At 40.1% G+C, this 258,138-nt stretch overlaps 6 protein-coding genes across 11 annotated transcripts; 1 reads left to right on the plus strand and 5 right to left on the minus strand.

Moving 5' to 3' along the window:
• Positions 1–27,106: 27,106 nt before the first annotated feature.
• On the minus strand, positions 27,107–65,100 carry SHCBP1 (SHC binding and spindle associated 1). Its single transcript, XM_060000908.1, has 13 exons — positions 64,992–65,100; positions 61,328–61,495; positions 61,037–61,152; positions 59,419–59,627; positions 54,778–54,870; positions 50,951–51,184; positions 50,691–50,859; positions 50,228–50,348; positions 45,409–45,540; positions 44,616–44,734; positions 30,325–30,411; positions 29,816–29,957; positions 27,107–28,256 (listed from the first exon to the last, which is right to left on the minus strand). Exons 1-13 carry the CDS (start codon positions 65,098–65,100, stop codon positions 27,931–27,933), a joined length of 2,025 nt encoding a protein of 674 aa, XP_059856891.1. The 3' UTR covers positions 27,107–27,930.
• An 11,859-nt stretch (positions 65,101–76,959) lies between these two features.
• Positions 76,960–118,413, minus strand: VPS35 (VPS35 retromer complex component). Its single transcript, XM_060000804.1, has 17 exons — positions 118,355–118,413; positions 102,258–102,356; positions 100,846–100,942; positions 99,578–99,701; positions 98,907–99,089; positions 97,099–97,312; positions 96,021–96,104; positions 89,331–89,440; positions 86,850–86,946; positions 86,595–86,743; positions 84,945–85,152; positions 84,385–84,540; positions 82,386–82,508; positions 80,171–80,350; positions 79,424–79,663; positions 78,570–78,713; positions 76,960–77,929 (listed from the first exon to the last, which is right to left on the minus strand). The coding sequence occupies exons 1-17, from the start codon at positions 118,355–118,357 to the stop codon at positions 77,750–77,752; spliced, it is 2,391 nt and encodes a 796-aa protein (XP_059856787.1). The 5' UTR covers positions 118,358–118,413; the 3' UTR covers positions 76,960–77,749.
• A 418-nt stretch (positions 118,414–118,831) lies between these two features.
• On the plus strand, positions 118,832–126,010 carry ORC6 (origin recognition complex subunit 6). 3 transcript variants are annotated; one of them, XM_060000982.1, is made up of 8 exons: positions 118,832–118,973; positions 120,840–120,969; positions 122,214–122,377; positions 122,592–122,681; positions 123,868–123,980; positions 124,179–124,278; positions 124,377–124,445; positions 125,470–125,607. In XM_060000982.1, the coding sequence occupies exons 1-7, from the start codon at positions 118,909–118,911 to the stop codon at positions 124,429–124,431; spliced, it is 717 nt and encodes a 238-aa protein (XP_059856965.1). In that variant the 5' UTR covers positions 118,832–118,908; the 3' UTR covers positions 124,432–124,445; positions 125,470–125,607. The 3 variants fall into 3 exon arrangements, with proteins under 3 accessions (XP_059856965.1, XP_059856964.1, XP_059856966.1); XM_060000981.1 differs by lacking the exon at positions 124,179–124,278 and having other exon boundaries at positions 125,470–126,010; XM_060000983.1 differs by lacking the exon at positions 124,179–124,278 and having other exon boundaries at positions 118,961–118,973; positions 120,824–120,969; positions 125,470–126,010.
• Positions 126,011–132,758: 6,748 nt separating this feature from the next.
• MYLK3 (myosin light chain kinase 3) lies at positions 132,759–190,470 on the minus strand. Of its 2 annotated transcripts, none has more exons than XM_059999058.1 (13): positions 188,077–190,470; positions 170,723–170,813; positions 169,540–169,924; positions 160,848–161,305; positions 159,350–159,455; positions 158,639–158,732; positions 158,109–158,218; positions 157,030–157,171; positions 150,547–150,617; positions 136,883–137,011; positions 135,550–135,702; positions 134,468–134,600; positions 132,759–133,431 (listed from the first exon to the last, which is right to left on the minus strand). In XM_059999058.1, exons 1-13 carry the CDS (start codon positions 188,128–188,130, stop codon positions 133,372–133,374), a joined length of 1,986 nt encoding a protein of 661 aa, XP_059855041.1. In that variant the 5' UTR covers positions 188,131–190,470; the 3' UTR covers positions 132,759–133,371. The 2 variants fall into 2 exon arrangements, with proteins under 2 accessions (XP_059855041.1, XP_059855040.1); XM_059999057.1 differs by lacking the exon at positions 188,077–190,470 and adding an exon at positions 176,914–177,384.
• An 8,860-nt stretch (positions 190,471–199,330) lies between these two features.
• CEACAM18 (CEA cell adhesion molecule 18) lies at positions 199,331–201,888 on the minus strand. Its single transcript, XM_059999283.1, is given in 6 exon segments — positions 199,331–199,711; positions 199,714–199,794; positions 199,797–200,178; positions 200,180–200,325; positions 200,328–200,408; positions 201,660–201,888. Coding segments are annotated over 6 exon segments (1,221 nt in total). The 3' UTR covers positions 199,331–199,409.
• Positions 201,889–223,330: 21,442 nt separating this feature from the next.
• Positions 223,331–251,303, minus strand: C20H16orf87 (chromosome 20 C16orf87 homolog). 3 transcript variants are annotated; one of them, XM_059999231.1, is made up of 5 exons: positions 250,979–251,290; positions 244,810–244,906; positions 232,082–232,264; positions 227,818–227,957; positions 225,822–225,873 (listed from the first exon to the last, which is right to left on the minus strand). In XM_059999231.1, exons 1-4 carry the CDS (start codon positions 251,042–251,044, stop codon positions 227,860–227,862), a joined length of 444 nt encoding a protein of 147 aa, XP_059855214.1. In that variant the 5' UTR covers positions 251,045–251,290; the 3' UTR covers positions 225,822–225,873; positions 227,818–227,859. The 3 variants fall into 3 exon arrangements, with proteins under 3 accessions (XP_059855213.1, XP_059855215.1, XP_059855214.1); XM_059999230.1 differs by lacking the exon at positions 227,818–227,957 and having other exon boundaries at positions 223,331–225,873; positions 250,979–251,284; XM_059999232.1 differs by lacking the exons at positions 227,818–227,957; positions 232,082–232,264 and having other exon boundaries at positions 223,331–225,873; positions 250,979–251,303.
• Positions 251,304–258,138: the final 6,835 nt, after the last annotated feature.

Below are 258,138 nucleotides of genomic sequence, written 5' to 3' on the forward strand. Positions count from 1 at the left end.
TCATAGTTGCAGCATGTGGACTTCTTAGTTGTGGCATGCAGACTTCTTAGTTGTGGCATGCAGGCTTTTTGTTGCAGCATGCGAACTCTTAGTTGAGGCATGTGGGATCTAGTTCCCTGACCAGGGATCGAACCTGGGCCCACTGCATCGGGAGCGTGCAGTCTTACCCACTGGACCACTAGGAAGGTCCCAAATTTCAAGAGAAAGTTCTGTACAATGAGACTACTTCCATTTTGAGATTTTTTTCATTATGTTCCTTATAATTCAATTCTGAAGAAGGCTAATTGGACATGTTAGATGCTTTCACTGAACCACTTTATTTGTTCTAAAGGTCTAAATTCACTTAGCTCTTTGACATAAAGGACTTATTCAAAGATATCCAAACCTAGTTAGGAAACTCAAACATTAGGGATGTTCAACCACAACCGCAGTATCCCTGAGCCACCACTGACCCAGTGATTGAGGGTCTGTCTGCATCTGGGCACAATAAACAAGGCTTTCCAGTATCTAACCAGTAATTCTCCTGCTACTGACATTAACTGGCTAAAGGCCCCGAGTGTGCGTCATTAGGGGAAGAAACAACCCAGTCTGTCACTGATGACACAGTTAATGGAAGAACAATCCGCTAGCTTGCTATTCCCAAACTGCTGCTAAGCTGCTATTCTCTTAAAGGGCTCTTAAAAACAATAATAACAACAAAAATCATTTTCTTTGAGTCTCGCCTTGAGAACAAAAGAGTAAACCCAAACACAATTTTCCATTTCACACGAAAAGAATATCTTGTATGTTGTTTTAATTTCTCTGTGGCACTTCTGTTCTCCATGTCTCCTGCCTTGGGAATAATTAAACGAGGAATTTCCACCAGAGTTTAGTCCTGATGGGCCACACTTAAAATCTTCCCATCAGGACTCAGATGAGCAGGGAAGCTGTGAAGTGCAGTCTCAGCTCCAGTTCCCACAGGTAGCACGTCTCACACCTGACCACCTCCTCATCCTGGAGACAGCGGGGTGAGAGGAACCCGCACCAGACCGAGGGACCCCTGCCTCTCAGCTCCCAACATGCCAGACTGGGGCCCAGATGCCATGTCCTCCAGGTTTTTAGAAGAAAATGGAAATTCTGATTTTTATGTAAACTCCTATGACCTTTTTTCTCTTGGTCCTCAATTGGATTTTTTTAAAAACACTGCAGATCAAACGAAGCCCGTCTGTGGGCTACCAGTTTGCAGTCTCTGAGCGTCTTACCTTGAGTTTGATGCTGACTTCAATTCTTTCCACTCCAGGGAAGTCACCTGAACAGAAGAACAAATTGCTCTCCTAGGACCCTCTGGGCTAGAATTTGTTTTTATCTTTATCTCATGAGTTTCTTAATACAATTCTGGGGGAGAGACCCTTCTTAAGACTAAATAGTTGCCTTCTCTCCAGATCACTTGCTTTTGGAAGTCACATTAATTAAACCCCTGAAATCAATTTTCCCCTCTAGTCAACTGGATAATAGAATTACAGGCCTTATTTCTAGAAAGGGCGCTAAGAAAAATATTAGTAGATTATTATGATCTGGATTCCCTTGCCCCACGTTACCCTAGATTCCAACAGAGGCAGGGCAGCCAGGGCAGATTTGAAACTAGGCTGGCCAGATCGGGAAATGAATGGCTTCCCCTCAGCAGCCCAAGAGCCTAGCAAAGAGGAATGATGTGCTGGTCTAACATCTACCAGCCAGCTGGTGGATGCTGGCTGTTACCCCACAGCAACTCTAGCATCCCTACCCTAAACACCCACCCACCCCTCAGCCTGCAGCCCCTTCCTTTCCCTGCATTCCTCTCTACCCACAAGCTTCCTGTGAAAAACACATAGAGAACATCTCCAGACTCCTTCTCCATCCAGGAGAGGCTTCCAGGGCACTAAGGAGAAAACACAAACCTCCCTTCAAGCAGAATGGATCTGATATGATGGATACACAAAGCACAGAAGACAGTGGAGCAAGGTGAACAAAAGACGCTCAACATCTGTCACAAAGAGACTGTTTCTACTTTCTAACTTGAGACATCCAACAATGAAGCTGAATGCTTTGTGAGATGGTGAGTTCCCCACCATATAAAGTATTCAAGCGTTAACTGTCAGAAGTCCTGACTGAATGCCTGGGTGGGAGGTTGGACCTCGTGGCCACCCAACCATTACTTTCAACAACAAAGCCTTACACCTGTACAGTGTTTGATGAGAATAAAGGGTGCACATGCCACCCTTCTTGTAATGCTCACAAAAACTCTGAGAGAGAAGCTTTACGCCATTTTTTTTTTTTTTTTTTTTTTTTTTTTGCGGTACGCGGGCCTCTCACTGTCGTGGCCTCTCCCATTGCGGAGCACAGGCTCCGGATGCACAGGCTCAGTGGCCATGGCTCACGGGCCCAGCTGCTCTGCGACATGTGGGATCTTCCCAGACTGGGGCACGAACCCACGTCCCCTGTATCGGCAGGTGGACTCTCAATCACTGCGCCACCAGGGAAGCCCAGCTTTACGCCCTTTTTACAGAGGAGGAGATGGAGGCTTAGAGAGGTTAATTTAATAGGAAAGAGAGAAGCCTTCTTAGAGAAGGTCAAGTTCCAGCCGAATCCAAAGTCCAGCATCAGGGCAGGAATGTGAGGGGCACATTGGGAGAACAGTAAACTGACCCAAACCTACATTTTCCAAAGCACTCCCATTATTTGATCCCACCAAGTCCCCAGCACTCCAGCTGCATGGGTATACTGTAAGAGGCTTTGGGGACCTTCATCCTTATATGGCACCTGAAGACTAGAGCAGGACACAAGGCATGATGAGCGGACCTGGACAACCCTAAGGCTAAAGACTGGAGACAGCAGACTGAAAACTGGAAACAGCCCACAAAACCCTGTCTAAAGATAGCCAGTCAGCACCCCCGTTCCCAACAAGCCCTTTTACTTCACACACATGCATGACCTGCCTGGCCCCTGAAGGCTTTTGAGCTTGTATGACTTTGCCTAGCAGTGCAGGGACCAGTTAGCAGAGGGAAGCAACAGGCAAGAGATAAAGGAAGCCTGAACCAAGGCAACAGCAGTGGGCCTGGATGGGAGGCCTGCACGAGATAGTTCAGGACAGAATGGATGGGATTAGGACAGAGGGAGCCAGGAGATGGGTGGCTAGGACAGGAAGGTAGGCTCTCAGGGCAGTGGGAATTTGGTTCTTTTGCTAATAACATCACATCCCTGCAGAGCTATTCTTCCTGCTGTGCTAGGAGAAAGTTCAGAGCTGGAGACACGGCTCCAAGCTTTCTGCATAAAGATTATATTTGAAGTTGTGTGCATAGATGTAACCAGCAAGAAAGAGGGTATCAAGAGAAAGTGCACCAGTGACTACATGCAGCAGAAACAGGTTCCGAGTCTTTGGACCTCCTACCACATAGCCTTCCAGGAAACTCCTTTCTGTTGGCTAAGACAGAGCTGTCTGAGGGACAGAACCAGAGCAGCCCCAGAGATCCAGGAGCAGGGACCTGGATTAAGCACCACCCTTGGAATGAGCAAATTCCCACCATTTTCATTCTTCAGCCACTCTGCTCAGGAACCAAGTTCTTGGGAGTTTGGCTGGGTGTGTGTAGCAATCTCTAGGAAGGGCTTCCCAAACTCACAGGAAAGAGGCCAATGATATTCCCATTTTATAGAAAAAAGTTAAGTGGTTGGGCCCAGACAACTTGGCAGGACCAGGAATAACTCAAGGTCCCCTACCTCAGAAGCAGGTCGAGAAGCAATGCCGCCTTCCTGGCCTGACTCTGGGGACATTTCCACAGACCAACAATGGACTCTGTTTTATAGGGCTGAGCCCTCCACAGAGGAAGCACTATGACTCTTTTCTGCATATGTGCCTTTTCACACAGTAAAACACTCATTACTTTGCATCTTCATTTCTTTTGTTGCAATTTAATTTTTTGTTTCCGATGTCCTTGTATACATCAATCTCAGACCACATCTGGTCCTAGAAGTCCAGACACTTTGAATTATGCCCACAACCCATGATCTCATCCAAATTAACAAAGTAAAATCCTTGACATGATTTGGAATGTAGCTACACATTTTGGAATATAGCTTATCTTTAACATGATAATAACAATGTTTGAAAAACTGTCAGAAAAAAAGTCCAGGTTGTGTTTTATAACCTGAGCTTGCATCACCAGTCTACCTCTTGGCCAGAAAAGAACAGGAAGCCAACAATGACCATCCAAGGCAGCATCCAATGTGAGAGGGAGGGATACTTCCCCTTAGCAAAATCAGGGCATTTTACCATGTGATCTTAACACACATGTGGAGACAACCATGCTGATTCTGGGGGAGGGTACTGCACAGGATCTCATGCGTGACCACTCATTCAAGAAAGCAGTCTCAGCAGGTGACGACACAGAGCGCAGACTGTCTTCTCCTTCCCATCTTCTTCTCAAATCCACGCAGAGACAATGGGGAGATCAAATGTAGAGAAAACACTTAGAAGATGGGTTTGGAGCCATGCTCAAGGTTCAGTGCAATGTTCAAGCAACTCATTAGTGATGAACCAACCTTGAACTCAAAAACACTCCTGGAGAATTTAAAAATACATCCCTTGGGAATGAGGGATTTCAAAAACTCTCTGGAGTCAGAACCCCGCCAGACCCGTGGCACCATAGCCACGGCCCACAGTAATAAAGAATGACCACCACCTCGAGATGGGCTGCCTAATGGGGCCTGGGAGAGTGGCTTTCCAGTCAAGGAGACCAAGACAGGGAGACTTAGTGAGTTAATGTTTTCAAAAGCTTTCTGAGCACTTTGATGGGAGCAGATGTACCACTACAAAACAGCCTTTCATCTTCCCAAATAGTCTCTCTCTTCCTACCCACTCCACCCTGCTAGTGCTAACCAACCCACCAAGACCACTGCCTCCAAGAGGAGAGGACCTATGAGCCTCCCAAGGTCTCAGGTCCTTTCTTCCTTTGCCTAATGTACCTTGGCTAATTTTGCCCAAACAGCATCCTCAGCAGCACATGCAGCCCTCCTCTCATGCTCTGTGCCATCTGAGGAAGCAGAGAAGCATTTTCCTTCTGCTGGAAAATGAATGCAAATAGATTCTAATCAACAGGAAGAGCTCAATTAGAGCCAAGTTCAGCACTCTTCAAAGGTGTTGTTATTTTCCCCCTGGCTTACCCCAAACAGCCCTTGTGAAGTGGGTCTCTGGCCTTGGGTGGGGCTTGGCAACAAGAACTCTTCTAGGGAACTCCGTAGCTAGACCAGCAAACTTCCCAACCATCTTGGATGTCTTCTGCAAGCCAGAAAAGGGCTCCTTGTTACTAAAGATGGTTGAATTTACAGCCATATTGATACTGACCAGGGTTCTTGGCCTTCCCAATCAATAGAAATTGATTAGAGGCCAGATAAGAGATTCAGGCAGGCTTTATTGAGGCCCCTGCTGCAGCAGCGGGGAGCCAAAACAAATAACAGGTTTCTTTGCTTGCTCCTCGACAGGATGCGAGCTGGTTCCTTATATGGGGTGAGGATAGGAGCGTGTCCAGGGGTCAGGCCCAAGGGGTGGCTTAGGTGTTTTGCCCACCCCTTTGCTGGTGCTGTGTACAGGGGGCATGCGCAGTACACTGCTTTTGCTCCTGACACCCAGTTTTTGCTCCCGGCTCTTCAGAAGTGGCAGTTGGATTGGATTTTTTTGTTTTTTTTTGGGGGGGGGGGTGGTATTTTTGTATCTTGTCCAAAATTTGCCCCAACTGTGCATGCATGCAGTTATTTTTAGTCCTTTATACTTTCTTTGTATTTTTTTGCTCAAGGAGACATTTGTCCAGGTGCAAGCACTGCAGCTGCAGCAAAGGGTCCCAGATCCCAGCCTGTCTCAACATTTCCCCTCTTGCCAACCCACAGCAACACCATCAGGGCTAGAGTAGAACAGGGCTCAGGCTCAGTGAAGACTTGTGTGTGGCTACTGGTCCCAAGGGCCCTCAGCTATAACATCCCCCCAGGGAATAATGACCACATGCAGAAAGTTAGCTGCTCTGTCAGGCTGTAAGGAAGGGACTCTTGCCCAAGTGACCTCAGGAAATGAGGGTTTAGAGTCTGATAGCTGGGGACGTGTGGCACAGCCAAATGCCAGGCACTATTTTCTGAGTTCAGATCTTGGGACATCATCAGCTGTGTAATCTTGGAGAAATTTCTTAACAGTCCTGCAGGTAGGTACCATTGTTACCTTTGGTTTGTAAGGAAACAATCCTCACATTATCTCAAAGGCTTAGTGAGAAAAGAGAGGAAAATGCTTAGCACGGTACCAGGCACATAGTAAGTGTTCAGTAAGTGCTGGCCAGTGATTTCATGCTTTCTGCTGCTGTTAGTGACACTGATGTGCTGGAACGTGTTGACAGGAATTCTGAAAAAGAGCTAGTGGAAACGCTGCATACATCCTTCTCTGGGAGTTTTACAAGCACTTTTCTGTGGGACCTCTCAGAGTCATTAACATCTGAAAGGCATGTTTAAATTTACTTACCTATTTTTTGCTACAAAGAATACCGGTACAGTATGGAGGTTCCTTAAAAAACTACAAATAGAACTGCCATATGACCCAGCAATCCCACTACTGGGCATATACCCTGAGAAAACCATGATTCAAAAAGAGTCATGTACCAAAATGTTCATTGCAGCTCTATTTACAATAGCCCTGAGATGGAAACATCCTAAGTGTCCATGATCGGATGAATGGATAAAGAAGATGTGGCACATATATACAATGGAATATTACTCAGCCATAAAAAGAAACGAAATTGAGCTATTTGTAATGAGGTGGATAGACCTAGAGTCTGTCATACAGAGTGAAGTAAGTCAGAAAGAGAGAGACAAATACCGTATGCTAACACATATATATGGAATTTAAGAAAAAAAAATGTCATGAAGAACACAGCGGTAAGACAGGAATAAAGACACAGACCTACTAGAGGATGGACTTGAGGATATGGGGAGGAGGAAGGGTGAGCTGTGACAAAGTGAGAGAGTGGCATGGACATATATACACTACCAAACGTAAGGTAGATAGCTAGTGGGAAGCAGCCGCATAGCACAGGGAGATCAGCTCCGTGCTTTGTGACCACCTGGAGGGGTGGGATAGGGAGGGTGGGAGGGAGGGAGACGCAAGAGGGAAGAGATGTGGGAACATATGTATATGTATAACTGATTCACTTTGTTATAAAGCAGAAACTAACACACCATTGTAAAGCAATTATACTCCAATAAAGATGTAAAAAAAATAAATAAAAGGATCATAAAGCATGATCAAGTGATATTTATTCCAGGGATGCAAGGATGGTTCAACATCTGAGAAAGAAAAAAAAAAAAGAATACCTGTAAACAGCAAGATAGTGGAATATTATGAAGATCAAACTGAGAAATGCTGAACTAGCACATTCTCAGCTCCTCCTCCTCTCCCCCCATATAAAATACTACCTCACACATCCCCCCAGGCACAAGAGACCTCACACAGCAGGTGGCAGGAGGGGTGAGCCCAGCTCACAATTTGGACACTGACCTCTGTGGCTCACTTCTCCCTCCATCTAGGTGGGATCATTCCAGGCTGGAGGTCATTGCTCGTTTATCTTCTATTTTGATTTTGGACTTAGTAAATTTAGGGCTTCAGTTTTGTTTTTGTTTTTTAATATCTAACCACATTTCTCCTCTCTTGCTTTTTAATAAAAAACAAAAACTTGGAAATTGGACTGAGACAATTGGGCTGTTCATTCCACCAATTTCATCTTTGTAACCTTTTTAAGAAATAAATTGGGTCAGTCTGTTCACTCTCCTAATATCTGCAGCCCCAACTGAGAGATTTCCTTATTATTACAAAATCTAAATTAGGACGCAAGAGGGAGGGGATATGGGGATATATATATATACATATAGATGATTCACTTTGTTATACAACAGAAACTAACAAAACAATGTAAAGCAATTATATTCCAATAAAGATGTTTAAAAAAATCTAAATTAGGAAAGTGCTTCTCCCCAAGAAGGAATTTTTTAATATATGGGAGCAAGACAGAGTTACCCCAATACAAGGCCCTAACTGGCAGAGGTAAGCTCCAGGCCCCCTCTGGACTATCTCTTGTACTGTTTCTTGGGCAAAAAGAAGCCTTAGAGCTGCCAGCTGGACTCAGCAACTTCCAATTCATTGTTCCATTTCTGTCCTTCTAAACCTCCATGCCAGGTGCAGAGTCCTGCTCCACCTCCCCAGGGATTGCAGGGTTTTCCAATGGTTTCAAAAACAGACCCCTAGAAACTTTTCCTAAAAGTGAAAAGCAGCAAAGCAGCTTTTTCAGCCCACTATGCCTTGGTCTTCTGAGCTTTCACCCTTAGCAGAAAACTCAGACTTAGGCCCGCCCCCATGTGACTTTCCTAAGAATAAGCTGGTGACATGACTTGGAACAGAGAATGGTGTGACAAACAGGAGTCCCAATTGCATAAATAGTAGCAATATTTTTGGGGGATCTGTCTCCTAAGGCAAAGGACACAAAAGCAAAAATGAACAAATGGGACCTAATTAAACTTAAAAGCTTTTGCACAGCAAAGGAAACCAATAACAAGACAAAAAGACAACCTACTGAGTGGTAGAAAATATTTGCAAATGATGTGACTGATAAGGGATTAATATCTAAAATACATAAACAGCTCAAAAACAAACAACCCGACTAAAAAATTGGCAGAAGACCTGAATAGACATTTTACCAAAGAAGACATACAGATAGCCAACGGGCATGTGAAAAGATGCTCAACATCACTAATCATCCGAGAAATGCAAATCAAAATCACAATGAGATGTCACCTCACACCTATCAGACTGGCCATCATCAAAAAGACCACAAATAACAAATGTTGGTGAGGATGTGGAGAAAAGGGAACCCTCTTACACTGTTGGTGGGAATGTAAGTTGGTGCAGCCACTGTGGAAAATAGTATGGAGCTTCCTCAAAAAACTAAAAATAGAACTACCATATGATCCAGCAATCTCACGCCAGGGTATATATCTGAAGAAAATGAAAACATTAATTCAAAAAGATATATGTAGCCCAATGTCCATAGCAGCACTATTTACAATACCCAAGGTATTGGGACAATGTAAGTGTCCATCAACAAATGAATGGATAAAGAAGATGTAGGATACATACATATATATATATATATATATATATATATATATATATATATATATATATATAATGGAATACTACTCAGCCATAAAAAAGAATGAAACCTTGCCATTTGCAACAACATGGATGGACTTGGAGGATATTATGCTAAGTGAAATAAGTCAGACAGAGAAAGACAAATACTGTATGATATCACTTATATGTGGAATCTAAAAAAGAAAAGAAATTAGTGAGTATAACAAAAAGATACAGACTCACAGATATGGAGAACAAATTAGTGGTTACCACTGGGGAGAGGGAAGGGGGAGGGGCAATTTAGGGGTAAGTAATTAGGAGGTTCAAACTATTATGTTTAAATAAAGCTATAAGAATATATTGTACAACACAGAGAATATAGCCAATACTTTATAATAATTATAAATGGAGCATAACCTTTAAAAATTGTGAATCACTATGTTGTACACCTGAAACTTATATAATGTGGTAAATCGATTATTCCATAATTTTTTTAAAAAGGAAAAAAATAGAAAAAAAAAAGAGGAGTCCCAACTGGCTTGTCCACTTGGCCCCTAGGTGGGGTATGGGGTCATTGCTTTAGCTCCTTCTCATACCCTAAGTTGCCTTCATACAGTCACGTCTGGCACAATAAAGCCAATAACGGGGTCAAAAGTTCAGTCTCTGGGGTCAGCCTGCTCTGGGCTTGACTTTCACTTGTGTGACCCATAACATCCCCGAGATTCACTGGCCCAGACTCACAGACGAAGAAACTAACAATTGTCCCACAAGCCAACATGGTAGTTCTTCCCTCAGCTCCTAGAACATAATTAATGCCAGCCAACATTTATTGAGGACTGGATACCATCATCATTAGTAACTAACTTACAGGCACTTAACTGCCCAAAGGAAAAGAGGGAGAAAGAAAAGGTTTAGAATCAATCAAGAGGTTAACTGTAACATGGAAAAGGAGAGAGCCCTGGCACAGATGTTGCCTCATCTTATTCTAGTGAATGTGTAAAAGAGGCAGGACAGGAACCATTAATCCCATTTCACAGGTGGGAGAAACTGGGAAATGTGAAAAGATTTGCCCAAGGCCACATGGCCAGGAAGCAGAAAATCCAGGTCTGAGGTCCAGAACTTCTGCCCCCAAATCCTCCATTCCTCCCACCAGGCTAAATTTTTTCCCACTACAAACCATGAGTTCTATTCTTCATAACCTTCCCAGGGGGCCAACTTTGTAACCCAGCAGCTCGGAAGGTGAGTTTGCTAATTAAGAGTCACCTCAGGAAAAGCCACAGGAACCCTGCACAGGTGTCCCTCATCCTGGCCCCCAAACGCCCTTGCTCTTCAGTGTGGGCAATAAGGCAAGATTTGCCCCAAATCCTCCTGACACCTTTTCTATCTGCTCTACTACATTTAAAACCACCATCCCTGCCCAGGGGATGGGAGCTCTGCAACAAGCTCATGGGCCCATTTCGTAAGAAAACTGGTGACTTTGAGAATAGGTTAAATGGTAATGAAAACAGTCAAGCCTCAAAATAAAAAATCACCAACGTAGTAACTTAAGATATAACAGGACCTGCGTGACTTTTGAAATTAAAAGTGAAACATTTCTTAGAAAGTGATTATTGACTTGATATCTTAGACTCTCCAGCTCAAATGCTATAAATTATGCCCTCACTATGATATAGTCTTCAGCTTGGGGCCTTTTTGACTCACCCCAAGACCACAGTGAAGTTTCCTAATTAAAGCCCTACCTCTCCCCTCCAAGTCATTGTGTCCATAAGTCTCAGAGTACTTTCAACGTCAGTGTCCTGTGTTCATCATCTTTTGCCTCGTGTTCAAAGCCCTCAATAGCCCAACCCCAAATTAACTGTTGGCTTTCTTACTGCTTCTCTGCACAGCCTAGCACTGCAGCCAGAAAACTGTCCCAGGAAGGGCCCTTGCTTAAATGGCAGAAGGAAGGGTTTCCAAAGCTCCTGTAACATTCTTCTCCTCCCCTCCCCAAAATATCTGTGATCAAGTAAGTTTGAGAAATTTTGCCTACTCTATCCCCTTCCCTTACTTCTACCGTTTGGGAATTCACAGTGCACACTGGCATACTAATCCTGCAGTAGAGGGATACACGGAACCCCTTTAAACACCCTCCAAACTTACTTCACCACAAACTCCTTTTGCAGACAACACCTGCAGAACTGCTATTTCTTGAAACACCCTTTGAGAAATATTTTCTTAGTGGTTAAGAGAAATCCCCTTACCATTTCTGGGCCAAATGCTTAAAGTGGCCAGTACTCACACCAGGCAGGATTCCTGTGAGGATTATAATGCTTAACACACTGCAGGGCACATAGGCAGTGCTCAATAAATTTTACTACTAAAAAAATCTTTTTCGGAGTTGGTTCAAGATGGCGTAGTAGAAGGACGTTCATTCGCTCCCTTTTGCGAGAGTACCAGAATCACAACTAACTGCTGAACAATCATCGACAGGAAGGCACTAGAACTCACCAAAAAAGATACCCCACATCCAGAGACAAAGGAGAAGCTGCACTGAGATGGTAGGAGGGACACAATCACAGTAAAATCAAATCCCATAACCGCTGGGTGGGTGACTCACAAACTGGAGAACAATTATACCACAGAAGTCCACCCATTGGAGTGAAGGTTCTGAGCCCCATGTCAGGCTTCCCAACCTGGGGGTCCAGCAACAGGAGGAGGAATCCCCAGAGAATCAGACTTTGAAGGCTCAAGGGATTTGATTGCAGGACTTCAACAGGACTGGGAGAAACAGAGACTCCACTCTTGGAGGGCACACACAAAGTCGTATGCACATCAGAACTCAGGGGGAAGGAGCGGTGACCCCAGAGGGGATTGAACCAGACCTACCTGCTAGTGTTGGAGGGTCTCCTGCAGAGGCAGGGGGCAGCTGTGGTTCACGGCGGGGACAAGGACACTGGCAGCAGAAGTTCTAGGAAGTACTCCTTGGCGTGAGCCCTCCCGGAGTCTGCCATTAGCCCCACCAAGGAGACTGTGGGCTCTGCGCTGGGTCACCGCAGGACAAACAACCAACAGGGAAGGAACTCAGCCCCACCCATCAGCAGACAAGCAGATTAAAGTTTTACTGAGCTCTGCCCACCACCAGTCCCTCCCATCAGGAAGCTTGCACAAGCATCTTAGATAGCCTCATCCACCAGAGGGCAGACAGCAGAAGCAAGAACTACAGTTCTGCAGCCTGTGGAACAAAAACCACATTCACAGAAAAATAGACAAGAAGAAAAGACAGAGAGCTATGTACCAGATGAAGGAACAAGATAAAACCCCAGAAAAACAACTAAATGAACTGGAGATAGGCAACCTTACAGAGAAAGAATTCAGAATAATGAGAGTAAAGATGACCCAGGACCTCAGAAAAAGAATGGAGGCAAAGGTCGAGAAGATGCAAGAAATGTTTGACAAAGACCTAGAAGAATTAAAGAAAAAACACCCAGAAAAATTAAAGAACAAACAAACAGATGAACAATACAATAACGCAAATGAAAAATACACTGAAAGGAATCAATAGCAGAATAACTGAGGCAGAACAACGGATAAGTGACCTGGAAGACAGAATGGTGGAATTCATGCTGCAAGAGAGAATAAAGAAAAAAGAATGAAAAGAAATGAAGACAGCTTAAGAGACTTCTGGGACAACATTAAACACACCAACATTCACATTATAGGGGTCGTAGAAGGAGAAGAGAGAGAGAAAGGACCCGAGAAAATATTTGAAGAGATTATAGTTGAAAACTTCCCTAACATGGGAAAGGAAATAGCCACTCAAATCCAGGAAGCACAGAGAGTCCCAGGCAGGATAAACCCAAGGAGAAACACACCAAGACACATAGTAATCAAATTGTCAAAAAGTAAAGACAAAGAAAAATTATTAAAAGCAACAAGGGAAAAACAACAAATAACATACAAGGGAACTCCCATAAGGTTAACAGCTGATTTCTCAGCAGAAACTCTACAAGCCAGAAGGGAGTGGCATGATATATTTAAAGTGATGAAAGGGAAGAACCTACAACCAAGATTACTCCACCCAGCAAAGATCTCATTCAGATTTGATGGAGAAATCAAAAGCTTTAAAGACAAACAAAAGCTAAGAGAATTCAGCACCACCGAACCAGCTCTACAACAAATGCTAAAGGAACTTCTCTAAGTGGGAAACACAAGAGAAGAAAAAGACCTACAAAAACAAACCCGAAACAATTAAGAAAATGGTAATAGGAACATACATATCAATAATTACCTTAAATGTAAATGGACTAAATGCTCCCACCAAAAGACACAGATTAGCTGAATGGATACAAAAACAAGACCCATATATATGCTGTCTAAAAGAGACCCACTTCAGACCTAGGGACACATACAGACTGAAAGTGAGGGGATGGAAAAAGATATTCCATGCAAATGGAAATCAAAAGAAAACTGGAGAAGCAATACTCATATCAGATAAAATAGACTTTAAAATAATGACTATTACAAAAGACAAAGAAGGACACTATATAATGATCAAGGGACCAATCCAAGAAGAAGATATAACATTTATAAATATACATGTACCCAACATAGGAGCACCACAATACATAAAGCAAATGCTAACACCTAAAAAAGAGGAAATCTGGGGCTTCCCTGGTGGCGCAGTGGTTGAGAGTCTGTCTACCAAGGCAGGGGACGCGGGTTCGTGCTCCGGTCCGGGAAGATCCCACATGCCATGGAGCGGCTGGGCACGTAAGCCATGGCCGCTGAGCCTGCGCGTCCGGAGCCTGTGCTCCACAATTGGAGAGGCCACAACAGTGAGAGGCCTGCGTACCGCAAAAAAAAAAAAAAAAAAAAAAGAGGAAATCGACAGTAGCACAACAATAGTGGGGGACTTTAACACCTGACTTACACCAGTGGACAGATCAACTAGGCAGAAAATTAATAAGGAAACACAAGCTTTAAATGACACAATAGACCAGATAGATTTAATTGCTATTTATAGGACATTCCATCCGAAAACAGCAGATTACACTTTCTTCTCAAGTGCACATGGAACATTCTCCAGGAAAGATCACATCCTGGGTCATAAATCAAGCCTCAGTAAATTTAAGAAAATTGAAATCATATCAAGCGTCTTTTCTAACCACAACACTATAAGATTAGAAATCAATTACAGGGAAAAAAATGTAAAAACAAAAAACATGGAGGCTAAACAGTACATTACTAAATAACCTAGAAACCATGGGAGAAATCAAAGAGGAAATCAAAAAATACCTAGAGACAAATGACAAAGAAAACATGACTATCCAAAACCTATGGGACACGGCAAAAGCAGTTCTAGGAGTGAAGGTTATAGCAATACAATCCTACCTCAAGAAACAAGAAAAATCTCAAATATACAATTTAACCTTACACCTAAAGGAGCTAGAGAAAGAAGAACAAACAAAACCCAAAGTTAGTAGAAGGAAAGAAATCATAAAGATCAGAGCAGAAATAAATGAAATAGAAACAAAGGAAACAATAGCAAAGATCAATAAAACTAAAAGCTGGTTCTTTGAGAAGATGAGTCTTCTCATCTTAGCCAGACTCATCAAGAAAAAGAGGGAGAGGACTCAAATCAATAAAATTAGAAATGAAAAAGAAGTTACAACGGACACCCCAGAAATACAAAGCATCATAAGAGACTACTACAAGCAACTCTATGCCAATAAAATGGACAACCTGGAAGAAATGGACAAATTCTTAGAAACTTCTAAGACTGAACCAGGAAGAAATAGAATATATGAACAGACCAATCACAAGTAATGAAATTGAAACTGTGGTTAAAAAACTCCCAACAAACAAAAGTCCAGAACCAGATGGCTTCACAGGTGAATTCTATCAAACATTTAGAGAAGAATTAACACCTATCCTTCTCAAATTCATCCAAAAAATTGCAGAGGAATGAACACTCCCAAACTCATTCTATGAGGCCACCATCACCCTGATACCAAAACCAGACAAAGATACTACAAAAATAGAAAATTACAGACCAATATCACTGATGAATATAGATGCAAAAATACTCAACAAAATGCTAGTAAACAGAATCCAGTAACACATTAAAAGGATCATACACCACAATCAAGTGGGATTTATCCCAGGGATGCAAGGATTCTTCAATATACATAAATCAATCAGCGTGAAACACCATATTAACAAATTGAAGAATAAAAACCATACGATCATCTCAATAGATACAGAAAAAGCTTTCAACAAAATTCAACACCCATTTATGATAAAAACCCTCTGAAAGTGGGCATAGAGGGAACCTACCTCAACATAATAAAGGCCATATATGACAAACCCACAGCAAACATCATTCTCAATGGTGAAAAAGTGAAAGCATTTCCTCTAAAATCAAGGATGTCCACTCTCACCACTGTTATACAACATAGTTTTGGAAGTCCTAGCCATGGCAATCAGAGAAGAAAAAGAAATAAAAGGAATACAAATTGGAAAAGAAGAAGCAAAACTGTCACTGTTTGCAGATGACATAATACTATACATAGATAATCCTAAAGATGCCACCAGAAAAGTACTATAGCTAATCAATGAATGTGGTAAAGTTTCAGGATACAAAATTAATGCACAGAAATCACTTGCATCCCTATACACTAACAACGAAAGATCAGAAAGAGAAATTAAGGAAACAATCCCATTCACCATTGCAACAAAAAGAATAAAATACCTAGGAATAAACCTACCTAAGGAGTTAAAAGACCTGTACTCAGAAAACTATAAGACACTGATGAAAGAAAGCAAAGATGACACAAACAGATGGAAAGATATATCATATTCTTGAATTGGAAGAATCAATATTGTGAAAATGACTATACTACCCAAAGCAATCTACAGATTCAATGCAATCCCTATCAAATTACCAATGGCATTTTTTACAGAGCTAGAATAAAAAATCTTAAAATTTTGTATGGAGACACAAAAGACCTTGAATAGCCAAAGCAATCTTGATGGAAAAAAACGGAGCTGCAGGAATCAGACTCCCTGACTTCAGATTATACTACAGAGCTATAGTAATCAAGAAAATATGGTACTGGCACAAAAACAGAAATATAGATCAATGGAACAGGACAGAACGCCCAGAGATAAACCCACACACCTATGGTCAACTAATCTATGACAAAGGAGGCAAGGATATACAATGGAGAAATGACAGTCCCTTCAATAAGTGGTGCTGGGAAAGCTAGACAACTACATGTAAAAGAATGAAATTAGAACACTTCCTAACACCATACACAAAAATAAACTCAAAATGGATTAAAGACCTAAATGTAAGACCGGACACTATGAAACTCTTAGAGGAAAACCTAAGAACACTTTAAAAAATATATAAATTTATTTACTTTTAGTTTGGGTTGTGTTGGGTCTTCGTTGCTGTGTGCGGGCTTTCTCTAGTTGCGGCAAGGGGGGTCTACTCTTCGTTGTGGTGTGCGGGCTTCTCATTGTGGTGGCTTCTCTTGTTGCAAAGCATGGGCACTAGGTGCTCAGGCTTCAGTAGTTGTTGCATGTGGGTTCAGTAGTTGTGGCTCACAGGCTCTAGAGCACAGGCTCAGTAGTTGTGGTGCACTGGCTTCATTGCTCTGCGGCATGTGGGATCTTCCCGGACCTGAACCCATGTCCCCTGCATTGGCAGGCAGATTCTTAACCACTGTACCACCAGGGAAGCCCCTAGGAAGAACACTCTTTGACATAAATCACAGCAAGATCTTTTTTGACCCACCTCCTAGAGAAATGGAAATAAAAACAAAACTAAACAAATGGGACCTAATGAAACTTAAAAGCGTTGGCACAGCAAAGAAAACTATAAACAAGACGAAAAGACAACCCTCAGAATGGGAGAAAATATTTGCAAACGAATCAAAGGACAAAGGATTAACTTCCAAAATATATAAACAGCTCATGCAGCTCAATATTAAAAAAAAAAAAAAAAACAATTAAAAAATGGGCAGGAGACCTAAACAGACATTTTTCCAAAGAAGACATACAGATGGCCAAAAGGCAAATGAAAAGCTGCTCAACATCACTAATTACTAGAGAAATGCAAATCAAAACTACAACGAGGTATCACCTCACACCAGTTAGAATGGGCATCATCAGAAAATCTACAAACAACAAATGCTGGAGAGGATGTGGAGAAAAGGGAACCCTCTTGCACTGTTGGTGGGAATGTAAATTGATACAGCCACTATGGAGAACAGTGTGGAGCTTCCTTAAAAAACTAAATATAGAATTACCATATGACCCAGAAATCCCACTATTGGGCATATACCCAGAGAAAACCATAATTCAAAAAGACGCATACACCCCAATGTTCATTGAATCACTATTTACAATAGCCAGGTCAAGGCAGCAACCTAAATGCCCATCAACAGACGAATGGATAAAGAAGATGTGGTGCATATATACAACGGAATATTACTCAGCCACAAAAAGGAATGAAATTGGGTTATTTGTAGAGATGTGGATGGACATAAAGACTGTCATACAGAGTGAAGTAAGTCAGAAAGAGAAAAACAAATATCATATACTAATGCATATATGTGGAATCTAGAAAAATGGTACAGATGAACCGGTTTGCAAGGCACAATTAGAGACACAGATGTAGAGAACAAACGTATGGACACCAGAGGAGGAAATGGGGGGGCAGTGATGGCGGTGGAATAATTGGGAGTTTGGGATTGACATATATACACTAATATGTATAAAACAGATAACTAATAAGAAACTGCTGTATAAAAAAATGAATAAATTTTTTAAAAAAGAAAAAATTTTTTTGAGAAACCATGTTTAGTAAAGTGCACAAATCCTAGATGAAGTTTGAATGAATACACACACACACACACACACACACACACACACACACACACACATATCCAATGTAACCACTAACCAGATCAAGAGAAGGAATCTCTCCAGCATACCAGTTCTCCCTCAAATTCCCTTCTAAATAGCCCCTACTAAAGGTAATCAGTTGCTCTTTCTTCTATCATATAAAATAGGTTTGCCTTTTTTTAAGCTTCCTATAAATAGAATCATATAAATTCTGCTATTTTATATGTCTGGCTTCTTTCACCCAACATTATATCTGAGAAATTCACCCATGTTGTATGTACTAGTCTGGGTTGTGAAAATACCACAATTACCTATCCATTCTCCTGTTGGTAGACATTTGGGTTGTCTGCAATTTGGGGCTTAGTATGAGCCATGCTGCTGACACAGGCTGGGACCTGGGACCCTTTGCTGCAGTGCTTGCACGTGGACAAACATCTCCTTGAGCAACAGAATACAAAGAAATTATAAGGGACTAAAAGTAACTGCCTGCATGCCCAGTAGGGGCAAATTATGGGACAATAAGATACAAAAAGACCAAAAATCCCAACCGCCACTTCTGAAAAGCCAGGAGCAAAAGCAGGGTGTTGGGAACAAAAGCAGGATGTTGGGAGCAAAAGCAGGTTTTAGCATGCCCCTGCACACACCACCACCAAAGGGGTGGGCAAACCACCTAAGCCATCCTTCTGGCCCGCCCCTGGACCTGCCCCTACCCTTGACCCCATATAAGAAATGAGCTTGCCCCACCTCAGGAGTGAGCAAGGAAACATGTTACTTGTTTTCACTACCCCCTGCTGCAGCAGGGACCCCAGTAAACCCTTGTCTGGTCCCTTATCAATTTCTGTTGATTAAGGAAGCCCAAGAACCCTGGTTGGTAACACTGCTATGAACCCATTTCTTGTGGTTCTATATAGCTGGGAAAAAATTGCTGGGTTGTAACAGGGGTGTATGTTGAAAATTAGTAGAGAGGCAATTATTATTTTTACCACCACCTAAAATGCCCCTCCAAGACACACTCCAATCACTGCTAAGCCTTAAACACTGTAGGATGACAGCAGGCTTTCCGAGGACATGGAACTTTCAGTTCTAGAACCAGGAAAGTCGCTGTTAAACCGGATGAGTTGGTCACCCTACCACCCAGTCTACAGCGCTCTCTCCTCTATATACCTTGATTGATCATTTGCCACAGTGTGAGATTCTACAGGACTTCTTTCTAGGTGTTTCCCCACCTACCCAAGTTCCTTGAGTGCAGGAGCTGGATCTTACACATCCTTCACTCTCCCACAATGCCCAGCAGGATGCCTTACATACAGCACTCTCCACATAAGTCACTGGATGAATACTCAGACATTATCATATTAATACTTAGCTAAGAGACTTGGACATTAAGGAACGCTTCTGAAATTAACTTAAAGCACGTCGGCAAAGCTGTATTATTCCTATTTCTCAAGTCAGAAAACGTTCAGGTGGGTTATTCAGATGTTCAAGGTCACATGGGTAGTTGGTGGCAGAAGTCAAGTAAAAGGAATTTTCACACGACTCTAGACATTTAGAGTTCTGGGCTTTCTTGCATACATGACCACCAGGCAGTAATGTAACAGATGTTTTCTTTTAAATTACCTATGCCGGAACTGATTTAGACCAGTTACTTCAGAATCTTGAGAGGGTGGGGGTGCCTATGCATAAGGTGTTTTTTTTAATTAATTAATTTATTTATTTATATTATTTTTGGCTGTTTTGGGTCTTCATTGCTGTACATGGGCTTTCTCTAGTTGCGGCGAGCAGGGTCTACTCTCTGATGCAGTGAGAGGACTTCTCATTGCAGTGGCTTCTCTTGTTGGGGAGCACGGGCTCTAGGCACATGGGCTTCAGTGGTTGTGGCACGCGGGCTCAGTAGTTGTGGCTCACAGGCTTAGATGCACCGTGGCATGTGGGATCTTCCTGGACAAGGGATCGAACCCGTGTCCCCTGCATTGGCAGGCAGATTCTTAACCACTGTGCCACCAGGGAAGTCCCCCATAAGGTTTTTTTTAAGTGCACCAAGTGACTCTAATGTGCAGTTAAGTGCTGAGAATCATCCTCTAGTACTCTAGCCTTGTTATCTTACAGAGCCGGCATGGAAAAAAAAAAACATAAAGGGGCTGAAATAATGACCCTACATGCTTGGTCTCTAGAAATGGCTGGGCAATACCGGAAGACTCAGACTCACATGCATTCACAACCAACACCATGAGTGCTGAACTTGAAATAATTTCACTTCCATGTCCTGTGGAAATTACCCTTAGACTCTCTAGAAGCAAAAGTGCTGGATAAACATGAGATATTCATACATTTCCATGATCTCTAAAATAGTATCTTCTGAGAGCCTCCTATACTCCTGCCATTTCCTACATCCTTAACATCTTCAAAAATTGGATGTGGAAAAGACCCAATCTCTTTCCTCAAGTACCTAGATGACCTAACACGTGTTACAGAAAAATACCTGTAGACCAACATTTCTGTCTTGGAAAAAATGACTTGGCTTTACTATTGTCAATATTTGCTTTAATATTCTCAGATCTTTCCATGTGACATTATGCAGTTGATTTCATAGTGTAAGCACTTATCTAACATTACTAGTGCATATCAGCCTCCCCTCCAGAAAAGCTTTTAGGTGGCAGTTCTGCAGAGCACATTTGCTCTCTCCCCTCATCCCAGCATAATGCCATCAGCAAATTAGGTATTACATTCCACAGAGCCAGAACCCTCCCTTATCAATTGCTGAATAGTCAATTACAGCCTAGAAAAATGCGTTTTTCACTGATTAAAAAGAGAATTACAGCCATTGATTCTGCTTTTCAAATTAAGGGACAACATCTATGTAATACGGAATTACAGAGACTTGGCTTAACAAAATGGTTATTTAAAAGAACAGAAAATTGGGTTTAGAGGAAAACTCTGTGACCAAGACAATGTGACTTTCCAAAACCAAGGAGTATGAAATCTGTTAGCCTTTCTAAACCCATAAAATTGAAAGCCTCCAGGGAACTGTAAACTCTAACCTAATCGATAACTATGTTGAAAAGCCAAAATGTTAATTTCCTCTAGCACTGGAGAGGATTTGTCTCACTAGCAAATTTTAGATATAAACACCAAGTCAAAAATAATTCTCCAATGTCTCTGAGCATTTTACAAATGACAACAGATTTGAAATGCATTTTAGAAGCAATGAAAGGGAATTAAATAGATTTCTAGTGCTATAAAGCTTAATATTACTTTAGAAAGTGTTAAACTGTCTGCTCACCTTCCTTACAGCTCATTTGGTACCTTGTAAGCACTGACGAAAAGCTAAGTGCAGGAGCATTTTATTAATGTACCAAAAGCCACATTAATGTTAATATGACTAACACCTTCAGAAAGTTTTTGAGCAATCTAAAATAAAACAGTATGTGAATTCCTAAAAGTCTTGATGGAAAATATCACCAGCTATCACCTAGGAAAGCTGCCTCTAGCTCAAGGACCAACTATAAATTAGGGATACTTGATTTTGCAAGAACATTCACAAGTAACTGCAATGCATTATACTTCACATGAAAATAATGCAAAGATTCTAATTAGTTTTTAATTGCTTGCTAAATTGGTCCAATTTTATTCAAAATGGCCTTTAAAGAGCTATACACCAAGATTATTTCAGTGAGAAAGTTGTCAGCCCACCTGGCCTGAAGGCAGTAAAAGCTGAACTCCAAAAGCATGCATGCATGGTAAGCTCACACATGCTTCTTAATAAGACAGGATTTTATTTACCAATCAGCCTTGACCTCACCCACACAAATAAGTCTGAATGCAGAAAACTCCTAATTTTGGATGTGAGCAAACCAAATTAGGGTTGGCTAAGATTTTAGAATGTGAATGTGTTCAACCGAAAAAGTTAATGGCCTGTGACACCACCCCACCCACACTCCCCTTTATTTAAATGTGCCAAAAATGTTTTTATGGTCAAATACCAACCAGTCTAGTAAAGATTTCAACAGAAATAAGCTAGAGAAACTCAGAAATTTGACCTGGTTACCAACTGGTTCTAACATAGAGACCCCCATTTCCTTTAGAAATGGTTCCAACCTGGAGGATTCAAGAATTTCACTTCTAGTCAAGATTGACTAACAAGTTTCAGATTTACCCTCCTGCCTTAAATAACTAGAAAACTGGACAAAACACATGAGACAATGGTTTTCCTGACATCAGACAACAGGTAACACAGTACTGTGATACCTGAGAAGGGAAACAAAATTATAGCAGCTTACTGCCTAGAGGCAGTTTCCAGGCTTCATTACAGGGAGGGGGAACAGAGCACAGTTGCTTCACTAAGGTAAGGAAACAGAAATTTGAGTTTAGAGGCCAAGGCACCCAGAATTTGCAATGCAGAGTACTAGAGAAGGGAGATGCACAGAAAGAGAGCTTCAGAAACCTGCAGTGGGTCTCCTTGAGTACTGGTTGAGTACCAACCTGCATATGTGTGAGAAGAAACTGTGCAAGGCTGTGGAAAGGGTCACCAGAAAAGAACGAGCAGGAAAAACTTCACTCCTACCAGCCAGAGTGAAAAGACCTCAAAATACATGGGGCACAAGATAGATTTCTAGAAAGGGGAAGGGAGGTATAAATTAGCCCTAGACTATAGGCTGCTCAAACAGAGCTTAAGAGCAAACATTGAAAGGGTTCAACTGATTCCAAGTAACTGCATTCCAGGAAAAAAAAAAAAAACATTTTAAAGGACTAAAACAAATTACAGCAATAACATAAAATTCATGATGACTAGCATCCAATCAGAAATAAGCAGCCAGGGCTTCCCTGGTGGCGCAGTGGTTGAGAGTCTGCCTGCCGATGCAGGGGACACAGGTTCGTGCCCCGGTCCGGGAAGATCCCACATGCTGCGGAGCGGCTAGGCCCGTGAGCCATGGCCGCTGAGCCTGCGCGTCCAGAGCCTGTGCTCCGCAACGGGAGAGACCACAACAGTGAGAGGCCCACGTACCGCAAAAAAGAAACAAACAAACAAACAAAAAGAAATAAGCAGCCAGCAAAGAAACAGGAAAATATGACGCATAACCAAGAGAAAAATCAATCAATAGAAACAGACACAGAAGCAACAGAGGTGATAAAGCTATCAAATAAGGATATTACAATAGGTATTATAAATATGTCCTATATGATCAAGGAAGTAGAAGTAAATACAATCATGTTGAAGAGAGAAAGGAAAGATGTTATAAAGAGTCCCCCCCAAAACCTATCTTGGGATTTAAAAAATATAATATCTGAAATGAACAATTCATTGGGTGAGATTAACAGCAGTTTAAACTGTGCGGAAGAAAATTTTAGTAAACTTGAAGACATAGCAATAGAAACTATCCAAACTGAAACACATAAACAAAAAACTGAAAAATGAATAATGCATCAGTGACCTTAGGGACAAAAAAACCCCAGAGTAACATGCATGTAATTAGAGTCAAGGAAAGAGAGATGAGAGAGAGTAGAACAGAAAAATCATCTGAAAAAATAAACTCACACAATGAAGAAGTACAATGAACTCCATGCAGAATAAACAAAGAAATCCAAACAAATATACAGGATAATGAAATTGCTGATAACCAGAGATAAAAATCTTAAAAACTGGCTGCTTGCCAGAAACTATGTAAGCAAAATGACAGTGGAACACCATCTTTAAATACACGGTAAATTTAGAATTCTCTAAGCAGCAAAAAGTCATCTTTCAAAATTGAAGACAAAATAAAGGCATTTTCAGACTAACGATATCTAGAAGAATTCATTGTCATCAGACCTATACCAAAAGAAATGATAAAGAAAGTTATTCAGGTGGAATATGATACCAAATAGAAATTTGGATCTATACAATGAAGAATGAAGAGTACCAGAAATGGTCCATACGTTAATAAGTATAAAAGATACATTTTAAAATCTTTCTGAAGGCTAATAGTTTAAGGCAAAAATGACATAAAATATTGAGGGGCTTATAACGTATGTTAGAGTAACATGTTTGACAACAATAGTACAAAGGATAGAAGGGAAAATGGACCTTACATATAAGGTGATAAAATATTTGAAGGTAGTTTATGTCTATTGTAAACTCTAGAGCAGGGGTCAGCAAACTCAGGCCATAGGCCAAATCCATCTTGCTACTTATTTTTGTACAGTTCAGAAGCTAAGAATTTTTTTACATTTTGGAACGGGGTGGGTAGAAGGAAATATGAGACCATGTGTGTCATAAAAAGCATAAAATATTTACTCTCTGATTCTTTACAGAAAAAGTTGCCAAGCCCTGACGTGGAGCAGGAGCCAATCTTGGCACAATTGACATTTTTGGCCAAAATGTCATTCCAGATGTGAGGGTAGTCCTGTGCATTGTAAGATGTTTAGTGGCATCCCTGGCCTCTACCTAATACCATTAGCACCTCACTCCCAGTTGTGACAACCAAAAATGTCTCTAGACTTTGGCAAATGTCCTTTTGGGATGGGGGTAGGGGACCAAACTTGCTTCTGGTTGAGAACTACTGCCCTGAAGCAAAACTATAAAATATATAATATATATTCTATATATATATATATATATATATGTATATATAATAAGTCAAGGGTAGAGGTAAAATGGATCCATTTAAAATAAATTAAAACTCTCAATCCAAAAGAAGGTAGGAAAAGAGAAAACAAGATTTTCAGATAAGACATAAAAAGCACAAGCCATAAAAAAAAATTGATAAACTGGACTTGATCAAAATTTAAACTTCTGCTGCTTAAATGGTACTGTTAAGAAATTAAAACCCAAGTCACAGGCAGAAAGGAAATATTTGCAAAACATATATTTGATTAAAAACTCGCACCCAGAATTTAAAAAAAAATACACACAAACCTTACAACTCAATACAACAACCTGATTTGGGGGGACTAAAATAGGCTAAAGATTTGAATAGACACTTCACCAAAGATATAGAAATGGCAAACAAGCACATGAAAAGATGCTAAACATCATTAATCATACGGGAAATGCAAATTAAAAACACAGTGAGCTATCACTGCACATCCATTAGAATACTTAAAATTTAAAAGAATGACAATATCAAGTGTTACCAAGGATGTAGAGCAACTAGAATTCTCATACACTGCTGGTAGGAAAGCAAAATGGGATAGCCACTTTGGAAGACAATTTGGAACTTTCTAATAAAGTAAAATGTGAACTTACTATACAGCTCAGCAATCCCACTCACAGGTATTTACCACCAGAGAAATAAAAACAATATGTTCAGACAAAAACCTTTACCCAAATATTCTTAGCAACTTTATTCATAATAATCAAATACTACAAACAACCCATGTGGCCCATCAATGGGTGAATGAATACACAATACTCAATATCCACACAATGGAAAACTACTCAGCAATAAAAACAAACTACTGACACAGGAAACAACATAGATGTATTTTAAGAGCATTATACTAAGCTTAAGAAGATGGACACAAAAGACTATATAATGAGTCATTCTTTTTATATGTAATTCTAGAAAAGGCAAAACTATGGTGACTGAAAGCAGATAAGAGGTTGCCAGGGTCCAAGGTTGGGGAGGGGGGGATTGAATGCAAAGAAAAATGAGAACTTTTAAAGATGACAGAAATTTTCAATATTGTGTTTGTGGTAGTAGTTACACAACTATATATATTTGTCAAGACTCAGAATTGTAGACTTAAAATTGATGATTTTTTATTATATCAAAAAAGCTGATAAATGGTAATAATAAAAAAAAAAGCAGCTCAATAGCCAAGAAGGTTTGAAAAATAAGAATGGAATGGAAGTGAGGCTACATTTTCCTCAAGTCACTAGGAGGAAAAACCACTTACTACAATGCAGGATGGCTAGAAAACATTTTTTCTAGTCAAAGGTGATAGAGTGCTAGTGAGCTGGATCCTAGTAACAGAATATACATTTAGCTGGAGATTATCAGACAGGAGTTTTTAAGCCAGAGGGTCAACTGTAGGCAAACACGGGAATTCAGCACGATTCCAATTAACTGGGGAAAAAATGAACTATTCAATAGACAATATCAAGAGAACTTGCTAACCATTTAGAGAAAAAGAGTTCTACACCATATCACACATAAAACCAAATTACAGATGGATTAGAAATGTGAATTTAAACAAGCCTACTTGTACTAGGAGATAATATAAAATATTTTTATAATCTTGTAATAGACAAGCCCTATGTAAACAAGTCACAAGACCCAGAAGAGCAGATTTTACTATACGTTAATACTTAAAACTCAAGTAAATATGTTTTCCATGTCAGTGTTTTCACCTCAACTGTCAAATCCACATCCCTCCAGGGCTCTCTCTATACTCCATGGACTAAGTCATCTGAGATGCTCAACTCTCCCCAATAAGCAAAAGTACTCTATGTGACTTAAATAAGAATACACTAGGCCTATTCACTAATAGTTTATAATTTGAATAAAAATTAATGTAAGATTAGATTTAAACTAAGATAGAAATGAAATCTGAAAACCCATCATCCTATAATAAGGAACAATAAGTAACTTACCTAGTTACTTGTCATTCTCTTGATACTCTAGCAAGTTACAAGAGAATATACAAAGTCTAAAATCTAAGATAAAAAGGAAATTTAATTGGAAAACCAATTTGGTTTTTTAAAGTTGAATAAATGGTTTTTAAATAAGTATTTGGCTCAAGTTGATGCAGAATTAATTAGCATTACTTTTGCAACAGGATTTCAAGAGTAAAAGAAAAATGTCTTTCAATGGTCAAACAAAAAAATCTAACATAAATCCTTCCACATTTAGTAGCATCTGAAAAATAAAATTATAATTTATTCAAATTTAAGAAATGACTTGACTGGGGAAAAATTTTAATACTCTGAAACACTAAAAAGATATCAAAATATTGTATGTATTTCAAAGGATCACACATGCTACACAGGCACTATGGCCCATAATGCAGTTGGAAAAATATACCAAGATTCAATTTATTATTTCATCATTATAATTTTAATCAGTAGGAATTTTAATGTCACACATACTTTTTAAAAACATAAATACTTTTAAAAGCTGTATTTTACAATATGATATCAAAAACACGGAGCTGATACAGGTTGTATAGGTAATCATTTTGACTATGTAAGAAATTTGATCAGAATACTGCTGGTGAAAGAAAATCACCTTCTTTTTAATCACTCATATTCAGCAGTAGTGAAAATGCTCTATGTATGCATTGGCTCTGAATAAGATGTTTCATTTCTGTTTCAAACCTGCTATGCTATTACTGTTTTGATGAGTACATAGTTCAACATAAAAAGGCATTCCCACTCAGATTCTCAATAATAAGCCTGATAAGGGAGATAACCTCCCAATCATAAAAGCTTTTAAGACAAGTATTATGCAAATAAAGCATGGATATCAGACTCACTATAACTGGGATTAAAAAGACAACTATAAGAATACTGCACATTGATGCCTATTGCGTTTTTGTGCGCTCATCTTGCATTCCCTGCCTTTGTTCCTCCTCTTTGAAGTGCTAAAGTGTATTTATACTAGAAAGTTATTAATAGACTTAATATGAGAACTATGTGTTTGAAAAAGCAAGACTTTCTAGATAAGAAATCTCCAAATATTTTCTATTTTATGTTTTTATGACCTTCTTTATAAAGAGCGTGTTTTATGTGCAACACCTGCAGACAGAAATAAATCTGTTTCACTCAAACCCAATCGAATATATCAGATACAAAATATAGCCATGAAGCAAAGTATGATAGCAGCAGTGATTCTTGGGTGCAGCATGTGCAAAATCCAATATTTTGCTATCTATTTACATCACAGTGGTCAGAAGAGAAATGTGCCAAAACTCCCCTTCCCATTCCACTTGAACTGGTTTCCCACAATTGAAACAAACATCTCCTGTGACATTAAGTTGTCATCAGCTTGTGTGATCCCCAGTTCACTCAACCTTTTCTTCTTCAACTGGCCTTTTTGTGTGGAGGCAGCAACTAGTTCATTTACAATTTCACAATTGCCTTCGACTTGCTCAGAAAGGTCAGCTCTCACGTAAAGCTCCATTTTACCAGTTGCACATTCAATCAGCTCTTCTAGATCCACTCTTTCAGCTACATCTGCCTCTCCACTTGTCTGAACTTTAAGTGTTCCATTTTCTGAAGAAACAAACAAATTATAACAAATAGAGTTAAATATACAAACTAACCCAACTAAAACATGTATTTCTACAGTCTATCAGAGCTTTCAAGTTTTTTCTGTTAAGGATTCCAGCTGTCATCTGACTGGACTTCACAAACTCTCTGCCATAAGTATCTCAACAAGCAAGTGTCTTAGTCTTCAAGGTCTCCTGACCCTAATACAAGATTACCAATTTTGAATTTTCTCTTTTTATCCTAGATCTCATCTACTCAATAGGTCCCTCCTGGATATTTACTAAGCCCTGTATTAGAAGCTAGATGCAAAGATAAATAAAACTGCTATTTTCCCTAAAGGAACTCCCAATCTAGCAGCTTTATAAGTGACTGCCTGTGATGGCAGAATTCTAGATGGCCCCGTGATGCACGGCCATCTGCCACTTGGTGTTACTTTCATAACTGTTAAATGGCAAAAGGACCTTGCAGATGTAATTAAGGTTACTAATCAGTTGATAACTCAGGTATACGTAACCTAATCATATGAACCCTTTAATAGCAATGTTTTCCCTGGCTGGATGAAGAAGAGAAAAGCATAAAGAGATTCAGAGCATGAAAAAGATTTGAAGCAGGAGAGATCTGCTTTGAGGGAGGTCTTCTATTACTGAAATGGAGGGGGTTATGGGGCAAGGACCCAAGAGTGGTCCCTACGAGCTGAGAGCAATCCTCAGCCAACAGCCAACAAAAAAAGTAGAGACCTCTGTCTTATGACCTCAAGGAAATTGATTCTGCCGACAACATAAAGGAATTTGGAAGCAGATTCTCGCCCCAGAGCTTTCAGATAAGGGCCCCGCCCAGCTGATACCTCTTTCACCCTGTGAGACCCTAAGCAGATAACCCAGCCAAGCTCACCATAACTTCTGACCTACAGAACTGTGAGGAGAAAAAGAACTACCAGATAGCTGGAGTGGATCCTGAAGGATGACAAGGACTACTCATCATCCTTTAAACTTTCCTCATCTATGCCAATGCACAATCCTTCTCCATGACTGAGATTTCATAGTAATCTGGGTCATGGCTTGAAATTCATAAACTTCCCACTGTGTTAGATCAGCTTTGCTGCCAAGAAAGACAGCTGACAGGGAGGTATTTACTTTTACAAATAAAAACTAGAGGTGAACTCCATGATCCCCTCCAGTAAAATGCAGCCTTCAACCTGGCACATTCATTTTTCTGCCTCCATCCTTAACAAATGCCAGCAGGAACCACCATTGCTATCATATGCCCATCCTTATTCTATAAATTTACAGAAAGCCAAGCATGGTAAGAAGGGAACTGCAGGACCACAGAAACCACACATCAAAGGCTTTGACCAGCTGACTAGTTGACCTTGAAAGTTTCTTTCACTCCAAGATTCCATAATGTTATAGCTTTATCAAGTTTCTCTATCTCCATGCCTAAGCATGTGCTAGTTATCTTTTTTAAAGAGGAGAAGAAGATTAAGATCTTTAATCAGAGTTTAATGCTGAAATACAATAAATTAGGTCTGGTTTTTATTTTGAAAATTACTAAATATACCATACCTTCAGTTTCATCTTGGGCATTTTCTTGCAGGTCAGAGAAAATTGTAGGTTTCACCAAGACAACACCATAACCTTCATTATTATGTATGACATTATTCACCATGGTTATTTTGGGAATGTCATAATGTTCATCTAAGAAGTCCTGTGACATTGAAAACAAATATTTTAAGGAACTGTCACATTCAACACTGCCTGCTTTAGAAATCTCACTTTTTTCAGGCTATTCTAAAAATAAAATAGAAAGCTATGCTTATTAATACGTGGTAGCACAATCTGAGCTCTGAGTGACACAGCATTCCTTTGTCATTTCTGCAGATCTATAGATAACAAAGTATTCTCACAGGAGACTTTCAACCACCAACTATTGATATTATTAAAATTTACATACTGTTTATGCTTTTCAAAACCAGAAAACAACAGGAACAACATGGGAATTTAATAAAACATAATTATTTCTTAGGTAAAACCATTCTGACCTTTGGAAAGAGGGTGTCTCAGCAGGTGCTCACCTTAATGAGGATCCCTTCCTTGCAGTGATGGATCCCATTGTCACTCAGGGTGCACTTACTCCCGGGATATATTTCTATACCTGCACCCTACAAGTTACATTTTAAGGTAATGACAATCAGTTTAAAATAGGCAAGACTATAAAAGAAGGTTTGTCACTTCTTAGATTTTAATGCAGTGCAAATACAAAGTATTTTATAGAAAGTTTTATTAGGTATTTCTAATCAACATTTCCATTTGCTTCATTTCCAGCAAGTTGTCTATCATTTATTACTTTCAAATACCACACACACACACACACACACACAAAAACAATGGCTAAGAGTTTCAACACTTGATTACTATTTCACTCTCTTTTATCTGGGACAAATCAGTTTTCTGATTCTGCCAAAAAAAAGTCAGTTAACGATTATGTTGAAAGATACACTTATTAAAAATGACCATTCTCGGGCTTCCCTGGTGGCGCAGTGGTTGAGAGTCCGCCTGCCGATGCAGGGGACACTGGTTCGTGCCCCGGTCCTGGAAGATCCCACATGCCGCGGAGCGGCTGGGCCCGTGAGCCATGGCCACTGGGCCTGCGTGTCCGGAGCCTGTGCTCCATGGCGGGAGAGGCCACAACAGTGAGAGGCCCGCGTACCGCAAAAAAAAAAAAAAAAAAAAAAAAATGACCATTCTCTCAGAAATACTCAGTTAGTTGGAGAACAGTGTTCAAATCTAGTAAAATATAGTAAAGCTGTAGACAGAAATAAGGCCCTATATTTTTAAAAGTGCACCAGTTTAAAAATATCCCAACCTAACTTGAAAATCACTTCCATGAATTAAAATAATTAATGGTCCCCACTACTACACACATGTTAAATTAGTAACCAATTCAAGTGTCCTGTTTATACCTACAGAGTAACCAGAACAATCCATGCATTGCCCAATGCGCTCACATTGTCCCTTGGTACCATGTGGTACCAACAAAAAAATTAACAATAATAGGAATGATTTCCTGATGCCATGCTAGGCACTTTAGTAAGTAAAAATGGTTTGGCTCAAACCTCTATGATTATTTAAAAATTCATTTTTGGAATAATTTCATACACAATATCCTAGATGAAGAAGAGTTGCTATTAACCATTTATGACACATCTATTGCATGTATGTTAAGCTGTTTTCCTAGGAATAGGAGTGTGCCATGAGAAAACATTTATTATTACTTTCCCCTTTAGGGATTACGTTTTAGTAGTGGGATGGGTTTATGTAGTGGGATGGTCACTACACACAAACCTAACTCTCTGTAGAGCGGTCAAAAGATCTGGGAAATGGGCCTTTGGCTAAGATTTTCAGTTTATAGCTATATACAAAAAAAGATTTAGGGGCAATAACATTAAAAATACATACACAACGAAATAGTTAAAATTAAATATCAAATTATCAGGAATCATGTAAAAAAGAGAAGAATAATTTAAGCCACAGCCACTTAGTAAATGGGACAATCATGTTCAAAGTATGCTATGAAGCTGAACAGATATTCAGTAACTAAAAAGAAACTGAAGAGGCTGCCACTTGTAAGATAATGGTACAAGTAAAAACCATGGACATCATATATACAACAAACATAAGATGATTGAAAAGGCAGACCAGCTAGACACCTCAACACCTGAGGAATGACACCAACACATTGGTGCACTTCCTGGGTATTCTTTTTGCCTTATATTCCCAGACATGAAGCTAAAGAAGCTGGCAATCCATAAGTGCCAAACAGACCAGAAATGCCTCCCTAAAAGCCTGCTCTCTTTAGTCAAAGGACCAGGCAAGCCCAGAAAACTTTGAAACAGTAACAACTCTATTCTATCCAAACACCACAGGAAAAAAACTGGCCAACCCCCACCCATGCTGGCAAGTGCCAAGGGGAGCCTAGACTTCCACCCTCTTGAGGCTATGACTAGGCACCCCCACACCCACACTGGGATTTTCAGTTAAGGCCAAGGATTTTCATCCTCACAAGCTAGTAACAAGGCCCTCCCACTTGTGGAGACTACATATGGGACCTGCACTTGTATCTCCAACTGATAATAACAAGGTGCCACACCCCTTCCCTACTGGAGTGGTGTCAGAGCAGGCCCAGTGGAGGGTGTAACACTTTCACCATTGCCGGTAGTAACAAGACCACTGCCATGTGCCAGAGCATCAGTGGAGTCAGTAAGAAGCTGGAATTCTCACCCCCACCCAGCAGTAAGAAGGAGCTTCCCCACTCAACTTGGATGTCAATGGAGGCCAAATGGGGAACTTGGACTTCTACCTCCACCTGGCAGTAACAAGGGTAAGAGAAACCCAGCTAAAACAGAAGATGCAGATTCTCATAGTATAATATAAAACGTCCAGGTTTCAGTGGAAAATCACTTCTCATACCAAGTGCCAAGAAGATGTCAAACTCAATAAGATAATCAGTAAAAACCAAAACCAAGATGTCAGAGATGATGGAATTAGCTAACAAGGATTTTAAGGCAGCCAATTGCTTTAATGAGCAATTATGAATATACTTAAATGAAAAATATCAATAGCAAGCTGAACAAGAAAATAGAAAGTCTCATCAAAGAAATAGAAGATAAAAGAACCAAATGGAAATTTCAGAACTGAGAAATACCATAACTGAAATAAAAAGCTCAGTGGATGGGCACAACAGCAGAAAGGTAAGAACAGAGGAAAGAATTAGTGAAACAGAAGACAGAACAATAGAAATTATCCAGTCTGAACAACAGAGAGAAAACAGTCTGAAAAAGAAAAGTGAACCGAACCTCAGGGACCTATGGGACAATAACAAAAGATCCAAAATTTGTGTCATCAGAGTCCTAGAAGAAGAGAGGATGTGTGAAGCTAAAAAAAATTCAAAGAAGAAATAGCTAAAAATTCCCAAATTTGGCAAGAGACAGTAAGCCTACAGACTCAAGAAGCTGAGAAAACCCCAAATGGGATAAGCTCAAAGAAATCCATTTCAAGATACATCATAATTAAACATAACACTGTCTAATGTGGTCTAATGTGTCAAGAAGTTTGAAAAGGAAATATTGAAGATAATTATATTACAGACAGGGGATGGTAAAGAGACGTTAGCAGTTCACTCAAACTGGTGAGATAACATCAGTAAACTGTGGTAAGTTATACATATAATGCAATACCTAGAGCAACCACTTAAAAAACTATACAAAGAGATATACTCAAAAACAAATGGAATTCTAAAAAATGTTCAGGTAACCTACAGGATGGCAAAAAACTTAAAATGAGAAACAGAATAGAAAACAAAAAATAAAATGGCAGAATAAAGACTTAACAACAATAATTACACTAAATGTAAGTGGGCTAAATACACCAATTCAATGACAAAGACTGGCAAAGTGGATTAAAAAACAAGATCCAACTATGTGCTGTCTACAATTCACTTCAAACAGAACAATAAAGACAGGATGAAAATAAAAGTATGGAAAAAGATATACCATGCAGGGACTTTCCTGCTGGTCCAGTGGGTAAGACTTCACCTTCCAATGCAGGGGGTGTGGGTTCGATCCCTGGTCAGGGAGCTAAGATCCCACATGCCTCGCAGCCAAAAAACCAAAACATAAAATAGAAGCAATATTGTAACAAATTCGATAAGGACTTAAAAAATGATCCACATCAAAAAAATCTTGAAAAAAATAGATATACCATGCAAACTTTAATCAAAAGAAAGCAAGTGTGGCTCTATTAATATCAGATAAAGTAGAATTCAAAGCAAAAAAAATTACCAAAGATAGACAGTAACATTATATAATGATAAATAGGTTGGTTCACCAAAAAAAAAAAAAGCAATACCAAATGGATATGCACCAAATAACAGAACTACAAAATATGTGTAGCAAAAACTAATAGGACTGAAAGGAGAAAGACAAATCCTAAGTTATAGTAAGAGACTTTAACAATCCATCTCTCAAAAACTGAAACAAATAGACAGAAAATCAGAAAGAATATAGAAGAACTCAAAAACATTATCAACCAACCCGATCTAGTTGACATTTATACTCAATAACAGCAAAATACACATTTCCTTTCAAGGGCCTATGGAACATATACCAAGACGGACCATATCCTGTGCCATCAAAACAAACCTCAACAAAATTTTAAAAACTGAAGTCATACAGTGTGTTTTTTGACCACAATGGAATCAAACTAGAAATCAACAACAAAAGATAATAGTAAAACTCCAAATACTTGGAAGCAAAATAGCACACTTCTAAATACTGCATGGGTCAAAAATGAAAATACAACCTATCAAAATTTGCTAAATCAGTGCCAAGAGGGAAATTTATAGCATTAAAAGCATACATCCGAAAAGAGAAAAGTCTCAAATCAACAATCTAAGCTCTCACCCAAAGAACCTAGAGAAAGAGCAAAATAAACCCAGTGTAAACAGAAGGAAGGAAATAATAAAGACAAGAGCAAAAATAAATAAAATTGAAAACAGAATAGTGAAAATCAATGAAACAGAGTTGGCACTTTGAAAACACTTCAATGAAACTGACAAACCTTCAGCAAGATTCGCAAAGAAAAAAGGAAAAAAAGAGAGAGAGAGACTACACAAACTACTAATATCAAGAATGAAACAGGGGATATCACCACAGGCCCTGCAAACATCTAAAGAATCAGGGAACACCACAAACAGCTCTATACATTTGACAACTTAGAAGAAGAAATGGCCCACCTGAATCCCCAGGCTGGTGTGAGGCCTAAGAGGATGGGGGGCGGGGTGTGCAAGCAACATCCCTGCATGCAACATGGTGCATGTAGCAGGTGTGCCAGGAGCCCGCTGCCATCACTGTCAAATAGGAAAGCCCTTCACCACTGACTGGGTCCTGGTCACAAGGGCTCTATACCCTATGAGTGCATCCATTAATTCACCCAACATGAAATAGGTCATTGAATAGCCCTATAATTATTAAGGAAATTTAATCCATAATTTTTAAACTCCCAAAAAAGAAATCTCCAGGCCCAGATGATTTCACTGGAGAAATCTACCAAACGCTTAAAGAAGAATTAACACCAATTCTATACAATCACTTCCAGAAAACAGAAGAGGGAATACTTTCAAATTCATTTCATGAAGCTAGCATTACTCTGATAACAAAACCAGATAAAGACAGTACAAATAAGGAAAACTTCAGACCAATATGTCTCATGAATATAGACATATAAATTCCTAAGAAAATATTAGCAAATACAATTCAGCAATATATAAAGAATTATATACTATGACCAAGTGAGGCTTATTCCAGGGGTGCAAGGATGGTTCAAAATTTGAAAATCAATCACTTGTAATCCACCAAAAATTGATGCAGGAAAAAAGCATCTGACAAAAGCCAAAACAAATTTATTATAAAAATTCTCAGAAAACAGAAATAAAGGAGAACTTCCTTAGTTTGATAAAGAATATTTACAAAAAACCTACAGTTAACCTTATACCAGTGGCAAATATGGCAAAGTAGGAAGACCCTGAGAACCTCCCCCAACAGGCACACCAAAATTAAACTATTTACCAGAGTGACTATCAATGAGAACAACCTGATGACTAGCAGAAAATATTTCCCACAATTAAACTTATAAAGAAGGAACTGCAATGAGACAGATATAGGAGGGTCAGAGACCCAGTACAGTCAAGACCTATACCCCCAGGGTAGGCAACCCACAAACAGGAATTAGGCAAAATGAGGTGACAGAGGATCATGTTCCAAGGGAAGGAACAAGATAAAAACCCCACAAGAACTAAATGAAGTGGCGATAGACAATCCACCTGATAAAGAGTTCAAGGTAATGCTCAAAAGATGATCAAAGAACTCTGGAGAAACCTGGATGAGCATAAAGTGAAGTTTAAAAAAAAATTAGAAAATATAAAGAAGAACCAAACAGAGATGAAATACAATAACTGAAATGAAAAATACACTAGAAGAAATCAATAGTAGATTAAATGATACAGAGGAACAAATCAGCTAGCTGAAAGACAGAGAGGTAGAAATCACTGAAGCTGAACACAGAAAAAGAATAAAAAGAAATGAGGACAGTTTAAGTGGCGTGTGGGACAACATTCACATTATAAGAATCCCAGAAGGAGAACAAAGAGAGAAAGGCGTAGAGAACATACTTGAAGACATAAAAGCTGAAAATTTCCCTAACCTGGGAAACAGAAATCCAGGTCCAGGAAGCAGAGAGAGTCCCAAATAGGATCAAACCAAAGAGGGACCATATCAAGACACATTATAATTAAAATGGCAAAAATTAAATATAAAGAGAATATTAAAAACAGCAAGGGAAAAGCATCAACTTATGTACAAGGGAACTCCCATAAGGCTATCAGCTGACTTTTCAGCAGAAACTCTGAAAGCCAAAGGGTACAATATATTTAAAGTGATAAAAGGGAAAAACCTAAAATCAAGAATACTCCACCTGTGCAAAATAATCTGAAAAAATATACAGATATAAGAATGAATCATTTTGCTGTATAGCTGAAACTAACAAGATATCATATATCAACTATACTTCAATAATCAAAAAAGAAGAAATCCTGATATCAGACACCAGCTAATGAAAGGCCAGCATACTTCATGGTCCACCCAAAAGAAGAGAAAGGCAACAGGGATGGCCAGGGACAGATCAAGACACTCCTGGACTGGAATGTGGTGGGAAGGAAGACACCCTGTAGGGACAGTGAGGATAGAGAGGGTCAAGGAGAAAGCTGGAGCCCAAAGGATGCTTCCCACCATCCTGGTTACATCATTCCCTTCTTACTGAGATACAACTCACATACCATGCAATTCACCCACTTAAGTTTAATGTACCATTCAATGGATTTTAGTATATTCAGAGTTGTGTAACCATTACCACAGTCAATGTTAAAACATTTTCATCACCTTAGAAAGAGACCCTGTATCCTTCAGTTATTACCCCAATCCCCTCTTCCCCACCTTACTCCCAGCCCTAGGCAATCACTACTCTACTTTCTATCCATATAGATGTGGCTGTCCTGGACATTTCACATAAAATGAATTATACAATATGTTGGGAAAAAAAAAAAGAATACTTTATCTGGCAAGGCTTTCATTCAGATTTGATGGAGAGATCAAAAATTTTATAGACAGCAAAAGCTAAAAGCATTCAGCACCACCAAGCCAGTTTTGCAAGAAATGCCAAAGGGAATTCTCTAAGCAAAAAAGAAAAGGCCACAACTAGAAACATGAAAATTATGAAAAGAAGAAGCTCATTGATAAAGACAATTATACAGTAAAGGTAGTAAATCAACCATGTACAAAGCTAGTAGGAAGATTAAAAGAAAAAAACAGTAAAATCATCTATATCTGCAATAAGTAGTTAAGGGATATACAAAACAAAAAGATGTAAAATATGATGTCAAAAAAACAGTAACTGTAGGGGGAGGGGAGTAAAACTGCAGGGTTGTTAAAATGTGTTTGAAATTCGGAGACTAGCAACTTAAAATAATCACATATACATAAAGATTGCTATATGTACATCTCATGATAACCACAAATCAAAAATCTATAATAGATACACACACAAAAAAGAGAAAGGAATCCAAACATAACACAAAAGATAGTCATCAAATCACAAGGGAAGAGAACAAAAGAAAAGAAAGGAACAATAAAGAACTGCAAAAACAACCCCCAAACAACTAACAAAATCACAATAAGTACATATCTATCAATAACTACTTTAAATGTAAATGGACTAAACATTCCAATTAAAAGACATAGAGTGGTTGAATGGATACAAAAACAAGACCCGTATATATACTGCCTATAAGAAACTCACTTCAGATCTAAAGACACACAGACTGAAAGTGAGGGAATGAAAAAAGGTACTCCATGCAAATGTAAATGAAAAGAAAGCTGGGATAGCAATACTTATATCAGACAAAATAGACTTTAAAACAAAAACTGTAACAAGAGACTACAAAGGACATTATATAAAGATAAAGGGATAGATCCAACAAGGAGATATTTCAATTGTAAATATGTAAGCACTGACACATTTGGAGAATTTAAAGTAAGAAATTGACAGTAACACAATAATAGTAGGGTACTTAACACCCCATCAATGGATACATCATCCAGACAGAAAATCAATAAGGAAACACTGGTCAGATGGACTTAATAAATACATAGAGAAAATTCCATCCAAAAGCAGCAGAAAACACATTCTTTTCAACTGCACATGGACAATTCTACAGGCCACAAAACAAATCTCAAAAATTTAGAAGACTGAAATCCTTTCAAGCATCTTCTCTGATCACAATGGTATGAGACTAGAAATCAACTACAAGAAAAAAAATGCAAAAAACACAAACATGTAGAGGCTAAACAATATGCTACTAAACAATGAGCCACTGAAGAAATCAAAGAAATAAAAAAATACCTGGAGACAGATGAAAATAGAAACACAATGATCCAAAATCTATGGGATGCAGCAAAAACAATTCCAAGAGGGAAGTTTATAGTGATACAAACCTACCTCAGAAAACAAGAAAAAATCTGAAATAAACAATAACCTTAAACCTAAAGGAACTAGAAAAAAAACAAAATTCAAAGTTAGGACAAGGAAATAAATAATAAAGATCAGAGCACAAATAAATGAAATAGAGACTAAAATGCAATAGAAAAGATCAATGTAATTAAGAGCTAGTTCGTTGAAAAGATAAACAAAATTGATGAACCTTTAGCCAGACTCACAAAGAAAAAAGAAAGCCCAAATAAAATCAGAAATGAAAGAGGACAAGTTATAACTGACACCACAGAAATACAAAGGACCACATAAGACTACAAGGAACAATTATATGGCAATAAGATAGACAACCTAGAAAAAATGGATAAATCCCTAGAAATGTACAGTCTCCCAAGACCAAAACAGGAATAAATAGAAAATACGAATAGATCAATTACCAGTAATGAAATTAAATCAGTAATAAAAGAGCTCCCAATAAATGAAAGTCCAGGACCAGACAGCTTCACAGGTGAATTCTACCAAACATTTAAAGAAGAGTTAACACCTATCCTTCCTAAACTATCCCAAAAAATTGAAGAGGCACACTCAGAAACTCATTCTATGAGGCCAGCATCACCTTGATATCAGAATCAGAAAAAGATACCACAAAAAAACAAAAAAAATTACAGGCCAATATTCTTGACAGTCATAGATGCAAAAATCCTCAAAAAAATATTAGCAAACAGAATCCAATGATACATTAAAAGGATCATACACCATGATTAAGTGGGATTAATCTCAGGGATACAAGGATGGCTCAAATTAATCAACATGATACAACACATTAACAAATGAAAGAATAAAAAATCATTTGATCATCTCAGTTGATGCAGAGAAAACTTTGGACAAAATTCAATATCCATTTATGATAAAAACTCTCAACAAAGTGTCCATTGGTGGAATATACCTTAATATAATGAATGACATATATGGCAAGCCCACAGCTAATACCATACTCAGTGGTGAAAAGCTGAAAGCATTTTCTCTAAGATCAGGAAAACATGACTAGGATGCCCACTCTTGCCATTTTTATTCATCGTAGTATTGAAAGTCTTAGCCCCAGCAATCAGACAAGAAATAAAAGAAATCCAAATTGGAAAAGAAGAAGTAAAACCATCACTGTTTTCAGATGACATGATACTATCCATAGAAAACCCTAAAGATGCCACCGAAAAACTACTAGAACTCAATGAATTTGGTAAAATTGCAGGATACAAAATTAACATACAGAAATCTGTTACATTTCCATACATTAGCAACTATCAGAAAGAGAAATTAAGAAAACTATCCCATTTACAATCACATCAAAAAGAACACCTAGGAATAAATCTAACTAAGGAGGTAAAAGACCTATATTTATGGGACTTCCCTGGTGGTCCAGTGGTCAAGACTCTACGCTTCCACTGCAGGGGGCATGGATTCAATCTCTGGTCAGGGAACTAAGATCCTGCATGATGCATAGTGCAGCCAAAAAAAAAACAAAACAAAAGACCTATACTTAGAAAACTTAAAAAACTGATAAAAGAAATTGAAGATGACACAAACAGATGGAAAGATATACTGTGCTCATGGATTGGAAGAATACTTTTAAAATGATCATACTACTCAAGGCACTCTACAGATTCAGAGCAATTCCTATCAAAATACCAATGGCATTTTCCACAGAACTAGAATAATTCTAAAATTTGTATGGAAAAACAAAGGACCCCAAATAGCCAAAACAATCTTGAGAAAGAACAACAAAACAAGCTCCCTGACCTCAAACTATACTACAAGCCTACAGTAATCAAAACAGTATGGTACTGGCACAACAGACACATAGATCAATGGTACAAATAGAAAGACCATAAATGAACCCCACCATCTGAACAATTAATCTACAATAAAAGAGGCAAGAATATACAATGGAGAAAAGATAGCCTCTTTAACAGATAGTGTTGGGAAAACTGGACAGCTACACACAAAAGAATCAAACTAGACTACTTCTGGAAGAAAACAATGCCACTGCCCTCTTTTACATTGGTCTGAGCAATATTTTTTAGATATGTCTCCTAAGGCAAGGGAAACAAAAGCAAAAATAAAGAAATGGGACTACATCAAACTAAAATGCTTTTGCATAGCAAAGGAAATTATCAAGAAAACAAAAAGGCTGCCTACTGAATGGGAGAAGATATTTGCTAACAATATATCAGATAAGGGGTTAATATCCAAAATATACAAAGAACTCATACAGCTCAACATAAAAACAAAACAAAACAACCAGATTAAAAAATGGATCCTAATAAGACATTTTACCAAAGAAGACATAGAGATGGTCAACATGCACATGAAAAGGTGCTCAGCATAACTAATCAACAGGGAAATGCAAATCAAAATCACAATGAGATATCACCTCACACCTGTTAGAATGGCTATTAACAAAAAGACAATAAGCAGTAAGTGTTGCAAGGATGTGGAGAAAAGGAAATTGTAGCACACTGTTGGTAGGAATGTAAGTTGGTGCAGCCACTACGGAAAACAGTAAGGAGAGTCCTCTATAAATTAAAAACAGAACTACCATACAATCCAGCAATTCCACACCTGGGTATTTATATGAGAATACGAAAACACTAATTCAAAACAATATACGTACCTCAAAAAAATGTATGTTCATTGAAGCATTATTTACAATAGCCAAGATATGGAAGCAACCTAAGTGCCTAACAACAGATGAATGGATTAAAGAAGATGTAGTGTCACACACACACACAAATGGAATATTACTTGGCCATAAAAAAGAATGAAATCTTGCCATTTGCGACGACTAAGATGGACCTAGACAGTATCATACGAAGTGAAATAAGTTAGACAGAGAAAGACAAATAGTGTATGATTTCACTTATATGTGGAATCTAAAAAACAAAACAAACGAACAAACAAAACAGAAACAAAGTCATATATGCAGAGAACAAACAGGTGGTTGCCAGAGGGAAGAGCGGATGGGGAATTAAAAAAAGGTAATGATGTGAGGTAATGAAAGCTTGACTGTGATGATCATTTCATAATGTATATTTATATGAAATCATCACATTGGACACCTCAAATATATAAAAGTTCTGTCAATTACACCTCAATAAAGCTGAAAAAGGATTTTTTTTAATTCTTAAAAAAGCAAAAAACACCTTATACTTAACAGTACAATACTGAATACAGTCCCCCAATATCAAGACCAAGGTAAGGATATCTACTCTCACCACTCTTATTCAACACAAACGCTGGAAGTTCTAGTCAGTGCCATAAGGCAAGAAAAGGAAACCAAAGGTAAACAGACTGGAAAGGAAGAAATAAACTGTCTCTATTTGTAGATGACATGACTGTCTACACAGAAAAATTCCATGAAATCTATAAAAACACTCCTAGAACTAATAAGAAGGTTCAGCAAGGTCACAGGATATAAACAAACATACAAAAATCAATTGTATCTCAATATACTAGCAATAAGCACAATAAATTAAAAATATAATATCACTTACAATGAAATGTTTAGGTACAAATCTATAAAAACATATACAAGACTTGTACGTTGAAACTACACAATGCTGATGAAAAAAATCAAAGATCTAAATAAATGGAGAGACATACCATGTTCACAGATTGGAAGACTCAACGTAAAAAAAGATGTCCATTCTCCCCAAATTGATATATAGGTTTATTGAAAGTCCTATTAAAATCTTAGCAAGACTTTTTGTAGATACGAACAAGATATTTCCAGAATTTATATTGAAAGGCAAAGGAACTAGAATAGCTGAAACAATTTAAAAAAAAGACAAGTGAGAGTGGGAGGAATTATTTTACCAGAGAACCCAGAAATTGGCCCACAAAAACACACCCAAATTATTTTTGATAAAAATACAAAACCAGGGCTTCCCTGGTGGCACAGTGGTTGGGAGTCTGCCTGCCAATGCAGGGGACACGGGTTCGTGCCCCGGTCCGGGAGGATCCCACATGCCGCGGAGCGGCTCGGCCCGTCGGTCATGGCCACTGGGCCTGTGCATCCGGGGCCTGTGCTCCGCAGCAGGAGAGGCCACAGCAGTGAGAGGCCCGCGTACCGCAAAAAAAAAAAAAAAAAAAAAAAAAAAACTATAAAACTACAAAACCAATTTATTTAAGGATAGACTTTTCAAGAAATGGTGCAGTTACCACTGGACATCCATAAGCAAATAAATGAACTTTGACCTAAAACTCACCTTATACCAAAATTAACTCAAAAATGGTTCATGACCTTAAATGTAAAATGTAAACTATAAAACTGAAAAAAAAAAAAGGAGAAAATCTTTGCACCCTAGGGCTAGACAAAGAGTTCTTACACATAAAAGGAAAAATTGATAAATTGGGCTTCATCAAATTTTAAAACTTTGCTCTGCAAAAGCCCATGTGAAAATGATGAAAAAACAAGCTACAAACTAGCATAAGATATCTGTAAATGACATACCCAATCAGGGATTCATATCTAGAATTTATAAAGAACTCTTAAAACTCTATAGTAAAAAAGAACGAACAATCCAATTAGAAAATGGACAAAAGTCATGAATACACATTTCACTGAAGATAAGGATGGCAAATAAGCATATGAAAAATGTTCAACATCATTAACCACTAGGGAAATGCAAATTAAAACCACACACCTATCAGAATGGCTAAAATTAAAAAGTAGTGAAAATACCAAGTGCTGCTTAGGATATGGAGAAACTGGATCACTCAAACATTGCTAGTGGGAATGTAAACTGGTGCAACTACTCTGGAAAAGTTTGGCAGTTTCTTAAAGAAAGTAAGCATGCAACTAACCACGTGCCCTGCAACTGCATTCCTAGGCATTTACCCCAGAGAAATGAAAACGATGTTTGCACAAAAACCTGTACACCAATGTTTATAGCAGCTTTATTTACAAAAGCCAAAAACTGGAAACAATCCAGCTGTCCTTCAACAAGTGAACAGTTAAACTGTGGAACAACCATACAAGGAATACTACTTAGCAATAAAAAAGAACAACCTATTGGTACATGCAACAACCCGGGTGAAGCTCCAGAGAACTGTGCTGAGTGAAAAAAGCTAATTCCAAAAGGTTGTATATTGTATGATTCTATTTATATAACATTCTTGAAATGATGAAATAACAGAAATGGAGAACAGATTAGCGTTTGCCTGTGATTAATGAAGTCAGGAGGAGAGGCACCTAGATATGGCTTTAAAGGGCAACATGGAGGATCCTTGTAGTGATGGAAATATTCAACTTGACTGAATCAATCTTATCCTGGTTGTGATACTGTACTATAGTTTTGGAAGATGTTACAATTAGAGGAAACTGGTAAAGGATACACATACAGACTACCTCTGTATTACTTCTTACAACAGAATGTGAATCTACAATCTCAAAATAAAAATTTAATTTAAAAAAATCAACCCAGCCTCAGTTGCTACAACATCATTTACATAGTTACAACTTAAAGGGTCTAACCTCTTTTAAAGGTATGACAGAGAAACTGTGAGATTTATTATTTTCTTCCTAATCTCTGTTTTGAAAATGCTAAATAAGAAGAACCTTATACAGTTGAGTCTGGCTGACTTAGTACACGGAAGTATCTGAACTTCTTTGAAGAAACGGAACAGGAGTATGCATTTACATCTTGTCCTAGGACATTTTATTTACTTATTTAGAACTTAAACTACTTCCCATAAGAGATTATCATACCTTGGCACCATATAAATCTGAGCTCTTCATTAAAAATTCTGCTGATGTTCGTACTGTGACTCCTGTAGTTTCACACTGCAAAACACAGTTTTCCAATGTAGTCTTGCCACGGTGAATAACTATGATGAAAACATGCAATCAAATACTTTAAGTAATGTGTCTTTTCCAATATTAGAAATGGCCTAGAGCTGATATTAGATACAGTCTAAATATTTCTCATTTAAACTCTGTTACTGGAATTATGAATTCATAATTTATAAAACAATCACTATTTTGAGTTATTTTCTATTGATAAAATCTAAAAGCAGCATTCTTAAAAAAGAATGACTTGCCCTCAGAAATGCAAAATCAAGTTAAAAAGCACTTCTCATTACAAAAAAAATATCAGAAAGTAACTTTCATGACTATCTTAGAAGAGAGAAGAAAAGGAGGCCCAATTCAAAATAAGGGATACAAATCCCAGGAAATAAATACTATCACAATGTGAAGATAGCTGGTTTGAGTCCAGGGCTAAGTCAAATACAAAGAACACAGACCACAATACTGGAATGTTTTAAAAGAAAAAAAATGATCACACAGAAACAAATATTAAACTAACAAATTTTCAAGAATACATTGAACTATTTTTCACTTTAGAGTAAGCTTCCTCAGTCGTCAAGCTATGTACATAAATAATTAATCCGCCTTGCATACTACTCAAGAGTGGCATTTTATTAAATTCTATCTTTCAGGGAAAGTACAGTTTTCCTTCAAAGTCTGGAACAAATAATACATGAAATATTCAGATATTTACTTAAGATTCCTTCCACAGCATCATGCTGAACAAATTTTATGCTTGAGATTTTAATATCCACACCCGTACAATCCACAAAAGTGTCTCCTTTGCCTCTCTTTTCTATCACAATATCATCTGGTAGACCATATCCTAAGGAAGAGAGCAAGAACATTTAAGATAGGTGAGGGGAAATGTCTAAACACAAAATTTCTATGACAGATTCCTCTATTTCAAATGACTCCAAATGATATCTGAGACCAGTTAATCCAGTTACATTTAAATAAAATCTAATTATCTCTCCACATATCTTGCTTAATTTTTACCAAGGTATACAATTTTTAATAACAACTCCTCAAATTGCCTGCATATCAGGAAGACTACCCCCTATCAACCATCTCATACTAGTTTCAGCACTAAAGTCACTTACAAAACTGCTATTAAAAAAAATAGTAACAGAATGGCCATCATCAAAAAATCTACGAACAATAAATGCTGGAGAGGGTGTGAAGAAAAGGGAAACCTCTTGCACTGCTGGTGGGAATGTAAATTGATACAGCCACTATGGAGAACAGTATGGAAGTTCCTTAAAAAACTAAAAATAGAACTACCATATGACCTAGCAATCCCATTACTGGGCATATACCCTGAGAAAACCATAATTCAAAAAGAGTCATGTACCACAATGTTCATTGCAGCACTATTTACAATAGCCAGGACATGGAAGCAAACTAAGTGTCCATTGACAGATGAATGGATAAAGAAGATGTGGCACATATATATAACAGACTATTACTCAGCCATAAAAAGAAACAAAATTGAGTCATTTGTAGTGAAGTGTATGGACCTAGAGTCTGTCATACAGAGTGAAGTAAGTCAGAAAGAGAAAAACAAATACGGATGCTAACACATATATATGGAACCTAAAAAAAAACAAACAAAAAAAAGCTTCTGAAGAACCCAGGGGCAGGACAGAAATAAAGATGCAGACATAGAGGATGGACTTGAGGACATGGGGAGGGGGAAGGGTAAGCTGGGACCAAGTGAGAGAGTGGCGTGGACATATATACACTAACAAATGTAAAATCGATAGTTAGTGGGAAGCAGCTGCATAGCACAGAGAGATCAGCTCGGTGCTTTGTGACCACCTAGAGGGGTGGGACAGGGAGGGTGGGAGGGAGATGCAAGAGGGAGGAGATATGGGGATATATGTATACATATAGCTGATTCACTTTGTTATAAAGCAGAAACTAACACACCATTGGAGAGCAATTATACTCCAATAAAGATGTTAAAAAATAAAAATAAATAAATAAGTTAAAAAAAATAGTAATAATCTAAGTACTCACAGCTGGGTCAGAGGGCTCTGAAGCTTTTAGCCCTACAAGTTTTTTATTTCCCAACTCTAAGATTCTATTATTCTATCATAATTAGGTTTGAAAAAGCCTAGGCATTTCTCAAGATTTTCTAAATTTTATATTCTCTTAAACAGATTGACAAAATCTGACAAACTGACTTAGAACAGTTTTAGCTATTGGAAAGATAGGTCTACGTTGTTAACCAATAAAAAACTTTGTTCTCTACAAATCTTTTTTTTTTTTTAACATCTTTATTGGGGTATAATTGCTTTACAATGGTGTGTTAGTTTCTGCTTTATAACAAAGTGAATCAGTTATACATATACATATGTTCCCATATCTCTTCCCTCTTGCATCTCCCTCACTCCCACCCTCCCTATCCCACCCCTCCAGGCGGTCACAAAGCACCAAGCCGATATCCCTGTGCTATGCGGCTGCTTCCCACTAGCTACCTACCTTACGTTTGTTAGTGTATATATGTCCATGCCTCTCTCTCACCCTGTCATAGCTCACCCTTCCCCCTCCCCATATCCTCAAGTCCGTTCTCCAGTAGGTCTGTGTCTTTATTCCTGTCTTACCCCTAGGTTCTTCATGACATTTTTTTTCTTAAATTCCATATATATGTGTTAGCATACGGTATTTGTCTTTTTCTTTCTGACTTACTTCACTCTGTATGACAGACTCTAGGTCTATCCAGCTCATTACAAATAGCTCAATTTCGTTTCTTTTTATGGCTGAGTAATATTCCGTTGTATATATGTGCCGCATCTTCTTTATCCATTCATCCGATGATGGGCACTTAGGTTGTTTCCATGTCCTGGCTATTATAAATAGAGCTGCAATGAACATTTTGGTACATGACTCTTCTTGAATTATGGTTTTCTCAGGGTATATGCCCAGTAGTGGGATCTACAAATCTTAATCAAACTAATAATACAGGTCAGACCTCTGAATGGGTTTATGAAAAACTGGAGTATCAGAAAACTAGAAAACCCTGCCTGACTTTTATCATAAAACAGAATCACACAGACAAAGCTTTAAGAAATAACTCTCACTGTCTAAAGCTGAGTCTTTGCTTGAGTAAATGAAAGCAGTGACAACATTAAACAGGCAAAGTCACTAAAGTTTTCTACACTTGAAGAGTACAGACAAGCCTTTGGGGACACTAGAGAATGCAAGATGACTCCACACACAGGAATGCTACCAGTGGTGAATTCTGGATGATTAGATTGTGAGTAAATTTCTTTCCCGATTCTTTTTTTTTTTTTTATATTTATTTTTGGCTGCATTGGGTCTTCATTGCTGCGCATGGGCTTTCTCTAGTTGCGGCGAGCGGGGTCTACTCTTCGTTGTGGTGCACGGGCTTCTCACTGCGGTGGCCTCTCTTGTTGAAGAGCATGGGCTGTAGGTGCGTGGACTTCAGTAGTTGCGGCACAGGGGCTCAGTAGCTGTGGCTTGCAGGCCCTAGAGCACAGGCTCAGTAGTTGTTGTGCGTGGTCTTAGTTGCTCCATGGCATGTGGGATCTTCCCGGACTAGGGACTGAACCCATGTCCCCTGCATTGGCAGGCGGATTCTTAACCACTGCACCACCAGCAAAGTCCTTCCCTGATTCTTTTTATGTGTCTACCTGTACTTTGCACATTTTTATAATAGCTATGGCTTTCTATCATGTGAAAAATTAAAAATATAAAAAGAATGGCCATATTACATTATATAAACAAGTTATTACATAAACAAATTACATAATCTTAGCAGTTTAAAACACAAAGCCCTCGCCAAACTGAATGGATTTTCTAAACAAGAAAGAAAAATCCTATTATAAGTACTGTTAATACCCTGCAAATAGCAGGTACTTGATATATATCTCTTGTTGTAAGTGTCAGCTATAGATCAGAAAAGCTATCAGATAAGCTTTAATCTTACTCGTGAACAAGTACTCCATATATTCAGACTAGAGATATCACCTGATTCCCCAAATTCTCAGAAATGCCCTCTGTTCATAAATTTACAGTCATTCTTACACTTAACTATCAGAATTCTATATGTTTATTTATGACATGTTGGCAATCACATTATAATTTCCTCAACAATCTAGCAAGAATGCTTATCCACCATACAATCTGTAATAGCAATGCTGTTTGCACTATGCCAAAAAAATGAAGTGTTTTTATTGTAGTGCTTTATCCTGCAGATGTTTATAAACACACATCTATTATATATCAAATATTGGAGTGGAAAAAGAACAAAAATTACACACATAAAACAAAAAAGGGGATGAGGTGGTGTACTAGTGAACAGCAGGAAATTAAATTCCCAGCCTTGCTTCCATTAAGAACTCTCGAAAAGATAAAATTAAAGAACATAGCTTAAGCAGTTTGTGAACAGCTGCTCCAGTCACAAAATGATATATGATTTTTTGCATGACAAGCTTTATTGCTAACTTGAAGCTCTTCTGGTAAATAGTTGAACAGGTGCATCTAAATTTGACACGCTATGCAAATACAAAGGACCAAGGTGAACTACTGTAAAGTAACCTAAATTTAGGAATCACTCTAAATGTACAATAAGATTTCAACTCCTAAAAAGTTATTTTTAGGACTTCCCTGGTGGTGCAGTGGTTAAGAATCCGCCTGCCAATGCAGGGGACATGGGTTTGATCCCTGGTCCGGGAAGATCCCACATGCCACGGAGCAATTAAGCCCGAGTGCCACAACTACTGAGGCTGCGCTTTGGAGTTCGCGAGCCACAACTACTGAGCACACCTACCACAACTGTTGAAGCCCATGCGCCTAGAGTCCGTGCTGCACAAGAGAAGCCACTGCAATGAGAAGCCCTTGCACGGCAACGAAGAGTAGCCCCCACTCACCACAACTAGAGAAAGCCCGCGCACAGCAACGAAGACCCAACGCAGCCAAAAATTAAATAAATAAATAAAGTTATTTTTAAAAGACTCTTTCAACATTAATGTTCTCAAAAGTACACTTTAGAACTTGTGACATTCAACAAGCTTTTAAAGAATTAAGATAAAGATTTTGCATCTAATTTCAAGTTGGACCTATACCTTTCACAAAAGTAAGCTAAATTAAAAAAAAAAAAAGCACCAATATGTCCACAACATATATGAAATAAGAGGAAGCAACAAATTAAAAAATATTGCTTGGAATGTTTTTTTAATTCTAATAATGAATTTCCTTTTCACCAACCACCTATAATCTGGAATTATACTTCTTCCTAATGGTCTTTTTTTCTCTATGTTTTTGTTTTCCCAACATTTATAATGCCACAAAGAATCACACCTCATGTTGCTCAAACACTGAGTCAATAACCTGTACACTCCAAAAACCCTTAATGTTTCAAGGCAACTCATTTGAAATCAAATGGGTCGAAATCAAATTCTTGGAGCTTCAACAAGATCAGTGATTTACTGTTATCTTAAGCGTATCATGCACGAGAGTTTGGTTGTATGATCTTCCATACTCACCTTCTAACTCAATGGAGTCAGCGATGGAGAACGTACCATGTACCACGTAACGGCCAGGACAAACAATAACAGTGTCGCCCTCATAGCAGGCATTTATAGCAGACAACGGATCACTATGGAACTAGAAAACAACAACAACATATTGCAAATATATACCCCTCAAATGCAACCTGAGTATTACTCCAGGTGCCTTCATGTTTCATTTTCAAAAGGGAGCCAAAACTACGTATGTAGGTATCTCCCTTGCTACTGCACTGAGCTCAGTGCCTCCTTTGCTACTGCACTGAGCTCAGTGCATGGTTGATAACTGACTAATACTGCAGAAAGGTGGTGCTCTCACTGCTTTCCATTTCACAGAAAACCAGCTCTGGGAAACTCCTAAAAACTTTTTGTAGAATTCAGGAAAGCCTGGGGTGAATCTGAAGAAAAAAAAGCCACCTGGAGCAAGAAACTCTCCTTTTACCTGAATTTCTATTTCTTCCTTACAAGGCTCTGGACAAAGCTTATCCCTGACCAGGGACTGCAGCAGACCAGTCATCATGGTGGAGGAGACCACATGGGTGACCTTCTGGCCACTGGGACGGATGCCTTTTGCTTGTATATTAGAATTCTTCTGATAACCAAACACATATCTTAAAGAAACCAAACAGACCTGTCAGTTCTCAGTAACATAGCTGGTTAGAAAAGATGTCAACTAGTTGGGAAGAACAAAGATACACATACCTCAACAAAGGATTCTCAATGAGTTTTAGCTTTTGTTTCAACTGTTCAATCTCTGAATACAATTTTAACCCTTCCACCATGGAGATGTTTTCCTGCTCAGAATCAGAGTTACAATTTGACAAACTGCTTCTCAGATTTAAAAATTTCCTGTAACTCTCCTCACATTGAGTCAACAGATCTTGATAGTCAACAATAAGTCCTGAAGGAACTCGGTCTTCAAGAATGTCATAATGCCTGAAAGTTTAAAAGCAAATTGAAACCCACTGCCTTTCAGACACATTTTCCCATCATTAAGACACCCATTCAGTCCTCAAAGACCCCGTAAGAAAAGTGTTTCATAGTATGCAACTCAGGAACATGTTAAGTCTTACTGAGTAGGTGAAAGCTATTGAAAGCTTTAAGGACCACTTCATTAAGGTCACTAACTTTTCTCTTTTGAGGAGTTGCTATTTTTTTTTTCCTTAGATCCAAGCATTTGTGTTTTTGAAACACTGAGAGTTCATGTTGCACAATTTGTAATCATTACTTAACAAGAAATTATTTTCTCATATATTAGATTCAAAATCTTAATAAGTGGGTGGCAGAGGGCAACCTGGAGGTAGGGGTGGTGAGGATAGTATCCCAAGTAGTTTCATAACAATGTTTAAGATTACCACATTTATAGGATCAAAAATTTTAAATGATTCAAATCATCTAGTCCTTCCCTATACTTACTTATTTTTATAATTTAGTTTAGTTTTTTTTTTTTTAATTTATTTGGCTGCATCAGGTCTTAGTTGAGGCACACGGGATCTTCGTTGCGGTATGTGGGATCTTTTGTTGCAGTGCATGGGCCTTTCGTTGCAGTGCGCAGGCTTCTCTAGTTGTGGCGCAGGGGCTCTAGAGTGCGCGGGCTCAATAGTTGCAGCACACGGGCTCTCTAGTTGTGGAGCACGGGCTCCAGAGCGCGAGGGCTCAGTAGTTGTGGCACGTGGGCTCTCTAGCTGTGGCACATGGGCATGGTAGTTGTGGCACACTGGCTTAGTTGCCCCACGGTATGTGGGATCTTAGTTCCCTGACTAAGGGGATTGAAATCACGTCCCCTGCATTGAAAGGCAGATTCTTAACCACTGGACTACCAGGGAAGTCCCCCTTCCCTGCATTTAAAGCACTATGGAGGGGACTTCCCTGGTGGTTCAGTGGTTAAGACTCCACACTCCCAATGCAGGGGGCCCGGGTCTGATCCCTGGTCAGGGAACTAGACCCCACATGCCGCAACTAAGAGTTCGCATGCTGCAACTAAAGTTCTAACGTGCCGCAATTAAGACCCAGTGCAGCCAAATAAATAAAATATTAAATAAATAAATAAAGCACTATGGAGCAGAATTTGCTGAATATTCCCTCAGGAAGATTATTAGAGTATTTCAAAAACATAAGCCTTTGAGATTCTGAGAAAAAAATAAAGCTGTTATTACTAAACCAGAGAGTGATTAAAACAAAATAACTTTGTATTGGACAACTGTGTTGGCACTTAAAGTTTATTATTAATTTATAAACCTTCTCAAATACATAGACAGAACAAAAAGTACTTCTAGATACAATAATTTATGAGTGTACAATCAAGTTAATGGATATGAAATTAATGGATTTGAAAGTAAACTGCAATATTATTGTCATTACTTGTCGTTTTAAAATAATTGCTTTATTTCTCAGTTAAAAGCATACTGACTTAGGCCAGAGCTTCTTAACCTTGGCTGCTTATTAGAATCACTGGGGAACTTTTAAAAATACAGATGATCAGGTCCCCATCCAGACCAATTAAATTAGTCTCTAAAAGTAGAGGGGTATCTTTTAAAGTTCCCTGGGAATTCTAATGTGCAGCCAAGGTTGAGTACGATTGCCTTAGATAATGTCTTCTTAACTTTGTCACGCTCTAAATAAGACCTAAACAAATTTACATCAAGTTACAGTGAACATTTAAATAGTATTTAAGATGAATAGAGAATATTTTTCCCACTTTTCAGGTAAATGAATTAGGTGAAGCTTGAAAAGCAAGGATTTTGTCTGCTTTGGTTAATCCATACTCATTTAAACATATTCTAGAAATCCAATTTGCAAACAAGAAATTGGGGGCCCAACCACTGACTGCTTGATCAGATCTACTAAGTTACAAAGATTAAGACTCAAATTTTAAAATTAGTTTCTTAGCATTTCCAATATCCATGCCAATCAGCTTATTTCTTCTCATTATAGCAATACTTCATAGTCTGAAAGTAATGAACCAACATCTGTGTCTCAGACCCATAAGCTCTGAAGCAGAGTGTTTTGAATTAGAAAGGAAAAATATTTACTTCACAGTGCAAAATCAAGACAATATGGTTTGATTCCCTTTAACTCTTGCCTGTGAATAGCTCTACTCCTGTCTTAGCCTAGGGACCTTTTAAAGAGTCTGCCTATATTTGATAACATTCCAGTTTCCCCATCAAGTACCATAGTTTCTTCTCCATAACTGAAAACAATTCCTCCCTTATGCTTTCCCATCTGCCAGTGATGTATAAGATATGTATGTAAATCATTTCTTGTTGTTTGAACATGTAAGACTGTCAAATCGGAATACAGTTATTTTCCAAGTAAAGATCAAATTTGCCAGATACATGATATTCATCTACCATTACATTTCCCTTCAATCAAAACCAATCATTGCTCTTTAAAAGCAAGTATATCAAAACTAGAAAATATGCAAGCTTATTGAAATTCTGGCATTTTACTGAATACACTATGAGAAAACAGGAAATGCATAATGGAAAAATTGGAAAGGCTAAATAGAAATCACAGCCAATTTATGAAAAGCTGAAATCAGACATACATAGTTCTAAACCAGGTAGAACCAACCTTAACCAGACTTCTCACGTATTTTTTACTTATGATTCACTGTTTAAATGAAGAGAAACTTACTAAATCAAATTGGTTATACAGAAATGTAAAGGGTTACTGCCTTATCTTATGTAACCAAATCATCTTTCACACAGGGAAAAAAATTACCTTCTACAATTTTTTTTTCTTTTTTTGGCCTGCAAGGTCTAATTTTATTCTTATTGCAGCACTGCGTATTAAATTACTATGCACAAGTACCAAAAAGTTACCTGGTCTTATAGCACCATCTAGTGGAAGCCACATTTAACAAAGTCAGTGCAGGACAACTATTTGGGTTGCATGGTTAATTTGGGGTATTTTTATAATGGAAGGGTTTTTCCCTACCAAAATATGATAAGTCAGTAGAATGTATTTAGGTATTTTGGAAATTTTTATTCACCATCAATATTAACTATTTAGTATTTTCATCTATTTATCAAATAAGATTTAAGGAAAAGAACTTGACAAAACATCCTGAGGTAAGTCTGTTTAGCCTACTATGTTTTACTGTAAGAACTTAAGAGTAAAGCCATGTCTTTAAAAGTACTCAAGAAAAAAAAAGTCTTCTATAATTCAATTAATTTCACTGTTCTTCAATTGTTTTTATGGAGTTTAGTAACGGGTTGTTTCTTTTTAACATATTAGCTCAATTAAGTTTTATTCAAATTTACAAGAGTGAGCTGTTAATTTACATGTTCTTGAATTCTCTGCTTTTAGATTCTAAAAACACTACAAGTAGGTTTATAAACACTAAAAGTAGGTTTCTCTGCACCTGTACAATTTTTATTTAATAACTTGTCAGTGGGTTATACTATTTTATATCAGTCTGTTTCTATCTGTAGGAGTATATATACAGTATATACAAAACACAGGTGAAATTAAATCACAAATAGCTATTTTTTCCAACATGTACAAGGCCACTAAAAAATACTTACAATCTCAATCGAGGTTCAACACATCTAACAAAATAATCATACTCATCCTCTTCTTCTTCATCCCAACTCCTCCAAATGTTCTGATAGAAAAACCTGGAAAGGAAATTAGTATCACTCAAATTCAATCACTGGCTTAAAATGTTAGGGTTTGGGAGGAATAAGAGTAAATCAAAACAAGTCTATCAAGTATGGTAGAGAAGATTGAATATTTGCTAGATTTGATAGTCATGAGTCACACATGAACTTCTTTGGATTGGCTAAAGAAGTTTTCTATAACATTGATTCTATTAGGACCTTCTATTTATCAGAAGAACTATTTATTGACCATCTGTAACTTGGTGGAAAGTAGTGCCATTTGTTAAGATAGAAAAGACTGGGAGAGAAACAAGTTTAGGGTTGAAAATAAAGAGTTCTGTTTTCACCATGTTCAGGTTGAGATGCCTATTTGAACTCCAAATGGATGATGTCAAGAGTGCAGATAAATATACAAGACCAGAGCTCAAGGAAAAGGTCAGGGCTAGAGACATAAATCTGGAAGTTGTCAGCATATTGATGGCATTAGAGCAATAGATGAGATCATCCAGGGACATAAAATAAAGCAGTAGTTCTCAACCCTGACTGCCCATTAGAGTCCCCTGAGAAGCTTTTAAAAGTTGATTTTCAACCCTATTCCAGACCAATAAACTAGAATCTCTTGGGTGGGGGATGGGGGAGGGAGGGTGCAGGATCCATATTTTTTTAAAGCTCCCCAAAGTGATTTAACAAATTTTTCATCATGGAAAATTTCAAACATATACAAGAGCAAACAAGAAAACATGAATACCATGTATCCATCACCAGCTTCAACAATTATCAACTCACAGGCAATCTTATTTCACCTCTACTCCACCCACTTACTTCTCTGCTCTCCTACCTCCACCATCCTGACACTGGATCATTTTAAAGCAAATTTCTGACATATCATATCACTCATAAATTTTCAGTATGTGCCTCTAAAATAAATCTTTATACAAAAAAAGTTTTAATTCCTTAATAACCAAGTATCCAGTCAGTGTTCAGTTTTCCCTAATTATCTCTTTTGTTGTTGCTGTTGTTTTACAGTTGGCTTGCTCATCAGGGTCCAAACAAGGGTCAGCCATTGAATTTAATTAAATCACTTTTACTCTATAGATTATCCATCCCTCTTTTTCACCTTGCAATTTATTTAATAGTTTCCCACACTCTGAATTTTACTGATTGCTTCCCCATGGGGTCAGTTAACATGTCCTTCTGTTTCCTTTATTTCTAGTAAACTGATAGTAAGGACTAGGGACTTGATCGTCTTTAGGAAAGACTTTTTGGCAAGAATACTTCAAGGGAGGTATAATGTAGCTTCATCACCAAGCACATGATACCTGGTCATCTCTTTTGATGATGAGCTTAAGAATGATCAATGGATTCAGATACTGTCAGCCTGATTTATCTGCCACAAAGTTCCCTATCAGGTTTTCACCAATGGCTGTAGCAGCCATTGATGATCATTGCCTGAAACCTCTACTTTATTATGGGTTGCAAAATACTGATATTTTCATCTTTTCTTTCTTCATGTAGTAGTTGGAATACTCCTATAAAGAAAATTTCCAGGAGATTCTAATGTGCTTTCAAAGCTGATTAGAGAGAGAGAAGTGTAGATAGCCTAGGCCTGAGCCCTGGGTAACTTCAACATTCTAAAGTTTGAGCATAAGAGGAAAGAGCTGGCCAAGATTATTAAGAAAGCAAGCCCATGACACACTATCATAAAGTGGTGTCCCAGAAACTGGAAAGAGAGTAGAGTATGTTAAGAAGATGGGAATGATCAAATAATTAGAATGTGACCAAGAGGTCAAGGTAAGATGAGATCAGAGGAGTGACGACTGGATATGAGAATATGAGTGACCTTAAGCACAATTTCAATGGTACTGTAGGAGTAGAAGCATTAGTGGAACGCCAGGAAGTACAGACGATATAACTGTCAAAAAGTTGAAAAGGAAGGAGCAGTGAAAATGAAGCCATCTCTTAATTCTTATAGATTAGACTGTCATTCTCTTCACCCTCTAGAGTCCATCTCTCAAAAACAAACCAAAAAAAAAACCAAACCTGAGCATGCCCTTACTCAACCAAAAGACTCTGCTGGCTCCTTGCTGTCCTCAGAACAAAATCCAAATTCCTGAGCTTGGTGATATTACATGGACTCACAGTCCACCTCTAGAGCACCTCTCTTGCCTCAGAGACCCTGTGTGCAAACTACCAATTTCACAAGCTCTTTCAAAGCCGCTGTGACATGCTGGTCAGACTGCCTTCCACCTTTTCCACCTGGTAAGCTTATATTTACACTTCATGACCCAGCTCAAATATCCTCACCAGTTCAGTACCAGGCAATCACATTTCATTCACATCTGCACCTCCTCCAGTGTTTATTCTCTCAAGACAGAAACTTGGGAGTCAGCCTTGACTTCTTCCATATCCACTCTACCACCAAGTCTTAGCCATCCTACTTTCTCAATAAGCCTAATCTGTACTCTCCATATCTCCACCCTAGTCCACTCTGCCTCTTAACTGATCTCTCTACCCCTTCCCCCTCCATTTACTTTCTACACAGCAGCCAGAACAAACCTTTTAAAACACAAAGCTGATCATATCATAAAACACAAAGCTGATTGAAAACCCTTCAGCGGTTTCCCACTGCTCTTAAAGACAAAAATTGTCCATTGGCTGACAAATCCCTGCATCTTCGGACCCCTGACAACCTCTAAGCTGGTTTCCTAAGTCTCTTCCATTACTGCCTATGTTCTAACCACGTTGGCCCTCCGGCTCCTTAAACTCACTGAGTTCCTGAACCTGTTCCCTCCCCTAAACTGCCACAACCACTTTCACCTAGCCAACCCTTCAGACCCAAGTTCAAATGCCATTTCCTCAGGAAATAACCATATTACAGCAACCTGACCTAGTCTTAGAACACTCTGTAATCCCTCACAGCACTCACTGCAGTTTCCAATCATACACATTATCTTTATGTGATTATTTCATCAAGGTTCATCTCCCACCTTTAGACTGACGTCTCCCTGGTGATGGTGATTGTGTCTGTTTTGTGCACCAGTCACATCTCACCCTCAACTCAGGACCTGGCACTGAAATACTTACTGAATAAAATGAACAAATGAAAACCCTCATAATTTGACCTTTTCTGGACACTGACCAGAATCTGAGCCCTCACCTCAAAATAAAGAATAATTTAGCCAGGCTCGCCTTCAAATAATACTATTACTAATTCCAGATACTTGTCTTTCTATCAACTTCTATACCCATAAGAGATTAGCTCCCTGATTCCTAATTTCCTAAACTTGTCAATTATCCCTTTACCTTCATATGCCTCAACTGACAGATTTTTTAAGTGAGAGAAACATAAGAGAGTTATTTTGGTTCTAGACATAAGCCAGTTCTTTAGATTTATGTTGTTTGACCTAATATTGAATACCTACAGTCCTTGCATTGTATGCAAGTCCAATGTCCTTGCATACAATTAGAAATTTTCTATGAAATGTCAGAAGCAGGGCCCAAGACACTCTGCTTCTTTGTAGAGTATCAAATTAAGCTCAGCAAAACCAGGTTCACTCACTAACGGCATAGAAACTGGAAAGTACTTTTTGAACTACAAAACATCAAGCAACATTATTAACATGACCTTTATATTATCCAATCTTCCAGTTCATGGAGGAATATAAGTCCTTTTTTTTTTTGGCGGTACGCGGGCCTCTCACTGTTGTGGCCTCTCCCGTTGCGGAGCACAGGCTCCGGACGCGCAGGCTCAGCGGCCACGGCTCACGGGCCTAGCCACTCCGCAGCATGTGGGATCCTCCCGGACCGGGGCACGAACCCGTGTCCCCTGCATCGGCAGGCGGACTCTCAACCACTGCGCCACCAGGGAAGCCCCTAAGTCCATATTTAATTAGCCAAAAATAAGCCTTCCTTAGTAAATATACTTATAAAAAGAATATTCAAAAGAACTATCTGTATTAGGAACTATCTGACAAAAAAGTTATCTGAAAAACTAAAAAAAGCATACCTATTAACGCAAGTGGAAACCGACTAAGCCAAAAAAGGTTGAAAGGCAGGCACATACCCCCTAAGGATCCTGGAAGTGGCCTGACAAAACATTCTTTGGCCAGACATATCCTTGAAAACACTGTATGTCAGGCTTATCAGTGCACAAGTGATGGTATACCACCTTCTTTACCTTCTTTCCTTTCTTCTTATGTTCAAGTACATCAACTATAGCCTTAGCATCCAGAACTTTTAAGACAGTTTCTAAATATATACAAACCAAATTTTAAAATCCCCTTTTGTTAACATTTGGGGACACTGAGAGAAGGCTATACAGGAATCCCTAGTACTACTTTTCTCAAATTTTCTGTAAGTCTGAAATTACCTCAAATTGAAAATTTTAAACATTGAAAACATTTTTTTAATTTTAAAAAGTTTCCACTGTCTTTGAATATTTTTAAATATTGCAGTGACCAAGTTTACAGTTTGAGTTTTAAATCTAGGTATAATACAGACCAGAATTACTGCATTTCATCCAAAGTTTTTGGCCACAAGGTTACTTTTATCAACCTTGTTTCCTACCTGATATGCTCAATTGCAAGTGCTGTCTGGTCAAACACTCCAGAATCATCAAATACCACCCACAGCTCCTGCAGGGGCAACCGGTGTTCCTTCAAATCAAGGAGCTCTTTCATACACTCCAAAGTAAAAGTGCTGACTTGAGATTCACAGAGGTACGGGTCAGCAAGCCTCACCACTGCCTTCAAGGCTGCAAAGTCCACATCTGTGATCTGAAATTTAAAATAATGTGACTTAACATATGCAAATCAAAATTAAGATACATCTAAAACACTACTTACAGCCTGATTTTTTTAAAGCATGAAATGGGAGTGGGGAGCCTTCTTCCATAACATAAAGGATAAACAAGACAGGCTTGGCTTGTACCCACATGGAGCTGACATCGTAATTGAGAGGACAAATAAACAAACAAGATGGCAACAAGTAAGTGACAGAGAATAAGTAGCAGGGGTGGTGGTCTGGTTTTACTGGGAGGGTAGGGGAAGTCACTTCTGAACTGCGATAAAAGGGATGAAAAGGAAGCAGCCGTGTGAAGAGCAGGAAAGATGCAAAAGGCCCTGGGGCAGAGACAAGCTTGGCAGCTGGCAGAGAAACAGTGTTTCTTGCTGGAACCACAGGAAGGAAATGAGGTATGGGCAGCAGGAGGTGAGGTGAGAGAGAGGCAAGATCAGGACAGGAAGGGCATTGGAAGGAGCTTGGCTTTTACATGTTATCTAGCACAATGAGAAGCCATAAAGCCAGCACAGGCCTTTGGTAAATGCAATGCATTAGAGGTTTTTAAGCAGAGGAATGGCTGGCGCATTTCTCTTTTAAAACAATGACTTGGACTGCTTTTAGAGAATTGAGATGTGTTGGGGGAAGGGAGCTACTATCATAATCAAATTAATAGGCCTGAACTGCAACCAAAGACATTAGCATAACCCAAAATTTAAAAATCCACAAGGAACAGCTGCTTGCAAACCATTGCCTCATATATAGTCACTGCAGCATGTGATGTCATTTTCTAAAGGGTCTGCAGCCACAACTTGTATTCATTCACACTCCTTGGTTTACCATTTTAGTTTAACGGAGCGGGGGGTCCTGTTAACACACACTGAGAAAAATTCACAGCTGTAATTAGAGTGCAAATTTAATGTAAAAGGCCCAGTCAGTTGAAAAATAAGATTGTTTTTACTTTCTGCAATGGAACATCAAGAGGTTAACCACATACCTACAACTTTGTCAGGCAAAAAATAGGCTAGTTTTAAAATGCCCGCTTGGTTTGAGCTACTTTAATGGGCTACAACTAAGAAGGTAAAAAATCAATTCAAACCCCACTGACTTTATAATTAGGCCTCTTTGTTTTTTAAACGGTCTCAAATACCTCCCTCACTTCATAGGTTTCTAATCCATTTCCCCTTTTTAAAGGACACTGAAGCTTAAACCACCTCAATTCCCTGGTAGCTCCTCCTCAGTTGCCTTTAAAATTTGTGGAACACTTCATACACCGTGGCAGTTAGATGTAAAAAACATGCTATTTTCAATCAGCTCATAAACCTTAATTAAAAATAAGCACTGTGGCTACAACAGTCTGAGGGAAAGTGTTTTTAGCTAAATGTCTTAACAACAGAATTAAATTTACCTCAACCAGCACCTTGAACACATTAGTGTGCCAGACTGCCCGCCATCCAGATGGTTCAAGGACCTTCTCTAAGAACTCAGCTGTGAATTCTTTTACCTCAGAGGCCTTACAGTCAGCTACAAAAAAATTAAACACAATAAGAATTGGGGCTGCATAAAGGAGAGAGAAGTTAATAAATCCACTCAAATCTACTTTCTCAGAACCAACAAACAGCAGTCTGAGGAACTGAGACCATCTACTGAATACATATAAATTAAAAGACAAAAGAAGCAAAAAAGAGGACCTACTCACCTAAAATGTAATCTTGATAAGCTCTGAATCGCTCATAGAACAAAAGATGACTTGTCTGGAACATTTCTGGGAAATGAGTTTTTCCTTCTGGCACAAAACTTTGTAAACTAGTACCTGGTTTATCATGATTGCTACAATCACTGCATGAATCTTCATCTTCAAACAAACCTAAGAGAACAAAAATAGGCAGGCTCAACTATCCCAGACACTTCCAGTGCTTATAAACTGCTTCTATTTTCATATACTTGCTTAGAAATTCCAAACAAATAAAAACAAGGATTTGGGTATAATGCTTTACTTACCTCTATCACTGTCAGAAAAAAAGTTTTCTAAATTTAAAAATATCTCAAAATCCAAGTTCTACTTCAAAACAATAAGGACTTAAAATCCTTCATGGGTTAGGTTTTTGCTGCTGTTCTGTGAGGAAGAGGGTTGTTTTTAATTAAGTGGGAATCACCCAAGGTCTCCTTCAGAGGACACGGCTATGATTATTACTAGAGCTAGCAAGTTATAATGGTCACATAGCTTACAGTCATTTTTTTCCAAAACAATTCCATAAAGCTGCATTAAATACAGAGCTGATTTCCTATACTCCATCTCAAACAAACTGAAACCTCCCTCTAATTTCTACAATATCAGCTTGTCAATGCCCCTCAATAAACAGGGATGAGAGATTGTTAATAATGCATAAGGTTTACTTCACAAAAGTTTCTAGGTTCCATCTGACTAATTTCAATGCCTGTGTCTAAGGAAAGGATTAGAAAATGCTAATTGCATTAGGTTTGGGCTGTATGTAATTATGTTTCACAAGGCGTGATTGGGCCAGTGACATATCTAATTCTGTGCAATACGATGTTTTTAATAGACAAAACGACTACTAAATAAATACTGAGGGTAGCATTTAGATTGGCAAACTTCTTTCCTGTGGTCTCAGGAAGGGTATCTGAGACAATTACTAGCAGCAGTCTTTCTCTTCCCTTACCTCTTATATTTCTCCTTCTTTTCTCCCTCCTTCCACTTCTCTGCCCCTGTTCAGGCCACCAGAATTATGTGACCCCACAGACTGTAATAGGGAAGAACAAATCTGACTCCATATTGGATCTGTTTCTTGTACTTTACCCTTTGTATCCTATTGCTTTTGATACAAGAATGTTGCCTATAGCCTGAAATACACAGGATAGCCCCTTCTCAAAGCTCTGACCTTTAAAGGTATAACACTTTTCCACTCATATAGAGATAAAAAGTTGCTAAACAGAGAATAACATTTGTCTTGTTGTAGGTTTACAGGAACATCCTGACCTGACCTACCTGGATAGATGCAAGAACAAAGGATTCTGACACCAAGAAGTTTGCAACAACCAGCCACAACCTCTCCCCTTTTAGTATAAAGGAAGCCTGAATTCTAACTTTGGCAAGATGGTTCTTTGGGACTCTATTCCACCATCTTCTCAGTCAGCTGGCTTTCCAAATAAAGTCTCTATTCCTTGCCCCAACAACTCATCTCTCAATTCATTGGCCTGTCGTACAGCGAGCAGTACAAGTTTGGACATGGCAACAAGATGACCAAGGTGTAGTGAAGGGCTTCCTGCTTACAGATTATCAATGCACCTGAGCCTCAGAAGGACATCAATACCTCACCTGCTGTGTAACAATCTCTCTGTACCTAAAGGAAGATGAAAACAGTATGCCAACTTCAATAAAATTAAGAGAATAAACTATATGTTAATCACTTACAACAGTACCCACCACATAACATAGATATAAATGTTTGTTAAAGAAATAATACCATCATCTCACACACATTAGGTGACTATTATCCAAAAATCAATAAGAAAAACTATCAAGAAAACAAGTGTTGGGCTTCCCTGGTGGCGCAGTGGGTGAGAGTCCGCCTGCCGATGCAGGGGACATGGGTTCGTGCCCTAGTCCGGGAAGATCCCACATGCCGCGGAGCGGCTGGGCCCCGTGAGCCATGGCCGCTGAGCGTGCGCGTCCGGAGCCTTTGCTCTGCAACGGGAGAGGCCACAACAGTGAGAGGCCCACGTACCGCCAAAAAAAAAAAAAAGAAAAAAAAGAAAAGTGTTGGCGAGGATATGGGGAAACAGGAACCCTTGTGCACTGTTGGTAGGCATGTAAAACGGTTCAGCCACCACAGAAAACAGTATGGTGATTCCTCAAAAGTTTTTAAATAGAATTACCATACGACCCAGCAATTTCCAAAAGAACTGAAAGCAGGGTCTCCAAGAGATATTTGTACACCCATGTTCATAGCAGCATTATTCACAATAGCTAAAATTATTTAGCTTTAAAAAGTAAGGAGGGCTTCCCTGGTGGCGCAGCGGTTGAGAGTCTGCCTGCCGATGCAGGGGACACGGGTTCGTACCCCGGTCCGGGAGAATCCCACATGCCACGGAGCGGCTGGGCCCGTGAGCCATGGCCACTGAGCCTGCGCGTCCGGAGCCTGTGCTCCGCAACAGGAGAGGCCACAATAGTGAGAGGCCCGCGTACCGCAAAAAAAAAAAGGAAGGAAATTACAAGTGTTGGATGAACATTATACTGCATGAAATAAGCCAGTCACAGAAAGACAAATACTGTGCAATTCCACTGATATGAGGTACTTAGTCAAAATCATATCATAAAGACAAAGTATAATGGTGGTTGCCAGGAGCTGGGGGGAGGGGTGATTGGGGGTTTATTATTCAATAGGTATAGAGTTTCAGTTTACAAGATGAAAAGAACCATGGTAACAGAGGGTGGTGATGGCTACACAACAATGTGAATGTGTTTAATACCACTGAACTGTACACTTAAAAATGGTTAAGATGGTAAATTTTGTTATGTGTGTCTTACAATTAAAAAGAACACCTTACTTCAGCACAATTTTTTAGATCCTATTTGAAAGTATTTCTTTTCACACATTATTTCACTTCATCTTCACCACTCCGTAGCACCACTACCTGTTTTCCAGATGGGCAAACTGAAGCCAAGTGACTGTTGCCAGTTCACAAGAGTGGTTGGTAGAGGAGTTAAGTCACACCTATGTTCTCTCACTTCTCCAGGACTCTTTCCACTACACAATACAACTGAAAATGTTAAAGTAAAACCACCTTAAAATATCAGGGGGAAAAAACGGAGTCTCCATGAAGAGGTAGAAAGGACTGAGAATTAGACCTGGGTTCTACTTTTAGACTCTGTCCCAAATTGGCTCCCCTACCCTTGGGCATGTCACCTGCCCTCAATGCTCAGTGCAGGCTTAGATGCAGCCAACTAGGCCAAGCGTTCAAGTTTCTTCTCTTTCGGTAAAGGGAAGTGTGGTACGTGATCTCCTTTGAGATGCAAATTTAAAAAATGCGCCCACTCTGGACTCACAAACGCGTGCACAAAGCCCGGGGGGCCCACCCAGACAACAAAAGTGGGAATTCCCGGCCCGGCCCAGTTCCCTCCAGGCTCGAGGAAGCTGAGGCCAGATTGGGCGGGGTGAGTTGCCCTAGGTACCTCCGGACTTCGACGTCGGGGCGTCGCCCAGCCACCGCCGCCACCCTGGCCAGCAAGGTCCGGAAGGCCTGCGCCCCAAGCGCCCTCGGAGAGTCCCGACGCCCCCCGCGCTGCCGACACGGTCTGTCGCAGGCGGCGGCTCCGCCGGCCCGTCACGACGGGTGCTCACCTTTCCCGAGGGGCGCCGGCTCCTCTTCCGCAGCCCAGCCGGTGCGCTCATGGTCCCGCGCCATCGCCTCCGACCCCAACCCACCACCAGCCAGCAGCCCGTCAGCCATTTCAAATTTCCGCGGGCGGCCGCCCGGCCCAGTAATGCGAAGAAGCAGCCGCTTCTGATTGGATAGTGGGCCGAGGCTCTTTGACCAATTAAAGGAAAGTTTGCGTGGCCCCCGTTTCCGCACGAGCCCCGCCCCTTCAGCCTCCACCCACCCCGGTTGCAGTGCCTGCGCGCCATCTACTGGCCGGAAGGACTGCTCTTCTCGTCCAAGCTCTTGCTCTTTTTGTTTACTGGGACGAACTTGGACAGAGTTGAATTAGGACATAATTTGGGATGAGTTCCGAAAAACTAACAAGCCATACCTGGAAGTGAGGTAGAGCGGAAAAGACACTGGCTTGAGATTCAAAAAACATAGTATTTAGACTTGTTTCTTCCATTACTACTGGTATTACCTTGGGCAAGTCACTTCACCTCTCAGAAGAGCATCTTCAGTTCTAATAGTATATTGGCCTAGATGGCTCCAAACTTTTCACCACCAAAAATCAGTTGCTCTCTCGCTTTTTCTCTCTCTCCCCCTCTTTAATTCACTACCTACACACAAAGGATATTTTCAAAGAATGTCAAATAATATTTAGAATGTATAAGTATGTTTTACCTACATTTATTAATCAACAACTATAACCTCCAATGATAATAGCTAACATTTGTTGAGTACTGTGTGCAAGACACCCCTGCATATTTTATCTGCAGTATCTTATTCAATCTTCAAAAACCATCCTATGAGACAGGAAATATTATTGTTATTCCCATTTTACAGGTGACGACATGGAGCCACCAAGAAATTAAGAAATGCCTAATTTAACCCAGCAGTGCCAGTATTAAAAACCAGCCAAATTCCTGAATCCACACTTTAACGGCTCTGCCAGGCCATGACTAGTCAGACCTGAGATGGCCGGCAACAGCAGAGGTTACCAGAACACCAGGAAGATGAGTCCCACAGAAAGACAAGAGCCTGGTCATGACAGTTATCACAGAGAAGACATTTCCACTTACTGCCTTAAAGGAAAACCTTGGGCTAAAGTCTCTCAGATCCCTCACAGCTGAAATGATATTAAGGACAAATCACTTATTAAACTGGGTACATTTCCAAACCTATGCTTGCATGGATTATATGGAAAGTTTTTAGAGTTTTCCCCTAAGTGGAGACCTTTTAGGAGCACACATTTCTTGGGAGTTTGCTTTTCCTGCCCCCTCCCCCTTACCCTAAGGAAAGGGTTTTTTAATTCTTCCTTTCCAATCCCTCCATCTGCAGCCCATCACAGCCTTCCACTTGCCTTAGGTGGGGTGGCACCCATTATTCCCAGTCCTTTTTATATCTTCACTCTTTCTCACCACTAGGTCCTTATACTCTGTCTACACAGGGGCTCGAAAGTTACTGCCCTCCCCTAAAAACTTCCCAAAGCCCAACTGCAATCTTGAGATACTGCCTCCACACTTTCTGGATAGCACCAAATTGCTCTGGGGTAGTGCCTTTCCTCTCCTGCTTTCTCAACAGCCAGTAGCTTCCTCCAGAGGCCTGCCCTCCCTCGCTCCTATCGCCCTCCGCCCGCTGCAGCACTGACAGCCCAGCATCCCCTTCCGTAGTCCTTCCTCCCCTGGCCTCCGGGCCTTCTCTCTTCTGGTCCTTCACTCTTCTGGTTCTCCTTCCTGCCTTCATTCTTCTTCCTCCTTCTCAGATCCCCTAAAACTAGGGGACTCCCAAGGGCATTTTCCTGAGTCCACCTTCATCAGGAGGTAACAGAAGTGAGTGAAGAAGGCCAAGTGTGGACAGTGGCACTCACTGTGAGCACACAGGAAAGCAGATGTGCTAGTTCACTTGACAAATAATAAATATAGAGAGTATAGACTGTGTGCCAGACATTGTTCTAGGCTCAAGGGAAGCAGGGGCAAACAAGCAGACAAGGTCCTGCCCGCATGGAATTCACAGCCTAGTGGAGATGCACAATGAACAAGTAAAAAATCAATTAACAAGCAAGATTCAATTATGAAAAATAATAAAATAAAATTCAGTGATGTAATAGAGAATGATGAGTGGTGAAGACAGATTCAGACTTTTATGTGAAAATGCCTGATTTTAAGCTGTTAGCAACTTTTTTTTTTTTAATGTAAACACTATGCAACCCAGAAAAACCTTATTTCCCAGGCCAAATTTGGCCCACAGCCTACTAGGATCACAACCTCTGTTCTAAGCCCCAGCCGCTCAAAGTACAGTCCAGGGACCAGGAGCTTGTTAGAAATGCAGAGTCCCTCCCCTACCCCCAGATCTGCTGGACTGGAATCTGCATTTCAACAAGATCCCCAGTCCTCAAGTAGCATAATTCATGTTTGATACAGAGATCTTCAGACCTGAGTTCTCTCCTGCAGCTATTTCAGTTTCATCTCCTGCTGGGAAACTTGACCTGGAGCTCTCATTCATGATTCACGTTCCTGAATGCTGCAAAGACAAGTGCAGTCCATCCTCCAGCTTATAAGGCTCTCATCTCATCCCACCCTCCCTGCCACAGCCCCTGTGGCCACCACCATCTCCCATGCAGGCTGTCGAGATGGCACCTGGGAAGTCACCGCACCTGAGAGGACTCACCCACTCTCTCACCTGCTTCCAGAATTAATTGCTCCCCTCTTGCTATTCCTAGCACAGGAGTCTCAATGCAGTGCCCGGAATGGCCAGGCGGATGACAGAAGGAGAGAAGTGGGCACTGGTGCCAGTTCCGTGAGAAGTGATGGGTATGGACCCCATGTTGCCACGTTGGTTTTCCAATTGAAGCCAGAAGTCTAGATTTTTATAAGAAATTTCCCTTATTAAAAGATTGGCAACCGGGTCTTCTCTGGTGGTGCAGTGGTTAAGAATCTGCCTGCCAATGTAGGGGACACAGGTTCGAGCCCTGGTCCAGGGGGATCCCACATGCCGCAGAGCAACTAAGCCCATGCGCCACAACTAGTGAGTCTGTGCTCTAAAGCCCGAGCCACAACTACTGAAGCCCGCATGCCTAGAGCTCGTGCTCTGTAACAAGAGAAGCCACGTCAGTGAGAAGCCCACATGCAGCAACGAAGACCTAGTGCAGCCGAAAATAAATTAATTAATTAATTTTTAAAAAAAAGTTAATTAAGAAAAAAAAGATTGGCAACCAATTTTTAACAACTTAAACACTGTGCCAGCCAAATAAAACATATCTGTAGACCACCATTTTGCAACTTCTGAGGCCTAGTCTACTTGTGACATTGCGTCAGAGGCTGTGGTCCTTTGAAGACAAGTACCATGTAATATTCATCTTTGTACTGCTGGTAACTACTACTAAACTTCACTTAGTAAAGGGGCAAACTAAATTGATACTGCTCCTTTTATATATAGTGTAATTTTATGATGCCATTAGCCAAAGGGTCAGGTTTAGAGTCAAATGGCCAGATCTGGGCCATTTCTGCTGCTGCTGCTGCCCAGAGACCCCCTACCCAGAACCACAGATTCAACATTATTACCATTACCAAAGTCAGGGTCAGGGAATGTGGCCTGTATTGGGGGCCCTCTGCCCCCAAACCAGCCCACCAGTTTCCCCAGGACAGAAGCACTCTCTAAAGTGTGCAGCTCAGGACTTTGACCCGTGGGGGAGAGAAGCCCAGCATGGCCCCCATTGCCCTGCTTTAGAATGTGTTCCCACATCCATATGAATGGGTTTCTGAGCACAGACAAGGACAAAGACAGACAGTGCAAATTCTGAACATCAGAGAAGGGTGGGGAGAGCCCCCAGATCCTGGGAGGGGTCCCACTGGGGGAGCCCTGTCCCTCCATCAGCAGTTATGGGGAACTCCACGTGGGCCCAGGGTGGGCAGGTAGCCCACGATGTCTACTCCACGGCAGGGAGAGAAGAGATGCTAGGTCTCTGCTTCTCTGGTCTGAGAGTCTGGGGCTCTTATTGACAAAAACAAAGAATAAAAGCTAGGCTCGAATTTTGGCTTGTATTTTCCACTAGAGGGAAGCTTAAACTTTCAAAATAAGTCTTTAGCACTTGGTAAAGCATTGAGAAGTCCTTTCAGCCAGTTTCCTCTAGAGCCTCTGGGCCTTGTGCGAGGCTCCAGGGATTAGAAGAGAGCAAATAAACCTAACTCTTACCTCACGGAGCTCATGGTCCAGCAGGGGAGAGGCATATTAAACAAGAGAATACCCAGTGAGTGTAGTCAGACTTGGGATAAATGCCACCAATTAGAGGGAATCCTAAGCAGGGCCCTCTTTGCAGGGGCACTGGGCTAAAACCTTCAGGATAAGACAGAACTGAAACATTTGCTCTTCCTTGATCTCAAGCCTGCTGGCCTTTGGGCTGAAACTATACCATCAGCTCTCCTGGTTCTCAGGCCTCTGGAATTGGACTGTGGAACTACCATGAGCTCTCCTAGGTCTCCAGCTTGCTGACTCACCCTGCAGATCTTAGGACCTGTGTGTGTGTGTGTATATATATATATATATATATATATATATCTCTTAGGACTGTGTGTGTGTGTGTATATATATATATACACACACATATATACATACATATATATATATGTATGTATATATGTGTGTGTATATATGCAGATCTTAGGACCTGTGTGTGTGTGTATATATCAGATCTTAGGACCTGTGTGTGTGTATATATATATACACACACATATATACATACATATATATATGTATGTATATATATACATATATACACATACATATGTATGTATATATATATACATACATATGTATGTGTATATATGTATATATATTTCAGTTAATAGAGAACTCTATTACAAGTGGCTATACCATTTTCCATTACTACCAGCAATAAATGAGGGTTCCAGTTGTTCCACATCCTCACCAACATGTATTTTTTGTTTCTTGCTTTTTAATTTGGCCACTGTAGTAGGTATATAGTGCTATCTCATTATGCCTTAAATTTGCATTTCCTTGATAAGATCATGTCATCTGCAAATAGAAATTGTTTTATTTCTTCTTTTTCATTCTGAATGTCTTTTATTTCTTTTTCTTGCCTAACTGCTCTGGCTAGAAGAACCTCCAGTACAATGTTGAATAGAAATGGGGCTGCCCAAGAGCTGGGGCTTCCGGGAAGATGGCGGAAGAGTAAGACCCGGAGATCACCTTCCTCCCCACAGATACACCAGAAATACGTCTACACGTGGAACAACTCCTACAGAACACCTACTGAACGCTGGCAGAAGACCTCATACCTCCCAAAAGGCAAGAAACCCCCCATGTACCTGGGTAGGGCAAAAGAGAAAAGAATAAACAGAGACAAAAGGATAGGGATGGGACTTGCACCAGTGGGAGGGAGCTGTGAAGGAGGAAAGGTTTCCACACACTAGAAGCCCCTTCGCGGGCGGTGACTGCGGATGGCGGAGGGGGAAGCTTCAGGGCCGCGGAGGAGAGCACAGTAACAGGGGTGCGGGGGGCAAAGTGGAGAGATTCCCGCACAGAGGATGGGTGCCGACCGGCACTCACCAGCCCAAGAGGCTTGTCTGCTCCCCCGCCGGGGCGGGCGGGTCTGGGAGCTGAGGCTCAAGCTTCGGTCGGAGCGCCGGCAATGGACTGGGGTTGGCGGCATGAACACAGCCTCCAGCGGGTTAGTGCGCCACGGCTGGCCGGGAGGGAGTCTGGGGAAAAGTCTGGACCTGCCAAAGAGGCAAGAGACTTTTTCTTCCCTCTTTGTTTCCTGGTGCGCGAGGAGAAGGGATTAAGAGCGCCGCTTAAAGGAGCTCCAGAGACGGGCACGAGCCGCGGCTAACAGCGCGGACCCCAGAGACAGGCATGAGACGCTAAGGCTGTTGCTGCCGCCACCAAGAAGCCTGTGTGTGAGCACAGGTCACTATCCATACCCCCCTTCCAGAGAGCCTGTGCAGCCCGCCACTGCCAGGGTCCCGGGATCCAGAGACAACTCCCCCGGGAGAACGCATGGCGTGCCTCAGGCTGGTGCAACGTCAAGCCGGCCTCTGCTGCCGCAGGCTCGCCCCGCACTCCGTACCCCTCCCTCCCCCTGGCCTGAGTGAGCCAGAGCCCCCGAATCAGCTGCTCCTTTAACCACGTCCTGTCTGAGCGAAGAACAGACGCCCTCTGGCGACCTACACGCAGAGGCGGGGCCAAATCCAAAGCTGAGCCTCTGAGAGCCGTGAGAACAAAGAAGAGAAAGGGAAATCTCTCCCAGCAGCCTCAGAAGCAGCGGATTAAAGCTCCACAATCCATTTGAGGTACCCTGCATCTGTGGAATACATGAATAGACAACAAATCGTCCCTAATTAAGGAGGTGGACTTCGAGAGCAAGATTTATGATTTTTTCCCCTTTTCCTTTTTTTGTGAGTGTGTATGTGTATGCTTCTGTGTGAGATTTTGTCTGTATAGCTTGGCTTCCACCATTTGTCCAAGGGTTCTATCCCTCCATTTTTGCTTTTTACTTTTTTTTCTTAATAATTACTTTTTATTTTAATAACTTTATTTTATTTTACTTTATCTTCATTCTTTCTTTCCTTCCTTCCCTCCTCTAGACAACGAATCATCACAAATTGAGGAGGTGGACTTTGAGAGCAAGATTTATGATTTTTTCCCCTTTTCCTCTTTTTGTGAGTGTGTATGTGTATGCTTCTATGTGAGATTTTGTCTGTATAGCTTTGCTTCCACCATTTGTCCTAGGGTTCTATCCGTCTGTTTTTGTTTTTCTCTTAATAAATATTTTTTAATTTTAATAACTTTATTATATTTTATCTTACTTTATTTTACTTTATTTTCTTTCTTTTTTTTCTTCCTTCCCTCCTTCCTTCCTTCCTCCCTCCCTCCCCCTTCCCTCCTTCTCTCCCTCCTTTCTTTCGTTCTTACTTTCTTTCTACTTCTACTAATTCTTTCTACTTTTTCTCCCTTTTATTCTGAGCCATGTGGATGAAAGGCTCTTGGTACTGCAGCCAGGAGTCAGTGCTGTGCCTCTGAGGTGGGCCAACTTCAGGACACTGGTCAACAAGAGACCTCCCAGCTCCACATAATATCAAACAGTGAAAATCTCCCAGAGACTGCCATCTCAATGCCAGCACCCAGCTTCACTCAACGACCAGCAAGCTACAGTGCATAACATCCTATGCCAAACAACTAGCAAGACAGGAACACAACCCCACCCATTAGCAGAGAGGCTGCCTAAAATCATAATAAGTCCACAGACACCCCAAAACACACCACCAGACGTGGACCTGTCCACCAGAAAGACAAGATCCAGCCTCATCCACTAGAACACAGGCACTAGTCCCCTCCACCAGGAAGCCTACACAACCTACTGAACCAACCTTAGCCACTGGGGACAGACGCCCGAAACAACGGGAACTACGAACCTGCAGCCTGAAAAAAGGAGACCCCAAAAACAGTAAGATAAGCAAAAAGAGAAGACAGAAAAACACACAGCAGATGAAGGAGCAAGATAAAAACCCACCAGACCTAACAAATGAAGAGGAAATAGGCAGTCTACCTGAAAAAGAATTCAGAATAATGATAGTAAAGATGATCCAAAATCTTGGAAATAGAATAGACAAAATGCAAGAAACATTTAACAAGGACCTAGAAGAACTAAAGATGAAACAAACAATGATAAACAATACAATAAATGAAATGAAAAATACTCTAGATGGGATCAATAGCAGAATAACTGAGGCAGAAGAATGGATAAGTGACCTGGAAGATAAAATAGTGGAAATAACTACTGCAGACCAGAATAAAGAAAAAAGAATGAAAAGAACTGAGGACAGTCTCAGAGACCTCTGGGACAACATTAAACGCACCAACATTTGAATTATAGGGGTTCCAGAAGAAGAAGAGAAAAAGAAAGGGACTGAGAAAATATTTGAAGAGATTATAGTTGAAAACTTCCCTAATATGGGAAAGGAAATAGTTAATCAAGTCCAGGAAGCACAGAGAGTCCCATACAGGATAAATCCGAGGAGAAATATGCCAAGACACATATTAATCAAACTGTCAAAAATTAAATACAAAGGAAACATATTAAAAGCAGCAAGGGAAAAATAACACACAAGGGAATCCCCATAAGGTTAACAGCTGATCTTTCAGCAGAAACTCTGCAAGCCAGAAGGGACTGGCAGGACATATTTAAAGTGATGAAGGAGAAAAATCTACAACCAAGATTACTCTACCCAGCAAGGATCTCATTCAGATTTGATGGAGAAATTAAAACCTTTACAGACAAGCAAACGCTGAGAGAGTTCAGCACCACCAAACCAGCTCTACAACAACTGCTAAAGGAACTTCTCTAGGCAAGAAACACAAGAGAAGGAAAAGACCTACAATAACGAACCCAAAACAATTAAGAAAATGGGAGTAGGAACATACATATCGATAATTACCTTAAATGTAAATGGACTAAATGCTCCCACCAAAAGACACAGATTGGCTGAATGGATACAAAAACAAGACCCATATATTTGCTGTCTACAAGAGACCCACTTCAAACCTAGAGACACATACATACTGAAAGTAAGGGGATGGAAAAAGATATTTCATGCAAATGGAAACCAAAAGAAAGCTGGAGTAGCCATTCTCATATCAGACAAAATAGACTTTAAAATAAAGACTATTAGAAGAGACAAAGAAGGACACTACATAATGATCAAGGGATCGATCCAAGAAGAAGATATAACAATTGTAAATATTTATGCACCCAACATAGGAGCACCTCAATACATAAGGCAAATACTAACAGCCATAAAAGGGGAAATCGACAGTGACACATTCATAGTAGGGGACTTCAACACCCCACTTTCACCAATGGACAGATCATCCAAAATTAATTGATATTTATAGGACATTCCATCCAAAAACAACAGAATACACATTTTTCTCTAGTGCTCATGGAACATTCTCCAGGATAGATCATATCTTGGGTCACAAATCAAGCCTTGGTAAATTTAAGAAAATTGAAATTGTATCAAGTATCTTTTCCGACCACAGCGCCTTGAGACTAGATATCAATTACAGGAAAAGATCTGTAAAAAATACAAAAACATGGAGGCTAAACAATACACTACTTAATAACGAAGTGATCACTGAAGAAATCAAAGAGGAAATTTAAAAATACCTAGAAACAAATGACAATGGAGACACGATGACCCAAAATCTATGGGATGCAGCAAAAGCAGTTCTAAGAGGGAAGTTTATAGCAATACAATCCTACCTTAAGAAACAGGAAACATCTCGAATAAACAACCTAACCTTGCACCTAAAGCAATTAGAGGAAGAAGAACAAAAACACCCCAAAGTTAGCAGAAGGAAAAAACTCATAAAAATCAGATCAGAAATAAATGAAAAAGAAATGAAGGAAACAATAGCAAAGATCAATAAAACTAAAAGCTGGTTCTTTGAGAAGATAAACAAAATTGATAAACCATTAGCCAGACTCATCAAGAAAAAAAGGGAGAAGACTCAAATCAATAGAATTAGAAATGAAAAAGGAGAAGAAATTGCAAGAGCTAACATCTATGTCTTGTTCCTGATCTTAGGGAGAAAGCATCCATTCTTCTACCATTAAGTATAATCTTACTTGTGGATTTTTCCTGACTTTATCAGGCTGAGGAAGTTGCCTTCTATTCCTATTTTACTGAGTGTTTATCAAGAAGGGGTGTTGAACTTTATCAAATGCTTTTCTTATGTCTCTTGAGATAATCATGTGGCTTTTGTCCTTTATTCTATTGAAGTGGTGTATTACATTAATGATTTTTAAATATTAAACCAATCTTGCATCCCTGGGATAAACCTCACTTGGCCATGGTGTTATCCATGTTATGTACTGCTGGATTCAATTTGCTAGTATTTTGTTGAGGATCTTTGCATTCATATTTATAAGACATTTTCTGTAGGTTTCTTTTCTTGTGATGCCTTTGTCTGGTTTTGATATCAAAGTAATACTGAATAGTCTCCTGCATTTTTCCTATATAAGATTTATCACAATTTACACTTCTCTGTTATTCCTTTCTCCCTTTTAAACAGTAGCTCCATGAGGGCAAGAAACATGTTTGCTTTCTTATCACTAACTCCTAGTGCATTGCTCAGTATCTGGCACATAATCAGTGCACAATAAACGTTTGTAGCATTCATCAATAAGCAAATCAGGACATGAGTATTGTGAAATAAAATTCATATCTTATAGCAAGACAAGAAAAAATTTACATATAATATTTTCCTGCCCTTTGGCCTCCTCACTCTCTCCTACTGCGCATTGTGTATCTGCATTATGCATTGACTAAACCTCCCTCCTTGGCAGAAATACATGCTCAACCATAAAGAGCAACATTCTCCTAGAATCAACAAGACAACTCCTTAAAAGATAACATTCCAGGACTTGCCTGGTGGCACAGTGGTTAAGAATCTGCCTGCCAATGCAGGGGAAATGGGTTTGATCCCTGGTCCAGGAAGATCCCACATGGGCCCCCTACATTTTGCTCATGATCCTCTGAACTGCCTGTCATGGGATTGATGTCCACTACTCTATGAGATGTCCTTCTGGCTCCGGTAGCTGATTTCAGCTAACTATTCTGTACCGACTTGCTCTAACACTTGAGTTTCCGAAAAGCATTCATTAAATTGCTGTGCCCTGGGAAAGCCAAGATCCACTGTCATATAGTACACATGACAGAAATGCCTCCTGTACTGGATTGCCTAAGCCCCTATACTCCACAAAGGATAGACAGTCACAAACACTTCTCTAGGACACTGTCACCCCCTTCTTAGTGTTTGCCACAAGGAAACGTGAGAACCATCTAAGAAACAAATGAAATAAGTTATTCCAAGTACTGTTAAAATGTTGTCTATGGGGACTTCCCTGGTAGCACAGTGGTTGGGAATCCGCCTGCCAATGCAGGGCACATAGGTTCAATCCCTGGTCCGGGAAGATTCCCACATGCTGCGGAGTAACTAAGCCCATGTGCCACAACTGAGCCCAAGTGCCGCAAACACTAGGCCTGTGTGCCTGGAGCCTGTGCTCCGCAACAAAGAGAGGCCACCGCAATAAGCCCGCGCACCGCAGCGAGGAATGGCCCCCGCTCGCAGCAACTAGGGAGGGCCCGTGAGCAGCAGCGAAGATCCAACACAGCCATAAATAAATAAATAAAATTTATTTAAGAAAAAAACGTCTATGGAATTTCCATCTAGGGCATTGTTATTCAAAGTGTGGTCCCTGGACTGGCAATATGTTGTGTGTGTGGGGGGGGGGTACCTGGGGGTTTATTTGAAATATACACTCTTGGTCCCCACCCCGGACCTGGTGAATTCCAGAATCTGCATTTTACCAAGACCCTCATGTGATTTGTATGTTTGATAAAGCTTGAAAATCATTGGTCCAGGGGATGTGTAGGAAGGTAAAAATAGTTGACAAAAAGCGTTTTGTAACACCCATCTCCTGTGGATGTATCCTATTTAAGGCTTAAAATCATTGTGGCTCAAGCTTATGTAATTTTACCAAATTTGCACACACTATCCTATCAATCCATTTTATTCCCAGCTAAACTCCCAAATTGCTGATCCAGAGAACTGTGAGATAAATGTCTGTTTTAAGACACTGAGTTTTGGGATAATTTGTCACACAATAGATAACTAATATAGGTGGGAGGCTTTTGGGAGTTTATGTGGAGGTATCATTCCTAGGAAAGAAGAGTAAGGCTGAAGAAAGCAAATGAGTAAATATGACTAAAAGAGTAGATGGTGTCCTGCTCAATAAGTGTTTAAAACAAGTGAACAGTTGAACAAGTGAGTGTTGTGAATGTTGAGAATATACAATAAACTCCATATACATTCTACTAGTTCCTTTTATGAATTAAGGTAGTGTGAAAGGAAGAAGGTCCAAAATTGTTAATAGCAACTTTTATTGTTTCACTGGTGAAAAAAAAAAATCATAATTGTATGATGCATTTCCCCCTAAATTTACAACAATGAAGGTTATACATAAATTATATAGATCACAAATTTTCTATTTTATACTATTTAGAACAAAATTATTTTGATAAATATGTCCAGAGGACAACCTAAGTTCTTAATGGATGGCTGAGTCCAAATATGCAAAATATAGCTTCTGGTTTAGACCATGGTGCTTTAAAATTCTCAAACATGCATTAATATACTCTAATTTTAGGGAAAATATTACACATGGCCTTATCTTGCATTTCAGGAGAAGCCCAAGCTGAATTTCACAAACAGTATTCCTTTCCTCTAAATTAATCTCAGAACAGAGAGACAGACACTTTCTGGTTAGTACTCCCAAGTAATGAAGGAAATTACACACTCAACAATGAAACAAAACAGAAAAAAAGGAAGGAGAGCTTCATTAGTCACAGAGATAAGTGGGGTTTTTTTGGCTTTTTTTGTTTGTTTTTTTTTAAACAGATCGCAAGAATTTAAAATAGCAGATCAATCATGCTACTTAGGGTGATCAGACAGACCTGAACACTTATGAAGTGAATAATTTTATTAAGGTCTTGAAGGTGAGTGTCTGGAGGTACTGGGTAAAACACACCACAGGTAAGAAATGGGAAACCTACCTCAGCATTTCTGAAAGGCACAATCTATGGAAGGGAAGCCTAGTATAATAAAACCCTTACTGGATGTACATGGAAAGGAGGATGGTGAGCCTGGCTCCTTTCTAAAGGATGAGACCCTCGTAAATTGGCCCCTCAGATTCCGGTGATTCCCGCCTCAAGCGCAAATGCTCCAGTGTGTTATGAAAATGTTTGTTAATCTGCTCTGTTTCTTCACTGGACTCAAGATTTGGGAGGTCTTCTCGAATCTTTTGGATAAGCTGATTCAAAACCTGAATCGTGACCTACAAAAGAACAATTTTACCATCAAGCATGTACCACACACACAAAAAAAATAACGTAATTTAATAAAAATGTTTTGAGGAGCTTGTGTTACTCTCAGCAGTTACCAGATTATGAAAACAAAGAAAAAAAAAAAAAAGAGATGAGAACATGATTCCTGGTTTGAGCAACAACTATTGGACATTCATCCAAAACAACAACCGAAAAAAAAAAAAAACTTAATGGAAATACAGAAAATCATGAACCAGTAAAAGAACAAAAGCAAAATTTTATTTAACCTACAAATATTGATCCATCCTTTATTTGGGAATTATTCTACACTTTTATGGGATGACAAATCAGCCTACTATTCAGCATTTGTAAATTATTTTTTATTTTTTAAACAGGGAGTGACTATTTTATAAAATATTCATAAACAAAAGAGATAAGAATTTTCTTGCACATAATAAGCTCTTCTGTAAGATGCATCTATATAGACAGAGAAGAATTTTAGAGAATGAAAGAGACCACTAGGTAGATTCTCCAAACTCTGACCCTTGTAAACAAAAAAGAAAAGTATCAGGATGATAAACTTTTGTATGTATCAAATCTAAGAGTAGGAAAGGAAAATAGTTCACTAACAGCAATTTATTATTCACTTACCGCATCATTTTCCTTTTCATAAAAATAGATATATCTGTTCAGAATTTCTATAAAAAGTTGCACTTGTAAAGAGGGGTCCATGCACTGATTTGCTATTTTTAGAGCTTTCTTTAGGCATTCCATTACCCTCTTGCCTCCGTGAAGCTAGAATAAAGGGAGTGAGGGGAGTATTAAAGAGATTAATGAATCACAAATGTCCCATTTCACACAAAGAAATAAACACACTACAGTGGCTCTTTCATATTTTAAAAGGACAAAACCAATTTAAATCCTCTTCATTTTTTAAAGTACACAGCTATATTTTTTTTTATTTTTTTATTTTATTCTTTTTTTGCGGTACGCGGGCCTCCCACTGTTGTGGCCTCTCCTGTTGCGGAGCACAGGCTCCGGACGCCCAGGATCAGCGGCCATGGCTCACGGGCCCAGCTGCTCCACGGCATGTGGGATCTTCCCGGACCGGGGCACGAACCCATGTCCCCTGCATTGGCAGGTGGACTCTCAACCACTGCACCACCAGGGAAGCCCACAAAGCTATATTTTAAAACAAATATATTATTTGTTTTATATATTTATATGTTAAATGTTTTATATTTATGTGTTTTGTATATTTTTTAAAGATAGTGGTACAAACTTGCTATGTTACAAAATCCTCAAAGTGGAGGCTTCACCACAGGATGTAACTCTATATGTTACTGTCCATTTCGTTTCTTTTAACAAAACAAAGCAATATTCTTTGTCAGGTTTCCAAGCACTGCACATGTTTCACCTCCAAGGCAAAAGGCCCCAGCAGCCGTTCCCTATCAATGATCCCCTCTCCTCTAACACTGTTGGTTAGGAATGACCTCCCACCTTACCTCCTCCCCATTTTTGTCTGTGTTTCTGCCAGACCAGAAGAGATGTGCACAGGTGCTCACAGCTCGGCCCTGATCAGGTTTCTTCAGAAGTTTGGATGCAGCAAGAGCACACTGAGTCCTCAAGGGTTCATGATTTTCTTCACTGAAGCACTTCATCCTCTCAAAAGTACCAATGATCAAGGTGATGGCAGCCAGCTGTGCTTTGGAATCACTGATTTCATCTTCATACAAAGAAAATGCCTGGTACACACAAAGCAGAAGTGACCTTTAGGAACCAACCATCTACTAGAGCATTTTCCAAAGTATTTCCCATCAAAGCCCCATCCTGTGAGTCATTCAGATCAGAATATGGTTCAGATCAGAATACGCAGCGCCCTCGCTTGGAGAGGCACAAGACAAAGATGCTGACAAGTTGCAACAAAGAAACTTGTTTTAACTTTTGTTTAATCCAGGGTTCCCAAAATGAATAACAAAGGAATTTTTTTCCCCCATGAAACAGTTTTTACCATAACCCACTGGAAAATCTTCAATCTCATTAGCACCCAATAACTGATCAATTTTCCTGCTCCAAACCAGTCAATAAAACTATAGTGTTAAGAAGCATAGTATTTCCCATCAAGATGGTGAGAAAGGGGTAGTTATAAATTCAGTGAAGAGTAAATCCACGTGCACCACCACCATTAACTACAGACAGATGACTGAACAGAGCAAACGGATTAAACATCCCAGAAAGAGAGCAGATCACACCTGGGACATAAATTCATATGCTACTGTTTCATGATTTTCAAAACCAATTTCTCCAGCAGCTAGAGCGCCCTGAAGAAAAAGTCTTAAGGGTAATTCTGCCAGCTCTGCTTTGATCAAAGCACTGATAGTCTGGTGAGCAAATGAAAAAATCTTCTGGCATTTCTTTTCCCATTTGTCATCCTAAAACAAAAAAAAATAGTTTAAATTACTTTAAGTTCAAGATTAACTTGCTTAAGAATATTCATTTTATACAAAATGTCTATAGAACAAACAGGAAAAGTGTTAAAATTGAGTTCACAGTTTTCCTGCTATCTTCTGTCTCATCTGTGGAGTACACAAGGAAATCAAGCAGGATGTCTTCTCAAAACATCCATTTGAAGTCACTGGCTTTGCAATTTTTATATACTTGGTATTGGTTTTTTTGCATCAGAAAAAGCAACATATTCCCAAATTGGACAGAATTAGGAAAATACACAAAAGAATTTTTTAAAAATTAAAACCATCCCTAAATCTACCACCCAGCAATAATCACTGATAACATTCTAATGTTAATGTCTTCCTTTCTTTTTTCTATGCAAATATAATGTAACTGGGATCCTCTGTGTATGGTTTTCTACTTTAAAGTACTTACTGAAGAATTAAATTGGGCTCATGCTGCATGTAATTTGTATTCAACTTCTTTTCTTTCACTTATTTTGTCATAATTTTCCTCATGATACTAAAGTTATTTAAAATCATTTTAATCACTAGAAAATATTCCACAAACTGGATATAGCATAATTTACTTAACTACTTCCTTTTGGAAATAAATGTAATATAACAAATGGTCTGTAAACACAAAGCTTTATTGAATCCCTAATTTTTTCTTTAGTATAAATTTAGAAGTGGAAATACTGGGTTTTTTAAGGCTCTAGTTACACACTGCCAGAGTTTTCTAGAAAGACTGTAGTAATTCACATTCCCACCATTACTAGATGAGAATGAATTCTCATCACACCACGGCTATTGCTGAACCTTATTTTTCTTTTTTCTTTACCAGTTTGATTTCTAAAAAGGTTCACTGTTACAATTAGTAGTGAGGTTAAGTATTTTATCCACGTTTGACCATCCAAATTTCTTATTAATGCAATTGATTCTTTTCACTTTTAAGAGAGGATAATAGTCACAGACTTTTACAAGGACTAAATGCAATAATCCAAGTTTATACTCCTTGGCACAGTGTACGGCACATAGTAAGTAAATGCTCGTTGCTTTTTTTATTGTTACATTCACAAACATCTATCCATAAAATACTGGGAAAAAGGAACTATGAGAGGCTGGCCTCATAAAAACTGGCCAAAGGCATGCTATGTCATACTGGTAAGTCTACTGAATATACCTTGTTTCTCCATTATTAGAAAATAAAGTTTATGGTGTTTGTTCCTTAATATAAACCTGACTGTCCAACTTTCAGGTACATTAGGTTAGGGTTTTTTTTTTTTTTGCTGCGCCGTGAGGCTTGTGGGATTTTAGTTCCCCAATCAGGGATGCAACCTGGGCCCTCGGCAGTGAAAGCAGAGTCCTAACCACTGGATGGCCAGGGAACTCCCAGATTAGGATATTTTCTACACCACTGAAGACTTAGCCATAATCCTGTTTGTAAAAGGACTAAGCTCATTAAAAAATGTACACAACTCATAAAATTATTCAATTACAGGCTTTTAGAGAGCAGCAATTATGCAATGCTGGGCCCTTTCATTAGGCAAAGCTTAACATGAATTAGATCTTACTTGTTATGTACTGCAACCTCTGAATAAGATTATTATATCACTTCAGAATTAGTACTTCATAAAGACTCCCAAGAAAATAAAATCATTCTTGAGAAACTAAAGCATTCTGAGCCATTTTGTAATAAACTTATAGATGTCTCACAAGTGATCTTTAGACACAGGAAAAACTTCTAACATAAATTTAAACTGTTTTAATCTTTCATTTCTAAGTGTTTTTTATGTGATTCCTCAACTAGTATGTAATCTTATCTACCAACATCACTATTGTCAATAGTGATACTTAAGTATAACACAGGATGAGTAATGAATTGAGAGTTATTGAAACTGGGATTTTATTACACCATTATCTATTTGTATATGTTTGAAATTTTCTATAGTGATAAACTAAAACACATACACAGAGGAAAAAGGGGGAAAATTAGTGACATACTTAAAAGTAAACCCACCACTTTAGAATTCTCTTTGTAGCGAAAAGCCAGCTGGTAAGCTGCAAATACCAAAGGTGGCAGTGTGAAGCGAATCCGCTGATTTCCACCAGCTCCAAAATGTTTTCGTGCTGTGTTTAAAATCTGACCAAAACAAACAAAACCCATTAATCTTTTCTGTAATTATAGAAACTGTAATTAATCACTTATAAAATTAAACAGGAGCTCTAATCATCATGATTGTTACCATTTTTTGAATATGTATGATATACCAGACTTCATGGTATACTTTTACATTTCTTATCTTGCCGAGTCATCACAATCACCCTAGAGACAAATACTAAACCCATTTCACAAATGGGGAAGACTGAGGTTCAGAGAGGTTGTATAACTTGCCCAAAGTTACATAGCTAGTCAGGGGCAGATATAAATACATGTTCATATACACATGTGAGAAGTATACTGTGTTGATAAAGAGCACAGGCTCTGAAGACAGATACAGTTAAAAGTAGATTCTAACACTTACTATCTGTGTGACCCTGGACACATTAATATTTACCTTCTCTTAGCTGTAAGTTTCATTTGAAAAATGGGGCAGTATATTTCTCTTAGGGTTGCTGGGAAGATCAAGTAATAGATGTAAAGTGTTACCAGTACTAACACAAGGTATGTACTCAAAATATTGACTATTATTATGATACAAAAAATATGCATATTGCTGGTATATCACACCTCCTACTTCAGAAAAACATTAAGACCATTTAAGTCAAGGGAAATGGTAACACACTTTAAAAAAGAGCCATTAGTAAACAAATGTCTGGTTGTTTCAGAAAAAAAACCACAAGAATTCATGAAATAACTTAATCTGTGTGTCACAGTGTGTGACATATTCAGGTTTTGTAAATTTCTCTGACAGTCATAGATGGATAGGAAGAGAATGCATTCCCCCTTGGGGAAGTCACAGCTAATGATCCTCACCTTAAAGGTGTTTCTGTACATGGCATAACCAACTGGCCACAGGTGGAAAGCATACTTCCTAACTACTACATTTGGTATACAACAAAAAATGAAAACACACATAGGCCATGTGACACAGAAACATAAGGGAATCAGTTAAAACATCTGAACAATGGAGCCAGCCACTAGGTATAGATCACACACAGTGCACAGATTATCTGACACTAAGCCAAGTTGAAGACTGTCGCACTACCAACAGAAATCAGCTTCTTTTTCACAATGGCTATGAAGAAGTACTAGAGTGTCAACTATGACAAAGTCAACACAGGAAGAAAGTCAGGACTCATCCTCAAATAAAGGTGTTCTTCATTACTAACACTTAGCCTCATGCATCCAACAATGGTTAAACTACTTTGCCCAAACGATAATTAGGCAGCCATATGTGCTACCTTTCATAAACATAAATTGTCCAGTATCAGTCACCAATACTCCTACTCAGGCAACATGTTTTATTCATTTCACAAAGGTTTATTGAGGACTAAGGACAAAGAAAGGGAGAATCTCATCTGATTGTTTTTTTCCAGGAAAAGGGGGTTAAGAAAAAGGCAATTTTAATTTTAAAGTCTTCACACATTTTCCATGTGGCAAACACAAACAACTTCTATTTGCAAACCTTGGAAACATATACACAGTTGAATATAAGGATTTTACTCATACTTTAAAAGTTTATTATGAAAAACAAATGAACAATTCTACAAGTAACACACAGTTCAAAAAGAAAATGAACATGGACTGATTATAGGACACCCAACTAAAGGAAGATAGGTTTTTCTACAATTCTTAAGAAGTCTTCAAAAGAAATGACAGCAACCAACTTGTTCTTCATAAGCTCCAGAAGTTTACAAACAATTATGCATTTAATCATAAAGTTCAGTTAATCTCTTATTCAGTTTCAATTCTTTCAAAACCTTTTAATACCACAAGCTGGATTAGACCATTTGAGACACATCTACACGACTTCATTAGAAGTTGTTGAAGGGGTATAGTAAGAGTTAACTCATACCAAGTACTGCTGATCAGGGTCCTCAGACCGTAGAAGATGAATGAATCTGCCCACAAGGCTCTGCTCATCAGCAAAGTCCTCTGGGTCAGGGTCTTCTACAGGTTGATCTGGCTGATCCTGAATCAACGTTGATACCAAATTCATTATGGAATCCACCTGTATCATGGGAGACAGAAACCCACTGGGGTGAAACAATCAGCATATAATGCCACTGACAAAAGCATTTCTAGTTGTGTAAAGTAGTTATGAAATAGTATTCCAACATAATTCCTTCTTCTGTATGAAAGTATATGCATGTTGGTACACATATAAACATTTAGAAAGAGACGCACCAAATGTTAATCAATAGTTAATCAATGGACCTCTCTTCCTGGTGGGATTATAGTTATTTTATAATTTCTTCTTTATACATTATCTCATTTATATAATGAATAAGCTACTTGTAACTTTTTTTAGTAGTAAATTACCCTCCCCGCCCATCTCATGTGTTTGTCTCAAGGTCTAAAACCATAACTACATTGTCTCTGTTTTTCTAATAAAGCATGTGGGTATTCTCTTACCTGGTCTTGAGAGACAATTTCTGTGTTATAATCCAGAACATTACTAAGCACATAACAACTCATGCTTTTTCTGGATTCATAGTCAAAGTACTCAAAGAGTGGGTGAAAATGTTTTAATTTCAAGACTGTTAAAATATTGTTGTAAGTGTCAACAGGTATCTTCAGAAGTCTGGTGAGCTCCTTTGAAACTGCACTACTGGTAGCAATACTGCAAAAAGAAAAACAGCAGCCCTTTAGTGAATGAAATTAACTTCTTATATACACAAACAGCACTTGATTCACAAAAATTTGAAATTTTTCATTTATAATATTAAAGGAAATGGGTCAAGTGAATCACACCATCCCAAAACACTCCAATGACTTCCAAGAGAGGTTTATCAGATGTCTTTCTAAACACATTTATTCATCTATTAATGTCCTATTGATACAATAAGTTATGCTAGTCTCCAATTCATAAACAGGTTGTATACCTGGAGTTAAAATGCCTGTCTAGAATGTGGTATTTCTAAGGGAAGTATTTTAAGTGGTAGTTAGGTTTCTAGGGCAGCCAATAAGTACGGGATATTCGGGGTGACAAAGCCATGCAAAAATAGCAATTCAACAAAATAGAAAAATACATAAATTATTTCTTCTGCATCAGATGTTGATGACTAAGGAAAAGCAGGATGAAATTAGGAACATTCCGTGGGGGCTGAAGAATATCCAGGCATTTATAAGACCTTTAGAGGTTGGGATTTCTAATTTTTTATCTTGTCTAATTTTACTTTAAAACTCACTTAGTGGGGGAAGATATAGATACATCACTTATTCAAGATCTGGAATGTTTTTCAGTTCACAAAAAATGGGAGTGACAAAAAGAAGAAGGAGGAATAAAAAGAGGTAAAAGGAAAAGAAATCTTCCAGATGCTAACTAAACCACTGGAGGAGAGATGGAAAGCGGAAAGATTACGTGAGTATATATAGGGACCTATATATATAGGGCAAGGAGGGGTAAGGAGGGGTCTAGATTGGGCAAGGAGGGGTATAGGGCAAGGAGGGTCCTAAATTGACCGCATGTTCAGAAGCAGTGAAGGATGGGACAGTAAGAGGACTGCTGGGAAAACAAAAAGGGATCAGAACTGCCCACAGTGGCCACTAGAGGATGCAACAGGTCCAGGACAGCATAGTTGAAGAAGATGCAAGTAGACAACAGAATATTATACTATCCTTGATGGTATCAAAATCAAAGCTCAAAATAGAGAAAAATTTAAACCAATTAATTTCCACACCTTAAATACATACATGCCTCCCTAATTTTTTCACATCTTACTCATCTGTAGGAAACCACTTCTCATGGAAATACTGCTTGATATAAATAGTTTCCTTACCAGTTTAAAAACTAACTCACCCATATATACAAAGGGGTCTGAATTGGAGACACTGGTCCCTGAAGACTGCTATGGTCTATGAGTGCCACTACTTGATCAATGTACACAGCCAAGCAGTTGGTTGCCACTTTCTGCCCTGATTAGTACCAAGCATGTTGATCTAACAAATACTTAAAACAAGATGAACGCTAACATTTCAAAAAGGAATTGCGAAAGAAAAATAAATCTGGGACAAAAAAGTGCTTTACAAAGGTTTTTACAAAAATGTTTAACTTTGACTTACTGTTCGAGGTTGAGCTTATTAAATATCTCCACTGTTGTTTCTAGAACTTTATCAACATAGTCCACACGATCAGGATAACACTTCATAGCGAGATTAATGAGAGAGACTTGTAAAGAAACAACGTCCTCCGAAGGCATGTCTTGTCTCGACTGGAATGTTCAGAAAACCATGGAATTTATTTTAAACAATTAGAAGAGGAACTACCACCTGAGAAGTTTGAAAGTTTTGAGAACTTAGCAACAAAGCCATACAAACCTGTATTACTGTAGCCACCTGCTGTGAAAATATGTCAAAAAGTTTAATATCTGTTGGAATTCCAGGTCCATCTTCACGGTGAGCAAATAAAGCTAATCTAAAAAAGAAAATAATCTTTATTTAAAAGGATATAGGGATCTGGGTAGTGGGATCATGGATGACATTTTATTCTTTATGCTGTTCTGTATTTTCTCCAAGTGTATTTCTCCTAGAACCTTTCTCCTAAAAAGATTTTTAAGAAGGACAGGGAACGTAGCTGACCATTCCCTCAATTCATTTTTAATGAAACAGTTTTACCAATGATGCCTTATTTCACTGTATTCTTACCATACACAACAAATTTTCGACAGGCCAATTCTGCCAAATTAATTAAGTAGATATGGATAGAAATGTATTAAAGGTGATAAACGTATTCAACAGCCATGATTAGAAAAAATAATCTTTTAAATATAAAAAGCACCTAGACTCTTTTAAGACACTGCATTTTTACTATTGAAAAGTTTAAAACACAACGAATTCTAGAAGTAGTAAAGTTAACTTCTATTTACCACATCTTAAACTATACAAAATAATGTCTGTTCCATTATCACTAAGTGTTTATCATGGTTACAACTAGACGCACATTTTGTTATGCACAGAAGAACCACTACTGACAGAAACAGTTAAGTGACAATACACCCAACATAGGAAAATCCAGTTATTAGCTTCCATTAAGAGTATGCCCAAATAGAGGACTTTACTGGTGGTCCAGTGGTAAAGAATCCACCTAACAGTGCAGGGGATGCGGGTGGGATCCCTGGTTGGGGAACTAAGATCCCAAATGCTGCGGGGGAATTAAGCCTCCAGGCCACAACTACTGAACTCACACACCTCAACTAGAGAGTCTGTGTGCCGCAAACTACAGAGCTCATGCGCCTTGGAGCCCACATGCCACAACAAGAGAGAGAAAACCCGTGTACCACAACTAGAAAGAAGCCTGCGTGCCACAACAAATGATCCCGCATGCCTCAATGAAAATCCCACATGCCGCAACTAACACATAGTGCAGGCAAAAAATAAAATAAATTAATAAAAAAAGAGAAATGCTTTAAAAAAGAAAAAAAAAAGAGCATGGCCAAGTAACTTATAATTCTTAATGTCCAGGACTGACAAGATAATTTGAAGAATTCTGCTATATAAATTCTCAGACTTTAAAACTAATAACTTAGATATTTAAAATATAATAAAACGTATTTGCAGAAATAAATCTACACTTGGGTTTCTGGTTTCATAATGTCAATGAGTGTATGCTCACAAGTAGGACACATACTATGTACTAGCACCCAGCATGCACTCATTAAAGCTATTATTAAAGGCCAAGTTTTATACTTTTAACAAAGACCAAGGGCTAAAGAAGTCAAACTTAAAGAGGATTTACTAACATTTTTAATACTTGAAAATTCTTCTTTAAAAACATGTGATGATGCAGTGATTACCTGAACGTCCTTTTTTTTGGTTTTTTGCAGTACGCGGGCCTCTCACTGTTGTGGCCTCTCCCGTTGTGGAGCACAGGCTCCGGACACACAGGCTCAGCGGCCATGGCTCATGGGCCCAGCCACTCCACGGCATGTGGGATCCTCCCGGACCGGGGCACAAACCCGTGTCCCCTGCATCGGCAGGCGGACTCTCAACCACTGCGCCACCAGGGAAGCCCTACCTGAACATTCTTAATCATCTATATTTATGGCTACTTGATAAAGAAGACTCCAGATCAAACTGGTTCCCACTGAAAGATAACTTTCTTTTTTTTTTAATTAATTAATTTATTTATTTTTGGCTGTGTTGGGTCTTCATTGCTGCACGCGGGCTTTCTTTAGTTGCGGCGAGCAGGGGCCATTCTTCGTTGTGGTGTGCGGGCTTCTCATTGTGGTGGCTTCTCTTGTTGCGGAGCACGGGCTCTAGGCACATGGGATTCAGTAGTTGTGGCACGTGGGCCCAGTAGTTGTGTCTCACAGGCTCTAGAGCACAGGCTCAGTAGTTGTGGTGCACAGGTTTAGTTGCTCCATGGCACGTGGGATCTTCCTGGACTAGTGATCAAACCTGTGTCCCCTGCATTGGCAGGCGGATTCTTAACCACTGTGCCACCAGGGAAGCCCAAGATACTTTCATCATGGTAAAAAACAAGTTTTGCTCTTCAGTGATCTTTGGATTTATAAAATTTGGATTTATGACTAACATCTTAGGTCTATATAATGTCTTTAAATGCCAATTAAATGCATAGATTAAAATATATTACCTTCATGACCCCTGTACAATTACGAGCTAAACTTATTTCATGCGTAAGCTAGACAAGCGCTTAGTAAGTACTCAGACTTACAGAACTAGTGTAACTACATCAAAAATATTAATAAAGATGGAACAGAAAAAAAGAATTCACAAAAATGTTTTAAATTCATTATTCCCAAGTCGGAACATCTGCCCTCCAGTGTTGGAAATTCTTACCTATCAATTAAAGCAATGATTATGTTTTTCACATTTACATTTTGGTGTAACTCAGCACAGGCCCGAAGAAAAGGATTCAAAGTTTGAAGGTGGAATTCGTCAGGGAAAACCTGAAAATCAAATAATACTCAATTATTATTAAAACCAAATAGTAAAGATCAATTAGAAAAAGCATTTCACACAATATTCTGGACTTAGTATTTAAAGTTCATATTTGTGGGGAAAAAAATCATTTTAATCTTATAAAACCAAATTCAAATACATCACTTTTAAGCCTCTCTAAACATAACCCCAGAAAGAAATATTCTATTAACCAAAGTACATCTACAAGTTTTTTTCCAGGTTTATATTTATTTATCTATTTAATGCTCCTGACAATTTTATAAGGATCTCTGTTAGTCCCATTTCAAGGTAAGAAAAATGAGACTCAGTAATGCCAAAAAATGACAAACCAAAATATCAAAATTTTAAGTTAAGGAAGATCAGTATTTTTCCTTTGCATCAGCTTCCAGTATGGCCCATCTGGCAGTGTTAACAACTCTGTCTTTATTTTATTTCCCTTTTTTCTTTTTTTAATTGGGGTATAGTTGTTTTACACTGTTGTGTTAGTTTCTACTGTACAGCGAACTAAAGCTCCCTGTGCTATACAGCAGGTTCTTATTAGTTATCTATTTTATACACATTAGTGTATGTATGTCAGTCCCAATCTCCCAATTCATCCCACCACCACAACCCCACACCCCCGCTTCCCCCACTTAGTGTCCATACATTTGTTCTCTACATCTGTGTCTCCGTTTCTGCCTTGCAAACCAGTTCATCTGTACCATTTTTCTAGATTACACATATATGCATTAATAGACAATATTTGTTTTTCTCTTTCTGACTTACTTCATTCTGTATGACAGTTTCTAGGTCCATCCACGTCTCTAGAAATGACCCAATTTCATTCCTTTTTACGGCTGAGTAATATTCCTATGTATATATGTACCACATCTTTATTTATTCATCTGTCGATGGGAATTTAGGTTGCTTCCATGACCTGGCTATCGTAAATAGTGTGCAATGAACATTTGGGTGCATGTGTCTTTTTGAATTATGGTTTTCTCTGGGTATATGCCAGTAGTGGTATTGCTGGGTCATATGGTAATTCTATTTTTAGCTTTTTAAGAAACTTCCATATTGTTCTCCATAGTGGCTGTATCAATTTACATTCCCACCAACAGTGCAGGAGGGTTCCCTTTTCTCCACACCCTCTCCAGCACTTATTGTTTGTAGATTTTCTGATGATGGTCATTCTAACCAGTGTGAGGTGATACCTCATTGTAGTTTTGATTTGCATTTCTCTAATAATTAGTAATGTTGAGCAGCTTTTCATGTGCCTCTTGGCCATCTGTATGTCTTCTTTGGAGAAATGTCTATTTAGGTCTTCCATCCATTTTTTGATTGGGTTGTGTTTTTGATATTGAGCTGCACGAGCTGCTTATGTATTTGGGAGATTAATCCTTGTTTGCTGATTTCTTTGCAAATATTTTCTCACATTCCAAGGGTTGTATTTTTGTCTTGTTTATAGTTTCCTTTGCTGTGCAAAAGCTGCTAAGTTTCATTAGGTCCCATTTGTTTATTTGTTTTCATTTCCATTACTCTAGGAGGTGGGTCAAAAAGGATCTTGCTGTGATTTATGTCAAAGAGTGTTCTTCTTGTATTTTCCTCTAAGAGTTTTATAGTGTCCAGTCCTACATTTAGGTCTTTAATCCATTTTGAGTTTATTTTTGTGTATGGTGTTAGGAAGTGTTCTGATTTTATTCTTTTACATGTAGCTGTCCAGTTTTCCCAGCACCACTTATTGAAGAGACTGTCTTTTCTCCATTGTATATTTTTGCCTCCTTTATCAAATATAAGGTGACCATATGTGCATGGGTTTATCTTTGGGCTTTCTATCCTGTTCCATTGATATTTTTGTTTTTGTGCCAGTACCAAATTGTCTTGACTACTGTAGCTTTGTAGTATAGTTGGAAGTCAGGGAGTCTCATTCCTTCAATTCCATTTTTTTTTTTTCTCAAGATTGTTTTGGCTATTTGGGGTCTTTTGTATATCCAAATTTTAAGTCTTTTTGTTCTAGTTCTGTAAAAAATGCCATTGGTAATTTGATAGGGGTTGCATTGAATCTGTAGATTGCCTTACGTAGTAGTCATTTTCACAATACTGATTCTTCCAATTCAAGAACATAGTATATCTCTCCATCTGTTTGTGTCACCTTTGGTTTCTTTCATCAGTGTCTTATAGTCTTTTACCTCCTTAGGTAAGTTTATTCCTAGGTATTTTATTCTTTTTGTTGCAATGGTGAATGGGATTATTTCCTTAATTTCTTTTTCTGATCTTTTGTTGTTAGTGTATAGGAATGCAAGAGATTTCTGTGTATTAATTTTGTATCTGGCAACTTTACCAAATTCATTGATTACCTCTAGTAGTTTCCTGGTGGCATCTTTAGGATTTTCTACGTACAGTATCATGTCACCTGCAGAGACAGTTTAACCTTTTGCTTTCCAATTTGTATTCCTTTTCTTTTTCTTCTTGGATTGCCATGTCTAGGACTTCCAAAACTATGTTGAATAACAGTGGCGAGAGTGGACATCCTTATCTTGTTCCTGATCTCAGAGGAAATGCTTTCAGTTTTTCATCATTGAGAATGATGTTTGTTGTGGGTTTGTCATATATGGCCTTTATTATGTTGAGGTAGGTTCCCTCTATGCCCACTTTCTGGAGAGTTTTTATCATAAATGGGTGTTGACTTGTGTCAAAAGCTTTCGTGGCATCTATTGAGATAATCGTATCATTTTTAATCCTTCAATTTGTTAATATGGTGTGTCACACTGATTGATTAGCATATATTGTAGAATCCTTGCAACCCTGGGATAAATCCTAGTTGATCATGGTGTATGAGCCTTTTAATGTGTTACTGGATTCTGTTTGCTAGTATTTTGTTGAGGATTTTTGCATCTATATTCATCAGTGATATTGGTCTGTAATTTTCTTTTTTTGTAGTGTCTTTGTCTGGTTTTGATATCAGGGTGAGGGTGGCCTCATAGAATGAGTTTGGGAGTGTTCCTTCCTCTGCAATATTAACAGTTTGAGAAGACTGGGTGTCTTCTCTAAATGTTTGACAGAATTCACCTGTGAAGCCATATGGTCCTGAACTTCTGTTTGTTGGAAGATTTTATTCACAGTTTCAATTTCATTACTTGCGGTTGGTCTGTTTATAATTTCTATTTCTTCCTGGTTCAGTCTTGGAAGGTTATATTTTTCTAAGAATTTGTCCATTTCTTCCAGGTTGTCTATTTTATTGGCATAGAGTTGCTTGTAGTAGTCTCTTACAATGCTTTCTATTTCGGTGGTGTCCATTGTTAATTTCTCTTTTTCACTTCTAATTCTATTGATTTGAGTCCTCTCCCTCTTTTTCATGATGAGCCTGGCTAAAGGTTTATCAATTTTGTTTATCTTCTCAAAGAACCAGCTTTTAGTTTTATAGATCTTTGCTATTGTTTTCTTTGTTTCTATTTCATTTATTTCTTCTCTGATCTTTATGATTTCTTTCCTTCTACTAACTTTGGGTTTTGTTTGTTCTTCTTTTTCTAGTTGTTTTAGGTGTAAGGTTAGATTGTTTATTTGAGAATTTTCTTGTTTCTTGAGGTGGGCTTGAATTGCTGTAAACTTCCCTCTTAGAACTCCTTTTGCTGTGTCCCATAGGTTTTGGATCATTGTGTTTTCATTGTCAGTTGTTTCTAGGTATTTTTAAATTTCTTCTTTGATTTCTTCAGTGATCTCTTGGTTATTTAGCAGTGCACTATTTAGCCTCCATGTGTTTGTGTGTTTTATAGGTTTTTTTTTCCTGTAGTTGATTTCTAATCTCATAGCGTTGTGGTCAGTAAAGATACTTGATACAATTTCAGTTTTCTTAAATTTCCCAAGGCTTGATTTTTGACCCAAGATGTGATCTATTCTGGAGAACGTTCCGTGTGTACTTGAGACAAAAGTCTATTCTTCCACTTTTGGGTAGAATGTCCTATAAAAATCAATTAAGTCTATCTGGTCTATTGTGTCACTTAAAGCTTGTGTTTATTATTTATTTTCTGTCTGGATGAACTCTCTATTGGTGTAAGTGAGGTGTTAAAGTCCACCAGTATTACTGTGTTACTGTTGATTTCCCCTTTTATCACTGTTAGCATTTGCCTTATGTATTGAGGTACTCCTATGTTGGGTGCATAAATATTTATAATTGTTATGTTTTCTTCTTGGATTGATCCTTTGATCATTAACGTAGTGTCCTTCCTTATCTCTTGTAACAGTCTTTATTTTAAAATCTATCTTATCTGATATGAGTATTGCTACTCCAGTTTCTTTTGATTTCCATTTGCATGGAATATCTTTTTCGATCCCCTCCTTTCAGTCTGTACATGTTGCTAGGTCTGAAGTGGATCTCTTGTAGACAGCATATATAAGGGTCTTGTTTTTGTATCCATTCAGCCAGTCTGCGTCTTTTGGTTGGAGCATTTAACCCATTTACATTTAAGGTAATTATTGATATATATGTTCCTATTACCATTTTCTTAATTGTTTTGGGTTTGTTTTTGTAGGTCCTTTCTACTCTTGTGTTTCCCACTTAGAGAAGTTTCTTTAGCATTTGTTGTAGAGCTGGTTTGGTGGTGCTGAGTTCTCTTAGCTTTTGCTTGTTTGTAAAGCTTTTGATTTCTCCATCAAATCTGAATGACATCCTTGCTGGGTAGAGTATTCTGTGTTGTAGGTTCTTCCCTTTCATCACTTTAAATATATCATGCCATTCCCTTCTGGCTTGCAGAGTTTCTGCTGAGAAATCAGCTGTTAACTTTATGGGAGTTCCCTTGTATGTTACTTGTCATTTTTCCCTTGTTGCTTTTAATAATTTTTCTTTGTCCTTATCTTTGTCAATTTGATTACTATGCATCTCAGTGTGTTTCTCCTTGGGTTTATCTTGCCTGGGACTCACTGTGCTTCCTGGACTTGGGTGGCTATTTTCTTTCCCATGTTAGGGAAGCTTTCGACTACAATCTCTTCAAATATTTTCTTGGGTCCTTTCTTTCTCTCTTCTCCTTCTGGGACTCCTATAATGCCAATGTTGGTGCGTTGAATGTTGTCCCAGAGTTCTCTTAGGCTGTTTTCATTTCTTTTCATTCTTTTTTCTTTATTCTCTGTTGCCGCAATGATTTCTACCATTCCTTCTTCCAGGTCACTTAACCATTCTTCTCTACCTCAGTTATTCTGCTATTGATTTCTTCTAGTGTATTTTTCATTTCAGTTATTGTATTGTTCATCTGTTTGTTTGTTCATTAATTCTTCTATGTATTTGTTAAACATTTCTTGCATCTTCTCAATCTTTGCCTCCACTCTTTTTCCGAGGTCCTGGATCATCTTCAGTATCATTATTCGGAATTCTTTTTCTGGAAGGTTGCCTATCTCCACTTCATTTAGTTGTTTTTCCAGGGTTTTATCTTGTTCCTTCATCTGGGACATAGTCCTCTGCCTTTTCATTTTGTCTATCTTTCTGCGATTGTGGTTTTCATTCAGCAGGCTGCAAGCCTGTAGTTCTTCTTGCTTCTGCTGTCTGCCCTCTGGTGGATGAGGCTAAGAGGCTTGTGCAAGCTTCCTGTTGGGAGGGACTAATGGTGGGTAAAGCTGGGTGTTGCTCTGGTAGGCAGAGCTCAGGAAAAGTTTAATATGCTTGTCTGCTGATGGGTGAGGCTGGGTTCCCTCCCTGTTGGTTGTTTTGCCTGAGGCAATCCAACACTGGAGCCTACAAGGCTCTTTGGTGGGGCTAATGGCAGACTCTGGGAGGACTCACGCCAAGAAGTAACTCCCAGAACTTCTGTTGCCAGTGTCCTTGTCCCCGCAGTGAGCCACAGCCGCCCCCTGCCTCTGTAGGAGACCCTCCAACACTATCAGGTAGGTCTGGTTCAGTCTCCTGTGGTGTCTGCTCCTTCCCCCTTGGTCCTGGTGCACACACTACTTTGTGTGTGCCCTCCGAGAGTACAGTCTCTGTTCCCCCCATTCCTGTCAAAGTCCTGCAATCAAACCCCACTGGCCTTCAAAGTCTGATTCTCTGGGGATTTCTCCTCACTTTGGCAGACCCCCAGGTTGGGAAGCCTGAGGTGGGGCTCAGAACCTTCACTCCAGTGGGTGGACTTTTGAGGTATAATTGTTCTCCAGTTTGTGAGTCGCCCACCCAGTGGTTACGGGATTGATTTTATCGTGATTGTGCCCTCCTACTGTCTCATTGCAGCAGGAGTCTTTGGATGTGGGGTATATTTTTTGGTGAGTTCCAGTGGCTTCCTGTCAATGATTGTTCAGCAGTGAGTTGTGATTCTGGTGCTCTCGCAAAAGGGAGTGAGCGCAAGCCCTTCTCTGCCATCTTGAACCAATTCCAAAGTACAGCTACAATTAAACTAAAACTAACGATACCTAGAAAACTTGGATGTTAATCTTTTCTACATTTTTGGGAGAAAAAGACATTAATACAAAGACCAAGTTGTTACATTAATAGGAGAAAGGGATTTATTCAGGAAACCTTAATTCCTCTTCAATCAAGATTTTTTTCCAAAACAATGAAAATTAATGAAATATAAAATGAGTTCTTTAATACCCTGAAATGTTCTCACCTACCTGAATAATACACTCCATGAGATATTCTTGAGCCAAAGCATCCCTGCAATTCACAACTTGCTCCAATATGCCAGTCAAAACAATCTGAAAAGAGAAGAGAAAAATTTTTAGGAGTTAAAAAATTATTTTCAAAATCCTAAGTAACTCCTCTAATAACACATTTGAGCTATTAGTTTAAAAGTCATATTTTAGATTTTTCTGACATACACATCATTTCTAGACTAAACTTTGAAATTTTACAGAATTTTTAAATTAAAAATTCTGGGTTGCTATTTCATAAAAGCCAAAGTCCATGTCATCAGTTTTTTTTCTTTTATGGTTTGTCCTTTTTGTGTCCTAGGAAAGCTTTATGTAATTCAAGGTTACAAAGATTTCCTTTGTGTTTTCTTCTAAAAGTTTCATAGTTGCAAATTTCACACTTATGACTTTGATCATTTTTTTTTAGTTTCTCTACATGAAAATGGGTTGCAGTTCAGAGGCTTTGTTTGCATACAGATGTCCAATTGTTGCAGAATCACTTGTTGAAAAGGTTGCCTTTGCACCCTTATCAACAATAGTTGATTATATACATGTGGGTCTGTTCTGGATCATCTCTTCTAGGGGTCAGCAAACCTAGTTTAATGCCCATTTTTGTAAATTGTTTCCTCATTGTATTTCCCTGCTTTTGCACTACATTGGCAGAATTTAGTAGCTGCAAACTATATGGCTTACAAAACCAAAAAATATGTACTATCTGGTCCTTTACAGAAAAGGTTTGCTAATTCCTGATTTATTCTCCACTGATGTATGTGTTTATCCCTTTCACTAATACCAGATTATCTTATTGTAGCTTTAGAGTAAATCTATAGTTAAAATATACTAAATCTCAATTTAGAGAAAATTGATATCTTGATAATATTGAGTCTTCCAATCCACAAGCACAGACTCAAAATATATATCTTTTAGTTTATTTAAGTCTTCTTTGATTGTCAATGGTTTTCAGTGTAACATTATTTTTAAAAATATTTCAATTTTAAAAATCAGACTTCAATTTACATCTCACGACATAAGAAAAGATGAGAAGTAAAAAGATATAAACCTGTTTATAACGTTCCACATTTACACCTTCCAACTGACTGAGGCGCACCAAATTTGTTCCCACTAAAATCCTTAGTTCTTGTCTTTCTCGTTCTCTTTTTTCTCTATCTCGGCTATGTCCCTGATGCTGCATTCGAACCCAGAGCTTGTTCATTTCTGCAAAGTTGAGTAGTACAAAATCCATGGAATCACTGATATCACCAGTTGTTTCTTCACTGCAAAGAAATGGAAAAATCTTTATATACTGTATTTAAATTATAGGAAAAATTACTACTATTCCTCTTCTTTGTGCATTTCCTTCTTACCTCTTTAATACACCAAATGCTTTATGAAAGACACTTTCAACCTCACTGGCTCAGTGCTCAATTTCAAAGGGAACAGACTCAAGAGAAAAAAATATCAGGGAGAGGACACAGTTCAAGTGTAAAGGGACAAAACGCTTCCCCCACCACTCCCTTTCCTGGGCCAACTAAACATGTTCTTGGAATTGTATTCCATTAATTCAAAAGGCCTAAAAAAGTTGACACAAGTGTCACTGTTATCTCATCATTTTATTGTTGAATATTTTATGTTTTCAATTGGAGTATAAGCTTTGTAAGCTCTGCAAGGGAAGATACCAAGTATTTCCTCCTTATTTTTACATCTCCTAAGATGGTGAACTTAGGAGTTTTCAAAATTTTTTGCTTATTGCCTAATTAAATGCTCAAAACTGAGTCAAATCATAATAAAGCAAATAACCTCACCATCTTCTCTACATCGTTAAATTTTTATATTTTCTATACCATTTAAACTTTTTGTCTTGTGCATTGGTTAAATTTTTATTAAAGTTTTTCTTTTGAAAAGGAAATGATGCAGATATACTAAAAACCACTAAAATATACACATTAGAAATAAATGAATAAACTTTAAAAAAAAGGGAATTAAGTTCCTCAATCAAGGGAACGTGTCTCATGAATAGTTCACCCAGTTGGATGAGACCACAGCAGGCTGACCATCTACCCTTTTTGTGGGATAAAAGCACAATGGACTCGGATGCTGGAATACTGCTCACATAAGAGATAGGGCTCTCTCTGAATGGCTTTTTGCTTTCTGTTTTGGAGTTAATATCTAATTTGTGTGCACAGATAACTGAAATCACTAATACTCTGGGGTAACTAGAAGTTGACAAATTATAAAAACTGACAGACATTCAAGAAACAATATGAAAACTGGCTAGCTCATAGAAAAAGTTAAGCATATTTCATTATTTTATCACAAATACCATTTTCAAAATGTAACTCATTTAAAAAGTCACATTTTCAAAGAATATCTAATGGAATGAAAAATATGCTCTCAATTATGTTGCATGAAAAAAGCAGGTACTAATAATCCACACATAATTTTCATAACAGTACATTTTGTATCACATCACATATACTGAGGAGTTCTGTGTCTCAAAGGAAATCTATACACAAAATGCTACCAGTGGGGATTCCCTGGTGGCACAGTGGTTGAGAGTCCGCCTGCCGATGCAGGGGATATGGGTTCGTGGCCTGGTCCGGGAAGATCCCACATGCCGCGGAGCGGCTGGGCCCGTGAGCCATGGCCGCTGAGCCTGCGCATCCAGAGACTGTGCTCCGCAACGGGAGAGGCCACAACAGTGAGAGGCCCGTGTACCGGAAAAAAAAAAAGAAAAAAAATGCTACCAGTGGCTGACTCTGGGCAGGAGAATTATTGATTATTTATTTCCTTCTATATACTTTTCTATACTTTTTGTATGTTTTACAACAAAAAAATACTACAATTAAATCAAGAAAGAAAAGCACTTACTCTGTTGGCTCTCCTTCATCAGGTAAGATGTTTCTGGTACACTGAAGTAGATAATTTCGAAGAAACAGGCCTCTCAAAGGGTGCTGCACACCTCGGCACATTTCTACCAAATCTTTCAAAATATCTTTCCTGGATTGAGGAAATGACTTGACATATACAACTCCAACTGTGATCAACAGATAACTAGAAGAATTATGAGGCAACATTAGATTAGAAATATAAAATACTCAAGTCAAGAATTTGATTATATTCAAACATAGCATATACAAACATTAAAAAAACAAGACAGGGAGCAGGTTTTCTCCTGCACAATGAAGAAAATATCGTTTGATTTAAAATATAACTGTTTACTGACACCCCTCCATTTTTATATATATATCATCACCTTTAAACACATTAGGTCTCTTATAATTGTCATTATATTAATTTTTCTAGTAGTCAAGAAATTAAATAAAATATGTCCATTTTTCCTATTTCCAAAGTTCCTCAATAATCTATAAAAAGTAAAACTAATTATACTCTAAAACCTTAATCACTATCGGAATGTTAACCTCTATTCGTTAAGAAATTAAATAACCTTAAACTTGGTTTAAAAAAGCTGCTGATTTTAAAGGATATAACATAAAGTGGGAAATGCAGATATAAAAGCCCTCACAGTCTTAATAACTTACAGCCTTGGGATAATGTTTCCAGCATACTGTACAAGTTCATAGAGATCTGCCACTTTTCTTCCTTTAGCAAACTCATCTGTCAGGTAAACTTCCAAGTAGTGCAGTTCATCAGAAATAGCCATATCTTTTAATTATCATTAAGGATTCAAAGCTAAGTCAACCTAAGCAATACTCTGCAACTTGTTGGAGTCATTAAATTATTGGGCAAATTTCTGTTTTTCTTTTTTTTGATATTGCCATTTCTTTATTTTATTTATTTATTTATTTTTTGGCCACACCACGCAGCTTGTGGGATCTTAGTTCCCCAACGAGGGACTGAAACTGGGCCATGGCAGTGAAAAACCTAGAATCGTAATCACTAGGCCACCAGGGAACTACCATATTGGGCAAATTTCTTAAACGTTAGTCATGTATGAGAGCATTTTTAAATTAAGTAAAGACAGAATTTCTTCTGGGCTTTCCCTACTTTAAAATGAGGGTTTTAAAAGATGTCTGGTAAAGCAAGGCAACAAAAACAAGATTGCCTGTCAGACTACTAAAGGGTTTTGAAATGGCAAAGCATTGATTTCCTTTCCATTTCAGAGTCCTGCATGACAAAATCTTAGCATTAAAGAACCAACTGCCTAGGGACTTCTCTGGTGGCGCAGTAGTTAAGAATCCGCCTGCCAAAACAGGGGACACGGGTTTGAGTCCTGGTCCGGGAAGATCCCACATGCCACGGAGGAACTAAGCCTGTGCGCCACAACTACTGAGCCTGTGCTCTAGAGCCTGCGAGCCACAACTACTGAGCCAGTGTGCTACAACTACTGAGCCAGTGTGCTACAACTACTGAAGCCCGCAAGCCTAGAGCCTGTGCTACGCAACAAGAGAAGCCACTGCAATGAGGAGCCTGCGCACCGCAACGAAGAGTAGCCCCCACTCGCCGCAAATAGAGAAAGTCCGCGCACAGCAACGAAGACCCAGCACAGCCCAAAACAAATTAAAAAACAAACAAACAAAAAGAACCAATTGTCTAATATTTTCAATAACCTTCATGAGAGTCTGAAAATTGAGATGTAACAACAACCCACTTGAAATTTAAGCATAGAAAAAGGGTTTCTGATACTAAGTTTTTCTTTTTCTCACTGAGCACATTTGCATGGAGAAGGAGTACTATTTGGTTAAGACAATAACACAACTTCAGAAAAACTTAAGGAACAAACAAAAATATGGCCTTATCGAGAAAAAAGTATGATCAAAATGTTCATTCTTCAGCATTCAAAAGATACAAAGTTCATAGTAGCTCTTTGGTGATAACATAGAAGTCCGAAGTTCACCAAGCATATTAGAAGCATGTTTCAGAGCATCCATAAGCTTGTTTTTGTCCTACAGAAATACCAAGAGAATTGGTGAGAATGCTTAATTTAAATAAACATTTAACTTGGTTATATAAACTTTCACCAAGGATCTGTTACACAGTTTTATAAGTATACAGCACCTAAAGTATTTTAATCGCATAAAAATCAAGTTTAGTTTCACCCTGCCTTCTCTTTACTGAAAAGAATAAGAAACATAGTTCCTCACCAGGGCTGCAAAGCTTACCAAATCTAATTTATCTAGGGCTGCAAGCTTCCTGGCAATAACTCATCTTTACAACCCCTAGCAACACTGAAACTGTAACTCCACCAATTCATATTTTACCTGCAATAAAGAAAACTGGCATACTGATCCTTTTGAAGCAAGATACTATTCTGACAATGGTTTGGTCATAGGTTAAATACTCTTCAGAGATGTCTGGAATGACTACTCCTTTAATTATGCTTTCCTCCTCACAATGTCCATGTGTCCCACTTAACACATAAATGCAGACAATTCCTTTAGATACAGGAAACACTATTCATACACAGAAAGAGACAGAGGCAAGCAATAGCAAGCTCCATGCTCACCCATTTTCTCCATTCCAAGAGTTTTGTTTTTACAAATTGGTTTGCGAGAAAAGCAATACAGTAGATACAGTTGGTTAAAAGAGCATATTACTAAGCTTTAGAAACTCTAAGACACTTTACAAAGGCAAGATATTATTATCATCATCAACACAGCAACTTACAACTTGAAGTACCAGCCTATTTGGTTCCATTTCTTAAATTTTAATCCAGAGAATTTATAGTTTCTACACAGATAATCTCCTACCCTTTCAGAATATGAAAATATATAAATAGGTCTAATTTTTAAGGTAGTTCCTGAAAAAAATGTATCTATTAAGGACAGAAATAAAATCCTTCAAGATGGGGGGAAAAGCTGAATAATTCAAGTTGAAAGCATTTAAATCCATTTGTTCAACCAATATTTATTAAGCAACGATTATATGTCAAGTACTCCTCAGTTCTGAGGTACAGAACTAATGAGGCTAGTAATTCAGGTGAGATAGGGTATGGTGATAATATAGTGACGTGTAAATAGGAGTCAGGGTCTCTTGTCCTCATGGAGCTTACATTCTGGTAGGGAAGACAGACAATCTCAAAACATAAATATAATGGTAAGTAAATATTTCAACAGGGCTATCTGTTGAAACTGCTCCAAGCAGTGCTTGAGGGAAGTGGGACTGAAGATTAGATTTACCAGAAGCAGTAGTGCTATACAACTTTAGAGAACACTGCATATGTGTTCTTAGGAATACATAGACTGCAATTGTCCTTCTTACCAGGCATCTCTTCATCTGGAATGACTGGACCTTCACAGCCTGTATGGCTTCATCCAAGAGCTTTTCCTGCTCATCCTGAGGTGACTGCTGTGTTGTAGGCTGAAAAATTTTTTTAAAAACCTCCCATTAATGTCTCATTAGCACTCTCTTCTAGTAAATCTGTTCTTTCTATATTTCCCACCATACTTTATATTTCCAAGGCTTTCATATAAGACTCATTCCAGTTCTACATCTCAAACTAATTTATCAATTTTTGACAACTGAACAGAGAGCTGTGTCATCACTGAAGTTAACAGCATAAGATTGCTGAAGGAGAAAAGTAATATGTACAGAGAATTTCTTCTTCTCAGAAACTGACTCAACATTCCTCTAGCAGGTTGGCTTCAAAGAAATATAAGGTGGTAGTTTATGGCTGCCTATGTTCTGCTAATACACTCTGAATTCAACTGGAACATAACCAATCTGGGGTGGTAAGTATAGTCTAACCCAAATCTCTAAAAGCCTCTCATCTGCACCTTAGTCTATTCTTAGGCAGACCAAGGAACTAGTTTATGAGAACACTTATCCCCTTAGGTAATATATAACGAGGGACTAAACAGCTTAGAAATAAAATAGCTAAAATTATTGTCAGTGACCTGTAGTAGAACACCATAAAGTGTACTCTCCTCAAATACCTACCTTATCATTTCAAATATGGAGATCTACAGTTATAATGAACGAAGTACATCTATATAATCTTCTCTTTGCCATCAGAAAAATCTGCTTGCAAGATGAATTAGATCCACCTGTCAAGCAGTGTTAACCACTCCACCCCTTATGTTGTATAAACACTGTGTTACACCTCTACTACAGCAGGTATCACATTATAATTATAAATGATGGCCATTTTTACATCCTTGGGACCCAACACATTGCCTGACACATAATGGATGCTTCATAAATGTTCACTGTACGAATGAATAAGCTGGTTTTAGATTATGTTTTTAATAAAAAATGACTAAAGGATCAACAGATGAGTGGATAAACAAATTGTGTTATATACATATAAGGAATATTACTCAATCATAAGGAGTGAAGTATTGATACATGCTACGTGAACTAACCTAGAAAACATTATGCTAAGTGAAAGAAACCAGACACGGAAGACCACATATTGTATGACTCCACTGATATGAAATACAGGCATACCTCAGAGATATTGCATGTTCAGTTCCAGACCACAGCAATAAAGCAAATATTGCAATAAAGTGAGTCACACAAACTTTTTGGTTTCATAGTATGTACAAAAGTTATGTTTACACTGTACTGTAGTCTATTAAGTGTGCGATAGCATTATGTCTAAGTAAACAATGTACACACCTTAATTTAAAAATAACTTATTGGGGCTTCCCTGGTGGCGCAGTGGTTGAGAGTCCGCCTGACGATGCAGGGGACACGGGTTCATGCCCCGGTCCGGGAAGATCCCACATGCCACGGAGCGGCTAGGCCCGTGAGCCACAGCCACTGAGCCTGCCTGCACATCCGGAGCCTGTGCTCCGCAACAGGAGAGGCCACAACAGTGAGAGGCCCACATACCGAAAAAAAAAAACTTATTGCTAAAAACTGCTACCCATCATCTGAGCCTTCAGTCATTTTCTTTATGCTGGTGGAGGGTCTTACATTGATGTTGATGCTACTGACTGATCAGGGTGAAGGCTGGGGTGGCCGTGGCAACTTCTTAAAATAAGACAATGAAGTCTGCCTCAGCGACTGGCTCTTCCTTTCATGAACGATTTCTCGGTAGCATGTAATGCTGTTTGATACCATTTTACCCATAATAGAACTTCTTTCAAAATTGGAGTTAGTTCTCTCAAACCCTGCCCTGCTTTATCAACTAAGTTTATGTAATATTCTAATTCCTTTATTGTCATTTCAACAATCTTCACAGTATCTTCGCCAGGAGTAGATTCCATCTCCAGAAACCACTTTCTTTATTCATCCATAAGAAGCAACTCCTCATCTGTTAGTTTGATCATGAGATTACAGCAATTCAGGTACATTTTCAGGCTCTACTTCTAATTCTAGTTTTCTTGCTATTTCCACCACATCTTCAGTTACTTCCTCCACTGAAGTCTTAAACCAATCAAGGTCATCCATGAGGATTAGAATCAACTTCCTCCAAACTCCTGTGTATGTTGATATTTTGATCTCTTCCCATGAATCACAAATATTCTTAATGGCTTTACTTTATCCAGATCCATCAAAGGAATCACTAACTATGGCAGCTATAGCCTTATGAAATATATTTCTTAAATAACAAGACTTGAAATTCAAAATAACTCCTTGATCTGTCGGCTACAGAATGGATGTTGTGTTAGCTGGCGTGAAAACAGTATTAATCTCACTGTACATCTCCATCAGAGCTCTTGGGTGACCAGGTGCATTGTCAATGAGCATTAATATTTTGGAAGGAATCCTTTTTTCCTGAGCACTAGGTCTCAACAGTGAGCTTAAAACATTAAGTAAATTATGTTGTAAACTGATGTGTTGTCATCCAAGCTTTGTTTTTCCATTTATGGGCACAGGCCCATAATTCACAAGGACCCTAGGATTTTAGGAACGGTAAATGAGCATCAGCTTCAACTTAAAGCCATCAGCTGCATTAGCCCCTAACAAGAGAGTCAGCCTGTTCTTGAAGCCAGACGTTGACTTCTCCTCTCTAGCTGTGAGAGTTTTGTCTACATTGAAAATCTGTTGTTTAGTGTAGCCACCATCATTAATTGTCTTATCTAGACCTTCTGGATAACTTATTACAGCTTCTACATCACCATTTGCAGCTTCACCTTGCATTTTTATGGTACAGAAATGGTTTCTTTCCATAAACCTCATGAAGCTCTGCGAGCTTCAAACTTTTCTTCTGCAGTTTCCTTAACCTCTCTAAGCCTTCAAAGAACTGAAGAGAGGGCCTTGCTATGGATTAGGCTTTGGCTTAAGGAAATGTGGTGGCTGGTCTGATCATCTATCCAGACCACTAAAACTTTCTGCGTATCAACCATAAGGCTGTTGTGCCTTCTTATCATTCATGTGTTCACTGGAGTAGGACTTTTAATTTCCTTCAAGAACTTTTCCTTTCCATTCCCAGCTTGGCTAACTGGTGCAAGAGGCTGAGCTTTTGACATGCCTTCCTCACAGAGCTTAATCATTTCTAGCTTTTGATTTACAGTGAGAACGTGCAACCCTTTCTTTCACTTGAACACTTAGAGGCCACTGTAGGGCTATTAATTGGCCTAATTTCAATATTGTTGTATCTCAGGGAATAGGGAGGCTCAAGGAGAGGGAGAGTAACGGGGAACAGCCAGTCGGGGGGCAGTCAGAATACACACATTTATCAATTAAGTTCGCCCATTCATATAGGCACAGTTTGTGTCACCCCACAACAATTACAATTGTAATATCAAAGATCACTAATCACCAGAATATAATAATGAAAAAGTTTGAAATATTCCAAGAATTACCAAAATGTGACACAAAGACACAAAGTAAGCAAATGCTGTTGGAAAAATGGCGCCAAAAGACTTTCTAGCTGCAGGGTTGCCACAAACCTTCAATTTGTTAAAAAAAAAAAAAATGCAGTAAAGCAAAAGCACAATAAAACGAAGTAAGCTTGCATCCAGAATAGGTAAATCATCCATAGAAACAAAAAGCAGACTGGTGGTTACCAGGAGGGAGAGTGGATGAGTAACTGCTTAATGAGTACAGGGTTTCCTTTTCGGGTGATAAAAATGTTTTGAAACTAGACAGAGATGGTAGTCATACAACACTGTTAATGTACAAAATGTCATTGAATTGTTTGCTTTAAAATGGTCAGTCAATTTTATGTAAATTCTACCTTAATAAAAAAGAAAAATGACTAGAGATAGAATGCCTCTTACACAATGAACTAGGAAGATGGAAGGCAAGCACTTACTTATAAACATTAAAGTTAAATCTGGTCTGCTCCATTATCAAAGACAATCAAAACAACACTTAATTTCGAGATTAACAAAAAGCACATAAAACCCACTTCTGAACTAGAATCATTCATAAAAATAGAATACTTTCTTGGTCTAATTTTGGAAAGAGGAAAAAAATTAATTAAATAATAAGCAATGCCAAGCATCTCTCTATCTTTTCCTGTGGCAAACTCTAGTAAATTGAGTTTCCCTGTGACCATACTTCTTCATAAGCATACATAAATTTCAAAGAAAAAGCTATGTATCTTTTAAACTGAACACTAATTTATACAACAGAACTATTAGCGTAAATGTTGGCAAGGAGAACATCAGCATTTAAGGATTCTGACTTCATGAAATTCACTGTTCATCACGGTCTAGCCATCTGAAAACTTCAGGAAGACCAAGCTATGGTTTCGGTTTTCTGGCTCTAAACTCTGGATGCAATAGATTTAACAATTATTAGAATCAATGGATTTCACTAGATTCAGATGGCCAACTTAGAGATAAGTAGTGATACATCAGGAAATTTTTATAATTTTTAGTGTGGTAAAACATATATAACATAAAATTTGCCATTTTAACCATTTTTAAGTGTGCGGTTCGGTATTGAGCACATTTACACCATTTTACAGCCAATGCCACCATCTATTTCCAGAACTTTTTCACCTTTCCAAAAGGAAATTCTGTGCCCATTAAACAGTAACTCCCCATCCCCCGACTTGCACTCCAGGCAACCACCACTTTACTTTTTTTCTCTAGGAGTTTGACTTCTCTCTAGGAGTTTAACCTCATATAAGTGGAATAATACAATATTGCCCTTTTGTGTCCAGCTTATTTCACTTGGCATAATATCTTCAAGGCTCATCCATGCTGTAGCATATGTCAAATTTTCCTTCTTTTTAAGGCTAAATACTTCATCATGTGTATATACCATTTTCTTTATCTGTTCGTCTGTTGATAGATATTTGGGTTGCTTCTACCTTTTGGCTATTGTGTATAATTATACAGCAAATAAAACTGTGGTTATAAACAGATTACAGGCGGGGGGGGTGCTGGGAAGATGGCGGAAGAGTAAGATGCAGAGATCACCTTCCTCCCCACAGATACACCAGAAATACATCTACACGTGGAACAACTCCTACAGCACACCTACTGAATGCTGGCAGAAGACCTCAGACCTCCCAAAAGGCAAGAAACTCCCCATGTACCTGGGTAGGGCAAAAGAAAAAAAAGAAAAAACAGAGACAAAAGAATAGGGACGGCACCTGCACCAGTGGGAGGGAGCTGTGAAGGAGGAAAGGTTTCCACACAGTAGGAAGCCCCTTCGCGGGCGGAGACTGCGGGAGGCAGAGGGGGGAGCTTCGAAGCCGCGGAGGAGAGCACAGCAACAAGGGTGCGGAGGGCAAAGCGGCGAGATTCCCGCACAGAGGATCGGTGCCGACCGGCACTCACCAGCCCGAGAGGCTTGTCTGCTCACCCGCCGGGGCGGGCGGGCCTGCAAGCTGAGGCTCGGGCTTCGGTCGGATCGCAGGGAGAGGACTGGGGTTGGCGGCTTGAACACAGCCTGAAGGGGTTAGTGCACCACGGCTAGCCGGGAGGGAGTCCGGGGAAAAGTCTGCACCTGCCGAAGAGGCAAGAGACTTTTTCTTCCCTCTTTGTTTCCTGGTGCGCGAGGAGAGGGGTTTAAGGGTGCTGCTTAAAGGAACTCCAGAGATGGGCGCCAGCCGCGGCTAAAAGCACGAACCCCAGAGACGGGCGCAAGCCGCAGCTAAAAGCGCGAACCCCAGAGATGGGCACGAGCTGCAGCTAAAAGCACGGACCCCAGAGACGGGCAGGAGACGCTAAGGCTGCTGCTGCCGCCACCAAGGGGCCTGTGTGCGAGCACAGGTCACTATCCACACCACTCTTCCAGGGAAACTGTGCAGCCCGCCACTGCCAGGTTCCCGGGATCCAGGGACAAATTCCCAGGGAGAACGCACGGCGGGCCTCAGGCTGGTGCAACGTCAAGGCGGCCTCTACCGCCGCAGGCCCGCCCCGCACGCCGTGCCCCTCCCACCCCCAGCCTGAGTGCGCCAGAGCCCACGAATCAGCAGCTCCTTTAACCCCGTCCTGTCTGAGCAAAAAACAGACGCCCTCCAGCGACCTACACGCAGAGGTGGGGCCAAATCCAAAGCTGAGTCCCTGTGAGCTGTGAGAACAAAGAGAAAGGGAAATCTCTCCCAGCAGCCTCAGAAACAGTGGATTAAAGCTCCACAATAAGCGTGATGTACCCTGCATCTGTGGAATACATGAATAGACAACGAATCATCCCAAATTGAGGAGGTGGACTTCGAGAGCAAGATCTATGATTTTTTCCCCTTTTCCTCTTTTTGTGAATGTGTATGTGTATGCTTCTGCGTGAGATCTTGTCTGTAGAGTTTTGCTTCCACCATTTGTCCTAGGGTTCTATCCATCCATTGTTTTGGTTTTTTTAAAATGTTTTTCTTAATAATTAATTTTAATAACTCTATTATACTTTACCTTCTTTCTTTCTTTCCTTCCTTCCTTCCTTCCTTCCCTCCTTTAGACAACGAATCATCCCAAATTGAGGAGATGGACTTTGTGAGCAAGATTTATGATTTTTTCCCCTTTACCTCTTTTTTGAGGGTGTATGTGTATGCTTCTGTGTAAGATCTTGTCTGTATAGCTTTGCTTCCACCATTTGTCCTAAGGTTCTATCCGTCCCCCTTTTTTTTCTAAATAATTATTTTTTAATTCAATAACTTTATTATACTTTATTTTACTGTATCTTCTTTTCTGTCTTTTTTCCTTCCTTCCCTCCTTCCTTCCCTCCTTCCTCCCTCCCTCCCTCCTTTCTTTCCTTCTTGCCTTCTTTTCTTCTTTCTTTCTTTCTTCCTTCCTTCCTTCCCTCCTTTCTTTCTTTCTTTCTTCCTACTTCTACTAATTCTCTCTACTTTTTCTCCCTTTTATTCTGAGCCGTGTGGATGAAAGGCTCTTGCTGCTCCTGCCAGGAGTCAGGGCTCTACCTCTGAGGTGGGAGAGCCAACTTCAGGACACTGGTCAACAAGAGACCTCCCAGCTCCACATAATATCAAACAGCGAAAATCTCCAAGAGACCTCCATCTTAACACCAGCACCCAGCTTCACTCAACGACCAGCAAGCTACAGTGCTGGACAACCTATGCCAAACAACTAGCAAAACAGGAACACAACCCCACCCATTAGCAGAGAGGCTGCCTAAAATCATAATAAGTCCACAGACACCCCAAAACACACCACCAGACATGGACCTGCCCACTAGAGAGACAAGATCGAACCTTAACCACCACAACACAGGCACTAGTTCCCTCCACCAGGAAGCCTACACAACCCACTGAACCAACCTTAGCCACTGGAGACAGACATCAAAAACAACTGGAACTACGAACCTGCAGCCTGAAAAAAGGAGACACCAAACACAGTAAGATAAGCAAAAAGAGAAGACAGAAAAACACACAGCAGATGAAGGAGCAAGATAAAAACGCACCAGACCTAACAAATGAAGAGGAAATAGGCAGTCTACCTGAAAAAGAATTCAGAATAATGATAGTAAAGATGATCCAAAATCTTGGAAATAGGATGGACAAAATGCAAGAAACATTTAACAAGGACCTAGAAGAAATAAAGATGAAACAAGCAACGATGAACAACACAATAAGTGAAATTAAAAATACTCTAGATGGGATCAATAGCAGAATAACTGAGGCAGAAGAACGGATAAGTGACCTGGAAGATAAAATAGTGGAAATAACTACTGCAGAGCAGAATAAAGAAAAAAGAAAGAAAAGAACTGAGGACAGTCTCAGAGACCTCTGGGACAACATTAAACGCACCAACATTCAAATTATAGGGGTTCCAGAAGAAGAAGAGAAAAAGAAAGGGACTGAGAAAGTATTTGAAGAGATTATAGTTGAAAACTTCCCTAATATGGGAAAGGAAATAGTTAAGTCCAGGAAGCACAGAGAGTCCCATACAGGATAAATCCAAGGAGAAATACGCCAAGACACATATTAATCAAACTGTCAAAAATTAAATACAAAGAAAGCATATTAAAAGCAGCAAGGGAAAAACAACAAATAACACACAAGGGAATCCCCATAAGGTTAACAGCTGATCTTTCAGCAGAAATTCTGCAAGCCAGAAGGGAGTGGCAGGACATACTGAAAGTGATGAAGGAGAAAAACCTGCAACCAAGATTACTCTACCCAGCAAGGATCTCATTCAGATTCGATGGAGAATTAAAACCTTTACAGACAAGCAAAAACTGAGACAGTTCAGCACCACCAAACCAGCTTTACAACAAATGCTAAAGGAACTTCTGTAGACAAGAAACACAAGAGAAGGAAAAGACCTATAATAACACACCCAAAACAATTAAGAAAACGGGAATAGGAACATACATATCAATAATTACCTTAAATGTAAATGGACTAAATGCTCCCACCAAAAGACACAGATTGGCTGAATGGATACAAAAATAAGACCCATATATTTGCTGTCTACAAGAGACCCACTTCAGATCTAGGGACACATACAGACTGAAAGTGAGGGGATGGAAAAAGATATTCCATGCAAATGGAAACCAAAAGAAAGCTGGAGTAGCAATTCTCATATCAGACAAAATAGACTTTAAAATAAAGACTATTAGAAGAGACAAAGAAGGACACTACATAATGATTAAGGGATCAATCCAAGAAGAAGATATAACAATTGTAAATATTTATGCACCCAACATAGGAGCACCTCAATACATAAGGCAAAAACTAACAGCCATAAAAGGGGAAATCGACAGTAACACATTCATAGTAGGGGACTTCAACACCCCACTTTCACCAATGGACAGATCATCCAAAATGAAAATAAGTAAGGAAACACAAGCTTTAAATGATACATTAAACAAGATGGACTTAATTGATATTTATAGGACACTCCATCCAAAAACAACAGAATACACATTTTTCTCAAGTGCTCCTGGAACATTCTCCAGGATAGATCATATCTTGGGTCACAAATCAAGCCTTGGTAAATTTAAGAAAACTGAAATTGTTTCAAGTATCTTTTCCGAACACAAAGCCATGAGACTAGATATCAATTACAGGAAAAGATCTGTAAAAAATACAAAAACATGGAGGCTAAACAATACACTACTTAATAACGAAGTGATCACTGAAGAAATCAAAGAGGAAATTTAAAAATACCTAGAAACAAATGACAATGGAGACACAACGACCCAAAACCTATGGGATGCAGCAAAACCAGTTCTATGAGGGAAGTTTATAGCAATACAACCCACCTTAAGAAGCAGGAAACATCTCGAATAAACAACCTAACCTTGCACCTAAAGCAATTAGAGGAAGAAGAACAAAAAAACCCCAAAGTTAGCAGAAGGAAAAAACTCATAAAAATCAGATCAGAAATAAATGAAAAAGAAATGAAGGGAACAATAGCAAAGATCAATAAAACTAAAAGCTGGTTCTTTGAGAAGATTAACAAAATAGATAAACCATTAGCCAGACTCATCAAGAAAAGAAAGGAGAAGATTCAAATCAATAGAATTAGAAATGAAAAAGAAGTAACAACTGACACTGCAGAAATACAAAAGATCATGAGAGATTTCTACAAGCAACTCTATGCCAATAAAATGGACAATCTGGAAGAAATGGACAAATTCTTAGAAATGCACAAACTGCCAAGACTGAATCAGGAAGAAACAGAAAATATGAACAGACCAATCACAAGCACTGAAATTGAAACTGTGATTAAAAATCTTCCAACAGACAAAAGACCAGGACCAGATGGCTTCACAGGCGAATTCTATCAAACATTTAGAGAAGAGCTAACACCTATCCTTCTCAAACTCTTCCAAAATATAGCAGAGGGAGGAACACTCCCAAATTCCTTCTACGAGGCCACCATCACCTTGATACCAAAACCAGACAAGGATGTCACAAAGAAAGAAAACTACAGGCCAATATCACTGATGAACATAGATGCAAAAATCCTCAACAAAACAGTAGTAAACAGAATCCAACAGCACATTAAAAGGATCATACACCATGATCAAGTGGGGTTTATTCCAGGAATGCAAGGATTCTTCAATATAAGCAAATCTATCAATGTGATAAACCATATTAACACATTGAAAGAGAAAAACCATATGATCATCTCAATAGATGCAGAGAAAGCTTTTGACAAAATTCAACACCCATTTATGATAAAAACCCTGCAGAAAGTAGGCATAGAGGGAACTTTCCTCAACATAATAAAGGCCATATATGACAAGCCCACAGCCAACATCATCCTCAATGGTGAAAAACTGAAAGCATTTCCACTAAGATCAGGAAGGTTGCCCACTCTCACCACTCTTATTCAACACAGTTTTGGAAGTTTTAGCCACAGCAATCAGAGAAGAAAAGGAAATAAAAGGAATCCAAATCAGAAAAGAAGTAAAGCTGTCACTGTTTGCAGATGACATGATACTATACATAGAGAATCCTAAAGATGCTACCAGAAAACTACTAGAGCTAATCAATGAATTTGGTAAAGTAGCAGGATACAAAATTAATGCACAGAAATCTCTGGCATTCCTATATACTAATGATGAAAAATCTGAAAGTGAAATCCAGAAAACACTCTCATTTACCACTGCAACAAAAAGAAAATATCTAGGAATAAACCTACCTAAGGACACAAAAGACCTGTATGCAGAAAATTATAACACACTGATGAAAGAAATTAAAGATGATACAACTAGATGGAGAGATATACCATGTTCTTGAATTGGAAGAATCAACATTGTGAAAATGACTCTTACTACCCAAAGCAATCTATAGATTCAATGCAATCCCTATCAAACTACCACTGGCATTTTTCACAGAACTAGAACAAAAAATTTCACAATTTGTATGGAAACACAAAAGACCCCGAATAGCCAAAGCAATCTTGAGAACGAAATACAGAGCTGGAGGAATCAGGCTCCCTGACTTTAGACTATACTACAAAGCTACAGTAATCAAGACAGTATGGTACTGGCACAAAAACAGAAAGATAGATCAATGGAACAGGATAGAAAGCCCAGAGATAAACCCATGCACATATGGACACCTTATCTTTGATAAAGGTGGCAGGAATGTACAGTGTAGAAAGGACAGCCTCTTCAATAAGTGGTGCTGGGAAAACTGGACAGGTACATGTAAAAGTATGAGATTAGGTCACTCTCTAACACCATTCACAAAAATAAGCTCAAAATGGATTAAAGACCTAAATGTAAGGCCAGAAACTATCAAACTCTTAGAGAAAAACATAGGCAGAACACTCTATGACATAAATCACAGCAAGATCCTTTTTGACCCACCTCCTAGAGAAATGCAAATAAAAACAAAAATAAACAAATGGGTCCTAATGAAACTTCAAAGCTTTTGCACAGCAAAGGAAACCATAAACAAGACCAAAAGACAACCCTCAGAATGGGAGAAAATATTTGCAAATGAAGCAACTGACAAAGGATTAATTTCCAAAATTTACAAGCAGCTCATGCAGCTCAATAACAAAAAAACAAACAACCCAATCCAAAAATGGGCAGAAGACCTAAATAGACATTTCTCCAAAGAAGATATACAGACTGCCAACAAACACATGAAAGAATGCTCAACATCATTAATCATTAGAGAAATGCAGATCAAAACTACAATGAGATATCATCTCACACCAGTCAGAATGGCCATCATCAAAAAGTCTAGAATAAATGCTGGAGAGGGTGTGGAGAAAAGGGAACACTCCTGCACTGCTGGTGGGAATGTGAATTGGTTCATCCACTATGGAGAACAGTATGGAGGTTCCTTAAAAAACTACAAATAGAACTGCCATATGACCCAGCAATCCCACTACTGGGCATATACCCTGAGAAAACTAAAATTCAAAAAGAGTCATGTACCAAAATGTTCATTGCAGCTCTATTTACAATAGCCCGGAGATGGAAACAACCTAAGTGCCCATCATCGGATGAATGGATAAAGAAGATGTAGCACATATATACAATGGAATATTACTCAGCCATAAAAAGAAACGAAATTGAGCTATCTGTAATGAGGTGGATAGACCTAGAGTCTGTCATACAGAGTGAAGTAAGTCAGAAAGAAAAAGACAAATACCGTATGCTAACACATATATATGGAATTTAAGGAAAAAAAAATGTCATGAAGAACCTAGGGGTAAGACAGGAATAAAGACACAGACCTACTGGAGAACGGACTTGAGGATATGGGGAGGGGGAAGGGTGAGCTGTGACAGGGCAATTGAGAGGCGTGGACATATATACACTAACAAACGTAAGGTAGATAGCTACTGGGAAGCAGCTGCATGGCACAGGGATATTAGCTCGGTGCTTTCTGACCGCCTGGAGGGGTGGGATAGGGAGGGTGGGAGGGAGGGAGACGCAAGAGGGAAGAGATATGGGAACATATGTATATGTATAACTGATTCACTTTGTTATAAAACAGAAACTAACACACCATTGTAAAGCAATTATACCCCAATAAAGATGTTAAAAAAAAAAAAGAAAATCATTTTTGATTCAACCTACCGAGCACCAAGTGCATGAAGTGCAGAATAGAAGAATAAAGGGTGATTTGACTTCAAAAAAAAAAAAAGAGATTACAAGCAATTCAAAAATACTTGTATAGAAATGACCAGATTCAGTAATCTGAAAACAAATTGGCAAAATTTTTCTATTTTTTATCAATGGGGATTAAAATTAATAGAAACATATATATACACAATGTAGAAAATTACAGACTTATTAGTAGGCTACAAATGAAGAGATAAAGCTATATTAATGTATTTTACATATTACTTGTAAGACAATGTAGTTATTATACAAACGGCTATTCTAGTCTACTTATTTATTTATTTGGCTTCATTGGGTCTTCATTGCTGTGTGTGGGCTTTCTCTAGTTGTGACGAGCAGGGGCTACTCTTCGTTGCAGTGCACGGGCTTCTCTTTGCGGTGGCTTCTCTTGTTGCGGAGCACGGGCTCTACGTGCGCGGGTTTCAGTAGTTGTGGCACATGGGCTCAGTAGTTGTGCCACACGGGCTTAGTTGCTCTGTGGCATGTGGAATCTTCCCATACCAGGGCTTGAACCCGTGCCCCCTGCATTGGCAGGCGGATTCTTCACCACTGCACCACCAGGGAAGTCCCCAAATGGCTATTCTAAAGGAGCATCTAGATGCCCTTCCTGGGAAGTGTCACATTGCGAGTAGTGTCAGGTATAACGCGAACACGCTCTCATTAAACACAAGCCAGGTAACCAATGATTCCTCACTCATGAAAGTGGTTCTCCGTTTACAAATGACCCTGTACATAGCAGCTACATGCATCAGAGAAAAATGGAAACACTACAGAGTCAAAATCAAATTAACATTTGTGATCAGGCCCATTTTAGCGTGAGACTCAAGCCGAACAGCCCTCCCAAGTCTACACAGTTAAAAGGTGCAGAGAGGTGGTGCAGTGGTTAAGAAGCTGCCTGCCAATGCAGGGACGGTTCGAGCCCTGGTCCAGGAAGATCCCACATGCCGCGGAGCAACTAAGCCCATGGGCCACAAACTACTGAAGCCCGCGCGCCTAGAGTCCATGCTCTGCAACAAAAGAAGCCACATAATGAGAAGCCCATGCACCACAACAAAGAGTAGCCCCCCTCGCCGCAACTAGAAAAAGCCCGTGTGCAGCAATGAAGACCCAACGCAGCCAAAATTAAATAAATAAATTTATTTTTTCAAAAAGGTGCAGAGAGAACAAAGGTCACTATGAACATATCACTTATAAAACTATTCTCCATTCAAACAATGTGCTTTCACTTCCTCTTGTAGCAAACAAGGTTAATAAGAGTACTTACATCACTGTTATGAGTAATAAGTGAAGTGACACAGATAAAGCTTGAAAAGTGCTTAGCACTTAGTAATAAGCACTTCACATAAGTGTTACCATTATTATTATATCCCCCTTGGACATCAGCAATTATCTCCAACGATCCTAGAAACTTATTTGTCAATCTCTCCACTCATGCTACGGATGTAATCTAACAACGCAATGCAAAGCAACTGTAAAGTGAAAATAACCAGTCTCTCAAAGATACAGAATTTCATTATGTTAATGAAAGTACTATTTTAAAAATGATGATAAGACACAAAATAGCAATTGAAGTAGGGAGAACTAAGGATGATGAAGGGATGGGAACGTCCAAACATGTATTTTAATACCAAAGTGTCTCCACCTTAATTTACCAATAAATTGCCCCAGGAATCCTATGATGGCACACACCATGAGCATTCACTTCTCCCAGCTTTATCTACTAGCAATACGCTTTCTTCTCCACCTGGGGAATTTCTGCTCACCTTCCTCAGAATCAAAGTTAACATTTACTTCCTGTAGTCTTTCCCAAGCTCCTCAGGCAGAACCGTCTCTCCCTCCAGGGCCCCACAACACTGAGTTGACAGTGCTAGCAAAGCGATCCTCAGACTGTATTCCATTAAGTGCCACAAGCAAGACTTCCCTGCTAGACCCTTAAGTTCTTTGAAAGCAAGGACTATGTTCCCATTGCCCAGCACAGTCCATGACATAGAAGGCACACAAGATGCATGATGAATTGAACTGGATCCTAGAATTTTAGGATTGGGAAGGGCCAAAGAGGCAACATTTGTTTTCAGATGCAAAAAGGAGACTCAAAGAAGATTGAGTGACTTGCCCAAGTCACAGAGACAGTGGCTGTGACAAGACTGCTACTCAAGTTTTCTTTCCCAATAAAATTCATGAGAACAGGACTGGCTCACTGTGTCTGGCTCACTGCTCCAAACTGGTTCATCAAGCACAGAATCTGGATGTATAGTAGATCCTCAAGTAACTGCTTTGATTACAAAACACTATAAATGTCAATCCATAAACGTTGAGAAACAGAGATATCCTAGTTTAATTTTTGCACCGTTCTCATATCAATTCCCAACTAAAAATTCTGAGAAATAAGCAAAATCACCTTGTATGGCATCATATTATATGAAAGTAATATATGTCAAACATTCTGCTTTCTGGCATTAACACATTTAAAGCGACCCCTGTTTCCAGGCTTACAGGTTTTCAGAAGCCTGTCTACGTAAAGTAAATAGTGAGATAAAACTGACATACTGTACACCAACATCCAAAAACATTATTCATACTGTGCAGACTATGTCAAACGCTAATAAAATGCAAGTGACAACTTGCCTTTGTGGAAACTAGACACAAGGATTCACACTTTGAGGAAGTTCAAGTTCACCAGCCAACAGCCACATCACGATTTGCTGCCAGCACGGAGAGGCGCTAAGGAGTATGCCTACTTCCAGGAAGTAAAACACTTGGATTTCATCAATGGGGAGGTCAGTAAGAGAGCCAGGACGCCCAACGAACAAGTGTTAAAGGAAACAAGCAGTCTCCTTTCCGTCTCTCAGAATTAGTAGATATCAGAGAGCATGAGTCCTTCCAGGAAATTCACGTAAGCGAGTCCCTAGAATTCTGACACACACTGCAATCGAAGGGGGCTATGAGGCCGAAGAAGGCCCGGGCACCATTAAGGCCCCTCCGGAAGGTATTTCTTGCACAAGGAAGGGATAAGAAAGCACTACCAGGCACAAAGGTGGAACCGCCAGCAAGGGAGCAGCCTCTGGGCGGATCCCAACGCCACCTCTGAGCCTCAGGCCCTCCCCACGCTCCCGTTCCAGCCAGACGCCCAGACCCGGCACTCTGGATCCCATCAAGGCGGGCGGTGGCCGACTCCACTCAGAGGGGCCGCAGTCCCTCACGGACCCCCAGAGCTAATGGGCGGAGACACCTCCTCAAAGAGTAACGGCCGCGGCCAAGCACCCCCGCCCACCCGAGCCCGGATCGCCCCGCCTGCGGCCTTCCCCGGCCTGTCGCCCACCCCGCAGGCCAACCCGGGCTGGTATTAGCCCCGACCCGGCTGCGGGGCCCCGACTCCTCCTGCAAGGCTCCAAGGCGGTGGGAGTGAGCAGGTGCTGGGAGAAGGGTCGGCCCGGGGCCCGCGGCCCCTCAGCACTCACCATGGCGATTCCCCTAAGCCTGCAGCTAACAGCACCCACCCCGCGCGGAGCCTCCCGCGGTCAGGTGACTCTGCAGCCCCTCCAAGCCCCGCCCCCTCTAGCTCCGCCTTCGGACGCTGCAGGCAGCTCCTAGATTGGCCCTCCAAGTCTCGCGTATTTATTGGTCCTTGTCACTTCACGCTGGACTGAGGAACCTAGGCGCCAGCCAATCTCTCCACAGTGTGTGGCGGGACAGTGCGGAGTAGGGGGAAATCCATCAGCTGCAGGAAGGAGACAGCAAGAGCCTAAGGCAGCGTTTGCGTCTGCCTGAAAGGGAGGAATAAAAGGAGTGGGAGCTGCCGGAGCACATTCACTTTCTGCCTTGGCGCGTGTACTCGCAGCGCGCACGCTCAAGAGGAAGACCAGGATTGGTTTACGGGGTAGTCGCAACTTCTTGTCCCAACCAATCCAGATGCAGCGGGGGGGTGGGTCCCGGCCCTCACTGGCTGGCGAGACGTCCGCGCGCGGGTTTCGTCGCGTTGCAGCTGTTTGCGGGTGTAGTCTTTGTCCGCGCCATGGAACCTGGTCTGATCCGGCGTTTAGCCCCGCGCCTGGGCATCGCCGAGCCGGAGGTGCTGAGGTGAGTCCGGTCGGGCGCACCCCAGCGGCCCTGCGCCCTCAGAAGGGATTTAGGCCCTACCTTAAGAAAAACCTCCCGACAGTGAGCTTGTGAGCAGGCCGGAGGGGCGAGTGTAGACGCCCCTGGGAACAGCTAGCACTGTGGGATGCACGGTGGTGGGAAAGGGAGAGAGGCGGAGAGCTTGGGTCGTTTCCCTGAAACTTATTGAGAGTGCGTTTACGGCGGAGGCAGACCTACGGGGTAGAGACCTCATGCAGGGCAGTGTCTATGGTGGCAACGACTACGCAGCAAGTGGAATGGGGTGGTGTGCGGAGCCGCTGGGGATGGAGCGGAGCGCAGCTTCTCTGAAGCCTTTAATTTAAAAGAAACTTGCGAGAAAGCCTCGGATGGTGGGGGGGTGCCATTGGCGCTGAGACCCGATTTATAGAAGGTGCCAGCCACGGGAAGATGTGCGAAGAGGGCCCAAGCAGGGACAGCAGCCTGTGCAAAACCCCGGAGATGGGAAGGACTTTTGCATGATCCAGGGTTAGAAATAAAGTATTGGGGCTTCCCTGGTGGTGCAGTGGTGAAGAATCCGTCTGCCAATGCAGGGGACACAGGTCGAGCCCTGGTCCGGGAAGATCCCACCTGCCGCGGAGCAGCTAAGCCTGTACACCGCAATTACTGAGCCTGCACTCTAGAGCCCGTGAGCCACAACTACAGAGCCCGCGTGCCACAACTACTGAAGCCCGTGTGCCTAGAGCCTGTGCTCCGCAACAAGAGAAGCCACCGCAATGAGAAGCCTGCGCACTGCAACGAAGAGTAGCCCCCGCTCGCCGCAAGAGAAAAACCGCGTTTAGCAACGAAGACCCAACACAGCCGATAAGTAAATAAATGTTAAAAAAAGAAAGAAAGAATTGTAGTTAAACTGGGGGGGGCAGGGCTAGCCTGGGTGCTTGGACTGTCAATTAGGTGACAGAAGGGAAGGAAAGGAACACCTCCTGGACTCGTAATCATTTAGAACAGTGGTTCTCAAAGTGTGGTGCCTGGACCAGCAGTATCAGTATCTCCTTGGAACTTGGTAGAAATGCACATTTTTAGGCCCCACTATAGGCCTACTGATCAGAAACTCGGGCTGGGACCAGCAATCTTTTCACAAGCCCCAAGGTGACTGTCATGTACACTAAAGTTTGAGAACCACAGATTTATTTTTATTTATTTATGTATGTAAGTATGTATGTATGTATGTATGTACGTATGGCTGCGTTGGGTCTTCGTTACTGTGCGCCGGCTTTCTCTAGTTTCGGCGAGTGGGGGCTACTCATAGTTGCGGTGCGCGGGCTTCTCATTGCAGTGGCTTCTCTTGTTGCAGAGCATGGCCTCTCAGCGCGTGGGCTCTAGAGCGCAGGCTCAGTAGCTGTGACGCAGGGCCTTAGTTGCTCCGCGGCATGTGGGATATTCCTGGACCAGATATCGGACCCGTGTACCCTGCATTGGCAGGCGGATTCTTAATCACTGCACCACCAGGGAAGTCCCAAGAACCACAGATTTAGAGGAAGGAGGAACCCCGGTCTCACTTGCCTGCCTATGTCACAATTCATGCTTGTTTCAGTAATGGAAGGCTGAAAGAAGGGTTGGCCTTTTTGGGAGGATTTCAGGAACTTACTTTTGCTTGAAAGTACTTGAGCACAGTGATGTCTGGAGTCAGAGGGTCTGTTCTGTTTTGTAGAACCCTGTCCTCCCCCAAAAGATGGGAGTTTCATTCCCAGCCCCAAATAAACTTGCATAGGAATTAGGGTTGGAGTGAAGTTCGCCAGGCTGAATTCATTGTTTACCAAAGTATTGGGCAGACTTCTGGGAAAGAGTTTTAGTGAATGTGTTGCTCAGGAAAGCAGAGGAGTACTTGCGACTGTCCCATGTGAAGTGTATTGGCCTAGCGGCACGAACCACAGAAACCAGCAATGCAGTCATGTGCCTGGACCTTGCAGCTTCCTACGTGAAGTTCCCCTTGGACAGGGTAAGTAGGTCCCACTGAATGTCTGAATAATCTGGTGCAACACTGAAGTTTAATCATGTTTTCATCTCTGGTTGGACTAGCCCCATCAAAACTCCGTGTTTTAGAATTTTCCTGGCTATTCTTGTATGTTATTCTAGATGAACTTTAGAATCATTTTGTAGAGTTTGAGAAAAAAAATTTTTTTGCAACATTCTCTCTATTCTTTACTACCTAGTTTTCCTGAGCACCTCTTTCTTTACAGAAGGCTGTCTTCCACACTGCCACTAGCATCATTCTCCTAAATCACATACTTTAAAACCCATGTATTATTTTTCTTCCAGTGTCACAGTGGTTGAGAGCCAAGCTATGGCAAGACTCACATGTTGAGACCAAATCTCAACACCACCGGTTACTAACTCTGTGTGTCTCTAGTTTCCTCATCCATCAAATGGGGATAAAGGTATCCATTTCACTGGATAATTGTAAGGAGGAAACAATGTACTATATGTTACACTGTTAACACAGTGCCTGTCACATAATGGTACACTGATAAAAATGGTGGCATTAAAAACACCATTGGCTCCCCATGGGTTGGCTCCCCATTAACATCAAACTCTCCAGCCCTTCTTGAACCCTACTAACCTCAAGCTACACTGTTCACTTAACAGACCATGCATCTTAATGACTGACTTTGTAAATGCAATGCCTTTTTTTTTTTAACCTGGAATGCTTTTCTAGCAAGCTCCTGTTTGTCTTAAAATGACGCTGCCTTGCTGTTACATCCTTTATTAAGCTTTCCGTTCCCAAGCAGAGTTGGTGTCCCTCAGTTGTTGATCCTCCTGTTTCTCTCCCAGTTTCCCTCTTATCTCCCTTTCACACACACTCTCCCTCCCCACCTCACTCCCACTACTTCCCTCCTTTGTTTTTCCAATGAATTGCACATTGGCACCTTTGTTAAAGCAAATAACCATATATGCATCTCCTGTGTTTTTTAATTCACAGCTTGGCTGTGGTAACACTATGTTGTATTTTAAATTATCTGCACACATGCATGACTGCCTTTCTATAGTATGAGCTTATTGCCAGCGGTACTTAACTTGTCTGATATGATTACTGATTTTTGACTAAATGAAGCTAAACCTTTAGGTAGAGTGACTTGCCACAGAATTAATTAATCTTGGAAAGTTGACTTATTAAACAAGTGTTAAAGGCACTAATATACAGCACTTATGATTTTTATGATTCATCTGTTTTTCCTTTCAAAGGATTATTTAATTAAACTTTCTGGTTTGAACAAGAAGATGTATCAGAGTTGCCTTAAATCTTTTGAGTGTTTACTGGGCCTGAACTCGAATATTGGAATAAGAGACCTAGCTGTACAGTTTAGCTGTACAGAAGCAGTGAACATGGCTTCAAAGATACTGCAAAGGTATGAGGCATATAACTGAAAATCGATACTGATACATAAAGCAGAAATATCCAATGTCATGGTAATTTTCCGTCTTAAAAAATAACTAATATGCTGAAGTGACAGAATGCATATCTTATACATTTAAATAGTTTGTAAGTTCTGATTTGCATTTTCAGTTTCTTTGAAATAATATTTTCTAACAAATAACTCTGCAAACACTGCTTTCACTTAGCTATGAGTCCAGTCTTCCACAAACACAGCAAGTGGATCTTGACTTATCCAGGCCGCTTTTCACCACTGCTGCACTACTTTCAGCATGCAAGTAAGTGTTCCTTTGAACATTCAGAAAAGTCTATAATTTATAAATAAATTTCTCGTTGCCAAAGAATACTTCTAATTTAGTTGATTTCAACTCAGAGCATATTTTCCTAAATAACCTTAATAGTGGCCAAGTGACCTGATTCTCAGTTTATCCCACGATGGACCTGACAACTAGGAACTAGTGTTGCCCAAAGCCCACTTGCCAAGTGACAGCCACATATATGTATATGTATGCTAAGTCATGAAACCTATCATTAAAACAGTGCTTAGTTGTGATTTTCCAGTCACATTTTTTTAAGTACTGATTGCAACTCTTTTTCAAGTAATTTATAAAACTTTTCAATGATAAATTCTTAATTTGAATCTTTGGGGTTATCTGTGTGTATACTGAAATTTTACCCTGGAAATATTAGTAATTGTTATCTTTGTCTAAAGTTGTCTTGTTTTATCTTGCTGGAAAACTCATTAGAAAACAAATTGTAGCTGGTGCTTAAAGAATAGGTTTCTTACTATTTAACCACTAATTTTGGTGTGTTTGGCTCCCTTAGCTACTATTAGTGAATAGAAATAGTCCCTTTATTTCAACAAAGGTATATGTATGTGTGGAGGGAGTATGGCTGTTATGGTAGAAAGCAGTATTGACAACCTCACTTTTGAAAGCACGTTTCACTGAACAAAGAAAGGTTTGAATGGGTCTGTTATTTTAAATAAGTTTGTTTTGTATTTTTCATTAGTGGTTGTTGTGAAGTGTTATTAGGGGGGGTTTTTGGAGGGGAGGGTGGTTTATATTCTTGTAGTCATATAAATATAAGCATCATAAGTGTTTAAAGTGAGTTAAACACTTTAAAATGCTGTAATTGTCATTTAACAAGTTAACATCTGAGATGTATAAGAGTTCTATAAAGCATGAAGTACTATAGCAAATGTTTTTATGTGCCCTATTTGTTATGTAACAGACCCCATGTGCATTTTATCTCTCGCAGTACAATAAATAACTAAATAAATAGCTTTAAAAGGTAAGTTTGCATGGTTTTAGCTAATGATATACGTTTGAAATAAAGGGAAAATTAAACAGTTGGGGGCTCTTCATAAAGCCTTAGTGGAAAGGAAATAAGTTGATAACTGGTTGGCCAAAGAAGATAACAATACTGATCTTAAGAACAGTAAGTTATCAAATTCTTTTGTAGGATTCTAAAGCTAAAGGTGGACAAAAATAAAATGGCAGCCACATCCGGTGTAAAAAAAGCCATGTTTGATCGACTCTGTAAACAGTTAGAGAAGATTGGGCAGCAGATCGACAGTGAGTATTCATTCCACGTTGCAAGAATGTGTCATTTGAAAGAACGTCTCTGAAATATATATTCTTGTCTATCTGTAGACAAGATCGGTTTTTACTGAGAAAATTACTGTTCTTTTCTATTTTTCAAATAAAATAGCTTAATAACTAAAAAACAAAAACAAAATAACCAACCCTGTGATTCCGTAAATTCATACCTAGAAAATAGATTCTCTGTTCTGAAGTCTGACAGGAAAAGCCAAAGAAAAGAGAAGGGCAAGATCATTTGCCTTCTCCTTATCCTAGTATTTGGTCAATCAAGGTATCTGGTTTTTATTTGTGATCCAAAATAAGCCCCAAAACTAAAATTGAAAATAGGAGAAAAATTAACTCTGATAATACTTTTTTTTTCCCCTAAAGGAGAGCCTGGAGATTCAGCTACTCCACCATGGAAGAAAAAGAAGACAGTGGTTGAACCTTCAGCAACGGGTGAAGCATTATTAACACCGGATGAACATTGAAATTAGTACAATGGGATTAGTGTACAGTGGGTTTAATGCAGTGAACAGCCCTTTGCTGCTTTAGCAGCTTGCCTTGACAAGAGTCAGATTTTATATTTGCAGCAACATGGATGGATCTAGAGATTATCATACTAAGTGAAATAAGTCAAAGAGAAAGACAAATACCATATGATATCACTTGTATGTGGAATCTAAAATATGACACAAATGAACTTATCTACGAAACAGAAACAGACTCACAGACATAGAGAACAGACTTGTTGCCAAGGAGTAGGGTTCGATTGGGAGTTTGGGACTATCAGATACAAACTATTATATATACGAAGGATAAACAACAAGGTCCTACTGTAGCACAGGGAACTATATTCAGTATCCTGTGATAAACCATAATGGAAAAGAATATACATATATGTATAACTGAATCACTTTGCTGTACACCAGAAACTAACACAACATTGTAAATCAACTGTACTTCAATTAAAAAAAAAAGTCAGATTTTAACTAAATCCTGGAAGTTAATCATTTGATAAGACAGTTTTCCAAGCAGTAGTTTACAGAAGTATCATGTAATTAAGAATACATCTGAAGGCAAACTGCTGAGGTTCAAATCCTGCTTTACCACCGAGTGGTTCTGTGATTTTAGGAAAGTGACAATTTCTGTGAGCCTCAACTTCCTAATCTATAAAATGTGATTAATATTAGCACCCATTTCACATAATTGTGGTGAGGGTTGAATGAGATAATACAATTAAAAAGTGCTGGATTCAGGGCTTGATAAATGTTAGCTATCATCAAGATGTCTTGGAATGCTTGGCGTGTAAGGGAGAGTGAAAAACTGATGTGTTAACTTCTGTTTCCACTTCTCATTTTGGTATCTTATTCCCTATTACCTTAATTAAGATAGAGGTTTTAAAGTAAACAAGCTTACTTCTTTCTTACTCATTTGTAAACATAAGGATTTTGAAACATTAAAAATTTTTTTTCTCTCATAGAAATAGAGAATGTAGTAGAGATCCCACATAAACCGCAAAAAGATGAAGATCTGACACAGGATTATGAACAGTGGAAAAGGAAAATTTTGGAAAATGCTGCCAAAGCACAAAAGGCTACAACAGAGTGATTTCAGCTTCCGGACCACCTGTACTGCAAACCAGCGGTGCATCTGCCACCTCAAGGAAGATGTGAGGGCTTTGGAAATTTGTTTGAACTTTTATAACAAGGATCCTATCCTTAATAGCAAAGAAACCAGCATTGGGGCTGAGCAGGGTGGCTCTCACATGGGCAGCAAATTCGTTAGATAACCCACAGTGCCTGGTTGGCTCAGCCTTGGCTCCCCACAGGTCTGCTCTCTCCTACAAAATGTCATTGAAACCATTTTGCTTTCTTGTTTTGTTTTAAGCAAAAGACAGTCTACTGTCCTATCCAGAATATGAAATTCAAGCTGAATGGAGTCTAAAGATTTTAAGTTTTTGTGTTAATCTCTTGGTTTGACTAAATATATAGTACAACCTAAGTTAATAAATATTATTTTTATATGCATTCAAGGTGCAGTTGTTATCAGTTTGGGAGAATCTGTGGTATGCCAAAAGCCGTCTACTCTAGCAGGAAAAAAGCCCAGGTTGCTGAACACTGAACCATACTGCTCCCCAGAGCACAAACTCTTGAATCAGACTTTCTGGGTTTAAAACACTACTCAGCCATTTACCACCTGTGAAACCTTGAGCAAATTAATTAGCTTCTTTATGCCAAATCAATAAGTAGGAATAAAAATAATGTCTACCTCATAGAATAATTTGGAGGAGTATCTGAGCTAATACATGTAAAGCATTTAGTACAGCTCCTGGTGTAAGTATTTAGTAAGTATTAAAATACAGAAAGAAACACATAGAGGTCTCACATAATTATATATTAGCATCATATTAAAAAATTAAGAAACAGACTAAAGTGTAACAACATGGATAGACCTAGAGGGTATTATGCTAAGTGAAATAAGTCAGACAGAAGTACAAATACCGTATGATCTCATGTGGAATCTAAAAACAAAACACGAATGGACAAAACAAACAAAGAACAAATTGGTGGTTGCCAGATGGGAGGTGGGTAGGGGGGATGAGTGAAATAGGTGAGGGAGATTAAGGAGTACAAACTACCAGTTATAAAATAAATGTCATGGGGATGTAATGTACAGCATAGGGAATATGGTCAATAATATGTAATCACTGATGACATGATAACTAGACTGGTGATCATAATGTGTAGAAATATCAAATCACTATATTGTACACCTGAAATTTATATAATATTGTAAGTCAATTATACTTTAAAAAAGAGCCCAAGGTTTATTTTCTTTGATATCCACATACTGAAAAATGTAACCTTACTAAATACTTACTTTAAAACTATGGAAAAGGGCCTGGAAAGATAAGTTGCTAGGGGCTCTGAGGCATCATGCCAGACATGATTTTAACCAAAATTAAGAATACATGATCTACTACAAAGCTAACTTCAAAACTCCAATAAAATATCAACATATCTAAGGAGAATAAAATGCATGGAGAGATTGCATGTTCATGGATAGAAAGGCTCAATATTGTTGAGATGTTAGTTCTTCCCAACTTGATGTATAGATTCAACACAATTCCAATCAAAGTCCCAGCATTTTGTGGACATCAACAGACTAAAGTTTATATGAAAATTAAAAGACCCAGAACAACAAGTCGATATTGAAGGAGAAGAACAATGCTGGCGAGGATGTGGAACAATAGGAACTCTCATTCGTTGCTTGTGGTAAGGCATAATGTTACAGCTACTTGGAAGACAGTTTGGGAGCTTCTTACGAAACTAAACATACTCTTACCATGTAATCCAGTAATCAGCTCCTTGGTACTTGCTTAAATGAGTTGAAAACTTACGTCTGCAAAAACCTACACATTGATATTTATTGCACCTTTATTCATAATTGCCAAAATTTAGAAGCAACCAAGATGTCTTTCAGTAGGTGAATGGATAAACTGTAGTACATCCAGACCATGGAATATTATTCAGCACTAAAAGGAAATGAGCTATCACATCATGAAAAGACATGGAGGACATTTAAATGCGTACTTCTAAGTGAAAGAAGCCAATATGAAAAGGCCTTATGGCTCCAAGTATATGACACTATGAAAAAGGAAAAAACTATGGAGACAGTAAAAAGATCAGTGGTCTCCAGGGGTTGGGGTGGGGGCAGAGATGAATAGGCAGAGCATAAAGGATTTTTAGGGCAGTGAAACTATTCTGTATGATATTACAATGGTGGATATATATCATTATACATTCATCAAAACCCACAGAATGTGCAATACCAAGAGTGAACCCTAATGTTAGCAATGGACTTTGGGTGATAACAATGTGTCATTGTAGGTTCATCAACTGTAGTAAATACACCCACTGTAGCGGGTGATGTCAATAGTGGAGGAGGTTGTGGATGAGGCGGTATGGGCAGGTACAGAGGGCATAGCGGAAATCTCTGTCCTTCCTGCTCAATTTTGCTATGAACCTAAAAACTGCTCTAAAAAATCAAGTTTATTAACTTTCAAAAATAAAGAATACATGATCTAATTAAATATTTCCATGAAGAATGCAATAAAGTGATTGCATCCAAATTTTTAAAGCCTAATCAGAATGGAATCAATAATAGTGGTTGCCTTCTATCTGCTGTAAATAAGGTATAATACCTGCTGCATAGAACAGGAGTAACTAAGGGAGTGATTTTCTTTCCCTGCCCCTTTTAATTCTAGACATTTAGCAAGCTAAGGTTAGAGAAATGCTGTAATCAAATGATCCCACACATGCATAATGTCCCACAGCCATGTGGTAGAGGGGAATGAACGTGAGCTTTGGAACCACATGCACTTGCATTTAAATTCTGACTCTGCCACTTATACCCTGAGGAAATATTACAACCTTAATGAGCTTCAGTTTCCTTGTTTATAAAATGGAAATATTATCTACCTTGTGAGAATTAAAGGTAATATTTGTAAAGTGTGTGACACTTAGAAGGCATTCACTAAATAGTGCTTCTATTATTACTTTGATCTAAAATGGATGTGAGTCTTTTCCTCATTTATTTTAAGAAGGTATATAATTTGATTTTGGTACCAAGATTTAGATTCTAGCTTTGGGTCAAAGCAATCTATTCATCACCAGGTAAAATTAAAGCACATTCACTTTTTTAAAAAATTGTGGTAAATATAAAATTCACTATCTTAACAATTTTTAAGAGTACAGTTCACTAGTGTTAAGTACATTCACATTGTTATGTGATCTCCAGAACTCTTCATCTTGCAAAGCTGACTCTACCCATGAAACCCATTAAACAACTCCCATTCCTCCCTCCCCCAGCCTCTGGCAGCCACCATTCTACCTCCGTCTGAATTTTAACTATTCTAGCTAGATACTTCATCTAAGTGGAATCATATGGTATTCATTTTTTGCTGTTTTTCACTTAGCATAATGTCCTTGAGGTTCATTATATTGTGGCATGTGTCAGAATTTCTTTCCTTTTTAAGTCCGAATAATTTTCCATTGTGTGGATATACCACACTTTATCCATTCATCTGTCAATGAACATTTAGGTTGCTTTTACCTCTTGGCTGTTGTGAATAGTGCTGCTATAGACGTGTATAGTTATGTGTCTCTTGGAGATCCTGCTTTCTATTATTTCGGGCATTTACCTGGAAGTGACATTTGATAATTCTGTTTTTAAATTTGAGGAACCACCAGGAAACATATTATGTTTTCCATAATAACTGCATCATATTACATTCCTACCAACAGTGCATAAGGGTTCCAATTTCTCCACATCCTGGCCAACACGTATTTTCTGTTTTTTTTTGTTAGTAGCCATCCTAAATGGGTGTGAGGTGGTATCTCATTGTGGTTTTGATTTGCATTCCTCTAATGATTAGTGAGCACTTTTTCATGTGCTTGTTTGCCATTTGGGAAGATGTCAGTTCAAGTCCTTCACCCATTTTTTTAATAGGTTTTTTGTTGTTGAGTTGTTCTTTATATAGTGTAAATATTAACCCCCTATTAAAAAATTATTGCAAATATTTTCTCCCATTCTTAAGATTGCCTTTTCACTGTTGATTTCATGAGAATAAATATAAGTACTGTTTGTGACTTTTTCTTCTATGCCCTGAAAGCAGGTGATGGTAATATATCTTGATTATCTGGAATGTAGTAGGTACTTCGTTATTTTTTAAACTAGTTGTGGGGTAGGGGAATTGCCTTAAAGCAATCTTGTCCAAATGCCCTCCTAGGGCAGGAATCCTTCACAATTTTCCAACACATTCATACTCCAGCTATGGAAGCTTACTACTTAGTGGGTCCATATTTCAGTACTGTTGTAAAGACTTTCCGGAAGCTCATTTCTTTAACAGCTCCTCTTGGCTTATTTAACTGATCAAAAAATGTTTTATCATGAAAGTTTTCAAATGTATACAACAAATATATACCTCTTTACTAGAAGACAATATTATGCTACCCCATACTGACTACCCAAACCCAACAGTTAAGATTTTGCCACACTTGCTTAACTGTATCTCCCTTTTTCCTGAAGTCATTTAACCCACATTATAGCCACATTACCATTATCATACGTCACAATATTAATAGAAATTCTATCATCAGATATGCAATTTAAAAAAAATTATTTAGTTTTGGCTGCATCAGGTCTTCGTTGCTGCACGCGGGCTTTCTTTAGTTGAGGTGAGTGGGGGCTACTTGTCATTGCAGTGCACGGGCTTCTCATCGCGGTGGCTTCTCTTGTTGAGGAGCACAGGCTCTAGGCATATGGGCTTCAGTAGTTCTGGTGCACGGGCTTAGTTGCTCCGCGGCATGTGGGATCTTCCCAGACCAGGGCTCGAACCCGTGTCCCCTGCATTGGCAGGCAGATTCTTAACCACTGCACCACCAAGGAAGCCCAAATATGCAATTTAGAATTAAAGTTCCCTGGATGTCTCTGAAATATCTTTTTATCGTTTGTTTGCTCAAATCAGGGTCAAGACAAGGTCCACACTTGACAGTGGGTTGCTAATTTTTAATTTTAAAAGCAATACATGCTCATTGTTAAAAAAAAAATTCAAATGATTTAGAAAGTAATAAAGTGAAAAGTAGAATTCCCTCTCTCCCCATCACCCACTTTCTGCACCACACTGTTAACTTTCTTGCATAACCTAGAAAAGTTTAATGCACATATAAGCATGTCTCTCCATAAATGGGATAATACCATATATATGTTCTATAATTTTTTTCATAATAAAACTCAGTACATCAAGATCTATCTTTACTGGCTACAAGGTAACCTTCCATATGTATGTGGCAAAATTTAAACCCTTGCTGATAGGCACATATAGGTTGTTTTCAACCTATATGGGCCATTTTGCTACAGTAAAGGTCACTTTGCATACATCTCTGCCCGCTTGTTCAAGTATTGCTGAGGGATAAATTTCTAGAAATGGAATTGCCGGGTGAAAGTATGGGCATGACTTTTATTTGGGTACATATTCATCAAAAGTGAAAAATTCCATTTTCCCCACACCCTCACCAAATCTGATAGGTGAAAAAAGTGGGTCCTGACTACCTTTCAGAGTTCCTCTGCCCAGCAGTTTTCTTTCATTTTTTTAAATTTAATTTTTATTTTATATTGGAGTATCATTGATTTCCCAGAAGTTTTCAATGACTGTTCATTCAAATTAAAAAGTCCCGTTTGAAATAGTTAATGCTAGCAAAGTTGCAATCTAAAAAATTTTCAAGTACACACCAGCAGAGAACTAAAAATATCCAGAAAATTAAAGTTTCATAAAAGCTCCCTCGCCTTTCAAATAAGGGAAGCTAACTTCTGCAGTACCTCTCACTTGTGTGGGCCTGGTCTAAACAAATCCCTCAAAGGAACTTTGTTGAAAAGTTTCTCTAGGTAGAGAATAACAGCATATAGGGGGAAAAATTAAAATTTGATAGCTATCGGATTTTCTCTGGATCTGCCCTGTCTTATATAGAAGCCACTAAACATATGTGGCTATTAAGCACTTAAAATGTGGCTAATGCAACTGTATTTCTAATTTTATTTCATTTTAATTAATCATAAAAATACTAGAAAATATTTAAGATGCTTGAACAACTTGAATATGTGACTATATTTTTCCACAGTAAATTTTATGAAATCTAAATACAAATTGTATGTCTGATAAAAATTTAGAATCTGAACTGGCATGTATTTTAAGTGTAAAATACACACCAGATTTTGGAGACTTAGTATGAAAAAAATTCAATAATTTTTATATTGATTACATATTAAAATAGGTTTTGATATGTTAAATAAATTATTAAAATTAATTTTACCAGGGTATTTTTAGAGAAGCTATCAGAAAATTTTAAATTATGTATATGGCTCATATTATATTTCCATGAGGGAGTGGTGCTCTAGATCAGGATAACTAACTATATTTTTCTGGGGAGAAGATTTATAGCATTCCCCCAAGAATGTGAAGTCCCATGGAAGGGAAGAATCACCATACTATAGATGGAACTATAGATATCCTCTATAGCTCCTTCTGGAGGCTGCCTTCAGAACACCTTAAAAATAAAGCATTTTACCAAATCACTGTTACTGGCCCATGAAAGGGAGGTTTCCAGCAGCCATCTCTTCTGATATTCATCCACAAGCTGACAAGCTTGGAGCAGGCCTAGATGTGCTGATACTGAAAATCTTAGCTTCCCAACAGGGGTTAGTGTTCCAGAGGAAAGTTATAACCGAAGAAATGCAGCAGGAGGATTAATATCTCCATCTTCTGCCTCTCTCCCCACAATAAAAAAAGTCTTTATTATGGGACAAAAGTCCTGAAAGGCTGTGAAACTGTTGCATGGCTAATTAAAAATTAAAAGTAACTAAAAACTTCTGGCCCAAGAAGGTCATGAGAATAGCAAAAAACTTCCTTACAACTAAGGAAATTAAAAGGATTGTTTCCTTTTGAATAATTACTCCTTGTTAATAATTTCTTGAAGTTAGTTAAGTGATGGGTATATACCTGATAAAACAGTAGGAGAGCAGTTTGCATTTGTTTTCTCTTGATCATTTCTGTGTTTCTCTCAGAAAGCTGAACATCATTACATTCTTATCTCTCTTTCACATATTACATATCAGTTCCCAGACTTACTAGACCATAGATTCATAACTGTGGAAGAGAGATCAGGAGGGAGACTGCCAATGTCAGGACAGGGCAGAATTAGGAGAGGGTAGAGGTATGTACAGATTTTAAAAGCTTATTCAAAACTATCATTGCTCTGATATAGCCATGACAGTCAGTACATTTTGAAATTTCAAAGAATATTAAAGGATGCATGTTTTGATTCTCAAAAGGGAGCACACGTTAAAACAAGTTTGAGGATCTCTGCCCTAAATCCACGTTGCTTCACACTAGAGCAACAAATGTAGTACAAAATGTCAGCTCACACCTGAGCAAGTCAAAATGCTAGGAATTCTTTGCACTGGAGGAGGTAATACTAACATGCCCTGCGTGATAGTCCACTGGGTTCTTTAATCAGAGTAAGCTTAGACATTAAATTTGACATATGCAAAGTAGAAGCTTTCCTACCTACCTAAAGCATGCCTACACTTATCACCAAAAGTAGGTACACTTGAAAAGTAATCCCAGCATTTCAACTGATCTTATAAGGCAGAAAAAAGTTCTTAGGTCAGTCTCTTTACAGCCACTTTTCATCCACAAGGAAGGCAACAGCCATAACCTTTTTTTACAAAATAAGTAGAAAGCCAGATTATTAAAAATCTTCAGTCATGACTTCACCACAAGTCTCAGTAATTTCTGGGCCCATGGGAGCAGCAGAGTTGAGGATTAGGGACAAGGTGGAAATTTCCTTAACCTGTTGGCAGCAGTCACCACGTAGAAGTGTTTCTTAAGGTAAGGAGAGAAAAAAGGAAGGGAAAAAGGCATATTTATAGATCAATTACTTTAAGAAGAAACAATAAAAGGACTTGCTTAAGTTTAGCCACTTGGGTTTGTTTAAAATTGATAACTAAAGGGGAAAAGAAGATTCTACCACAATTATAGTAAAACAGTCACATGACTTTCAGGGACATGTTTAGAGCAAGTTTGAAGTGAGAAAATATGTTATCCCACCCTTTTCATGTGAAAAATGGAGCACCCTAGAATGGTTCAAATTGTAACTCACAACCCACCAGTGGGTCATGAAATCAAATTGGTGGGGCATGACTAACAACTTTTTTTAAATGAAACTAAATATCATAGAATAGAAAATATCAAAAGTGCATCACACTCTGTGGAGCAAATGTCGCAGTATTTTTGTTTCACACGTGTGCGAGTATACGTGTACTTGTATACTGGCTCTCTGGGTAAAGCATTTTGGTTTTGTTTTTTATTGAAGATCTAAGCCAATATCAAAATGTTGGAAAGTCACTTCCCTGGAGGACAATTGTTTTTAAGAGACATTCTATGTCCATGGTTCCAAAGCGTTCTGCTGTAAACAAAATTATAAAGCTTTCAAAGCCTAATAGGGCTTTCCTAGGCCCTTTTTCTAAAATGTGGAGGAATCATCCTCAAGCTATGGGCAGTTAGTTCTGAGCGCTGCACTGCGGTGTTCATTGAGAACACATGCTCAGACTTCATTCTGTCACTTCAAGTGTTCACATAAGTATGAATTGAAAGCTATTTTTATGCCAGTCACTTTTGGTCTGTGGCATTTTTTAATCAAGGTAACAGGTTTTTTTGTTTGTTTTTGTTTTTTTGCGGTACGCGGGCCTCTCACTGTTGTGGCCTCTTCCGTTGCGAAGGTAACAGGTTTTTGACGTGAGACAGTTTTCCCCCTAAATAATCTATTTAGAATCAAAACGTAAGTAAAAACTTAGTACACTTCTTTCAAAGGACATTTTAAGAAAACAAATGCTGCTTTTACTAAAAGAAAAACAGATACCTTCCATTTCCTCTGAGCCATGTATTTCTGCAGCAATAGTTGGGATTTGAGACGAACTTTCGATTTAGAAGCTTTGGCAGGCAAGTTATTCAACCACTCATGTTTCAGGCACTGTGTGGCACTCATTCTGCAGCTGTGAAATCAAACAGCAGGTGAGACTTTTAGTTGGGGTTGCATTTTTCTGGCTATCCAAAATCTGTTTAATTGGTAGGAAGCTGAGTCAGTGGAACAGATTAATCATATAGGCAGATTCATGCCACGTGCTAAAAAAAGACCTACTACCTAAAATTCCCATCCTTAAAAGTGCAAGAATGTCGTCAGCAAAATGTTCCCTGCCCTCTATTGAGGGTATGTGTCCTGGTGATTAATCACCACCTCCCAGAGAGAGCTGGGGAATCAAGGCAGGACAGTAGGAGGGCCAGCTGTGCCTGGAATTGCTCTTAAGAAGTAAAAGAGCATGAGCCTTGAAAGAAGCTCATCTTTCTTCACAGAGAATAATGTCAACTTGTTCATCTGAATTAGAAATATGTTTCCTCTCACATAACTTTTCAAACAGTCAAGGCCAGGGAACGAGAGCTGTCTCAGAGCCCAGATCTTGGGCCCCACCACTTGTAGTTATTCCCATATGTCTGAGTATCGGAAAACTCAGTGGCCCAACCCATAACCTTGATATAGCTACTGAAAATGAAGTAGGTCTTCATCACCAAGAAATAAGGTTTTCTGTCTTTTATTCTGGGGAATAACAACTGCATATCTCAACTTTTTTTCAACATTAGCCTATGAAAAGCAATAACTTGGAAATAGGTCTTATTTGTAAATATGGTCCTTTCTAAAACTCTTGTCTAGATTTTATGCTCCTAGTTGCTTGTTTCTTAGCTGACTTCCTTTGTCCCTTTCCCTGCTACCTTTTCTTTTTTTTCCCCAAAGAAGTAGCAGACTAAGAAATCCTGAAGAGAATCGGTCTACAGGGAGAAAGGACCATTCGCTTCAGCAGCCCTGCCCAGCACCAGCCTGATTTCCACAGCACCTAAATGGATGGTCACCATCAGGATGGATCATGGGTGACAAGCAATAAAGGGTACCTCTTCTCTTTGACCAGCAACCGGGAGACAAAGTCCTTGGCCTCCTCTGACAGCCCTTCAAAGGTGTCAGCATCAAAATCCCAACTACAGTTCACAATGAAATTCATGGTCTCTGCATCCGTTTCCCCTAGAAATGGCGACAAACCACTGAGCCTACAGAGGAGAGAAAGGACTGTCAGTATGTGGAAGCTATACCTGCCAACACACACCGACAATATAAAGAAGACTCTTACAAGGTCAAGCAGAACTAATCAGAACCAAGAGGGTTCAAAAAAAAAGCACCCCCATTGCCTCTCCACAGGAGAAGTCCAGTGCGCTCAATGAAGTGGAAGCACTGAAAAATTGATGACAGGAAGAGTGGTGGAATAAGTCCCCTATCATGCTCACCACATTCCCCCTTACCCTGAAGTAAGAGTAAATTTGGATCCAACCCAATATGCCCATTTATCAGGTACATTTGACTGAATGTGAAGATAGCTTGGCATGTCTCTGAGACTACCCAGGCCTCAGGGGCCAAAGGAAAACTGGCTTTATTAGGCTCCTCTAGAGGAGGGCAGAGAGATGAGACAACTTCACTGGCTGGCCTTGGGCCACAATATTCCCCAACCTGGTGTAACACACACACAAAGTGTGGGGAAAGAGTTAAACTGTAATAATAAGACTGGGAGCAAAGCTTGATTTTGTTGGGCCTCTGAGGAAATAGCTGAGGGATGTCCACAGTTGGAGAGAGAAGAGGACATTTAGTCTGTGTACATACCTCCTCTCAGCCCATCCTAACTCTGCTTCCTCAGCCCACAGAAAACAGGGAGTGCAGAGCAGAAGGACAAAGTTAGAAGATGCAGGAGCTGTGCTCTGCCCTGCCCTCCCCTCTCCTTACCACTTCAATGCACTCCAGTCCCACTTGCACCACAGCACCTGCATTTCTTTGCCAGAGGGCTTTCTCTCCAGTGGAAGCTGATTTATCCACCCAGAAGTTTCAGGGAATTAATAATTCTGGGACCAGCCCACTAGCAACAACTGATTAGAGTCGGTGTATTAATACCCCAACTCCCTCCCCCACTAGCTGGCCTAGCTCTGAGTGGGTGTCCCACAGTGGGCCCCAGTTCCCTGCAGGATTAAACTCCAGGTGCCCACAGTGGTTACTGTCTCCACCACACACACTTTACTGGCTGCCTTCCTTCCCCGTTTCACTTCCCCACTTCTCTGTTGGCTTTTCTTAGGGATGCCTCCCCAATAAATTCCTTGCCCTCAAATTCTTGCTGCTTCTAAGGATACCCAAACTAAGACAAATGGCCCCCATTCCCAGTGGGGCGTGAGGCCCCTGGGCACTCACAGCATGTAGGTTATGACTCCCACACTCCACATGTCCGTTGGGAACGAGACAAACTCGTAATTGACGACTTCTGGGGCCAGGAACTCGGGAGTGCCAAAGTTCACCTTCAGCTTCTCCCGAGGCTTGTACCTGGGGAGGAGAGGTGCAGAGGACAATGGGAGTGAGCCCTGAGAGAAGTTGTGGATGCCTGGCTAATTCCTTGGGGGGCGCTAAACACTCCCTAACCTTTGCTGTCAGCCATGTTTTCTGGACATCACATCCCACCACACTTGGTTTACTGGGAAATCATCACACACCCAGGCCCTAAATGCAGACTTTCCTAAGTCACTGTGGAGAATAAGAAAACCACAGTCCTCCTCCTCCTCCAGGTATTTACAATCTGAAAAAGAGGGAAGATCAATATATCTTATGTGACTGGCCTGCAGTCACACGGATGAGCACAAACAACCTGTGCAGAAGCTGTGTGGGGAGGACTGCTCTATTGTGCATCATAGTTAAAGGGAAGACGATAGGAGTTATAGAAAGAGGCAAAATGCTCAACATCACTGATCATCAGTGAAATGCAAATCAAAACCACAATGAGACATTACCTCACACCATCAGAAAAAAATAGAAAATTGCAAGTGTTGGCTAGGATGTGAAGAAATTAGAACCTTGTCAGTAGGAATGTAAAAGGGAGCAGCTGCTATGGAAAACAGTATGGCAGTTCTTCAAAAAAATTTTTTAAAGAACTACCATATGATCCAGGAATTCTACTTCTGGGTATGTATCCAAAAGAATTAAAAGCAGAGTCTTGAAGAGATATTTATACCCCCATGTTCATAGCAGCATTACTCAGAATAGCCAAAAGGTGGAAGCAACCCAAGTGTCCATCAGCAGATGAATGGATAAACAAAATGTGGTATATACATACAATATGATATTATTCAGCCTTAAAAAGAAAGGAAATTCTGACACATGTTGTAATATGGATGAACTTCGAAGACATTACAATAAGTGAAATAAGCCAGTCACAAAAAGGCAAATACTGTATGATTCCACTTATATGAGGTTCCCAGTGTAGTCAATTCAGAGACAGAAGGTAGGATGCTGGTTTCCAGGGGCTGAAGGTAGGAGGAAAATGAGGGGTAGTTATTTACTGGGTACAGAGTTTCAGTTTTGCAAGGTAAAAAAAGCTCTGGAGATTGGTTGCACAAAAATATGAACATATCTAAAGACTACTGTAACTAATCTTGAAAATTGTTAACACGGTAAATTTTATGTTATGTGTATTTTATACAATTACAAAAAGAGAAAGATCTAGAAAAAGTATTCTGGACATGAAGTTTAAGGAAGGCTAAGAAGAGAATTGGTGGCTGTATGGGGAAAGGGGTTGGAGAAAGTTGGTTTTTAGAATCAATCTTGAAAAAGAAGAAAACTTCTAGCTGAAATTTAATGGGCAGCAAAAAAGATGTCCTTCAGTTGGAGAATGGATAATATAAAGTATGGTACATCTAGAAAATGGAATAGTATTCAACACTTAAAAAAAACAAAAAAGAGATTCACAGAAAGAGAGACAAGATGAAGAGGCAGAGGGCTATCTACCAGATGAAGGAACAAGATAAAACCCTGGAAAAACAACTCAATGAAGTGGACATAGGCAATCTTCCAGAAAAAGAATTCAGAATAATGATAGTGAAGATGATCCAGGACCTCAGAAAAAGAATGGAGGCAGAGATCGAGAAGATGCAAGATATGTTTAATAAAGATCTAGAAGAATTAAAGAACAAACAAACAGAGATGAACAATACAATAACTGAAATGAAAACTACACTAGAAGGAATCAATAGCAGAATAACTGAGGCAGAAGAACGGATAAGTGACCTGGAAGACAGAATGGTGGAATTCACTGCTGTGGAACAGAATAAAGAAAAAAGAATGAAAACAAATGAAGATAGCCTAAGAGACCTCTGGAACAACATTAAATGCAACAACAATCGCATTATAAGGGTCCCAGAAGGAGAAGAGAGAGAGAAAGGACCCGAGAAAATATTTGAAGAGATTATAGTCAAAAACTTCCCTAACATGGGAAAGGAAATAGCCACCCAAGACCAGGAAGCTCAGAGAGTCCCATACAGGATAAACCCAAGGAAAAACACGCCGAGACACATAGCAATCAAATTGGCAAAAATTAAAGACAAACAAAAATTATTGAAAGCAGCAAGGGAAAAACAACAACATACAAGGGAACTCCCATAAGGTTAACAGCTGATTTCTCAGCAGAAACTCTACAAGCCAGAAGGGAGTGGCATGATATACTTAAAGTGATGAAAGAGAAGAACCTACTCTACCCAGCAAGGATCTCATTCAGATTTGACAGAGAAATCAAAAGCTTTACAGACGAGCAAAAGATAAGAGAATTCAGCACCACGAAACCAGCTCTACAAAAAATGCTAAAGGAACTTCTCTACGTGGGAAACACAAGAGAAGAAAAGGACCTACAAAAACAAACCCAAAACAATTAGGAAAATGGTAATAAGAACAGACATATCGATAATTACCTTACACGTGAATGGATTAAATGTTCCAACCAAAAGACACAGACTGGCTGAATGGATACAAAAACAAGACCCATATATATGTTGTCTACAAGAGACCCACATCAGACCTAGGGACACAAACAGACTGAAAGTGAGGGGATGGAAAAAGATATTCCATGCAAATGGAAATCAAAAGAAATCTGGAGTAGCAATACTCATCAGATAAAATAGACTTTAAAATAAAGAATGTTACAAGAGACAAGGAAGGACACTACATAATGATCAAGGGATCAATCCAAGAAGAAGATATAACAATTATAAATATATATGCACCCAACATAAGAGCACCTCAATATGTAAGGCAATTGCTAACAGCTATAAAAGAGGAAATCAACAGTAACACAATAATAGTGGGTGACTTTAACACCTTATTTACACCAATGGACAGATCATCCAAACAGAAAATTAATAGGAAACACAAGCTTTAAATGCCATAATAGACCAGATAGATTTAATTGATATTTATAGGACATTCCATCCAAAAACAGCAGATTACACTTTCTTCTCAAGTGTACATGGAACATTAACCAGGATATACCACATCCTGGGTCACAAATCAAGCTTCAGTAAATTTAAGAAAATTGAAATCATATCAAGAATGTCTTCTGACCACAACACTATGAGATTAGAAATCAATTAAAGGGAAAAGAATGTGAAAAACACAAACACATGGAGGCTAAACAATACATTACTAAATAACCAAGAGATCACTGAAGAAATCAAAGAGGAAATAAAAAATACCTAGAGACAAATGACAATGAAAACATGATCCAAACCTATGGGATGCAGCAAAAGCAGTTCTAAGAGGGAAGGTTATAGTTATACAAGCCTACCGCAAGAAACAAGAAAAATCTCAAATAAACAATCTAATGTTACACCTAAATGTTACACCTAAACTAGAGAAAGAACAAACAAAACTCAAAGTTAGCAGAAGGAAGGAAGTCATAAAGATTAGAGCAGAAATAAATGAAATAGAAACAATAGCAAAGATCAATAAAACTAAAAGCTGGTTCTTTGAGAAGATAAACAAAATTGATAAACCATTAGCCAGACTCATCAAGAAAAAGAGGAAGGGAACTCAAATCAATAAAATTAGAAATGAAAAAGGAGAAGTTACAACAGACACTGCCAAAATACAAAGCATCCTAAGAGACTACTACAAGCAACACTATGCCAATAAAATGGACAATCTGGAAGAAATGGACAAATTCTTAGAAAGGTATAACCTTCTGAGACAGAACCAGGAAGCAACTGAAAATATGAACAGACCAATCACAAGTAACGAAATTGAAACTGTGACTAAAAATCTTCCAACAAACAAAAGTCCACGACCAGATGGCTTCACAGGTGAATTCTATCAAACATTTAGAGAAGAGCTAACGCCCATCCTTCTCAAACTCTTCCAAAAAATTGAGGTGGAAGGAACACTCCCAAACTCATTCTATGAGGCCACCATCACCCTGATACCAAAACCAGACAAAGACACTGCAAAAAAAGAAAATTACAGACCAATATCACTGATGAATATAGATGCAAAAATCCTCAACAAAATACTAGCAAACAGAATCCAAAAACACATTAAAAGGATCATACACCATGATCAAGTGGGATTTATGCCAGAGATGCAAGGATGCTTCAATATACGCAGATCAATCAATGTGATACATGATATTAACAAATTGAAGAATAAAAACCATATGATCATCTCAGTAGATGCAGAAATAGCTTTTGACAATATTCAATACCTATTTATGATAAAAAACTCTCCTGAAAGTGGGCATAGAGGGAACTTACTTCAACATAATAAAGGCCATATATGACAAACCCACAGCAAACATCATTCTCAATGGTGAAAAACTGAAAGCATTTCCTCTAAGATCAGGAGCAAGACAAGGATGTCCACTCTCACCACTATTATTCCACATAGTTTTGGAAGTCCTGGGCACAGCAACAGAGAAGAAAAAGAAATAAAAGGACTACAGATTGGAAAAAAAGAAGTAAAACTGTCACTGTTTGCAGATGACATGATACTATATATAGAGAATCCTAAAGATACTACCAGGAAACTACTAGAGCTAATCAATGAATTTCATAAAGTTACAGGATAGAAAATTAATGCACAGAAACCTCTTGTATTCCTATACACTAATGATGAAAATTCTGAAAGAGAAATTAAGGAAACACTCCCATTTACCACTGCAACAAAAAGAATAGAATACCTAGGAATAAACCTACAGAGGGAGACAAAAGACCTGTATGCAAAGAACTATAAGACACTGTTGAAAGAAATTAAAGATGATACCGACAGATGAAGAGATATACCATGTTCTTGGATTAGACGAATCAATATTATGAAAATGACTATACTACCCAAATCAATCAACAGATTCAATGCAATCCCTATCAACTTACCAATGGCATTTTTATACAGAACTAGAGCAAAAAATCTTAAAATTTGTATGGAGACACAAAAGACCCCAAATAGCCAAAGCAGTCTTGAGGGGAAAAAATGGAGCTGGAGGAATCAGACTCCCTGACTTCAGACTATACTACAAAGCTACAGTAATCAAGACAATATGGTACTGGCACAAAAACGGAAATATAGATCAATGGAACAAGATAGAAAGCCCAGAGATAAACCCATGCACCTATGGTCTATGACAAAGGAGGCAAGGATATACAATGGAGAAAAGACAGTCTCTTCAATAAGAGGTGCTGGGAAAACTGGACAGCTGCATGTAGAAGAATGAAATTAGAACACTCCCTAACACCATACACAAAAATAAACTCAAAATGGATTAGAGACCTAAATGTAAGAGTGGGCACTATAAAACTCTTAGAGGAAAACATAGGAAAAACACTCTGACATAAATCACATCAAGATCTTTTTTGATCCACCTCCTACAATAACGGAAATAAAAACAAAAATAAACAAATGGGACCTAATGAAACTTAAAAGCATTTGCACAGCAAAGGAAACCATAAATAAGACAAAAAGACAACCCTCAGAATGGGAGAAAATGTTTGCAAATGAATCATCGGACAAAGGATTAATCTCCAAAATATATAAACGGCTCATGCAGCTCAATATTAAAAAAACAAACAGGACTTCCCTGGTGGCACAGTGGTTGAGAGTCCACCTGCGGATGCAGGGGACACAGGTTCGTGCCCTGGTCCGGGAGGATCCCACATGCCGTGGAGTGGCTGGGCCCGTGAGCCATGGCTGCTGAGCCTGCGCGTCCGGAGCCTGTGCTCCGCAACGGGAGAGGCCACGACAGTGAGAGGCCCGCATACCACAAAAACAAACAAACAAACAAACAAACAAAAACAACCCAATCAAAAAATGAGAAGACCAAAATAGACATTTCTCCAAAGAAGACATACAGATGGCCAAGAAGCACGTGAAAAGCTGCTCAACATCACTAATCATTAGAGAAATGCAAATCAAAACTGCAATGAGGTATCACCTCACACCAGGTAGAATGGACATCATCAGAAAATCTACAAACAACAAATGCTGGAGAGGGTATGGAGAAAAGAGAACCCTCTTGCACTGTTGGTGGGAATGTAAATTGATACAGCCACTATGGAGAACAGTATGGAGGTTCCTTAAAAAACTAAAAATAGAATTACCATATGACCCAGTGATCCCACTGCTAGGCATATACCCAGAGAAAACCATAATTCAAAAAGACGTATACACTCCAATGTTCATTGCAGCACTATTTACAATAGCCAGGTCATGGAAACAATCTAAATGCCCATCGACAGATGAATGGATAAAGAAGATGTGGTACATATATACAATGGAATATTACTCAGCCATAAAAAGTAGCAAAAGTGGGTCATTTGTAGAGACGTGGATGCATCTAGAGACTGTCATATGGAGTGAAGTTAAGTCAGAAAGAGAAAAACAAATATTGTATATTAACGCATATATGTGGAACCTAGAAAATGGTACAGATGTACCGGTTTGCAGGGCAGAAATTGAGACACAGAAGTAGAGAACAAACGTATTGACACCAAGGGAGGAAAGCAGCGGGGTGTGTGGGTTGTGGTGTGATGAATTGGGAGATTGAGATTGACATGTATACACTGACGTGTATAAAATGGATGACTAATAAGAACCTGCTGTATAAAAAAATAAATAAAATAAAATTTTAAAAAATAAATAAATAAATTCAGTGATAAAAAAAAAATCATCAATCCATGAAAAGACATGGAAGAACTTTTAAAATCTACAAACAGTAAATGCTGGAGAGGGTGCAGAGAAAAGGGAACCCTCTTGCACTGTTGGTGGGAATGTAAATTGATACAGCCACTGTGGAGAACAGTATGGAGGTTCCTTAAAAAACTAAAACTAGAACTACCATTCGATGCAGCAATCCCACTACTGGGCATATACCCTGAGAAAACCATAATTCAAAAAGACACATGTATCCCAATGTTCATTGCAGCACTATTTACAATAGCCAGGACCTGGAAACAACCTAAATGTCCATCAACAGAGGAGTGGATAAAGAAGATGTGGAACATATATATAATGGAATATTACTCAGCCACAAAAAGAAATGAAATTGGGTCATTTGTAGAGATGTGGATGGACCTAGAGACTGTCATACAGAGTGAAGTCAGAAGGAGAAAAACAAATATCGTATATTAATGCATATATGTGGAATGTAGAAAAATGGTACAGATGAGCCTGTTTGCGGGGCAGGAATAGAAAGGCAGACGTAGAGAATGGATGTGTGGCCACGGTGGGAAAGGGGAGGGTGGGATGAATTGGGAGATTAGGTTTGACATAAATACACTACCACGTGTAAAATAGATAGCTAGTGGGAACCTGCTGTATAGCACAGGGAGATCAGCTTGGTTGTCTGTGATGTTCTAGATGGGTGGGGTGGCTGGGGGGAGGGAGGTCCAAGAGGGAAGGGATATATGTATACATTAACTGATTCACTGCACTGTACAGCAGAAACTAACACAACATTGTAAAGAAATTATACTCCAATAAAAATAAATAAATAAAATGGATAACCAACAAGGGCCTGCTGTATAGCACAGGGAACTCTGCTCAATATTATGTAACAACATAAATGGGAAAAGAATTTGAAAAAGAATAGATACACCTATATGTATAACTGAATCATATAGGTGTATCTATACACCTATATAGCTGTATAGATATCTTTAGGTGTACAGCAAAACTGTACACCTAAAACACCTAAAACTAACACAACACTGTTAATCAACTATACTCCAATATAAAATAAAAAGTTAAAAAAAAAGCATATTGCTAAGTGAAAGAAGCCAGTCTGAAAAGGCTACATACTGTATGATTCCAAATATATGACATTCTGGAGAAGGCAAAACTGTGGAGACAGTAAAAAGATCCGTGGTTGCCAGGGATTAGGGAGGAGGGAGAGATAAACAGGTGAAGCACAGAGGCTTTTTAGGGCAGTGAAAATACTTTGTATGATACTATAATGATGAATACATGTCATCATACATTTATCCAAACCCATAGAATGTACAACACCAAGAGTGAACCTAAATTTAAACTGTGGACTTTGGGTGATTATGATGTGTCAATGTAGGCTTATCAATGGTGATGAGGGGAGGCTTTGCATGTGGGGACAGGGGATAAATGGGAAATCCCTGTTCCTTCCCCCTAATTTTGATGTGCACCTAAAACTCCTCTAAAAAATGAAGTGTTAATTTAAAAAAATTAATGGGCACTTCCTATTCGCCAGATACCATGCTAAAAGTTTTACTTATATAAACTTCTCATTCTCACAACAACCCTATGAAGTAGGTAAGTTTATTGTCCCCATTTTACAGATGAGGCAATTGAGAAATAGAGAAGAATAAAATAAATATCCTGCCAATGTGCCTGATTCCCTTAAATCAGGGATGTGCGTTTTCAAAATACAGTCTCTTCTTTTCCAAATTTGCTGAGAGTCAGGCAAATGCAGACCCTGAGCCAACACAGGCCATACTCATCCAGTGAAAGAGCAACAAAGATCACCTTGGTGGCTGAGTTGTGGTGGGAAGCCAGGGAGGGGAGGAGAGTTAGAGCCTTCCTCTGGCAGTCTGTTCCTCCCCTGCACTGGCACCTGACTGGAGCCTCAGGGCCAAGGAGCCAAACTGAGAGGAACAGGCTTCCCCTTGAGGAGAGAAGGTCCAGGCTCTCAGCCCCTGGATGTCCCTTTCCCAGGATGCATTCCTGTTTCCACTGCTTCATCTGCCCTACAGCCACATCCTGTATCATGTGACTTTGTAGTTCCTTCCACTAGAGATGGCATATACTGCCCCATCCCATTGATGGTGAGCTTGGTCACATGAGCTGCTTTGGCCAGTGGAATGTGGGTGGACATGACGGTGGGCCAATTCCAAGCTAGGCTGTAGGAGCGTGCCCTCTTGCTCCTCGGCCATCACCATGAGAAGAGAATGAGACACACCTGGAACAGACCTGTCCTCACTGACCTGCATCCAAGCCCAGTTCAATTCAGCCTAGATCAGTGACTCCCAACCAGTGGTCTGTGGGTAAAAGTTTAATAACCAGCTATCTGATTTCTTTTAAGTTTTGATTTGTAGCATTTGCCAATCGTGTAAATACTGATTTCACCGTGTCTGATTTAAAAGTACCATCACCATGTCACTGAATGAAGAGTTGGGAAGAAATCGGCAATAGCACACTATTCTATAGTCTTTCCACCATATAGATAACAATCGGCGTAAATAAACTCATGAACATAAATAACTGTGAAATGTAGTGAAATAGTTAGGAAATGTTAACTTTTTAAAATGTAACATCTTTGTTTTAAAATAATTTCTTTAATTGTAAGCTTATACAACTTAATTTTTAATAATGGCCATGTTTAACAACTGGCTTACAAGATTCCTTATCATGAGCTAGTATAAGTTGGGTCCAGCATACTAATTCCCCAGCTGACTCGAAAATGTGTGGAGGAAAATAAACAATTGGTGTTTTAAGTCACTGCATTTGGGGGTGATTTGTTATACAACAGTACTGTAGCAATAGTTAACTGATCCATCCACCCCAAAGCTGTGTCAAAATATCCACTAAGACCCCCCTCTCCAGATTCCCAGCGCAAGGCCCTCTGTGATCATAAGGTCACATATGAGGTTGCAGCCTCATAAGGTTTGAGATAGGCAACTCCTTGCCCTGCCAAAGGATCTGATGAAATGGGCTTAGATTCCAATCTGAGCACTGGACTGGGAGTCAGGAGGCTCATCCCTGCACTCAACATTCTGGAGACCAAGATAATTAAACAAGATACTTCCCATTCTGTCTCCATTCTCGACCCCTTGACATGTCCCTACTTAGACCCACTGATGACTCTCACCACCCAGCCTGGTGTAAAACTGGTCCCTCTTGGGCTACCCTGGTGGTGCAGTGGTTGGGAGTCCGCCTGCCGATGCAGGGGGCGCGGGTTCGTGACCCGGTCTGGGAAGATCCCACGTGCCGCGGAGCGGCTGGGCCCGTGAGCCATGGCCGCTGAGCCTGCCCGTCCGGAGCCTGTGCTCCACGATGGCCGCAGCAGTGAGAGGCCCGTGTACCGCAAAAAAAAAAACAAACAAAAAACTGGTCCCTCTTGCTAGATGTCAGAGTCTCTGAAGATTTGTATGGCCCTACTCTACTGGGGGTCATACCTGCACTCAGAATCTCAGCGCCTTCTCATAGTCCCACCCAGAAATACAACTGTATTTTCTATAATTCGTGTTATGGGGAAAATTTGTCATTTCCTCCCTCTTTACAAACATTTAACTATTCCGGAGCATAAAGCATGCTCTCTCAAACTGCACATTCCCCCCACAGATCCCTTCTTTTAGAAGGACACACTTCCCAGGAAGCAGGCCAATTTGTCAAAAACCAATTTGCCAAAGAATCTTTTTGCTGAATGACCAGTTTGCCAGACTATTGAGGATGCTTTTGATGTTTTCCTTTCATCTCACAGCCAGAACCTGTGAACCTGTCAGCCCAGTTCCACTAAGTGCAATTTCCTGAGTATCACGTTTTCTGACACCTGCACTTCTCCAGTGCCCAGCAATTTTTCATGGGTGGCTTTCTCTTAAATATGGCTCCCTGGGAGTTCCCTGGTGGTCCTGTAGGTAAGACTCCGTGCTCCCAATGCAGGGGGTGCAGGTTCGATCCCTGGTCAGGGAATTAAGATCCCACATGCTGTGCGGCCAAAAAATTAAAAAATTAAAATTAAAAATAAGGCTCCCTGTGTTTATTTTCTTGAACTTGCCCTCTACCTCTGTTCCCACTCGGAAAATTATTGCCATTGGGCTTCCCTGGTGGCGCAGTGGTTGAGAGTCCGCCTGCCGATGCAGGGGACATGGGTTCGTGCCCCGGTCTGGGAGGATCCCACATGCCGTGGAGCGGCTGGGCCCGTGAGCCATGGCCGCTGAGCCTGCGCGTCCAGAGCCTGTGCTCCACAACGGGAGAGGCCACAGCAGTGAGAGGCCCGCGTACCGCAAAAAAAAAAAAAAAAAAAATTATTGCCATTAATGCCCTTAACCAGATTAACAAATTTGACTGACAGTTTGGAATAGATTTTTTAAAATTTTTATTGAAATATAGATTTACAATGTTGTGCTTGTTTCAGGTGTAAAGCAAAGTGGTTCAGTTTTATATATATATATATTCCTTTTTAGATTCTTTTCCATTATAGGTTATTACAAAATATTGACTATAGTTCCCTGTGCTATACAGTTGGCCCTTGTTGATTATCTATTTTATATATAGTAGTGTGTATTGGGAATAGATTTTGACTAATCGATTTTCGGTAAATTGGCCTACAACACTTTTCACCTCCCACCATCTGAGACTCAATGGCCTATTGGATACCATTCCAACATCTGAGCCTCCCTACTCAGGATGCCCCATTAGTGCCCTCACCTTCTACTGTGTCTTCCTTCCCCAGTCCCACCCACAGCTCCTGCCTTCCCCAGGCCAGCCTGCTCATGAACAGTGTGCATCCTATTCTTGGTCCCTAACTGACACTATCCCTCCTGCCCCCCTCCACACAGAGTCGTGCTGGAGCCGGTTCTCACGGGTGCATGAGAGCCAATGGTGCACGTCTCCTCCCAACTCTGCACTCAGTGACGTCATGTTGGTAGCTTGAAATCAGCCAAAGTTAGCAAAGGTTACAAATCAACCCCACCTCCTCTCATGCCCCAGCCGCAGCGGGTTGTTAAACATTTACCAGCACACTACTGCCTGCAGGTAACAAAACCCTGTCCATTCGTCTCTTCTGGCTGCTCAGAGACGTCCCAGACTCCAGGAACCTCAGGTGGTTACTTCTTGCTCTGAATTCACAGTGTGTCACTGTAAATCCTCATTTGGCAATTGGTCACCCGGCATTTGGTAGGGTCCTGCATACACTAGTGTGTGAGGTCTGAATGAAGAATATATTGCCCCATAGTGAGGGAACAGTGGTTCTTGGGGGAAGGGCAAAAAAATCTTAGCTATTACAACGGTCTGCGGCTCTCCAAAGGGCTACAGTACATAAACAGATACACAATACACCTGTGGCATTACATTTCATGAGGAAGGGACTGAGGGATTAGGAAAGAAATGGTTAAAAAGGTTCTTTGTGGGGCAGGTGGAGACATGAAAAATAGGTTGAGAATCACGCCCTGGTGCATAAGGTGTGCAAGTGTATAGGATGCATCCCAATTTTATACAACATTATTTGGGAAAATATTAAACAAATTTTTTACATTATGGATTGAGTGGGTTGGGGGATTCGGGACTGTTCATGAAATGCAGAATGCTGTGTAGTGTGGACCCTGAAGGTACAGCGCAGTGGTAAGAACTTCCCTCTGCTGTTGCTCCAATACCACACTTAGCCTCCCATCCATCATGTGGGGCCCTGAAAATGTACCTTTCACACCTGCAAAGAGGTGACATTTACCTCTCCAACCAGTGGGGAAGTGACCTAGGAGGACCACCACTGTGGGTTTGAACGCCCCCTCTGGGAGGCCAGTGCTGGACACCAGAGGCTGAGCTCAGGCACGGCTCTGCCACCATGGGGATGAAGTGCTCCTTTCCCCCCTTGTGGATGGAGTGGTAGATGCTGCAAGGCTCCGAAAGTGACAAAAACAACTTCTGTGTGGAAAATGACCATTAGAGTAAGAACATTTCAAGATTTGAAGCCGTGGTGTGAAGACATATCTAGAAAGTATGTGATTCTCAGAGAAATGTCATTCTTGGTGGAAATAGAATTCTGGAGGAAGCCTGGAGGATGAACATACATTTATTGCCATCTTCACAGACTGTGGATGCCCTCCCCAATGCCAAGGGTCTGCTACAGCCACACCACTGGTTGTGCACGCCATGGGCAAGAGCCCTGCAGAGACACGGTGTTCATCAAGCATGAGGATCCAACAGTAAAACTATATGTCACTAGGCTTTAGGCGTTTTAAGGGACTTTAAGATGTTTTTTAAATTATATATGATATTCTCTTTATACAGTGAAACTTGAGAACCTAATCACCCTCATAGAATGGGTCTCCACTGTTGATGTATTATCTCTTTTAAACGTCATTATTGCCCATATCAGCGGGCACTGCATTGTATCACCATTTTACCAAGATCTAATCCAGTCCTGAGTGCCCAGAACCACTTACCCTTGGCACCATCCTATTTAACCTAGTCATTTTCTGGAGGGCAGGGTTGGTGATGAATGCATCACACAGCCCAGTACATCTTGGCCCCAGGAGGCCTGCAGGATGAATAGAAGGAGCTTCCCAGCACCCCCATTCAGTGACCCCCTTTATCACTCCCCTCTCTGTTCACACAGGTGGTTTGAAATACTGTTAATCCCACAGACTTTTAAGGAGAAGCAGAGCCCGCCGCACAAAGCCGCCCCCTGCAGTAGTAACGAGGCCTCTCTATGCAGTCTTTGTAAAGGCTGCCAGCCTCAGTGAGAGAGCTTTCTTATATCAGTCCCAAAACTCAAAAATTGGCTGAGTTGTAGGTAACCATGTCCAAGAGAGCCACCAAGGGTTTCCAAGGAGCTCTGTCAAACCACCGAAATAAAACTCCCTTACCTTCTGGCCAGCCCGAAGTCAATGATCTTAATTTGGTGTCCCGTCTGATTGACACACAGTATGTTCTCAGGCTGGGAAAGAAAGAGAAGTTAGCATAGCTTAATCAACAGCTAAGAAGGTCTGAGTTCCCACACTTAGTTGTCAATAGGCCTCAGTTTCCCAGCCTGCAAGGGAAAACCCTACAGGGCAGCCCTATAGGGATGGATAGATATTGAAAATAAATGATGTGGCCTAGTGTGAGACAATAAGGAGTAGTATGGACGGTGGGGAACTGGAGAACTCCTGCCCTGGGTAAAGGGGCAGCCACTGCTCAGCTCCAGCCACTGGCCACCACACAGGAATGCAGGCCCAGTCGCCAGAGTTCCTCAGTCCTCAAGGGAAGCCAGAAATCCAGGTTTAAGTAAAAATTCCATGCTTTTAAATGTTAACAACTTAATCCAATTTAAGCATGCATTCATCACGTATAGGAATCAAACACGACATGTCTGGGATGCGGATTTGGCCCACAAGCTGATTGTTCGTGACCATTGGCTTGGGGTGGCGGCTCCAAACCCTGGCTGCACGCTAGAATCATCAGGGAAGTCCTCAAAAGTCCCAACACCCAGGCCCCAACCCTGACCTGATTACATCAGAATCTCAGGGGTGAGACCAAATCTGCAGTAGCTTGGTCAAGGAGATCAGAGCTGCAAAATGTCAACCTGCCATTTTGTGGTGACAGCTGTGACCCATGGGATGGAGGTGCTGGACTTGACATACTTCTCTTAAGTGTTTCAGATCAGCTTGGAGGCCCTGAGGGAGACTGGAACGATTCTCGTTGCTTGTGCCAGACAAATTTGGATAGGGGTAGGGGTGGAGGGCAGATGGAGGGCTTATGGTATAAAGGATCTAGAGACCTAAGGCCAGTGCCTGAGGTCCAGGGGTCCATTACCAGGGTCCCTAGCCCTAGATGAGTACTTTCCCATTCCGGAAACTCAGTGTCTCCATCTGTAAAATGGGAATAATAACCTCTTCCTGCCTTCCTCCTGGGAGGGTGGGAAGATCAAATGACAGAGTACGCATTAAAAACTTTCCAGCTTATGAAGCAAATGTCAGGTACTATTTCTCCTAACAGAAGTTTTTATTGCTATTTACGTTACAAAGCGGTTGTGAAATCCCTCAGATAGGTTCAGGAAGTTGATGATTAAAAATCTTCATGTCTTGGGAATTCCCTGGTGGTGCAGTGGTTAAGAATCCGCCTGCCAATGCAGGGGACACGGGTTCGAGCCCTGGTCAGGGACGATCCCACATGCCGCAGAGCAACTGGGCCTGTGCGCCACAACTACTGACCCTGTGCTCTAGAGCCCGTGAGCCACAACTACTGAGACCACCTGCCACAACTACTGAAGCCCATGCACCTAGAGCCCATGCTCCGCCGCAAGAGAAACCACTGCAATGAGAAGCCCGCGCACCACAAGGAAGTGTAGCCCCCACTTGCCACAACCAGAGAAAGCCCGCATGCAGCAACGAAGACCCAACGCAGCCAAAAATAAATTAATTTATTTAAAAATCCAAATAAATAAATAAAACTAAAACAAAAAGTCTTCATGTCTTCTTTGTAAGGTCTAGAACAACACTGTCCAATAGAAATATAATGTGAGCTACATATATAATTCAAAATTTTCTAATAGCCACATTAAATAAGTAAAAAGAAATAGGTGAACTTAATTTTCCTAAAATTTTGAAATATAAATAATAAACATAAATTATTGAAATATAAATAATAAACATAAATAATAATAAAACATGAGATCATAAAAAAATTACCATTTTAAAGTGTACAATTCAGTGGTTTTCAGTAGGTAGTTCACCACTATCTAATTTTAGAACATTTTCAGCACTTCAAAGAAAAAAAAACCCATATTCATCAGCAGTCACTCTCCATCCTCCTCACCCACAACTCCTGGCAAGCACTAATGTATTTTCTGTCTCTGTAGATTTGCCTGTTCTGGTCATTTCATATAAATGGAATCATGAATCATAAATATGTGACCTTTTGCATCTGATTTCTTTCAGTCAGCATAATATTTTCAAGGTTCATTCATGTACCAATACTTGATTCCTTTTCGTGGCTGAATAATATTCATTGTAAGGACAGTACCTACCACATTTTGTTTATCTATTCATCAGTTAGTAAACATTGGGGTTGTTTCTACTTTTTGGCTATTATGCATAATGCTGCTAAGGACATTTGTGTACAAGTTTTTGTGTTGACTTCTGTTTTCAATTCTTGAGTATATGCCTAGAAGTAAAATTGCTGGGTCATATGATAACTCTTTGTTTAACATTATAGGAACTGCCAAATTGTTTTCTAAAGTGGATGCACAACTTTACAATCCCACCAGCAATGTACGAGAGTTCCAATTTCTCCAAATCCTAGTAACACTTCTTGTCTGCCATTTTTATTTTTTATTTTAGCTAATCCAATGGGTGTGAAATAGTATCTCATTGTACTTTTGATTTACATTTCTCTTTTGACTAATGATGTTAAAAATCTTTTCATGTGCTTATTGGCCATTTTTATATCCTCATTGGATAAATGTCTATTCAAATTCTTTGCCCATTTTCAAATTTGTCTTTCTCAATGAGTTGTAAGAGTTCTTTATATATCCTAGATACAAGTCCTTTATCAGACATATGACTTGAAAATATTTTCTCCCATTCTGTGGGCTGTTATTTCATTTTCATTATGGTGTCCTTCGAAACATAACGGTTTCTAATTTTGATGAAGTGTAATTTATCAACTTTGCTCTTCTAGCTTGAGCTTTTGATTCATATATAATATACTCCTATGCTTTCTTCTAAGAACTTTATAGTTTTAGCTCTTACATTTAGGTCTATATCCATTTTGAGTTAATATTTGTATATATTATGAGGTAGGGGTTCAACTTTCATGTGGATATCAAGCATGGTGTCCCAGCACCATTTGTTGAAAAGACTATTCTTTGCCCATTGAATTGTCATGGCACTTTTTTCAAAAATCTATTGACCACAAATATAAGGGTTTAATTCTGGACTCTCAATTGTATTCCATTGATCTGTCTGTCTGTCCTTACATCATAACACAGTTTTGATTTCTGTAGCTTAGTAGTAAGTTTTGAAGTTGGGAAATGTGAGTCCTCCAAATTTGTCCTTCTTTTTCAAGATTGTTTTTGCTATTCTGGGTCCCATAAATTTCCATCTGAATTTTAGGATTAGATCATTAATTTCTGCAAAGAAGCCAGCTGTGATTTTGATAGGATTGCACTGAACATACAGATCATTTTGGAGAGTATTGCCATCTTAATAATATTAAGTTTTCTGATCTATGAATATGGGATGTCTTTCCATTTACTTATGCCATCTTTAATTTCTTTCAACAATGTTTCATAGTTTTCAGAATATAAGGCTTATACATCTTTGGTCAAATTCATTTCTAAGTATTTTATTCTTTCTGATGCTACTGTAAATGAAATAGTTTTCTTAATTTTATTTACAGAATGTCAACTGCTAATGTATGGAAATACAATTGATTTTTACATCTTACATCCTACAACATTGCTGAACTAATTTATTAGTTCTAATAGTTTCCCTCCACCCTCCTTAGGATTTTCTATATCAAAATCATGTCATCTGTGAATAGAATTTTACTTCTTCCTCTCCAATCTGGATGTCTTTTATTTATTCTCTTGCCTAATTGCCCTGGTTAGAACCACAAGTACAATGTTTAATAGAAATGGCAAGAATATACACCCGTGTCTTGTTTCTGATGTTAAAAGGTAAACATTCAACATTTTATCATTAAATTTAAAATTAGCTGTGTGTTTTTCATAGATGATCTTTATCAGGTTAAGGAGTTCTCTTCTATACCTAATTTGTTTAGTGTTTTCACCATGAAAAGTTGTTTGAGTTCGTCAAGTGATTTTTCTAGCTACTAAAATGATTATGTGATGTTGTCCTTTATTCTTTTAATATGGCATATTACATTGATTGATTTTTCATATGTTAAACCAACCTTGCACTCTTGGGACAAATCCCACTTTGTGGTGTGTATAATCCTTTTTTTTTTTTTTTTTTTGCGGTACACGGGCCTCTCACTGTTGTGGCCTCTTCTGTTGTGGAGCACAGGCTCCGGATGCGCAGGCCCCGTGGCCATGGCTTACAGGCCCAGCCGCTTCGCAGCATGTGGGCTCTTCCTGGACCGGGGCACAAACCCCTGTCCCCTGTGCCACCAGGGAAGCCCTGTATAACCCTTTTTAAATGTTGCTGTATTCAGTTTACTAATTTTTTATTGAGAATTTTTACATCTATATTCACAAGGGATATTCGTCTGTAGTTTCATCACAAGAAGTGATGTCTGCCTGGTTTTGGAATCAGGATAAGTCTTGTCTCATAAAATGAGTGAGGAAGTGTTTTATTCTCTTCTAATTTTTGGAACAGTTTGTGAAGGATTGGTATTAATTCTTTAAACATTTGGTAGAATTCACCAGTGAAGCCACATGGGCCTAGGCTTTTCTTTGTGGGTAGTTTTTTACACCAATTTGATTGTTTTACTTGTTATAAGTCTATTCAGATTTTCTATTCCTTTTGAGTGAGTTTTCAGAAGTTTGTGTCTTTTGGGGGAATTCTTCCATTTTATCTACATTATCTAATTTACTGGCATACAATTTTTCATAACATTCCCTTATAATCTTTATTTCTGTAAGGCTGGTAGTGATGGCCCCTCTTTCATTCCATTCATTTTAGTAATTTGAGTCTTCTTTCTAGTTCAATATAGCTAAAGATTTGTCAATTTATTGATCTTTTCAAAGAACCAACTTTTGGTTTCATTGATTTTCTCTGCTGTTTCTCTGTTCTCTGTTTCAATTATTTCTGCTCTAACCTTTCTTATTTGTATCCTCTGCTTGCTTTGAGTTTAGCTTGCTCTTCTTTTTCTAGTTTCTTAAGATGGAATGTTAGATTATTGGTTTGAGATGTTCTTTTTAATATATAAGTGTTTGCAGCTACAAATTTCATTCCTAGTTTAGATGCACCCCCATAAGTCTTGGCATGTTGTGTTCTCATTTTCATTCATCTCAAAGTATTTTCTAAAACTTAATTTTAATAATAATTTTCTCTGGCCTGATATATCAAAAACACTACCATTTCAATAAGTTATCAAAATAAAAAATATCGATGAAACATTTTCCATTATTTTTATCATATTGCCTTTGAAGTCCAGTGTGCATTTTACATTTATAGCACATCTCAAATCAGACACTAAATCTTCATCAGAAATACTTTAGATGTATTTAGATCTCATGAATTATTTGTATTTAGATTTCATGAAATTGATAGCTTTTGAAAAACAAATTAACATATTGAAATTGTTCCAAATATACTTAATGTTTTTCAATAATTTAATCATGTCAATTTTTAGATTTAAATTAATAAAATTTAAAATTCAGTTCCTCACTCACACTAGTTATATTTCAAGTGCTTAATAGTCAAATGTGGGGCTTCCCTGGCAGTCCAGTGATCAAGACTCCACACTTCCACTTCAGGGGGCACGGGTTTGATCCCTGGTTGGGGAATGAAGATGTCACACGGCAGAGTCAAAAAAAAAAAAAGAAAAGAAAAGGAAATTCTGCCATTTGTGACAAGATGGAACTTGACGGCATTATGCAAAGTGAAATAAATCAGACAGAGAAAGACACTTACTGTATGATCTCAGTTATAAGTAGAATCTAAAAAATTGGAGTCATCACACTTCCTGATCTCAAACTATAACTAAGCAACACTAATCAAAATAGTATAATATAGGCATAAAAAGGCAGACATGTAGATCAATGGAACAGAATAGACATCCCAGAAATAAACCCATGTACAAAACAGAAAGAAAAGAATGGCTACCTCGTGCTTACTTTTTGTCAAGTAGACAAAAGAAGCTGTAATGCATTCATTCAATGGACTATACCATGGCCCTTAAAGAGAATGAGAAAAGATGTCTACAGTGTACTGTTAACTAAAAAGGGCAAGTTTAAAAACGAGATGTATAGTATGATCCTTTGTGTGTGTGTGTGTTTGTCGTGCCAAATTGCTAATACAGAAGACCTCTCAGCACAGAGACTGAGTGGGAAGAACTTTCACTGTGCATTTCATACATTTCTATATTGTCTATATTTGTTACCACATGCATGTTTCTATTTTAGTTTTTAAAAACTAATCTTAGAGATTTTTTTATAGAAAAAAGTCACTGTATCATTTGATCGTCAAAGAACACTTAATGAGGTACCTATTTTCCACATGTCACAGATGGAGGAACTGAGGCTCAGAGACTTGGCCTGCCCTAGAATCCAGAAGTAGGCAATGGCAGAGCAAGGAATGGAAGCCAGGATTGGGTGCTGACAGAGCTCTCAAAGATGAGAGAGCAGCAGAGGCTCAGGAACCAGGGCACCCAACCGCCACATGCCCAGGGCGGAGCCTGACCTTGAGGTCCAAGTGCAGGACGTACTGCTGATGGAGGTATTGCACACCCTCGCAGACCTGCTTGGTGAACAACACCACATCCAGTTCAGTCAGGTTGTACTTCTCTTCTGTGATCCGGTCAAAGAGCTCACCCCCATCCACACTGCCAAGGCAAAGGAAGAGGCAAGCACTGACTGAGCAAGGCTCTCAGAAGACTGGTCCACTCATCACCAGGTGAGCCCAAGGGTGCCACTGCCATCTGGGGTTTTACGGGGACCTTTGCTCTTGTCCATTCCCAGCTCAGAGTATGGGTGGTAAAAAGGAAGTGATGGGCCAGATGGGAGACTGGGGCTTATCTGCAGTGTTGATCATCCAGGCTCACTCTGGATACTCACTCTTGATACTCTAGGCCAAGGTTGTAAGCTCATTGGCCTACAGGGGCCAATTAGTACCTACATGGCAAGAAGCCTAAATCAGACCAGATGTAAGACAAAACTTTTCTTAGAACACATAGCCCTTAGTCTAACTTCTTTTTCCACTTTTTATAGAGAACTGACATGACAAATATTTCACTATCCTCAGTCCTACCAGAAGGAAAATAGCAACACAAGCACAATAATAAATGTCCCCTGAGCCCCTGGCCTCAACGTCATGGGTAGCTGGAAGTGATAGGGACTATAGCAAATGGGAGTTTGATTGCCCCGTCTACAAAGGTCAGTTACTATGAGCTCCATCACACCACTTCCAACTGGAAATGTAGATCCAGCATTACCAGATCTTTTATATTTGCAAGGAAAGCTAGACATCTAGGTTTTAATGTGAAATTTCCCTATTTCCAACTAACAACTAAATTTAGTTAACAACTAAATCAAAATTACTAAAAATTGTGTAGGCCAAAACAATATCTGTAGGTCAAATCAGGTTCACTGGCTGCTGGTTTGTGACAAATGGCTTTGTCCTCTGTGCTCTATGTTGGAGGTCAGGCAGAGGAGGTGATGCCTTTCCCTGGATGTCACTGAGAGGGGAAGGAAAGAGAGAGTTTTGCTGGAATCTCAGTTCCCAGCCCCACCCCGAGCCCTGGCCCCATCTCCCATGCTCACTACTCCATGACAAGGGTAAAGCTGTTCTTGCTCTCAAAGGCATCGTAGAGCTGGATCAGGTTCACATGGCTGAGCTGGTTCATGATGGTGATCTCGTTCTTCACATCCTCCTTGTGGAGCCAAAGGGGAGAGGAGTTTCCAAGAAATGGGTCAGGAAGAGAAGTCAGCTGCCCTTCCCAAGACACACACATCCCCACCCTGCATCCTCATTTCCTGTTCTCACACCAGCTTTCCTCAACTCACCACCCACACCAGCTTCTTACAGCAGCAAGGGCCCACCCATTTCACAGATAGGAAACCTGAAGCCCAAAAAGGAACCCTGGAGGTCTAGGAGGACCTGTTGCCCAGGGTGCAAGGTGACCTGCTGACTGGAGTGTGGGAGTCATGGAAAAGAGGCAGGAAAGGTGGCTAGGTTTCCTGCTCAGAGTGGAGGGGCCTGGTGCAGTGTGGGGTCCAGGGTGGCCCAGAGGGAAGTGAAGGAATCCTGAGCTTGGTCCGGGACACCCACTGGCCTGGGGCAAAAACCTCACCCGGTCCTTGGCACTCTTCACTTTGATGATCTTGGCCGCCAGCGAGAGGCCCGTGGCCTTCTCCGTGCATCTGTGGACCTGGCCAAACCGGCCCCTGCAGAGATATGATGACAGAGCAGTCTCAGAGCCCCAGAAGCACACCCGCCATGTGGTGGGCCAGCCCCATCCTGGACCCTGGGCTTTCTGGTCCTACCTCTACTCTGCACACACCACAGGGATTACCCTGCACCCCAGAGTTATCAGTCACCACCCGCACACCCACGGGCTCTGAACCTGGAAAAGAGCTTCTTCACCCCATATATGTGGGCCATCCTGCACCCCAGAGGGTGTCCCCCCAACCCACAGAACCCAGCCCATCCTGCACCCCAGGTGGTGTCCCTGTCACCCACACCACCCAGGCCGTCCTGCACCCTAGAGGACATCCCTCTTACCCCACCCCATGTCAGCTCCTGTGCCACCTCCATTACACGGGTCTCAGGCCCGCACTGTGGGCCCTCCTGCACCCTACACTTCATCTCACTCACACCATGCGGGCCCTCCTGCACTCCGTGGATATCTCCTCACCCACTCTTTGTGAGCCCTCCGCCCACTCCCGTGCTGTGCGGTACATCCCACTCCTGGCGGTGGCTCCATCGATCAGTTCCTGAGAACCACAGCGGCACGCAGCTGTCCAGTTACCCCGCCCCTCATCAAGGCAGAAGGCCAGCTTACCCTCCCAGGACTTCGTGCTGGCACACTGTGTAGCCCGCTGAGGTCGAGGTCTCCCTCACACTCACCATCCGATGCTCGAAGGGGGCTGGCGGGGCTGGACTGTCGTCTGTTCGGGAGACAGCAACTGTGAGCCTCCTTCGTGCCGTCCCCACCTCTCAGCTCCCCCCACCCCCAGTTCAAAAACGGCTTCTGCCAGTTTGTTGGGGGCTTATCGAGGGAGTACTCAGAGTGTTCCAGGAACAACTCCATGACCTCCGCAACCCTGGACCCAGAGCAGGGGAAATACTTCTATTTTCTCTTAGTTTGTCTCACAAGCCACTTTCTGCTCCCCAAAGTAGAAGACTGAATTTGCTTTGAGAGCATATTGTGTACCTTTTTTGTGTCTGCAAAGGTGAGCCCAAGCCCTAGACTACAAGGGGGTAACATTTGCATGATTGTGTTGTTTCCTGGGCCCCTGGAAAGCCTGGGTGTGTCGCAGAGAATCCACATCTAGAATTCCAGTCTGAAGTCTCCTTCACTGCAAAGTAACTGCCTTCTCTTCTGGAGCCCAACCGTCAGATCCTGGCTCTGTCAGCACTGACCTTGTGACCTTAAACGTGCTTCTCAGCCCCTCCTGTGTTTCACGTGTCTCCACTCCACAGGCCTGTGAGGGTAAACGCCACCACAAATGCCCGAGGCTCGGCTCACAGGGAGTCCTCAGCTAAAATTGGCTTTATCACCATCTCAAGTCTCAGAAAAGACTCTAAAGTCACAGCCTGCTCTCAACTGTGTTTCAGGAATTATGGGACGCCTATGTCCACATCTGGACCAGGTCATACAAGGGGAGAGGAAGCAGCCAGAGAAGTCAGAGCACAGCACAGGGCAACCATGGAGCCCGGAACTGGCAAGGGGCACCAGGATGACCTGCAGAACGCTCAGCCCTTCCTCAGGGACCTCCAGAAATTCTGGAACAGGGAGTCAGCAAATGGTGGCCTTCCAGCAGCCATATGGGATGAGGGCTCAGACCAACGAGGGTGTGGCCCTAAGGGCTGGAGGAGTTGAGGCCCTTTAGGTCACAGGAACACAAGGACACCTCCCACCACCATTGGGACAGAAAGCAGGTCAGCAGCCCCTTCCCGATCCTGGATGAGAGTCAGCCCACTGAGTGCAAATGGCTGATAGTGGGTTATATATACCAGTTAATGGATTTGCCTTTTAGCAGGAGCCTTCCCTGTCTCAATCCAGAATGATAGCAATAGTATCGGGCAGGCAGGTGGCTTTGAGAACTCCAAGTTGAGCCCCATGGGTTCCCTCCTCTCCAATGGCTAGAGCCAACATGAGCTCAGCCTGCTGCATCTCCGTGCCTTGGTCTCCAGCCCTGGGATGTGCTGGCAGGCTGTTCCCAGTCTTCGACTCCCCAACACCCACATTCTCTCTCCCTGGAAGCTTCAGGGAGGCCTCCCAGAGTAGGCCTTTCAAACTCACTCACCTCGGGGCACATAGCAATGCCCTCACTTACCCAGAAACAGGCTGCCCTCCTCAGCTCCTGGGGGTGTCCTCCTTCCTGCTTCAGCTCTGCTCGTGCCCCTGGCTGTGCAGTCTTTTCCAGGCTCAGGGTTCCCTGCTCCCGGGCCTGTGTCCTGCTGCAGGCCTGGGGTCCTGGCATCGGCTCCCTTGTCCCTCCAGGCCCTGCTTGGTGTCATGGCGGGCTCAGGCCCAGATCCCTGTTTCTCTTTGGCCTTTGCTCCGCAGTCGCTGCTCCGCTTCCACAGTGGGGAAAACACCCCAGCTCCTTTTGGGATATGTTTTCCTGACTCAGTCCCAGGGGCCTGGGGGTAGCACCTGGGCCCAGGTGAGTCCTGCTCACCTGGATGGGCAGCTGCTAGAGCCTCTTCAGGGGGCGTGGTTCTGAGGCTGCCACCTCGTGTCACAAGTAGCTCCCCAGGGATGTCTGTCTCCTGCACATGGATGGAGATCCTGGGGCAGAGAGAAATGTGGCCCTGAGGTTAAAAGCAAGAACCTGAGTCAGAACAGACCTGGGTTCAAATGCCTGCTGCTGCCATTCACTGACCACGGCCTCTTAGCCTCAGTTTTCTCATCTGTTAAAACGGGCCCTTTGGGTTGTTATAATACTAAGAGTTAGCTTGCGGTTGAAACCAGCAGATTCCATCCCCTGTCCCTCTCTACCCAGACAGGACACCAGGGGAGAGACTGGCTTCAGTGGCATACGGTGCCACCAGCTCTCAGGATTCCACTGGATCAGCATCCAGGAAAGACTTGAAGCGACCTGTGGTGGATGGGGCTTGGGAGGAGTGGGGAGGCGGGCACCAGCTGTCTCTGTGGCCCCTTGGGAATGTGCTTCTGCTCCAGGAGGAATGTGGCCGGGAGGCAGGAGACCTGGGCTCTTCCCTCCCTTCTTTGGGCCTCAGTTTCCCTTCCATTAAATGAAGAGAAGGGTGAACCAAGTCAAACATCACACTGAAGCTTCAGGTCAGACACATTTTAGTAAAATCAGGGAATTGCTCATAAGAGTCTGGACTTTCTGTTTCTCCTGAATAAAACAGTCCTGGCTGTGCTAGGCCTGCGTGCTTACACAGCTGAGGAAACTCTCTGCCTCCCTACAGGCCCTCCTGCACCACTGGGCCATGTCAATGGGCCATGCCACTGGGCCATGCCACTGGGCCCGCTGCATCCACCTTTGTTACCCAGACCAAGCAGCATTGTGGTTTTGGAAGCCAGCTGGAGGTCAGGAAGGCCTTCTAAGCCCTGACATTCAGAGGGAAGGACACTGATCCTGGGAGCTTCAGACCCTCCCTCTCAGAGTTGCCCTCTGACTGCCCTTCACAACCCCACTGCCGAGGTCTATGAGTGTTGGGGCAGGGGTGAGGGGGTGAGTGCCTGGGGTGGACTGAGTCTCAGGAGGGAGCCAGGCGGCCTCCATCCTGGCCATAGTTCTGCCACAGGTTGCTGAACAGGGCTGGGTTTGGGCAAGTCTAGCCTCAGCAACCTCTTCTGTCAAACAGGGACAGTAACACTTCACAGATGTACTGAGAGTCGACTAAGAAATGAAAGTACAAATGCAGGAGGTTCAAACAGTGAAGCCTAAAATGGTGCAGCTACTGTGGAAATCAGTATGGCAGTTCCTAAAAAATGTAAAAATAGAACTACCATATGATCCAGCAATCTCACTTCTGGAAATATATCCAAAAGAATTGAAAGCAGAATCTCACAGAGATTTGCACAGCCATGTTCACAGCAGCATTATTCACAACAGCCAAATGTGGAAGCAACCCAAGTGTCCAGTGATGGATGAATGGATAAAAAAATGTAGCATATACATACAATGGAATATTATTCATCCTTAAAAAGGAAGGAAGTTCTGACCTGGATGAACCTTGAGGACTTTATGCTAAGTGAAATAAGCCAGTGACAGAAAGACTGATTCCACATATATGAATGAATGAATTATATGAAGGACTTACAATAGTCAGATTCATAGAGACAGAAAGTAGAAAGGTGGTTACCGTGATCTGGAGGGGAGGCGTTTGATGGTAACAGAGTTTCAGATTTACAAGACAAAAAAGTTCTGGAGATCTGTGTCACAGCAATATGAATATACTTAACACAACTACACTATACACTTGAAAATGGTTAAGATGGTAAATTTTATGTTATGAGTTTTTAACCACATTTTTTTTAAAATTAAGGCTTTCCCTAGCAGCTGGAGGCCCAGGCCCCTCCTCTGAGCTGCTGCAGATCCTCTGAGAGCAGTGCCTACTTCTGAATGCACCTGGTTCGGCAGCCTGTTCACAGCTAAGCCTTGGGTGGGAGGCAGCAAAAGTCCCCCGACACTCCCTCAGGAGCAAGTACGGGTTGGTGATGACAGGGTAGGATGGGAAGGGTGGCATCCAAGCCCAGCTCAGCCCTTGCCTTAACCAAGGGACATGGGAAACTGCAGGAAGCCAGTTTCTGGAAGAATATCCAGGTAGACAGGTAGCCAGCTAAGAAGGCCAACAGCCACTGAGTTCCTCTTGGTCTTCATACCTGGGGGCATGGGATGACCCCAAGGTACTGCCATGCATTCCCATGCCTCTCTGAGTGTCTAAGGCTTCCCCACTTCCTGCGCAGCACAGCCAGGGCAGGCATTGCTAATTGATTGCAGCACTCTATCCCACCAAGTCCAGCAAGGGCCCAGGGATCCTCTACACAGGCAGCCACTGCCAATCACAGCCAATGCTCGAGTTCAAATCCATTTTTCTCCAGATATACCCATGTGCTAGGTGACGGAGGGTAGGCAGTGATCGCCCCACTTCCTGAGCCCAGTCTGGTGTCTGAAATTCAACTCAGGGTTGAAACTGACACACAGACCTTTCCCCCTCACCCAGAATTCTTTTAGGGCCCCTAAGTTCATGGAAAGTTCATCCCCACCCTAGATTCCACATTTAGAGCCTTGGCCAGGATCCAAGGATGCCTGCCAGGAATCCCTCCCTCCAGCTGTTTAGGTCTCCTGGGGACTCATATTTCCTTCCAGAACAAAGGCAGAAAAAGGACTGGGCTTCCCTGCCAGCCACCACAGCATACACAGACACCAGCTCCTCTCCCTGAGCCAGGCCTTGGGGGACTCAGTTATAGATCAGGACAGCCAAGGGCAGGTGCAGAAGGGCACAAGTCCCTTTAGAGAAAGGCCCAGGAAGCAGAGTGCCCTTCAGTGGGCTGCCTGGGACCAGGATGCCCTGCCCCTGGAGAACACTGCTGGAAAACACAGGGCTAGGTAGGACCTGACAGTCAGCAGTTCTGTCTCTTCATTTTCCTGCACCATGTCTGCTGAGGGCAGGTCCTGAGACTGAGTCCTTAGAGCTCCAAGTCCACTTCCAGAGCTCCAAGCATAATCTTTCTGAAAGCCCCTGGATTGATTCAGCCCATACCAACCTCCCACCTCTGAACACCCATCATTCTCTCCCCATCATAGTATTTAAGACTTAACTAAATGCTGACCTGAAAAAACAGGATGGTGCAGTGGTTAGGGGCACAGATTCTGGAGTCCAAAAACCTAGATCCAGCCTCTTAAATTTTTTGAGAATTGTTTTGTGGCCTAGCATGTGATCTATCCTGGAGAACATTCCATGTGTACTTGAAAATAATGTGTATTTATTTATTTATTTATTTATTTATGGCTGTGTTGGGTCTTCGTTGCTGTGTGCAGGCTTTCTCTAGTTGCAGCGAGTGGGGACTACTCTTCATTGTAGCACGCAAGCTTCTCATTGCGGTGGCTTCTCTTATTGCAGTGGCTTCACTTGTTGCGGAGCACAGGTTCTAGGCACGTGGGTTTCAATAGTTGTGGCTCACGGGCTCTAGAGCACAAGCTCAGTAGTTGTGGCACACGGGCTTAGTGGCATGTGGGATCTTCTCAGACCAGGGCTCGAACCCGTGTTCCCTGCATTGGCAGGCAGATTCTTAACCACTGCACCACCAGAGAAATCCTGAATGTGTATTCTTATATCAAGCATTTTTTCCAGCTACAGTGGTATGAAATCAGAAATCAATTATAGAAAGAAAAATGGAACAAGAACAGACACATGGAGACTAAACGACATGCTACTAAAAAACCAATGTGTCAATGATGAAATCAAAGAGGAAATCAGAAAATACCTTGAGACAAATGAAAATGGAAACACAACACTCCAAAACCTATGGGATGCAGTAAAAGCAGTTCTAAGAGGGAAGCTGATAGCAGTACAGGCTTTCCTCAAGAAACAAGAAAAACATCAAGCAACCTAAACTACCACCTAAAGGAATTACCACCTAAAGAAGAACAAAGAAGGCCCAAAGTCAGCAGAAGGAAAGAAAAAATAAATATTAAAGAGGAAATAAATACAATAGAGATCAAAACACAGTAGAAAATATCAATGAAACCAAGAGGTGGTTTTTTGAAAAGACAAACAAAATTGATAAACCTTTAACCACACTAATCAAGAAGAAAGGAGAGAGGACCCAAATAAACAAAATAAGAAATGAAAGAGGACAAGGTCCTACTGTAGAGCACAGAGAACTATATTCACTATCCTATGATAAACCATAGTGGAAAAGAATATTTTTAAAAAGAATGTATATATATGTATAACTGAATCACTTTGCTGTATATGTATGCATAACTGAATCACTTTGCTGTACAGCAGAAAGTAACACAACATTGTAAATCAACTATACTTCAATTAAAAACAAACAAGAAAAGAAATGAAAGAGGGTAAATAACAAACAATACCACAGAACTACAAAAAATCATAAAAGAATACTATGAACAGCTATACGTGAACAAATTGGACAACCTAGAACAAATTTCTAGAAACATACAACCTGCCAAGACTGAATCAAGAACAAACAGACAATTTGAACAGACTGATCACTAGTAGTGAAACTGAATTTGTAATTAAAAAAAAAACTCCCAGCAAAAAATGTCCAGGGTTGGACAGCTTCACAGGGTAATTCTTTTTTGTGTTCTATAAAAAAGAACTAGTGCTTATCCTTTTCAAACTAGTCCAAAAACTTGAAGAGGATGGAACACTCCCAAATGCATTCTATGAGGCCACCATTACCCTGATACCAAAATCAGAAAAAGACATTACAACAAAAGCAAACTATAGGCCAGTATCTTTGATGAAAATAGATGCAAAAATCCTCAACAAAATATTAGCAAACTAAATCCAACAATATATAAAAAGGATCGTACACCATGATCAAGTGGGATTTATTCCAGGGACCCAAGGATGGTTCAATATTTGCAAATCAATCAATGTGATACATCATACTAACAAAGAGAAGGATAAAAATCACATGATCATCTCAATAGATGCCTAAAAAACATTTGACAAACTTCAACATCCACTCATTATAAAAAGCTATCATCAAAGTAGGTATAGAGAGAACACATCTCAACATAATAAAGGTCACATGACAAACTCACAGCTAACATCACACTCAATGGTGAAAAGCTAAAAGCCTTTCCTCTAAATTCAGGAACAAGACAAGAATCCCACTCTTTCCACTTGTATTTAACATAATATTGGAAGACCTAGCCACAGCAATCAGACAAGAAAAAGAAATAAAAGGCATCCAGATTGGAAGGAAAGATGTAAAACTGTCGCTATTTGCAGATGACATGATACTTTAAATAGAAAACCCTAAAGTCTCCACCTGAAAACTATAAAACAAATAAACAAACAATAAAACAGATAAAACTATAAAGCAAATAAACTATAAAAACTAATAAACAAATTAAATGAAATTGCAAGACACTAGATTAGTATACAGAAATCTGTTGCTTTTCTATACACTAATGTTAAACTATCAGAAAGAGAAAGTAAAAAACAATCCCTTTTAAAATCACATTTTAAAAATGCCTAAGAAGGAACTTAACAAAGGAGGTGAAAGACCTATATACTGAAAACTATAAAACATTGATGAAGGAAATTGAAGATGATACAAAGAAATGGAAAGATATCCCATGCTCTTGGATTGGAAGAATTAATATTGTTACAATGGCCATATTACCCAAAGCAATCTACAGATTTAATGCAATCTTTATAAAAACACCCATGACATTTTTTCAGAATGAGAACAAATAATCCTAAAGTTCATATGGAACCACAAAAGACCTCAAAGTGCCAAAGCAATCTTGGTAAAAAAGAACAAAGCTGGAGGTATCACCCTCCCAGACTTCAGGCTATATTACAAAGCTACAGTAATCAAAACATCATGGTACTGGCACAGAAAACAGACATATAGATCAATGGAACAGAACAGAGAGTCCAGAAATAAACGCATACACCTATGGTCAATTAATCTATGACAAAGGAGGCAAGAATATACAATGGGGAAAAGACAGCCTCTTGATAAACACTGTTGGGAAAACTGAACAGCTACATGCAAAAGAATCAAACTGGACTACTTTCTCACACCATATAATAAAAAAAAAAACCCAAAATGGATTAAAGACCTAAATATAAGACCCCAAACCATAAAACTCCTGGAAAAGAATGTTCAGTCAGAACAGCCTATGATGTAAATCGTATCAACTGTTTTTTTTGTATCTGTCTCCTAAGTCGAAAGAAATAAAAGCAAACAAACAAACAGGGCCTAATTAAACTTAAAAGCTTTTTCACAGCAAAGAAAAATGAAAAAATGAAAAGACATTGAAAAAATAAAAAGACAACCTACTGAACAGGAGAAAATATTTGCAGATGACATGACCAACAAGGGGCTAATATCCAAAATATATAAACAGCCCATATAGTTCAATATGAAAACAACAAACAAGCCAATGAAAAAATGGGCAGAAGACCTGAATAGACATTTCTCCAAAGAACACATACAGATGGCCAAAAAGCACATGAAAAGATGCTCAACATTGCTAATTATTAGAGAAATGCAAATCAAAACAACAAGATATCACCTCACACCTGTCAGAACAGCTATCATCAAAAAGACTACAAATAGGGACTTCCCCAGTGGCACAGTGGTTAAGAATCCACCTGCCAATGCCAGGGACACGGGTTCGATCCCTGGTCCAGGAAGATCCCACATGCTGCGGAGCAACTAAGCCTGTGCACCACAGCTACTAAGCCTGTACTCTAGAGCCCACGAGCCACAACTACTGAGCCCATGAGCCGCAACTACTGATGCCCACACGCTCTAGGGCCCACATGCCACAACTATTGAGCCCCCATGCTGCAACTACTGAAGCCTGCAAGCCTAGCGCCCATGCTCCACAACAAGAGAAGCCACCACAATGAGAAGCCCGCACACTGCAACAAAGAGTAGCCCTCGCTTGCCACAACTAGAGAAAGCCTGCATGCAGCAACGAAGACCCAACACAGCCAAAAAAAAAAAAAAAAAAAAAGACTACAAATAACAAATGTTGGCAAGGATGCGGAGAAAAAGGAACCTTTGTACACTGTTGGTGGGAATGTAAATTGGTGCAGTGACTATGAAAAACAGTACTGAGGTGCCTCAAAAAACTAAAAACAGAACTACCATATGACTCAGTAATTCCAATCTTGGGTATATATCCAGAAAAAAAACAAAATCATTTATTTAAAAAGATACATGTTCCCCAATGTTCATAGCAGCACTATTTACAATAGCCAAGATATGGAAGCAACCCAAGTGTCCATCAACAGATGAATGGATAAAGAAGACATGGTATATACAGATAATGGAATATTATTCAGCCATAAAAAAGAATGAAATTCTGCCATTTGCAGCAACGTGGAAACAACTAGAGCATATTATGCTTAGTGAAATAAGTCAGACAGAGAAAGAATTACTGTATGATATCACTTATATGTGAAATCTAAAAAATAATACAAATGAAGGTATATAGCAAAACAGAAACAGACTCAGATACAGAGAACAAACTACTGGTTACCAGCGGGGAGAGTGAAGCAGGGAGTTGCTCATTAGGGTACACCTACCATGTATAAACTAGATCAACAACAAGGATATATTGTATAACCCAGGGAATTATAGTCATTATCTTATAATAACTTTTAGTGGAGTATAAACTATAAAACTTCTGATCCCTATGCTGTATATCTGAAACTAATATAATATTGTAGATCAACTATACTTCTGTAATAAACAAACAAACACCTGGATTCAGATTCCAGCTCTATGAATCCCAAGCTGTGTGGCCCTGGGCAACCTGACCCTGTTTCATCATGAGTAAACTGGGGACACCAACCACACTTGCCTCCTGGGGAGGTTGTGAGAATAAAACGAGATGATGTCTGTGAAATGCTCAGCCAACGACTGGCACCTGGGATGTGTTCAGTGAACACTTTTAAGTATTATTATAGCTACTACTATTGCTCTCAGTCTTGTTCCACATGGGACTCACCTGGGGAGCTTTAAAAACAAACAAATAAACAAAAAAACGATGTTTGAGCATCACTCCAGACTGAATAAATCAGAACCTCTGGGCATTCGTATCTAAAAAATTCCTTCCAGTAATTCTAATGGGTACCAGGTAAGAACCAGTGCTCTAAGCTTCTGAAAGCAGGGCCTTGGCCTTCTCCTGTCTTCTCGTCTCGAGGCTAGCCAGAGCTGCACACACAGTGGACACTCATACAGGAGCAGCTGGCCCCTTAGCAGGCTCCAGCCCAGGAGCTGCAGTTAATGCCTTCCCTTGCCCAGCTTGGAGGCACATCCCTTACCTTGGAGGTGTTTCTCCACCACCGTGAGCTGACTTGGCCTGGGCTGGCAGCGCTGGAGTCAGCCTCATGCCCTCCTCCGAGGGCTGAGGGTCAGGTCTACTGGATGATGTTCCTCGTCCTGCACCCGATGCAGCTTCCTGGCTGGTGGGAGCCTCACTGACCCTTTCAGACACCACAGACAATTCCAGGCCCGTCCTGGGATTCTCGCTGGATATTACAGGAGCTTTGGCTTCCACCTCTGGGCGTACCTGGGCTGGGCCAGGAACTCCGTCTCCCTGCCCTGGTGAGGCTTCTGCCTGGGTAAGGAGGTCAGCTCCTATCCCCGAAGCACTGATGGGGGGCAACCTCTCCACTGTCCCCTCTGGCAGCTCCACCTTCTGGCTCTCTATAGGAAAATAAGCAGGATAAAAATGCTCTCCTATTTAGAAGAACCTATCCCAAAGTTATCCTGAAAAATATGTAGAAGGCCATTCAGTGCACCATGTTTATAATAGACAGACTGGAGATAATGCAAGTGACCATCAGGAGGGAGTTGATTGACTAAACCAGGGCCACCCAGGCATAAAAAAGGAGAAATAAATATCTCCATATGCGGCTATGGAGTGATCTCAGGATATACGGTGGAGAAAAGCAAGGAGGAGAAGTGTGTGGTATGCTTCTGTTTGTCTAAGAAGGAAGGCTGTGTGTATGTGAGCTTGCACATGTGTGTGTATATGAGCGCTCATATGTGTGTGTATAACCACTTATAATGTGGTCTAAAGAGACTGGACTTCAAAGGAAAGACAAGACAAATTCTTTTTTACATAGTTACATATGCAGGGGAGAAAATAGGATGCAGGGAACATGCATAGAAGCTAGACTTCTCTTAATATACCTTGTTTTGTCAATTCGACTTTGGAACCATGTAACTATTATGCAAGATTATAAAAGAAAATTAGCTTAAAAAACTTTAAAGTTGACCAAGTGCTTAAAAAAAGCGATCCATAAAAATTTAAAGCAAAGTGAAATAAAGAGCAATACAGAATGGAATAAGCATAAAGGACAAAAAGAACTGCAAAAAAAAAAGAGGAAGAAAAATAAGTTTCAGCAGTTTTTCAGTAATCATATTGGTGGTGGTGGCAGTGGTATTTTTATTCTGAAATTAGGTGTGCAGGTGGGATAAAGCCAACGGGGCCCCACTCACCTTCCCAAGGCCCCTTGAGCTCGGCTTGCACGCCTCTGGTGCTCAGTGCGTGCTTTGGTTTTGCTCCTTTCTCTTCCACTCGCTCTTTGTTCTAAAAGAATAACCATAAAAACTAGCATCATCATCAACATCATCGTTCAGGCCACAAACATTTGTTGAGCACCTACCTTGTGCTTGAAATAGAAGAACTTAGGTTATTTCTTAGTCTCAGAGTAATACTAGAGGGTACATATTACTATTGTCATTTTAGAGATAAGGATGCTGAAGCTTTCCCAAGGTCACCAAGTCCTTTCTAATGGGTCACCATAGTGCAGGTAAGGGGCAGACCTAGCCCCCGACAGGGTGATCTAAACAGACCAGACCTGAAAATACTAGACAAGGCATGGAAAATAAATTTAAGGTGTCAATTTAGATCAATAGGTCATGGCTTTTACAGTGTTGGCTTGAGTTGGATACTAAGGTCAGATAAATCTATGCTTGCAGGGGGAGAGTGCCACTATCAATTAATAATGTCTGCTTGGGAGCTAGGTGGGTGGATCCCAAGGTTGCCTCTTTGCAGTACAGGACCCTTGAACCAGACTTGCTGGGTTTAAACCCCACCTTCACCACTTGGCCAAGATCCTTAACTTCTCTGCATCTCACTTTCCTCATCTGTAAAATGGGAAGAATAATATTATCTACTCGTAGAGCTAGCGGGAGGATTGGGGGAGTTAATTTGTGGAATTTCCTGAGAAGTGCTCCCAGCACATGGTAAGTGCTCAATAGCTCGGATGATTTTGTGTTGTCTGAGACAGAGCAGATCATGTAAGGACACTCAGAGCCCACCCTGTGAGGCTCTCAGCAGGTCTTCCTGAACTGAATGGTCCACACCAGTCCAGTGCATATGCTCGTGCCCCTGAAATCGTCCAGAGCACTCAGCATTTCCAAATGCAAATATTTCTAGGTGGCCTGACCCTTGCTGGGCCCCCCTGGTATTTCTGAGCCTTTGACTGATATGGCCCCTAAGATTCCTCCTGGCACTTGTCACAGAAGTGGGTCTGGTCTCAGGCCAGAGACTGAAGGCCCTTTCTCCTGCCTTGGCCACAGAGGCCCCAACTAGGAGGCCAGAGTCCAAAAAGAGCTCGCATTTTTTTTAGCTTGCATAGAATTTAAAGATTTTAAATTTGTTACCATCATTTTAAATCTAGGAGATTTTTACATCAAAATTCTAAGTTCCATTTGGGGGTTATAAATTGTTCTACATTTTGATTGTGGTGGTGGTTATTAGGGTGTATACATTTGTTCAACTGTATTCTTAAATTGTGCATACTTAGTGTGTGTATGTGCAGTTTATTGTATGTAAATTATACCTTAATAAAACTGATTAGAAAAAATTCTAGGTTCCCAGCTTCTCTTGAAAAAGAAAATCGGAAGATCTGGGAATTCCAGGCCCATGTGGCAAAAATCAGCTGGAGCAATTCCCACCATAGTGCTCACCTCTCTTGCATGTCTCCCTGACACTAAGGATGGAGGTTACATTTGCTACCAAATCAGGTCCAGCTGCTTTTTCCTCAAAATGCAATACTTGAGAGAGGCAAATGTTGGTAGAAAGGAAAGTTGCTTTTAATCAGAATACTGGCAATCTGGGGAGAGGGTGGACTCAACGTCCCCCAAAAACCGCCTCCAAAGAATCTGCTCAGCCATGAAAGTTTTTAAAGGGAAAGAGTGAAGTAATCTCAGTTAATCAGAGTTGTCGCCATCCCCCAGTGTATGCAGGCTTGTCGTGCAGGCTTGTTGATGCTATCTTGTTCACAGTTTGTTCACACAGTTTGTGAGCTTACTGAAGGGGAAGCTAGGGAAGAGATCTGGTCTTCTGTTAGTTACTTATTCTTCATTTCTACTTCTTTGATCTACAGAAAGAACTGACTTGTTAGGCAAGGTATTGTGTGATCAAAAGACTTGAAAGTTGCGCTTGGGCCAGAGATGAGTAGAGCATGGGGGTGCCTGGTTTAAGGTTAGTGACAAGACAAAAGGGGCCTCCTGCAAAGAGCTCTTTCCTGCCAAAAGCTGCTTACAAATCCCCACTTGTCAGAACATCATTCCATTTCTATGGGATTATGGACAAAGGTCCATCTTCTGTAACTACTTCGTGCTGACGTAGGGCGCCGTATTCTTAGAGTGGAAGATGTCAGCATGGGTCTGTAGCATCTCTTTGCTGTCAAGTGTAGTTGCCCATTTACATATACGGGCAGAAGAAGCTACAATTATGTTGATGCCCACAAAGATATAGATTATTATGAGCAATAGTATCCCATTCTCTTGAGGCCAGTTCTTGAAATTTTGCTAGCCATAGATTCAGTGCTGCTCAAGATGGAGCTTAAGTCATGGCTGCAGTCTGGTCATCATGTAGTTAGCTTTTTCCCTCTGGTGGCAGTTACAGTATCTGTAAAACAACTCAGGAATGTGCATCAGACACTGAGTCTGTGACTCTGTTGTCCTAATCATTAGCTGCTTTGGCCTGCTCTTTTGTGGCTTGGGGAGGCCTGGGAGACTTCAGCTTTTCCACAAACAAGAGGCAGGGGACGTGGAGGGGCCTTTGTACTGGAGTGGGGTTGGGGGGTGGCACATAGGGTTCTGCTTGGTTCCAGGTTGGTTCCACTGTTTTTCCTATGCTGTGCCCCCTTCTCTCAGTCCTGTTTTCTGCTCATGTCTTTGGGATTCCAGGACAGTAAGCTTTGCCCTCTTAATGGTAACAACATAACACATGGAAACACGTAATAAATAAGTGCTAGCTGCTGTCATCATGATTATCACCAGCATCATCAATGTGACCCGGATGCCCTGCTCTGCAGAGACCTCTCCTTTGGTCTCTTTCTACAGACTCTGCCCTGCCACCCCCGTAGTTGGGGGAACTGAAAGCATTATCACGCTGCCTCCTGTTTCACCCACCAGTAGAGAAAGACTTGAACAGACTGTCCTTTCGTAGACCTTGTGGGGCTCAGACTGTCTTCTCCCTCCCTTTGTCTTTGGTGGAGAGAGGCGTGCGTGCGCGCGCGTGCACACACACACACACACACACACACACATACAAACACACACACATGCAGAGCTGGGTTTTGACTTCAAGGCTCAAACTTTTGGTTCCTGCCTTGTCCGATGCATCCAGAAGAAAAAGGATAGACCCCAAATGCCTAGGCATCTGGAGGACCGATGCCTTCTGAGCAGGTTGACTGATTCTGCGCATCCTGGCTGAGCCTGACCCTGTCCATGAGAGAGCACGTGGCTTCCAGTAATAATCTGATTCGTTGTTACAACCAAACGAAGTGCCACTGGGCACTCCAGACCTGAGGAGAAGCTTCCTGAAGTCCTGGCAGCCACTGCTAAGGCTGAATTCAATTCCACAAATTGCTATGCCCCTACTCTCCTAGGAAATACAAAGAGGATCTCCAGAAAGTCTCCACGGTGCGCTGCTTTCAGCATGGACAGTGTGTTAAGTAGCTGGGGCTCGGTCACAGCTGTCTAATGGCCAGCCCTGCCCGCACACAGAGGGAAGCAGAGGCCTCACAGTCAGCAAGGAGCTGACAGCCTGCCTGGGAGACTAGATCTAGCCCTTAGTTCTAGATCTAGTACTAGATCTAGTAACATAGTTACTGGGATGTGTAGTAAACACAAAGACCAGAAGAGAGATCAGTCACGTGCCAGGTCAATCACAGGCAGGAACCATGGCAAGAACTCAGAAAACAGAAAGTTCCATGACTTCACCCTATCCAGAGATGCCTAAATATCTGCAACACGTATGACAGCTGATTTCACTAATATATGAAGAATTCTTACAAATCAAGAAAAAGGCAAAAAAAAGAAATAGAGGGAAAAGGGCATGAGCAAATTAAAACTACAATGAGATATATCATTCTGTCTACTTTTGGTTATGTTTGAAATTTTTCATAATAAAAAGTTTTTTTTTTAATTTTTTTTAAAAAGTTAGCTTTAAGAGGCATATAACCAATTGCCTTATTCGGATTTTAACTCAAATAAACAAATGATAAAAATAAATAAATAAGGCATAAGCCGATCAGGGACATTTGAATGCTGACTGGTAATATCAAGTTACCATTCACATTTTAGATCATGATAATGTTTTTTAAAAGAGCCCTTATGGTTTAGATATATGTGCTGAAATGCTTATGGAAGAAATAATCCATTATCTCAGATTTTCCTCAAAATAATCTGGAAAGGGCTTCCCTGGTGGCGCAGTGGTTGAGAGTCCGCCTGCCGCTGCAGGGGACGTGGGTTCGTGCCCCGGTCTGGGAAGATCCCACATGCCGCGGAGCGGCTGGGCCCGTGAACCATGGCTGCTGAGCCTGTGCGTCCGGAGCCTGTGCTCTGCAACGGGAGAGGCCACAACAGTGAGAGGCCCACGTACCGTAAAAAAAATAATAATAATCTGGAAAGAGGGAAGTGGGTGGGAAACATCAGCCTCCAGTTATGGGCTCACAGGGTTCATTGTACTAATCTCTATTTTTATAAATGTTTGACATTTTTTATACTAAAATGTTTTTTAAAAAACACATGCATAATAAGATGTTTTCATCCGCCAGACAGGCAAAGAGTCAGAAACTGGATAATATGCTTTGTTAGCAAAAATGGGGCAAGAAGCATTCCCATACATTATTGAATTAGAATAACTCCTTTGAAGGTTGGTTTGGCTTCATTTATTGTATAAATTTACCCTTTGGCTTAGCACTGCCACTTCTAGGAGTGTGTCATATAGATAAACTCACACTTCCATGGTTAGTCACTGCATCATTATCCATAATAGCTAAAAATGAGAAACAATATAAACAAACAATGATATGGGACTGATTAGCAAATTAAGACACATCCTCAAAAAGAGAGCTCTCTGCAATTTAACAAGAACGAGGAAGCTTTCTAGCTATAAATATGAAACAATGCCCCAAATATATTAAGTTAGAAAAAATCCAGGCCAGTACAATGTGAGTAATATTTGAGTTAAAACAAAACAAAACAAAGAGGGTGGTGTGTATACCAATGTGCTTGTAGATAAACAGACTCTATCTGGAAGGTTTCACAGGAGACTGGTTCCTATGATTGTCTGGGGAGGAGGGCTGTCCCGCGGACTGGGGGGATGCAGTAGGAGGGAGAATGTTTTCTTACCATGAGCATAAATTAGATTTATTTTCTGTTTTAAAGCTGAGGTTGGTTATCATTGTCAAGAGCAGAAGGTCACATCTCCCCTGCAGGCCTGACTTTCAGGGGAGGTGCAGAAAGCAGGGAGCTGGGGTGGGAGGAGCCAGCTCTGGAGAAGCAGCTGGGCAGGGAGCGAAGGGATCTGCAGAGCGAGTTCTGGCCTGGCTGGGGAGGGGGAGGGAAGGCAAACTCCTGCAGCCTTGCCTCTGAAAGCCTCAGTCGCTGACAGAGTTTAAGCACAGACTTCAAGCTGGGGGGAAGCTGCAGAGATCTGAAAGGGTGGCTCCAGGCCATGTGAGTGTTGCTAGGTGGCTTACCCTGCTGTTCCCAGTGTTGCCTCTACACACACACACACACACACACACACACACACACACACACCAGCCAAGCTTCCATTAGCCAGTGGGTCTGATTATGCAACCCTTGGGAACAGCCGCTCCCAGAAATGCCACACTCCACCCCCAGGCTCCGGCTCCCGCCTGTGTCCCCCGTGGGTCACTGTCAACACTCATGTCCCCACAGGCAGCTGCACACTCCGCCCACTCTGGGACAGAGCACAAGGCTGGGGACAGGAAGGGAGGGAGGTTTGGGTTTCTGAAGGGGGCTCTGTCGGGGTAAACTGAGCACTCCCCACTTCTCTCCCACCCCAGGTGTAAGGAGAAAAGAAGTTCCTGGGATGTCAAAGAAGTGTAACTGCACTCCTCTCCCTAATGGCTCATTTGTCCCCCACTTCTAGGTTCCCTGCACAGCCCAGGGCCCCACAGAGGCACTGCCTCTCCCTTTCCCTGGGGGAAATCCACCTGTCCTGGCCTGTCTGGAAACCCACCTATGGTCTTTAAGTTTCCATCTCTCCATGTTCCCATCAACAGGTCACGCAGGAGGCACAAGAGGGGACAACAGCCCTCCAGCTCTCCTAGGACTAGCTTCCTGTCTGGTCTCCCCACCAGGGACCCGAGCCTCCCTTCCAGCCAGAAGGGCACCGGGGCAGGGCAGCAGGAACCAACCTCCGCAGGGCCGTCGGCCAGACTTCCCTTCCTCCAGGGGACACTCCCTTGCATGATAAAATCCACCACCTTCGAGTTCTGGAGCACGGCCCCCAACAAAGCTATGGCCTTGTCCACAGCCACCACCATCCGGAAGAGGGCTTCTAGCCTGGCGCCCTGCTGGGCGACATCCTGCCGCCCGGCCCTCACCAGTTCCAGGACCTCCGGCCACCCAGCCTGCATGTCAGCGGGGGGAGTGCGGTCGGCCCCAGCTGGGCCCAGAGTACAGGAGGCTTCCAGCCGGTGCAGGCCTTGCTCCAGGTGGCCCATGCCTCGGTACACACATTGCAGTTTCTCCATGACGTCTTCTTGGAAATTTAAGAGTTTGTCAACCTTCTCATCCAGCACGTTAAGCTTTTGGTCCATGGTGGTTAAGCAGGCCTTGCCCAGCCCTGGCAACCCCGGCAAACTCTCCTTGGGGGCTCCTGACATCCTGATGAAGATTGCCAAGGGTGAGGAATCAGAAGAGCTGCAGACCTCTTGCTTTCACTTGGGCAGCAGTGTCTGGAAGTTCATTGTTCTCTAGCTAAGGCTCACCTGGGTTGTTCAGGGCGCCCAGAAGACCAGACTCTCTCCGAGCCGTTGCCTTTGCTTATCTCCCACTCTGCTGTGGCCATGAGTGACAGGCTGGGCTTGGCCCAGGCCCTTCCCCTTGGGGGCCCCTTTGACATCACTGCAGCATTTAACATTCCTCTCTGAGAGGCTGTTGATGGGCAAATATGTTAAGAATCTGCCCAGGGCAGGCAGAGTTCGTGTAGCTGAAACTAAAGGTTAGAAGAAAAGGGATCCTTTAGGTAACGACCTGATAACTGGACTCTAAGAGGGGGCCTCAGGGATACCAGGGCAGAGTAAGGGCTTTAGAGGTCCAAAGCACTGAGAAGCAGATGGTCCCACCCATCACATACACATCCAATTCACAATAAGAAGCTAGACCAAAACAGAAGGAAACGTGAGGCCATTCAACAAAGTTCTGATTTTGCCATGATGAAAAAATTTGGTGCTTCTGCAAATTAAAAACAAAATTTTGGTTCCCCTACTTTGCTGATGCCTCAAAGGTGTTTAGTCTGCTCTGGGGTGAATCAGCAGGTCCTTCCCCACGTGGGGCCCCCAGTCACTAGTCACTTGTACCTAAAAATAGAAGTGAAGAACAGTGGCCAAGTATCATCCCTCAGGTCATGTTCCTTGCAGAGCCCTCTGGGGACCATTTGCCAGTGACACCCTTCTCCCCCAAGGATGTCTACGCAGGCATCAGGCACCCAGTCTCTAAACTGAAACAGGCACAGTAAGGCCCTAGAGAGCAAGGGGGCCTGCGTTTCCTGTGGTTTCCAAATATTTTAGCCTCAGAAACACTTGGTTCAAATGAAACTTTTACAGAAGCCACAATAAATATACCAGACAAAAGGACACGCTCAGGCTGACACTAAGGTGGGGTGTGAGGGGGCACCACAGAGCCCAAGGCTGCCGCAGAACAGTCCACTGACACCACTTGCATCCAGGCCCTCAGAGAGACAAAACAAGGCCAGAGAGGGACTCTGTCCAAGGTGGCCCCGGCACACAACCTCCTGAAGATAGCGCAGCTCTGGTGAAGGCTGGCACCAGGGAGGTGAGTGTTAGCATCCCCCTCCTTCTGAATAAAAGCAATTATGAGAATAAATTTGACCTGGAACTCTGACATCTAAAAACACCTTGGGATCGTTTTGCTGTTTTAAGCTGTAGCTGAGTAGTCAACACAGTGTGCAGCTTGACCACAAACCCCTTGCCACTCGCCCTCTGTCAGGACAGCTGCCCTTAGCAGCCCATGTAGAAATCCAGACCCATTTCTGGGAGCACAGACTGGGTGTCATTGATGGAACGGCCCAGAGCATGCTCAAAAGGGCACTGGTCTGTTACATTTACTGTGATTTAAAACACACAGATAAACTCTCCTTGAAAAAGAAATTTGGGACACACCAGGCTCCAGTCCCTCCTGAGGATTCACCCTCAGCAGGACCTCACCTGCCACAGAAAGAAACCAGCACCTGGGTAGGGACTTACTTCTTCCTCCGTAATTCCTGCTTAATACTTCCCTGTGGAACTACTGTTCCCTGGGTCAAACTTTGGGAAGTGTCTGCCTAGAGAAATCTCTGGAAGTCTAACACCCAGCACAACTGTCTGTCCTACAATAGGTGCCGATAATCTTTGTGAAAGGAAGTCCCCACAGTCTAAAGAGACAGATGCTGTCTCTGGGAGACAGTTCCCACCAATCCTTGGCTTCACTACGACCGCTGCTCTAGAGAGTTTCAGAGTAGCTTGCATCCAGGCAGGTCCCGGGTTAATAAAGCCTGGAAAGAAAGTCTAGATGAACACAAAGGACACAAATAAATGTCCCAGACACCTATTTATATCAAAAGCAAATTATTTAAATTACAAAAGTATTTGCCCCAGGTCTCCCTTAAGCGACAAGTAATTGCAAGGCAGTTGGTTTACTGCAAACATGTCTGATGCGTCATACACTGTTACAGAACCACCTTGAAGGCCCCTGAGGCCAGAACAGTGCCCCTTTGGCTTGCCTTTTTCCCCAGCGCACCAACGTGCCTGGCACATAGGTATGGAAGGAATGAATAAAGGAGGCTCCAGCAGGAGCCGGAGGCTGGGCTGACCACCGGGAGAATTGTGGAAGGAGGAGGCTGCAGCCCAGATTTTCCAGAACAATCAAATGAGCAGAAGGCAGGAAGCCCTGACAATTCCCAGAAGTAAGCTCTGGGACCCTCTGGGAGAAAGCTCAGAATATGCCGACAGGACACGTCCTTAGGTCTCTTTGATGAAAAGGAGCAGCCAGGAAAACCAGCTTTGAACCCCTTTCATTTCTCAGCCTCCAGAAGACATGAGTTTATGAGCACATGGGTTCTCTGAGGGCTAGTGCATGGCTTCTCTCCAACTCCCTGATTTAGAGGGCACAGCAAGAGCCATGGGCAATTCCTTTTGGGCAATGCCGCCTGCCCAGAGGATGGGGGAGGCATCCACCCAGCAAGCCAAGAGAACGCAGACAGAGAAAAGGCAGCCTAGCTGGATGGACACAGAGTAGCAAGTGCAATGACACCTCATCCTTCCTGGCTGAGGACTGGCAGCTGATCCACTCCCGGAAAAACACAGGCTGACCTCTGCCGTAGGCTGCGGTCAGTGTGTGCTGAATCCCAAGACTCTTCCCTTGTCTTTCTGGTGACAGCCAGCTTTCCCTGAAAAACCCCAGAGAGGCCTGTGGACCCTGAGACCCTAGGTGGAGGAAGAGGGGAGCAGAAATGCAAGGCTGAGGAGTCCATCCAAAGCTGTGGCTCTCCTCCTTCCCCACCCTCCCTGCAGATCAGAGATCTGTTTCTGCAGAGACGGAGCAGTCCACAATACAACCGTTCTATGCACTGGCTTTGGGGTCCCTTGGGAGCTCCCCATCTGATCCTCAACAAAGCCAAGCAGTCAACAAGCCTCAACCACCCACCCAGGTTTTTGTGACTTATTCTGAAATATGCACAGAAAAAAAGGATCACCAGGTATTCAAAGAAAGCCCCCAAGATGAAAAGGGGAGCTCAGAACAAATAAACCAAAATATAATTGTGGCAGAAACAGAGGAAAGTTTTAAAAAAAGGCTCTCATTAGTAACCACAGAAAAGTGTGAAAGACTGTTCCATCCATTAAAAAAGAAGAGGGTGTTATGGAAAAAGAACAAACATAGAATAAAAGGGAGGTCTTTTACAAATATGAATGTTAACATTTAAAAATCCAATATAGGGATTAGAAAACAAGGTTAAGATAATATTCCAGAAAACAGAACTGAAAGATGAAGATGGAGAGAAAAGATAAGAAAGAGAGACAGTGGATCCAGCTGGTCCTACATCTAATTAACTGGAGTTCAGGAGGAGAAAGGAAAGAAAGAGGGAAGGAATTTATCAAAGAAATACTGCAGACATTATGCAATTTTAGAACAGAGAAGTAAAGAGAAGACTATAAAAGCTCCCTGAAATTTAAAAGAAAAGAAAATCACATATCAGAGAACTGGAATCAGAATGACATCAGACTTCTCATCCTAAAAACAACCAGATGCGGCAAGACAGTTAGGTTGTATGTAAAATTCTAGATGAGAGAGAATTAGAATTTTGAAGACATTGCGCCATTGTCAGAAGACAGAATAAAGACTTTTAGATGTAAAAAAATGTATGCCCCCTTTCCAAGGAAGCTGCTTGGAGGATAAACACCAGCAAAACCAGGGACTAAACAAGCAAACAAAAAAACAGAGCTCCAGGAAACAACAGCTTCAACCTAGGCCCAAAGTTGAAGCAGGAAGATGGAGGGTCCCCAAAAGGGAGGACTTCAGGGGGGAAAAAAACAGTATACAATATAATATAATTAAGGACATGTAGTAAAATATTAAGAGCATGGGGCCTAGGGTCAGACCATCTGGATTTAACCCCTGCCTCTGCCAGTTTTCGGGCAGAATCACGAGCCAGTTTATTTAACCTCTCTGAGTCTGTACTTCCTGGGCTGTAACATAATAACAATGCACATACTTCATAGAGTTTTCAGGATGGTCACTGGAGAATTCTTGCAAGGCACCTGGAACAGAGCTTGGCACCCAGTGAGTGCTCAAATGTTACCCATCAGTATGATGCTGGCAACAGGACAAAAAGGGAACAAAAGGAATCAGAGACTCCGAGAAAATCAGAGTTCAGGAAAGAATGAAATTAAAGTACATGATTGAATTTTCAGTGAATTATATTTATATAATATAATATTACATTATATATTATATAACTTTGTGCCATAATAAAGTAAATACTTTACTAAGTTAAAACAGTGATATATGTATTACAAGAGTTGTGAAGGGAAAATGGGGAGAGCTAAATCTTCGTTTCTCTTAAGAGGAAGTCCATAGATAATGAACAAAATTGATGAGGAGAGAATTGGAGTCGAACACCAGGAGAAACAGCTCAAAGACTTCAGTGTGTTTGCGGCTGGGGAGCAGAGGAGAGGAAGCAGGTTTTGCAAAGCTCAAGGGCACAACATCTGAGGGGGAGACTGACATGCGGTAGACTGTGTAGGTTTATGGATTTATAACAAGTATGGCAGCACAAGGCAGTGAAAGGTCTTGTTCTAAGAAAATCAAACATCATGACAGTTTTCTGAGAGACAGAGGCCACGTATCTTGAGGAAAGGGGTGCTTACCTACTTTCATACCTAAGTGCCCGTAGAGACCAGCTGCGTACCTGGAACTTAATCTCCCCGAACACAGCTTTCCTCATTTGTAAAAGGGGCTCATAACAGTGCAATAACTTCAGGGCTATTTGAGTATTAGGATAAGTAAAACACTTAGCACAGCACCTGGCACATGGTAAAGTACATGAAAATGTGGAGATTGGAACTCACCAGCCCTCACCACACCCATCCCACCCCAGAAGGTCAGCCAACAAGGATGGCAGTGTACTCAGTCCCCTCCTTGTGCGGGGGGGGGGGACAGGAGGATGAGGGGGTGTCTTCCCAGTCCTAAGTCAGCTCCCCCAGCCACCTGGCCTGGCCCAAGCCACCTCCCCGCATGCACTGATGTGCGCTCAGAAAGGGCAAATACGTCCTCCATGAAGCTGCGCTTACTCCTGGAAGGAAATCAGAGCTGAAACAGAACCTCAGAAAGTCTCGCAGGCTTCAACGTGGACAACTTCGGGGTTAGCTGCCCCTCAGCCTCCTCTGCCCGCTATACGGCATGTTAGTCGGGAAAGGCCTGCGCTGACTGTGCCCGGGCTGTACCCATCAACCAAAGCTTCCTGCTGATGGAGCTTCTTGGTCCAAGAGGACCCAGATCGGGGAACAATTGTCACCGAGCCTCCCTTAGTCCCATGAACCTAACAATGCTTCCTCGGGCTCCTACTTCAAAGCAGACCGGCCTGCTTACCGCAAATATCTGGGTGTAATCCGACGCCCGCTACTGGCCTCTGGCGCTGGGACTGCGAAGTGCCAGAGTGGGGCACAGTATCCCCGTCCTGCTGCTGCGGCTGTGCCAACCCAGCGTTTACTCTGCCTGGAGATGCCCGACTGCCCGGAGGCCTGGGAGTGAGCTGGGCCGGCCAGGATAGCTTCTCTAGAACTCGGCCTGCAGCGATAAGCCTGGCATTTCCACTTATCACTGAGCCTGCCCCAGGCCCCAGAGGCATCCAGAGGTTTCACTTGGTTATCTGCTTTGCTGGGCGGTATCTGCCTCCCTGGGGGCCTACTTCCTGCATCACTTAGCGGAGTGTCCAGTGTGAAACAAACACCACGTGGTCCAAGGAGAGAAGAAAGAAGGGAGGGAGTCCTAGGACAGAGCTGACCTGAGTTCAAAACCCAGGGGCCCAGGAGAAGAGCTGGGGCTCCTTGCCTTCAGGCAGCCCTCCAAGACAGAGCAAAGTCCTGAGCAGCAATAGAACAGGTTGCTTCAGGGGACGCTTGCACCCTGGCTGGGAACCTGGTTAGTTATCTCCACACTGGGAGGGACCAGCTATTGCCTCTTCAAGGAAAACTGCTCAGGAAACAATGAAGATATCTAGAGCCCCAAAGACTGAGGCATGCTGCAGTGAGGGGAAGGCTATGACCTGCCTCTTCTGCTAAATGAGACACCTGCTCCAACTCAGCTGGTGCCCTCAGGGAGGCTCCCTGGACAGATCTTCCCAGAGTGCCCTGGGGGAGGCCAAGCCCTCCACATACACTGGCACATGTCCACAGACAGACAGACGGAAACAAGCACATATCACTCCAGGGCCCCAACTCACCTGGCCTGGCTGACAGGAATCAGAGAAGGGGCTGCAGGCTTTTGATTTTGGCTTGCTTTGCTGAGCCTGACCATGGGCAGATCCTGCGCTAAGCACTTTAGCCGCACATGTCTTATTTAAACCTTGCTACAACCCTATAGGGTAGATTACTATTTATCATCCCCATTTTACAGAGGGGGATCAATCTAAAGAACTTAAGTGGCCTACCCAAGGCCACGAGGTCAGAAAACAGTGGAGCCAGAATTCCAACCCAGGTTGATAACTCACAGCACTCTGCCACTTTCAGAGACAGTGAGGACTTCAGAGACGGTAAGGGTCAACTCCCTCATTTTGTAGATGGAGAGTCTGAGACCTGGAGAGGGGAAGGGACTTTCTGAAGGTCACATAGTAAGTCAAAGGCAAAGGCAGGACCAAATAACAAAACTGTTGCCCTCAGAGTGGCCATGGAACTCTCCACCCTGCTCTCTGGGTTTCAGAAGGGTGTGTGTGTCATGAAATAGGCCTCTGCCCACAGGCTCAGCTCTGACAGTTGTCTGAGGAGATGAGGAGGGGGCCACAGGGCAGGGACCCCCAGATACTATATTGGTTGCTTATTCTTTTGTAGAAAAACGTCTACAGCTTATCTCATCTGGCTATCCAGAAAAATAGCCACACTCCTGCCAGGATGAATCCAGGAAATGTGCTTGGGAATAAAACCAAAGTCAAGTTGGCCTCTCTGAAGAAGCAGAGAGGGAAATGACAGCTGCATGGCTGGCCTGGGCCTCAGGGAAGTCCTCTGGTAGCTCTCAGGTGGCTAGTGGGTTTACTCCCAGGATCTCACGGTCTTCTGTAGTCAGCATTCCTACCCCTGGTTGAAGTCTTTTCATTTTGTCATTTCCTTTCCCACCTACCTAGTCAAAATTGTTGCCAGCCAAGCACGGTCAGATGGAATCAGCCTGAAAATACCAGAGAAGAACAAAAAGCACCCTCATAAGCCAAATCCACACCAGCAGCCATTCATTCATTAAACATGTACAGAGCAACACTTACTAGGAAATAATAAAAGCACTAATATTCATCGAGCGTTTCTATGTGTCAGGCACTGTTCTAGATCTTCACATAAATTACTTTTGCCCCTCACGACAATTCTAAGAGGAAGAGACTATTATCCCCATTTCACAGACAAGTCAACTGAGGCTTGGAATGACGAAGCCGTTTTCCAAAGTCAGAGTAAGAACCTGTACATCAATGCAGGCAGCCAGACTCCTGAGTCTGCTTACCACTGAAGGAGTCTAACTGAAACATTTTGTCTAGAACCGGACTTTGTCTCTGGGGGGCTGCATTTGCCAACTGCCAGAAACACAATTATATTTGCAAGTTGGAACTAGGCCAACCAGTTTCTTGCCAACACATTGTATTGCCCGTCCTTCTACCGGCTCACACTGGCAGGGTGGGCCCACCTGCAAAGTGCTTCGTTGTGTGCTTCACTTACACTCATCGGAGGTGCATGGATTATGAATCTTATTTTACTCATGAAGAGACTGAGGGTCCCAGGGAGAGGCAGTGCAGAGCTGGTCTTGGCCCCAGGGCCTGTGTTCACTGTAGAAGGTAGGGTTTCTGACCACACACACACACTCACTCACACACAATCACAGTCACTTTGGGATCCCCAACACATCTGACTTGATTGGAATCAGAGAAGGGGTTGCGGGCTTTTGATATTAGCTCTGAGCCTGACCACAGCAGACCTGTGCTAAGCCCTTTAGCTGCAATATCTTACTTAAACCCCTTGATTGTGCTGACTTTTGTGAGCTCAGAACTCTGTGCCATGGCAAACTCAGGAAGTCTGGGTGGGAGCAAAGTTAACACACTGGAACAACAGAGGAGGCGGGACAGCCACTAACTGCTGGGTGCAAAGGATGTGGGTGGGATGGGGCAAAATTATATGATGCACCAGTGTCTCCAGCCCTCTTGTATCTGAGAAAAAGAATTCCATCATCATCTGCTCAAATTCTCTCCCCGCATTTTATCCCTACCCTCTGAGGAGAGCCTGGTCTCAAGATTTTGGGTGTCAGATCTGAAGAAGAGGTGGAATCTGAGGTCTGGAGGAGACAATTTAGTGAGCTGGGTAGCAAAGTACCAAGAAGGGGAAGAAAAGACGGGGAGAGATAGACAGGGAGCAGGGCCTGGGGTTGGGGAGCTGCAGACCTGGGGCAGCCCCATGATGTGAGAGAATGGGTAAGAAAAGAACGGAGGGTTTGGAAAACTGTGTGCTGCCACATGTGGATGGTCATGGGGAATCATAAGTAGGAATGGCAGGGTGGTCTACCTTCCATGGCCCCAAGTCTTTGCAGAAACTCAGTCACTTGATGTCAACCGATACAGGGTGTAAGAGAGAGGTAAAGAAATAGGAAAAAATTTTGGCAAAGTGGAAGGACTTCTTGCCAGAAACAGGACTTGGGCTGAGCCTTGAAGGATGGGTGAGGTTCGGGGAGGCCAGGGAAATGTGAGGGCACAGAGTGAACAAAGCTCCAGGTGGAGCCTGGCAGATGGAAGTGACAGTGCAGAGACTGGCCTCAGGCCAGGGGATGTCAGTGGAGGCCCAAATGATTCAGCAGGCAGGACCCTTAAGAAAGTGGACCTGGAACGTCAAGCAGGGACATTTAGACCCAAAGGAACAAGATAAAGGGGCAACAATCCTGTGGAATGTTTTTAGGTGGGAAATAATATGGTAAAATTAGTGTCTAAGAATGGACAGAATGATTACCTAGGGGTAGGAGGGATTGACTCAGAGGGGACACAAAGCCACTTCTGGGATGTTGGAGATGTTTTATATCACGGGTAGTGGTTACATTGGGTCATGCCTATGTGCATACAGGTGTGCAGTATTCAATTGAAAAGGCTGTAAGATTTGTGCATTGTGCTGCATATAAACCATGCCTTAATCAAGTTCTGTTAGTATGAAGAAAAGGGAGGAAGGGGGAACCGATGGATCTGACAGCAGAATGCAAATGGATCAGGAGGGCACAGGATCATCATCTGCACAGACGCTAAAATCAGCAAGTGTTTACCAGTTCTGGGATGTATGCTGTTGCCAAAACACGGGAGCGCTAAGGAAGTGGAGTGACATCTGAGAGAACAAGTCTTTTTTTTTTTTTTTTTGCTGTATGCGGGCCTCTCACTGTTGTGGCCTCTCCCGTTGCGGAGCACAGGCTCCTGACACGCAGGCTCAGCGGCCATGGCTCACGGGCCCAGCTGCTCCGCGGTATGTGGGATCTTCCCAGACCGGGGCACGAACCCGCGTTCCCTGCATCGGCAGGCAGACTCCCAACCACTGTGCCACCAGGGAAGCCCAAGATAACAAGTCTTTGAAACTCCTTTCGCAAGTCCTGACTGAAGCTCTGAGGCCCTCCTTCTACCACCCCCATGCCCACAACCGAAGCAGGACCTCTCCCCACTGTAGGCCAGACACTCTAAGGATCTGTGGTGTTCCACCCAGATACAATAGGTGAAGGCTTCAGCCCAACAACAGGTCACAAAACAGCAAGTACATACATTAGAATCCCATATTTGTTTAAAATATATATATATGCCAGTATGGTTAATTCTGCATGAGAGAATTGCAGATGATCTTTCTTTTCTATATTTCACTTATATAATTATTCTGATTTTTAAGTGTATTATTTGTGTTATTAAACAAGTTTGTTTTTCTATAATAGTCGCCATTCACCTGGACCCACAGGAATTATTCTAGACAGACAATATGCACCAGAGAAAGGTTTAATTAACCAAGAACAGAGTGACAGACTCCCGCAGGAACCCAGCTGACAGAAAGCAGCGTTTAGTAACCTTATAGGGAGGTCAGAGGTCAATTGCTTAACCTTAAATGAACAGAACAAATGTATATGTAACAGACTCAGGACTCCTCAGAAATAGCAGACCTCCAGGGGATAGAGCAACAGATTCCTCTTTGCACTTTGTTTTTTAAATAGATTTTTGCCTCCTTCCAACTTGGGAACAAAAGTTCCAGACTCCACGTGCAACTCATAAACTACACGGGAGAATTAACTTGGGAATTTTTTAGAGCAAATTTGGCAAACATTTGGAAACAATCAACAACCACAGCATTCTCAAATGATTTGAGCCATAAGTATTACTAATCACAGCAATGTTTGAAAACAGTCTTGAAGTCTGAATTACACATGCAATTCCCCCAAACCTGCACAAACCCAAAGACAAATCCATGCACTTAAAATTGTTAGTTTTTATTATTGCTTGCTTTTGGTCAGACTCTAAATGTGTTTTCCGGAGGGTCTACATGCCCCTAATGCACCTGCTGAAAACACACACACACAGTAAGTTTACCATCTGCACTTACATACCACCTTCCATCCATGGATCCTGAGTGGTCTGTCAGAAATGTTGTTTTCATAAGTCCCCAGTGAGATGCGTAAATATTGTTACCTCCATCTTATATGCAGATAAACCTAAACATGTGGGCAGCTAAGTGGCTTGTCAACAGTTATAACCCAAGACAAAATCCATGCAAGCCACCCTCTGGTCTCCCTTCCTCTTCTGACCCTGCCTTTGAGCTTTTTTGTTGGCCCTGGTTTAAATCATGCACGCAGGCCATGGTTTCCCTGGTGATGGAGATGGCATTCTATTTCCTGCCCTGAATCTGGCCCGGGGCCCTGGTGGCACCACATTTAGCCACAAGTGCATCAGCCATGCGTGAGTGGGGACAGCTTGGCTCCTTGGAAACCTAAGTGGCATGTGTCAGCTGGCACCAGCCTGCTAAGAGCCACTCCAGGCCACCCTGCTAACTCTTCCATCACTAGCCCAGAGCAATCCATAATGAAGGCAATGACGACTCTCCAGGAGCTGGATGAACAAATAGGAACAGCTCAAAGGCAAACTCTCTGGCCCGGCTTCAGTCCAGCCCTCAGGGAGAAATAATCCCTACATACCTGGGAACCAGGCCCCTAGATAAGTCCAGCCTTCCCTCTGCTCATTTCTATGGGCAAAGTGTGATGGTCACAGATTACATTCCTAATAGGCAACTGAATTTACACTTCCAGTTTCCAGTTGCAGTGTTTATTTTTATGGTTCATTAATTAATGTGTCCTGGAATGACCATTCAGAATCACCTCCAGAAAAATAAAGTTGCTGGGGCATCCACGAGGTAATGAGTTACCACCTGAAAAGTTTCTCTGATGGTTGCAGTCACTCTTAGAAATTAAGGGTGGAGATTGTTTTGTGAACTCTCTGTCATTTGGTCAATAAATGCCATATACTGTCATTTTTAATTAATTTCAACTTCTTTGTTAACCTTACTGGATGGTCATGTGCATTTATGAGCTAGAGGCTGGGTTAATTGCCCTTCCTTCCCATGTGCTTCCAAAGCACCCCATACATCTTCCTCTCGGCCCCTGCGAGCGATAATAGCCCTGCGGAGCATCTACCTGTGCTAGGTAAATGCTAGCGCTTTTCTTTTTTTTTTAATTCTAGGTATTACCACTAATATCCTCATTTTACAGATAAGGAAACTGGCCTAGAGAGATCACAAAGTCACCTGTGATCGCCATAACAAATTACCACAAACTTAGTGGCTTAAAACAACAGAAACATATTCTCTCACAGTTCTGATGGCCAGAAGTCTGAAACCAGTATCACTGGGCCAAACCAGGTGTCAGCAGGGCTGTGCTTTCTCCGGAGGCTCCAGGGGAAAATCATTCCTTGCCTTTTCCAGCTTCTGGTAGCAGGTGGCATTTCTTGGTTTGCGGCCGATCACTGCAGTCTCCTCCTCCACGATCACACTGCTTTCCCAACTCTTCTGTGTGTGTGTCAGATCCCCTGCCTCCCTTTTTTGATGATATCTGTGACTGCATTTAGATCCCACCTGGATAGTACAGGATAATCTTCCCATCTCAAGGTTCTTAACTTAATCACATTTGCAAAGTCCTTCTTCACCATATAAAGTAACATTCACAGGTTCCAGGGAGGAGGAGGTGAATACCTTTTGGGGGGCCATCATCTAGCCTCTCAGCCACTCAAGGGCCTTCAAGTTTCTCTTCTCACGCGCTCATGAGGGTTCATTGGCTGAGTGGTGAATATGTAGCACAGAGGTCAGAGCTCAAGCTTTGGTGCTAGGCAAGCCCAGGTTTGAAGCCCAGCTCTACCACTTCCTGTGAGACTTTAAGCAAGTACCTTAACCATATCTAAAGCTAATATGTGGGATTGTTTTGAGGATTAAATGAGATAATGAACGTGAAATGCCTAATACAACAGTGCCTAAACATAGTTTAGTGCTTGGTGAATTTGTTAAAAGCAGGGTGTAAGCTGGAGATCTGATCCAGCCTTACAGAGGGGAGGCCAGGGAGCACCAGGTTTCTATAGATGAAGAAATGTGAAAACCTGGGTGAGGGGGACCAAGGGGGTCATTCTGCCATAGAGCCAAGAAAGTCAGTGCTAACCAAGCATAGAACTCTCAAAACCTTTTGGTGTGGGACAACATAAGGACCTGCCAGAACTGGCCATGCAGAAGGATTTCTGCTCTTCAGAAGTGGAGAATGTGACCTTTCTCCAGGGCAGGTGTGGATCTGGGTCCCCAAAATGTGTATTTTCGTCACAGATAGTCTTATCATTGTTAGAAAGAGGATTCATTTGGAAATTAACACTCTGATGATTCTCTTGAGGTTAAACTGATTCCAGTTTCAAGACCTGTAACAAAAAAAATGAGCAATAAATCAAGAGCTTAGAGCATGGTGAATAAACAAAGAAAAAAGGCAGGAAATAGTAGGAAAAGAACAGTAGGGAAAAAAAAAGAACGTTTTAAACGTGGGCATTTGTTATTAGTACGTTTGAGAGATGACACGCAAGCTGGTTTGCCTCCTTAACTCTGATCAAAATAAATGTGATCTGATTCTGTTCCATTCATTAACTGGGGTAGGATAATATGAATTTTAATAAAGAAGTTTTAGTACTGTACCTCTAAATATTATCATATATTATGATCTGTTCAACTTGCTATATTTCATTCAGTCAGTTTAATCCACTGGGATTCTTTTCAGTTTAATCCACTGGGATTCTTTACAGGTATGACAAGGATTTCTCAGTTTGAGTGGAAAGAATGCTAAGGGACAATGAAACAGGAAAGTAATAGATTTTGCCTTTCTGAAAAAGAAAAACTACAAACTACTTAGATGTCAACTGGTAGGGGAAAGAATGATAGCTCTACACCTACTGCCATGAAAAGCTATCCAAGACATATGGTCGAGTTAAAATTCACAAAACCACATATAAAACTTGATCTATCTAAATAAAAAAGACAAACAGCCTGATAACCAAACAGATACAGATATATAAATACATTAGCAATAGTCAAGTATATATATACCTAGTTATTAACAGCAGTTACTTCCTGAGAAAAGAGCAGAATTGCATTGGGGAAAAAAGAAGGGAACAGCCAATTTCCCTGTATAGTCTACATGATTTTGTATTTGCATTTTTATAAGGAGCATGTTTTTATATGTTACTTGTACACTTTTTAAGCAATAAAAAATAATTTATTTATTTTAATGTAACCATTACATTAATTTATAGTTCTTTTGCTAGAAATATTATTTGTGGGATAATAAACAGTAAATGTGTATGTTGCTTTTTATTAATGAACCAGACATGCTCTCTCTGCCTTGACTCTTTGTACTAAAGGAACAGAAGTACACAAAGGAATAAACCCATACCTGAAGGAGAACAGAGTAAGGAGGTATTACTTGGGGATGAGATAGTTAGCATATATCTGGAAGCCAGCAAGTTAGCAACTTTCTGGAAGCCAGAAAGTTGATGGAAGAGGTTTAACAGGTAAAGGATGCCTTAGACAGCCAGCCCAGGACAAGCTATGAGGGCTGCAGAGGAGGGCTGCCAGTTAGCCTGGAGAACCGGGCAAGCTCTGAAGGTGGATCAACTGTACCCACCTGCTTTTCTCCACCACCGGCTTCCACCCTCCAGTCCCTCCCTCATACCCAGTAAGTACAGGCAGCTGGCATTTATCCTCAGGCAAAAGTAAACAAACAAGTCCCTGATAGCTCTTCTTTAAAGAAATTAAACAATTCTCCATATTGGAGAATCTAAGGTTTTTAGTCATCAACTTCATGTCTCACAGTAAAGTTCTCATTCTAGCCATCAGGTGGGCTCAGCCTAAAAATGAGTTCCCACTCACCTCCCCCACCTCATGTCCAGAGCACCCAGTCAGAATTATCACTGGAGAGATGTCACTCCAATTGCATGGACCTTCTTTCTTAAATATGACCAGACAAGCAAAGATCACCAAGATATTAGCAGATCCAGCAGCTTGAAAGGGAAAGACCAAGATATATAAACATGAAAAACAAATTCTGGTGAAAACAAAAATAATCAGGGAATAGAAGAAAACTTGACTCAAAGAGATTTAAGAAAGATTTTTATGAAGAAGATGTTGATTTGAAAAAAGAATAATCAGAGAAGCGATTAGAGATTTAAAATATGATAGCAGAAATAAAATGTTCACAAATCATAACATCTCCTAGAGCATAGGATAAAAAGAGAGAAAATGTGAAAGAACAGATAAAATCTGAAAGTCCAAGCTTCAGTAAATGGAGTCCCAGGAGAAAAGTATAGAGGAAAGGCTGGGAGTGGGAGGGGAGGGATGAGTGAACTCCAGCCATTTTCCCATCTTTGCATCACTCATTTTCCAGGGAGCTCTAATGGGATTCCCATCACGACTGAGGGGTAGTATGCTCAGGAAGGGGAGTTGAGGGTGGTCAGAAAATGGCAAATGGCTATCACTTTTTTAATGTGCCCTGATATCACCAAGGAAGCCAGGGTCATATAGCCTCTGTTCTTGTGGGAATTTGCATTTTAGGGATAGCTCATCTGAATCACTGAAAGAAACGTTAAAATCCGGGCAGGGTGAGCAGAGCCTTTCAGCTCATCACTAATGACCTGCCTTCAGGCTAACATCAGTACACCTTCTTTGGATTTGATTGTTCAGTTACTTACAATTGCACCCAATTCCCCAGGATTCAGCTCATGTTTCTCCATCTTGTTTACAAGGATATCATAACTTTTTCCAGTGTCCTGGTCTACAGAGTGAAGAAGGCACCTCTTGGATAAGTACCTGGCTAGTAAACATTCTGCCTTTTCCAGGAAAGCCCCTAATGAAGTCAGTAGACTCCCAGCAGCCATGTCTGTACTGTGGGATTCTGGTCCCTACTCAACTTGTCATGACTGACTGATCCAAGAGTAGATTTCTGATCAATTAGAAACAACTGGTTTTGCCATTCTAGAAAGTTGAAAATTGGTCTAGTAAGAGAGATTCTGGAGACAGTCTTTAGGTTTCAACCTACAGAGACGGGCCATGAATTCCCATAAATTCAAAAAGACGGGGTAGAAAAAAGCCAAAAAAAAACAGAAAATGCCACAAGTGAGAAAGTATAAGACAAAAGTCTCAAAAGTATGGTTGTCAAGAACCAAGAACTATAATATAGGCAAAGGTAGATTAACTGGAGACTTTCAAACCTCAGATGAAGAAACGGAATCCATCAGACAGGGTTAGGGAAGCAGTCGAGGCTTAGAGTTGAAAGATGGGGGCATGGTAAGAACTCTTAGGAAAGGAAATTTTGAATTAGCATTTTGTTCAGAAAGAGGTGGTAAGGCCAATGAGGAGAGCATAATAGTCAGTATAAAAGCCAATCAAAACATAAACAAAATATTTTAATCCAAAATTTGAATACGAAAAGAAAAACTGCAACACACTTAAAGAAGATGCCAGCATCAGTCAAGAAGGTTAAGATGAGCACTTGGCTTTCTGCATTTTTTTTTTTAATTTTTTTTTTTGGCTGTGTGGGTCTTCATTGCTGCGTGAGGGCTTTCTCTAGTTGCGGCGAGCAGGGGTTACTCTTCGTTGTGGTGCGCGGCCTTCTCATTGCAGTGGCTTCTCTTGTGTGGAGCACAGGCTCTAGGCACGCAGGCTCAGTATTTGTGGCTTGCGGGCTCTAGAGCACAGGCTCAGTAGTTGTGGTGCATGGGCTTAGTTGCTTCGCGGTATGTGGGATCTTCCTGGATCAGGGCTCAGACCCGTGTCCCCTGCATTGGCAGATGGATTCTTAACCATTGCGCCACCAGGGAAGCCTGGCTTTCTGCATTTCTATGTAACATTCCCAACACAGTTAAAAAAAAAACAAGTTCTGTCTACTTAAATCTCCTACTATTTTCTAGATGATGTTTATGCTGCCTTCAGCCAGTCGCAATAATTAAGCTATTTGAAATGTATTTCCCTGTTTCTCCTCCATCCATCAAGATGTTGTATTTCTGTTACGAAGTTGGAGTCACACTGACCTGGCTTTGAATCCAGTCTCTGCCACTTCCCAAGTATGTGACCTGAGCAACTTTCTTGAATCTTTGAGCTTCATTTTCCTGATTTGTAATTATTAAACACAATCATACATGGAAAGCATTTGGCATGGTGCCTGGGACATAGTGAGTACTCCATAAATGGTTGTTCTTTTCTATTGTTTCTGCTATTGTTCCTTTTATTTGCACTCAAACACTGGCACTACCATAAAAGACATAAACAAATGTGTTCAGATGTGTTCAACTGATTCATTTGTTACAAACATGTTTGACATTTTTAAGTGTGCTTTATATTTCTACGGCCTCAAAATCACACTTAAAACTTTTAACCCTGAGCTCCCTGATGAAGGTCAGAAGTTAGTTACACTTATCAATATATTTAGCACCAAATTTATATAGCTCTTGGGTTGTAGCTTTTGAGTTAAAAGAGGTGCCTAGCAAACTTGTGTCAGAGCTGCCTTTGCTGGAGCAGAAGCAGATTCTCTCAATAATGACGTATGAAATTTAGAAAGTGAATTTCTCAACTGCAAGTCTAATTAGCAACCAAAGAGTAAAGGTGATTTTGTTTGTTTTGTTTATGTTTTGTATTTCACTGAGATAAAATTTTCCAACCCAAAGAAAAGTGAAGTTTAACAGGTCTATAACTGGAGCCTTGGGAGTCTCACACACAATCACTTCCATTAGTCTAGTCAACCATTCTTTTCTGGAAGTTTGCCATGTAGAAACAAAAGGAGAACACCGAAAACAGCCCAGATACATGGGAAGCAACTTGGAATCACTGTCTGCTTCATCTATTACAAAGAAAGATCTGCCACATATGTCACACCACTGTTATAGAAACATGGAAAAATTTTCTGTGGAGCATTTTCTAGATATGTTAGATATAAAATACCAAATGAGTATCTAAACTCCCAGATCTTTGAAGAACATATAGATTTGGGCTTACAGCTCTCCCGCAAAAACCAAACAACCCAATTCAAAAATGGGCAAAGGATGTGAATAAATATACAATAGCCAGTAAGCACATGAAAAAGTGTTCAATATCAGTAGTCATTAGGGAAATAAAAATCAAAACCACAATGAGATACCACTTCACACCCATTAGAATGGGTACTATTTTTTTTTTAAATGAAGGAGGAAGGAAGAGGGGAAGAAAAACAAGTGTTGGTAAGGGTGTGGAGAAATTGGCACCTTTGTGCATTGCTGGTGGGAATGTAAAATGGTGCAGCCATTATGTAAAACAGTTTGGTGATTTCTCAAAAATTAAACATAAAATTACCATATGATCCAGCAATTCCACTCCTAGGCACATGCCCAAAAGAACTGAAAGTAGATACTTGTATACTAATGTTCCCAGCAGCATTATTCACAATAGCCAAAAGGTAGAAACAACCCAAGTGTCCATCAACAGATGAATAAACAAAATGTGTTATATATATACAAGGGAATATTATTCAGCCTTAAGAAGAAATAAAATTCTCATTCATGCTACAATATGAACCTTAAGTATTATTCTAAGTGAAATAAGCCAGATACTAAAGGACAAATGTATGACTCCATTTATACGAGGTACATATACTAGGCAACATAAAGACAGAAAGTAGAATAAAGATCACCAGGAGGTGGGGGGAGGAGAGAATGGGGAGTTATTGTTTGATGCGTACAAAGTCTCTTTGGGATGATGAAAGAGTTTCAGAAATAGATAGTGGTGATTGTTATACATCATTGTGAATGTACTTTATGACATTCACAAATTATACACTTAAAAATGGTTAAAATGGTAAATTTTGTTATATAGACTTTAACCACAATTTAAAAAAAACATAAATCCACCTCAACCCACATAAAACTAAAATAAGACGTCTAAAGTCCTTGGGCCATGTATAATGCCACAAAAATGTTTGATAACTACATCTGGCAAGCAGCTCAGCCCAGGAATGTGATACCATAATAGCATAATAAATACCAAAAGGCTCTGAAGCAGATTTCTCTTACTGGTTAAAACAGATGGAATTTTTTCATTAAAAAAAAAAGAAGAAAAATATTAGAGCTTTTTGATGGTTATGTTGTTAATAGATTCTGAACAAAGATTAGTTCAGAGACCAAATAGATGGCATGTGCTTTATCACACATCAGGAAAACATGTATAATCAGACTCTAAAGTGTTTTCTATTGATAGCAACTGGTTAAAACCAATATGTGGCCTTTTTGTACATTTTAAAACCTGAGAATAATTATGAGGTAAATAATAGAGGCAGAACACTCCTACTTTCAGCCAAGATGGAGTAAGGACTGGATTTACCCTACTATCAGTTTCTTTTTTTAATTTTAGTTGTGGCATGCGGTATCCTTTAGTTGAGGCATGCGGACTTCTTAGTTGTGGCATGCAGACTCTTAGTTGTGACATGTGGACTTCTTACTTGTGGCATGCATGCAGGATCTAGTTCCCCAACCAGGGATCGAACCTGGGCCCCCTGTAATGGGAGTACGAAGTCCCACCTACTGGACCACCAGGGAAGTCCCTACCCTACTATCTGAAACAACTAAAAATCAGGACAAAGCATATGAAAGAACAGTTCTCAAGACATTAGCCATCAGGCAATAAAGGACAGTGATGCATGAGAGATGGGGAACAAACAAGGTGAACCCCATGATTGTTCCAGTTTCCAGAAACCTAGAGAAACAGCAGAATGTATTAAGTAGAGACATGGAAGATATTAAAAAGTCTTAAAATGAAATTCTAGAAATAAAAACTACAACATCTGAGATGATAGATACACTGGATGGAATTAAAGGCAGGTTAAATGTTGCAGAAGAAAAGATTAGTGAACTTGAAGACAAAACAATGGAAACTATCCAAAAAGAAATACCAAAAAAAAAAAAAAAAAAAAGAGAGAGAGAGAGAGACTCTAAAAAAGCAAAGCAAGAAAGAAAAGATGAGAGCAATAGTGAGATATGGGACTTCAGGAGGCCTAATATGTGTATAATCAGTCTCCAAAGGAGAGGGAAAGAAATAATGGCCAAAAAGTTTCCAAATTTGATGAAAACTGTAAATCCACATATATGAGAAGCTTAATGAACACAAAGGATAAGAAAAATCACTCCTTGTCATTCAGGTTTCAGCTAAAATGGCACCATCTCAGAGAAGTCTTCCCTTACCACCAAACCTTAAGTAGCATTATGGAATTATCTTGTCTTAAAAATTGTTTACTTTTTATCGCATATCCCTAAATCCTCCCCTCAGTGTAAGCTCCACAAGGACAGGCCCTTTTCTGCATTCTTTACTAGAACAAACACATAGGCACTGTGTTCCCAGGACCTAGCAGAGCACCTAGCATTGAGAAGGTACTCAATACATATTTTATGAGTTAATGAATAATTTTATCCATTCCTAACCTTTAGTAAAGAATTCCTGTTTCAAAATCCTTCCCAAATGATCAAAACCATTCTTTTTGCATTCCCAACATTTCCTTTTGCTCCCAGATTAATATAATGTTGCCATTGAACAATAAAGCATTTATTAGTACTAACTGTCTTTCCCTAAAAGTAGTCACCTCACCATTTCTCGAGGAATGACCTATAAGAAAACAGTGCTTCCAGGCCACATTGACTCCAGGCAAGGCTCTGGCAACACTGCTGCCAAGTTTGACATCCACCTTTCCAGAGAACATATTCTTAGTTCTCCAGTAGAACATCATTTCCATCAAAACAGCGGTTTACTGGACAGATATTATAGGCAAACATTTTACACTTTATATATATTATTTATTTAATCTATGATGAGATTACAGATAAGGCAATTGAGGCCTAGGAAGGTGAAGTAATGTACCTAGTCACATGACTAGTAAGTAGCAGAATATAAACCTCAGTCTGTTTGACTCCAAAATGTTGTTCTTTATACAACACTGAGATGAAATTTAAAGTGTTACGAAATTGCAGCTAAGTATCAAACAGCATATATCTCTGTAGGAGGGATATAACTTTCAGCCTGCTTTCCATCTAATAAAATGAAAAAGACAAAATTAGTAGCTCAATCACAGAGCCTCTACTATTGTCTGAGATGATGATAATCAACAACAAACACTTGCGTCAGCCAAGGTATTTTTCTCTTAAAGCTCGGAAGATTTAAAGCTAGGAAGACCTGAAGTCTTGAATAGACGGAAATTATTTTACAAAAATTCATGTATCAAAGATATGTGACTATACAAAGAAAATGAAGTTTCTACATTCTAGAAGATTGGTTGAAGGGAAACAGAATACCTTTCATTAACTTTAAGATGTACTTTTTCATTTTTCACATTTCAGCATCTCTGAAATTCATGTGCATCTTACAATCAATAGTGCCTGACCATCACCCAGGCAGCAGTTTATGATGTGGCTATCAAGTTACATGAGTGAATTCAGCCATAGCCATTCATATTATCATTGTTTCTATGTCTAAATAAGTCCAAAATAACTTTTTTAAAAAGTTGTTCAAAATATATTTTTCCTTTTTTATGGAGATATAACTGACATATAATGTTGTACAGTTTAAGTTGTAAAATGTGTTGGTTTGATTCATTTACATATTGCCATAGGGTTACTACAGTAGTGCTAGCTAACACCTTTATCATGGCACATATTTATAATTTCTTTTTTTATAGTGAGAATAGTTAAGATTTAGTCTCTTAGCAATTTTGAAGTTTGTAATACAGTATTGTCGACTATAATCCCTATGTTGTGCATCAGATTTCCAGATCTTATTTATCCACTAGTTGTAAGTTGGTACCCTTATACAGCATCTTCTCAGTGCCCCCACCCCCAGCCCCTGGTGACCACCATCCTAATCTCTGTCAAAATAAGTTTTTTTTAACTTCATGCTGTTTTACCTTTATTGGGGTTTGTTTTCTAATAATAAGAACAATTTATATAATTTGTGAGAAAAAAAAAACACTTCAGAATATACAGTAAAGTATACAAAGAAGGAAACTGAGATAACACTGTTGATAGGTAATATTTTCCACAATTTTTGCACAGGTGCGTATATATGTGTGTATATATATATGTATATATATATATATATACATATATATGTGTGTGTGTGTACACATAAAACTGGAAAACACATACATACATACACACTGTAATATTACATCTATATCAATCAACTAATCTATACTTTTCACAATATGATACTATCAGATGCAGGTTTGCATTATGCATTTCTAACCTGGCAACAAGTTGTGAACATTCTCTGCATCAGTAAATGGCTTTCCCCAGCGTGGTTTCTAACAATGACAGATTCACTCAACATGTGCTGCATCCCATTTAAGCAATTCCCGGTTATTGGGCATGTATAGGTTGTTCCGTTTCTCTGTCCCTGGCAATGTTGAGAAGGGGCATACCTGATGGTCCCATGGTGTCGGATAAGGAAGTGGGGGAGTTGGAACCCTCCTTGCCCATCTGGTCTTGTCTTCTATGTCTGAGGTGGGTGGTCATGTAGCCCAATTTGCCCTGGTAGAGTAATGTCTGATCAGGGTATGAATGAGGAATGCACAGAAGAGGACACTGCCCACTGCTGTCACCATGATGAGAAATACCAGCAAGGATCCTGAGATAGTGAAACCTTTGCTAAAAGCAGTCCTGTGCCAGGGCACCTGGAGTTGGACTTCCTGATATCTGTATCTGCCCATCTGGTCCCAGATCAGATTCAGGAAGGTAATTTTTTCTCTGAGAAGTTCAGGAGGAAGTGGATCCACTGGTACTTGAATTCTGGTCTGAAATAGGAGATACACTCCATCTCCACCTGGGAGCCCATCTCAGCAGGCAGGATGCCATTGAAGTTACGGCGCTTACTCCTGATCAGCACACTGGAGGGACCATAGGTCAATGTCGGAAAGATTACTTCACTTCTCTCAATAATCTGTGGGAGGATTTCTATCCCACACTGAAGTGGTGAGTTGCAGCTACTGATCCTTTGGATGATGAGTGTCTTGTTGTCTGGGGAGACTGTCATGTGGTCATAGCTGGACACCTGTGTGTAACTCACATACCACTTGACGTTGGTGGCACTGGTATGGCAGACAGCAGCCACGGAATCCATGTTTTCTGCCCACGGAGCTAATGTTGACTGAGATGCCTGGGATTTCCAACTCTCGAATCTCAGGCCAGCCAGTTGCTCTCTGGGTCCCGTTGCTGGCTTCTACCCACACAGTGTAGCTCCCTGTATCACTTAATTGAGACCCCCTGATCAGCAGTCACCTGTCATGTACATTCTTTCCCGGCTGTTGAACATGGGCCCATGCCACAAGGACCAGCTCCCCCCAGAGGCTGCATCTATGTCTGGAAAGGTCCATGAGCTGCGTACGTCCTCCTGGTGGAGGGGTCTCTCTAGGGACCAGGAAGCCTCTTATGCCCCTTCACAGACCTGCATCAAAATAACTTTTAAATAAGTATAAAATTAAAATTCTAAAGGTTGCTTATTTCTTTCTTAGTATTACATAAAATAAGGGTGTGGCTCACAGTTGATGATGTCTTAGATTTAATGAAGTTCAATATTTCATTTGGGAAGACACTTTTATTGGCCTTTTGGTTATGAACAGGTTGGCACCCCTATCCCTTCAGGCCCCCACCCCCAATATGGGAGGCACAGCTCAACAAAACCACAGGAATTTTCCATTCTTCAACATACATTCAGGCAGCCAAAGGATTGGGGCTCCTGAGAAAGAAAAGTGATAGGACAAAGAGAAAGGGCTCTGTAGGCAAAGGCTTGATGTCAATGAAGAAACAAGCAAGTGCAAGTTTTAAAGCTGAAGTAGTCAGCAGTAGTAGCAACAGCATAATCACACTATCTCTAAGCACCTAAACAAGTCAGGCACCAAGTGCTTTACATTAACTCATTTAATCCTGTAACAACTATATGAATTAGGTACAATTTTTATGTCCACCTCAGAAGTTCAGAAAGGCTAAGTAACTTGTTCAAGGTCACATGGCCAATAAGAATGACCTTAGTTAATTCCCTAGTCAGTTCCATGCAGTAGTGATGTCTAGAAAGCTTTACAGACCAAGATATATGTGGAGGGCATATTACAGCCAAGTGAAGGGTCTATCAGGTGAACACTCACTGTCAACTGCAAAAAATGTGGAGAGTTGAGTTAGGGACAATCCAGGAGCTTATGTCCCTAGCATAAGATTTAGAGAAGACTTAGAAAATTGTGGGTTACATAAGGAGTACAGTCAATTGATAGAGATAATGCCCAAACAAATGGGATTATCACTAGGGTGGAAGGCTGAATGGAAGTGAAGATATTCAAGCAAGGACCTTACCCCTCTAAGGATCTGATAGATTCTTCTCATTAGGATTCAAGCCTGTCCCAATCATCATACTGTTGTCTTAGCGAGATGAGAAAGGAGGATAAAACTTATATGGAAATAAAAAAGTCCCTGAATGTCCAAATAAGTGCTGAGAAAGAAGAACAAAGCAGGGGTCATCACATTTCCTGATTTTAAGCTATACTATAAAGCTATAGTAATCAAAACAGTATGGTACTGGCAAACGCCAGTGAGCCTATAATTGGCCCCAGCCCTTGCTACCTGCTTTGGCCCCCTCTGCCACTACATAGGCACCTGCAGCTGGCCCCTGCAGCCGAGTATGTGCACACCACTGGCTCCATCCACCACCACTGCCTGCCCTGCTACCAGTCTTGGAGGTGCCACTTAGGAGCCCAAAAGATCTTGAAGCCACAGAATTCCTGCAGTGCTTGCCAAGGACCACACAGTTGTCAATACTGTGGACCCCAATGTCCTGGAGCCAAAGAGACATCATATACCATTGGACCCAGTGCCACCATGCACCTTTCCACATGGCACTCTGCATCACTAGATCAGGGTCACAGAATAACCAGTATGGGTCCCTATCAGCAGGTAGAAGGCTTCCCTTAACAAAATCAGTCAGTAAAGTCTGGAGGACGTGACTGCTTCTTCAAATGTGCAGATACCTATACAACACTACAGGGGTCATGGAGAATCAGGGGAAACATGTCTCCATCAAAAGAATACAGTAAAATTCCAGTATCTGATTGCAAAGAAATGGAAATCCAGGAATTGCCTGACAAAGAATTCAAAATAATTCTTCTATGAATACTCAGAGAGCTACAAGAGAACACAGATGAAAAATTTAATGCTATCAGGAAAACAATACAAGAACAAAATGAGAACCTCAAAAAAGAGATAGAAAACATAAAAAAAGAACCAAACAGAAAATCTGGAGCTGTAGAATACAATGACTGAAATAAAGAATTGAATAGAAAGCTTCAAGAGCAGACTTGAACAAGCAGAAGAGCGAATTGGTGATCCAGAGGACAGATTGATTGAAATTTTACAAACAGAAGAGCAAAAAGAAAAAAGAATGAAAAGGAGTGTAGAAAGCCTACAGAAGTTATGGGACACCATCAAAAGAAATAATGTGTACTAGGGGAGAAAGGAATAGAAAGCTTATTTCAATAAATAATGGCTGAGAAATTCTGAAATATGGGGAGAGATTAGGCCATCAAAGTTCATGAAGCAAATATGTCACCTCAAACTCTCAATCCAAAACGTTTTTCTCTAAGACACATAGTAATAAAAGTGTCTAGGACTTCCCTGATGGTGCAGTGGTTAAGAATCCACCTGCCAATGCAGGGGACACGGGTGTGAGCCCTGGTCCGGGAAGATCCCACATGCTGCAGAGCAACTAAGCCCATGTGCCGCAACTACTGAGCCTGCCCTCTAAAGCCTGTGAGCCACAACTACTGAGCCCATGTGCCACAACTAATGAAGCCCACGTTCCTAGAACCCTGCTCTGCAAGGAGAAGCCACTGCAATGAGAAGCCCATACACCACAATGAAGAGTAGCCCCTACTCGCTGCAACTAGAGAAAGCCTGCGCACAGCAATGAAGACCCAACACAGCCAAAAATTAATTAATTAATTACGTTTTTTTAAAGTGTCTAAAAACAAAGGCAAAGAGATAATTTTAAAAGAAACAAGAGAGGGCTTCCCCGGCAGTCCAGCGGTTAAGACTTCCACTCCAGGGGGCACGGATTTGATCCCTGGTCAGGGAACTAAGACCTCGCATGCTGCACATCATGGCCAAAAAAAAAAAGAAGCAAGAGAAAAAAATATCTCTCATACAAAGGAACCCCCATAAGGCTATCAGTGGATGTCTCAGCAGAGACATTACAGCCCAGGAGAAAATGAGCTAATATATTCAAAGTGCTATAAGAAATAAACTACCAAAGATTGTGGACTAGGAGGACGTGGAATTCGCGTCTCTGCACAACTAGGGCACCTACCAGGCACTGGTGGGGGACCACAGACACCTAAGGGGATGGGAGGAATCCCCAGCGACCGGGTAGGTTGTGGGGTGGGGAGTGACGGGGGAGGAGAAGTGGAGCGGGGACAGGACCAGTGCCCCTGAGGGGCGGCTGGGGGAGAGGAAGGGATCACACGCCCAGAGGGGGAAAGGGGGGCACCATTGGAAGGTCAGAGGATCAGAAGGGAGCGTAGCCAACGTTTCCCCTGTGCAGTTGGGCCCTGGGGAGCCTGCTGAGATCCCGGGCCTGATCCTCTGCCAACCAAGGTCCCCTCCAACAGCATGAGTTCTGAGGGAGTGGGAGGGAGGGAAGGGGGAGCAAAAGTAAAGGCCAGACGGACAGGACTGGCACCCCTGGGGGGCGGCGGGTGGAGAGTAGAAGTTCCCACACATGGTGGGACCCACCCACACTTCAGCAGCAAGGGGAGATGCTTGGGAGAGTGGAGGAACGGAAGGGAGCATGGCCAACACTTTCCCTGCTGACTTGGGCACCAGGGAGCCTCTTGGTCTCCTGGGCTTAATACTGTGCCTTCAGAGGCTCCCTCCAGCATTGCAGACCCTAAGCCCTGCCCCTACACCCCCACTCAGAGCCCTACTTCTACAAGCGACACTCAGAGACCACCTCTGAGACCCGCTCCAACCACACTGGGCCTAAACCTCGCCCACAAACGCTCACTCACAGCTTACCTCCAAACTCTGGAGCTCCACTCTCCAAGGTCCCCCTCAGAACTGCCTTTCCCCTGTCACCAGGTCCTAAGCCTAGGTCCCACCCCACTCTTGAATGTCGCCCCGCCTAGGCCCCGCCCCCAAGGCCTTTTCCAGCTGCATGGGTCTTGAGCCTAGTCCCCACGCCCACCCTAAACCCCACCTCGCCTAAGCTCCGCCCCCCACAGCCAAGGCCTTTTCTGGCATTTTTTTTGCTTTCTTCTTTTAGGTTGTGGTTCTGTTTTAACCCATTGTTGCTGATTCATCTATATTATACTTTCTTCTAATAAATCTTTCATTTTTCTAATTTTATTTTATTATTTATAATTTGTTACTGTTCTGCTCCTTTGGGGATGTTCCCCCCTCTCTTGTTTTTACTTTTTTTTTCTTTCTCTTTTCTGTTGTGGTTCTGTTATACCTTGTTGTAGTTCTTTCAATTATATTTTTATTTTTCCTAATATATTTTTTATCTTTCTAATTCCTAAAACTTAAAAATTTTTTAATGTTTATTTTCTTATTGATCATCCATTTTATACACATCAGTGTACACATGTCAAATCTCAACCTGTCAATTCATTACACCCCAACCCCAACCCCCTGCTGCTTTTCCCCCTTGGTGTCCATACGTTTGTTCTCTACTTCTGTGTCTCAATTTCTGCTCTGCCAACCAGTTCATCGGTACCATTTTCTAGGTTCCACATATATGTGTTAATATACGATATTTGCTTTTCTCTTTCTGACTTACGTCACTCTGTATGACAGTCTCTAGATGCATCCACGTCTCTACAAATGACCCAATTTCGTTCCTTTCTATGGCTGAGTAATATTCCACTGTATATATGTACCACATCTTCATTACCATTCGTCTGTCAATGGGCATTTAGGTTGCCTCCATGACCTGGCTATTGTAAATAGTGCTGCAATGAACATTGGGGTGCATGTGTCTTTTTGAATTATGGTTTTCTCTGGGTATATGCCCAGTAGTGGGATTGCTGGTTCATATGGTAATTCTATTTTTAGTTCTTTAAGGAAAGTCCATACCGTTCTCCATAGTGGCTGTATCAATTTACATTCCCACCAACAGTGCAAGAGGGTTCCCTTTTCTCAACACCCTCTCCAGCATTTGTTGTTTGCAGATTTCCTGATGATGCTCATTCTACCTGGTGTCAGGTGATACCTCATTGTAGTTTTGATTTGCATTTCTCTAATAATAAGTGATGTTGAGCAGCTTTTCATACGCTTCTTCACCATCTGTATGTCTTCTCTGGAGAAATGTCTATTTAGGTCTTCTGCCCATTTTTGGATTGTGTTGTTTTTTTTAATATTGAGCTGCATGAGCTCCTTATATATTTTGGAGATAAATCCTTTGTCCAATGATTCATTTGCAATTATTTTCTCCCATTCTGAGGGTTGACTTTTCGTCTTGTTTATGGTTTCCTTTGCTGTGCAAAAGCTTTGAAGTTTCATTAGGTCCCATTTGTTTATTTTTGTTTTTATTTACATTTCTCTAGGAGGTGGGTCAAAAAGGATCTTGCTGTGATTTATGTCAAAGAGTGTTCTTCCTAAGTTTTCCTCTAAGAGTTTTATACTGTCCTGTCTTACATTTAGGTCTCTAATCCATTTTGAGTTTATTTTTGTGTATGGTGTTAGGGAGTGTTCTAATTTCATTCTTTTACATGTAGCTGTCCAGTTTTCCCAGCACCACTTATTGAAGAGACTGTCTTTTCTCCATTGTATATCCTTGCCTCCTTTGTCATAGATTGTTGACCATAGGTGTGTGGGTTTATCTCTGGGCTTTCTATCCTGTTCTATTGATCTATATTTCTGTTTTTCTGCCAGTACCATATTGTATTGATTACTGTAGCTTTGTAGTATTGTCTGAAGTCAGGGAGTCTGATTCCTCCAGCTCCATTATTTTCCCTCAAGACTGCTTTGGCTATTTGGGGTCTTTTGTGTCTCCATACAAAATTTTAAGATTTTTTGTTCTGGTTCTGTAAAAAATGCCATTGGTAATTTGATAGGGATTGCATTGAATCTGTAGATTGCTTTGGGTAGTATAGTCATTTTCACAATATTGATTCTTCCAATCAAAGAACATGGTATATGTCTCCATCTCTTGGTACCATCTTTAATTTCTTTCATCAGTGTCTTATAGTTTTCTGCATACAGGTCTTTTGTCTCTCTAGGTAGGTTTATTCCTAGGTATTTTATTCTTTTTGTTGTAATGGTAAATGGGAGTGTTTCCCTAATTTCTCTTTCAGATTTTTCATCATTAGTGTATAGGAATGCAAGAGATCTCTGTGCATTAATTTTGTATCCTGCAACTTTACCAAATTCATTGATTAGTTCCAGTAGTTTTCTGGTGGCATCTTTAGGATTCTCTATGTATAGTATCATGTCATCTGCAAACAGTGACAGTTTTAATTCTTTTTTTCCCAGTCTGCAGTCCTTTTATTTCTTTTTCTTCTCAGATTGCTGTTCCAAGGACTTCCAAAACTATGTGGAATAATAGTGGTGAGAGTGGACATCCTTGTTTGTTCCTGATCTTAGAGGAAATGCTTTCAGTTTTGCACCATTGAGAATGATGTTTGCTGTGGGGTTGTTGTATATGGCCTTTATTATGTTGAAGTAGGTTCCCTCTATCCCCACTTTCTGGAGAGTTTTTTATCATAAATGGGTGTTGAATATTGTCAAAAGCTATTTCTGCATCTATTGAGACGATCATATGGTTTTTATTCTTCAATTTGTTAATATGGTGTATCACATTGATTGATTTGCATATATTGAAGAATCCTTGCATCTCTGGGATAAATCCCACTTGATCATGGTGTATGATCCTTTTAATGTGTTTTTGGATTCTGTTTGCTAGTATTTTGGTGAGGATTTTTGCATCTATATTCATCAGTGATATTGGTCTGTAATTTTGTTTGCAGTGTCTTTGTCTGGTTTTGGTATCAGGGTGATGGTGGCCTCACAGAATGAGTTTGGGAGTTCTTTCCACTGCAACTTTTTGGAAGAGTTTGAGAAGGATGGGTGTTAGCGCTTCTCTAAATCTTTGATAGAATTCACCTGTGAAGCCATCTGGTCCTGGACTTTTGTTTGTTGGAAGATTTTTAGTCACAGTTTCAATTTCATTACTTGTGATTGGTCTGTTCATATATTCTATTTCTTCCTGGTTCACTCTTGGAAGGTTATACCTTTCTAAGAGTTCATCCATTTCTTCCAGGTTGTCCATTTTACTGGCATAGTGTTGCTTGTAGTAGTCTCTTAGGATGCTTTGTATTTCTGTGGTGTCTCTTGTAACTTCTCCTTTTTCATTTCTAATTTTATTGATTTGAGTCCCATCCCTCTTTTTCTTGATGAGTCTGGCTAATGGTTTATCAATTTTGTTTATCTTCTCAAAGAACCAACTTTTAGTTTTATTGATCTTTGCTATCGTTTTCTTTGTTTCTATTTCATTTATTTCTGCCCTGACCTTTATGATTTCTTTGCTTCTGCTAACTTGAGTTTTGTTTGTTCTTCTTTCTCTGGTTCCTTTAGGTGTAAGGTTAGATTGTTGATTTGAGGTATTTCTTGTTTCTTGAGGTAGGCTTGTATATCTATAAACTTCCCTCTTAGCACTGCTTTTTCTGCATCCCATTGTTTTTGGATCATCGTGTTTTCATTGTCATTTGTCTCTAGGTGTTTTCTGATTTCCTCTTTGATCTCTTTAGTGATCTCTTGGTTATTTAGTAACGTATTGTTTAGCCTCCATGTGTTTGTGTTTTTTACGTCTTTTTCCCTGTAATTGATTTCTAATCTCATAGCGTTGTGGTCAGAAAAGATGCTTGATATATTTTCAGTTTTCTTAAATTTACTGAGCCTTGATTTGTGACCCAAGGTGTGATCTATCATGGAGAATGTTCCGTGCATACTTGAGAAGAAAGTGTAATCTGCTGTTTTTGGATGGAATGTCCTGTAAATATCACTTAAATCTATCTGGTCTATTGTGTCATTTAAAGCTTGTGTTTCCTTATTATTTTCTGTTTGGATGATCTGTCCATTGGTGTAAGTGAGGAGTTAAAGTCCCCCACTATTATTGTGCTATTGTTGATTTCCTCTTTTATAGCTATTAGCAGTTGCCTTATGTATTGTGGTGCTCCTATGTTGGGTGCATATATACCTATAATTGTTATATCTTCTTCTTGATTTAATCCCTTGATCATTATGTAGTGTCCTTCATTGTCTCTTGTAACATTTTTTATTTTAAAGTCTATTTTATCTGATGAGTATTGCTACTCCAGCTATCTTTTCATTTCCATTTGCATGGAATATCTTTTTCCATCCCCTCACTTTCAGTCTGTATGTGTCCCTAGGTCTGAAGTGGGTCTCTTGTAGACAGCACATATATGGGTCTTGTTTTTGTATCCATTCAGCAAGCCTGTGTCTTTTGGTTTGTGCATTTAATCCATTCACATTTAAGGTAATTATCGATATGTATGTTCCTATTCCCATTTTCTTGATTTTGGGGGTTAGCTTTTGTAGGTTCTTTTCTTCTCTTGTGTTTCCCACTTAGAGAAGTACCTTCAGCATTTGCTGTAGAGCTGGTTTGGTGGTGCTGAATTCTCTTAGCTTTTACTTGTCTGTAAAGGTTTTGATTTCTCCATTGAATCTGAATGAGATCCTTGCTGGGTACAGTAATCTTGGTTGTAGGTTCTTCCCTTTCATCACTTTAAGTATATCACGCCACTCCCTTCTGGATTGTAGAGTTTCTGCTGAGAAATCACCTGTTAACCTTATGGGACTTCCCTTGTATGTTATTTGTTGTTTTTCCCTTGCTGCTTTCAATAATTTTTCTTTGTCTTTAATTTTTGCCATTTTGATTACTATGTGTCTCGGTGTGTTTCTCCTTGGGTTTATCCTGTATGGGGCTCTCTGCACTTCCTGAACTTGGGTGGCTATTTCCTTTCCCATGTTAGGGAGGTTTTCGACTATAATCCCTTCAAATATTTTCTAGAGTCCTTTCTCTCTCTCTTCTTCTGGGACCCCTATAATGTAAATGTTGTTGCATTTAATGTTGTCCCAGAGGTCTCTTAGTCTGTCTTTATTTCTTTTCATTCTTTTTTCTGTTCTGCAGCAGTGAATTCCACCTTTCTGTCTTCCAGGTCACTTATCCATTCGTCTGCCTCAGTTATTCTGCTATTGATTCCTTCTAGTGTATTTTTCCTTTCAGTTATTGTATTGTTCATCTCTGTTTATTTGTTCTTTAATTCTTCTAGACCTTTGTTAATCATTTCTTGCACCTTTTCGATCTTTGCCTCCATTGTTTTTCCGAGGTCCTGGATCATCTTCACTATCATTATTCTGAATTCTTTTTCTGGAAAGAATCTATATCCATTTCATTTAGTTGTTTTTCTGGGGTTTTATCTTGTTTCTTCATCTGGTACATAGCCCTCTGCCTTTTCATCTTGTCTATCTTTCTGTGAATGTGGTTTTTGTTTCACAGGCTGCAGGATTGTAGTTCTTCTTGCTTCTGCTCTAATTTTTTACTCTTTGATATTGTAAGCCTCTTTTTTTCCCTTTTGTTTTCTATTGCTGTGCTGCATGGCTTGCAGGATCCTTGTTCCCAGGCTAGGGTCAGGCCTGAGCTCCTGTGGTAGGAGCACTGAGTGCAAACCACTTGTCTAACAGAGAACCTCAGACTCCAGGTAATATTAATCGGAGTGAGGCCTCCTGGAGCTCCTTATAGCAGCAGCAAGACCCAGCTCTACCCAACTGCCTGAAAACTCCAGTGCTGGACACCTCAGGGCAAGCAACCAGTAAGACAGGAATAAAGCCCCACCCATCAAAAAAAAAAAATGAAAAGACAATAAAATATGTTACAGACAAAGGAGTAAGGTAAAAACTTACAGGACCAAATAAATGAAGAGGAAATAGGCAACCTACCTGAAAAAGAATTCAGAGTAATGATAGTATAGATGATCCAAAACACTCCAGAAGGAATCAATAGTGAGCTGGAAGATAAAATGGTGGAAATAACTGCCGTGGAGCACAATATAGGAAAAAGAATGAAAACAATTGAGGACAGTCTCAGAGACCTCTGGGACAACATTAAACACATCAACATTCGAATTATAGGGGTCCCAGAATAAGAAGAGAAAAAGAAAGGGTCTGAGAAAGTATTTGAAGAAATTATACTTGAAAACTTCCCTAACATGGGAAAGGAAACAGCCATCCAAGTGCAGGAAGTGCAGAGACTCTCATACAGGATAAACCCTGGTAGAAACACACCAAGACACATATTAATCAAACTAACAAAAATTAAATTTAAAGAAAAAATATTAAAAGCAGCAAGGGAAAATCAACAAATAACATACAAGGGAATCCCCATAAGGTTATCAGATGATTTCTCAGCAGAAACTCTATAGGCCAGAAGGGAGTAGCAGGATATATTTAAAGTGATGAAAGGGAAAAACCTACAACCAAGATTACTCTACCCAACAAGGATCTCATTCAGATTCAGTGGAGAAATCGAAAGATTTACAGACAAGCAAAAGCTATGCAAATTCAGCACCACCAAACCAGCTTTACAACAAATGCTAAAGGAATTTTTCTAAGCAGGAAACACAACAGAAGGAAAAGACCCACAAAAACAAGCCCAAATCAATTAAGAAAATGGTAATAGGAACTTATATATCAATAATCACCTTGAATGTAAGTGGATTAAATGCTCCAACCAAAAGACACAGACTGGCTGAATGGATAGAAAAACAAGACCCTTATATATGCTGTCTACGAGATACCCACTTCAGACCTTGGGACACATACAGACTGAAAGTGAGAGGATGGAAAAAGATATTCCATGCAAATGGAAATCAAAAGAAAGCTGGAGTAGCAATACTCATACCAGATAAAATAGACTTTAAAAACTGTTACAAGAGATAAGGAAGGACACTACATGATGATCAAAGTATCAATCCTAGAAGAAAACATAACAATTATATTTACACACCCAACATAGGAACACCTCAATACATAAGGCAAATGTTAACAGTGATAAAAGGGGAAAACAACAGTAGCACAATAATACTGGGGGACTCTAACACTCCACTTACACCAACAGAAAGATCATCCAGACAGAAAATTAATAATAAGCAGAAGCTTTAAATGACACAATAGACCAGGTAGATTTAATTGATTTTTATAGGACATTCTACCCAAAAGTGGAAAGATACACTTTTGTCTCAAGTACACACGGAACGTTCTCCAGAATAGATCACATCTTGGGTCAGAAATCAAGCCTTGGAAAATTCAAGAAAACTGAAATTGTATCAAGCATCTTTACTGACCAGAACACTATGAGATTAGAAATCAATTACAGAAAAAAAAAAAAAAAAAACTATAAAACACACAAACATATGGAGGCTAAACAGTGCACTGCTAAATAACCAAGAGGTCACTGAAGAAATCAAAAAATACCTAGAAACAGGGCTTCCCTGGTGGTGCAGTGGTTGAGAGTCCACCTGCCGATGCAGGGGACACAAGTTCGTGCCCCGGTCCAGGAAGATCCCACATGCCGCAGAGCAGCTGGGCCTGTGAGCCATGGCTGCTGAGCCTGCGCACCTGGAGCCTGTGCTCTGCAACGGGAGAGGCCACAACAGTGAGAGGCCCGCATACCGCAAAAACAAAACAAAACAAAACAAAACCTAGAAACAAATGACAATGAAAACACAACCATCCAAAACCTATCAGACACAGCAAAGCAGTTGTAAGAGAGAACTTTATAGCAATTCAAGCCCACCTCAAGAAACAAGAAAATTCTCAAATAAACAATCTAACTTTACACCTAAAGCAACTAGAAAAAGAAGAACAAACAAAACCTAAAGTTAGTAGAAGGAAAGAAATCATAAAGATCAGAGCAGAAATAAATGAAATAGAAACATAGAAAACAATAGCCAGGATCAATACAACTAAAACTTGGTTCTTTGAGAAGATAAACAAAATTGATAAACCTTAGCCAAGCTCATCAAGAAAAAAAGGGAGAGGACTCAAATCAATAAAATTAGAAATGAAAAAGGAAAGATTACAACTGACACCACAGAAATGCAAAGGATATTAAGAGACTACTACAAGCAACTCTATGCCAATAAAATGGACAACCTGGAAGAAATGGATGAACTCGTAGAAAGGTATAACCTTCCAAGAGTGAACCAGGAAGAAATAGAAAATATAAACAGATCAATCACAGGTAATAAAATTGAAACTGTAATTTAAAATCTTCCAACAAACAAAAGTCCAGGACCAGATGGCTTCATAGGCAAATACTATCAAACATTTAGAGAAGAGTTAACACTTATGCTTTTCAAACTCTTCCAAAAAACTGCAGAGGGAGGAACACTTCCAAACTTGTTCTATGAGGCCATCATCACCCTGATACAAAACCAGACAAAGATACTACAAAAAAAGAAAATACAGACCAATATCACTGATGAACATAGATGCAAAACTCCTCAACAGAATACTAGCAAACAGACTCCAACAACACATTAAAAGGATCATACACTATGGTCAAGTGGGATTTATCCCAGGGATGCAAAAATTCTTCAGTATACGCAAAACAATCAATGTGATATACCATATTAACAAATTAAAGAATAAAAATCATATGGTCATCTCAATAGATGCAGGAAAAGCTTTTGACAAAATTCAACACCCACTTATGATAAAAACTCTCCAGAAAGTGGGCACAGAGGGAACCTACCTCAGTAATAAAGGCCATATATGACAAACCCACAGCAAACATCATTCTCAATCGTGAAAAATGGATGTCCACACTTGCCATTCTCATTCAACATAGTTTTGGGAGTCCTAGCCATGGAAATCAGAGAAGAAAAAGCAATAAAAGGAACACAAATTGGAAAAGAAGTAGTAAAAGTGTCATTGTTTGCAGATGACATAATACTATACATAGAAAATCCTAAAGATGCCACCAGAAAACTACTAGAACTAATTAATGAATTTGATAAGTTTGCAGGATACAAAATTTATGTACAGAAATCTCTTGCATTCTTATACACTAAAAACAAAAGATCAGAAAGGGAAATTAAGAAAACAAACCCATTTACCATCGCAACAAAAAGAATAAAATACCTAGGAATAAACCTACCTAAGGAGGCAAAAGACCTGTACTCAGAAAACTATAAAACACTGATGAAAGAAATCAAAGATGACATAAACAGATGGAGAGATATACCATGCTCCTGGATTGGAAGAATCAATATTGTGAAAATGAGTATACTACCCAAAGCAATCTACAGGTTCAATGCAATCCCTATCAAATTACCAATGGCATTTTTCAGAGAATTAGAACAAAAAATTATACAATTTGTATGGAGATACAAAAGACCCCGAATAGCCCAAGCAATCTTGAGAAAAAAAACAGAGCTGGAGGAATCAGGCTCCCCAACTTCAAACTATACTACAAAGCTACGGTAATCAAGACAGTATGGTACTGGCACAAAAACAGAAATACAGACCAATGGTACAGGATAGATAGCCCAGAGATAAACCCATGCACCTGTGGTCACCTAAACTATGACAAAGGAGGCAAGAATATACAATGGAGAAAAGACAGTCTCTTCAGTAAGTGGTGCTGGGAAAACTGGACAGCTACATGTAAAAGAATTAAATTAGCACACTAACACCATACACAAAAATAATCTCAAAATGGATTAGAGACCTAAATGTAAGACCAGACACTATAAAACTCTTAGAGGAACACATAGGAAAAACACTCTTTGATAAAAATCACAGAAAGATCTTTTATGACCCACCTCTTAGAATAATGAAAATAAACACAAAAATAAGTGAATGGGACCTAATTAAACTTAAAAGCTTTTGCACAGCGAAGGAAACCATAAACAAGACGAAAAGACAATCCACAGAATGGAAGAAAATATTTGCAAACGAAACAACAAAGGATTGATCTCCAAAATATACAAACAGCCCATGCAGCTCAATATCAAAAGAACAAACAACCCAATCAAAAGATGAGCAGAAGATCTAAACAGACATTTCTCCAAAGAAGACATACAGATCGCCAAAAGGCACATGAAAAGATGCTCAACATCACTAATTTTCAGAGAAATGCAGACCAAAACTAAAATGAGGTTATCACTTCATAGTCAGAATGGCCATCATCAGAAAATCTACAAACAATAAATGATGGAGAGGGTGCAGAGAAAAGGAAACCCTCTTTCACTGTTGGTGGGAATGTAAATTGATACAGCCCCTGTGGAGAACAGTATGGAGGTTCCTTAAGAACCTAAAAATAGAACTATCATATGATCCATCAATCCTACTACTGGGCATACACCCTGAGAAAACCATAATTCAAAAAGACACAAGTACCCCAATGTTCATTGCAGCACTATTTACAATAGCCAGGACGTGGAAACAACCTAAATGTCCATCAAGAGACGAATGGATGAAGAAGGTGTGTTACATATATATAGTGGAATATTACTCAGCCACGAAAAGAAATGAAACTGGGTCATTCATGTAGATGTGAATGGACCTAGAGTCTGTCATACAGTGAAGTAAGTCAGAAAGAGAAAAACAAATATCGTATATTAATGCATATATGTGGAATCTAGAAAAATGGTACAGATGAACCTATTTGCAGGGTAGGAATAGAAAGGCAGACATAGAGAACTGACATGTGGACACAGGGTGGGAAGGGGAGGGTGGGACGAATTGGGAGATTAAGTTTGACATAAATACACTACCATGTGTAAAACAGATAGCTAGTGAGAACCTGCTGTATAGCACAGGGAGCTCAGCTTTGTGCTATGTGATGGCCTAGTTGGGTGGGATGGTGAAAGTCCAAGAGGGAGGGGATGTGTGTATGCATATGGCTGATTCACTTTGCTGTGCAGCAGAAACTAACACAACATTGTAAAGCAATACTCCAATTAAAAAAAAAAAAGAAAATGCCAACCAAGAATACTTAACCCAGCAAAACTGTCCTTCAGAACTGAAGGCAAAATTAAAACTTTCCCTAATAATCAAAAGTAGAGGGAATTCATCACCACTAAATCTACCTTACAAGAAATGCTAAAAGGAGTCCTTCAAGCTGAAAGAAAAGGATGCTTATTAGTAACATGAAAACATACAACACACTGGTAAAGGTTAACAAATAATCAGATTCAGAATACCCTAATACTGTAAAATGGTGATGTGCTAACTACTTAACTGTAGAATAAATGTTAAAGGACAAAAGTATTAAAAATAACTATAAGTTAACAATTTGTTAATGGATATACAATTAAAATATGTAAATGGTGACATCAAAAACATAAAAGGGGGGAGTAAAAGAATATTTTATATATGATATGTTATAGGTAATATAAGTTTAACTGTTTTCACCATAAAATAGACTATTAAATCTATTAGATGTTTTATGTAAACCTCATGGTAACCACAAAGCAAAAGTCTACAATACATACACAAAAGATAAAGAAAAGGAAACCATACTACCACTACAGAAAAACATCAACTTACAAAAGAAGATAGCAAGAGAGGAAGAAAATATATGAAACTATAAAACAGCCAGAAAACAATAAGATGGTATTAAGCAAGTTCTCACCTATCAATTATTCTAAATGTCAATGGATTGCCTTCTCCAATTGAAAGGCATAGAGCAGCGGGATAGATTAAGAAACAAGAGCCAACAATATGCTGCTTACAAAAGACTCAGCTCCAAGAACACACATAGATTCAAAGTAAAGGGATGGCAAAAGGCATTCCATGCAAGTGGAAACCAAAATAGAAAAGGAAACCAAAGTAGCTATAGTAACATCAGAAAAAATAAGTTTTAGGCCAAAAATGGTAACAAGACAAAGACGGTCATTATATGATGCTAAGAGGGTCAGTTCAGCAAGAGGGTATAACAATTATAAATATATATGCACTCAAAATCGGAGTACCTAAATATATATTAAGCAAATACTATCAGATCTGAAGGGAGAAACAGACAACAATACAGTTTAATAGGGGGACTTCGATACCCCACTTTCAACAATGGTTAGATCATCTAGACAGAAAAATCAACAAGTAAATGTTGGACTTGATCATACTTTAGACCAACTGGACCTAACAAACATAAAACATTCCATTGAACAGTAGCAGAATACACATAATTCTCAAGCAGAAATTGAACATTCTACAGAGTAGATCACATGATAGGTCACAAAACAACATTTAACAAATTTCAGAAGATTAAAATCATACAAAGTATCTTTTTTGATCACAATGGTGTAAAAGTGGAAGTCATTAACAGAGAAAAGCTGAAAATCCACAAATATGTGGAGATTAAACAACATGCTCCTGAACAACCAATGGATCAAAGAAGAAATCTAAAGGGAAATCAAGTAATATCATGAAAAAAAGTGAAAACTGAAGCACAACATATCAAACCTATGAAATGTTGCAGAAGCAGTTCTAAGGGGGCAGTTTATAGCAATAAAAGCCTGTATTAAGACACAAGGAAGATCTCAAATAAACAGCCTCACTTTACACCTCAAGGAACTAGAAAAAGAACTAAACCCAAAGTTAGAAGAAGGAAAGAAACAACAAAGATTGAAGTGCAAATAAATGAAAGAGAAGAAAAAACAATAGAAAAGATAAATGAACTAAGCTGGTTTTTTGAAAACATAAACAAAATAGACAAACCTTTAGCTGGACTTACCCAGAAATAAGAGAAAGGACTCAAATTTAAAAAAGAAAAAGAAATGATAGAGGAGACGTTACAGCTGATACCACAGAGCTACAGATCATAAGAGACTACTATGAATACTTATACAATCAACAAATTGGACAACATAGAAGAAATATATAAATTCCTAGAAACATACAACCTTGATGACTGAATATGAAGAAACAGAAAATCTGCACAAACAAGTTACTAGTAGGAAACTGAATCATTAAAAACCTCTCAATAGGGCTTCCCTGGTGGTGCAGAGGTTGGGAGTTCGCCTGCCTGCTGATGCAGGGAACACGGGTTCACGCCCCGGTCCGGGAAGATCCCATATGCCGCGGAGCGGCTGGGCCCGTGAGCCATGGCCGCTGGGCCTGCGCGTCTGGAGCCTGTGCTCTGCAATGGGAGGGGCCACAGCAGTGAGAGGCCAGCGTACCGCAAAAAAAAAAAAAAAACAAAATAAAAAAAACAAAATAAACTCTCAATAAAGAAAAGTCTAGGACCAGATGGCTTCACTGGTGAATTCTACCAAACATTTAAGAAAGAATTAATACCAATCCTTCTCAAACTCTTCCAAGAAACTGAAGAGGATGGAACACTTTCAAACTCATTTTTACAAGGCCAGCATTATCCTGATACCAAAACAAGTTGAGGACGCTGCAAGAAAATCGAAGGCCAATATCCCTGATGAACATAGATGCAAAAATTCTCAACAAAATATTAGCAAACCAAATTCAACTGTACATTAAAAGGAACAGACACCATGATCAAGTGAGATTTACTCCAGGGATGGAGGGATGATTCAACATCTATAAATCAATCAATGTGATACACCACATTAACAAAATGAAAGGTAAAAGTCATATGATCATATTTGCTGAGTTTGTCTATTAGCTATAGTGGCTTTCTTGTGGATTCTTTTGGATTTCCTATGTATAGGATGTTTTATGCACATAGATACAGTTTTGCTTCTTTCCAATTTTCATGTTTCTTTCTCTTTCCTGTCTCATTGCTCTGGCTAAAACCTCCATTACAATGTTGAATAGCAGCAGTAGAAGTGGGAATTCTTTTCATGTGCTTTTTAACCAACTGTATGTCTTCTTTGGAGAAATATGTCTATTTAGATCTTCCACCCATTTCTTGATTGGGTTGTTTTTCTGATATTGAGCTGCATGAGCTGTTTGTATATCTTAGAGATTAATCCCTTGTTGGTTGCTTCATTTGCAAATATTTTCTCCCACTCTGAGGGTTGTCTTTTCACATTGTTTATGGTCTCCTTTGCTGTGCAAAAGCTTTGAAGTTTAATTATGTCCCATTTATATATATTTTCATTACTCTAGGAGGTGGTTCAAAAAAGGTCTTACTGTGATTTATGTCAGAGAGTGTTCTGCCTGTTTTCCTCTAAGAGTTTTATAGTATCCAGCCTTAAAAAGATGCTCAACATCACTAATTATTAGAGAAATGCAAATCAAAACTACAATAAGGTATCACCTCATACCAGTCAGAATGGCCATCATCAAAAAATCTACAAACAACAAATGCTGGAGGGCATGGAGAAAAGGGAACCCTCTTGCACTGTTGGTGGGAATATAAATTGATACAGCCACTATGGAGAACAGTATGGAGGTTCCTTAAAAAACTAAAAATAGGATTACCATATGACCCAGCAATCCCACTCCTGGGCATATACCTGGAGAAAACTATAATTCAAAAAGATGCATGTATCCCAATGTTCATTGCAGCACTATTTACAATAGCCAAGACAGGGAAGCAACTTAAACGTCTATTGACAGACGAATGGATAAAGAAAATGTGGTACATATATACAGTGGAATACTACTCTGCCATAAAAAAGAACAAAATAGTGCCATTTGCAGCAACACAGATGGACCTAAAGATTGTCACAATGAGTGAAGTAAGTCAGACAAAGACAAATATCACATGATATTGCTTACATGTGAAATCTTAAAAAGGGTACAAATGAACTTATTTACAAAACAGGAACAGAGTCACAGATGTAGAAAACTTATGGTTGCCAGGGGTAAGGAGGAAGAGGGGTAAATTGGGAGATTCGGAATGACATATACACACTAGCATATATAAAACAGATAACTAATAAGGACCTACTATATAGCACAGGGAACTCTACTCTGTAATGGCCTATATGGGAAAAGAATCTTTAAAAAGTAGTGGCTATATGTATATGTATAACTGATTCACTTTGCTGTACACCTGAAACTAACACAACATTGTAAATCAACTAAACTCCAATAAAAAATTTAAAAAAAAAAAACCTATAAGGGAAAAGAATCTGACAAAGGGTATATATATATATATATATATATATATATATATATATATATATATATATAAAACTGAATCACTCTGCTGTATAATGGAAACTAATACAACATTGTAAATCAATTACGCTTCAATAAAATTAAAAATTAAAAAATAAACTAGGGTCATTTCATAGGAAAGTTCAATGTAACTGCAAAATGATGGGAGAAGGAAACATGTCCTTCTTCTTATTTTACATGTAATAAGATTGGGACTCAAATAAAACAGATTAAAAACAAACAAACCTCAGCATACAGTGATAGATGGAATTTCCTCAATTTGATAAGGAGTATTCTGCAACAAAAATCTATAGTTAACATCATACTTAATGCTGTAAGACTGAATTTCACGCCCCACCCTCAATATTGGAATCAAGGCAAGGATTTCTTCTCTCACCGTTCTTTTTCAACACTGTATTGAGTGAAGTCCTTGCTAGTACAATAAGGCAAGGATAAGAAATAAAAGGGATACAGATTGTAAACTAATAAAACATTAAGGAGGTGGCGGCGGGGTGGGGGAGGACGCCTCAACAATAAGAGTATAAAATAGATTCCTTAACAATACAAAAGGAAAATATTTGACTGTGGTAAAAAGAATAATTGTTCCAGTCCAGCCTAGAGCTTCATTATGTTTCTCATACTTTTCATTCCAGAGAGTTTGTTTTGTATGTTAGAATACTCATTATTATAATTGTAATCTTTGAGCAATAAATACTACTAATAACTAAGTGGGTTAAACAGCACAAAAGAATAACTTTAAAAAAGTATATGCATAGGGAGGGTGGAAGGGAGATGCAAGAAGGAAGAGATATGGGGATATATGTATATGTACAGCTGATTCACTTTGTTATAAAGCAGCTTTGTTATAAAGCACTTTGTTAAAGCAGCAAATATATTCACTTTGTTATATAACACACCATTGTAGAGCAATTATACTCCAATAAAGATGTTAAAATAAATTAATTAAATAAAATATACTGTGAATACATTCCAAAAAAAGTGTGTGCATATAGATACTATAAATATACCTCCAAATGTAAAAACAAGGCATATAACAGTAGTAAGAGAGAAACAAAACAAAAAAATACCAGCCACACACACAAAAAAGTTTAACTAAAATGAGATTAGTTTATAAAAAATGTTTTAAAGGCTAAAAAGATAGAAAATGCTAGTGAAACTTCAAGAAAATAAGGCATCAAACCAAAACCAGAAGGCTGAATGGAAATAACTTTTTTTTTTTACATTTTTTTCTTTTCTTCTTTTTCTTTCTTGGCCACGCCGGGCGGCATGTGGGATCTTAGTTCCCTGGGATCGAACCCATGCCCCCTGCAGTGGAAGCACAGAGTCTTAACCACTGGACCACCAGGGAATTCCCAAAATAATAACTCTAAAGGAATTTCAAAGAATAATAGACACATGTTTTAGGGAAGAACACACTAAATTCGGCAGTGTGAGTGACTACCTGTATCTTAAGCATATTTTGAATGCAGAATCAAACAAATTTGATTAATACTTTTGTATGAAGTTATGTAAAGAGCTTAATTTCTCCAAATTTAAAGGATAAACAACCAGGTTGGGTGGGAGGAAAGTAAAAATTAAATATATTGCTGAGACATTTCTACAGTAAGAATTGGAGAATTAAGTGCAATTACCACAGTTTAGAAAGTCAAGTAGTTTTCCATTGGAATTCTTATCTCAGGAAAAACATTTCTAATAGTACTTTTAGGAAGAAACACAGATGTCATGCCATACCGACCATTATTTTTTAAAGTATTTCTGAAATTTAAAGACGTGAATTTACTTTGGCTAAATTTCTAAGTCATGTGTATTTAAAATTTTTATTTCATCATGATATAAACTGCCTCAAGCTGTGTGATCATTTCCACTGATTGGCAAAGAAGTAATCTGCAGTATTTCCCTTACTTTTAGATAATTTTCACCTGCCCATAAAAATATAAGAAATGTTCATACTTTTTTAAAAAAAGCACACAAAATCAAATCTCAAGCACTTAAGTGTCCCCCAAAACATTCTGGAATAGTATGGGATTGGGTAAGTAAACACAAATTTGTATAGGTTAGCCTAACAACCCCCAAATAACTTTTATTTAATCTTGCTCACATTTAAGAATGAACATACCTTCAACAGACCTAATCTAATTATGGAATCATTTTAGAACATTTTGAATAATTGTATCACTTATAAATATTAGAGCAGAACAAACTTTGGATTATCTAATTAAATTACTATAATTATGCTTTTAGGACATCTGCTGACAAGAAAGGTTTCTTCAACACCAGTGACAAAGTACTATTTCCTGAGACCACTACAACATACATAGACAAATTCAGCTTTACAAAGAGTTAGCTTATATACATATTTATCAGCAAATATGATTTTTAGAGAAATTGATTAAATAGGTTACATCACATAACAGGGGAAGACTAGTTTGCCCCTCTGTCAAAGAACTTTTAAAATAAGCCAATGATTTGAACATCTGAAACAATTACATTTCTAAGTGGCAAACTCTAGCCTGGTCACCAGTCTCCTCCCTTATTGTATCCAATGACTATTTTAACATGACTTTCTTCTAAGGGTCTTCAGCTTTAAATGGAATGACTCTGACATCAATAATTCTTAAAGAGATGCCTACTCCATAAGCTGTTCTTGCCTTTCCTGGGGACCTCCATAGGCATAGGCATACTTCATTTTATTGAGCTTCGCAGATACTTCCTTTTTTTTTTTTTTTTTTTTTAACAATTGAAGGCTTGTGGCAACCCTACATCAAGCAAGTCTATAGGTGCAATTTTTACAACATCATTTGCTCACTTTGTGTCTCTGTGTCATTTCTGGTAATTCTCACAATATTTTGAACTTTCCCATTATTTTTATATTTGTTATGGTGAACTGCAATCAGTGAACTTTGCTGTTACTATTATCATTATTTTGGGGTGCCATGAACTGTGCCAACATAACGACCTTAATAAATATGTGTATTCTGACTGCTCCGCCACCAGACATTCCGTGTCTTCCTCCCTCTCCCCTGGCCTCCCTATTCTGGGACACAACAATGTTGAAATTAGGTCAATTAATACCTCTAAATGGACTCTAAGTGTTCAAGTGAAAGGAAGTCACATCTCTCACTTTATATCAAAAGCTAGAAATGATTAAGCTCGGTGAGAAAAGCATGTCGAAAATCAAGACAGGCTGAAAGCTAAGCCTCTTGCACCAGTTAGCCAAGTTGTGAATGCAAAGGAAAACTTCTTGAAGGAAATTAAAAGTGCTACTCCAGTGAACACATAAATGATGAGAAACAGCCTTATGGAGGCTGATATGAAGATCTTCCATATGGACAGAAGATCAAACCAGCCACAACATTTAGCCAAAACATAATCCAGAGCAAGGCCCTAACTCTCTGCAATTCTATGAAGGCCAAGAGGTGAGGGAGCTCCAGAAGAAAGTTTGAAGGTAGAAGTTGTTTCATGAGGTTTATGGAAAGAAGCTGTCTCCATAAAATAAAAATGCAAGCAGCATGTGCTGATGCAGAAGCTGTAACAGGTTATCCAGAAGGTCCAATTAATGAAGATGGCTACATTAAACAACAGATTTTCAATGTAGACAAAACAGCCTTATATTGGAAGATGCCATCTAGGACTTCCATGCTAGAGAGAAGTCAATGCCTGCCATCAAAGGTTCAAAGGACAGTCTCTCTTGTTAAGAGTTAATGTAGTAGGTGACTTTAAGTTGAAGCCAATGCTCATTTACCATTCTGAAAACCTTAGGACCCTTTAAAATTATGGTAAATTTACTCTGCCTGTGCTCTATAATTGGAAAAACAAAGCCTGGATAACAGCACATCTGTTTACAACATGGTTTACTATTTAGAGCCCACTCTTGAGAACTACTCCTCAGAATAAGATTCCTTTCAAAGTACTAACGTTCATTGACAACGCACCTTGGTCACCCAAGAGCTCTGGCGATGTACAAGCAAGATTAATATTGTTTTTGTGCCTGCTAACATAACATCCATTCTGCAGGCCATGGATAAAGGAGTAATTTCAACTTTCAAGCCTTATTATTTAAGAAATACATTTCAAAGGCTATAGCTGCCATAGACAGGTGATTCCTCTGATGGATCTGGGTAAATCGAAAACCTTCTAGAAAGGATTCACCATTCTAGAAGCCATTAAGAACATTTGTGATTCATGGAAAGAGGCCAAAATATCAACATACACAGGAGTTTGGAAGAAGTTGATTCCAACCCTCATGGATGACCTTCAGGGGTTCAAGACTTCAGTGGAGGAAGTAACCAAAGATGTGGTGGAACTAGCAAGAGAACTGGAATCAGAAATGGAGGCTAAAGATCTGACTAAATTGCTGCAATGTCATGATCTAACTTTAACAGATGCTTTGTATGAATGAGTAAAGAAAGTGGTTTCTTGAGATGGCCTCTACCCCTAGTGAAGATGCCGTGAAGATTGTTGAAATCACAACACAGGATTCAGAATATTACATAAACTCAGTTGATAAAGCAGGGCAGGGTTTGAGAGGACTGACTCCAATTTTGAAAGAAGTCCTACTATGGGTAAAATGGTATCAAACAGCAGCACATGCTACCAAGAAATCATTTATGAAAGCAAGAGCCAGTCGCTGAGGCAGACTTCATTGTTGTCTTATTTTTAGAAATTGCCACGGCCACCCCAGCCTTCACCCTGATCAGTCAGCAGCATCAACATCAATGTAAGACCCTCCACCAGCAAAGATTATGACTTGCTGAAGGCTCAGATGATGGGTAGCAGTTTTTAGCAATTAAGTATTTTTTAAATTAAGGTATATACATTTTTTAAAGACATACTGCTATTGCACACTGAAAAAACTACAGTACAGTATAAACATAACATTTATATGCACTGGGAAACCAAAAAATTCATGTGACTTGCTTTACTGCAATATTTGCTTTATTGCAGGGGTCTGAATCTGAACCCACAATATTTTGGAGGTATGCCTATATTAAGTTCACAAGCATTTTTAGATATTAATCTTAAGTTTTTTTCTCAAAATTTAAACTTTTCTTATATTTCATAGATAAAATCACATTAACATTTCTGGGAATAAACTTTATTACTAGGGCTTTAAAATGCATACAAGATAATTGTAGTAGTACTTGCAGGTAAATATGGGGATTGAGGGAAAAGGAATTCTTAGGAAAAATCCTACATCCTACCTAGAGAACCTCTTAAGCTCCCTCTACTGGCTACCATTTAAATAAAGTAGAAAAAAAGGTAAACCTCTTTTCTTCTGGGAGGTAATGGGAGATGCACTCTGAAGCTGACAATGCTGTTGTTGAAATTAAAAAGGAAAGTTCTCTTAAGTAAGGGGTAAGTCTAACTGCTGCCTACATTCCCTAATAAGGCTTCAGGACTTCCAAACAGATGGGGGAGGGGGGGTGCGGGGAGGCCACAGTCCACTTAAAATAAGGGAAATCATTATCAAGTTTGAATATGTTAAGCATTAAATCGATATACAAAAATGCAAAAGCATTTATATAAAACAAATCAAATATAAACAATTATCATTTAACACTAGAAAATTAATAATTTAAATACAGTTCACAAAACTTCACTAGAACAAAAAGCTTATACCAAACTATTTAATCTATTAGTTTCAATATTAAGGTTTATTTTTTTCCTCCAGAGTGAGGTTAAGTAACAATTTAAATAATTTTCAGGATGTATAAATGAACATCCATTCAGAAAGAACATTACTGCTTCAAAGTGGCTATCTAAGAAATATTTTGCATGTAATAAATATATTTTATGTTTAGGTTAACAGGCACCATCTTGAGAGCAAAAAAGTATTTTTTTAATTAATAAATAAATTACATTCAAGAAAACAAGGTGTTTAATATCTGAAGTATGATATATCCTTAAATGTTTTTCTTCATATAGCACCCAAACTTCCAAACTAGAAAGTAGCTTCTAAAATATAACTCATACCTTAAGTTATAAAAATAAAGGCCAAGAAAAAAATCAATTTAAGACAAAATTTACAGTCTATATTATTAATTCCCCATTCAATAAAATATCAATTGCCAATTTACTAAATGAACTGCAAATATGCAATGTTAGTGCTGAAAATCTGAAATATATATTTTTAAAAGTCACTCTTTCTCAAAGTATTTAAAATATTGCATCTCTGGTGGCAAACCTGCAAACTATCATTTTATTTCTCTAGTTTCCTTACTTCCACTCCCAACCCTACCCCTTAATCTTGTAAAAGCCATCCAGCATTTTTTCTTTTTTTCAGTGGGGGGTGGGGGTTAATACACTATATCCCAAACACAAAACACTGACAATACTCCTTGGTAAACAAGGAAATCCCAGAACAGTCCAAGCCTGCAGCTTTGCTCCCAAAGTGTGCCACAGGCTAAATGATAAAGAAAAAAAAACAATCAATGGCCCTTATTGATGCAGTCAGAATGCTCCTGGGAGTTCATAACTATTTGAGAATTTGCTGATGTAATCCTGAAGAAAGTTTCAACACATTTTGCAGACAAATATCAGAGAATAAGTCTTTGATTAATAATTTTTCTATTTATTTCTGCCAAGGCGACTGAAAACACGAAAGCCTTTTCATCAGAGAGGTTAGCATAGATGTCAATTTCCTTTTCCTGTTTCTCTGTTAAAAAGAAAAGGGAAAGCTTTTAATATAAAGGCAGTAGATGCAGTATTTTTTTTAAAGTTTTCAAGTATTCCTTTAAATGACAATAAATATAATACATAATAATACAACATACACTAACTGCTATAAAGTATTATGCTACTGAACTGAAATTTTAAAATTACACAAAGGAGTTACTAAAATGCCATGAACTCAATTCTAAGACTAAATGGAGACTGTATATATTTCTATACACACAGTCTAATATCGATATCATTTCTGTAAGAATCTCAAATATTTCTTACTCCTCACTAGCATGAGCTGTTTCAATCAAAATGAATCTCCTCACCCTAAATATGGTCCCTTCTGAACATCAATGGTGCCTTTATGAATATATTAAGTTCTTCACCTTAGCCCTGCTATGGAAAACATGAATAACCAACATTTATTTCTACTTTTCCCCACCTGATTACAAATGTAATCCAAGTCCATGGTAGAAACTTTGAAAAATACAGAAAAATAAAAAAGAAAAATCACCTATTATCTTATGAGCCAGCTAAAATCACGATTAACATCTTTTGTGTATATTCTCCCAAATGATTTTTTTCAGGCTCTACTATGATTCCACATTTGTCTTGTTTTTTGTTTTGTATTGACTTTTTAATCAAAGTTAAACATGAATATAGTTTAGAGTCAAATTATTTTTACAAAACGTGTTACAAAAAAAACAGAAGTCCTCTTTCCCTCACGCACATTTTCTACTCTTCAAATAAAACTACTTTTCCAGGTATTCCTTTTGGTTTTTACCTAAGTAACATATTTATCTGATGCAACATCTTGGATTTTTGGTTATAGGCATTATTAATTGACTTTCCACCATGAAATATTAGGATTTATTGTTTTCTGTCTCTTGCCCCCACCATACTCTTATCACATCTTCCCATTATAGTTATATTACCATTTTGATGAGATCAATATTGTGTTTACATTATTCACTGTGTAAATGATTTCACTTTTCCTGTACACTGTTTTCACTGAAGAGATTCTTTTTTTTCACTTGCTTAGTTTTCATTACTAATTGAACCCAAACTCTCTCCTAGTTGGATAAATCTTTCAGAATGTTTACACATATCAATCTTATCTTCTTGAAGAAATTCTATGCTCCAATGTGAAATGGTTGCTTTCTAGGCCTATTGCACAATTATCATCTGGAGATCTCTCATCAACATCATGCTGGAGATTCTCCTCATCTCTCTCTTGAGTTGGACCCCGTGCCGTAGGTCCAGGATACTTTCTTGGTTTACTTCTTCACTGATGTCATATATCTTGCAGTAGCCTCCTGGGAAAGGGAGTATGGGTAGCAAATTTTTTGAGACCCTGAATATTAGAAAGTGTCTTTAGTCTTTCTTCACACTAGTTAATAGTGTGATTGAGTAAAGACTTGAATATTTCCTCTTAGTATTTTTTTTTTTTTGCGATACATGGGCCTCTCACTGCTGTGGCCTCTCCCGTTGCAGAGCACAGGCTCCGGACACGCAGGCTCAGCGGCCATGGCTCACGGGCCCAGCCGCTCCGCGGCATGTGGGATCTTCCCCGACCGGGGCACGAACCTGTGTCCCCTGCATCGGCAGGCGGATTCTCAACCACTGCGCCACCAGGGAAGCCCTCCTCTTAGTATTTTAAAGGCAAAATACTGTCTTCCAACTACTGGTGTCACTGTTAAGAAAACCGTATACCACTTTTTACAGTTATTTTTTAAGTTATTGCTAAATTTACTACAGTTAAATATACAGATCATAAGTGTACAACTGGATGACCCATACCACAATCAAGATACAGAAAATCCCTCATGCTCCTCTCCAGTCAATCCCTTCCCACCCCACCAGCAACCATTGTTCTACCACCATAGATTTATTTTGCCTGTTTTTGAACTTCATATAAGTGCCATGGTATAGTACGTACTGTTTTGTGTCTAGCTTCTTTCATTCAACATGTTTTTGAAATTCACTGATGTTGTTCATACATGAGTAGTTTGTTCCTTGCTGGGTAGTATTCCACTGTACCACTTTGATTATTTTCTCTGAACACTTGAAGGACCTTCCCTTTAACCAGAGAGAGATGACTTATGATGATATGCTTTGGCATAATATCTAGTTTTAACCATCCATTGGTCTGGGAATTTGGTGAGGCATTTCAATATGGAAACTCAATGTCCTTCCCGTTTGGGAAAACTACTTGAATTATTTCACTGATGACTTCTCATCTACTTCATCTTCTATGTTCTTCTTCTGCAACATCAATTATTTACAGATGTGGACCTCGAACTGGTCCTCTAAATTTCTTACGTTTCTTATTCATTTTTTCATCTCTTTTCCTATTGCTATACATTCCGGTACATTTCTTCAATTTTGTCTATAAGGCTTCTGTTAAAGTTTTACATTTCTGCAAATCGTATAGACATATACATACATATATATATATTTTGAGATTCTCATTTTAAAGTTCATTTTCCAGGTACTTTTTTGACATCTGCAATCCCTTTTAAACATCATCTTGTTTTTCTTTCATGACTACCATACCTTCTCTTACAAAGAATATTAATGGTAGTTTTAATTTTTTTCTTCTCCCTGCAAAAACTTATCATATCCAAGTTATTTTTTTATTCCTCTGTGAAAGCCTGACTGGAGAACTCAGTATTTACCATCTCCAATTTTCACCTAATCTTCCTCATCTTAATTTGGTACTCCTGCCCTCAATGATGCCTGGTGTTTCCTAGACCAGAGACTGTGTTTTCCCTTTCAAAGGATAAACTTGCAGGGAGGGGAGGTCAGGGTAAAGAGCCCTAGCAGGCTATTAAAACACAGACTTCAAATAGTCTTGTTTTTAGCCTCACCTTCACCTCTACACTTTCAGACAATAACTGAGGTAAAAATTCCTGACCTTAGGCAGATGTGAAACAAAAATCAGTTTCTTTCTCAGCTTTCCTCAAAGGAGTTTACAATTTGGGTTTCTTGGGTCTGCTAAAGAAGTTAGCACTTTGCAGAATTTTGCTGCTTCTCCCACTCCTTGTCCTTGTGGGACTTGGCCCTTTAAAAAAAAAATCCCTTTCATCCTTGTCATTTTACTAGGATTTGGGGAGGGTGCAGAGCTAGATGTGTTTATTCAATCCACCATCTTTAACGTGAAGTCTACATTAACTCTCTATGTTCATTAATAAGGTATTCAGAATTGCCCAATATATTTCAATCAGTCAAAATGTCACTCCTGGGGCTTCCCTGGTGGCGCAGTGGTTGAGAGTCCGCCTGCCGCTGCAGGGGACACGGGTTCGTGCCCCGGTCCGGGAGGATCCCACATGCCGCGGAGCGGCTAGGCCCGTGAGCCATGGCCGCTGAGCCTGCGCATCTGGAGCCTGTGCTCCGCAACGGGAGAAGTCACAACAGTGAGAGGCCCGCCTACCGCAAAAAAAAAAAAAAAAAAAAAAAAAAAAAAATGTCACTCCTACTTACTAATATCCAGAATAATCATACCCCCTACATATAAAATGAAGACTTATTTTAAACCATCCAAAACTGTTAAGTTTAATGGTTGGCTTTTATCATAATGTTGTTATCTAGATGTCTAAAAAGATTTCCTTTTCATTCCTTATTCTTCCTATTTTTTTCAAAACATAGGAAACAGTAAAGCCAATTAAAAATGTGCTTTTAGACACACTGTCAGGTTTTCCTTATTAGAATAAAGGTAAAGCTTGCTTCAAATTCTTCAAGTGCCCTATGAGCTGGGAATCAATAAATACTGAATTTAAGTAGCTACTTAACACTAAGAAGCATATCAAAGAAGTCTATTCTAAAATATATAGACATTTCAAAAGTTCATATTTTCTATCAGTATTATATTTAGAAAACATGGTCTGCCTTAAGGGTTTGTAAAATACAGCCTGCAAAATTGGTAAAATACAATTGGCAAAATCTGGCCTCCCACCTGTTTTTACAAAGTCTTACTGGAACACAGCCATGCCCATTCATTTACGTATTCTCTATGGCAGCTTTCCAGATACAATGACAGAGCAGACTAGCTATGACAGAGACCCTATAGCCCACGAAGCCTAAAATATTTATTATCTGGCTCTTTACAGAAAAAGTTTGCTGAATGCCCTTGCCCCTGGCCTACATTAAAAGATTCTATTTTATTATACAAAAATTCCTTGAGGTCCTCCCTGTTTGTATTAAAAGCATATCTTACTCTAGAAATAGCTTTCTTAAAACTTTTCTATAATAAACTAAAAATACCTGAAACCAACTTATACCAAATAAACACTTTTTTCAAGTTAACATGAAATAAAAGATCCAAACCTGCATATATAGTCCTACCACAACTACAGAGCCTTCGTTTCCCCAAATAAAAGACTGTCATTATCTATTCTCTCATCTCCTCTGACTAGAAGCATTCCTTTTCCATTCTTTGGGTTATATTCCCTTTACTTCAACTGTAAAGAATGTTCTGTTTTCTGGGCCAAGCAGTATTTCCCTCTTTTCTTTTTTCTCCATTGACTTTTTTTTAAATGTATTTATTTTATTTTTTGGCTGCATTGGGTCTTCGTTGCTGTGCTTGTGCTTTCTTTAATTGTGGCGAGTGGGTGCTACTCTTCGTTGCGGTGCGCAGGCTTCTCATTGCGGTGGCTTCTTTTGTAGAGCACGGGCTCTAGGTGCACAGGCTTCAGTAGTTGTGGCACGTGGGGCTCAGTAGATGTGGCTCACGGGCTCTAGAGCGCAGGCTCAGTAGTTGTGGTGCACGGGCTTTGTTGTTCCGTGGCATGTGGGATCTTCCCGGACCAGGGCTTGAACCCGTGTCCCCTGCACCGGCAGGCAGATTCTTAACCACTGTGCCACCAGGGAAGCCCCTCTGTTGACTTTTCTTTACCTAGTTTTCATTCTGAAACAGTCTTTAGCATATATTTTCTGATCATCCCATTGTTAAAGAAGCACCCTCAAGTTGAGAAAACAACACAAACTCTCTGGAAGATCAGCATAATAGAAGGAAAGAGAAAAAAGCAGTAAAATTACCCAAGGAAATTAAGGAGTATAGAAGCACAGTCTTCACAGAATACAGTCAAAGACATTATAAACCTTAGTCCTTTAACCATACAATATTAAAAAATCTTTAACTTTGATAAAACCTATACCAGTGAAGTTATTTTCCCTAACAGTAGCACTTTTATTCAAATAGAAGCACACAAAGCAGAGAGAAACGGTGAACAGGTAAAAAATTCTCAATGTCTAAAATACATTTATATTTGAATACCTAAGACTGAATACCTGAAAAAGCAAAGCATAACTCACAAATAACATAAGAAGTTATAAACACATTTCACTGAAGAAATTATTTTAATAGAGGCTTTTGTGGTGTCTAACAACATTGTTATTTATTTTTAATTGAAATATAGTTGATTTACTTGAGAGAGATTTTTAAAGAATTATAAAAAGCAACTCTCTTGTTTTTTCATTTAATTACTGGCTTGAAAGTCCCACTTTTAAAAAGATATTCATGGGCATATGGGGTGCATTATACCATTCTTTTTACTTTTGTGTAATCTTTTAAATTTTCCACAATAAAAGGTTTTTTAAAAGATGTATAAATCAAAGAAAACAAGAAGTTTTAGTTGATGGTTACAAACAAGTTATTGGTAGACACACTACTTATCAGAAGAAAAGAGAAAATCTATAAGGAGAATATGAATATGTTTTAGACCAAGAAGAATTCACCTTACTATCCAAAAGCTGCCTCAAAATAGGAAACAGAATAGGAGTAATTTAAAAATTCATACTGAAGAACACTTGAGAGTAAATTTTTAAAACTCACAGTATAATAGTTTGAAATAAGTCTTAACAGAATTCAGATTTATCTTTAAAAAAGTATAACTATTTTAACAGACTTATCCAGGATGTCATACACATATTATCTCTGAACTTTACTATCATCAGTTTACAGCAAGGTGAATTTTACCTAATTTAAGCCTTTAATTTTCCAATAAGAATTAAATTTATGTGACTTTTTTAAAACAAACATCTACCTGAGAGGAAATGCTTTTACAAACTAAAATATGAGTTGGAATTTTAAGTCCAGGAGTTCAATGCCTACCAAACACTTTCTTCACTACTATCTAATTCAGATGTTAGAAAACTTTAATACCTGAAAAAAAAAAAAAAAAACTGCTTGGATTTACTCATACCTCTTTCTTCCTCATGTTTTTTGGCAGATGCACTTTTAGGTCTTCCTCTTCCTCGTCTGATATGATCTGAATGGCTGTTACTTCGAGACCTCTTTCTGTTTTCTAAATCCTTATTTACTGTAGAATTTATCTTCTCTCGCCTAACTCTCTCTGTTCGCCTCCTCTTGGCCTCATGCTTGTTTTCTGTATGGATGAATAAAAGTGATATATTTTAGGGCTTAGCAAGAACTGTTTGCCCATGTTCTCATTGCTTTCTTCTTTTTTTTTCTAAATAGCACTAGAGTTTGCTGCCTGGCATATTTTATAAAACTACAACCATAACATCTATATGTCCCTCACCCATGCAGGAAAGAAAGAAATTCAAAAGAATTCAGATCCACATTAACACATGAGGTAGTAGGAATCTTATAACAGAAGACGTTTCTTTATTTGATACTTTTAATTTCAGCCTCTACAAGTTCACACAATTCCACAGCAACTTTTTTCCTTCTCTCTGTATCCAAGTTAAAAATGGTGAAGTATTACAAAAGGAAAATAAATATTCCACTCCTTTTTTCCCCCTACCCAAATTACAGATTGAAATATGTCAAATACACAGAAGCAAAACTGACCTTAGCCATAATATTTATATTAAAGTTCCCAATAAAAACCAAACAGAAAGTATCTAGGAAAAATATAAAAATACTAGGGAAGTAAGCAGTTTTCACTTTATCCACAGAAGAGGTCATTTCTGACATTCTAAGAGCATGTTTATCCCAAATAAATAGCAATAGGGGAACCTTACTCAACATGGTGATTTAATTAATGCAAGGAGCCACCCCTCTCACTCCAAACAGATCAAAAGGTTGGATAAGACAAACAACAATTTTTTTAAATTGCTTTAATACGTACCTGAATTCAAAAGAAAGAAAGAAAATTCACCAAATGCTTAAAACCATGGTGGTAAAGGGGCAAAACATATAAGAAAATTCATATCCCAAGAACTAAAGAGAACAATTTAAAAGGCTATATAGGGCTTTCCTGGTGGTACAGTGGTTGAGAAGCCGCCTGCCAATGCAGGGGACATGGGTTTGAGCCCTGGTCTGGGAAGATCCCACATGCCGTAGAGCAACTAAGCCTGTGCACCACAACTACTAAGCCTGCGCTCTAGAGCCCACAAGCCACAACTACTGAGCCCACCTACCACAACTGTTGAAGCCCACGTGCCTAGAGCCCGTGCTCCACAAGAGACGCCACCGCAATGAGAAGCCTGCACACTGCAACTAAGAGTAGCCCCCACTGGTCTCAACTAAAGAAAGACCGCGCGCAGCAGCAAAGACCCAATGCAGCAAAAAATAAATAAATAAAGTAAATAAATTAAAAATAAAATGAAATAAAAGGCTATATAAATTAAGTACGCTTAATAGGCTACTATAAAATAAAATAAATTTAAGTAAAATATTAATAGTTATTTCCAAATACCATATCCTTGGAGAATTAGTTAATTCCAGGTCTCAGATTAACATATGCCAGATAATGCAAGAATAGCTAGTTATTCCAAACTGTAAGAAAGTTATCTAAGATCACCAGCATCTTGTTAAAGGACTCAAGGGCTAACTTGAAGAGGCTCCTGTTGACTATTATAATTTGAGCATCAATAAAAATAATAACTATAATAGACTGAAACACCTAAAGAACCAACTCACTATTTTGAAAAGTGAAATAAAGGAAAAGAATAAAGCATTTACCCTGCCTTTTCTATTCAAACTGTACCACTCACTGGGTAACAAAAGGGTAGATGAAGAGCAATTTCTTATTTTAGAATCACTGTGGCTAAAAAACTGAAGAAGGAATAAGAGTATTACCATTTTCAACTTGAAATGAACTAAATGTAAACATCAACAGCAGCTAACATCACAAAAACAGAGATAAGTAGACTTTGTGCCTCCTTATAGAATACCTACCTAAGTAGTCTTGCCAAAAAAAAAAAAAAAAAAAATCAAATCTCATCAAGCCCTTAGATCCAAATTACAATTTATAAGAAAAAGAGAAATCATTCAAAGAATGTGTTAACATACACCATGGAGACACAAACAGTAAATCCAAATGGACAAGTGATAGTTTAACATATAATCTGCAAGGAATAAAAGAGAAAATAATGGATAAAGAGAGAGCCAAAAAAGATATCAGTCATATGCAACGTGTGGACCTTATTTGAAATCTGTTTTTTTAAAAACTATTTATGAGAAACCTGAAAATTTCAACACCAGTTGGATATTTGATATCCAACTGGAATGGAATTATTGTTAATTTTTTATTGTGCTTAAGTTTTTAAAGGTCTATCTTTTATTATTATTTTTTTTATTTTTAATTTTATTTCTTTTTGGTTGTGCCGCATGGCATATGGGATCCTAGTTCCCTAACCAGGAATCAAACCCATGCCCCCTGCATTGGAGGCATGGAGTCTTAACCACTGGACTGCCAGGGAAGTCCCAAGGTCTGTCTTTTAGAAACATGTAATGAAATATTTATAATTGAAATTATATGAAATTTGCTTTAAAATAATATACAAGAGAAGGAGTGGATGTGGATGGGACAGAGTATGCTTAGAATTTCTCAAAAAAAAAAGTTGAAAGAAATAGTAACAGGTAAAGCTTTTTATAGTATGCCTTTTAGAGTTTAACACTGAATATAAGTTTGTTCCTTCAGCTACCCACCCATCTCTGCAAACTTCTTCATAGCCAACTTCTCAAAAACGAAGTATCTGTACTTTCTGCCTTCAGTTTCTCACCTCCCATTCACCCATCAATTCATTCCAGTATAGCTCCCAACTCAATGAAAATGATCATCAAGAAGGACAAAAACCCCTGTCAGCAAATCTAATAGACACCTCTCTTTAATCATCTTAATACCATCTCTCAAAACTTCAACACAGGACTACTCTTTTCCTTAAAATTAATTTTTTTTTTTTTTTTTTTTGTGGTACGCGGGCCTCTCACTCTTGTGGCCTCTCCCGTTGCGGAGCACAGGCTCTGGAGGCGCAGGCTCCACGGCATGTGGGATCTTCGCGGACCGGGGCACGAACCTGCATCAGCAGGCAGACGCTCAACCACTGCGCCACCAGGGAAGCCCCTACGCCACCAGGGAAGCCCCCTCTTTTCCTTGAAATTAATTTTTTACTTGATTTTCAGGTTCTGCAAATCTCCCATCTCACCAGCCATTCCTCTTTATCACCTCTGCTGTCTTCTCCTCCCTGCAGGTTCTTTTCCATCTCTAATATTAAAGTCTTAGGACTCTGTCCTGAGCCCAGATAAACCATGGACCCAAAACATTAAAAACTATTGTTATAATCGTTCCAAAATTTCTACTTTCAGCTCTGACTTCTTCCCAAAGCTCTAGACTGCCTACCTGACAGCTTCACTTGTATGACTCACAAGCATTTCAGATGTGCCAAAAAATAACTCTTGATTTTCCCTCCTCCAACCTTCATTATACTAGTAAATAGCACCAACCAGTTGCAAAAGCCAAATAACTTGTAGTCATTTGTGACTCAGCTTGTTTCTTCTATCATCATAGAAGTCCATAGGTACTCTGTGCAAAATACATCCACAATTTCTTCATTTCTCCCACTTCTATGGGCAACCGAACACATTCCCTAAACAGCTGCCAAAATTATCTTTAAAAAAAACTGTATAAATAAGCTTCCTTTCTAAAACCTTTCATTAGCTTTTCACTTTATTTAAAAGAAAGTCAAATTTCCTGACCAAAGACTATAAGTCCCCCATAAGACCTGACATTTGCCTCTCACCCATCTAATCTCATACCAGTAGCCAGTTTGTTCAGTACTCTGCAGATATGCCTTCCTTTTAATAAAACAAGTTCCTTCCTCCCTTGAGTCTCTGCATTTGCTAATCCTTCTGCCTAGAGCTTTCTTCCCAAGGCTCTTCATGAGACAGGCTTTATTTCCTTCAGATGTCAACTTATAGGTCACCCCTCTGAGTCTCCCAGCCCAAGTTACTTTCTATAATCTTCTACTACTACTACTACTATAGTCTTTCTATAATTTTCTTCTACTACTACTTCTACTACTACTACTACATTTATTTATATGCTCAATATGTCTCCCCCATCAAAATATAAGCTCTATGAAAGCTGGGGTGCTTTTGTCTGTCTCATTCACAGAACCTAGAACGTTACCTACACATGTTAAGTGGTGCTGAATAAATAAAATCAGACTGAACACATGATTTATTTCACTATCTTCTCAAAAATCCTATTGAAATGAGCACAAACATGGGTAAAAAGATAAAGGGAAAAAGGAAAATAAACCTGCAGTGCTTGAAACAGGAAAGGGTGCTATTAACGATCTAAAATTACAGAATTTCAGCAAACTGGCAAGCTAACAGATTCTAAGTAACCAGAATAGAAAACACTAAAATTCAAAATAAAAATAAGAGATATCTCCTATAGCAGGGATCGCTCTTCTTCCCAAAGATATTCCCAGGACAGGACGAAAAGTACAGTAAGGAACAGCAGGCCACAGGGTGATCATCAGAATAACTAGAACTACTGCAGAACAGTTGGGCCTATGTATACAAAGTAACACATAAAGACGTAAAGCTCTTGGGAATCAAGCGATGTTCAAGGGGACTTTGACCCTCCACAACACAGAAAGAAGAAACAAACAAACAAAAAAGGCAGTTCCTCATAAAAATGAAATACTATAAAGGATCTCACATTCCGTCCCAGAATGAAACCTTCCTTATTTTGGCAATCATGGATTTCAACAGCATTCCCCAGCTCACCTAATTTACATCTAAAAGCCTGCCAATAAGCTTCTTCCAATTGTACACTAAAGAGATGTCAAAATAGACTTTCAAAACAGTGTAGGATATTCATGCAAGTTATCTACACTGATAAACCAAGACCTTCATTTATAAATATCAACAGGCAATTAAGGATTACCAGCTATTTGAAGAAAATAAAAAGTGTGAGAGAGAGAAGGAGCAAGATAAAACATGCAAAACAGGGAGCTCCCTAGTGGTCTAGTGGTTAGGATTCTGGGCTTTCACTGCTGTGGCCCGGGTTAAATCCCTGGTCAAGGCCAAAAACAAAATAAAAACAAAAACATGAGGAACAAAGGTAGTTCAGGAAACAAAAAAATCTTAAAACATTTCAAAGCATACCTTCTGAAAGTACTATATCATTAAGATTTTTTTGTAGAAATAGAAAACTCCATCCTAAAATCATATGGAATCTCAATGGACCCCAAATAGCCAAAACAATCTTGGAAAAGAACGGAGAATCACACTTCTTGATTTCAAACCTTTTCTAACAAAACTACAGTAATCAAAAAAATGTAGTACTGGGCTTCCCTGGTGGCGCAGTGGTTGAGAGTCCGCCTGCCGATGCGGGGGACACGGGTTCATGCCCCAGTCCGGGAAGATCCCACATGCCGCGGAGCGGCTGGGCCCCGTGAGCCATGGCCGCTGAGCCTGCGCGTCCGGAGCCTGTGCTCCGCAACGGGAGAGACCACAACAGTGACACCCCCGCGTACCGCAAAAAAAAGAAAAAAAAGTAGTACTGCCTTACCAGAGACATACAGACCAATAGAATAAAATAGCCCAAAAATAAATCCTCGAATATATGGTCAAATGATTTTCAATAACAGTAGCCATGAAAAAACAGTACTTTCAACAAGTGGTAATTGGGAAAACTGGATATCCACAGGCAAAAAAATGAAACTGGACCCTTATCTTATACCATATACAACAGCAGTTCCCAACCTTTTTGGTACCAGGGACTGGTTTCCTAGAAGCCAATATTCCCCCACCCCGGGGGGGGGGGGGGGGGGGAGGGGCGGGGCAGGGGGACGGTTCAGGAGGTAATGCGAGCAATGGAGAGCAGCAGAAGCAGCTTTTGCTCGCTCGCCCACCACTCACTTCCTACTTTGCGGTCCGGTTCATAACAGGCCGCGGACTGGTAGCGGTCCGCGGCCCGGGGATTGGGGACCCCGATATACAAGAATTAACTCAATATGGATTGAAGATCTAAATATAACAACTAAAACTATAAAATGCTTAGGGGAAAAACTTCAAGACAGTGGATTTGTCAATGATTTCTTGGATATGACACCAAAAGTACCGGCAACAAAAGAAAAAATAGACAACTTGGATTTCATCAAAATTAAAAACTTCTGTTCAATGCATGAACAAAATGTAGTAAGTACATACAATCGAATATTATTCAGGAAGGAAATTCTGACACGTCACAGCGTGGATGGAGACATTTTACTAAGTGAAACCAGACACAAAAGGACAAATATTGCATGACTACACTTATAGAAGGTAACTACAGTAGTCAAATTCAAGTTCACAAGCACAGAAAGAATAGTAGTGGCCTGGGGCGTGATGGGGGCGGGGAGTGGGAGGAAAATGGGGAGTTATTGTTTTATGTGTGTGGAGTTTCAGTTTGGGAAGATGAAAAGAGTTCTGGAAATGGACAGTGGTGATGATTAAGCACATGATATGAATGTACTTAATGCCACTAAACCGTACAACTTAAAACGATTAAAATACTAAATTCTGGGATTTCCCTGGTGGCGCAGTGGTTAAGAATCCACCTGCCAATGCAGGCGACGCGGGTTTGAGCCCTGGTCTGTGCTCTGAGACACGCCTAGAGCCTGTGCTCTGCAACAAGAGAAGCCACTGCAATGAGAAGCCCACGCACCGCAATGAAGAGTAGCCCCCGCTCACCGCAACTAGAGAAAGCCCATGCACAGCTATGAAGACCCAACTCAGCAAAATAAATAAATTAATTAAAAAAAAAAAAGAAAAAGTAGGGATCTCCCTGGCGGCCCAGTGGTTAAGACTTCACCTTCCAAAGCAGTGGGTGCAGGTTCGATCCCTGGTCAGGGAGCTAAGATCCCACACGCCTCATGGCCAAAAAACCAAAATATAAAACAGAAGCAATACTGTAACAAATTCAATAAAGACTAAAAATGGTCCACATCAAAATATCTTTAAAAAAAGAAAAAAGAAAAAGTAGGATTATCCTTATAGTACAATGGAAAGAAATTTTAGCATGACAGCTGTGCAGCAGACCTAAAATCAGTCTTGATTAGAAGAAATCAGAGGATTCTATGAAAAATGTCTTTTAAAGATGAATATAGATATCATTATATAAACTATATGATTAAGAACTTTAAAGAAACGCACAGAGATGAAGGTATGTATTTTTTCATCAAAAGGCAAAATAAAAACTATGTTCCGTATATGAATGTACAGCAATTTTAAGTGATTAGCATGTAAGGAACAATGTTTTCTGAAATAACAAAACCAAATCTTCACTGTCAAGTAATTCAGAGTTGAGGATCACTTACTACTGATTAACGTTCAATCATTTTGGGTTTCTAAAAGGTACTGGTGATAATCATTTCCCCATTTTTCTTCCTTAACTACAAAAGTGAGTATGTCATTTATGGACTTTGCTTATTTATCAGCCTTTCCCTGTTAGAGAATAATTTAAAAATTAGGTTTAATATTTTTATCCCTTTTTCCTTCCCTCAATAAAAAATGGAATTTATTTAATTTTGTTATTTATTTGACTAAGCTTAACCCAAAGTTTATACTCACTGAGAAATTAACAGTTAAATACTAATAAGCTGTTCAAAATTCTTACCGTTTTTTTTTTTTTGCTGTACGCGGGCCTCTCACTGTTGTGGCCTCTCCCATTGCGGAGCACAGGCTCCGGACGCGCAGGCTCAGCGGCCATGGCTCATGGGGCCCAGCCGCTCCGCGGCATGTGGGATCTTCCCGGACCGGGGCACAAACCCATATCCCCTGCATCGGCAGGCGGACTCTCAACCTCTGCGCCACCAGGGAAGCCCCAAAATTCTTACCGTTTTAAACCTTTTTCTTACCTTTAGCGGAAGTCTTGTATAAACTAGTATCTCAGTTAGATTTTCAGTTTACTTTTTCTTTACAGTTTTTATAATGAAAAAATTTTAAAGGTATATCCATTGTTATTAAGTGCAAAATAGCACCCTTGATGTCACTAAACCACCCAGAACACCCATTTGGAAAACTAAATTTAAAGATTTGGAACAGAGTTTGTTCTCACCAAAAACTGCTTCTGTCAGTATTTGGTAACTGACCAAATACTTGAATAGATTACTACTACAGTACTGAAGGTTTAGGCCACAGTACAGATACTTTCAATTTTAGGAAATACAGTATTTCCTTTAATTTCTTTTTTTAAAAATTTCTTCAAATTGGCAGATGAAGACTCAACCTCAAGGCTACTTTTTTTTTTTTTTTTTTGGCTGTACGCGGGCCTCTCACTGTTGTGGCCTCTCCCGTTGCGAAGCACAGGCTCCGGACGCGTAGGCTCAGCGGCCATGGCTCACGGGCCCAGCCGCTCCGCAGCATGTGGGATCTTCCCGGACCGGGGCACGAACCTGTGTCCCCTGCATCGGCAGGCGGACTCTCAACCAGTGCGCCACCAGGGAAGCCCAAGGCTACTTTTTAAACTCTCAGTCAACCATTCAATTTAGAAATGAAATCCTACATGAACAACATAGTCAATTTTTAAAAATTTATCTCCATTTAATATTGACCCCCTAAAAAGGATAAAAGAAACAATACTACATTCCTAACTCATTTAGAAAAGAATCAAAGAATAATTAATTGCCTTGAGGTTCTATGCACTTGTACAAAACACTGAGCATTAATACAGCTTTATTTGTAACACTCATCTTTTCCTCTCACCGAAATTAATATATTTTTACAATTTAAAATTAACTTCTGTAATAGATTTTATTTATCTATATTTTCAGCTAGCAAAGTTCTATATTGTTCTAGCGTCCCATCTCCCTATTTTCATGTATGTTATGAAGATATAAAGATGATTAGTATATTTGCAAAATGTGAGTTTTCAACATTTCAAATCTAGATAAATCTATGACTTAACAGATTATTTTCCTCCTGCATGTCACACAAAGTTACAATAATTAAATAAGAGGTTTCAACCCACTGAAATTTCAAATAATCTTTTATAGCTTTGATTTTAAGATAAGTGCAATCTGAGCTTTAAGGATGTTTCTTTTTTGTTTTAAATGTTTAATTATGCAAATAAAAGTCTTCCTTGGGGACTTCCCTGGTGGTGCAGTGGTTAAGAATCCGCCTGCCAATGCAGGGGACATGGGTTCGAGCCCTGGTCCGGGAAGATCCCACGTGCCGTGGAGCAACTAAGCCCATGCGCCACAACTACTGAGCCTGCACTCTAGGGCCTGTGCATGCTGCAACTACTGAGCCTGCATGCCGCAACTACTGAGACTGCATGCCGCAACTACTGAGCCTACATGCCACAACTACTGAAGCCCGTGTGCCTAGAGCCCATGTTCCACAACGAGAAGCCACCACAATAAGAAGTCCACGCACAGCAACGAAGAGTAGCTCCCGCTCGCTGCAACTAGACAAAGGCCGTGTGCAGCAATGAAGACCCAATGCAGCCAGAAAAAATTTTTAAAAAGAAATTTAATTGTAAAAATTAGTATTTATTGAGTACCTATAACATACCAAGCTTTCTTTATGTTAGACATTTTCATATACACTTCACCTACACTTCAATCCTCTAAGTTGGTACTATAAACCTACATAAACACAACTAAACAGCAGCTGCCCCTGGAGGTTAATTAACCTGTTAGAGAGTGTCCAAACTGGAATCTGAATCTGAAGCCAGATCTTCATATAATATATAACAACATACAGTACATGTCTGTACTATACCAAACTGATTTCCAGGCTTTGAGTACTCTTAATCCTTCTTAAAACCCTTTCCTCCTTTTGTTCTACAGCACAGTCTATCCCTGATATTTCTCTGTCCTTTCTATTCTTTGTTTGTCTTGCTGGTTCTTCTTCCTCCTCCCTAGGATTTCTAGGCTTCAATGTTTCATCTTCACTTCAAGGTCGCAAGTCTACTCTTATTAAACAACAGAACCTTAGGAAACTCCAAACGTAAAATAATAATGAACTGCTTCTCACTCATCACACTGACTTATGTAACACCACCTCTGTTGGCTGTTCTCCTGCGGCTGACATTTCTTCTCAGCTGACATGACCTCCCTACCCACTTCTACCCTTTAAGATTGGAGTCTGCCAGAGTTCAGTCCCTGAACCTGCTTCCTCTTCCTACCCTATAGACTCTATAGAACTAGCTCATCCATTTCCATGATATCAACAACCATGATGATTCAAACCTTTCTCTCCGGCTGAGGCTATTCCCTGAGCTTCAGACGGTATGTCCAACTGGGAAAAAAAAAAAAAAAAAATCCACACGGATGATATTTCACAACTATATCCAAACATAGTTTCTTCATCTTTCCCTCAAAACTTGTCTTCCCTTTTATCTTCCCTTTCTAACCAGTAATCCCAGTCAGAAATCTGAAAGTCATTCTAAAGTCTTCCCTTTCCTTCAAATGATTCTAAATTCTTAACACTTGTAGCATCTGTCCCTTTTCTCTGTCCTCATTTACATTTCTTCCTTACCTCATTTCTCACCTGAATTGTTGGTATATAGAAGGGTCTCAAAAATATTTGTTGAGTGAAAAACTAATAAACACAATTGTCCCACTAATAGCATGGACCATGTCTTATTCATTTTGGAGCCTCAGAACTGAGTTGACATGCCACCCCAGCAAATCTACTGAATGAATCATTCCAAGGTTCCCATACCCAAATCATACTCTTAGGAAACAAGAACCAGGAATTGATTTTTAACAGTTCTCTGGATGACTCCTATATAACCAATCCAGCAACAGCCTTTAAGAACTAATGAATTAATAGTAAGTCCATTACCATGTTGAAAGGGAGCAAACTCAGAGGCAGAAATGGAATTAAAACTGCTTTCCTCCCATCTCTCCACAGACCTAGGATAAACAGACCTCTCACAGACATAAATATATGTAATTCTTGAATCATCTCCTACTATAACCATTCTTTGCTTAACTCAGCATCCTCACTCAGTTAACATACTGCAAAAGCTCACTTCCACCTTGTAACCCCACAAACTATTCTCTAGACAGAAGTCAGAATGATCTTTCTAAAAGGCAAATCAGAGCATGCCACCCTCCCCTCACCTCATTGCACATCCCAGGGATAGTTTCTCCTCACACTGTAAGAACAAAAACCAAAATCTTACTCTAGTTTACAAAGCCTTAAATAAATAATCTGGCCTCTGCTTATCCCTCTGGCCTCATATCAAACACTCTCCTGGTTTTACTGTCTACACTGCAACCACGCTGGCCTTTTTGTTCCTAAAATATACCAAAATTTAACAACCTTAAAATTTTTGCATTTGCTATTTCATCTGTCAAGAATGGTCTTCTTCCTGATCTTATCATGGCTACTACCCCCCTGTTCCTATTCAGCCTCAGCCTAAAATGTCACCTCTCAGAGAAGCTTCCAACCACTCAATCAAAAGTAGCCTTCCAGTCACACACCTCAGCACTCTATTTTAATTTCTTACAAGGCGTTTATTCACAAGTTGATATTCTCCCTGTTTATCTGTTCTCTATTTCCTGCCTACAAGAATGCATTAAGCTCCATGACAGCAGTGAACCCGCCTTGATAGTAAATTCATTCATTACTTTAGGCCCAAGGCTTAGAACAGTCCTAGCATACAGCAGGTGCTCATATATACACTTGCAATCAATCTACTCCTATTTGGGGATCATGAACATATAAAGTTCTGACTTTATCGAAGAACAAATAACAACATTTCATTTTTTAATAAATATATCTGCTGAACAAATCCAATTTGTCTATATTAATGGGAAGGTAAAATTCAAACAAAAAATTTTTTAGATATTCTATATCAGGGAATTACAAAAAATAACCAATGTATCTAAAAATTATATTCACACCAAAATCAGGTTATATTTTTTCAGTCACCAGTTTAAAAAAAAAAAACAAAAACCTACTTTAAAGTTGTTACACATTGTACCAGCACTATGAGAGGAAAAACCAAAATGTCCATCAAGCAGTAAACAGATAAACAAATTGTGGCATATCCACACAAAGAATACTATTAAGCAATAAAAAGGAATGAATTCTTATTGATATACACAACAATATGGCCGAATCTTAAATTATGCTCAGTGAAAGAAGTCAGGCAATAAAGATTACATACTGTATGATTCCATTTATATAATGTAAAGTTCTAAAATAGTGACAGAAAGCAGATCGGTGGTTATCTGGGGGAGTGGGAAACAAGATGGGAAGATTACAAAGGGGAACTAGAAAGCTTATGGGAATGATGGACATGTTCATTATCTTGACTGTGATGACTGATTGGTATAAACACATGACAAAACTTATCAAACATACACTTTAAATATGCACAATTTATTGGAAGTCAATTATACCTTTAGTAAAGATTTAAATTTTTAAAAAAAAAATCAGATCAGGTCACTCCCTTGCTTAAAACCCTTCAATGGCTCTCCATACTCCAAAAATAAAAAATAGAAAATTTGTTACAAGCGTTATCAGCATTACAAGGGAGTTAACATTTAAATAGAATAAACGGCATACTAATGTCATAAGCTGATTTCCAATAACTAATAAAAACCAAACACATACTTCAATAGACTTTAATTTTTAACTTCAAAAAAATTGAATAGTAAATTCACAAAAATTAATTTTAAATTTCTACATCAAAAAGCTAAAAATGTGGTAAACTCTCACAATTACCTGTAGAAGATGGTGATTTTTCTGGGTGTTTTGCATTTAAAAGTTTTCTGCTAATAAATATGTAACCACAGGGACATGATTTACATGCAACAGGAACCTGTAGACAAAAAAAAGAAACAATTTATTATTACTATTTTTCTGTTCTTTAACTTCTCAGTGTTTATGTACTCTCCTAAACTGAATGATAAATTACTTGAAGTAGGAATCGTGGATTTATTTAAACCCCACCTCCTGACAACAAATTATGAGATGGGTATTGTGTCCTCTAAATCTTCACATTCTAGTAACACACTACAATAACCATGAATGTAGCAAATGCACGGTAAACATGTGCTGATGTGAGTGAACAACAGAAAACCACAATAGGGTCAGAGCCAAGGAAAATATACGGGGAAAAAGGTAGCATTTCCTAAAATATTAGTTTGAAAGCAGTTTATATAGAATAAATTGGAAAAGGGGGCATGATTGGGAAATCATTAAAGTAATCCCAGCATAATATTATGGGCCCCACTGGAATAGTGAGAATGTAAATGGAGAGAAGGTAGATCTACAAGACATTTCAAAAGGGTAAAGAACTGAAAACAACCCAGGTTCCAACATGAGCAGGTAAGATGCCTATTACTACCAATAGAAAAAAAAAAGTTTACAACAACCCGTTTGAGGGGCAAAAGTGTTGTACAAACAAAAGAGAATGTGGGACAAAGCAGGAGTTGAGATCTAGTATCTTACAGTCTCAGCTCCAGGAAGGACGTCAGATAAAACACAAGCTCTTCAGGCTTCTGTTTCTAAATCTGTAAACTATTTTTACAAGTGTCTCCTTTCTCCATTTCAAGTCTGTCAATATTTTTCTAAAGCCAAATGTTAGGGACTTCCCTGGTGGCACAGTGGTTAAGAATCCGCCTGCCAATGCAGGGGACATGGGTTTGAGCCCTGGTCTGGGAAGATCCCATATGCCGTGGAGCAACTAAGCCCATGCGCCACAACTACTGAGCTTGTGCTCTAGAGCCTGCAAGCCACAACTACTGAACCCGTGTGCCACAACTACTGAAGCCCGAGCGCCTAAAGCCAGTGCTCTGCAACAAGAGAAGCCACCACAATGAGAAGCTCGCACATGGCCATGAAGAGTAGCCCCTGCTCACCACAACTAGAGAAAGCCCGCATGCAGCAACGAAGACCCAACACAGCCAAAAATAATAAATAAATAAATTTATAAAGCCAAATATTATTGAAAATCATTGAAAAAAGCTTTAGCTTTCCCTCCACAATTGTTTCACTAATATTAACCTTAATGATCCTTGGACTCAGGGCACATTCACTGAAAACCAGAAATTAATCTCAACAAAAAGTACTCACAGAATACCAATTACAATTCCCTTTGTGAGATAAGTTCCATTTGCCCACTGTTCTGCTTATGTAAAAGTTTAATCACTACTATAAAGCTTTCATCCATTTATGTAGAGAATGCCTCATGTTCTAGAATATAAATGTGATCTAAATAAGCTAAATCAGAATTCTGGCAGAATTCCTTTTCTTTGCATAAAAATACTGAACAAAGAATTCTAGTTTGTATTTATGAAAAATAACAATGAATCTATAAAAATAATCAAACTCCAGGTATGTCTAACAGCTTGCTTTATCAAGACTGTAACGAGGGCTTCCCTGGTGGCGCAGTGGTTGAGAGTCCGCCTGCCGATACAGGGCACACGGGTTCGTGCCCCGGTCCGGGAAGACCCCACATGCCGCAGAGCGGCTAGACCCGTGAGCCATGGCCACTGAGCCTGCGCGCCCGGAGCCTGTGCTCCTTAACAGCAGAGGCCACAACAGCGAGAGGCCCGCGCACCGCAAAAAAAAAAAAAAAAAAAAAAAAGAATGTAACGAGATTCTTCCAAACCATGACAGAAAATGTAATGTTACATTTCTTAATAGTGTAAAATCTGCCTAAAATAGGTATGTTTTGTCATTTAAAAAAATTCACATCTTCAGAGAAACCAAGCTCAAAGGTACTGACTCATTTCCTTTATACTTAAACACATCATTAACGACATCCACAGCAATATAAATTGTTTTAAGTTAATGCTACCCAAAAAAAACACAGAACGTGATGTTCTTATTCAACATACCCTTTGCTACTCAACAACCATTTTCTTTCAGCTACTGAAACTCAACAAATTGAAATTTAATTGTCTTATACACAAAAAAATTATATCAACCCATGTCCAGAATTAACAGTGTGCTACAGTTGGATGAGAAATGTACATTCGGCTTTGGGATGACTAATTCAATTGACAGGCTGATTTACGTCCCTTAATGAAAGTGTCTTATGCTCAAGGAACATTCATGCGCCTGAGCTAAGTCACCCTAAGGTCCTTTTGAAAATGTAAAGTTCCTTCCCCTCACACCAACCCTGAAGAAAACCCAACTAACCACCACCACAATACAGATCCTGTAAAAAGAATTATTAAAGGAGGTAGACAACTTCAGTTATATTAATCTCTTTAAATTATTGTATAATTTGGATTTTAAACAAACACCTAAACTTCCATGAAATTTCAGTTGTAATGCCAAAGACAACAGTAATGAAAGTTCTAATGCTATACTTTCAGGATTTTAAAATGCAAGGAAAAAACTTTGAAGTGTTGTTTACTGATGGCTTGTGAATCAATTTATTCCTTGAAAAATAGGTATTTAGATTGTAGGCATGTTTTACAAGTAAGACAGGCTTAAAAAACAACTGCAAAAAACAAAATCCTGACCCTATATTGTTTCACTGACTTTAAAAAGCTCAAAAATAACCACAATACAGAGAATCCATCTATACTCTTTGTTGCTAAGAGCATCTAAGTTACGTACAGTAGACATATTTGCTAAATGTCACATAAAATTTCCTAACATTTTTTCCTAAAAGGGGGAAAAAGCTGATGTAATAAAGAAAAAAAAAAAGCAAAAACAGAAACATACACCAGAGATCCCAGAAAAATAATAAGAATCCTGACTACTACTACACTCAAAATGGCTCAGTAACTTGAGTTAGTGGATGTGAAACCCGTTGAAAATGAAAAGTATTGTGGTTTAGATGTTTCAGAACTATATTTTCAAATGGGGGAACGTAAAAGGGGACGTAATAAAGCAACTGAAAATCTAGGTCTTTCTTGTTTGCTGATCTCTGTACCTGTTTTTAAACTTACACACACATAGACAGAATTTATGTAAATCTACTCAACTGAGGCAATCTCCTCAAACTTTAAAGATTTTATATTTATGTTTATAAACTATATCTAAATTCTAATTTAATATTCATCAGGCAACTTAGAATAACAGCAGTATTCTAAAGCTTTTTTTAAAAATGGCTTTCTGGATTATAATTTTTTTCTCATTTATAAGAAACTGTACTTTCAAATAACTAGAAAACTAAAATTAATCTATTATTTTCTTCAATTGAGTTACTTTTAGTAAAAGATAAATCGCTTTTAAGAATCACCAAAAGTTTGAATTAGTCACCATGTATGTTATCTTCTCTTAAGTATTTAGAATAAAGAACACTACAAACCAACATTTTAAATTATGTTGTTGTAGCCTGTTATGGAATGAATTGTGTCTCCACCTCGCAAAAACACCCCAGCAACAGATTCCTATGTTGAAGCCCCAACCCCCCAACGTGATAGTATTATTTGGAGATGAGATAATTAGGTTTAGATGAGGTCATGAGGGTGGAGCCCTCAGGATGGCATTAGTGTCCCTGCAAGAGACACCAGAAAGCTCTCTTTTCTGCCAGGATCTTGGGACTTCCAGCCTCCAGAACTGTGACAAAATAAATTACTGTTGTTTGAGCCACCCAATCTATGGTATTTTGTTATGGCAGCTGGAGTGGAGGTTGTGTGTGTAACAACAAAACAGAATGTGATATTTCCAAATAAAATGCTGATCACGTTTTGTTGGTTACAGGGACTCCTACAAGTTTACTATCCTTTCCTCTTTTTTTAACGAGGATATTAAAAACAGGTTATTTTCCCCAAAAGGTTACTGTATGCCAAATACAACAAGGTCAGGATTTGCAATAACTGATGCCCTACAGAAACTGGAATGCATAATGCATACCATGTAAACCTTATACTTCTGCACAATTAAACGGAACAAATGGAAATGATTTAAATATTGAAATAATCTTCAACAAGGAGACTTAAATAGAAAAGTCCAACTTTTTCAGAATTTAACAAATTTAGTTTAATGGTAAGAATGGAAATTTAGGATTTCTCTGGTGGCGCAGTGGTTAAGAATCTGCCTGCCTATTCAGGGGACACAGGTTCGAGCCCTGGTCCGGGAAGATCCCACATGCCGCGAAGCAACTAAGCCCGCGCACCACAACTACTGTGTGTGCGTTCTACAGCTCGCGAGCCACAACTACTGAAGCCCTCGCACGTAGAGCCCGTGCTCCACAACAAGAGAAGCCACCGCAATAAGAAGCCCGTGGACCGCAACGAAGGGTAGCCCCCGCTGGCCGCAACTAGGGAAAGCCCCACGCGCAGTAACAAAGACCCAACGCAAACAAAAATTTTAAAAGAAAAGAAAGGAAATTTAACTCTGTTTTGGAAAACATGGCTAAATTGTTTTTAGAATGCATACTCAATAAACTCAAACAATCAATAAACCGTAATTCTCCTTGCACAGTCTTCCTCTGATCAGCGTATCTATCATTGCCCATAAAAGATACTGAATAAAACATGTAACATTTTCTGTTAAAAGATCTGATCAACCTTTAAGCTTACTCCTTAAAGTATGCACTAAAATCAGCTTATTAAAAAAGTCTTCAGGGCTTCCCTGGTGGCGCAGTGGTTGAGTCCGCCTGCCGATGCAGGGGACGCGGGTTCGTGCCCCGGTCTGGGAAGATACCACATGCCGCGGAGCGGCTGGGCCTGTGAGCCATGGCCACTGAGCCTGCGCGTCCGGAGCCTGTGCTCCGCAACGGGAGAGGCCACAACCGTGAGAGGCCCGCGTACCGCAAAAAAAAAAAAAAAAAAAAGTCTTCATCCATTTCAAATTACTCCTGATTTAAAAAAAAGGAAAGAAAGAAAAAGGGAGAAGAGGTAATCATTTTGAAAAAATCCTCTCAGTGGAAAAGAAAAAAACACACCCAGATCTGCATGTTGGTGTGAAATAGGGCCCTTACTAATGCTTTTAACTGAGAGTCTTAACTCATTCGATTATAAGGTTTAGAGGAACTTCTATTATTCTAGTAAAAAATGAGGCATCCTTAAACTAAAACGGTAAGATGAGATTTTTTTAACTTACAGCTATGACACCATTAATTCTGTGTAGAAAGCAGTCATTTAAAATTCATAAAACCACATATATATATTTTAGAAGATCTGGAAGCAGAAAATGCCAAATTTTTAACAGTGGATACCGCGGCGGGTAGGGGCAAGTGAGGAGCGCTCAGGAAGGGCTTCAATGGGGGCGTCATTCAATAACGTTCCATTTAAAACATTGTACAGAAAGGATTCACGATTATTTACGTCAAAAATATAATAAATATATTTAAGAGAAAAAATCTCCATATTTCGCCAAAACTTAAAACTATTACACTGCGGGCCTGTCACATTCAAGCATCCGCCCAGGTCGCGGGGGGACAGTTTTGGGGGTCCACCGTACACATCTGAAACGGGAACAAAGCAACCCTGCCTGGCAGAAGGCGGATTTCGGAGCCAGGAGCCCAGACTCAGAGTCGACACATCGAGGATTCTCTTCAGGTCAGGAGGGGGCTGAGGGACCGAACTCGTCCACTTGGGCTGCTGCCCCACACTCCTGCCGCTGTCACCGGAGCCGGACAGGCGATTCTGGGAGGGTCCGAACAGGGCGCCCCGTCAGCTCACGATAAATCCACGCCCCCTCTCACGCCGCTGGCCACAGGGCAAGATACTCGCCCGTCTGATCGCCGCCAGGTGGGCACCGGCCGGGCCGCGGCCCCGGGCGCTTCCCCGGCAACCCCTGGGCTCTATCCGGCCGGTTGAGGGCTCCCATGGTGGCCAGTGCTCAAGGGCCGGCCCACACGCTCAGCCGCTGGGACCCCGGCGAGGCGGCCTCTCCACAGCCAGCGGCCGCCGGCAACGGACGCCCGCCCGCGCGCACCCGCCCCACCGGCCCGTGTGCCCGGTGTCCGGCCCCCGGCGCCCACCTGTTGGTCGCACTCGGGGCATGATTTGGTGGCCATCTTCACTTTCTTGGCTCGAGTTGCAGACATGCTCCTCTCTGGTGGCAGCGGCGGCGACGGCAGTGGCGGCGGCGGCGGCAGCGGCGGCAGCGGCGGCGGCGGCGGCGGCGGCGGCCCGGGCTCCGCCCCTCGTACTTCAGCAGCCCAGCCTCCGCCCGTCGGTCCCCGCTGGCCAGAGTGAGGCTCTGAAGAGCGCGCGCGCGCGCGTGCGCGAGCTCGCGCGGAGCCTGCGTGCTGAGGGGGCGGGGCGCGGCGTGCGCGGGCTCCGAGGGACCGCGGAACACGCCCCCACCCACGCCGCTCCGGTCCTCTAGGGCGTATCGATTCTCACGAGAGGAGACCGACTGGATCGCCCGGTGGGACGATGGACACGCCCTCTCTGGGCCAGACGAACGGCGTGGAGGCGTGGTTTGGCCGGGACTCGGCAGTAACGAGCGTCAGGCTCGACCAACGAATGCACAGACAGGGCGGGTCGTGGTGCTGAGCCCGCCCCCTCCCCCGGAGGAAGGAGAACGTGAGTGAAAAAGGCGGTGGGAGGTAAAGCGCTTGGCACAGATCCTGCCGTTTGATAAACTTCAGTAAATGTTAGCGAGTCTAATCATTGAGGAATTGTAATAGACATCTGATGAATCTGCTCTATGCCAGCCCTGGACTCGGTTCTGCGAGGTATAAAATTCGTTAAGTCAAATATGTATTGAGGGCCAATTCTGCCACACAAATGTGAATACTAGGAGGTGCCTGCCCTCAAACACGTAGTCTAGAAGTGTAGACGGCCCAACATTCGAATACAGGGGATTTGGGTTGTTGTTGGAAAGAATAAGTCGGTTGACTAGAGTGTTATATCAAAATTTAAAATTCACCTCGCCTTTGATCTTGCAATCCCATACCTAAGAATTTGGAAAGATACTCTCCATGTGCTCAAATGGATTTGTGCAAAAATGTTGCACTTCGCAGCACTGCTTTTCAAAGCAAAATCAGAAACAGCCCATGTGTCCATCAACAAATTGCTTGAGCAAATTAAGTTATGCATACAACGAAATGTCATTGCAGTTCTTCAAAAGAATGATAGTTCTGTATGTAAAGTGATATAATGATCTCCAAAATAGTGTTAACTAGAAAAACAAAGTATAGTACACCTTGTTTAAGACTGTGCAAAAATAATATGAAAATATATTTATTTATGCTTGCATATACATTAAGAAACTGGTAATAGGAACTGGAGGGCAGGAAGAGGAGGGAGACATATTCCATATCCTATTGTACTATTTGAATTTTCTACTAGGTTAACCTAATATGACCCCCCCACCCCCGCAAAAGGAAAAAGGATTTGTACACAGCTAATGAGGTCACCTGACCCACTGTTGAGGGTGTTGGTGGTCCTAGAAGGCTTTCTAGAAGAGTTATCTCCAAAACCGAATCCCTAAGTAAGTCAGGTGGAATTGCCCAATCAAAAGTGAGAACTCACCAGGCAGATGAGACAGTGTAAGCAAAGGCAGAGAGGTCGGGAGTTTAGCGTTGGGAGCACACCAAGTGCAAGGCAAACAGTTAAAGCTGGAGATGTGGATCATATCCAGCTATGCAGGCAGGGTCTTTGCTACCATGGGAAGGAGTTTGGACTTCATACTGAGTTCAATGGGGCAGTAAGGGTTTTAAGTTGGGGAGTAACAGGATTATATTTGAAGTTGATAATGATTGGGCCAGAAAAATACCTCAGGTTTTAGACCTGAGGCATGGGGAGAGGATGGACAATAAAGAGAGGGGTGGAATTTTTTAAATATGAAGGCCATAATATTAGCAAAACTTAAGGAGCTATTTTGCTGGGGGAGAGTGGTGGTCATGGACATTTTCAGGATGACTCTGAAGTTTCTAATGCAAAGAAATGGAGGAATAGAAGTAGCAGAGGAAGATAGTACCTCAGTTTTCCCAGGAGAATGGTGTAGGGCATGAATCGGGAACCCAGGCCCAGCAATCCTGGCCCTGAGGAGTTTTCTAAAAATTTCATTTGACTGGGTCCTTTTTATGGAAATCTCCCCAGAAGGGCACTTGGCTGGTGTGGGTGTTAAGGAAGAGGTCTTCATCTCTGTGGGGCTTTTGAAGTGCTTTACATGGCAGGCACTGACAACTGTCTGATGCAAACTTCATCCAGGTCCCCCCTTCCCTCTAGCCATCTTCTAAGTAGGAGTGGGTCATGTGGTGTTATCTCTGGCCAATAAGATGTAAACCGAAGTCTGCTGAGTGAGATTTTTGGAAAGGCTCTGAGTTCCTGATAAAAATGAAGTGATTCATGACGAAAAAACCTCTTTGTCCTTTGCCTTTCACACTTTTCTTACTGTCTGGAGCATGAATATGAGGCCCTAGAGGTAAAGCAGCCATCTTATGACAGTGAGACAATGAGGTGTTGTATTAGTTATCTATCATTTCATAACAAATTACCCCCAAAATTAACGGCTTAAAACAGATGTGGTTCTGCAGTCTCATCTGAATGCTCAGCTAGGGGGAGATCCACTTCTAAGTTCATTCATTTAATTGTTGGCGGCCACAGTCCCTCATCACATGGGCTCTTCACAGATGTGCCTCGAAACATGGCAACTGGCTTCCCCTAGAATGAGTGATCCAAGAAAGAATGACAGAAGCCACATTCTTTTTATAACTTAATCTCAGAAGTGGCATCACATCACTTCTGCTGTATTCTATTAGAAGCAAGTCACTAAGTCCAGCCCACACTCAATGAGAGGAAATTACACAAGGGCAAGAACACCAAAAGGCAGAGATCATTGGGAGCCATCTTAGAGGCTGGCTACCCTAGGTGACATGCATGGAATTATCATCAATCCACTAAGAAGGATGAATAGAAAACTAGAAAATGCCTGGGTTGCTCATTGTTGAGTAGCACCCCAGTTGTGACCTGCCTCCCTAGATGCCCTATAATGTGAAAGGCAGAAAATAGCTCAAAATAAGATTCAGCTCCACACCCACTAGAATAGATAAAATTAAAGACTAATAACATCAAATGTTAGTGGAAGGGGGTATAAAATACTGTAATTACTTTCGAAAAAGGTCTAGGAAAACTAAATATACACATAGCCTATGACCCATATTTCCAATCTTAAGTATTTATTCGGGAGAAATGAAAATATATGTCCACAAAAAGACTTGTGCAAGAATATTCATAACAGCTTTATTCATAATGGACCCAAAATGGGGAAAAAACACACACAAATGTCTATCAATAGGTAAACATAAATAGATAAACAAACTGTAGTATATTCACTTAATGGGATATGAATCAGCTTTTAAAAGGAACAAATTACTGATACATACAACAAAATGGATGAATCTCAAAAACATTATGCTCAGTAAAAGAAGCCTTACACAAAAGAGCACATACTGTATTTCCATTTATATGCAGTCCTAGAACAAGAAAACTATTCCATGGTAGAAAAAAATCAGAGCAGCATTTGCCTCTTGGAGGATAAGGGTGGGGATAAAATGAAAAGGGTTATGAGGGAACTTCCTGGGCTGATAGTAATAGTCTGTATCTTAATAGGGGTTTGTGTTACACAAGTATTGGCATTTGTCAAAATGAAAAGTACTCTTAAGATTTAGGCATTTTATTGAATTTAAATTTTATCTCAACAAAAACCTTAAGCAAATATTGAAATCTAAGTAATGATATGTATGCTGAAGTATTTATGGGGAAATGTGCTAATGCCTGCAACTTATATTGAAATGCATAAAAAAAGATGGCTACGTGGGTAGATAAGTGATAAAGCAAATACAGTATAGTAAAATGTCAGTGGTACAATCTAGGCTGTTGGCATACAGGTGTCCACTGTAAAATTTAAGTATTTTGTATGTCTGAAATTTTTCATAAATTATAGGAAACAAGACCTACTTTTTAAACCACTTTTCATTAGGTTTTCAATTATCTGCTGTCAAACATATTCCTTACTTACACCATTACCAAAACAAGGGCTTTCTACAAAATGGATGATAATGGCCCTGACACTTATTCATTCATTTAATATTTACTAGGTACCTACTATGTGCTGGACCTTGTGCTCTTGATGGGGATACAATCTTGTGAGTAAAATAAAGTTCCTGCTGTTGTGAATCTCATACAAACACATACTATTATACAAATAAATATATAACTACAGTGATCACAATTATGAAGGTACTATTCTGGGGCTCTAAGGCCACTGACAAGGAGATCTGACCTGTGGTAGGGTGGGGCTTCCCTGTGGAAGTGGAGACTTCCTGGAGGAAATATGCATGATGGGTAGAGTTAATGAGGTAAAGAGGAGTAGCAAATATTCAGCCAGAAGGAACAGCATGGGCAAATTAACTGAGGTAAAAGGAAATGAAAGGAAGCTATTATGGCTGAAGCACCAAAAGAAAGAGGAAGAGAGAATCTGACATACTGAGGATGGGTGCTGGAAGGGCCCACTTTCCACTGGCTTTCGATGCTACTTCTAACTTTGCTCAAGATCCTCATGTGTGCTGTTGAAGTGGCTGTAGGTGCTCTAGTCTCATAGTAAGCAATTAGACCAGGCAGGAATTTTTTTTTTAATTTCCTTTGATTTATTTATTTTTGGCTGCATTGGGTCTTTGTTGCTGTGCATGGGCTTTCTCTAGTTGCAGCGAGGGGAGGCTACTCTTCGTTGCAGTGCACAGGCTTCTCATTGCAGTGGCTTCTTGTTGAGGAGCATGGGCTTCACTAGCTGTGGCTCATGGGCTCTAGAGCACAGGGTCAGTAGTTGTGGGGCAGGGGCTTAGTTGCTCCTTGGCATGTGGGATCTTCCTGGACCAGGGCTCGAACCTGTGTCCCCTGCATTGGCAGGCAGATTCTTAACCACTGTGCCACTGGGGAAGTCCCCAGGAACTATTTTAATATAGGTATTATGTACTTGAGAAACCAAAATGGCCATTCAAAGCCTTTTTCTTTTTCTTCTTTTTTTGTGGCCGCACCGCTCGCCTTGTGGGATCTTAGTTCCCCAATGAGGGATCGAACCAAAACCCTTGTCAGTGAAAGTGCAGAGTCTTAACCACTGGACCACCGGGGAGTTCTCTCAAAGCCATTTTTTATCCCCTTTTGTAATTACAACCCAAGTTCTTGGGGGGTAAGGGGAGGTGAGATGTAACAGCCTCCATCTCAACTCCTTTATTTTGACACTAAAACAAACCAAAGTTTCTACCAAAACTTTTAAAGCTTTTCTTTCTTTTCTGGGAAAGGATAACAAGAGCACTGGGATGCTTGGGAGGTCTTGGTGTGTATAAAATTTCTTATTTTTCTTGAAAACCCAATATAGCTCCTAAATTAAAGAGTTAGAAGTTTAAAGCTGTAGTTCCTATTTTTCCAAAGCAACGGAGAGATGATCATCACAATGAGGAAAATGTAGTCATTTTGTGTTGATTCTGTTCACATTATACTCCATATTTCCAAAATGGAACGGTCTATGACTTAAAAAAAAAAAAGATACAAATAACAAAGAAGATGCCATCTTTGTCCTGAAAGAGAGCTTTTCTTTCCTTCCTGTGAGGCCAGTAACACACTGGGTCAGGGAACACTCATTGCAGGAAAGCCACAGGCTCAACTCAAGAAGCCAGCCCTCCTTTACAGCTGGGTACCTCTGGACAGTACGAGACAGGTACCAGCCTTCGCTGAGCACTGAACTCAGCCCACTGGCCTGCCCTGAACACAGAGGGGCCTCCAGAAGTGTCCTACGCCTCGCTTTGCCTCCTTTTGCTTTTTCTCTCATAGTATTAAATACTACTTATTGGGCATCTACTCTGTGCCTGTCCTTTACATTAATTGTCCCTCTTCCTCCCCAAGCCCTGCAAAGGTTACAATTAAATAATGTAAGGCTCAGGGAGCATTATCAGTCAGGAATTTTTTTTTTCCCAAATAGAAACCCAACTCAAAATGGCTTAAGCAAAAAAGGTTACTGGCTCACATAACCAAAAAACACTGATAAGTAGTACCAGTTTCAGGCACAACTGGATCCACGTCCTCACAAGAACCACAGGGCCCATTTCTGTCTCTTGGGTCTACACCCCTTGTTGGAGATGGTAGGGAAGATGGCTAAGATAGCTCACCATCCTATATTTGCTCCTTTCCTGTCTCATCATGTTCACTGCTCCTATTTGGGTTTCCTACCCATCCCGGAAACACTGATTTGGGCTGGACAAGGATATCCACTGATTGTTTTAGACCAAAATTCAGCATCCAGCTCTGGAAGTCTGACAAGGGGTCTGAGAATTGAGGGAAGGACAGATGGGTCATAGAAAAACTACCATCCAGAAACACCACTTTCTCTCCCATTGGCCAAGCCACTGCCTCTCACCCTGTTACTATTTAGCCTCACCCTTGTGCTGTCTTTGAAATAAAGTCCTTCCCACACTTCCGGTCTTAGTCCTCTTACCCTATCAGTCTGAACTAATCAGAAGCTTCACTCTCCTGGGAGTAAGCAAGAGTCCAGAGAAACTCTGTAGATTCCTTGATAAACCCAAAGATGGAGTAGTAAATGAACACGTGACTCCCAACCAGGGCATCCAGCCAGGGAATAAATTAGGACTGAAAGCACCCTATGCTCTGCTCACCAAGCCATGTGTCATAGTGCAGGGTTGCATCTACCCAAAGGAAAGGACAATTTTTTTTTTTTCTTTTTTGCAGTAATCCATTCCATGGTCCTTAATCCTTGGGCTCATAGTCAATTCTACTTTAGGGAATTTCCATTCCATCTCTCCCTCCATTTCCCTTCTTCCCTCCCTTTCTGTGTCTCTCTCTCCCTCCAGGTAAGATCCATTCCAGGATGTCCTCTCACCTCTTAACCTTTCAAGATTCCTTAACTCTCCTCTCCTTCATGGATTAGACATAGCATGTTGTCATGAGCGAAAGAGGCAGGAAGAGGACCATCCTGGTATCTTTATCCCAACTTAATCCCTAAATGCCACAAAGAATAACTGCAATCTAGTTAAAAAATCATAAAGAGGCCATTAATTATGGTCTCTGACAGGCCACCTACATTTATAAAAAATATAAAATCAGAATGGAAAACATATGAAAGAAATGACTGGCTCTGTGTGACAGAGTAAGTATTAACACCCAAAAGCATCACTGA

Source organism: Delphinus delphis, chromosome 20 (assembly GCF_949987515.2).
Source record: "Delphinus delphis chromosome 20, mDelDel1.2, whole genome shotgun sequence".
Taxonomy (NCBI): domain Eukaryota; kingdom Metazoa; phylum Chordata; class Mammalia; order Artiodactyla; family Delphinidae; genus Delphinus; species Delphinus delphis.

Bases quoted from the DNA above. Each gene is read 5' to 3' on its own strand.
- SHCBP1 (XM_060000908.1), bottom strand. From the start codon at position 65,100: ATGGCTGACGGGCTGCTGGCTGGTGGTGGGTTGGGGTCGGAGGCGATG. The intron at 51,185-54,777 runs GTAAGTATTTTT...TTAAACTTTCAG, and splicing joins GTTGAACCTCGATTGAGATT to GCATTATGACATTCTTGAAG. The intron at 44,735-45,408 runs GTAAATATCTGA...TTTTCATCATAG, and splicing joins TGCTGTGGAAGGAATCTTAA to TTATTCACCGTGGCAAGACT.
- VPS35 (XM_060000804.1), bottom strand. The intron at 96,105-97,098 runs GTTTATATCTTT...TTCTCTTTTCAG, and splicing joins ATGTGGAACGTTATAAACAG to ATTGTTTTGACTGGCATATT. The intron at 86,947-89,330 runs GTAAGAATTTCC...TTTCTTTTTTAG, and splicing joins ATCATTGCTTTAATTGATAG to ATTAGCTTTATTTGCTCACC.
- ORC6 (XM_060000981.1), top strand. From the start codon at position 118,909: ATGGAACCTGGTCTGATCCGGCGTTTAGCCCCGCGCCTGGGCATCGCC. The intron at 120,970-122,213 runs GTAAGTAGGTCC...TTCCTTTCAAAG, and splicing joins TGAAGTTCCCCTTGGACAGG to GATTATTTAATTAAACTTTC. The intron at 123,981-124,376 runs GTGAGTATTCAT...TTTCCCCTAAAG, and splicing joins GATTGGGCAGCAGATCGACA to GAGAGCCTGGAGATTCAGCT.
- MYLK3 (XM_059999057.1), bottom strand. From the start codon at position 177,384: ATGTCAGGAGCCCCCAAGGAGAGTTTGCCGGGGTTGCCAGGGCTGGGC. The intron at 158,733-159,349 runs GTAAGCTGGCCT...ATATCTCTGCAG, and splicing joins CAGCACGAAGTCCTGGGAGG to GGGCCGGTTTGGCCAGGTCC. The intron at 150,618-157,029 runs GTCAGGCTCCGC...TTTCTTTCCCAG, and splicing joins TCCTGCACTTGGACCTCAAG to CCTGAGAACATACTGTGTGT.
- C20H16orf87 (XM_059999230.1), bottom strand. From the start codon at position 251,044: ATGTCTGCAACTCGAGCCAAGAAAGTGAAGATGGCCACCAAATCATGC. The intron at 232,265-244,809 runs GTAATTGTGAGA...TCATCCATACAG, and splicing joins AAAATCACCATCTTCTACAG to AAAACAAGCATGAGGCCAAG. The intron at 225,874-232,081 runs GTATGAGTAAAT...TCTTTTTAACAG, and splicing joins AAAACATGAGGAAGAAAGAG to AGAAACAGGAAAAGGAAATT.